This window comes from Prionailurus viverrinus, chromosome E3 (assembly GCF_022837055.1).
Source record: "Prionailurus viverrinus isolate Anna chromosome E3, UM_Priviv_1.0, whole genome shotgun sequence".
NCBI classification, from domain to species: domain Eukaryota; kingdom Metazoa; phylum Chordata; class Mammalia; order Carnivora; family Felidae; genus Prionailurus; species Prionailurus viverrinus.
The window spans coordinates 16,141,348-16,386,836 of record NC_062576.1 but is presented as its reverse complement, the minus strand read 5'-3'; the positions used below and the strand labels follow the sequence as shown (position 1 = coordinate 16,386,836).

Sequence of the window (245,489 nt, the reverse complement as noted above, 5' to 3'; positions counted from 1 at the left end):
CTAGAGCCTAGGGTCTAGAGCCTAGAGTCTAGAGCCTAGAGTCTCCCTGTCTCTCTGCCTCTCCCCTGCTTGCTGTCTCTCTCTCTCTCTCTCTCTCTCAAATAATAAACATTAAAAAAAAAAGGATGAAGTGCAAAATATCTCCATATCTCTGGTATTTTAATAGGAAAAAGCATCAAATACATATAATAAAGGGACTGAAGTAACAAAAAAGCTAATACAAAAAAAGTCCTCTTTAAATCTACACTTGAAGACTATATAAGACCAATTTAATTTTCCTTTCTTCCGTGAAATCTGTAAATGAGCCAAGTTGTCGTAGAACTTGACATTTTGTTTGTTTCTCTTCCCCAAGATCAGAAATTCCAAAATTAGAAAGAAAAAATGGAAAAAAATAACACTGCATGGCAAATGGACACTAAGTTCATAAAGAACCTTTTTAAAAAATGAGATATTATGAAAGAAAATACCATGAAAATAATAATCTTATGAAAGTTGTTTTTTAGGCACAGTGAATTAAAAAAAAATTAATGTTTATATTTGAGAGACAGAGAGAGACAGCATGAGCAGGAGAGGGACAGAGAAAGAGAGGGAGACCCAGAATATGAAGCAGGTTCCAGGTTCTGAGCTGTCAGCACAGAGCCCGACGCCGGGCTCAAACTCACAAGCCACCGTGAGATCATGACCTGAGCAGAAGTTGAACGCTCAACCGACAGCCACCCAGGCACCCCTAGGCACAGTGAATTTGAGCCTTGGTCTTCATGAAGACACTACAGCTTAAATAGGAAACTATAAATATATAAGACTCTAGGGAGAAAAGTCAAAATACATATTACTTAACATTCTGTAAGCCTAAGAAAAATCTTGAGGGGAGGGAAAAGGATAGCCAACTGAATCATCACTTAAGGCACAGAACTGTGGGGGCACCTGGCTGGCTCAGTCAATAGAGCATATTACTCTTGATCTCAGGGTTGTGAGTTCAAGCCCCACGTTGGGTGTAGAGATTACTTAAAATATTTTAAAAAAGAAAAGAATACAGAACTATGAAAAATTTCTGGGTCAGAAGGGTGTTCCAGATGAAATCACAGTTTGTGAAAACATACAACTTGTAAAAGCTCCTTTGTGGGTACATAATAAAGTCCCATGTGTTCGTTCTCTTTCCAGTATTATTCATTGACCAATTCCAAAGAAAAAGAGCCATTTGATACAGTGAACTGCCCGCTGGCTGTTGCTATGTAAATTGTCTACTGCTTCTCACTGGCTGTATCAAGGGTCACCTGCTTTGATTCTCCTTTGTTTTGAAGTTCTTCCAAATCTAACCTCTCAGCCAGAGACTTGGATTAAGTGATCAACAGTGGCATCACCTGAAGTTTTTAGGTATCTTCTCTGTGCATAATTATCTTTCTCCATTAGTGTGGGGGGAGTCCTGAATACTTACTCAATTTCACTGGCACCATCCATTACTGGATCAATTGCCACTGTTGCACTGCTCTTATCAAGCTCAAGCTGGGAATCATCAGATGTTTTGGTCTGTTTGGTACTAGGTCCTGCTTCCTGATTACTGTGTGCAGAAGCATTGCTACAGTGAGAACTGTCACCAGTGTCTTCTGCTCCACTACTATCTTCAATCTGTTGTTTCTTGCCTCTCTGTAGTCTGTTCCTGGCCTGTATCTTCCGTCCTTCCTCAGTGTTGTGACTGAGTGCCTGCTGATTATTGCTTGTTGATCCCGGCTAATACTCTCTCTTGATGAACTTCACACTCATCACAGCTTGGATAACTTTTGCTGATGAGTGCATCAAAGTTTGAGTCTGGTCTTAGTGATTTTTTAGAAACTAGCCTTTTCCTACAGGTAGGGCGTTCTTTATTGCCACTTCCGAGGGCTGTGGTAATGCAGTCTGCACAAAACCTATGTAAACACTCCTTTGCTCTTCATGGTGTTCTTCAACATATCCAAACAAATTGGGCACATTAGTTCTTTGTGTAGACTTGGAAGTGAAACCACAATGTCCAAGTCATCCGTTATTGCCTCCTGAGGTGTTGGTTGTAATTCCTATAAGCTGAGTTCCCATTTTGCTTACTGGTTGAATTCCGTTTGTCTGCACAGCCTGAGAGGTCTCGGCTCCTGCCTCAGCCCTGGACTCGCTGGCTGTGGCCAGACCCAGACTCATGTACGAGCCGTACAATATCAGAACATATTTCTTAATGAAAAATGGCCTGAAATGAAAATCAGTGGTTGATCTGGTGACTGAAATCTAGGAAAAGCTAAGAGGCATCTCATCATTTTTTAGCCAGAAGACTATTTTATAATTGACTTTCGAATCCTGAATATATAGGGATCATTAAGAGCCTGAAGGATGACTTAAAATTTTCAACTGAACTACACTAACCTGATATTCATGAACCTGGGAGTGGGGGTGCGTGTGAAAGCCTCAGGACTGGACCCTGTGAATGCCAAGAATCTACTGTAGGTTTGAATCCCAAATTTGCCTTGTCACAGAGGCAGTATTCTAAAAATCTTGCTGTTAACTATCACCTTGCTTCAGTGGCAGGGTAATCCTTGAGCTACTCATTTGTGCTTTAGTCTCACTGCCATAGGAGACTCAAACAAAGGTGAGATATTTTTACATTCTTTGCTTCTCTATCCAAGTAGCCTCTGTGTTCTGAGTTTGGGCTCCCCATCCTTAGAGAGTTCCTGATGGCTTTTATGTTGCAAAGCTGGGGAAAGAGAGAGTGCAGGTAGGGTTGCCAGATAACATATGAGATGCTCAGTTAAATTTGTATTTCAGATAAACTAGTAATAATTCTTCAGTCTAAGTACACCCCCCCCAATTATTTGTTGTTTATCTGACATACAAATTTAGCTGCACATTCTACATTTATGTTTGCTCAATTTGACAACCCAAGTGGAGAATAAAATTTATAGCTCCAGGAGCCCTTACCCAGGAGCCATAAGGCTTTTGTCTGGGGGAGTACAAATCAGTTCAAGAGACTGCATTGAGGGTGCAGGAAGTGGAATGGTAAACTCAAGATTTGGAGTATTGGGGATGGCCTCTAGGGTTGGATTCATTTAGGGTCTGGGACCTGTGCTTTACTGCCACGTGATTCCAGAGAGAGTCCAGCCTGCCCAGAGAGCTGGCAGTGGGCATGGGTGTTGTGGAAGCTAAAGAGTTTAGTAGCTGGGGAGCCACACTGCCCAAACCCCTGCCAAATAATCCAACATTGTTGTATGACTCAAGAGAGGGAGCAACAGGGGCAAATAGGATTTATCTGATACATTTAAATTCTTAGGTCAGTGCTTGGCACAAAGTAAGTGCTTTAGTGAACATTTAGGACAAATGGAGTAATATGATGTTTCTTGAATTTCCATAGCATACACCAAAATAATACTCATTGTACTTCTATCAGAGAAGTTTCTTTAGGTCCCTCCTTTTCTGAATGTCCATGGATTTTGCTCTCGTAGGGCATATCTACTTTGGCACCAGGCATAGCAGTCACAGAATCCCTATAGCATCAATTTCACTGGCCAAATACAGAAAAATACATACTATTTGAGCACCATAAGAATATCACAGCACCATCTAAAAATGTCCTCAGCCTGTTTTTAAGCATTCTTCAGTACAATATTTTAGCACAGCTATTTGGAGAGTCTCTTGGAGGTTTGTGAAAAAGGAATGTGACCAGTATTTTTCAGTTTACTCAGCCTAATTACTAAATGATTAATAATAAAATCACTTCTATACCTTGAGGTATATGTGTGATTTTGAACATGGTGGATCCTTCAGGTAGCATGTGAAGAGTGGAGACTGAATGCTCCTCATCTGCTGTGAGCAAATCTGCCAGACAGATGAGCTCCTGAAGGTCATTCAGCCTCTCTGAGCTACAGTTTCTCATTTGGGCTCAGAATTAAATATCACTAAGGTTCTTTCCAATGCAAAGAGAATGCTATTTGCTATTCAAAGACCTAGATTTAGTCCTGGCTTTGCCAGTTATTAGCTGTGTGACCTTGGGCAAATTATAAAACCTCTTTCAACCTCTGACTTCTCACTTGTAAAATGGAGATAATAACACTTCCCAGGTTGTTCCAAGGGCCAAATAAACCAATATGTGGGATAATACTTTCTAATAAGTCACAAAGTAATAAATTAATGCAGAGGCATCAATCTCTACTTTTAAGAGTAGCTGATCATAAAGCAAAACAAAATAAAGTAGTTTTTATTTGTGGTTTTGGGTTTCTTTAAAAGTCACAAAACTAGAAAAATTATAAACGTACTTACTGGACCTTTATGGCAACAGGCATTTAGTTTAAAATATTAATGATTTATAGTACACAAAATGGTGCACTCTGGGAATTCTTGGCCATGGTGAAGGAATAGAGCTATCAGCTCTGATATAGAGGAGCAATGAGCCAACACTAAGGAACAGCTGGGCAATTGGTTTCCAGCAAGGCACAAAACACAACCTATCAGATGGCCATGAAACATTTTGCTTCTTGGGACCTAAAAAAATCATACTTCTCACTGGGGACAATCCCTAAAGAATCAAATTGTATACAACAATTTTGATGTACTCTGTGGTGTGTGGGGAGTGGAAAGAGGGATAATTTTAGGTAAAAAGAAATCTGCTTAACTATTCCATGACCTGAATAATTTAGGCATATAATGCATTGAAATGAAGTTGGAAGTCCTAGCACAGTGGACTGACATTCTTGGTAATGCATTTTCTTCTACTGAGAGTCTTTAGACTGCTCCATGGGATCCCAGGATTCATTAGAAGTTGCAGCAGGGCCAAGGGAAAATTCCCACGGGTTATTAGAAATTGGATGTATGTATTCGGTTTGATTATATATCTGTTTGGGATATATGATAATTAGCTAATGTCAGTCAATTAGTGATGGGGTTATTAGTTACTGACTAATAGATGCAGACTTTAGTAGAAGCCTACTGTGTGCTAGGCTTTGTGTCAGGAGCTGGAAACACAAAGTTAAGTAGGACTGGTCTTCACATCAACTAGCTCACAGAGTGGTGGAGGAGAATGATATAAAAACAGATACTGTATTTATAACTCAAGGTGTTAACTGCATACATCTGGATTCTGCAACTTCTGTTTATTCTTTCTGAATCCTGGTTTTCTTATCTGTGAAATGGGAGTTTTAACACCGCCCTTACAGTATGTGCATAGTTGTTTGCATAGAGCCTGGCTCCTGATGTATCCTTGTGTTCTCCCCACCCCTACATGGAGAGTGGCTTGGCAATGGGAAAGGCCATGCCTTCTTTTTGACTGACTGATATCGTATGGCTTTTTCAGTTTACAAGGAAGAGCTGGGCAACCTGAAAACTGGGAGACTTCTTGTAAGGAATTCTAATAGCCAGTCAGCTACTCTGTTATTCTTGGGGTCTTTATCTCTCTCTTTCTCTCTCTCTCTCTCTCTCTCTCTCTGATTTCTCTCATCAGCCATCTCTGGGTTTTGATTTAATCCATTAGTCACCTTCCAAAGGAAGACCCATGATTGGAAGACTCAATTAGATAGGAGATGACTTACCATCCAATATAGAAGACCCACCACAGGTGCACACTCTGGTCCAGGGAAGTCTGTCCAATGTAGCTAGACATTTTCTTTCAAAGCCCAAAATGAACAAAGCCTGATATTTTTCTAAGATTTTATTTTAATTCCAGTTAGTTTTATTTTAATTCCATACAGTGTTATATTAGTTGCAGGTGTACAATATAGTAATTCAATACTTCCATATGTTACCCTGTGCTCATCACAAGTGAGCTTCTTAACCCTCAAGTCTTACTTAACCCATCCCCCTAGTCTCCTTCCCTCTGGCAACCATCAGTTTGTTCTGTATAATTAAGAATCTGTTTCTTGCTTTGTCTCTCTCTTCTTTTTTCCCCTTTGCTTGTTTGTTTTGTTTCTTAAATTCCACATATGAATGAAATCCATGGTATTTGACTTTTTCTGACTGATTTCGCTTAGCATAATACTCTGTAGCTCCATCCATGCTCTTGAAAATGGCAAGATTTCATTCTTTTGTATGGCTGAGCACTATTCCATTGCATATACACCATTTCTTCTTTATCCATTCATTAGTTGATGGACATTTGGGCTGTTTGTATAATTTGGCTGTTGTAGATAATGCTGCTATAAACATAGGGATGCATATATTCCTTCAAATTAGTATTCTTGTATTCTTTGGGTAAATACTTAGTGCAGTTCCTGAATCATAGGGTAGTTCTATTTTTAACTTTCTGAGGAAACTCCATACTGTTCGCCAGAGTGGCTGCACCAGTTTGCATTGCCACCAACAGTGCAAGAGGGTTTCCCTTTCTCCACATCCTCACCAACACCTATTGTTTCTTGATTTTTTTATTTTAGCCATTCTAACAGGTGTGAGGTGATATTTCATTGTAGGTTTGATTTTCATTTCCCTGATGATGAGTGATGTTCAACATCTTTTCTTGTGTCTGTTGGCCATCTGTATGTTTTCATTAGAGAAATGTCTGTTTCTTTTCATGTCTTTTCATCTTTTGCCCATTTTTTATTTGGATTGTTCATTTTTTGGGTGTTGAGGTGTGTAAGTTCTTTATATATTTTGGATGCTAACCCTTTATCAGATATTGCATTTGCAAACATTTTCTCCCATTCTGTAGGTTGCCTTGTAGTTTTGTTGATTGTTTCTTCACTGTGCGGAAGCTTTTTATTTTGATGAAGTTCCAATAGTTTACTTTTGCTTTTATTTCCCTTGCCTCAGGAGACATATCTAGAAAAATGTTGCTATGGCCAATGTCTAAGAGGGTACTGCCTGTGTTCTCCTCTAGAATTTTAATGGTTTTCTGTCTCACATTTAGGTCTTTATTCCATTTTGAATTTATTTTTATGTATGGTGTAAGAAAGTGGTCCAGTTTCATTCTTTTGCATGTTGTCATCCAGTTTCCCCAACATCATTTGTTGAGGAAACTATCTTTTTCCATTGGATATTCTTTCCTACTTTGTTGAAGATTAATTGGCCATATAATTGTGGGGATATATTTGTATTTTCTGTTCTGTTCTATTGACCTATGTGTCAGTTTTTGTGCCAGTATTATACTGTTTTGATTACAACAGCTTTGTAATATAACTTGAGGTCTGAAATTGTGATGCCTCCAGCTTTGTTTGTTTGTTTGTTTGTTTTTTTCCCAAGGTTGTTTTGGCTATTTAGGGTCTTTTGTGGTTCCATACAGGTTTTAGGATTGTTTGTTCTAGTTCTATGAAAAATGCTGTTGGCATTTTGATAGAGATTGCATTAAATGTGTAAATTGCTTTGGGTAGTATAGACATTTTAACAATATTCTTCCAATCCACGAGCATGGAATGTCTTTCCCTTTCTTTGTGTCATTTTCAATTTCTTTCATCAGTGTTTTATAGTTTTCAGAGGAAAAGTCTTTTCACCTCTTTCATTAGGGTTATTCCTAGGTATGTTACTATTTTGGGTGACCTCTCTTTCTGCTACTTCATTATTGGTATATAGCAATTTAACATATTTATGCCATATTATTTTTTTTAGTTTATATATCACTTATTTCTGCTCTAATATTTATTATTTCCTTCCTTCTGTTTGTTTTAGGTTTTGTTTGTTGTTCTCTTTCTAGCTCCTTTAGACCCAAGATTAGGTTGTTTGAGATTTTTCTTGCTTATTAAGGTAGACCTGTATTGCTATAAACATCCCTCTTAGACCCTCTTTTGCTGCATCCCAGAGATTTTGGACCATTGTGCTTATATTTCATTAAGGTTGCTATTTTTCAAAATAGCAATAAGGGCTAGTGTAAATGACTTGTAAGCTTCTGGCTGTAAGACACAGACTTAAGAACTGAAGAGTTTGTTGATTTGGGGACACACAATAACTACTCGAAATTGTTCACATAAAATGTGCTTTACATGGTCACTTATTTTATCCTTACAGCAACCCAAGGAAAGTGAGGATTATTACACTCAAGAGATAACAAAACTGGGGCTTGCAGAGCTTAATGAAGTTGTTTCAGTGCTAGAACCAGGTTGTGATGGAGTAAGTTCTGTTGGAATCCCAAGCCTCTGTGATGTCATGAGGGCTTTCTCTTCTGAGACCTACACAGGAAACCTTTTCTGGAGTCAGTACTAGCACTGGTTATATTTCTTATTGCTCACTGGTTTGTTTTTATCTTTTTTTTGATCTTTTTTTTAATGTTTATTTTTTAGAGAGAGAGAGGCAGAGAGAGAGAGAGATGGAGTCACAGAATCCAAAGCAGGCTCCAGGCTCTGAACTGTCAGCACAGAACCTGTAGCGTTGCTTGAACTCATGAGCCATGAGAGGGGAAAGGATGACCTGAGCCAAAGTTGGATACTGAACTGGCTGAGCCACCCAGGCACCCCAGTTTATTTTTATCTTTAGGACATTCAGGAAACTGCTTATTTTGTTCCCTTATTTACAGTGGCTAATGGAAAGCTTTGAGTCAAAACTGTGGCCCTGAGGGGCGCCTGGGTGGCGCAGTCGGTTAAGCGTCCGACTTCAGCCAGGTCACGATCTCGCGGTCCGTGGGTTCGAGCCCCGCGTCGGGCTCTGGGCTGATGGCTCAGAGCCTGGAGCCTGTTTCCGATTCTGTGTCTCCCTCTCTCTCTGCCCCTCCCCCGTTCATGCTCTGTCTCTCTCTGTCCCCAAAAAATAAATAAAAACGTTGAAAAAAAAATTAAAAAAAAACTGTGGCCCTGAATATCAAGTGTCTAGGAATTCATGGCATGGATTTCATGTACTAGCTTTACTCCTAGTCTCCTTGTTATTTGCCTACCTTTATTTTCTCCTTTTTGCATCATCTCACCCAGCCTTAGCCTGTTGACATGTTGTGTGTATCTTTGTGAACCATCTTAAATCCTTTCTGTTTCAAAATGGGCATAAGCAAATAAAAAATTCCTAGTAGGTATTTATTACATCATGATGACAGCTATGATCTCAACAGCTTCCACCTATACCACCTATTTCCATGGTCATTCCTAGAGTCATACCTTTGAGTGGACCTTCTCTTCACTCTAGCCTTGAACTCTAATATCTTATTTTCTGCCTATTCCTTCTTCCCTGACTCCTTCAACCCACTCGCTCTTCAACCTCCTTGACATCTTTAGTGCCTGGACCATTAGTCCCCTCCTGGTTTCACTCCCTTTCCTAACTAAACCCCACCTCCTCTCTGAGACCCCACTTCTCTCTTCTTTGGTCCTCCTGAGCCCCAGCTCAACTGTGGGGCCCAACTGTGGATCACATCACCCACATGCCTTCCTTGGGCAACCTGACTGTGGCTGAAAAAAGCCACAGATGAGCATCAGCCTACCTTCTAGCCTTTGTGCTTCTTTGGCCTTTTCAGAGACTTTTCCCTGGGACCCTGATCAGATATCTCTCTGACCTATCTTACTCACATGGCCTATCTTGAAAGGCCTCCACTCCTCTTGAGTCCTTCTGCAGTGAGCATTTTTCAATGAACTCATCCTATCCCTGTGGCCACAATGATTGGTTCAAGGATGAGCATGAGACCATGCTCATGTAAGTTTGAGCCAGCTGATTAGCACCCTTAATTTCATCTGTACCCTTAATGCCTCCTTATTGTGTTATGTAACATAGGATTAGGATGTAGATATCTCTTTTGGGGTAATGTTATTCTGTCTACCACAGTGACTATGACTTTCAGGAGAAGGTGATGTCAAAGCAGACAAGAGTCAGATGAGCAGAAGCTAGCCCAGTTGAGGGTAGGTAGTTTAAGAAGAGTCTTCCGGGGCGCCTAGGTGGCGCAGTCGGTTAAGCGTCCGACTTCAGCCAGGTCACGATCTCACGGTCCGTGAGCTCGAGCCCCGCGTCAGGCTCTGGGCTGATGGCTCAGAGCCTGGAGCCTGTTTCCGATTCTGTGTCTCCCTCTCTCTCTGCCCCTCCCCCATTCATGCTCTGTCTCTCTCTGTCCCAAAAAATAAATAAACGTTGAAACAAAAATTAAAAAAAAAAAAAAAAAAAAAGAGTCTTCCAAGCAGAGGGGATAAAATACTCCAGAGGTCCCTTGAAGAGAGATTACAGGTCATCTGGGTGGTAGAGAAGAGATTCTGTCAACAATAGACAAAATAGAGAGGGGAAGTCAGTGATGCTACTTTACAAGGTAGGACAGAGCAGGGACTGTTAAGGAGTTTGGACCTCATGCAGAAGGCAAGGGGAATGTTATTTAAATGAGGGAGTGACATGATCAGATTCATGGAGTAGAGCCATTATTCAGGCAGCTGTGCAGAGGGGGCACTAATAGGAACAGATGACTCTGGATGGGAGTGATGGAGACCCCAAAAAGGGGAGGGGGCAGTGGAGATGGAGAGAATGAGTGGATGTATGTCTAAGAAAACGGAATCATGAGGGTTGGTGAATGGAGCTAAGGGTAATGCTTGGGTTTGTGTTTGGGCATCAGGTGCTTCTGTTTGTGTTTTTTAATGAAACAAAAGTGCAGAAATAGGTCATGTTTTGGGGGAGCTGTAATAAGATGCTTTTTGGACATGTTAAATTTGAGATGCTTGTGGCCATCCATCCTAGAGTCAATTCTAATGGATAAATACATTAAGTTAGAGTCTCAGAAGAGAAGTATAGAATGGAGATGCATGATTTTGCTGTGATCATCAAATAGATGAAAGCCTAGTGAAAGGATGATTTCACTCAGGGAGAGAAAATATAAGAGATCATAGGGTAAGGAGCACAAACATTGGAGGGGCTGGAAAGTCAGGGTAGGCCTCTGGCAACCAGAGAGGCCAGCATACTTTCCCTTCCTTCCTTCTTCTTCCCTTTCTTTCCTTTACTCCTTTATTGGCTTCTTTCTTTTCCCCTTCCTTGCTTCCTTCCCCTTCTACCTTTCCTTTCCTGCATTCTAATTCAGTTTAGGCTTGACAAGCCCAAATAAGGTGGTAATGGTGGCCTGTATGAGGACAGCATGAGTGTGGGGTGACAGGGGCAGCCCAGTGGGGTCAAGTGACTAGCTCCATGAAGGAATTCACCTCATAGAGACATGTATATATTAGGGACACTGGGAGATAGGGAGATAGGGACACTTCTCACTGTTGAAGATAGATACAGATATGGAAAGGGGGAACTAGAATGAGCCCTGTGGTGTTGGCTTGGAATTGGAACTATTGGCGCAAATTCATGCTTTATGATGTAGAGAGAGATCTAAGTGTAGGTTACAAAAATGTGTGTTGGGGCACAGTGGTATACATACAGTTATTCCCTGTGCCATCCTGAGAGGTCCTGGGACCGGTGTCACCTATGAGCAATGAGCATGCCTAGTGCCCCAATCTTAGCTTCCAAATACTACTCCCCACTAAAAGTAAACCAGAGATCCTTGAGAAATGACTAGTTTCAGGCAAAGTTTGGGCAGAGAATGTGTAAGATGGACCTGGAAAGTTTTATTGCGAAGAAAATGTTCAAGTCATGATGGGAACATGTCGAAAGACACAGAAGGAACTCACACTTGCCAAATCTGGGACAATTTGACCATCAAAATAAATAATGATAATTTGTTAAAAACCAATTAAAAATATAGACAGTCATGATTTACATAATGAATAAATAATTCCCTTTCATGTAGTAGAATGTACATTACCAAACTCAGAGAAAAATAAGAGGGGCTGGAGATAGGAGAGAGTCAAAGAAGTATAGTGGAAACCAAAAGAAAGAAATGTATTGGGAAGGCAGGAGGGGTCAACGGCATTGACTATTTCTGACTGCACAAGAAAGGTAAATTCTAGAAAGGGTCTGGTGGAGTGAGGCCTGTGAAAGTCACTGGCAAGAATTGATGGAGTGGGTTGCAGGGGGAATGGGGAGTGAGAAATCAGAGACAGCAAGCACAGACAAGTCAATGAAGAAATCTGGCTGTGAAGTGGAGGAAAGAGGGAGATAGCAACAGGGGAACACACTGAGTTTAGGCAAGGCTTTTCAAAATGGAAGAAACATAAGTTATTTATTTATTTATTCATTTATTTATAATTTTTTAAAATGTTTATTTATTTTTGAGAGAGAGAGAGGGAGGGAGACACAGAATCTGAAGCAGGCTCCAGGCTCTGAGCTGTCAGCAAAGAACCCAATGCAGGTCTCAAACACACAAACCGTGGGATCATGACCTGAGCTGAAGTCAGATGCCTAACCGACTGAGCCACCCAGGTGCCCCAGAAACATGAGTAATTTATATGCTAATGGGAAGGAACTGAAAAGGAGAGATGGACTAAAGATACAGGACAGTGGGAAAAAAATTGATAAGTGAGGTTCTAGAGAAGGCAAGAGGGAATTCACTGGATGGGGGACTAGCATTTTCTTTCTAGCCTGAGTGAAAATGATGAAGTAAAGGATAGCACATAGATTTAGGGGCAAAAAGTTGAGGAGGTTTCTGTCAATGATTTCCAAGTTTTTGTGAAATAGGAGATGGAGTCATTGTCTGCAAGGGAGGGACAGACTCCTGGGGTTAGGGACATGAAGAGCACAGAGAAGCATCTGAGGAACATGGGGGAAAAACTGACTCAAGACATGCAGACAGCTTCTTGGAAGCATCAAGGGTCCAGGGGAGGGTGGCAGTCTTGAAGTTACAGTGGCTCCAACCTGTGTGGTTGTGACAGTCTTTCTTCTGTCCCTCTCAGACTGAGTCTGCAAATGTGGAAGATCCAGTTTCCCTTCTCTTCCTTCCACCCTCCCCTTCTTCTTTCTTCTCTTCTTTCCTTGGCAGGTGGAAATGTATCATGTACCAGTTATCAATTGATAACTGTTCCAAATTCACCCTTCAAGGCCTGCTCTGTGAACATGGAAGTGGGTCCTTTAAATGTTTCCTTTGCCAGCTGACACAATATGAAACACTGTCAGTAGAGGAGGCTAGAGAAACACTGCAAGAGGAAGAGGAAGGGGCTTCCTGCCCCGCACCACCACCACCACCCCCCCCCCCCCCCCCCCCCGGTTCTGGTGCACTTATTCCACAGACACAGAGCTTCCCAGCACCAGGCTCCTGTAGTGTTTCCTGGTTAGTAGCACCTAATGGCCAGCAGCTTTCCCCAGCACTCCACTTGAGTGGCATACAGTAGATATCTCTTAATTAACAGTTTAATCTAGGACTCTGGAGGATAGATTTCTAACAAGTTCTGGAGGGCAGATTTCTAGCAGCTCCACCAGGGCTGCACCACAACAACTTTCTTCCATTCAATACCCCACAACTGTCTCTCCTCCAGAAAGTTCTGGATATCAGCCCTGAGGGCAGGGGACCCTTCTTGGGCACTCTATCTCAACCTAAGGATAGTAGCTACATCTTATATCTGCTATTCTCGTATTACTTGAAGATGTTTTTACTTTTTACTGGCCAATCTCTCATTACTCTGATCCTCTGTTATAATAATTCTTTATATTAAACTTTACCTGTTCAACTTCTGTGTGGTTTATGTCTCCTGATTAGACCCTGACAGACACAGAATTGGTATCAGTAGTACCAGGATATAGACCCACAAAGATGGGGTTTGGTGATGAGTTTGGTCATGCCTTTGTCCTTGAGTGCAGTGCTGAGCTCCTTGTCAGTGGAAAATGAGATGTGGGTAATTTATGACATCAGTGACATCACAATTAATCAAGCTATCACTTATGCTTACTGTGATGAAATGTCAACTGAAGCACATGACTTGGGGGTTAAGTGGATGCTGCACTTGACCTTCATGACATAATGAGGACTATGAAGACTATGGTGCAGGGTGGATTTTTGAGAGTGCACTTGAGCACTTACAGAAAGAAAACCAACAGGCTTAAGTCTTTAATACTCAGCTTAAGTCATGGTCTGCGAACAGAAGAGTTGCCATAACAGCCTTAAAAGAATCTCTTATTTCTCCTATCCATGGGGCTAATTTTGAAAATTGAATACAAATTTAAGTGTGAGTTCCTGAATTACAAGAACTTACAGTCTCACCAAGTGAAAGTAAAAGTTTCCCATGTGAAACTAGGGCATTATGTAAAGTTGGGGCATCATTTGGTAAAGAATGGGATACTAAAACTTGGATTAGGAACATATACTTGGACTCAGATGAAACAAAATATTTTGTGGAAGCTGAGAAGCCAAAAGTGAATTATATCAGTTATTATTAATTTATTGCCTCTCAGCTTTAGTGCTTTCTTCGTTGTCTGCTCTGCAGAAATAAAGATGGGCCCTTTAAATATGTTTTCTTGGCCAGCTGTTATGATGTCCAGCATTGTCAGTAGAGGGTAGCAGAGAAGACATTGCAGGAAGTTTTCCTTCTTGCTTCTGACCTGTTCCTGTTGGCAGACTTCTATGACATAGGCAGTTTCTCCAATATCCAGCTCCTGCCTCATGGTTGGCTTCCTTATCCTGGATGCTGGTTCCACTCAGTCACATAGGCTAGAAACCTAAAAGTCATATGAAACTTGTCTGTTTCCCTTGCTGTCCTATATATTGGCCATCAGGTCTGGTTGATTCTGTCTGCTAAATATTTCTCATCCTCTCTTCCCTCTGTCTCTGTCCTCACTCCCCAGTCAATTCCTATTCCCACTGCTTCAGTTGAAGGATTCAGATATCTCTTAACCTTGAGCCTCTTCCTGTATTTTCTTGTTTTTCTTTATTTTATTTTATTTTTAAAGTTATTTATTTATTTTTGAGAGAAAGAGAAAGTGCAAGTTGGCGGAGAGAGAGAGGGAGAGAGAGAGAATCCCACGCAAGCTCTGCATGGTCACGAGAGATCTCATGAAACGTGAGATCATGACCTGAGCCGAAACTAAGAGTTGGAGGCTCAACCAACTGAGCCACCCAGCCTCCCCGTTTATTCTTTTTGTTTAATGTTTATTTATTTTTGAGAGAGAGAGAGAGCATGCATGCGAGTGAGCATGAGTGGGGGAGGGGCAGAGAGAGGGGGAGACAGAGGATCTGACAGCACAGAGCCGGATGAGGGGCTCCAAAGCACAAACCGTGAGATCATGACCTGAGCTAAAGTTGGATGCTTAACCGACTGAGCCACCTAGGTGACCCCTCTGCCTGTGTTTTCACCTCAAATTAATTCATTCTCCACACTTCAGAGTGATTTTACTGAAATAAAACCTGATCTTGTCATCCCCTGGCTTAAATTCTTCAAATGGGCTCATATTTTTTACAGCAGTGGTCTCTATACTTTGTTCCTGCATCCCCATCAGCAAAATGTTTTTGATCATGCAACCACAATATATGAATATAAAATATATACAAAAAGAAGAATGTAAATGGCCAAGGTAAAAATAAATATAAATAGAAGTTCTAGCATTTTCTTTCTATCCCTCAGTAGTCACTTTTGGAATCTCCTGGGGGAGCATTTGCCTACTCCAGATACCACTAATTAATTGGACAAAAGAATTGCTTAGCTTGACATACAAAGCCCTCGTGATGACTCTTCTTTGACATTAAAACTGGGCTTAAAACTTGTGCCACCTTCTTTACGTTTCCAGTTGAAGTTGGAGACTTCTGTCCAAGATCCCATAGTCCTTTTTTCATATTTTTTTCCATACCAGTTTTCATCAGTGGCAGCTTCAGAATCTCCATCTCAGAAAACTTAGAGGCAGAAATTGGGTGGGGGTGGTTGGGTTTGGAGGGGGTTGCAGCTACCTGACTTGCCTTGAAGTTATGACACACCCCTTTCACTTAGATTATAGTGACTTAGGTTTATTCGACCTGACTTTAGTGAGGGCTGTTAAATAAAGGTGATGAGGGTATCGAAACTTCTCAGCACCCACCTCCTGGAAAGTCTGGGAGATTGGTGCAGGATTGTCAGGGTCTGTTAACAAAGAGCTCATCAGGAGGAAAGAGCACAAAGGCACAAATGTCTGGTTCAAAAGTGATGGGCCAGGGTCAAGGAAAAGTAAGTCTGAGAGGTCTGCTCAGTATGTTCCTTTAATCATCCATTTTCCTCCAGCACACAGTCATATTAAACTTGCTAGACAGGCAGATGGGATCAGACCTTGCAAAGTCTTACAGGCCATGGCGAGCCATTTGGGATGTGTAATGGAATGCCTCTGGAACCAGGGAATTCATGTTTTACATATACCACTCTGTGGAAACTAGATTGTTGGAGGGACAGGTGGAAGTAGGGTTAGCTTTGTGTGGATACTGTGGCAGCAATGGGGTCTCAGGTGGGCCATGACCCTGGCAACCGTTGCTACACTGGGCCCCACAATGCCAGAAGACATAATTAAGAACGTGCATCAGAGGAAGATCCAATGGAGTAGCCAAGAACACGTGTGATACATGCCCAGGGCAACTCAGGATTTTATAGCAGATGGAGTTCCCAGAAAACAGGTGGGTAGGAGCAAAACCAATGGCATTCTCCTAGGGCCATGGTGGTAGCCTCAGTTTTCATCTCCAGCCTAGAGTTAGCATGGCCTGGGAGCATGGGTTATGCTTTTGTTGCCATTTGCTTTCATCTGTCATTAAGAATTTACTTTTTGATTTGTGTATATATATATCACACAAACATTCATTGTGGAAGAGATATTTGAATACCTAGAAATTGATAAGCTCCCTTGGGCTTTTGAAACCATCTTAGAACAAACACTAAAGAACAAAATAACATCACTAATGAAAGTGGACAGAGAGGACCATGAGTCAATAGTACTTTGCACTTCAACCAGTTGCCAGCAGAGCATCTCAAAGGGCTGGGTATATCTGAATATCATATCTTTCCACACAGAACAGAAGGTCTGTAATTACCACTTCTCTTAAGACCTAAGTATGACCCTTTTCAGGGTGAAATCAGCAGCTATTTCCCAAATCATAAAGATAATGAATAATAGCTTTGGTCAGGAAATGGGTTATTGCATTTGGCTTGTCATAACAAGTTCGTGATCTGGGCAGATGGAAATGTGTGTATGTGAACATTCATGTGCACACAGTGGGGGTGGGGAGTTGAGTTTGATAAAACCACCAGGAGGCGGGCCAGTGGGAGGGACATTGGCTTTGGCATCAGGCCAAGTTCTGACTCTGACTTTACTAGCTGTGTGACTCTAGAAAATTAATAAATACCCATGGACCTCAGTTTCCTCTTCTGGAAAATGAATTTATAATTAATACCTTGATGAGTTATATGTGGCTTAGATTATACAATATGTGCAAAATATCTAGTGTGTAATAGGTGCTGAACAAATATTATTGCTTGTAACTCTTAATATCTGCTTTCATTAAAAAATTTTTAGAATGACTATTGTTTTTATAAAAATAATTTGTGATTATATAAAATTCAAGTCATATACAAAAGTTCAAAGGAGAAAGTAACAAATCATGAAATCCCCTACCACCAACTGCCCCCCCCCCCCCCCGCCAAATCTGTCTTTAGCATTAGGTGATAATCATTTCATACCTCTTTCTGTGAAAATATGTAGTTTAATAGATAGATAGACAAATAGATAAAAACAATTTTACATATTTTACGTGTATTTTAAATATATGTCTTAACTTTAATTTTGCTTGATATAGCAGAAGCTAATGAAACTAAAGATAGGGGATTTTCTGAACTTCAGATAAATGCTTATGCACAAGTGATATTTGTTTCTTCAAGAATCATTTAAGGTTATAAAAAAGATAATGAAAATATGATTATTCTTTTTAATCTTCAGCTTCCATTTTAGCTCATATGTGCTTTATTTCCTGAGTTGGTGTTTGAGAGTTTGTGATTAATGATTTTATACTTGGATGACATCTTTATGAGTGGAATATTCTAGATTCACTGTCTGTTTCTTCTTCTCTTCCTTTGAGCTATGACTCTAGATTTCCTTTCAAGTTATGACTCTAGTATCACCTGGCACTGGCTGTGGATATGGATAGTTCTGAGCCTACCCGAAGATTCTTCTCATGTGTAGGTCATGCTTTCCTGCCCAATAGCTTAGCCAGGATTGGCTCTGGGCCAGTCATTCTATATTAATTTTTCCAGGTGTATGGTGTGCCCTTTGACTGCTGATTACATTCTTTTATATCTCTGCACACTTTTCCTGTTTCATGTTTTATGTTCTCTACCTCGGGGCCACTGGTTAACAACCTGGATTGTCTCTTTGTAATTTTCATAATCAATAATTTGGGAGGAGTGCTTTAATCTGTTTCTTTTATCCTCTAAATTCACTATGGTTATCTCAGGATTAATTTTTATTTTTGATCATATTGAGTCTCTTCCTTGTTTCTAATTGATTAGATTTTAATAGTGGTATTTTGGTCTCTCTTGCTTCCTTGCTTAGGTCTATAATCTTCCTTTTTATCTCATTCTGCGGTATTGTTTTCTTATCCTTGTGCTCTTATTTCCTAATTAATCTGTAGTGCAAAGAACTTTTAGGGTCACTTTCTTCTAATATGAGGCTATGTTTTCTTCCAAATAAGGTCCTAAATGTTGTAGCATCTCTAGGATTAGTCATCTTGTCTGACTACATCCTTTGGATAGGTGATTTCTTCTATCTTTGACTTTGGATGCTATGTATATGTTAATAACTGGCATATTTATACCTTAAGAGTACACCCATCTCTTGAACTTAAATTAAATTTCAATTGATTCCTTGCTATTTCCACTTGCATATCTAGTATGCATCTCAAAAGCCAAATGTCTTGTAGAGAACTCTTGGTTTTCATCTCCTGCCTCCCAGTCACTTGTTCCTCCCTCAATGTTCTCCATAGGAGTAAATGGCACCAATACTCATCCTGTTGTTCAAACCAAAGGCCTGAGTCATTCTTCTTGTGCTCCACATCCAATCCACTACCAAGTCCTGTTATTTGTACCTCCCAAATGTGGCCTAGTATTCTGCATGTCTTTCATCTCCAATCCATTGTCATTTTTTCCTGAATAGTGCATTGATGCCTAGCTGTTCTCCCTTCCTCCACTGTTGTCCCCATATAATTTATTTTCCACTCAGCAACCAGGATGTAGTGGTTTAAATCATGTCTGAAAATTCTTTGACACTCTGTCATCAAGAGGTGGAATCCATTTCTTTTTCCCTTGAACATGGACTTAGTCACATGCCTATGACTTCCAAGTCCAGGTCATAAAAGATGATATGACTTCCACCTGGCTCTCTCTCTTGGCATTGTTTCTCTAGCAACTCATTTTCCATTCCTTAAGAAAGCCCAGGCCAGGGGCGCCTGGGTGGCTCGGTCGGTTGGGCGTCCGACTTCGGCTCAGGTCATGATCTCACGGTCTGTGAGTTCGAGCCCCGCGTCGGGCTCTGTGCTGACCGCTCAGAGCCTGGAGCCTATTTCAGATTCTGTGTCTCCCTCTCTCTCTGCCCCTCCCCTGTTCATGCTCTGTCTCTCTCTGTCTCAAAAATAAATAAACGTTAAAAAAAAAAAAAAGAAAGCCCAGGCCACATGGGCAAGTTACATATAGGTGTTCCATCACAGCCCCAGCTAAGGTCCCAGCTGATAGCTCACGTTAACCACCAGGTATTTGAGCCAAGAAACCTTCAGATGACTCCAGTCACAGTCAATATTTAAAGACAACTACACAAGAGACCTTGAGCAAAACCACCTAGTTGAGTCTAATCAGCCTCCAGAATTGTGAGACTAATCATGAATGTTGTTGTTACTTTACACCACTAAGCTTAGGAAGGTTTGTTATACAGCAATAGATAACTGATATACAGAGTGACTTTCAAATATAAATGATATTATGTCAGTCCTACACTTGACAGCATTTAATGGTTTAGAATTCAGTTAAATAAAATAAAATAAAATAAAATAAAATAAAATAAAATAAAATAAAATAAAGTAAAATAAAAACAAGACCAAATCCTAGATCTGGTTGGGCCTGTCCTCTTCTAACCCTTGCCTCTTGTTCATTGTGCTCCCGCAAAAGGGTTTCTTTTCTGCTCCTATAAATACCAAGTATTTTTATTCCATAGGACCCTGGCACATGCTCTTCCCTGCATGAAATGGACTTCCATGCTATGGTTAGATCTTTCTTGTCTCTCAGGCCTCAGCTCAAGCATCAGCTCTACAGAGGATTTCTCTCTCATCTTGTCTAAAGAAGGAGCTCATTCTCCTTCCCATAATATCACCCTGCTTAGTTCCCTCAGAGCATATATCACATTAAAAAATTAGCTTGTTATTTATTTTTTAAATTGTATGTCCTCCTCCCCAAATTAGGACCTAAGCACCATATGGCAGGAGTCTCATCTTGTTCATTCTCAGAATGTAGTTGGCACATACTAGGCATACAATAAATGTCTTGAGAATGAATGATTATCAATGGAGGGAGATATTGGGATTTGCCACCTTTATATGGAGATCCTACCTACCATTGAAACATTTTATCTGATGGTGTTTCCTATTATTGAATCTGAACTAATTTAAAGGGAATAACCTTTCACTGGTTATCATCAATCACTCTTTTCTCATTCATTCATTCATCAAGTACAAGATTCCTTCTCCCAGAAGGTGAGGGTAAGCAAACAATAAGCATTAAAGATATAATGTAAGGTTAGGATATGATAAGTATATGAAGAAAAAGCAGGATAGAGAATGAGGGGGTACTGCTTAGAGGAAGGGTTAAGAAAGGCCTCTCTGACAAGATGAATTGAGCAAAGACTTGAATGAAGTGAGAAATGGAGTCACATGAAGATCTGAGAGTCTTCCAACACAGAGATCAGCAAGTACAGGGTCCCTGAGAAAGGAATGTGCCTGGTGTGTTTGAGAAACCATGGAGAGACCAGTGTGGCCAGAACAGGAGAGAGAGGCAGCAGATGACGTCAGAGGATCATGGGGGCCTGTCAGAAAGAGTTTCTGAGCCCCTAGTAAGGTCTTTGGTTTTTATTCTAAGAATTTTGGAGGTTGTTGGATGGTTGAGTAACTTGTCTTTGTTTTAAAGAACATTCTAGCTGCTTGTTGAGAAATTGAACATGGAGGGACAAGAGAGGGAGCAGGACAATGAGGAGGAGCTACGTCAACTTCCTTTGATCACTCCAGGCCAAGTTTTGAGCAGGGACTCTGAGAAAATATGACCCAGCCCCAGATTCCTTCACCTTCACATTCTGTGCCTGGGAAGGCCCAGTGGGGTCAGGCTGTGGAGGCTTCTTGGGAAATCACTGGCTTCTCAAACCAATATCTTCATTCACTCCTTTGATGTTGGAGACAATGCCTGTCTCTCCTACTACATCTGCTTCATCCAATTGCAAAAAGAGTGGAGTGTCTTTAGCTCAGGAGTGTGTGTTGCTCAAGAGTTCACACAAAGAGAAATCATTGTTACAGGCTCCCAGTTGAAGTGTATTAGTTATGACTCAATGTAGCCCTTGGGCAGCAGTGGATTTCTAAATAATGAATGTTCCTTCAACACCTCTTTCCCCAAGTTTGTCAATGAAACCCACACTTTGAGAGGGACAAGAAATGGAAAAGAGAGGACAAGAAACCAACCATACCAGTCTGTATAAACACCAAGTTCCTTAAAATTGTTTCTGCTTTCGGGGTGCCTGGGTGGCGCAGTCGGTTAAGCGTCCGACTTCAGCCAGGTCACGATCTCGCGGTCCGGGAGTTCGAGCCCCACGTCGGGCTCTGAGCTGATGGCTCAGAGCCTGGAGCCTGTTTCCGATTCTGTGTCTCCCTCTCTCTCTGCCCCTCCCCTGTTCATGCTCTGTCTCTCTCTGTCCCAAAAATAAATAAACGTTGAAAAAAAAAATTTTTTTTAAAAAATTGTTTCTGCTTTCTCTAATAACATTTAATTGAGATTTTTTTTCTTTTTCAGTTCCTTTGACCTATGTATGTTTTTTTTATATTTCCAAAATTTTTAATTTTTTTAAATGTTTATTTGTGTGTGAGAGAGACAGACAGACAGACAGACAGACAGACAGAGCATGACTGGGGGAAGAGCAGAGAGAGAGAAAGAGACAGAATTTGAAGCAGGCTCCAGGCTCTGAGCTGTCAGCACAGAGCCAATGCAGGGCTTGAACCCACAAACTGTGAGATCATGACCTGAGCCAAAGTAGGGCGCTTAATGGACTAAGCCACCCAAGCGCCCCTCCAAATGGGGGGTTTTCCCTCTCAGTAAATTTGAACATTGTCTATTCTGTCATTGAATGAAGCATGCACTTTATATTTGGGAAACTATTTTTAAATTATTGGATTATAGAAAGGAATGGACAAGAGTGAGGCAAGGTAGAGGAGGGTGTCACTAGGGCTGTGTCCCTCTGTTTCTTGCCACCTTCTTGGTCCCCTGTCCCCCACCCCAAGGACCATTCTCCCAGCATGCTTGTTAAATGGCATATTGTGCATAATGAGGGATTACCAAATGGGATATCCAAAAGGCATAATTCTTGTCTTCATGGAATTCATTTTATTTAATTTGTTTACCCATAAAGTTCATTAAATGTGTACATTATCTGGGGGCTTCTGAATATCTACACCAACTGTTAAACACGATGTTAGCAGAGTCTTAAAACAAGCTTCATTTTGTAAATGTGAAGACAGGCAGCCAGGGCAAGTGAGTTGTCCATAATCTGGCAGCAATCTGGAGAACACACAGCCCTCTGCAGTCACTTGGTCAGAGTGTGTTGACTGGCTGCGTGGTGGCACTGCCCCTCTTTCATCTGCCAGCTCAGTGACTGAAGCCGCATGCCAAACCTGGCCATCTAACCTAGGGACCTGGGAGCCCTCTTTTGATTCTCCTTTCATGCTCCCCACCTGATATGCTTGCTCTCCCAGTCCTATTTGATTGTACCTCTGGACCACCTCTTCTGTGTGCCTCCCTCTCCTTCATCCCACAACCACTGTTTCAATCTCGCTATCATCATTTCTGTCCCAGATTACTCCTAGGTAGTGTCTTTTAAACTCCTTCTTTTAATCAAAGAGAGCTGTTATCAAAACAGCTAAATTTAGACACTTAGTATCATCACGCACTGCCTTTTAAGTGATCCAGGTAGCATTTCTGAATGTTTAAAATGTTTAAGCAATCTAATTACTGTATAACCCCAAGAAGACACAATTTGACTCCTAAATTCACTGAGTGGTATGCATTAAATATGTACAGCTTTTTGTATGTCAATCATGCCTCAATAAAGTGGGGCTAAAAAAAGACACAACTTTAGAGAAAACAAAGTATATAGGCACCCTTTTTCATTAACTTTAATCGTTATTAACTTACTTCAACCGTGATCTCATTAGGCCATAATGAAAATGATCATTTGTAACTCATCGGATCTGCTTAGACCCAAGCGCTATTGCTAATGTATTTTGCTATATCTAGAAGTGGGAAATCATTTTCTCTTTCCACTTTGCTTAAGTTGCTTCACAGCATATTTAGTTAAGCTTCATTCTGGTTCACCAGAACAAAGGCATCCCTGGCTGCCCTGGTGTGAATGCTCGCATTGTCTGACTTTATTGTGTCCTATTTCCGTGGGGAAAATTCCAGAGGTGGTGGGGGAGCAGACTTTACCAACTCACAGCTTTCCTCCCTAACTAAATACTTGAGGAACAGGCATGGATTTAAGAATATGAGAGATAAGCCAAAGTAGGGCTGCAATCCTTTCTTGTGCCAATTATAGAATTGGAAGGGAGAGCAGAGAAGCAAAAGCATGGACCTGCCCCCCACCTTTCTTGAAGATTTCCCCAGTTCTCACCAAGTCCTTCTTTCTCTCCTTCCTCCCCTGTTTCCCTCTCATCTCCTTTTTTAGGTGTTCTGGGAACCAAAGGGAAAAGATACTAATCTTATTTCCATAAGCAATTTTTTTTTATGGAGGGGAGTCCAATAAACACTATTTCTGATAAAAAAAAAAAACCTGCTCAGCTCTCAAAATGTTGCTTTCTTCACTCTCCATTTTTTTTCCTTTTCTTATCTCTCAGCATCCAATTTCATGGAACACCTCTGGATACAAATTTCCTCCTTTGACTCTTGGGTCTTTTCAATGTGCTGTCTTATATTTCCATGTTGTTTATTTTGCATTTGGAATTAAAAGCTGTTTCATTTGGGCTGAGAGAAAGCATAAAGAAAAGCAGACGAATTATTTCTGTCTCCACTAGAGTTAACATCAACTATCTTTTCAGGTTTCTCCCCTATCCCACCTGTTCCATGAGAGTTGGCCAGTTGTAAAGTTTTATACTGACTAGGAACAGTCAATGTTCTCAGGTTTGAGTGTTTTTCATTTACTTGAAGAATAAAGTCACTTTTGGGGAGCCTGGGTGGCGCAGTCGGTTAAAGCGTCCGACTTCAGCCAGGTCACGATCTCGCGGTCCGTGAGTTCGAGCCCCGCGTCGGGCTCTGGGCTGATGGCTCAGAGCCTGGAGCCTGTTTCCAATTCTGTGTCTCCCTCTCTCTCTGCCCCTCCCCCGTTCATGCTCTGTCTCTCTCTGTCCCCAAAATAAATAAATATTGAAAAAAAAAATTTTAAAAAGAATAAAGTCACTTTCACCTCTACTTGATGAGCCTGGTCTCTATTCACCCAACTAGGAAAAGTACATGTGTTTTTTCTGTTCCCTCAGGCCTCCGAGGAAAGAGTTTGGAGCAGGGCCAAGCTATCCCAGCCTTTGCCCTCAATTGCACACAGAGTGGAGAGTCTCTTAGCTCAGGAGTCTGTGCTGCTCAAGAGTTTGCATAAACACAATGTTGAGAAATACCTCTTGTGGAGTCAGTGCAAAAGGCAAAGGACAAACTGGTTGCCCCTGAGATGGAGACATTACCAAGCTGGCTTTAGTTGTTTCATATTGGACCCCCTGTGAGAATAGCTGACCTAAGTGTCACTCTGCTCTAATTACTTGGTGAGTTACTTAAGTCTCTCTGGAACCCAATTTCTTCAAAACTAGGGATGACACCACATGTTCCCTAAGATCCTTGCATCTTGGCTATTCTATGAGTTAATTAGTGAGTTTTGTTTTCCAATAAGCACACACCCAAAATAGTGCTGTGGTTCTCAAGGTAGGCCTTATGTGAGTTCCTATAATCTTGTAATCACCCAAAATAAGAGAGGAGTATTCAAGGGAAAAGATCCTTCCTTCCCTCCCTCCCTCCTTCCTCCCTCCCTCCCTCCCTCCCTCCCTCCCTCCCTCCCTCCCTCCTAGCTTTATTGTTTTCTGATAGTTTATAATTACTTTCTACAATCTTTTCTCTTTTGAGACTAGAGTTGACATTTACAAATAGCCATTTGAGCTAGCTCTTTGAAGAAGTGAGTGGTCAAGCATGATGCCACAACCTTGGCTACAACAGTTTCCCAGAGAGCAGTCTGTGAAGTCTGAAATGCTGTCTGCCAGGCATGAAGCCACAGTTCACACTTCTTGCCAAATTCAAAATTCCATATGAAAAATATCCTTAATGTCAAAGGAGTAAAGCACTAGGGCCTTCTCTTCCTTTTAATCTGTTTATTGTCTTAGTTCTGAAATTTTTAGCTGCTGATTTTGATGTCTGTTTTGGTAATATTCGATACTCCCACTACTTTTTTCTTTAAAACTTACTGACTTGTCCAGCTTCTTAGGAAGATCTTTTGTGTTTTATATGTCAACATATATAAACTCATAACTGGAGAAACATTCTACATGTTCCAGGTTACTTTAAAATTAGACCAAATCTTTATTTACAATTTACTTTTTAGCTTTCATCAAAGCAGTTAACCATTAAAGAGAATAGAATCTTCTGACCTTTCCACCATTTTCATGGGTTATAGCGTGCCTCTTGGGCATGGATGAATGTTATAGGCAGGTGGTTTCTAGCCCAGTATAACCAGGATTACCATTTCTAACTACACCATTGTGCAGATGTAGAGTGAAAAGCTACTTGACAGGGAGCTATATTAGGAATTCAGGCAACATGCAGATGGCTGGATTTATTGGGCCCCTTTCATTTCAATCAGAAAATTCTATACTTCTGTGGTTCTGACCCTTTTCCTACCTTCTATATACCCCTGTTTTCGCAGGCAGCTTCTGATGTGCCTCCCAATAATCTTGCCTCCTGGCATTCACTCCCTTGTATAATGCCTTCCTCTTAAGTATAGGCTGGACCTGGTGACTTCTAAGGAACAGAATACACAAAGGTGATGCGATGTCACTTCTAGGACTAAGTTACAAAAGATTGGGACTTCCATCTCATTAGCACATTCTTTCTTGCTGGCACCCTCTCTTGCTCTTTCTGCTTGCTCACTCTGATAAAGCGAGCTGCCATATGGAGAGGAACTGAGGGTAGCCCGTGGACGACAGCTTCAGAGAATGGAGGCCCTCAGTCCAACAACCAGTGAGGAAGTGAATCCAACAATCAGAACAATGTAAGGGAGCTTTGAGGCAGATCCTTCTGCAGTCATGCCTTCAGATAAGATTGCAGCCCTGGCTGACAACTTGATGAAACTTTGTAAGAACCCAGAGAGACAGGACACAGCTAGGCTGTGGGTTCCTGGAAGCCTGGACTCCTGTCTGACAGAAACTCTGAGATGACAGGTATTGTCATTTAGGCCCCTAAAGATTTTACAGTTGGGGGTCATCTGTTGTGCAGCAGTAAATAACCAACACTTCATCCAGGACTACCAAGAACCCTCAGTCTCTCTCTCGCTCTCTCTTTTTCTTTCTTTTTAATGTGTATTTATTTTTGAGAGAAAGAGAGAACAAGCAGGGTAGGGGCAGAAAGAGAAGGGACAGAGGATCTGAAGCGGGCTCTGCTGACAGTAGAGAGCCCAACGTGGGGCTCAAACTTATGAACCGTGAGATCATGATCTGAACCGAGGTTGGATGCTCAACCAACTGAGCCACCCAGGCACCCCAAGAACCCTCACTGTCTTAACCTTGCTTCATCTACCAGGACTCCTTTCAGTGTGTCAAGTGTTTCATTTACAGATTTAATTTTACTGAAATTTGCTATCAAAGGGGTTGGACTCAGTCATCTCAAAAGATCCCCTCACCTATAAAGTTCAGAGTCAACTTCTTTGCTCCAAAAAAATAATCACTCACTTTTCATCCTCACGAAATAAGACGGGTTAATTGGCCACAGTTGCTGGCACAAGACTAACTGGCTGGCTGTAAAAGGGCTGCTGGTGCGAGTGGGTTCAGGAGCAGGGTGAGCCGTCATGGCCCCTGCAAGCTCCTCTCACTTCCACCCTCTGGAGAAGCTCTGGTCCTCACTGCCAGCCACCACCTCCCCACTGGGAGGGCTCTGACTCAAAAGCTTACTGTTTGTTCTTATTGTGGTTCCTGTCTTGTAGCATTATAGATATTTCTGTGATTTCTTTTTTGTTTCTTTTGAAAGAACACTTGAACTTATAGTAAAAAAAAAAAAAGTGCCTGAATTCTCCCTTCTCTTCTTCCTTTGAGGGTACCGAGACAGAGACAGTTTAAGTGGCAGCCAAGCCCTGGACTCCTTCCTTCAAATGGTAGGGCATTGTTAACCCTGAAGTACCTCACTGGGAAATGAACTTTAAGCCTCCCTTAGAATGGTGACAATGATACGGGCACACCCTGGATGGCCTGACATCTCATGCTGCCGCCTAAACCCTGCAGAGATGTGTGAAAGTGATCCTGCTGGCTTGAAATTCTTCCCTATTTCCTTTTCTCTTATTTTTCTTCTTTTCTGTCCCCTTCTCCCTCTCTTCATACCACCTTCCTATATCACCTGCTATAGGCAAAGGCATTAAAAGAAGGTTTTTTGTGGGGGGAGGCGAGCCTGGGTGGCTCATTCGATTGAGCATCCGACTTTGGCTCAGGTCATGATCTCCCAGTTGGTGGGTTTGAGCCCCATGTAGGGCTCTGTACTGACAGCTTGCTCAAAGCCTGGAACCAGCTTAGGATTCTGTGTCTCCTTCTCTCTCTCCCCTCCTCCGCTTGTGCTCTGTCTCTCAAAAATAAATAAATGTAAAGATTTTTTTTTAACTTAAAAAAGAGGGTTTTGGTTTTGTTTTTTATTTTTTCTTGTTTTGTTTTTTACAAAAACCATACTGATATACCTCAATTAAAAACATAAACAAACAGGGGGGCCTGGGTGACTCATTTGGTTGAACATCCGACTCTTGATCTCAGCTCGGGTCTTGATCTCGGGGTGATGAGTTCAAGCCCCATGTTGGGCTCTGTGCTGGGTGTGAAGCCTTCTTAAAAAAAAAAAATATATATATATATATATATATATATATAGAGAGAGAGAGAGAGAGAGAGAGACAACATATATATAGAGAGAGACAAACAACAAATTCCAGAATTCTTTCTCTCTCAGCCCCAGGCATTCTAACAAGCTTTCATGATCCCCATTTTGAGGTTACAGTCTGTGGCCAGGGCCTGGTTGACAGGTTCCCTAGGGTACAGTGGAGGTTGTTGTGGAATAACAGATTTCCTGGGGCTACACGGGCCTGGAGATAAATGGAAGGTCACATCGACAGTCATGAATACGCTAAATGTCTCTCTGGGTCTTACTCTCACCTGCTGTGGTAGGATCGTCCTTCCACCATTAAGGCCAGTCTCCTAAGAATGTTTTACAGGTGAGAACTGGCAACTTTGCTACCCCAGGGCATCCAATGCATTCTTCCCCAGCCCCCACTTCCCAGCCTTGGTCTTCTTGGTTGATATCCACAGCCCCTTGACAGGCCTTACCCGTGCTGGGCCAGTGGCACCCTTGTAGACATTGGTATCCTTGTGGAGAGTACTGTGCTCTGAAGTCTCTAGAGTTAAAAAATGTTTAAAAGTGCTGGTATTGGTCAAAGTCTTACGGGCAAGCATCATATCAATTCAGGCTAATTAAAAAAAAAACAAAAAGGAACGAGGAGTGCCTGGGTGGCTCAGTTGGTCAAGTGCCTGACTTAGGCTCAGGTCATGATCTCATGGTTCATGGGTTCAAGCCCTGAACTGGGCTCTGTGCTGACAGTGCAGAGCCTGCTTGGGATTCTCTCTCTCCACCCCCTCCTCGCTCAAAACAAATAAAGACAGAAACTTAAAAAAAAGAAAAAAAAAGGAACTTCTTGTTAAAATGATATTGGATAGTTTTCAAAATTCCTGGATAACCAGAGAAAACATGAGAGGATGTCTATAGACAGAAACAAACGTCCAGATCCTATCTGGGGGCTATTTCAGTGAGGAGATCCCTCTCCAAGATGCCCTGGCTGTACACCCAGACTGTCCCCACTGACACCAGAACTCTGTCACTGTCACCTCCAGAAGAAATGAGATGGAGATGCTGCCACTGCATCTACTTCCTGACACAAGGCCAGTGGGTCTCCCCCATACATTACCTCCAGCAAAGCTGAGAAAAGCAAGTGTCTAGTGTTTTCAGCTCTTTCAGTGGGAGGTGGGCTCTGTCTCCTTAGGTGGAGATTGCCAAGTGTAAGAGCAGTTTAGATCCTGGGTACCCCTGGGTGAGAACAGATGTCCACCGCAGTGGGGCTTACATCCACTTGACACTTGAGCCCCCCAGCCTCCTCTGAGCCGCACTGACATTTGTGTACCAAAGTGCACGGTGTGGACCCCAGTGCCCATAGAATCACTTGTGAGAACTGCTTCTTCAGCCTGAGCTGTGAAGTCTGACTCCTGGTGATCTCTTTATGCCCCTCCTCATCTCCTCTAAAACACCTGCTGAAATCTGTTCCTTGAAGGGCTATGTCGCCCATCCAGGGTAACAGTCCCCCCACCACAGCCTAAGTCAAGGAAATCATGAAAACTTTTTCCTAAATACATGGAACATTTTGCCTATTTTCTAAACAAGCAAGTGGTTGAGGGGGTCCTGGTAGGTATGACAGAGTATCCCGGCAGGCAGAGCTGGGATTTAAATGTGTTCCGTGTCTGGGCCTAAGTGGTTCCCTTCCTCCCGAATATCTATCTGCATCTACTGACTTGTATGGGGAGACCCTGGGGGAAAATCAACTTCAGTCTGGTTTACAATTTACAACTACACTTGTCGGGACCAGTGGAAGGAGACTATGGAAACTACCATATTCCTCATGGCACCTGGTGTGATAGCCACGTGTTTAAACAGGGCCAGGGTGAGGAGGAAAGAGGAGGTGTATGCAGGAAACAGCCCTGGGTCTGATGTCAGAACCCATCCTAGGAGTGTGTTTTGCTCCAGGGAGAACAACCATGTCTGTCACTTGAGAAAAGGTTTTACTACAATCGGCCAGTTTAGGGCCCAGACAACAGTGTTCCAGCCTCCACAACTCAGCATAGTACTGAGGGAGGGAGTTGTTTTGTTTACTTGTTTGATTCTGTTACTTGCTTCTCAATGGACGTTTGTGGTGGGGGGAATCAGCAGGTATTTGCCCCTCAGGCATGGGGTGACAGAAAGAGGCGGGGGGGGGGGGCAGGTCACTCAGAGGTGACTCCTTTGTGGAAATGTTGGGCTGCCTGCTAGAGTTTGGGATTGGTGGCAATAATGCTGCTGAGGCAGTGGCAGCAATGGATTGCAGCCAGTTGGTGTGGGGTCTATGCACTGGAATATCTGAGAATGTGTGGGGACCGGCGGCTGCAGGGTCTTGGCTCAGCCAGCATGACACTAGCAATGGTGGAAGATTTACAGACAGTGAGGGTGTTTCAGGGAAATAGAGGCCAGAGGCAGTGGTGTATTTGGTCTCAGAGAGGAAGTTCTGAGGACCTGTGGGGGTGATGACTGCCCAGTGCCCATTCAGTAAGCAATAGAAAGAGTGATGATGATAATGGTGATAATAATAGGTAGTATTTATGGAGCATGGTGGCTACTATTCTAAGTGCTTTCCATGTATTTCTTCTCTTAGTCCTCACTACAACCCTAGTGAGTAGATATTATTATCATCGTCCTTCTACAAGTCAAGCTTGGACAGGTTATATGGCAGATTGCATTTTCCAAAGATGGCTGCCACAATATGTCCTAACCCACGTGTTATTTTGCAATGTGACTTTGATCCTCCTACCATTGAAAGATGGGGTCTATTCTCCTCCATGTGAATCTTGATCAGGCTTCTGGATCTCTTGTAACCTATGGAATGCAGCAGAAATGAGGCAATGTGACCTCAAAGCCTAGGTCACAAAAGAGATGCACTTTCCACCTTCTTTACCGAAATACTTATGCTGGGGGTGCCTGAGTGGCTCAGTCAGTGAAGCATCTGACTTCAGCTCAGGTCATGATCTCATGGTTCATGGGTTTGAGTCCCATAAAGGGTTTGCTGCCCACTTCAGATCTTCTGTCCCCCTCTCTCTCTTCCCCTTCCTTGTTCATGCTCTCTCTCTCAAAAATGAATAAACATAATGTGGCAATAATGTTTATTCATTTTTGAGAGAGAGAGAAAGAGAGAGAGAGAGAGAGAGCATGAGCGGGAGAGGGGCAGAGAAAGTGGAGACAGAATCCAACGAAGGCTCCAGGCTCTGAGCTGTCAGCACAGAGCCTGATGCATGGCTCGAACCCACAAACCATGAGATCATGACCTGAGCCGAAATCGGACGCTTAACTGACTGAGCCACCCAGGTGCCCCAAACATTTTTTTTTTTTAATTTTTTTTTTTCAACGTTTATCCATTTTTGGGACAGAGAGAGACAGAGCATGAACGGGGGAGGGGCAGAGAGAGAGGGAGACACAGAATCGGAAACAGGCTCCAGGCTCCGAGCCATCATCAGCCCAGAGCCCGACGCGGGGCCCGAACTCACGGACCGCGAGATCGTGACCTGGCTGAAGTCGGACGCCCAACCGACTGAGCCACCCAGGCGCCCCCAAACATTTTTTTTAAGAAAGAAATACTTATCCTCGAACCCTGAGCTACCACGGAAGCAGTCTGACTGCTGTGAGGCCACCATGCTGTGAGGAAGCTCAAACTTACCCACAAGGAGTGACCACATAGAGAGGTCCTGAAACTACATGAAGAGGGAGAGCTATCCAGCAAACCCCAGCTCCTCCACCCCCTGCTATTCCAGTTCCAACCACTGTCTGATTGTAACCACATGAAAGACACTGAGCCAACTCAAACCCTGCTGAAACTCCCAACCACAGAAACCATGAGAAATAATAAAATGATTGCTGCTGTTTTAAACCACTAAGTTTTGGGATAATTTGTAATGCAGCAATAGATAAATAACAACTTGCCCACAGCATGTAAGTGGTGAGGCTGAAATTTGAGCCATCGGTCTGGTGAACAAAAAACACACATACACATGAAGGCACTTTTTTGAGATCTCCGGATATATACCTGGAGAGGAGAACTGATTCTTGGATGATCATCTAGTATTCGAATTTCACAAGATCCATTTATAATTTTATTGTGAAGTTGTTTGTACCTACAAGTTGAGGAGGTCTGAGATGTTCAAATTACATAGGAAAGTCAGATTTAAAAAATATCTATGTCTGTTTCCTCTCTAGCATGTGAATGACAAGAGTCAAAAATGCTTCTCAAAGACTCACCCTAGAGGGGAGGGGCTGGTTAAAAAATGCTGATTCCCAAGTGCCACCTGAATCTCTGAATCTGAATCTCTTAAAGGTAGGACTAGGAATCTGAATTTTTACCACCTCTCCAGGTGATTCTTAAGTACATTAGAATTTGAAAACAGCTGCTCAACAATATCATTTAACCTGGAGACTATTCAAGGTGAGGCTTACTAAAATGCCCTCCTCAGGAAAATCATACACTCCCCAACCCTTCAATCAATGTTACTGCCTGAATTTGCCTGATCATAAGGTTCACCTGGAGGGAGGTTTCACAAAAATGCACATTTCTAGGCATCTTCTCTGATGGGAATCAGATATGAAGCAAAGCCCAGGAATCTGCATTTTGCATTAGTTGTTAAATGTTCTTCTAAGTAACTACACAATTTGATGTGTTTCATGTAGTTATTGGAATACAGATCAGTTAAATTTGGGATAGCATTTACCCAAATGATAATCTTAGTCTTCAAATAGCAGTTTATTTTAAGCCATTGCTTTTGGAAAAACTTTCACTGAATGCTGCATTTTTCTTTTCTACATAGAGACAAAGATTAAGATAACAAGAGTTAACATTCATTGAGCACCTGGTGTGGGTCAGTCACCATGTATTTAACCTTCCTCAAACCCTCTGAGGCAGGTATTACTGCCACCCCCATTTTATAGATGAAGATACTGAGGCAAAGGGTGATTAAAGCTTCAATTCCAACCTATGCTCTTAACCTACACAATCCTGCTCCTCTACTCTTATTCCAGACCAATTCCTTTGATGCTCAAAATGTGCCTTTATTCAACACTTTTGTGAAATGTATTTCTTATATAAAAGAGGTTTACCTTGTGTTGTATCCAACTCATGGCCAAAAAGTTGCTAGAAGTCTCCTTGTTCCTAAACACCGAGGCATCTTCTAAAAAATATTTTCTATACCAGCAAGAAAAGATCACCAACACAATTATTAAATAAAGATTTTTGTTAATGATTTTTTGATAATTTATTCTTGGGCTTCCTGTGAATTGTTGAGTTCAGAGTATCATGGGAAGTCTCTAATCAGGAAATAAAATTATAAACATTCATAAGAGTTGTGTTTGAAGACAGCTGCTTTTAACACATGGTTCCACTAAGAATTCGATACCTTGGCAGGGTTAATTTATTATGTATTTTACTTTAAACAGAAAGCATGCACATTGATTAGATCAAAAGTATTCTTGCTCTCATATAGCAAGGAGAGTGTATACAAGAAAAGAAAGTGTAGTGTGCAGGGACAGCCAGGTACTGCTGGCATGTGGCTTCACTGCTGGCTGTGATATGGACTGTGAGCAAATTAACTCACCTCTTTAGGGGTGGCATTTTAGCTTCCTCAGAGAATCTCAGAAATCCTTAGGGAGGGAACCCTATAAAACCAAGGCTTGCTGCACTCGCACAGATTGAATATTCTTGGTGATAGAATGCGGGAGAATGCAGAGACATTTAGGTTAGCCAAGCAGGATGAAAAATGGTCTGGAAATGGCCATGAAAAGGAGAAAGATGCCCCAACCCATCTCCTGCTGGGTCTATGGGGAAAACATTGATTAGGTCACAGCAGGTTTCCAGTGAGAGACTAGGTTTGGTGCATAAGAGAACTGGAGAGCTAGAAGGAAGAGAATGTGTTTCAGTTACTCTTTCTGCATAATGTATAACCCCAAAGATTTAGAGGCTTAAAACACAATCCTTTTTTTTTTTTTTTTTTAATGGTTCTGGTATAGTTGACCGGATTCGGCTAGGTGGTTTTCACTTGGGTTCCTCATGCTGTTAGTATGGTTGGGACTGGAGTTATCTCAAAGCCATCTTCAGTCCCATGTTGGGTGACTAATATTGGCTGTCAGCTGAGACCTGGGGCTGTTGGCTGGGAGATCTAAGTGCAGCCTCCCTGTGTGGCCTGGACTTCCTCCCAGCGTGGTGACTGGGCTCAAAGAGCAAACATTCCAAGAAGACCATGAAGAAGTATCACCTTTTATGATCTAGACTTGGAAATACAGAGGGTCACTTCTGCCATAGTTACAGACCCTCTTGGCTTCAAAGGAACACAGACTCAACCTTGACAGGAGCAGGGTCAACATCACAGAGAAAAGTGTGTTGCATGGGGGAATCTCATTGCAACCATCTTGGAAAATACAATCTGCCACAGAGGGTGTGTACAAAGAGCAGAATATTAGAGCTCAAGAATTCAGAAATCTGGACATTTGAAAGGATCGCAAAGGCCACTCCTATAGGCAATTTAGGTGGAATGGAAGCAAAGGTCATCAGAGTTGAGGGAGATCTGGGACGATGAGTCAGGGTAATTGCATGGCCATTGGATGGACACTGACATCCTCAGGAAAGCTAAGGGCTTGAGAGAGTGTGATAAAAGCAGAGAGGGCAAACAAAATCTTCTGAGTTTTGCCTTTGGGTCTGGGATGGTAAAGAAAGTAATCTCTGTGGGGAGGACTTCTCTTTTATGGGGGGAAACATATTTGCTGTGGGCCTATTTTTTTTTGTGCAAAGACAGTAATGGTTAACATTTTTACAGTACTCATTCACTCATTCAAAATGTACTTCCTAAGTACCTACTCTGGTCAGGTCTGTTTTAGATGCTGACATAGATGCTGATACAGTGGTGAACAAAATAGACAAAGATCTCTACCCTTGTGAGTCTTATATTTTAGTGATAGAGACAAACATAAAAGAGGGTTTTTTTTGTTAACACTTAGTTCTTTGTCTTGAGAGACAGATAGAGAGCAAGCAGGGGAGGGGCAGAGAGAGAGAGAGAGAGAGAGAGGGAGAGTGAGGATCTCCAGCAGGCTCCACACCATCAGTATGGAGCCCGACGTGGGACTCGACCCCACAAACCATGAGATCATGACCCGAGCCAAAACCAAAAGTCGGTTGCCTAACTGACTGAACCACTCAGGGGCCCCTAAAATAGTTTCTTTTCTTTTCTTTTTTTCTTTTTTTGAAGAATAATGCACATTATATTATATAGTGATAAATACTAAAGGAAAAAGTCCAAATTCTCTGTGCATCTTAGATCATAGCACAGGAGTTAAGAGCATGGATCTGGGAACCAGACTGCTGGAGTTTGAATCCCAGTTCTGCAACTTATTAGCTGTGCGATTTGGGGCAGGTTACTTAGCTTTTCTGAACCTCAGTTTCCTTATCTGTACACCACTGAAAACAGTAGTTTTTGCATCAACAGTTGTTGTCAGGATTAAATGAGCTAATACAGGAAAAGAACTTAGAACAGGATGACAGGGACAGGAGGCCCAGAAGGGGGAGTCACAGGCTTCAGGGTTCCTCCTGAAGCTCAGGGACCAAGCTTATCCTATCAGTCAGGGTACCTGTGCTGGGGTTCATAGATCTGGGGAGGAACAGATCTCAATGAAGACATGTCACAGGGGCCTCAGGCTGCCCCAGGGTAGTATGTGGGATGGCAGCGTGCAGATGAAATCTCAGCAGACTTCAGGATTTAACCCTGGGTTCAGCCTACTTCAGACCACAGGGAAATATCTGTTTTCACCTGGATGCAGAAACAAGACCTTGGAACTTAGTTATACTGATAGAGTAGAATGGAAGGGGAGAGGTAGTGAATAATCCATTCATTGCATCCTAGTAACAAACAGAGCATCCAAGTGAAATTGAGAGGTGGTTTCCCACAGGGGAGTACATAGGTGGAAAGCGGGAGACACCTGAATCAGACAGGCCTAGGTTTTAACTGAAGCCCTCCCCCCCTTTTTTAAAAAAAAATTCCAGTTAGTTAACATACAGTGTAATGTTAGTTTCAGGTGTACAATATAGCGATTCAACACTCCTGATACGAAGTTCTACCTCTTAAGTAATAGGGCGAGTTACTTAATCCTCTCAGACTTACTTTTCTCCTGAAAACTGGGGATAATGATACCTACCTTATACAGATCGTATGAAGTTTAAATATCAAGAGGCCGACAGTGTCTAGCTGTTAGATGTGTGCTCAGTGGATGGCTTCATCGCCTAGTGAGACAGTGGGTCATCCATGTACATAGGATGTTTACTGGTCCCCTCCTCATCATTTAAAAATGAGCATTTCCTCTGTACTGGCAGTTATGAGATGATATCAGACTCTACTATCCCTTGAATGAGAAAATGACACATCCATCCCCTCTCAGTAGGACACTTACTTTCAGTGGTGTTTTCCTGAAGGGTCCTGGGAGGCTTGGGCTTTCACAGATCCTGCTATAGAAAGATTGCTGGTCAGCTACTTCCAGTACTGTCCTGCTATATCCTTGCTGTGACCTTTTCCCAAACAGAAAACATACAGTCTAGCGTTCTAACTCAGCGAAGCAAGTTTGGGGTCATGAACAAGCTCATGAAAACCTTTTTGGATTTCTGGTTCTGGCATGGTAGATTGAGCCAACACAGAAAATGCAGAAATATTGGATAAAACATGCCGGGAAAAAAAGCTTAACCACATAGCCATACTTGGCAGGAAGAAAGGAGCATCTTCAGGTGTTGATGAAAGATAGGCCTTCAAACCAGCCCAGGGATGGAACTGCAGTGGCCCAAGGGGATGTGGCCATGGATGCAGAGGCCCCAGAAACCAAGGTGACGAGCTAGAGCAGAGATCCCTGCCAAGCCTCCATGAAGGGGAGGGGTGCCTGGGGAACTCAGTCAGTTAAGCCTCTGACTCTTGATTTCAGCTCAGGTCATGATCTTGCGGGTTCGTGAGTTTGAGCCTCGAGTCAGACTCTGTACTGACAGCTCAGAGCCTGGAGCCTGCTGTGGATTCTGTGTCTCCCTCTCTCTCTGCCCCTCCTCTGCTCATTCTCTCTCTCTCTCTCTCTCTCTCTCTCTCTCTCTCTCTCTCTCAAAAATAAACAAACATTAAAAAAAATTTAAAAAATAGAAGGAATCATACAATACAAAGCCTTTTGTGTCTGGGTCTGTCTTCTTTCATTTAGCATGTTTTCAAGGTTCGTCCATGTGGAAGCATGTATCAGTACTTCATTCCTGTTTTTTTAATTAATTTATTTATTTTGAGAGAGAGAGAGAGATGCACGCACAAGTTGGGGAGGGGGAGAGAGAGAGAGAGAAAGAGAGAGAATCCCAAGCAGGCTCCTTGCTGTCAGCACAGACCCCAATGTGGAGCTCAGTCCCACAAACGGCAAGATCATGACCTGAGCCGAAATCAAGAGTTGGACACTCAACCGACTGAGCCACCCAGGCACGCCTATTTCATTCCTCTTTATGGCTGAATAGTAATATTCCATTGTATGTACATACTACATTTTGTTTATCCATTTATCGGTTGATGGACATTTTTGGCCATTAAGAATAATACTCCTATGAACACTTATGGATAAGTTTTTCTGTGCACACATGTTTTCAATTCTCTTGGATATGTGCCTAGGAATGGAATTGCTGGGTCACATGGTGATTCTATGTTTAACATTTTGAGACACGTTTTCCAAGTGGCTACACCATTTTACATTCCCCACCAGCAATGTATGACGTTTCCATCTGTGTATAAATTTTGAAGTTTACATTCTTGAATTGGAAATCAATCTCCCAGAGTTTTGCCCACCAGCCAGTGAAGACCCTGGCTGTCTGCTGGTACTGCGGGAAGGCTGGTGGACAGCTCTACCTGCCTGGGAGCAGAGGACTTTCCTCTGTACAACAACAGGGGCTCTTCTCTGTGAGCCCTCAACAGGAACACCTAGCTTCCCACACAACATGAGCTCTGTGAGACAACGGCTGTTGCTCATCTTCTCTATGGCTCCAACACTTGCAATTGTTCCTGGCACGTTGTAGGTACTCAATAAACATTTGTGAAATAAGTGAATAGATTAGCCTCCTACTTTGTCTGCCTAGTTCCCTCTTCCTGCATTTGAGAATATCACTTTTTCGTTCTTTGGGAGGACTGCTCCTTTACAGAATCTCCTGTGGGTGTGTGGGTTTGTCATAGCCAGCACTCTTTCTAGCTACAGGGCCCATGAGTGACCTAAGGCTGGCCAACCTGGAATTCTTCATCAGGATTTTTAAAATTGGATTTAAGGGATGGCAGGCAGTTCCCTTCTGGTAGGAGAAAACAAAGATGCAAGATGGAGGAACCAGTAGCCACTTTTCCTTCCGAATGCACACAGCTGGCCTGAGAGAACAAAATCAACACACAGAGGTGGGAAGATGGGCAGAGAGAGTCCTGATGGGGTTTGAGTCCCTGGCCTGGTGAACTGAGTTTGTGTTACCAGAATCCTCACTATTACAATAGAGGTGGGAAAGCCTTCCAGGAGAAAGAAATATCTAAGCTGTGAATAAGTAGGAGTTTGACATTTCCAAGGTGAGAGGTAGTGGAATGTATGTGAGGAATTCACAGTCTCTTCTATTGTTCAGCAACAAACACAATTAAAAAAAGACAAGATGGGACCCCTGGGTGGTTCAGTTGGTTGAGCGTTTGACTCTTGGTTTCAGCTCAGGTCATGATCTCACAGTTTGTGGGTTCAAGCCCCACATTGGCTGTCTACTGTCAGCATGGAGCCTTTGGATCCTCTGTCCCCCTCTCTACCTGTTCCTGTTCTGCTCATATGCATGTAATTTCTCTCTCTCTCTCTCTCTCTCTCTCTCAAAAATAAACATTTAAAAAAAAAGACACAGTGTGGCAGAAGATATCTCCAATACACATATGGACTCATATCCACAATATATAAAGAACTTCTATAATCCAATAAGAAAAAGACAGGCAACATTTTTTTTTTTTAAGTGGGAAAAAGACCTGGGTAGGCACTTCACAAAAGAGAACATTTATGTACTCAATAAGCATATGAAAGGTGCCCCAATTCATTAGTCATCAGCAAAGGCTATTTTAAAGCCATAATAAAGGGCACTCGGTGGCTCAGTTGGTTGAGTGTCCAATTCTTGATTTCAGCTCAGGTCATGATCTCACCGTTTGTAGGGTTGGGCCCCACATTGGGCTCCTCGCTGACAGCACAGAGCCTGCTTGGGATTCTATCTTTCCCTCTCTCTCTGCTCCTCCCCCACTTGCATTCTCTCTCTCACACACACTCTCTCTCTCAAAATAAATAAACTTTAAAAAAAACCACAATGAGATCCCTCCAGAGAACCACCAAAATGTGTAAAACTAACAGCATTGGCACTTCCAAGGGTTGGTGAGAACGTAGAGTATAAAGAAATCTCAGGCATTGCTAGTGGGAGTTTTAATTGGTATAACCACTTTGGAAAAACGTTTGGTAGCTTGGTGGCCCTGGTGACACACCGTTCAGATCTCCCTTCAAGAGAGCCTGCTGCAAGGAGGCTAGTTGGCCAATAGCTCCAGCTGCCACACTGTTAGACCCACCCCAGTGTTCATGCTGAGGCCATGCTTTTTCCAGGCTGCTCCCGGCCCGTGACTGTGCATGGCAGAGGTCCTAGTTCCAGGCCATCCTACACTGCACACAGCTCCTATGATGGACAGTTTGTACACTGGGCTCCCTGTCAGCCTGGCTGAGACTGTGGAGTTTTCACAGCGGTCAGATCTGCACTGTGGTCTGGAGGTTCCCCATGTCTACTCTTCCTCCCTCTCTCCTTTAGCCTTCACGGGCAAGGCCCCCTGGAAATGTCTTGCATATCTAATTCTACGCTGGCATCTTCTTTATGGAAGACCTGAATTGACAGAGGCAGTAATTACTAATTCTGTCTGACTGTAATCCCACTCATGGGGTTATTACCACTAGAAATGAGTGTTTATGTCCACCAAAAGACGTTTATAGAATGTTCATGGCAACTTCATTCATAACAGCTAAAACAGGATAAATGTCTATCAACAGTGGGGAGAGAATGGACAAATAAAACTGTGGTTATTCATATAATGGACTATAACACAACAATGGAAAATAATAATAGCTATGCGCAATTATTAATAATAAACCTCATAGACATGATGATGAGTGAAAGAAGCCAGATAATCAACAGATCTCACCAAGTCAGGAAAGGGATACAGAAGGAGAGAGGTTGCAACAGAATGAGTTCACTCAGATTTATGGAAACCACTAGAGAGAGCAGTGATTTTTTGAGGACTGTGGTAGACAGCCTGTAAGATAAACTCCCAGTGATTCCCTCTCCTGGTTTCCATGTTTTTGGGTAATCCCCTCCCTTTCATTGCAGACTGGACCTAGGGACTAGCTTCTTTTTTTTTTTTTTTTTAACCTCCTAGCTTTATTATGATATAGTTGAAATATAACATTGTGTAAGTTTAAAGTGTACATGATTTGATCATTTTGTGATCAAACTGATTGTGAGATGTCCACCACAATGAGGTTAGTTAATGCATCCATCACCTCACATAATTTGTGAGTATTATGTGGTGAGAACATTTAAGATTTACTCTCTTAGCAACTTTCAGGTATATAATACAGTATTATTAGCCACATTCACCATGTGGCACCTTCGATCCCCAGAACTTATTCATCTTATAATTGGAAGTTTGTACCCTTTGATCAACATCTCCCCATTTCCCCTAACCTCTAGCCAATCTATCTGTTTCTGAGTTTGGCCTTTTAAGATTCTACATACATGGGAGATCATATAATATTTGTCTTTCTCTGTCTGACTTATTTCATTTACCACAATGTCCGCAAGATTCATCAGTGTTGTCCCAAATTATAGAATTTCCTTCTTTTTTATGGCCAGATAATATTTCATGGTATATATAATACCACATTTTCTTTATCCATTCATCCCTGATGGACACTTGGGTTGTGGACTAGCTTCTAATAGAGTAAATAAAAGTGATGGGCTGTCTCTTCTGAGATTATATTACAACAAAGACTGTGACTTCCATCTCCCTCTCTCATCCCTTGTCTTAGGGGAAGATAGCAGCTTTTTATGGAGGGGTACATGTAGCCAGGAACTAATAAAGAACCAGAGGCCTGTAAATGGCATTTGAGTGAGACTGAAAGAGGATTCTCCAACTTTGAGATGCCTGCAGCCCTGACTCACAAGTTGAATGTGAGAGACCTTGAGCCAGAGGACCTAGCAAAGTGGTACCCACATCCCTGACCCACAGAAACTGTGAGAAAATAAGGGATTTTTGTTTTAAGCTGCTAACGTTGGGGTAATCTGTTACCAACAAGGACATTGCTTGTTACTCAAAATCACTATATAAAGCTCCCGAAATCTCTGAGAACTGAAACCAGGGAAAAGCTGGCCATCCCCAAGAATGGTGTGTTTCTTTCTTCTTAGAGACTGTGAGAATCACACACACATGTTCTCCTTTTAGTTGTGATCACCAGGAAGCTCAGAGCCAAATTTATGGTTCAATCTTAATAATTATGCAAGACTCTATGGCCTGCTTACCTGTGTTCTTACTCCTGGTCTTTCTTTTTATTCTGATTTGTCTTTTTCTTTTTCCTGTTTTTTTAGTTCGTTTTTATATTTTTCTATATTACATTAATTATGTTAACCCATCTCAAGTTCAACTTACAGAGAAGCAAGGCATTCATAAATAACTTTGTTGTTTTTTTCATAAATAATTTAAAAAATATTTAAGTTTGCACCTGTTGAACACAGAGGTGCTTGGAGGTTGTGGGGAATATCAGGTAATGGAAGCATGGCTCTGGAACTCCAGGCATTGGCCAGGGTTAATCTGGATTGGGTCCAAAAATATCAAATGATGACAAAAAAGGAAAAAGGGATGGCAATGATCGCCACCCCCCAGGGGGAGGGGCCAAGGGCTTACTCAGTCACACGTGAAATTTATTATTCGCTGCACCCAGTCCCCTAAAGCCCTCAGGCACCTCACCGCCCTCATGACCCCTCCCGTCCCCTCACGACCCCTCCCCTCCCCTCCCGGAGCCCCGCCCCTCTTTCCTCTGGCCACGCCCCTCCACTCTGCCCCGCCCGCCGCGCGCGCCGCGCCGCCTCTGTCTCCGCCTGCCGGCCCGGCCTCCGACGGTTGCGCGCTCCGCCCCCTCCCGCCGCGCCCGCGCGCGCCTTCCCCGCCCCGCCGGGCTCTCTCCTTTCGGGGCGGTTGGGCCGCGCGCCTGTGGGGGCGGGGCCCAGAGGAGGCGGTCGAGCCAATGGGGCGCGGCGGCGGCGGCGGTGGTGGCGGCGGCAGCGGAGGCGGTGGCGGTAGCGGCGGCGGCTGGGTCGGGCCCCGACGGGCGGCGGCGGCTGAGGTGGAGGCGGAGGGAGGCGGCGGCGGCGGCGAAGGAGGCGGCGGCGGCGGCGGCGGAGGGGGGAAGATGGCGGCGCCCGTCCTGCTGAGAGTGTCGGTGCCGCGGTGGGAGCGGGTGGCCCGGTATGCAGTGTGCGCCGCCGGGATCCTGCTCTCCATCTACGCCTACCACGTGGAGCGGGAGAAGGAGCGGGACCCCGAGCACCGGGCCCTCTGCGACCTAGGGCCCTGGGTGAAGTGCTCCGCCGCTCTTGCCTCCAGGTAGCCCGGTTGGGGGGAGCGGGCCGGGAGCGGCCGAGCGGGGTGAGGGCGGAGGCTGGGGGTGGGGAGCGCGCGGCGGGAGCTCGGGCCTGGGGGGCGGCGGGGACCGGGCCGCGGAGGGACCGACGGCTCTGCGAGCCTGGCCGGGGCCGGGGGCGGCGGCCGGGGGCTCCGGCCCGGGGGACGGCCCGAGTTCAGGCTCCCGGGGTGGAGGCGGCGGGGCCGCGAGACCGGCGAGGAGGGATGAGGTGGCAGAGTGCAGCCGGGAGGCCGGAGCGGACCGGGAGCAGTTGGGCCGGCTGGGGCCGGGCTGGGAAGGAGCGAGAGGGGTTCGCGGAGGGTGGGTCCCGGCCGGCTTGACAGATTTCCTGGTTCTCGCCGGGGAAGGCGGGTCGAGCGTGTGGGACCCTGCCGTGGGAGCGGTGAGGTCAGTGTCCACCCCTCGTCCCGGCTCGCTGCAGCCGGAGGCTGTGCGGCCGGCGTGGGCTTGGGTTGCATTTCCCACTGTCTTCTCAGTGCTAGGACAGGTGTTTCTGTGGTCAGGCCTCTTTGTACTCTATAGCGCTAACGAGAATTTGCAGACTTCTTGAGACGGTGACATTTGCAGGCAAACACGAATTTGACCCTACTCTGGAAGAAGATACCGGCACTTAACATATCTGATTTCTTGGATTCCCCCTCGTATATTTCAGTGTGCCTGAGAGGGGGAATTGGCCTGAGTTTGGGTCTAGTTTAAGCTTCATTTGAGTAAAAGGGAGTATGTCATGTGTAGTGGTAGTGTTTGGAGCATTTGGTGACTTTTAAACGTTGCTGATTAGTATAATGGGATACCCATAGAAGATTAAAAATACACGCCTTGCCTAAGTGGAGGGATTGTTTTTGTTTTTTTTTTTTTTACTGATAACTTTAGGTTTTTTAAAATGTTGTAGTGATTTATCTGTTATATTTTATTTTCTGCGTTAGATTTTCCAAGGCAAGCTACTTTGGAAAAAAAGAGGAATTTACATCTTAAAGTGGCGGCTTTTTTTTTTTTTTAATTAGTGAGGAGGGTTCATTAAAAGTAGCAAAAGTGAAAATGATTTCAGAATTGATAGGTTACAATTTTTATAAAGACATACGATGCTTAGTATTTGCATTTCTTAACAGTAGTCATATTTGAACAGTTTCTTCCCCTCCTGTTGATCCGTAATTGCTAGGTAGATGGTAATGTATAGCTCACTAGTTTATTTTGACCTACATATTGGTGATTACATGAAGAAGCAAACATGGGAGTTTGTCTTGTTACTATTTACAAACTGCAGGCTGCCAGTCTTTTCCAGTTAGACAGCTCTATCTCATTTGCCCTTAAAATCCTGTTGCGTTAGTGAGAAAATAGTCATCATTCTTGCTACATTAAACACAGTGCGTTTAAAATGTAGATATTAGTTAACAGTTAAAATATATCAATGTGACAAAAGCTAACATTTTTGATTGGGTATTTTGAACCAAGTTAATAGACTTAATAGACTCAGCATCTCTTTGAGAGCCACTGAGTGTATTTTATGCAAACATTTTTATGTTATTTTCACTTCCATTGGAAAGGACTTTTACACTTAAAAGTAGCTTGCACCCAGAGTTAGTTGAATAAATATATAGTGAAAAGACTATCCAGCAGTATATTTTAAGTAATTTTTAAAAAGAAGAAATAAAAATAACTTTTGATATTAGGTGAGTATGGAGTTTAGGCAGAATTATTACCAGTTTTAGATTTTGCAAACACTGTAGTCTATAATAAATTTAACTGGGCCTTTTAACATGTGGGCATGGAAAGACTGCTTTATGTTACCCAAACTGTGTGGTTAAGTTCTTAAAATTGATTTTCCTTTGAGAAGGCATGTTTTGAACCATGTAATAAGTGCAGACTCTAAGTATTTTCAGTTATATGTCATTTAAGGTCCATGTTTTTGTGCTCTTTTTAAAATTTTTAATAAAGCACCATAAAGTAATATAAAAGTAAGACTAAAAATAACTGGATCTTAAAAACCGTAGTTTTAGGGGCGCCTGGGTGGCTCAGTCGGTTAAGTGTCCGACTTCGGCTCAGGTCATGATCTCATGGTCTGTGAGTTCAAGCCCCGCATCAGGCTCTGTGCTGACAGCTCAGAGCCTGGAGCCTGCTTCGGATTCTGTATCTCCCTCTCTCTCTGAGCCTCCCCCCGTTCATGCTCTGTCTCTCTCTGTCTCAAAAATAAATAAACATTAAAAAAAAAGATGTAGTTTTAAATGTGAATTTAATACGTTGTGATTGCAACTAACTTTTAGTTACATAAAATAAGTTTGATGCTTGCTAAAGGAGGATAGATAAGAAATAAAACATGGCTAACAAAAGGAGTAAATAACTTATTTGCCTTATACACAATAAAATTATTTTCAAGAAATTTATCCAGTTTGATCAGCCTGTTTATAAACTGCTTACAAAACTATATATATATGTATGTATATGTGTATACCGTGTGTGTGTGTATTTAATGGAGGCACAGAAATTTGGAAATTAAAGTGGCTTGAGTCTGATTTATAGACCAATTTTTTTTTGTATATAGTTAGAGTAAACATTGTTAATTTTTTATTTTTTCAGAGAGTCTTTAAATAAAATCAGATTATTGGAGACCTCAAGTAATTCTTTTTCTTTGACTTAATTGTTGATTGCCACTTAGTAGAGGTATTAAAAATGTGACTATTTTAGGAAAAGGAAGTCTGAGCCCAAGTTAGAATGAGTAGAATTGCAGATAAAAGATAAGGAAAGTTACCTGATGAATCCTAAAGTAAGCCCCCTCCCCCCCCCAGTGTTAACTCATGTGACTTTGGATTGCTAAATCCCACTTTATTCTCATTTTTCAGTCCTTCAGTGTCTTAATCCAAACAGAATAGAGATTAAAGAGAGAATTTTAGGTGGGGATGTATGTGTGTTTGTAAAGTCCTCTAGTATTTAGGAAGGCATCATTGTCTTAAGGGAATAGTTTCCAGACTTTGGATTTCAAAGGAAATTATTGGGACACCTGGATAGTTCAGTTGGTTGAGCATCTGACTCTTGTTTTCATCTTGGGTCATGATCCCAGGGTCATGGGATCCAGCCCTGCGTTGGGCTCTGTGGTAAGCATGGAGCACAGCCTTAAGCCTGTGCTTAAAATTCATTCTCTCTCTGTCTCTCTCCCTCTCCCTCCCTCCCCCTCTCCTACTCCCCCTCCCCCTCCTTCCGCCCTCCCTCCCTTCCCCCCCCTCCCTCCCACTCTCCCTCTTCCCCTCATCCCTGAGTGTGCTCTCTTTCTCAAATAAAAATTAAGCAAAAAAAAAAAAAAAAAAAAAAGAAGGCACCTGGTGGCCCAGTTTGTCAGGCGTCCGACTCTTGGTTTTGGCTCTGGTCATGATCTCAAAGTTTCATGGATTCAAGCCCCACGTGGGGCTCTGCACTGGCAGCAAGGAGCCTGCTTGGGAATCTTTCTCTCTGCCTTTCTCTGCTACCCAACCCCCCCTCCCCCACCCACCCATGCTGTCTCTCTCTCACACAAAATAAATAAATAAACTTAAAAAAATTGTTTTTAAAGAAGAAATTATCCACCACCACCCCAAATTGGGTGCAGTGGAGTTACTAATTTTTGTTTTGTTTTGTTTGTTTTGTTTTGTCAGGTGTAGCCAATAAAAACAGTAACATATCACTAGCTACATTCACTGTCATTTTATTTTAAAAAAGGATATTTTAACTCAAATAATTTGAGAGGACAGAATTTCAGAATAAAAGACCTCTAAATTGAATCATTTAGGGGCACCGGGTGGCTCTGTTGGTTGAGTATCCACTCTTGCTTTCAACTCAGGTCATGATCCCAGGGTCATGGGATCAAACCTTGCATCAGGCCCTGCTGAGCCTGCTTCAGATTCTCTCTCTCCCTCTGCCCCCTCCCATACCGTCTCTCTGTAAAGTAAAATGAAATAAAATTGAATCATTTAGCTTTATTAAAAAGTTTCCTTTCTTATTATTTTTCCTCATTTTTATATAAATCAGTAAAAAGTCTGTTGCAAACCTGCACCAGCCTTCCAGCCAACGTTAAGTAGCCCCTGTTTTGTGCAGAGCTCAGATCCAAAGATTCTTGGTGGGCTCCTAGTTCTGCTGCTTGTTAGACTGTGACCTCAAGCTGGTCACTTACCTTCAGGGAGCCTCCATTGCTACATATGGTAAATGGGGCTGTTAAAACCTGCTTTGCCAGAGAATGGTGGGATTAACAATGATAGGTGGGATTAACAGTGAATACCTGGATAGTACCTGGAATTATATACTCAATTATGGCTGTTGCCATTGACTGGAGATGTTACTTTTTTTGCAGTATCTGATAATAAATGCCTTTAAGTAATGTAAGTTGTTTGTTTAAGGTATAGTCATTTGTGTATTTAAAAAAAATTTTTTTAATGTTTATTTTTGAGAGACAGAGACAGCATGAGCGGGAGAGGGCAGAGAGAGAGAGGGAGACCCAGAATATGAAGTAGGCTCAGCACAGAGCCTGAAGCGGGGCTCGAACTCACGAGCCGTGAGATCATGACCTGAGCTGAAGTCGGACGACTGAGCCACCCAGGTGCCCCAGTCATTTGTGTATTTTTTAAATGTAAATTATTATACTTTATTGTTCCCTCCATGCCATAGTATAAAGACTTAAAGTCCATTGAAAACAATTTCAGAAGCATGGCAAGAGAAACAATATGATATGCAGAATATTCTTTATAGGTATTTTCTGCAAGTTACATTAGACCCCCTTCTAAGAAAGTTTTTTTTGTTAAGAATAATACAAGTTATCTTTAAAGATTAATAGGCTTGGCAATTCTACATTTTTAAAAGCTGTAAAATAGTATTTGAAAGCCATCAACTCCTCAAAAAGTTGCCTTCTTTTGCAAAATGTTGGTTTAGTACCTCTCATGACAGAAAAAAAAAAGTAGTAGTGCCATCTACTTACTACCCCTTTGTTGAAATCTTCCTTTTTTTTTTTTTTTTTTTTTTTTCTTTTAAAGTAGGCTCTACTGCCCAACGTGGGGTTTGAACTCATGAGCCTGCGATCAAGACTCACATGCTCAGCCAGGCACCCTGAGATCTTACATTTTTAGAATAGAACCTTGAAGTTTTTGGTGCTCCTCGCTTTGTCCGCCTAGACTCAGAGGTTAAACGATTTGTCCAGGGTAACACAGTTACAGCAGATTGGGACTAGAAGCCTGGCTTCCAGAGTACTTGTTTAGAGACCCCGCCTACATTTTTTTTCAGTTACATTCTTGTATAGATAATGCATTTGCTGCTTCAAATTCAAAGATACTAAAGCATATATGGTGAATAATCTCCTTCATAACCCCGTCACCCAAACATGCAGTTGTCCTCCATCAGCAACTGTGAAACTTTCCAGAGCTTTTTGTGCACATACAAGCATAAATATGACTGTATTATTCTTCCCATTTTTATTTTATTTATTTATTTTAAAGAGAGAGAGCACACGTGGGGTGGGGATGCAGAGAGAGAGGGAGACAGAATCCGAAGAAGGTTCCAGGCTCTGAGGTGTCAGCACAGAGCCTGATGTGAGGCTCAAGCTCATGCTCTGTGAGATCATGACCTGAGCCAAAGTCGGATGCTTAACCAACTGAGCCACCCAGGTGCCACCCCCATTTTTAAACATAAATTATCATATTATATATTCTGATGTGTACCTTACTTTTTGTTAGCATTCTTTCCATCACATATTTTAAGTGCTTATATTCACATTTGTTATGTTGTTAATAATTGCTGATATGTAAAAGAAAATTTGTTCTAGTAGTTTGTTTTGACTGATATGAACCTAATAAATAAAATATAGGTTCTTATGTTACTATTGTTTCTTGGTATGGAAATTTCAGAAGCAGTACAAACTTAGAGTGCAAGAGGAAAGGAGGCCTATCCACAAAGGGTGACCAGACTGCCATGCATTAGAGATAACTGTGAAAACTTAAGATAATACTTACTGTGTGCTAAGCAGTGTTCTAAATGCTTTACTTGTATTATTTAGTTCTCATAACAGTCCTATGAGGTGCTTTTATCACTGTTTTACAGATGAGAAAACAGGCGCACAAAATACAAATGAAACTTGATTTAGATAATATGATGGCAGAGGCCTGATTCTAACCCAGGCAATCTGTCTCAATATTAGATTGAGTGATCTAATATTGACACAGTGATGCCCATATCAGCCAAATTTTTTAAACTATGCCAACCTTGGTGCCATTTTTTTTTTAACATCTGTATGCCAAAATGCCTAGTGTTTGTATTATAGCTTTTACTTTTTTAGAGCAATTTTTTTAGAAAAGTAAGGACATTACTATGAAGGTATGGTATATAAGAAGTTGTTTCTGGAGTGGTTGCCTTCTAATCCTCAACTTGTGAAGATAAGGAGTTTGTCACACTTAGTGAACAGGTATGCAGTGGGGTGAGCTATCAGGAAGACTTAACATAATTGCCAAGGAAAGGAAGATAAAGGGCATCTAGGCACCAGAGGCGGGGAGGGGAGAAAGTTAGTTTGAATTCGTACTAGGGTGGGGTAGCCCTTTCTGAGAGAGATGTTGAGTCATGGACCTACTGTACATGGAGTCAGGAGAATTGGGCCTGGGGTGTGGTGCTGGCTAAATCACCATACAGAAGTAGGAATTTAACAGGGATTCATTTCCTTGACAATTTGGAAGACTCTAGGGAACAGTATTGGGAAAGGCAGAAAATGGTGGCCCTTTGGGGGGACTAGCAAGTGGCCATATTTGGATGTAACATAGACCCACCTGGGTTGGGAAAGGACTGGAATCTAGAGCTTGTCCCGAAAAATGCAAAACCAGGCATTCTTATAAACCATGTGTTCTTGTAAACTTGGACAAAACTTAAAAGCACTGAGCCTTGGGTTTCTCTTCTATATAGTATTTGTATTCAGTTGCACTAGATTGGTATTAGATTATCCGTTTTCAAAATTCATTCCCCAAACTCCTAGTTGTGTGGTGGTACAACAGGAATTTCATAAGCATTTGATTCACATTTTAACGTGTTAAACTTTAAAACATTATAAACATTTATGTATACTCAATTGCATAACATGCTAAATTTTTTAACACAGTAGAGACCACTGATTTATACTGCCAGGTTATCTCACAGGATAGTTATGCTAGGTGAGAAAAAGTACCAATCTTAAATAGTTGCATACTGTATGATTGCATTTATATAGCATTATTGAAATAACAAAATTATAGCAATGGAGAACAGATTAGTAATTGCCAGGGAGTTCAGAATGGGGGAAGGGATGGCTTGGTTAAGGCAGGTAGCTTGAGGGGAGCCTTGGGAAGGAACAGTTCAGTATTTCAGTTGTGGTTACACAAAGCTACAAATGTGATAAAATTGCATAGAAACACACACATACACAAACATGCAGGTAGTGAAATCTCTAGAGTAAACTCTAGATTGTACCCAGATTAGTTTCCTGGGGGTACCTGGGTGGGTCAGTAGGTTGAATGTCCAACTTTGGCTCAGGTCATGATCTTGAGGTTTGTGGGTACGGGTTCTGTGTTGGGCTCTCTGCTGTCAGCATGGAGCCCACTTTGGATCCTCTGATCCTTCCCTTTCTGCCTGTTCCCTGTTCTTTCCTCTTTCTCTCTTTCAAAAAAAAAAAAAAAAAAAAAAAGATTAGTTTCCTCATTGTGATATTGTACTATAGTTATGCAAGATATTAACCAAGATATAAAGTTTGGAAAAGTGACCTGGGGACCATTCTGTGCATTTTTTGCAAATCCCTGTGATTTATAGTTATTTTTAGATAAAAAGTAAAAAAGAAGAGGGGGAAAGTAACATGTTTAGAATATTTGAGGGAGGGGCGCCTCGGTGGCGCAGTCGGTTAAGCGTCCGACTTCAGCCAGGTCACCATCTCGCGGTCCGTGAGTTCGAGCCCCGCGTCGGGCTCTGGGCTGATGGCTCAGAGCCTGGAGCCTGTTTCCGATTCTGTGTCTCCCTCTCTCTCTGCCCCTCCCCCGTTCATGCTCTGTCTCTCTCTGTCCCAAAAATAAATAAACGTTGAAAAAAAAAATTAGAATATTTGAGGGAAAATAAGCAAAAGGACAAAATTAAAATTATCCTAGGGGAGTTGGGTGGCTCAGTCGGTTAAGTGTCTTACTCTTGATTTTGGCTCAGGTCATGATCTCACAGTTTGGGGGATCAGCCCTGTGTTGGGCTCCATGCTGTGGGTACAGAGCCTGCTTGGGATTTTCTCTCTCTCCCTCTCTCTCTGCCTCTCCCCTGCTCGCGCACTCTCTCTCTCTCTTAAGATAAAAAAAAAAAAAATTAAAATTATCCATAATACCACCATTCAGGATAACAATCCTTATAATAGAGTTTCTTGCTTTCTTTGTGTATATACTTGAATTCTAAAAAATACTATTGATTAGAAGAATTACAGCTATATATTGGTATTTTAAAAATTCAGGCCGGTGCTTGTTTGCTCATGTAAAATTATATCAGCAAATTCACTATTATGGAACTCTTACTGCCTTATACTATTACATGTGACTGCTTTATGCATAATATGTCATGTCATTATTATTACATATTTTAAGATTTATTATTAGAGATTTAACTTAGGAATGTTCTTCTACTTAGACTTCTGGACAGGTATAATAAAATCCTTAGATAGCATTAATGTACTATTAAAAAAATGACAAAAAAAGTCTTTATCATTTGCAACGGTTAATCTCTTTGGATCGGGCTTTTCTTGATACTGTGCAATCAAAACATAACAAGTCTGACTGCCCCAATCATCCATAATGTAGTTTGTGTTAATCAGAACACCTTCATTGTAAATGTTATAAACTTGAGCTTTTAAAATATACTGATAAGGGGGTGCCTGGCTGGCTCAGTCAGTAGAGCATCAGACTCTTGATCTCAGGGTTGTGGGTTCAAGCCCCACGTTGGGCGTGGAGCCTATTTAAAATAAATAAAATAAAACACTTAAAAAGCTGTAAATACTGAAATAAAATACAGTGATAGAATGAAATACTACTTTAATCTGTTTCTCATTATAGATCCACATAAAATTTCATTTGGAAAAAATTCTTTTACTAAGAATTTTTAAAACCATTAGATTATAAGCTATAAAGTTGCTTTCATTATGAGCATCTATAACTTAGGGGAATTTCAAGGATGCTATTTTCACTGTTGTGTGATTATTGACCATTTTAAAAATAGTCATTGAGGAGTGTCTGGGTGGCTCAGTCGGTTAAGCGTCCGACTTTGGCTCAGGTCATGATCTCAAACTTCAGAGTTCGAGCCCCTGCATTGGGCTTTGCACTGACAGCTCAGAGCCTGGAGCCTGTATCAGATTCTGTACATCTCTCTCTGTCTCTCTCTCTCTCTCTCTGTCTGTCTCTGTCTCTGTCTCTCTCTCTCTCTCTGTATGTGTCCCTCCTCTGCTTGTGCATGCTCTCTCTCTCAAAAATAAAAAAAATAAATAATCATTGTATTTGAGAAGTAAAATAGTGGAAGATCCATGACAAAATATGAATTAAGGTGGAGTATACTCAACTACACTGTGTTTTATAAGTTTGATTTATTTCTGCTTGTGCATTGTGTTAAAAATTAATATCACAGACTTCTATAGAGCAAGAGTACCTGGATTGAAATCTTGGCTGCATAACTTGATCTCTCTTTTGTCTCAGTTTCCTCTTCATAAAATGAGGGTGACAGTAGTGTCTAACTCAGGATTATTGTGAATATGAAGTGTACCAATGCACCAGTTTCTGTTAACTGTATAGCACCTGGCACAAAAGTAAATGCTTATAAAATGTAGCTATTATTTTAAAACATGTTTTTTTTTCTTTCATTAATCTTGTTCAGCAAAATCTGTAGCATCCCAAGGTGGTTGTTTTTTTTTTTAACTTTCATATATTTTGTTTGAATTTTTTTTCATATTTAGCTCCTTTAGTTTGAATGGAATATACTTTTGTGTGTGGTGTGAGGTAGGGATCTAACTTTTTTCTAAATTGATAGACTTTTGCCTAACTCCCAATTTATTGACTTGACCATATTTGAAGTACCACAAGAATTTCCTTGTATTCTATAGGGACTCTTTCTGGATTCTCAGCTCTGTTCTAGTGACATGTTGTCTGTGTTTCCACACATTTCCATTACTATAGTCCCCATCTGCCCTGTGGTTTTAAATAGTAATTTGACATCTGATAGGGCAAATATGCTCATTTTAAAAAATGTTTTGGCTATTCCATCTCAGGTGAATTTTAGAATTTATTTTGATGAGTTCTAAAAAACATCCCATTGAGATTTTGGTTAGAATTGTACTTAATTTTTAGATGAATTTGGGAGTCAACCTTTACTCAAAACTTCCCATCAAGTAACATATTGTATCTATTTCTGGAGTTACTAATCTGTTATCATTTTAATCTAGATGCCCATTGTGGTCTTGTTTTGTATGTGATTTATGTGGTGCTGTAAATTGAGAAATTTTATGATGGTATTCCTGGTCATGGATCTCAGGAACAATTTTCTCTAGTCTGCAACCACTATTTTCAAGTCTATAGGCTCCCCAAGGAAGAAATTTATGTTAAATATTTGTACTTACAAATGAAAAACTAAAATACTTTGCATTTATTCTTAACTAGGACTTGGGTACCAAACTCCCAAGACAAAAGAATGTAATGAGCCCAGCTGGGTTCATGTGGAAATTTTTTTTTTAATCCAGTTAGTCTTAAATTGTTTCAAACTAAAACAGGCTGTGATATGGACCCCTTTCATCTCCCCAATTCTCAAACATGGCTAGATTTTTCCTTTGTGATGTGAGCAAAGCCTGCTCTAACTCATTCCTATCAGTGCCCAGGGCTGTGTAACCAAAGCGCACATTTGCTTTGGCTGACTGCTGATCTGGCCTTGGCCACACGCCTCAGGCCTTTTCTGCCCAAGTAGTAGGTTTGGCCCTGGCTCTCACTTAGAGAAGAGAAACCCTCTTGAGGGCTTCTCATACCACTCTAGTCATGTAGAAGAAGCAGAAAAGTGAGCCTGTACTCGTGTGCCGAACTTTTAATGGCGATTCTACCCAGTATCACACAGACCCAATCAGTGCTCTCAAATCTGTCCTCTTCCTTCGTGAGAATCAGGGAGAAAGAACAGTGAGAAGGGCCTTGATTGCTCACTTCTAAAGATAACATAGAAACTTTCAGCCATTCTCAGAAGCATTGGTTTTTCTCTTGGGTTGTTGTCTCAAATCAACCAGAAAGAGGTGGAATAAAAACTGGCTTGCTGAGTATTGCACATAAGCCATATTCTCTCTTAAGTATGCATCAACCTGCAGTGGGTGACTTATTACTCATGAGACGTTCTCTTCCCTTGCTTAATGGTTCATGACATGTTCTTGATTTTCCTCCTACCACTTGGTTCCTTCTCAGCTTTCTTTACTGGCTTATCCTCCTGCAATTACCCATTATGTTGGTTTACCAGGAATCAGCCCTACCCTCTTGTTAGTCTTCTTTCTCTAAACAGTCATGTCCGTGTTCATGGCATCACTCACAGATGAACCTAAAATTTATATCTCTAGCCTGGAAATTTATGTCTATAGCCTCAAAATTTATATCTCTCTTTTGAACTCTAGATCTGCATATCTAATTGCCTGCTGGACATCTCTAGTTAGATGTCTCCAAAGTGCTATAAGTTTAATGTGTCCAAGATTTAATTAATATTCTTACCCTGAAAATGCTTTTTCTGATCCCAGTGAAAGGCATCACTGCCCCAGCAGTTGTGCAAGTCAGAAACCTGGGAGTTGTCCTTGGTTGTTTCTCCACCCTCCCCTCCCCCACCAAATCCAATCAATCACCTTTTTTTTTTAACCTTTTTTGTTCTGATTTGTAACATACATATGGAAGAGACATTGAGCTGTGCATCTTTTTTGACGTAGTAATGACAAAGCATAACCCTTGTAACCAACATCCAGGTCATCAAATAGACTATTGTCTTCAGAAAGCCCTCCCTTAATCCCCTCCTTATCAAATATACTCTTCCTCCTTCTCAAGAGTAACTAACTTCTGTCCTGACTTTTATGATACTCACTTTCTTACTTTTCTACCTGAGGTTGCATCTAAACTTGGTTTAGTTTTTCCTGCTTTTTGAACTTTGTAAACGGTTCCATTTAAATGGAACCATTTAGTTTGTATTCTTTATTCTGGCTGCTTTCACTCAACAGTATTTTGTGAAATTCATCCATGTTTTACGGAGCTAGAGTTTATGTGTCATTGCTGACTATTCTGTTATACAGATACATCACAATTAACTTATTCACTCTTTTTTTGGATGGACACTTAAGTTGTTTTCACTTTGCAGCAATTATGAATAATGCTGCTATGAACATTTTTGTGTGTCTTCAATTTTACTTGGTAATGCCAGACTGTTTTTCAAAGTGATTGCAATAATTTAGATTCCTACCAACAATGTATGAGATTTCCTGTTGTTCTACCTGTTTGTCGGGTGTTGGAATTGTCAGTCTATTAAATTATATTAGCCATTCTGGTATATATGTAATGGATTTTTGTGGGTTATTGAGGTGTATTTCAGTAAAATGCAAAAATCCTAAATGTACAACTTGAAAATTTTTTTATATATGCATGTGCCACTACTCAGAAGAACATTCCTATCACCTCAGAAAGTACTCTTATGCAACTTTTCAGTCAGAAGCTGTTATTCTGACCATACTGTTTTTTTTTAATTTTTTTTTATGTTTATTTCTCAGACAGAGAGAGACAGAGCATGAGTGGGGGAGGGGCAGAGAGAAAGGGGGACAGAGAATCAGAAGCAGGCTCCAGGGGCTCGAACGCAGGGCTCGAACTCACAAACGTGAGATCATGACCTGAGCCAAAGTCGGTCGCTCAACCCACTGAGCTACCCAGGCGCTCCCTGACAATACTATTTTGACTTCTATCACTGTAAATTTGCTTTTCCTATTCTTGAACTTCATGTAAAAGGACTCCTAACAGTATGCACTCTCTTGTGTCTGGCTTCTTTTGCCCAGCATAATAGCAGTTCATCCAAGTTGTTGGTCTTATCAGTTATTTTTTTATTGCTTAGCGCCATTGTATGATTTTATACACACACACACACACACACACACACACACACACACACACACACTCAGTGTATTTTTGGGTCATAGGGTAGGTATTTAATTTTGTTAGAAACTATAGAACAGTTTCCCAAAGTGGTTGTTCTATTTAACATTCCTATTTGGTTTTAATGTGCATTTCCCTAATTACTAAAGGGGTTGAGCAGCCTTTCCTCTGTTTTTTTGTTGGCCATTTAGATATCTTCTCTTTGAAAGGCTCATTAAAGTCTTTTGCCCATTTTTCTACCTGGTGTTCGTTCTTTGTCTTATTCATTTTAAGATACATACATATATACATATTTATATGTATATATGTGTGTATGTATATACGTGTGTCTATATATGTCTATGTATGTTCATGTATATTTTTTCAGATAATCTGTGTTGTGTATATTCTCTTCCACTCTGTGGCTTGCTTTGCCTTTTCATTTTCTTAAAGGTATGTTTTGATTAACAGAAATTATTAGTTTTCACATAGTTAACCTTCTCCTTTATAATCAGCTTTTTGTATCTTGGTATTGAAGATATTCTCTATAAAGATATTTTCTCTTACATTTTGTCTTTCACATTTAGGTCAACAATCTATGTGGAATTTTTTTTAATTGTCTCTAGACAAAAACTGTCTCCTTTTAAGCCAGATGTGACTCTTCACTAAGTTTTTGTTTTGGAAAATAGTGATTTTTCATAAAGAATTTATTTCTGTTAATATGTAATGGATTTCTTGTTATTTTTTTTAATTAAAACATTTTTTTTTCTTAACATTTATTTATTATTGAGAGACAGAGAGAGAGCACAACCAGGGGAGGGGCAGAGAGAGAGGGAGACACAGAATCCGAAGCAGGCTGCAGGCTCCGAGCTGTCAGCACAGAGCCCGACATGGGGCTTGAACTCACAAACTGTGAGATCATGACCTGAGCCGAAGTCGGAAGCTTAACCGAGAGAGCCACCCAGGCACCCCTCTTGTTATTTTTAAGTGAACAAATATTTCAGTTTTCTATTTTAATTTCAAGTGTGATAAATATAATAGATAAAAGCACATGAACTGAAGCTCTTTAGAATCTCAGGTTTGAGAGTTACTGTGTAGCTTTATAAATCTTGATAAATAGTAAATAATAAATCTTGGTTATTTTTGGCTCCTTGCATTTGTATATACATTTTAGAATCGGGTTGTAAGATTCTACAAGAATACTTGTTAGGATTTTGATTGGAATTGGCATTGAATAAGTTTAGGGATAATTGAAATATTTACACAGTTGCATCTTCCAGTTCATGAACATTGTCTCTCAGTGTGTTTTGGTCTTCTTTAATTTTTTTCTCAGTAATGTTTTGTAGATTTCTAAACAGCAGTTTTGCACATCTTCCTAACAGAATTTTTAAAGTGAAAAAAGTCTATATCAAATTACATTAAAAAAAAAACAAAACATTTAACAAGAATACAAAGGGTATCGGGGCGCCTGGGTGGCGCAGTCGGTTAAGCGTCCGACTTCAGCCAGGTCACGATCTCGCGGTCCGTGAGTTCGAGCCCCGTGTCGGGCTCTGGGCTGATGGCTCAGAGCCTGGAGCCTGTTTCCGATTCTGTGTCTCCCTCTCTCTCTGCCCCTCCCCTGTTCATGCTCTGTCTCTCTCTGTCCCAAAAAAAAAATAAATAAACGTTGAAAAAAAAAAAAAAAAAAGAATACAAAGGGTATCTCTGAAAAGTGTGAAACTTCACTGAAGGACATAAAAGAATTGAATAAATGCTGAAACATAACTTTTTCTTAGATAGGATAACTGTCACATTGGAAAGATATCATTATCCCTGTAGACTGTCTGCTAAATACACTTTTGCGTCTTGTCATTTCTAAAATTGAGATATGCCTTGGGGTGCCTGGGCTTAACCTGGGTTGATTAAGCGTCCAACTTCGGCTCAGGTCATGGTCTCGTGGCTTGCGAGTTCAAGCCCTGTGTAGGGCTCTGTGCTGACAGCTCAGAGCCTGGAGCCTGCTTTGGATTCTGTCTCCCTCTCTCTCTCTCTGCCCCCGCCCCACTCGTGCTCTGTCTCTGTCTCTCTCTCTTAAAAATAAGCAAACATTAAAACATTTTTTTAATTGAGATATGCCTTAAAATTGAGGATACCTTCTAGTCACTTCTGGCCATGTGGTAGTGGTGAAGAAGTTTTATTTATGAACATCTTAACCAGTTTATTTTACTTATTTTCCTTTCATTATAAGCACAATTCATATGCATATGCTAAAAGAGCTATTTTAATAAGCCTAAAAGAAAAATCCTCAGTCACAAGGCAGCATTATGTCAGGGTGGCAATGTCTTTTTTTTAGGGCTACATAAAATTGTACATCTTACATTGAAGGTATTTTGGAGTTGATCAAACATAATTTGTAAATTCAGTGTAATCCCAGTTAATATTTCCACAGGCTTTTAAAAACACGATTCTAAAGTTTATATGAAAGAACACAAATGGAATTTTTTATAAAATATGAAAATCAATAATTCACGAAGGAGAATTAGTACTGTGAAAGTCAGGGTTCAAGCTGAAGTGATTAAGCATGCTGGAGCAGGTAGGTTATCCCCAGAACAGAGCTGAGAGTAGTGCTGTGACCTCATTTATAGAAATGTCATAGGTAATGAAGGTGAAAACAGTGAATTCTTCGATAAGTAAGTAGTATTGTGTTAGCCATTTGAGGAAAAAGAAAGCTAGCTTGCCATCTCACTTAAAAAAAAAAGAAAAGCTTTTATTGAGATACAATTCACAGATAGGAAAGTACACATATTTTGGGAATGCAAGCTGGTGCAGCCATTCTCGAAAACAATATGGAGGTTCCTCAAAAAACTAAAAATAGAACTACCCTACGACCCAGCAATTGCACACTAGACATTTATCCAAGGGATACAGGTGTGCTGTTTCGAAGGGACACATGCACTCCCATGTTTATAGCAGCACTATCAACAGCCAAAGTATGGAAAGAGCCCAAATGTCCACGGATGGATGAATGGATAAAGAAGATGTGGTATATATATGTGTGTGTATATATATATATATATATACACACACATATATATACATACACACACACACACACAATGGAGCATTACTCAGCAACCAAAAAGAATGCAATCTTGCCATTTGCAACTACGTGGATGGAACTGGAGGGTATTATGCTAAGTGAAATTAGAGAAAGACAAAAATCGTATGACTTCACTCATATGAGGACTTTAAGAGACAAAACAGATGAACATAAGGGAAGGGAAACAAAAATAATATAAAAACAGGGAGGGGGACAAAACAGAAGAGACTCATAAATATGGAGAACAAACTGAGGGTTACTGGAGGGGTTGTGGGAGGGGGGATGGGCTAAATGGGGAAGGGGCACTAAGGAATCTACTCCTGAAATCATTGTTGCACTATATACTAATTTGGATGTAAATTTAAAAAATTTTTAAAAAATTAAAAAAAAAGGAAAGTACACATATTTTAAAGGGCCAATATTTTTTATGTATCTGTACACGTGTAACAGGATGTGTCACCTAGATCAGGAAATAGACTCTCTAGCACCCCCAAAGTTTCCCTTATATTTGCCTCCTAGTCAGTACCAACCCCCTTGGTGGTAATCACTTTTTGGGCCTCTGGCCATCAGTTAGTTTTGCCTGTTTTTGATCTTCAAATAAATCAATATATTAAGTCTTCTTTTGTGTCTCATTTCTTTCGCTTAACAATATATGAGATTTATTTATGTTGCATGTAGCAGTTCTTTTTTATTGTGTAGTATTGTGCTAATATGCCACACTATCATTGATAGAAATTTTTGTTTACTTTTTTTTTTTTTTTTTTTTGCTAAAATGAATAAAACTGCTTAGAACACTCTTGTATGTGTTTGTTGGGTGTTAAGTACTCATTTGTTCTTGGAATTGAGTGGAAGTGGTGGGTCATAGGCTACATATATGTTTAATTTTAGTGTATATTGCCAAACTGTTTTCCACAGTGAGTATACCAGGTTACATTCCCACCAGCAACATATGAGAGTTCCAGTTGCTCTAAGTTTTATAAAATCTCAGAAACCATAAAGAGAAAAAGTTGATTAATTTGCATTAAGGCAGACAAAACCTGTGCATGGCAAAAACTAGCATAAATGAAGTTGGAATGCCAAAGATAAACTGGGAAAAAATATTTGCCTTGCATCATTTTCAAGGAGCTAATTTCCTTTAAAGAAAAGGAAAAGACAGGAATCCTTTTAAATAAATACAGGAAGGACCAACATCTCAACAGACAAGTGGGCACAGTACATTCAAAGACAGTTGAAAATAGGGGCACCTGGGTGGCTCAGTCAGTTAAGCATCCAACTCTTGATTTCGGCTCAGACCATGATCTCATGGTTCTTGAGTTCGAGCCCTGCATTGGGCTCGGCACTGACAGTGTGGAACCTGCTTGGAATTCTCTCCTTCTCTTCTCTCTCTCAAAACAAACAAACAAACAAACAAACTTAAAAAAAGACAGTTGAAAATAAACACAAATAGTTCTTAAACAGGAAATTTCAGCCATAATAAGAGCAAATTGAAACTATATTGAAAACGTTTTTAATGTATTAGATTGGCAAAGATCAAAACTTTTGATTAACTTGGCTGAGATGTAGAGAAGTATCAAGTTCCATATAGTAATGGTAGGATTCTAAACTCTGAAGAGCAGTTTGATAATATCCATTAAAATTAAAAATGTATGTACTTCAAGAGTAGTAAGGATAAATAAATTATGATGTGTTTATACAATAGAATATTACAGAGAACAAGAATGAATGAGTTACAATTTACACACAAAAATAGATGGTTCTTACAACCATAATGGTGAGTGAAAGAGCCAGACAAAAGTACAAGTTCCAAAACACAAAATTAAAACTATGTTGTTAGAAGTCAGAGTAGTGTTACCTCACTGAAAAGGAACACAAGACAAGCTTTTGGAGGCTTGTAGTGTTCTATATCTTAATGTGGGTCCTGGTTACACAGTTGTGCTTACATTGGGAAAATTCATCAAGCTTTTGTGTACTTTTCTGAATGTATGCTATAATTCAATAACAAATTCTAAATAGATAATAACATGTATATACACAGTCATAATGCACATACCCCCCCTTTTTTTTTTAGCAGTTCTTTTCTGTGCTTGTAAACACGAATACATACATATACACTCTTGTATGTGGCAGTTAAGTAGTATGAAGACATTCATTGCCATGCTTATCATAACAAAAGTTGGGACAAAATCTAGTTACCAGTCAGTGGGGAACTGGTGAAATAATTAATGGTAATGTAATAGAGTGAATGAATAGCAGCTCTTAAAAAGTGAAAGGGAGTTCTTTGTGAACTAATTTAGAAACATCTCTTAAGATGTTTTTAAAAGACCAAGCAAGGTGCATGAATGATATATGTAGTATGCTAATACAGTTGACCCTTGAAAAACATGGGGGGGTTAGGGGCACTGACCACCTGTGTAGTACAATTTGCATTTTTTAAAATTGAAGTATAGTTGACACGCAGTGTTACATTTCAGGTATTCAAAATAATCCACAATTCTATACATGCAGTTACACTCTGTCACCATACAACATTGTTGTAATATTATGGACTGCATTCCTTTTGCTATACTTTTCATCCCTGTTTGTGACTTTTTTTTTATTACTGAAAGTTTGTACCTCTTAATTTCTTTCACCTGTTTCGCCTGTCCCCTCAAACCCCCTTCCCTCTGGCAAAATTCTCTGTGAGAATTTTTCTGTTTTTGTTTGTTCATTTGTTGTTTAGATTTTTCCACATATAAATGAAATCTTGTGGTATTTGTCTCTGATTTCACTTAGCATGATACCCTCTAGGTCCATCCATGTTGTCACTAATAGCAAGATTTCGTTCTGTTTTATGGCTGAGTCATACTTCAGTGTGCATATATACCACATCTTTTTTATCCATCCATCCATCCATCCATCCATCGGCACTTAAATTGCCTTCAGCTCTTAGCTATTATAAATAATACTGCAGTAAATAAGAGTGCATATATCTTGAAACTAGTGTTTTCATTTGGGTAAATGGGCAGTGGAATTAGTGGATCATACAGAATTTATAATTTTTTGAGGAAAACTACTGTTTTCCATAGCAGCTGCACCAACTTCTGTTCCCACCAACTGGGTGAGGGTTCCCTTTTCTCCGCATCCTTGCCAGCACTTGTTATTTCTTGTGTTTTTAATACTAGCCATTCTGACTAGTATGAAGTCATTGTAGTTTTGATTTGCATTTCCAGTGTGTAACTTTTGACTCCCCCAAAACTTAGCTGCTAGTAGCCTACTGTTAATTGGAAGGCTTGCTGTGAACATAACATAAACAGTGAATTAACACATATTTTGTATATTATACAAATATATAAGCTAGAGAAAAAATGTTTAAGAGGAAGAGAAAATACATTTACAGTACTGTACTGTATTCATCAAAAAAATTTTTATTATGACTAAATCTGCAAAGTTCAAACCTGTGTTGTTTAAGGACCAACTGTATTTTGTGTGGGTATATTTTTTAAGTCATTTACATAAAAAGTATATAAATAGAATATTTCTGGAAGTATAGAAAAATATATTAATGCTGGCTCTCTGGGGAGAAGTTGGTGGCTGGGGAACAAAATGGGAGATACTTTCCCTGAATACTCATATACTTATAAATTTTAAAAATTTTCATAATGGCAAAGTGCACATAATATAAAATGTACTGTATTAAGCATTTCAGGTGTACAATTCAGTACTCTTAATTTTATTCACATCATTGTATAACCAGTATCCAGGACTTAAAAAAATTTTTTTTAACTTATTTTGAGAAAGAGAGAGAGAATCCCAAGCAGGCTCCACACTGTCAGCAGAGCCCGAAGTGGGGCTCAAACTCACAAACCATGAGATCATGACCTGAGCCAAAACCAAAAGGCTGATGCTTAACCAACTGAGCCACCCAGGTGCCCCCAGAACTTTTCAAACCCATTAAACAGCTCCTCGTTTCCTCCTCCCCTTTACCTCTGGCAATCACCCATTCTACGTTGTGTTTCTATGAATTTGACTACTCTAGATACCCCATAAAAGTGGAGTCATAAAATATTCGTATGTATTTTTGTGACTGGCTTATTTCACTTAACATAATGTCCTCAAGGCTCAGACATCGTATTTTGTGATCTTTGAATTCTATACCTTGTTCATTTATTACCGATTTTTATTATTTTTTTAATGTTTATTTTTGAGAGAGAGGGAGGTGGGGTGGGCGGAGGATCTGAAGAGGGCTCCACATTGATAGCAGAAAGCCTGATGCAGGGCTCAAACTTGTGAACCGTGAGATTGTGACCTGAGCCGAAGTCCAGTGCTCAGCCGACTGAAGCGCCAGGCTCCCCTATTACCTATTTTTAAAGGAGCATTAGAATAAAAAGGTAAGACTTTATCATTCAGAGCTGGTTAATTATATGTAAAAGTTGGTAGTGTGTATTATTCACATCAACCATCATTTAATGCCAGTTTTGTTAGCAAAACAGATTTATACCATAGTGCCATTTAAAGTTTTATTTTACTACATATTTCTCCTTGTTTTCATGTATAGGTATCACCAGAATAGAGGGTCATTAAGTCCCCAGCCTCTTGACTCTCAGTCTGCTCAGTACAGTAGTTTTTCCCCTGGGCCTTTCCTCAAAGTCTACCTCTTTACCCCTGGCACAACCTGGTTCTATGCCAAGGGCATTGCTTCCTCTTTGCAGATTTCTCCTGTATCTCTGACCTGGAAAAAAAAGGGGGTGGGGGTCTCATTTTCTAGCTATTCAGTGCTGCTTAAGATCATTATTCTAGAGCTTTCTGCAGTAATATTGTTTCCCATGAATTGAGACTCATTTCTATCAGGATTGTTGACTGAGTGTGGGGACAGAGGAACAAGTTGAAATGACTGAAGTTTATGAGAGGACTTTGTACTATTAAACAGAACAGAGGAGGACAGGCAGGCTCTAGGTGGAAGATATGTGACTAGTCTTTGAATATGTATTGGTTTGAGATGCTGGCCTATATTGGTTTGAGATGCTGAAGCTGTGAGCTGGAAGTGGGGATTTAGAAAATAAGTTTTCATTATAAATTTAGTGTATGCCAATGTGTATGTGTTTATGTGTGCCTGTGTAGAAAATGCAGAAAAGTATATAGAAGAAAAAATTATCCATAGACTAGATTATCATTCTTAACATTTTAACTGAATTAACTTCTGGGTGTGTTTGTTTATTTGTTTTGGTTACGTGTTATGAAAGTATATGTATGAACTCTCACGTTTTAAAATGGAGTTGAGATTTTACATTTTGTGTTCTGCTTTTTTTCTTTGTATTCTGTTCATGAATGAAAAAGTCCAGAGCCAGTTACATGTGATGCTTCTCTTGTGTTAAAAGTCAGCAGCGGGGGCGCCTGGGTGGCTCAGTCGGTTAAGCGTCCGACTTCAGCTCAGGTCACGATCTCGCGGTCCGTGAGTTTGAGCCCCGCGTCGGGCTCCGTCGGGCTCTGGGCTGACAGCTCGAAGCCTGGAGCCTGTTTCAGATTCTGTGTCTCCCTCTCTCTGCCCCTCCCCCGTTCATGCTCTGTCTCTCTCTGTCTCAAAAATAAATAAACGTTAAAAAAAAATTAAAAAGAAAAAAAGAAAAGTCAGCAGCAAAAGAAAGAGGTCATAAATGAAATTGTAGGGCTTGTTGAAATCACACATGGTGAGAATCCTGCACAGATGGAGAAGATAATGTGGCAAGGACAGAACTTTGGAAATTTGCCTATATTTGGGGATTCAAGAATAAGAAATCATAGAGAAGCAGGAGAATTAAGAGTTTAGTGTCAAACTAAGAGTGGAACAAATTCCAAGAAAAAAAGGAGTAGTTAGCATTGTTAGGTACTAAAAAAGAGAGTTCTGGATGAATACTTTAGATAAGAAATTGTGAAATCACTAGTTGATCATAAAATTGATTCTGTCCAGCAACGATGGAATGTCAGGGACTGAATTTACCTTGCTATTTTAAACAACTGGAAAGTCAGCATACGAAATAACAATTTAGAGACATTGGATGAGAGGCAACACGGCTGTGATCACTGAAAGAAGAGAAACGAATTTACTGAGCTCTGTGGTTGCCCCAGTTTCTTGTTGGGAGGTGTTTTTCAGGCTGCAGAGCGGAGAGGGGAACCCAAATAGAGCCCAGTGGTTCCCTTGAGTTGAGAAGACAGAGATGGGAGTTTGATGGGGCAAAGGCAGCTCTCATTTGTGGGGCACAATGTAAGAGAGGAGAAGTTGCCCAGAGAACCCCAGAGATATGCGGGTGTGTACCCTTGAGTCTGGTTGAGTACTGATCTTCACATGCATAAGAAGAAACTACCTGAAGCCAAAAAAAGAACTCCACTGAAAAATAGTAGGCTGAAACTCACACGAGGTTGGAAATAGTGTATGTTCTCACTAGCCAAAGTATATGTAGGGCATCAAAAAGATATTGCCTTGGTTATAGGGCTAAATTAGCCCTAAATAAAGGCTGCTCCTGGACCTGCCCTACCAAAGCATAAAAGCAAGCCTTGGAGGATCCAATGATTCCAAGAAACTTAATTGTGTTCTGGAACAAAAACAAGCACTTTTTAAGGGAATATAGCAGAATCTAGTACCCCAAACATAAAATTCACAGTGTCCCTGCCATCCAATTAAAAAATTACCAGGCAAGCAAAGAACCAGAAAAATAGGACCTATAATTAGAAAATAATCAGAAAAATAAAAAAATGGAAATAAACCCAGAGATGATGGAATAAAAAAGTTCATTAAAGCAGCTCTTTTAATAGCTCTATTTTTTTTTTTTTAATGTTTATTTTTTGAGAGAGAGAGTGTGAGCAGGGGAGGGGCAGAGAGAGAGGGAAACAGAGAATCTGAAGCAGGTTCTAGGCTCTGAGCTGTCAGCACAGAGCCTGATGTGTGGCTTGAACCCACCAACTGCAAGATTATGACCTGAGCCAAAGTCAGAGGCTTAACCGACTGTGCCACCCAGGCACCCCTAAAACAGCTCTTTTAAATATGCTTTATATGTTCAGGTAGGTAGAGGAAATGGTTAACATAATGCAGAGATATTAAAAAGACCTCAATATAACTCCCAGAGATGGAAATGGAGTGAAAAATATACTCAAGGGATTAGCAGCACACGAGGCACCAGCAGATCAGTGAACGTGAAGATGTAACAGTAGAAACTGTTCCAAATGCGACAGAGAAAAAATGTGAGGAAAAATTAGCAGATCATCAATGTCTAGAACAGGAACAGTAGTCAGGAACAAGAACAGTCTAACATATGTGTATTGGAGCCCAGAAAAGAGGGAGGGAGGAGAACGAAAGACATTTTTAATAATGACCAGAAAATTTCCAAATTTGATGAAAATTGCAAACCCACAGATTCAAGAAGCACAACAAATCTCAAGGAGAATATGTATAAAGGAAACCACATCAAGATACATCATAATCAAATTGCTGACCACCAGTGATAGGGCAAAATCTCAAAAGCAGGCAGAGAAAAAAGACACATTATGTAGGGTAACAAGAATGTCAGCAGATTTCTTATCAGAAATATAGCAAATCAAAAGACGGTGGAGAGACATCGATAAAGTGCTTAAAAACAAACAAACAACTGTTAGCCTAGTATTCCTTATCTTGGAAAATACTTGTCAGAAATAGTAGTGAAATAAAGACTTTTGAACAAACACATGCTGAGAGTATTTGTTGCCAGCAGACCTGTACAACAAGAAATGTTGAAGGAAGTTATTCAGGCAAAAGATAAATTATTTAAGGTAGAAATATGGATCTTTACAAAGGATTGAAAAGTACCGGAAGTGGTAAATGTGGGGTAAATATAAAGATATTTATTATTTCCTTTAAATGATAATTGAATTGAGTGACTAACAGGTATGGTGTTTACATTCGGACTGATGGAAATGTTCTGGAATTAGTAGCTTTAAAAAGATACTTGGGGGGCACCTGGGTGGTTTAGTCGGTTAAGTGTCCAACTTGATTTTGGCTCATGGTTTGTGGGTTTGAGCCCTGCATGGGCTGTGCGCTGGTGGTGCGGAGCCTGCTTGGGATTCTCTCTCTGTCCCTCCCCTGCTTGTGCTCTCTCTCAAAATACATATTTTGGGGGAAAAAAAAGATACTTGGTTTTGAAATCAAAAGTAATAATGTATTGTGGATTTTACATATAGAAGTAAAATGTATGACAACAGCAAAAAGATGGGAGGAAAATGGAAATATATGATTAGAAAGTTCTTAAATAATACATGAGGTGCTCTTTATCTGCTATGGGAAAGCAGCCTAAGTTAAAGGTAATATAAAGATACAATGTAAAACCTAGAGTAACCACTAGGAAAATTAAATAGAATTATAGCTAATCAAGTAATTGTGGAGATGGAATCCTAAAAAAATTCTCCGTTAATCCAAAAGAAGGCAGGTAATGAGGGGAAAGAGAACAAAATACAGTTTGGACAAACAGGGAACAGCAAGATGCTAGACTTAAACATAGTCATATCAACCTGTCATTACATTAAATGTAAATGGTCTTGAAAAGCTTTGCAAAGTAAAAGAGATAAAAATTACCTCTATTAATATTTTAGTGCACTCCCAGTTGATTTTTGTGTATAAATATGTATGTGTACACATGCATGTTCATCCAAATGTCTATACATAAATATGTGCTGGGTTTTTTTTTTTAAGAAAAAAAATTGAGGCCATGCTCTTCATTTCCATTTAAGTTTGGATCACAACCATTTTGACATATAATAAAATATTTGAAAAGAGCTTTTAATGTCTGTATAGTATTCCACTGAATATCCAAAATGTAATTTGCTTCATCCTAGATAATTTGCCATTTAGGTTGTTTTTCAGTTTGCCATTTTAAATAATACTGTGTTGAACACCCTTGTACACATTTATGTAAATCTTTACATCATTGATTATTTTCTTTTTTTTTTTAATTTTTTTTTTTCAACGTTTATTTATTTTTGGGACAGAGAGAGACAGAGCATGAACGGGGGAGGGGCAGAGAGAGAGGGAGACACAGAATCGGAAACAGGCTCCAGGCTCTGAGCCATCAGCCCAGAGCCCGACGCGGGGCTCGAACTCCCGGACCGCGAGATCGTGACCTGGCTGAAGTCGGACGCTTAACCGACTGCGCCACCCAGGCGCCCCAACATCATTGATTATTTTCTTAAGCTAGATTCCTAGAAGTGGGATTGTTAAATTAATCTTTAGAAAATTGTGCCTATTTACACTCCCCCCTATAGTGTATAGGAGTGCCAATTTAACCTTTTCCTTGTTACATGCCTAGTATTAAACATTGCCAATCAGATTGTTTTCTAAACTGTAACTTGATGCTTATGGGATACTTCTTTATCTTTGAAGTTTGAAAATTCTGCCAATCTCTGCATTAAATTTAGCTAGAACACAAAATGTACATTTATTTTTCCTTCAACTACCTTCTCTCCTTCGTTCTCTCACTTTTTTTCCCTTTTTCCTTCCCTCCTTCCCTCTCTCCCTCCTTCCTTCTTCCTACTTTAATAGTTTAGTTTTCATTTCTTTGGTTATTACTTCAGCTTTATTTGTTCTAGAATATGAACTTTTCCATATCACTCTTGTTCACTATTGACTCCTTGGTGCCTGCAATAGTTTACTGTATGCTCAATAAATGTGTTAAAAGAGTAAATACAGTTTTTTTTTCTTTCTACAACTATTATTGGTAAGGTTGATCTGTATAATATTTCTAACATTTTTTTCTTTCATCTTACTAGTCTGTTTTGTCCTTTTTGTTGTTCTATTATTGTGGGATAATTTATCCATTTATTGTTTTATGTCACTTTTTGTTTGGTAGTAGTTTATCTGCTACTCACTACTTCTGTTGCTGTTTTTAATTTGGCAAGTCATGTTATTCATCTCTGAAAATCTTTTCATCTCGATTAATCCTTTCCCCATATGCAGAATTTTCTGAGATTCCTTAAAAATATTAAGCTCTATGCATTTTATTACTTTCCTCTCAATTTATATCAACTATTTGAGACTCAGATTTTATATCTGTTTTCAGCTCTAGGGTATTTAAACTTCACTGTGTAGTACATTTTAAAATACTTTAGGGCTGGGAAAGAAAAGAAAATGGTGTATTAGTATTAGTATTATTATTTGTTCCCTTACTTCACTTTGACACAATTAAAATGTGGAATCACAGGCTTTTAGTAGTACAAAGTTAGGGCTCAGGAGTTTTTATTTGCAAAGATTGTTATGTGGCAGGATTCTGGACAGCATCTACTTTTTTTGAGAGAGAGAGAGAGAGAGCAAGAGCAGGTGAGGGGCAGAGAGAGAAGGAGAAAGAGAGAATCCCAAGCAGTCTCCACACGTCAGTGCAGAGCCTAATGGGGGGCTTGAACTCTCAAACTGTGAGACCATGACCTCAGCTGAAATCACAAGTCGGACGGTTAACCAACTGAACCACCCAGGCAGGCGCCCCTAGACAGCATCTACTTCTTCAACTACTTTTTGAGACCCCAGAAGGTAGAGAACTGGTCAAAGAAAAAGTAATGAAAGTTTGAATACAAAATACCTATTCTTTAGAGGACGGCAATTGGGAACTTGAAAGAATTGGTTATTCCTTTCTTTAATTATTTATACTTTAGAATTTTGACCTGGGAACCCAAAGATGAATGAGAGTTCCTTTTCTCCTGAAGTCCAATTTAATGCCAGACACAGACGATATAAACAAAATAAGTAAAACAGTAGTGGTAGTGGTGTACCAGAAAGTGAAGGAGATCCATAATTTGCGGTTTACGTTTTCTCCTGAGAGGTCAGCAGAGACTTTTGCAGAATGAAAGAGATTTGAGATTGCATTTTGGAGTGATACCATTTAACCTGTGATGAATAAAAAAGCTACAAAGCAATGCTTAAGTTCTTTTTTTTCTAGTTGTAAGAATCCTCGTATAGGGATGGAAAACAAATCTTAATGTATTGACTCAAGATAGGTGATTTGAAGGGAATGGGACTGAACCTCAGTTTTGTGCATGTAGCTGCTAGAATTCTATTTCTTTTCACATTAATGTGAAATTAATCATTAAAACTTTAAGTTAAAATGGAGGTTTAAAATTTTTTCCCTTCATACTTGAAAACTATTTATGGTAGCAATAATTCTGATGGCCTCAGGTATCCTCTTCCCAACACTGACTTATGTCTTGAAAGAGTGGCTTAGGGGTACCTGGGTGGCTCAGTTGGTTAAGTGTCCAACTCTTTTTTAAAAAAAAATTTTTTTCAACGTTTATTTATTTTTGGGACAGAGAGAGACAGAGCATGAACGGGGGAGGGGCAGAGAGAGAGGGAGACAGAATCGGAAACAGGCTCCAGGCTCGGAGCCATCAGCCCAGAGCCCGACACGGGGCTCGAACTCCCGGACCGCGAGATCGTGACCTGGTTGAAGTCGGACGCGTAACTGACTGTGCCACCCAGGCGCCCCTTAAGTGTCCAACTCTTGATTTTGCCTCAGGTCATGATCTCACAGTTCGTGAGTTTGAGCCCCGCATCGGGCTTTGTACTGGCAGTGCAGAGCTTGCTTGGGATTCTCTCTCTCTCCCTCTTTCTCTAACCCTCCCCTGCTTGTATTTTCTCTCTCTCCAAATAAATAAAACATTAAAAAAAAAAAAAGTGGCTTAGATTTGCTTTCATATTCCTGAATAACCCACAGTACATCTCCCAGTGTCCAGTTTTAATTACTGGCAATATATGCCACTGTGAATACCACTATTATTTTTAAATCATGGGGGGGAAGGTCTAATATTTTCATTGATATTAGCTAGCCTAATGATCTACAGATCTCTGAACCAGGTGTTTAATTATTTTTCAAGTTCAAATTTACTTACACTTCAGGGAGTCTAAGGTTACAATCAGAACATGTTGATATTTACAAAGACAATTTTGTTCAGTTTGTTAATCTCAGCTGGGGAGGTTTTGCTTTTAAGAGAATCCTCATCAGTTTCTTTTTTCCATTGGAGACAGTAGTTTCAGTGGCTGAAATGCTGGATTAAATATGAAAATATGCTATAGTCCAGGTTCTCTTTATTTACCGTGAAAAAAGAAAGCAATGTGCCAGACCTGTGAACTCCTCTGATAAAGGGAGGCCACAACTACTCTGCATATGAATACCAACAACCAGTTAAGACATTTTTCTGTATTTGGAAACTTGAAAGCTTCCAAATATTTAATAATTTAAGTTTACTTCAAGTGTTTGTAAAATTTCAGTTAATAGAGATTCATTCAGGATTTATGTGGATTTACTCTTGACAGAAACTCAAGATACAAGTAGCTACTTAGGCTAGCCCAGTGTTTTTCAAACTAGTAGAAGATGAGTTTTTAAAATTTCCCATCTATTATGGACTGATAGTTTACAAAAAACATTTATCAAAAAATAAATGCAAACAGCACATGCTAAATAAAAGGTCAAGTAGTTTATTCAACTGACAAAATTGCATTTTAATAGTATAATCAGTAAAATAATGTGAAGAATTATAAAAACTGTGCATGTATAGTCAATCACTATGGTAAATTTCTCTATTACACTCTTAACTTTATGTTATTTGGTAATTGTATCTAAAGTTATGAAATAGAAGTGTGCCTGGTTGACTCAGTCAGTGGAGCATGCAACTCTTGTGAGTTTGAGCCCCATGTTGGGTGTAGAGATTACCTAAAAAAATAATAAAAATAAAGTTATGATAAATAGCAGTTGGGTATTTTATTTATTTTAAAGTTTATTTACTTATTTTGAGAAAAAGAGAGCACGAGCAGGGGAGGGACAGAAGTAGAGGGAGAGAGAATCCCAAGAAGACTTTGCGCTGTCAGCACAAAGCCCAATGTGGGGCTTGATCTCATGACTGTGAGATCTTGACCTGAGCTGAAATCAAGAGTCAGACACTTAACTGACTGAGCCACCCAGACACCCCAGCAGTTGGGTATTTTAGACACCTAACATATACCTTGAACAAGCATTGTCTTATCAGTACTTAAAGTTTAAATGTGACAAATGAGCTTATGTCTTGCTTGTTATCTAGGTTGGATTGAAGTTGGCAGTACTTTCAGATGATGATATAGGGTTAAACTGTTGCTATGCTTTTATTTAATAGTACTCTAAAGTAGGGATTTGTGGGGTGCATGGGTGGCTCAGTCGGTTGAGCATCTGACTCTTCATTTCAGCTCAGGTCATGATCCCAGGGTTGTGGGATCAAGCCCCACATCAGGCTTCACGGTAAGTGTGGAGCCTGTGTAAGATTCTGTCTCTCCCTCTGCCTCTCTCTCTCTGTGTCTCTCTCAAAAATAAAAATAAGGGGTGCCTGGGTGGCTCAGTCAATTGAGTGTCCAATTTTGGTTCAGGTTGTGATCTTGCGGTTCATGTGTTCAGGCCCTGCATCAGGCTGTGTGCTAACAGCTTGGAGCCTGGAGCCTGTCCCAGATTCTATGTCTCCCTCTCTCTCTCTGCCCCTCTCTCACCCATGTTCTGTCTCTCTCTCTCAAAAATAAAATAAAATGTTAAATTTAAGTAAAAATAAAAAATAAAATGTGTATTCTATTAAAAAATAAAGGAGAGAACATGTTAATTATGTTGGTGGGATTAGAAGAAGTGATCTTAAAAACACTTTCATCAAGCTCAGAATATTCATTTAGAATTTAACCAAAAACAAGTGATGCTTTATCTTTCAACAGTAGTGAATTCCAGCAGTTTATGCTGTCAGTGGTTAAATTATCTTTAAATGAAAGAAATAGATTCGGTTCTATTACATTTCCTATCTGTGGATCTCATTTGGATGGAAAGTTAAACTTCAAAGTGTTGTGTTACATTTATAAATCATATGGTGATAATCTATAGAAACTTCTTCCACGGAAACTTTTGTTTTTCGCTTTATCTCAACTGCCATTGAAAAGCACGTTGCATTTCTTCCTTGTAAGGAAGGCTTAAGATCATTAAAAGTACTGAAGATATTATACAACTTGGTTATCCAGTGTCATCTTTGAAAAGTGGAATGAAACTTGTTTTTTATCTCACAGAAAACACTGAGTTTGTAATTTCAACTTCCCCCCAGTAGCCATTGTTTTAACATTAACACTGTTTTAACATTAATTCATTAGTAATCATTTATAAGATACATCTTTATTATTACATAATAAAATAATCTTTGATGCTTTACATTTTCATGATTTTTATTAGGACACTAAACCCGCTGTTGAGTTCAACTGACTTTCTGTGTAACAAGATTTTGTCAACAAAAGAACCAGTGTGTTGATTTACTTTCTGATGCTTCTTCATCTGGAAAATTACTCCAGAATGTTTTCTTGTCATATCAGTTGTGCCATCAGAACATTGTTCTCTGCAAAACTCCAGATCACTTTTGTTGGCAGTGTAATTCTTCATAGTTTTATCCAGTTCAAAGCTCTGATTGTGTTTGCTGGCTGTTCCACTGAGAGCAAGAGTTCTTCCTTCATATTTAAACAACATATTAGCAATATCTGTGTACTCGTTCAGGTACAATGAAAAATACTTTGCAGGTATTGTTTTGTAAATTGGTTCTTCCAGATCATTAGTTTCTAAATGTGGTAAGCTGTGCTAGCTTCGAAAAATACAGATTTACCCAATATTTCCAAGCAAATATTTTTGATTTAGTTATTCTCTTGTTTCTTAACAATCGTATTTACCATTTTAGTTTTAACAGTCCAAAGTGCTAGGATAGGAAGCCTGTAAAACAAACATTTATGGATGAAATACTGAATATCTGCTTCTGTTAGCCTTTTAAATTCCGTGCTCTTTCTTTCAAGTAATTCTTTTGGTTTTGAACTCATTTTTGTGCACATTTTATATATAAACACTCCTTAAATTTAGATGGTTTTGTTGTTCCATTAACCAGTATATCTCTGCAGTTAACATACTGTGATGTTAGCACTTCACCATCAATTATGGCTACAAAACTGAACTCATTCTACAAGGGATCATACTCCTGATTGAAAGTAGGCCTCTGCTAGTCTTCATCTATTCAGAACCACTTCCTTCATTCTCATTTTGTTTACTGCCACTGGTGCATTCAGAAAAGATATGTCTTTTCCACTAAAAAGATGCTGAAAAATCCACTGAAGCTTGTTCAGTAAATTAGGTTACAGTAATCTAAATTTCACTTCTCTAATTTAGCTAATTATGTTAAATAATAAAATAAAAAGCCGGCTTGATTAAGATGAAAATGTTCATAAAATTAACTAGTTATGAAAATGAATAAGCCTGTGCATTTTCTCAGAATTTTATACACCTTCAGGTAGCTGGCAAGATTACCTTAAAATCTCACATGTAACTTGATTCTATGCTTGACTAGCACATGTAATGCCATATACAACTCACCACATGAGTTTGTCCACACTTGGATCTGTCTGTATTCTGTTCAACAAGACAATCCACTAATGCACTTTGATGTCATGGTAATGTTACACTTCTGTAAAAGTTTCTAAGTGCTTACTTTCAGTTTCTGAATTGATCTCAACATGAATCCATAAGAGAGTTCATAGACCACCACTGGTTTGTGTTCCATGCTTTGAAAGTCAGTGGACTAGATGATTGTATTGCCCGCAGTAAAGTTGTAGGCTTTATATGCACTAGTACTTAAGTCTATAGGAAATAATCGGTTTCACTGTATCTTTTAAAAGGAGTTGATACTTATTATATGACACAACAGAGCACATTACACAGTATTGGAATATAATTACATAATAAGATAATACTACAGTAAAAATGCCTTATTAGAAACAAGAAATATAACATATTTAGTCATTATTACATTTTAATTTTCAATTTGTAAAAATGTAAAATTTCAATTTTACAATGCATTTACGAAACAGTGTGCAGGCATTTACAGGGTTTTGTGCGTTTTTTTAATGTTTATTTATTTATTTTGAGAGAGAACACTGGCAGGAGAGCAGAGAGAGGAGAGAGAATCCCAAACAAGCTCCACACTTAGTGCAGATCGTGACCTAAGCCAAAATCAAGAGTCTGACACTTAACCAACTGAGCCACTCAGGCACCCCGGCATTTATAGTTTTAACTGAAATTTCAGATTATTTAAAGTGTTCTTAAATACTTATGAAGTGTGAACTTGCTGATATAAGTTATTAGTGATAGCGGAGCTGTAGAGCATTGTTTCTTCTTCAAGGAGCCATCAGAGACAACATACCGTGTGGTATAACTTGTGACTTTCCAAGATCACAGTGCTTACAGCTGATCCTTTCCAATGCACAAGTATCCCCATGCTTCTGAACTGGCTCCACTGGGTACCTGATTTATGTAATGGATCAATGACAATAGCACAACATCTTACGAAAAATTTCAAACATACAGAAAAGTTTAAAGAGTTTTTTTTACAGTACCTGTATATTCACCAGATTCTACCACTAACATTTTATTATGCCTGCATTATACATTATACATGACTATACAAATATCCATCTCTCTATCCAACCATCACTGAAAAAACCCTAAATACTTTAGCATGTATATCATTAACCATAGTTCACTGTCTGTTTGTAGTTTGTTTTCTTTTGAGCTAAAATCCACACTGCAACACACTGATAGTATATGTTCTCTGAGTTTTGACATAAATACATACACCTTTGTAAGCCAAAATTTTGTTAAGATATAGGGCAGTGGTACTCAATGAGTGGCGATGTTGCCTCCCAGGGGACATTTGACCATGTGGAGATATTTTTAGCTGTTCCAACTGGGCATGGGAAGGGTAGGGAAGTACTGACATCTAGTGGGTAGAGTCTGGTCACAGCTGTCAGTAGTGCCACTTTTAAGAAATGCTGATGTGAAACATAACTATAACCCTAGGAAGTTTTATCCTGCTTCTTACAGTTAATTATAAACTACTATATTACTATACGTTATAATTATAAAAGAAATTTCTTGTAGGATTACGCATAAAAGACACAGATATAGACAGTATTTTCAGCAATATTCCTATAGCAAACAAAGTAAAGCAGTTATCATATGACTGTTCCCTTTAGAAATTACCAGATGTAATGCCAACTGAAACTCAATGCAAGCAGTTTTACACAGGATGGACAATGTTGTCCAAAGGCATAGATTTCTTTTTTTTTAAATTTATTTTTGAGAGAGAGAGAGAGAGAGAGAGAGAGATCACAAGCGGGGGAGGGGCAGAGAGAGAGGGAGACACAGAATCCGAAGCTGGCTCCAGGCTCTGAGCTGTCAGCACAGAGCCTGATGCAGGGCCCGAACCCACGAACTGTGAGATCACGACCTGAGCCGAAGTTGGACACTTAACCTGATTGAGCCCAGGCCTTAGGTTTCTGATGGCCCAGGTTGATTTCCAATTAATACCCATCAAAATGAATGGTTGGGATAATCTTCAAGCACTCAACAAAGGTTACTTTTACCCCTAGGATTTGATAAGATAGGTACAGCATCCATTTCAAGGTATATATAGAATGCATGTTAGAATGCAGGTAACATGGTGTCAAATAGGAAATCTACCAACTTTGGAGAACAAGTAAGAGGAAACTGAGGAAACTTGCCTTGCCCTGATGTTGGCTATACATTTTTTTCCCCTTGGAGGTGATATTTGAGAAGATTCTTCTTTAAAAAAAAAACAAAAAAAACCACAACAAGCCCCATAGTTGTGGTTTCACTCCAACTGAAGTTCAAGTCCCCAAAGTTCAACAAAACTGTTTGATCCTTGACAGCTCAGAGGGCCACGTCATTTGTTTATTAGTCATTGATTGATGAATTGAGTCATTTGTCAAAGGGTACTTGGTGATGTCATTCAGTGTCATGACTTTATTTTTTTTTTTTAATTTTTTTTTTTTCAACGTTTATTTATTTTTTGGGACAGAGAGAGACAGAGCATGAATGGGGGAGGGGCAGAGAGAGAGGGAGACACAGAATCGGAAACAGGCTCCAGGCTCTGAGCCGTCAGCCCAGAGCCTGACGCGGGGCTCGAACTCACGGACCGCGAGATCGTGACCTGGCTGAAGTCGGGCACTTAACCGACTGCGCCACCCAGGCGCCCCCAGTGTCATGACTTTAAATACCACCCATGTGCTGACAACTCTCAAATTTTTATCTCTAGTTTAAACTGCAGACTCCTCTAATTGCCTATCTGACATCTCATCACTTGGATACATAAAGGGCAGTTTAAACTTAATGTGTCCAAAACTGAATTCTCCCTCAATTCTCTGTCTCTCCAAAGCCTTCTCTTTACCAGCTCAGAAAATACCAACTTCTGTTTTCAACTGCTCAAGTTGAACCCTTGGTATCATCTTAGACCATTTTCCTTATCTCACACTGCACATGCAATTTGTGAGCAAGTCTTGTGTGGCTCTCTGTACCTTCAAAATTTATGTGAGGCCTAACCATTTCTCACCAGGTCTTTTTGGGGGATTATTGTAGTAGCCTCATAACTGGACTCCTGATTTCCACCTTTGTCCCTCAGACTGTTTTCAACACTGCAGCCAGAGTGATCCTTTTAAATTATAAACAGTGGCAGGGCACCTGGGCGGCTCAGTCTGTTAAGTGTCTGACTTCGGCTCATGAATTCAAGTCCCATACGGGGATCTGTGATCACAGCTCAGAGCCTGGAGCCTGCTTCGGATTCTGTGTCTCTCTCTTGCTGCCCCTCTCCTACTCACACTCTCTTTCTCTTTCTCTCTCTCAAAAATAAATAAACAGTAAAAAAAAAATTAATATAAACAGTGGCCACACCCACAAATTTCATTGAGAGTAAAAGCTAAAGTCATAATAATGGCTTAAACATCCTGTATGATCTGCTGCTACCCTTGCCCTGATGTTTTTTGACTTTGTCTCCTATTGCTTGCTTCTTCCTTGTCTTTCCTGGTCTCCTGTTGCTCTCCCCTCCAGTTTGTTCCATCCATGCTTTCTTGACTGTTCTTCAAACTTGCCAGGTGGGCATAGTTTGCTTTCTCACCTCACTGACTATTTAAATTTTAAACGTAATTTTTTCAGCCCCACACTCCCCTTTCCCTGCCTTGTTTCTGTTTCTCCCCATCCGACATATGTATTTTACTTGTTTGCTTGCCACTCCTTCCATGAAAATGTAAGGCATAGAATTTTGTCTGTTTTGTTTGTTGTATTCTGAGCCCCTAAAATAGTACCAGGCACATGGTGGGCACTCAGTATTTGTTAAATAAATGACTGTACACTGTGCTAGACTGTGGGTCACAGTGAGGGATCCCTCTCATGGAGCATAGACTCATGGGAGACACAGTAATAGCACATAAATGTATGTGCAGAATCCAAGAAAAGCTCTCAAGGAAGGAGCTTGGTTGTATGAGAGTAAAAACCCTAGGAAGCTGACAGGAGGGGTGGGGAGGCTTTTCCCCCGTCAAGGGTCAAAAGCTGGGATCTGAAAAATGAACATTAAGTAGCTTCTGTAAATGGTGTGCTTTTTCTCATTCTTGAAATTGTTTTTCTCTTTTTTTAATTAAAGATGGGTCTTTCTAGGCATTGATTCCTTTTATTAATCTTTGATTTGTGCCATTATACTTATTTCTATTTCATTGACTGTTTATATTAGTTTCTTTTACTTTGGGAAGGTTTAATTTGCTTTTATTTTTCTAATTGGTTGAGATTCATATTTAGATCACTAATGCATGCATTTATGGTTAAAAATTCTATATGTACTGTTAGCTAAATCCCACAAGTTTTGATAATAGTGGTTTTAGCAGATATTTTAATAGACCTTTCACATGGTTAATTTAATTACTGGTATATTTGGACTTAAAAATAATATCTCACGATTTCTTTTTCTCCCACTGATTTCTTTCTCCTTTTAGATTAATCAATTCTGGTGTTTGGTTTTGGAGTTTTTTGGGCTAGTCTATGTAATGAAGCCTCCATTAAAAATCAAGAACGACTGGGTTCAGAGAGCTGCTGGGGCTGGCAGCTGGCTTCTGAAGTTGAGGTTGGAGGTGGTCTTGTAGGACTTAGCCCTTAATCTATGGAATCTGGAATCTCCACGTAGTGATGGAATTGAGTTGAATTCTCAGACAGCTTGCTTGCTTGTGTTCAAGAATTGCTTGGTTTTGTGGGGGATAAGAAGCCCCCTGCCCCACATTGGAATTGGGCATACCAACATTAAAGTGATGTTGCACCTGGGTGGCTCGGTCAGTTAAGCATCCGAATTCGGCTCAGGTATGATCTCGGGTTCGTGAGTTTGAACCCTGCATCGATCGAGCTCTGTGCTGACAGCTCAGAGCCTGGAGCCTGCTTCAGATTCTGTGTCTTCCTCTCTCTCTGCCCTCCCCTCCCCCCCCCCCCCCCCCCCCGCTTGTACTCGCTCACTCTCTCTCTCTCTCAAAAATAAGTATTAAAAAAAAAAAAAAAGACCTACCCATTCTTTTTTTGGGGGGTGGGGAGAGGGCAGAGGGGGAGAGAAAGAGAGAAAGAATCTTAGGCAGGCTCCACACCCAGCACAGAGCCAGATGTGGGGCTTGATCTCATGATCATGAGATCCTGACCCGAGCCAAAATCAAGAGTTGGCCCTCCAGGCACCCCTAAGACCTGCCCACTCTTTTAAGTCATGGTTAATCACTAGCTTAATTGCCAAATCTAGGAGGTACTTTTCACTTTGTATCTTACTAATCTTTTCCTTGGGATTTGATATTGAAGACTGTTTTCTTCCTTAAATTCTCTTTCATTCACTCCTCTTACTCTCTCCTGGTTCTCCTATTGCGCTAGCCAGTTTTCAGTCACCCTCATGGACTCCTTCGCTATATAATCTTTTTCTAAATACTCTCCCAGGGTACCTGGGTGGCTCAGTTGGTTAAGCATCTGACTTTGGCTCAGGTCACGATCTCACAGTTCATGGGTTCAAGTCCTGTGTTGGGCTCTGCTCTGACAGCTCAGCCTGGAGCCTGCTTCAGATTCTGTGTCTGCCCCTCCTCTGCTTGTGCTCGCTCTCGCTCCCTCGCACTGTCTCTCTCTCAAAAATAAATAAACATTTGGGGCGACTGGGTGGCTCAGTTGAGTGTCTTACTTGGCTAAAGTAGTGATTTTGAGGTTTGTGAGTTCAAGCCGGGCGTCGGGCTCTGGGCTGACAGGTCAGAGCCTGGAGCCTGCTTGGATTCTGTGTCTCCCTCTCTCTGTCCCTCCCCTACTCACACTCTGTCTCCCTCTCTCTCTCTCAAAAATAAATAAACATTTAAAAAACTACTCTCCCTGAGCTATCTTTTTCATGGCTATTGTTTTTAGAACCACACTGCTAAATCCACAGTTTAAATCCATTTATAAATATTTAGATTTTTATTTTGGGCCTCTTATTAAACACAACTATCTGTGTGGCTCAGAGATATGTGTAAACTCAACATGTTAAAAATAACTCCAGGGCGCCTGGGTGCCTCAGTCAGTTAAGCGACCAGCTCTTGATATTGGCTCAGGTTATTATCTCACGGTTCATGAGTTTGAGCCCTGTGTTGGGCTCTGCACTGACGGTGAGGAGCCTGCTTGGGATTCTCTCTCTCTCTTTCTCTCTCTGTCTCTCTCCTCTTTCTCTCAACATAAATAAATAAACATTAAAAAACAAAAACAAAAACCTAACTCAGTCATCCACTGTTCTTCCTCCTGTGTTGTCTCATGAGTGGCCTCACCATCTATCCAGTCATTACTCCCTCACAATTCTGTTGTCAAATCTGTCCATTTTTCTTTCTGAATTTCTTTTGAGTTCATCTTTTGTGCTCTTTGTCCTAGTTCAGACCTTCACATTTCATGGACACAGCAGTCTCCTAACTGGTCTTATCTTTGAGTTCTGACACCCACCCACCCCAATCAATCTCTGCTGTGTACCAATTACCTATTAACCCTCTTAAGCAGAATTAAGCTCTCTTCACTTAGATACATAGGTACTTTACAGTATTTCTGTGTTTCTGAATATGACTTTTCCCCATTCTTTAAAGACTAAGCTTCTTGGGGGTAGATACTCTGATTCATGTGTTCTCCGTCCAACTTCACAATTCCTACCTACTGCTTCAGATACCACCTGCTTGGCACATATGTATTTGATAAAATATGAGTAATTTCCAGGTAAACATAATAGCTTTTATGCACGTGTTTATCTCTGAACCCTCAGGAACCCCCAAGAAAATGAGAATAAAGGAATAAAAGAAATTGTATAAAACTACAAGGACAGAAAGAATAGGAAAGTAGACACAGCTGTAAGAACATCCCTACCTCTAGCAGTAGGAGACTGGTGGAATTTTTATTTTGTACAGAAATTTATTTTCTAGGTAAAATATGTACAGATACTGACATTCAGGGACCCTTACTGATACAATTGATAGCTCTTTGCCTAATTATCTACTTATGATAACATATAATGTTGACAAAACCACATCCAATAATAGAAATTCCATTCTGCCTTTCGAACTGAATTAATTTAAACTTACATACAGTGAAATTCCCTATTTTGCTTACACTTTGTTGAGTTTAAACAGATGCACACAGCCAGGTGCCCACCAGTCCCATCGCATCAGAACAGTTCCCTATTGAGGTCCACACTTCTCCATCCCTAATCCCTGGCAGACATTTATCTCTTCTCTGTCTTTATAGTTTTACCTTTTCCAGAATATCATTTAAGTGAATTTTACAGTACCCAGTCTTTGAGTCTCATTTTGTTAACTTATTATAATGTATTTGCAGTTTCATCCAGGTTGTTGCATATACAACATGGATATATGTTGCATATATCCTTTCATTTTATTATTGAGTGATATTGAGTGATTGGTTTGTTCAACCATTTATCTGTTGAAGGACAATTGCGTTGTTTCCAATTTTTGGCAATTATAAATAAAGTTACCATAAACATTTGCAAACAAATTTTTGAGTGAGCATAAGTGTTCATTTCTCATGGATGAACAGGCAGGATTGCTGGGTCATAGGACACATGTATGTTTAACTTCATAAGAAACGAATCATTTCTTTTCCAAAACAGCTGTACCATTTTACATGACCGTCAACAAATGTATGAGTTCCAGTTGCTTCACATCCTCATTGGCACTTAAATGTGTATGCTTAGTTTTGTTATATTTTGTTTATTTGCCATTCTGGTAGCTATGTATGTAGTAGTGTGTCATTAGATTTTTAATTTGCATTTCTTTAATGACTGAAGATGCTGAACATCTTTCCATATGTTTGTGTGCCATCTCTATATATCTGGTGATGTTTTTATTTAAATCTTTTGCTTTTTCTTTTTTGATTGAGTTGTTTGTTTTCTCATGGTTGAGATTTTAGTGATCTTTATATATTCTGGATAAAAGTTCTTTACCTGATATGTAATTTTCAAGTATCTTCTCCCAGTCTCTAGTTTATTTTTTCATTTTCTTGACACTATCTTCAAGACCAACTGTTTTAAGTTTCGAAGTCCGCTTCGGTAATTTTCCCTGTTGTGAATTATGCTTGAGGTATGAGATAATGGGTTAAAGTTCTTTCTTCCTCTCTTTTCTTTCCTTTTCTTTCCTTTCCTTTCCCTTCTTTTCTTTTCTTTTCTTTTCTTTCTTTTCTTTTCTTTTCATTCTTTTCCTTCCTTCCTTCCTTCCTTCACATATCCATGTTTAATAATCCCAGCACCATTTGTTGAAGATTTTTTTCTTCATTAAGTTGTTTTTGTACTTTAGTTAAAAACCTCAATTGTGAAAAAAACAAAAACATCAATTGTGTCTGTTTCTGAGCTCTGTATTCTGCTTTGCTGATCTGTATCTACCTGTTTGCCAGTACTGTCTTGATTACTATAGCTTTAGAATATCTTGAAATTAATATGTATTCTCCAGCTATATTTTTTTCTTAAACAATTTTTTTAAATGTTTATTTTTAAGAGAGAGAGAGAGAGAGAAGGTCAGCACGAGTGGGGGAGGGGCAGAGAGAGAGGGAGACAGAATCTGAAGCATGCTCCAGGCTCTGCACTGTCAGCACAGAGCCCGATGTGGGGCTCGAACCCACAAATCATGACATCATGCCCTGAGCCGAAGTTGGGCACTCAACCAACTGAGCCACCCAGGCGCCCCTACACTTTTTTTCAAAAATGCTTTGGCTCTTCTAGTTCCTTTACCTCTCTGTATAAATTTTTGTCACTATCTACAGAAAAAATCTCACTGGCATTTTGATTAGAATTGCATTGATTCTATAGATCAGTCTGAGGAGAATTAACATACTATCCATGAAGACACCCAAATGAGAACAAGTAAGGTGTGAGCCACCATTACTTCCATTTGGTACAGACTCAAAAGGGAATCTAAAAGGAAAATATAAAAGCTTTTTAATGAAAAAGAAAGCTTCAGGTTGTCCTTGTTGGAAGTTGTTGGTATGGGGAAGCTGGAAGCTTGCCTGACTAGCAGTGGGGCATCCTATGTGATTGGTTAAGGGAGCGTATTTGGTTTTCTCTGGTTGGTCCTAAACTGGAAGTGGAGGCAAAAATTAGAGAAGCTGACAATTATTGATCAAGTCCTGGATGTTTGGAATCAGTCAATAGCTCTAGAAGTTGTGGTTTGGCTTCCTCAACTAGTTGCTGCAGAGTTTGTAGGTCAGAGTTCTATTTTTGTATTTGGTCTATCATCTTTTTGTATATTTATCCTCTCGCTTAGGATTCCATGTAGACAGTCATGTGGCCTGCAGGTAGAATTTTATTTCTAACTTTCTAATCTGTGTGACTTTTATTTTCTTCCATAATTGTACTGACTAGGACTTCTGCACAATGTTGAAAAGGAGTGGTGAGAGCAGACTTTGCTTTTGTTCCTGATCTTAGAAAGAATTTAGGGGGCGCCTGGGTGGCTCAGTCGGTTAGGCGGCCGACTTCAGCCCAGGTCATGATCTCACGGTCCGTGAGTTCGAGCCCCGCGTCGGGCTCTGTGCTGACAGCTCAGAGCCTGGAGCCTGTTTCGGATTCTGTGTCTCCCTCTCTCTGACCCTCCCCCGTTCATGCTTTGTCTCTCTCTGTCTCAAAAATAAATAAACGTTAAAAAAAAAAAAAAAAGAAAGAATTTAGTCTATCCCTGTTGAATGTGATGTTAGCTGTAGGGATTTTTTTTTTTAATATATTTAAATAACCTTTATCAGGTCAAAGAAAATCCCTTCTCAGTTGCTGAACATTTTTTTAAATCATGAATGGATGTTGTAGTTTAGCAAATGCATTATCTGCATCTATTGAAATCCTCATGTGATTTTTCTTCTTTAGTCTGTTAATATGATGAAACACATTGATAGGTTTTTCAATGTTGAACCAGCCTTGCATTTTCAGAATTAATCCCATTTGGTCATGATACATTATCCCTTCTTTTTATTTTGTTTTATTTTTTTTTATATATATAATTTGTCAAGTTGGCTAACATACAGCGTATACAGTGTCTCTTGGTTTGGGGGGTAGATTCCATGATTCATTATTATTATTTTTTTTAATAGGCTCCACATCCAACGTGGGGCTTGAACTCACAACCCTGAGGTCAAGAGTTGCATGCTCTACCAACTGAGCCAGCCAGGTGCTCCCATTATCCCTTCTGTGTATTGCTGGATTTGATTTATAATATATATTTTGTTGAGGATTTTTGTGTCTGTTTTCATGAGTGATTCAGGTCTATGGCAGTTTTGTTTCTTTTAATATTTCTTGTAATGTTTTTGTCTGGTTTTGATGTCAAGGTAATGCTTGCCTCAAATTAATGAAGTTGAGAAGTGTCCCATTCTCTTCTGTTTTCTGGAAGAGATTGTATCGAATTTAGTATTATTCCTTCCTTCTGTATTATCTAGAATTTGCCAATGAAACCATTTAGACCTGGAGTTTTTGTTTCGAGGAAAGATTTTAAACTATTAGTAGAACCATTCAGATTCTGTTTTTTCTTGAGTGAGTTTCAGGATTTGTGAATTTCAAAGTATTGCTCTATTTGTAAATTGTCAAATTTATGCGCATAGAGTAGTATTCCCTTATCCTTTTAATGTCTGTACCTGTCTGTAATGATATCCTCTCTTTCATATCTGATATTTTGTGTCTGTGTATATATCTCTCTCTTTCCTTGTCTCTCTCTTTTTCCTTTTATGAACTGTAGCTAGTGGTTTATCAGTTTTTTGTTTGTTTTTTAGTTTTTTTTTTTTTCTATCAGAGAATCAGCTTTTGATTTCATTTAGTCTTCCTGGGTTTTTTTTAATTTTTTTTTTTTAACGTTTACTTATTTTTGACAGAGAAAGAGAGCATGAGCTGGGGAGTGGGTAGAGAGAGAGGGAGACACAGAATCTGAAACAGGCTCCAGGCTTTGAGCTGTTAGCACAGAGCCCGACACAGGGCTCGAACTCACAGACCGTGAGATCATGACCTGAGTCAGATGCTCAACTGACTGAGCCACCCAGGCGCCCCAGTCTTCCTGGTTTTCTGTCTTTAATTTCATTGATTTTTGCCCTAGTTTTTTTTTCCTTCCTTCTTTTAATCCTACAAATTTCTCTCTAAGCACTACTTTAGCTGCATACCAGTGCTTTTGATATGTTATGTTTTCATTGGGTTCAAAATATTTTCTAATTTCCTTAAGACTTTTTGATCTGTGGATTTTTGTTTTTAGAAGTGAGTTAATTTCCAAATAATTGGTGACATTTTTCAGGTATATTTCTGTACTGATTTCTAGTTTAATTCCCACTATGGTCAGAGGATATACTTTCTATGGATTCAGTTATTTTAAATTTATTCAAGTTTGTTTACAATGTTTGTTTATGTTTTGTTTACAGTATGGTTTACCTTGGTGAATGTTCTATGTGTATTTGAAAAGAACATGTATTCTACTGTTGGGTGGAATGTTCTATAAAAGTCAAATCAGGTTGGTTGATTTTCTATTCAGGTCTTCTATATCCTTTCTGATTTTCTGTTTGTTCAATCACTTACTGAGAGATTTGTTGAAGTCTCTAAGTATAATTATGAATTTATTTATTTATTATTACAGTTCTATCACTGCTGTATTTTGGAGCTCTCTTATTAGATGCTTACACATTTAGGATTGTTTTGTCATCTTGGTTAAATTGACACTTTTAACATTATATACTCTTTTTATACCCTGATAAGTTCCCTTGTTCTGAAGACTACTTTTTTTTTTATGTTAATATAGCCACTCTAGGTTTTTTTTCCCCCCTTCATGGTAAAATATACATAACACAAACTTTACCATTTTTAACCTTTTTAATCTAGCTTTCTAGATTTTTCTAGATTCCTGTTTGTATGACATATCTTTTTTATCTTTTTAGTTTTAACCTGTGTTATATTTAAGTGATTTTCTTATTGGCAGCATATACTCAGTCCTTTTTTGTTCTTGAGTTCACTTTGACAATGCCTGTCTGTTGATTTGGTGGGGGGATGATTTTTTTTTATTGAGGTATAATTGACATATATAACATTATATTAGTTTCAGGTGTACAACATAATAATTGATGTGTTCAGACTGTTTAGTTTAAAAAAAATTTTTTTTTTTTAACGTTTATTTATTTTTGGGACAGAGAGAAACAGAGCATGAACGGGGGAGGGGCAGAGAGAGAGGGAGACACAGAATCGGAAGCAGGCTCCAGGCTCTGAGCCATCAGCCCAGAGCCTGACGCAGGGCTCGAACTCACGGACCATGAGATCGTGACCTGAGCTGAAGTCAGACGCTTAACCGACTGAGCCACCCAGGCGCCCCCAGACTGTTTAGTTTTAATTTAATATTTGATATGTTTAGATTTAGGTCTACCTTTTTTTTTCCCCTCTTTGTACCCTCTCTCGTTTTGCTCATCCATTCCCGATTTCTTATCTTTTTTTGGATATCTGGATGTTTTTATATTTCATTTTAACTTCACAATAGGCTTTTTGTTTATATCTCTGAATTATTTTTTAGTTGAATTATTTTTTAGTGGTAGTTGTAGAGATTATGATATACATAATCTTTCATATTCTGTTTAGATTTAGTATTTAATAACCAAGGAGAATATGGAAATTTTACATCTATAAAGGGACCTTTATTGTCCCATTTGTTATAGTTGTCATGTGTGTTTCATCTACATATATTGAACCCCCCGCCCCAACAATGTTATAACATTTGTTTTCAATAGTCTTACATATTTTAAAGAACTCATAAGGAGACTAATAATCTATTGTGTTTACCCAAATATATACCATTTCTGTTCTCCCCTCTTTAATTTCTGAAGTTCCCGTGTTTCCCTCTCGTATCCTTGTCCCTCAATGTAAAGAACTGCTTTTAGCATTTTTCTTAGTACAAGTGTGTGGTTAATAAATTCTTTTAGTTTCCTGCTTCTGAAATGTCTTCAATTATCCTCGATCCCTGAAAGATGCTCTTGCTGGATATAGAATTTTTGGTTGATAGTTCTTTTTGTTTCAGTACTTTAAAGATGCTTTGGTGTCATGGGCTTCTGGCTGCCTCAGTGGGTGGCACTTGTGACCCTTGATCTCGGGGTTGTCAGTTTGAGCCCCACGTTGGGTGTAGAGATTACTTAAAAATAAAATCTTAATAAAAAAAAGGATGCCTTCAATGTCTCCTGAATTATTGTTCCTTTAAGGTAATGTATTATTTTTCTCTGGATGCTTTCAGGAGTTTCTCCCTTCAATCTTTGGTTTTTAGCAATTTATGATGTGTCTGGGTGTGATGTTCTTTGAATTTATCAACTTTTTCATGTTTACCCAGTTTGTCAAGTCTATAAATGTTTATATTTGGCTAAATTTGTGGAGTTTTTACCAGTATTTCTTTGTGTGTGTGTGCACCTCAGTCTCTTCTAGATTTCCATGACATGACTGTTAGACCTTTTCTAGTGATTCCTTCTCTGCTGAGAACTTTTACCTTTCCAGTCATTTCTGGTTACTTTCACCTTGTAGAATATAGATGTAAGTGTTTTAAATCTTATACTGGTAATACCTGTGTTATTTTAGGCTTGACATCTATTAATTATTTTTTCTCCTTGAGAGTTAGTCACTTTTTTAAAATTCTTTGTACGTTATGTCATTTTGGCATGTTATTTTAAGTGTATTTTGAATATTATTTTGTTAGACTTTGGGTCCTGTTAAAGATCTTCTGAGATGTTGATGTTTGTTTTGGCAATTAACTCAATCAGATTAAGACTACGGGTTCTGTCTCTCCCACTATAGACGATGCTTTCCGTGTTCTCCTGGTTGAGTTTCCCTTCACATGCCACACTCAGTAGTCAGTTAGTCTGCACCTTGAGTGGTGGTTTATACAGTAGTTTAGTTCTCAAAGACTTTGCTATGCTTCTTTGGATCTGTTCCATGCTGCATCTCAAGGATGATTCTGGGACTTCTGTTAATTCCTCTTCAGAATTAAGGGTCCCTGGGGCGCCTGGGTGGCTCAGTCGGTTGAGCGTCTGACTTCAGCTCAGGTCACGATCTCTCGTTCCGCGAGTTCGAGCCCCGCATGGGGCTCTGGGCTGATGGCTCAGAGCCTGGAGCCTGCTTCCGATTCTGTGTCTCCCTCTCTCTCTGCCCCTCCCCCATTCATGCTGTGTCTCTCTCTGTCTCAAAAATAAATAAATGTTAAAAAAAAATTAAAAAAAAAAAAAAAGAATTAAGGGTCCCTTATTTGGCTTGCTCTTTGCTGGGATTCTCTTCCTAATCTCTGACTCCCAGTGGCCCCTTTCACAATTCCTCCTGCTAAAAAGACAGGTTTCTCACAGAGAGCTTTAGCCCTTCTTACTGTTATACGGTTCCACGTGACTGACTTCACCCTTGGGGTAAAGCCATGAGAGAAAAGAGAAAAATTACAGGATTCCTCCCACATACTTAAGACCACAGGGGCCCCTTTTCTTATTTTTTCCAGACAGAGAGAGGCTTTTCTCTCAGAATTCAAGGTATCTCAAACCATGCCTGAGGTACAGTTCTCTTGCTTCCCTTTAGGCAAGACCAGGAGGGAAAAATTAAATGTGAAAACAAACTTGGTAGCTCCCACATTCTCTAACTCACATGGGTCCCTTTTACTCATCCTTTGGCCAAAAAGTGGGGCTTTTTTATTATCTCTTCCCATGGACAGTTCCACAACTTATACCATCCTCAGTTCAAAAGAAGAAGGTAAAGGAGGAAAAACCCTCAGAAAATTCCACCGTTCTAGTTTTTATTCAAGTTTTGACCTTTCTTCTCTATCCACTGGCTATTTTTACTTTTTAGGATCCTCAGGTAGTTGCTTTCTGTATTCTGTTCATTTTTTAGTTGTAATCAGTAGGGAAGAGAGAGAGAGGCTGGAATAGCCATATTGTATTCTGTCCAGGGCTAGAATTGACATTCATATTTTTAATGCCTTGGTCTTACAAGTGAATTGACAGTTAAGGATCCTCATACATTTGAGAAAAGTCTCCAATATGAGAGATGACACCAAGGAACTCAGAAGAAACTAAATGAAGCTGCCAAGAAGTAAACCTAAAATAAAAATGGATGGTTTTATCTCATTAGATCTAAGAAATAAGTGGTATCTTTAAACAAAGAAGATTCTATTTATGTAAACGAATAATCATAGGAGAGAACACTTAGAAATTAAAATATGGTAGCAGTAAGTTTAATAAGTGAATTTAATAGAAGACTTGGAAGAGTTACATCATGTTAATCTCCAAGAAAATGGAGTAAAAGGAAAAAGAGATGGAAAATAAAAGAAAGGGGTAAACAAAAAACCCTAGAGGTTCAGTTTAAGAAGTCCAACATTTGGCTAAGTGGTAATATGTGCAAAATTTCTGGCATTGAAAAACATGAATTTGTACATTCAAAGGGCCTACCAAGGACCCTTCACAATGAACAACTTAAGACCTATATCAAGGCACATCCTTTGTGAAATTAAAAAAAAAATTTTAATGTATATTTATTATTGAGAGAGAGAGAGAGACAGAGTATGAGCATGGGAAGGGGCAGAGACAGGAGAAGACACAGAATCCGAAGCAGGCTGCAGGCTCTGAGCTGTCAGCACAGAGCCCGATACGGGGCTTGAGCTCACCAACTGTGAGATCATGACCTGAGCTGAAGTCAGATGCTCAACTGACTGAGCCACCCAGGTGCCCCTGTGAAATTTTAGAACATCAGGATTAGGGGCACCTGGATGGCTCAGTTGGCTAAGCGTCCGACTTCGGCTCAGGTCATGATCTCACAGTTGGTGAGTTCGAGCCCCACATCAGGCAGGCTCTGTGCTGACAGCTCAGAGCCTGGAGCCTGCTTAGGATTCTGTGTCTCCTTCTCTCTCTGCTCCTCCCCCATTCGTGCTCTGTCTCTCTCTATCAAAAATAAATAAACTTTAAAAAAATTTTTTAGATCAGTAGGATTAAAAAGAAGTTTCTTTAAAGTCTCATAAAGGAAGAAAAACAGGACATATTCAAGGGTCAGAACGGCAGCAGGTTTTTCAAGGACAATGGCTTTAAAACTCCTGAGGGAAAATTATTTTTAATTTATAATTATATACCCCCAAAACTACCAATCCACTCTGATGGTAGAAGAAAGATATTTTAAGACTCCACATCTCAGAAATGTTACCTCCAGTGTAATATTTTCTCAGGGAAGCTACTAAAAGATTGTTTCACCAAAACAAGTGATTAACCAAGGGCAAAAGGAAGATCTAAGAAGGTTTGAGGTAGGGAAGAGATTGGAAGTTAGGATGACAGTCAGTATGTGTGTGTATGTGTAGAGAGAAGGAGAGGGAGATGGAATAAAAAAGCAAACGGGGTAAAATAACAGTAGGTGAGTCTTTCTAAAGAATATATGGGTGTTCTTTGTTCTATTTTTATTTTTGTGACTTCTTATAAGTTTGAAAATATTTCCAAATAAGTTTTTTTAAACTTAAAAAATAAAAAACATGTTAGGGTGTGAAAAAAAAGGATAATATTGCTCAGAAGGATTTTGGAAAATTAATGATGGTGGCATAGAAAAAGAAAAAATAAGAATGAATTATTAACTCCAGGAAAAGCAATTTGTGCACAAAAAGAAATGTAATTATAGTTTTAATAGAATTTCTGATATAATATGTTACTGAAAAAAATGCATTTCCTATGGAATTGAACCTTAAAAATACCAGGACTACGAATTTATTGCTTAAAAGTGACTTAACATCAAATAAAAGAAAATGGGAGTGGAGACTCCTGGAAATTAAGTTTAATACACTTGTGGGTAGTTTTCTATATGTAAATGATACTTTGATCAAAAGTACATGTAAAAAGTACATTTCCCAGGGCTTATGGGAAAATAAGGGATGGGGTGGACCATTCAAAACCTGTGTAAATGTAACCAGATGACGAAGAGAAAGCAACAATAATCCTAATTAAAATACTGACAGAGTTCAAAGAGTTGTTAAATTTTACATAAATAAATAATATGGTCACCGTAAGACTTCACCTTGGGGGTGGAGGGAAGAAATGTGAAGGAAGCTTGCTGGCTGAGAATATAAGGAAGCGCCGCAGCAGCTGAATTACGGAGACAACAGTAAAACAAAGATTGTGGAGAACCACACACTAAGCAGTGTCATGAAAGCCAAAGGCCAGACCGTGGTATGGACTGTATTTCTCTGTGGCCTGCTGCATCATTGAATAGATTATCTGAAAAGATCATTTGAATGTGTATACAAAGAAATTTCTGGGTAAATACCAAAGAAACCACTAAAATGAGTTGAAAGTGCTTGCCTCTGAGAAGGGTGACTCCAAGATCAGAAAACTAATATCATGAAAACAAATTTAAAAAATCTTACCAAATGAGAATACAAGTCTTCCATCAAGTTCCTCAGAAATTTTTATAGTAGTAATCACAAGTATTTTTTTCACATATGGTATTACCAGATACCATGCTAGGCCCATACAAGGATTATCCCACTGTTGTGCGTTTTCCAGGATCCATTTTTCCTTTTTAGTGGTTTTTGACCCTTTTGGGTTCTTGAGATAATGTGAAAAAACAGACCTTTCATCCTGAAAAAATTTTAAGTTTTGTTCCACACCTCGTGTCCACAGTGGGTTGGGAATGAGGACCTTCCCTGGTACAAGCTGGTCATTTCCTCAAAAGAAACTTTGACAAAGATTTTCTAAACCCAGACATTAACTTCTTTGTTTCTCTGATTTTTGTGTTCCATTGTTATTTAGCTTTAACATCTGGATGAATGTAGATATTTATATGGTACCTTTTCCTCTGAAAAATTGTTACTAAGTTGATGATGTATCATAACCCATGATTTCAGAATGAGAGAAATATCTTTTTTTTTTTTTTTTTTTAATCTTCACCCAGGGCCATCTTCCTCCCATGAACCATGCTGTTAACTCTCACAACAAAATGGTAGGAGAGGATGTCCTAGCTCTTGTTGAAGGGCCTCATCTTTGATTTGCTTGGACATTGGGCTTTACCTGAAACTTTACTATCAAGAGGGCTTGTTTCTGTCAGAGGAATGGGTGAAAAATTACCAGAGCAGTTGTAATTGTTTGGGGTACCAGAAAAAAAAAATAGCAAACAAGCTTTATATGGCAAGAGGTGGAAGCAACCCAGTGTCGCTGAATGGACGAATGGATAAACAAAGTATGGTATACACAGAAAGTGGCATATTAGTCAGCCTTTTATTTAAAAAGCAAAGAAATCGTGTCACATGCTACATGTATGAACCTTGAAGGAACTGTACTAAATGAAATAAGCAGTCACATAAAGGCAGGTACTGTGGGATTTCACTTATATGAGGTATCTAAAATAAGGTAGTCAGATTCATAGAAACAAAATGAAAAGGTGGTTGCCAGGGACTGGGAGGAGACAGAAAAGCAGAGTTGCTTCAGTTTTGCAGGATAAAAAGGTTCTGGAGATGTTTCACAACAATGCAAGCATATTTAACATTGCTGAACTGTGCACTTAAAGATGGTTAAGGTGGTAAATTTAATGTGTGTGTGTGTGTGTGTGTGTGTGTGTGTGTGTGTGTGTGTGTGTTTTACCACAATTTAAAAAAATAGGAGCGCCTGGGTGGCTCAGTTGGTTAAACATCCAACTTCGGCTTGGGTCATGATCTTGCAGTCCATGGATTCAAGTCCCACATCAGGCTCTGTGCTGACAGCTCAGAGCCTGGAGCCTGCTTTGGATTCTGTGTCTCCCTCTGTCTCTGCCCCTCCCCTGCTCGTGCTCTCTCTCTCTCTCTCTCTCTCTCTCTCTCTCTCTCAAAAATAAACATTAAAAAAAAAAAGTTTAGTTTTGGATGCAGCTTTGTTCAGATAGATCCCAAAGAAGAAATCCAGAAGGGTCTGATCTACAGATGCCCAGTTCCTTCTTGTAAACTGATCAATCAAACAAGTTTTTGCTACCAGCCTAGCAAGAGATAAGTGAGGAGATGGGTCAGGAGGCAGGAAGTATTGCTGAAATGGAGGTCTCTCCATGTGGAAATTTGGTGATTAAATTTACTACACATACTTAGAACTCAAATATCTATGTATTTGTTGTATAAAGAGAACTTTTCAATTGCTATTATTAAATTGTATTGTTAAAATATAATGGTAAAAGCAAAATCATCACACATTACAAAATTTAAATACCAAAGAAAAAAGCAAATGATTTCCAATATATAAATAAGCAAATAAATAAAAGTCATCAGAAGTTTGAAACTTGTGAATGTAATCCTAAAATTTGTATGGGACCATAGAAGACCCCAGGGCACCCAGGTGGCTCAGTTGGTTAAGCACTTGAGTTCAGCTCAGGTCATGATCTTGCTGTTCATGAGTTTGAGCCCCACATTGGGCTCTCTGCTGTCAGCACAGAGCCCACCTCAGATCCTCTGTCTCCCTCTCTCTCTGTCCCCCAAAATAAATAAACATTAAGAAATAATTTTAAAAAAAGACCCCAAATAGCCAAAGGAACCTTGAAAAAGAAAAAACTGAAGGTATCACAATTCAAGACTTTAAAGTACATTACAAAGCTGTAGTGATCAAAACAGTATGGTACTGGATTAAGATAGACACATAGATCCATAGAACAGAAGACCCAGAAATAAACCCACAAATTACATGGTCAGTTTTTGACAAAGGAGGAAAAAATATACAATGGGGAAAAGACAGGTTCTTCAACAAATGGTGTTGGGAAAACTGGATAGCTACATGCAAAAGAATGAAACTGGACCACTTTCTTACACCATACACAAAAGTCAACTCAAAATGGATCAAAGAGCTACATGTGAGACCTGAAACTATAAAATTGTAGAAGAGAGCACATGCAGTGATGTCTCTGACATCAGCTGTGGCAACATTTTTCTAGATAGGTCTTCTGAGGCAAGGTAAATAAAAGCAAAACTAAACTTCATCAAAATAAAAATCTTCTAAAAATAAAAAAAATAAAAATCTTCTGCGCAGCAAAGGAAACAGCCAACAAAACTAAAAGGCAACCTAATGAATGGGAGAAAATATCTGCAAATGACATCAATAAAAGGTTAGTATCCAAAATAAATAAAGGATTTATACAACTCAACACCCAAGAAATAAATAATCCAATTTAAAAAATGAGCAGAAGACATGAACAGACATTTCTCCAAAGAAGGAATACAGATGGCCAACAGACACATGAAAAGATGCTTAACATCACTCATCAGGGAAGTGCAAATCAAAACTACAGTGAGATATCACTGTCAGAATGGCTAAAATAAAAAACACAAGAACCAGCTTTTGGCCAGGATGTGGGGAAAAAGGAACCCTCTTGCACAGTTGGTGGGAATGCAAACTGGTGCAGCCACTGTGGAAAACAGTATGGAGGTTCCTCAAAAAGTTAAAAATAGAACTGCCCTAAGATCCAGCAACTGCCCTACTGGGTTTTTACCCAAAGAATACAAAAATAATAATTCAAAGGGATACACGTACCCCTATGTTTATAGCAGCATTACTTACAATAGCCAAGATATGGAAGCAGCCCAAGTGTCCATCGACAGATGAGTGGATAAGGAAGATGTGGTGTGTGTGTGTGTGTGTGTATAAAATGGAATATTACTCAGCCATAAAAAAAGAATGAAATCTTGCCATTTGCAACAACATGAGTGGGGCTAGAGAGTATAATGCTAAGTGAAATAGACCAGAGAAAGACAAATACTATATGATTTCACTCATGTAGAATTTAAGAAACAAAAAAAAATGAGCAAAGGGAAAAAGACAAACCAAGAAACAGACTCTTAACTATAGAGAACAAACTGATTGTCAGAGGGAAGGCAGGGGGTGGGGGGGATTGGGCAAAATAGGTGATAGGGATTAAAGAGTACAGTTGTGATGAGCACTGGGTAATGTATGGAAGTGTTGTATCACTATATTGTACACTTGAAACTAATATAACACTGTATGTTAACTAGACTGGAATTAAAATTAAAAACTTAATAAAAAATGACCAACAAGGGGTGCCTGGGTGGCTCAGTCGGTTAAGCATTCGACTTCAGCTTAGGTCATGATCTCGCGGTCTGTGAGTTTGAGCCCCACGTCAGGCTCTGTGCTGACCGCTCAGAACCTGGAGCCTGCTTCGGATTCTGTCTTCCTCTGTCTCTGCCGCTCCCCTGCTTGTGCTCTGGTCTCTCTCTCTCTCTCAAAAATAAATAAACATTAAAATATATTTTTTTAATGACCAAAAAGATCATCATTTAAAAAAAAAATGAGAACATTTTTTTTTTCTCAATTGGTTAATATCCCACCTCCTTCCATAAATTACTTGGGGCAGGTCTGGGATAAGTAAAAAAATAGAATTGTGATTATAGATGGGACAAGGAGAAAATGGTTAGAAATTAAGATAAAGCCAGGAATAAAGTTAGCACATAAAATGTATCTCATATAGTTCCATATAGCTTTTAGAAGTGGGGGAAAACTCAGTATTTTCAAATGTCCCAACTTGAAAAAAATTCACTAAGAAGTTTTTAAATTACAACCACCCTTAGCAGTTTTAAGTGTCATTTATGAAAATCTGTTCTCATTGACCTTTCCAAGGAAAATAATCTTACATAATGTCAGTCTACTTTGTGTGTTGACTTGCTAACACTTATTCCATCGTTCATCAAAGTTTATTAAACTTTATTATATTCATCAAGTAATTAAGTGATCGTTCTGTTTGGTTGAAAATGCTAGAATGGTAATTGTACTTTATAACTTAATGTGACGTGAGGGAAATGGCGTAGCAGTGTGATCAGGAAGACCAGAGATCTAATTTTGGTTTTGAGGTTGGATTCCTACCTAGATAGCCAGGTACTTACTGCTTGTGGTAAAGAGGAGTGTGGATCGACAGGAAGGAACTAACAACTTAATTGGGGAGATGGGAAGACTCTCTGGTGTTGGAATGTTTGGGTTTTGTTTGTTTGTTTGTTCACACTATTAGTAAGTATACCAGAATTAGTATACCAGGACTACTCAGATATATCCAGGAGTAGTCAGGTGTTCCATTCATCAAAATTACAGAAAAGTTGGGGCACCTGCATGGCTCAATCGGTTAAGTGGCCGACTTCGGCTCAGGTCATGATTTCGTGGTCCATGAGTTCGAGCCCCGCGTCGGGCTCTGTGCTGACAGCTCAGAGCCTGGAGCCTGTTTCGGATTCTGTGTCTCCCTCTCTCTGACCTTCCCCCGTTCATGCTCTGTCTCTGTCTCAAAAATAAATAAACATTAAAAAAAAATTTTTTTTTAATTACAGAAAAGTTAAGATTTGTGCATTAAAATTTAAAAAGTAACTAAAAATCATCATGAGTGGTATGTGGGTAGAGGTGGAAATGAAACAAAAGAGGTTTAATTTTGAAGCCGGGTGATGAGATTATTACATGGATTGTTCTGTTAACTTTGCGTCTGTACATTTAACGCTTTCCACAATAAAATGTTTCTTTAAAGCAACATTCTGGTCTACCGTATTAGAAAATCAGAAGATATTTAGAATCCAGAAGTCAAGAAATAGCCATGTAAGCATATTATTTAGAAATGTGGAATTAAATAGGGAAAAAAGGTTAAAAGATATCAAAATCGTTGCCTCTTGGGGTCAGAACTGTGTGTGGAGAGGGCTGGAGTATGGGGTGTCTATTCTGTAAGACTTTCAGTGTTATTTGATTTTTAAACCTTATATACGTATTACTGTGATAAACCAATATATTCATTCTATGGATTTCTGCATTGTTTTCAGGAAAAAGATCGACATGATCCTATGTGAATAATTAGAGATCAGTGTTTGGAATATATAAAAATTCTGTTTGCTGGTTATAATTTTGGCAGTCTGCCCAATTATTTCCATTGCCAAAGGTGGTGATTTACATTTGAATTCCTACTTCAGATGAGTGGGGCTAAGAAGTTGATTGCATATAGTTTCTTCCGTCTGCTCTTGCTCTCCTGCAGTTTGTTTTTTACACAGTAGTCAAGAGTGATCATAAATAAGCTTATATTACTCTCCTATTTTAAAGCCACTGAATGCCCTCCCATTGCAATTAGAATAAAATTCAAACTCTTCATCATGGCCTACAAACAAGGCCATAAATGATGTAAATGACTGGGTGCCTCATTCTCTTGCCATTCTTCCCTCATCGCTGTGTCAGCCTTGATGGCCTTACGACACTCATCGCTCATTCCTGCCTCAAGGCCTTTGTGCTTGCTGTTCCTCTTGAGATTGGCTGCTTTTCATCATTCAGGATTTAATTCATTCAGGATTTTAGTTCCTGGAAAAGGCCATCTCTGATCATCTAGCTAGAATAGCTCCCTCCACCCCTTCTCCGTCTAGAGCTGAGTGGTACTGAGAGTGGTCCTCAGACTAGAAGCTTGAGCTGGGAGTTGTTTTGTTTTGTTTGGAAACACAGAGTCCTAGGCCCTAACACAGACCTGCTAAAGGAAAACCTGCATGTTGATGAGACCCCAAAGTGATCATATGCACTTTTAAATTTTCAGAAGCTCTGGTCTCGAATAATCTCCCGCCTCACTTTTCCCACATATCTGTTAATGGTTTCATCCATTTCTGAAGATAACTTTGTCATTTGTTCACCTGTTCACTACTTCTCCTCCCTAAATGGAATAAGAGTTCCAAAAGGGCACCACCTTTTCTGACTGGTACTCTCCTGGATTCCAATGCCTGACCCATTATCTGCACCTAGAACATGCACAATGAGTATTTGATGTGTGAAAGAATACAAAAACGTGGAGATTATTTTGTGTTCCTCAAAGTGTGTAACTCTGTACAGTAAAAATCTTCAGGGCTCTCACTTGCTTGTAAAAAATATATATATTTTTAAAATAGGGTGATGGGGGCTCCTGGGTGGCTCAGTCAGTTAAGCGTCCGACTTCGGCTCAGATCATGATTTTGCGGTTCATGAGTTCATGTCGTGTGCTGACAGCTCAGTGCCTGGAGGCTGCTTTAGATTCTGTGTCTCCCTCTCTTTCTGCCATTCCCCACTCACGCTCTTTCTCTCAAAAATAAACATTAAAAATTTTTTAAAATAGTGTGACAAATAAAGAATCACTTATTTATCCTTGTCTTCAGGTAGTTTGTTTTCCAAACCAAAGTTTAGGTTTTATTGAGTGCTTTGCTATGGACTAAAACCATTAGTGTTTTGGGGCGCCTGGGTGGCGCAGTCGGTTAAGCGTCCGACTTCAGCCAGGTCACGATCTCGCGGTCCGTGAGTTCGAGCCCCGCGTCGGGCTCTGGGCTGATGACTCAGAGCCTGGAGCCTGTTTCCGATTCTGTGTCTCCCTCTCTCTCTGCCCCTCCCCCATTCATGCTCTGTCTCTCTCTGTCCCAAAAATAAATAAACGTTGAAAAAAAAAATTAAAAAAAAAAAACAACCATTAGTGTTTTCTTTCTGGTATTTTAAAAAGCATGCTTGTAGTTAAAGTTATCTTCAAAAGTTTTCATCCGAAGTAAATGTTAGTTTGATATTTGAATCAAATTTTATTAGATCAGAAGTAATCTTTTTAAAAAATAGGAAAATATTCTGAAAATGCGAAGTGAAATGCAAAACTTGAGGTTAAACTGCAAATAAAAACAATGGAACAAATAGTGTGTCAGTTTTTTACTCTTGAGGTGTGTATGATTCTAGGAAGGGCCTATAGTTTCTGCTCTTGTTCTACATTTAAAGATATGTTCCCAAGATACATTTCCTATTGCATATCCTGGTGAAATTTGTCAGGAAGCAACACTGCAATCTACAGACTTTGAATGAAGAAATAGGGCAGCTTAAGTCAGTGGCTTTCAATGGGGGTGGTTTTGTCCCCCTCCAGGAACATTTGGCAATGGCTTAAGACATTTTTGGTTGTCACAACTGGCGGGTTGTACTACTAGCATCTAGTGGGCAGTGCCCAGAGATACTGCTAAACACCCTGTCGTGCACTGAACCGCCCCCAACTGTAAAAGAATTCTTTAGCCCAAAATGTGAGTGGTGCTGCTGCTAGGAGGCTCTGGCTTAAATTGAGAGAGCCCTTTCTCTGCAGATACTAATGCCATCAGAGAAAGAGTACTTTGAGGGTGCCTAGGTGGCTCAGTCAGTTAAGCGTCCAACTTTGGCTCAGGTCATGATCTTGCAGTTTGTGAGTTTGAGCCCCTCGTTGGGCTCTGTGCTGACAGCGCGGAGCCTGCTTGGGATTCCCTCTCTCTCTGTCCTTCCCTGCTCGTGCGTGTGTGCGCTCTCTCTCTCAAGATAAATAAACATTTAAAAAGAAAAAGAGTACTTTATCCTACCTTTTGCATAAGAGAATATATGGAAATAGGCAACTTAGAGATTCAGATGGGTGTATTGGCATGGCATTCTCAATTTTATATTTTTAAAAATAGGAGGACTCAAAATAGGGTTATTGGTTTTCCTTATTTTACAGATGGGGTCGAGGATTTGGTCTTTTGGGTTCCATTTTTGGAAAGGATGGTGTATTAAACCAGCCAAACAGTGTCTTTGGACTTATATTTTATATACTACAATTATTACTTGGTAAGTATACAGCAATACAAAAATAAGTTTGTTTTGTTGTATTCCATTTAGTACTTTGTGTCTTTTCCCTGAAATGTCTTTATATTAAATAAAAGCATGTTAATGATAGAACCACTAGTTTGCAGTACATTTTTCTGTTGTGAAAATTTGGCTCCCTAAGATTTTGATGATGCTAATGCTGAACTTGGTATCTGTTGGTGTTTAATCAAGGATGGCAACATCCCATAGTGTCCAGAAAAAAACAGTCCCAATCAGAGAACTTATTACTCCAGTCTTCCCTGGAAACTTTTTTTCTTATTACTTTATATACTGTGTGGTTACTTAAAACTATTACACACTGAGAAAACACTAACAGTGAACCATGTGCATAATTTCATCACCTTTACACCTCCACTATTCCCATTGCTTTCTGTTCTTTTTACTTAATTTTATATGAATCCTTATTTTGTTTCTCCTTTTCAGTTTTTTGTTGTTGTTGATAACAAGGTTTCAATTTTTTTATGCTCATTAACACTGTGGTAATCAACATCGTTTAAAGGCCCCTTCACACACACCACCCTCCTTGAATTAGTTCTGCAAAATAAATTTCCAAACATGAGATGGATGAGTCAAAACACATAGATTTTTTTTAATGTTTAAATTTCTAATTCAGTAGTTACAAAGTATAGCCATTATTACATTTTAATTTCCTTACATTGTCACTTTTGTTGATGGGATCCTGATAATAGTCCATTTCCATATTTGTTAGAAACATTTTACCCATTCTTTTTCCTTTTTTATGTTAGTTTGGTAAATTTTGATCATACGAAAGTTTTTTATGTTTTTAGAGTTAAATCTATCCATTTTTATCTTTGGGCTTCAATTGTTAATATTCTGCCCTATTATCTGCCAGCTCTTTTCTGCTCTTCTGTCTAGCTGAAGTTGATTTGTTATGAGGCAAATTGTGAATCTAAGTTTTCTAAATATTCCTTATCAAGTTTGCCCTGTTCTATATCCTATAGAAATACAAAAATATACACAAGGATATGCACAGCAGTACAGTTTAAAATAGCAAAAAAATTGGAAGCGTTCAAACGTAATGGCTGAATAAATTAGGTTACCTCCATACTAGAAAATACTATGTAGCCATTTAAGGAAAAAGTAGGTCTACATGTATATTCTGGAAGGATCAAGACACAGGTTAGTGAAAAAAGTAAATTATAGTATAATAGATACAAGTTTATGTTACATATATGCATGTGAATGCATAGGAAAGGGTCTGGTGGTTGGAGGCCAGGAGTGAGATTTTTATTTTTTATTCCATTTATTTTTTCTGTTTGGATTTCTAAAGAAGAATCTATAAATCCAAACATATAAGCCAAAATTAAAATAGCCCAAAACATGCTTTTGACTATGTTAATTTTTGGAGATAGAGACGGAACAAATTTCTATTTATAATATTTGATTTGTAAATTTCCTTATATATATATTTTTAAATCATATGTATCCTTTGTATCTTTTCTGTTCACAATTTTGTGCATTCACATGCATTTTTAATGTCTGGAGGCACATTGAAGGCATATATATGTGAGCTCATTTAACAGTTTTCCAGAGCACATCATCTTCACTCCCTTCTAAGGTGTTTGAGAGACAGCATTTTTAATTTTTCCATAGGTAATACATTCATGAGTTCAAAAGTAAAAAAAAAAAAAATTAAAATGCTGTCCAGCGAAATGCCTACCTCACCCCTCATCCCCCTCTGCCCACTTCCTACTGCCTTTCATGCCCAACTGGTATCTGCTTGTTGTTGCTGTAGAGTTTCGCAAGGCATATCCAAGAAAATACAAATATATTATCTTAATTTTCCTGCTTTTAAAATATAAAAGGCAGATGCTATACATACTGTTCTATATACTCTGCTTTCTTTTTTGCTTGACTAATACATTGATATCCATAGCCGTCCACTAAGTGTCTTCATCCTTCCTTACAGCTGCAAAATATTCCATTGTTTGATAGTACTGTCATTTATTTAGAGTTACAGCACATTGTAAATTCCACTGGGAATTGTATCCCAAGCCACCAGCCTACATTATGTTACATTAGGACAGGTTTGGTACAATAGTACTTAACCAACAGCCAGTATTTATGGAGCATTCGAAGTGCTTTGTACCTATTAGCTCCCTTATTTATCTTTTTTTTTTTTTTTTTTTTTTTTAACTAAACTCTAAGCTCAACATGGGGCTTGAACTCACAACCCTGAGATCAAGAGTTGCACTGTCTGCCAGCCAGGCGCCCCACCTATCAGCTCTTTTAATCCACACATCAGTATTAGGAGGTAAAAACAATTATTATCTCAAGGAAGAGAGTGACATGGAGGAAGTAAATAACAGCTCGTATCATTCTGAAACTCACTTTCTTTTTAAAATTAATGTGGCAGCATTAATTTTTGAAGTTTTAGACATTGAGCATCGATGACGTTAGCAAACTGTTCAAGTAAAGGGCCAGACAGAAAACCATCTAGGCTTTGCTGGCTGTCGCAGCTACTCAGCTCTACCACAGATGTTACCTAAATGAGTGAGTGTGACTGGGTTCCAGTCAGTCTTTATTTACAAAAGCAGGTGGCCAGGTTGGCCAGTCCCTCACTGTAAGTAATCCAATAGTATCTTAGTCTTGAAGAGTCTTATGAGAGGTCATACTGTAGTACTGACCAGTCCTGTGGGCAAGTCAGGCCTTTATGGTGAGACTATAGCCTCCAGGCAGCTTCTCATTCAACAGGAGGTGGGGATTTCGGCTCTTTAACTTCTGCAAACCTCCTACCACCAATTATTTTTTCCTCTTTGTGTTTTCCTTGTCCGTTAGTTGTTGGGTAGGAGGGTAGTGTAAAATGCTCTAACTCCTCTGTCCTTGAGAATAAGCACACACGTTCTCATTTCTGTTAGCTGTGGGAAATTACAAAACAATACACGTGAGGGTGTCAGCACCGAGAGAGCCCTGGTTTAGTGCACATAACTGCCTTTTTTCTTGATCTACTTTGACCCACATGTGGCCGACTGGCCAAACGTGGTTTCCGTTATCTTCCAGGGTGAGCCCTTTCTGAAATGTTTACTACAATTTTTTTTCCCCTTCTTCAGCAGCATATTGGTATAATCATCTCCCATTTCGGATTTTTGATAAATTTGATCTAAACATGGAAAGCAAATTCTACTTCCCACACATGGGGAGCCTCCAGTGCAAAGGCCAGGGGAAGCGTGTCCTGCTTGGGAGAGAAGGTTGGGGTCCCCACATTCCTTTATCCATTAGGAGGGGGTGAGACTGTCAATTTTACAGACTGGCTCATTGCATAATGTGATTACAAGACTGCATATTTTCTTTGCATGACTTAACTAAAGCTAGTTTATGATAGAAGTGATACTTCACCTAGAATACTGACAAATCAAAAACACTGCAGCTATAAAACTGGTATTCTGTGTGCAAAAGTCACCCTGCATAATCTTAATAAAATAGATGAGTAACTTTTGTTCTCAAATTCCATAGCATTTTGCAGTAAAATCAGTATTGCAACGCTGCAGCAAATCATGGAGTGCTAGCTTTTAACTCAGAAACTTTCTCGCCATTGTCAAGGACTGACGGAGCCACACGTCTCTTTCTCTTGCAGGCATGACAGCAAGTGCAGTCGCAGCTTTAATCCTCATGACGTCCTCCATCGTGTCTGTGGTGGGGTCATTGTACCTGGCCTACATTCTGTACTTTGTGCTGAAGGAGTTTTGCATCATCTGTGTCATCACATATGTGCTGAACTTCATTCTTCTTATCATCAACTACAAACGACTAGTTTATTTGAATGAGGCCTGGAAACGGCAGCTGCAGCCTAAGCAAGACTGACAGCCTGACCAGCTCCGGACTGACGGCCTGAAGTTCCCTTTTCCATTAAGTTTATTTTGCAGCGGTTTTTTTTTTTTTTTTTTTAATTCTTCACAACAGACACTTTCCCTGAGAATCTTAAACTGATTTTATAAAATCCTATAAATTAGAAGGGGCCCTAGCTATTTTGTGTCAATCTTTCATTTTAAATATGGATACAAAAAAAAAAAGGATATGCCGAGCCAATCAAAGACAAGCTTTAACTTTACTTTGAAAATGTTTCTGAAATAATAAAATGTAGCCCTAGCCCCCTGCCCTTGATTGTAAAGTGAGCAACCATTGCTAGTAATTCTCTAATGTGTATAAATTCAATTTCAGGTATAACAAATGTGATCATGACATGAAAATATTTTAGAATAGATACTGTATTAAATATTGCCATGTTTACAATATGTAATATGTTTTTAGCCGATGGATTTAAACATGTAGATTCAACTAGAATCCATTTATGTGATATTTGTAAATAAAGGTAGAAATATTGGATCCATCCCTGCAGAACTTACTGTACAGTTTAGTTGAAGTGTAGCAATGAAGAATTGTCAGCTCAACGTTGACCGAAGAAATAGTGAAAATAGTAAGTCCATACAGAGCATCTTGTGAAAAGTACTGACAGCTGTGGGTCCAGCACTGACAGCAAAAATAATAGGGTAGTTGGTTCCCTTTCATCTCCTTCCTCAGAAAGGAAGAAACTAAATTTGGACATTCAAGTCAAGCCTGTGTCTAGTCATAAAACTGGATTGATTATAACCTTACCAAATGAGTCATGTGACCAGACCTTCACATCCAAGGCCTTCAGGACACTAAAAATGGGGAAATGGGTAGATTTCTTTGGAGAAAAGCTGGAAATATTAACATGGCATTTTTAGGTAAAGTCTCTTACAGCAGTTGAATTTTCATGCAGATATTCTTCCTTAACATCGGTGCCAGTCGACCAAACAGTATTAGGACCTTGAAATAACCAGTATAAGCCCAGTTGCTCCAGAGTAGGATTGCTCTTGGGTAGCTCTGTAGTATTTCCTGTTTAATTCTGCACTAATTGGATGTCTAGTTGTTTTAGAGTCCACACTAGATTTGTAAATTTTAGGGCTGACACGCTGCTCAGTTTGCATAACCGGGAGTAGTACGGGTAGAAATATCTGAAGGTAAAATACACTAAAGGTGTCACTACTCCTTCTAGTAACTACGCAATGCATAGGTTTTAAGAGTGATTTGAATAAACCCAAATGAAAGTGTGACAGTATGTTTCTATGGTTAACACCTTATATCAGAATGTTAAAAGTGCCTTCTGTCTTAAATCTCAAACCAAATATTTTGTGTGTTGAACTTGGGCAGAAGTGTCCTTCCTTCCTCTTACCATGAAGTAGAAAGCCTGCATCAGTCTATAAAAAGGTTCTGTACAATCATTTTGTTCCTTAGATTGAGAAGTAGTAGCAATGTTTTTGCTTCCAGTTAGATTAATCATTATGTTAAAAATAGACCGGTGACTTTTCTTTAATAAGCCTTCTTTTTGAAGGGAGGGGACAGGCTCTGCTCTGTAAACCGTACTGTGTAGAGTCAGCAACTGTTCAGCAGTTTCCAACTAACTGTCCTAATTGATGCAATGTATTTTTCTGGCCCAAGGCAGGTATAAAATCTGAATTGTAATGAACTTCCAACGGGTTTTAACAGGTTTTGTAAAAGTTGAATTCAGATTTCAAGGCTGTTTTCCCATGAATGTGAATATTTCAATGCCTGTTTTATTATGTGTGTATTGTTCTTGTTTCTAGTTAAAGAACTCTAGAAAGCATTGATCGGATGTCTGGTGTTTGTGGAGAAACAAGTCGTAATGTTGGAGAACTTGTACAATGAGGTCACCTTATCGCAGTGCTTCCCGGTCTGCCAGGCAGTTTACTGCTTCTTTCTTCTAGGCTAGAATGGAAAAGGTTAACAGTGAAGACTTCGGTGGTATATATAACACTGGTTGTGCTAAATAAGTTCCTCATGTCCCAATTTCAAATGGATTTTCATCATATTTGGTATCAATCAGCAGAGTATAGTTAAAGCTTGTCTTGATGTTGTGTTCTTGCAAATGTCAACTCTCATGTGATAAAATGTAAAAACGTTCAGCCAGACCCTTCAAGATTTTCCTTTGCTTTCCTAAGCCTTGGGGGAAACACCACTGTTTCAGTTGTACGAAAATTTTTTGCCACATTCCTATGAGCCCAGTAGAATTAATCTCTTTGTTTTCTCACCGAGTGATGAAGGTGTGCCGCCTGAAGTAACAGCAGGGTAATGCCAGTATGTCAGTAAGTAACAGGACCCCAGTGGGTGCTGGGATATTTTTGCCCTGGAAGAATTTAGGCTCCCCTCTACATCCTCTCTTCCACTCCAAGAAGGAGAAAACACCATGCTATAAAAGTTGAGGATCGTTATGACTTTTTGAGACTGAATATTTAAAACACTGCGACATTACCAGCCACCGACATTGAAGAACAAACTGCGGGGGGGGGGGGGGGGGGGGGCGGAGAATTGGATTTATGTTTTTTGCAGTTATTCCATGCTTCTTGGTTTGGGGAATAAGTTGTATGTAACAAATGAAGCCTCTTATTTACTGTGTAGTCATATCATTTGAAGAAATGAGAGAAGCTGTGGTTAAATGATAAATTCTAGGCAATCTAGGTGATTTGGAGGATTTCATTCAGTTTTGCATTTCAGCTAGGTGCTTTCCAGGAAGGTAAACTGGTGAAATAACTCAGGTTTAACTAGCTGTGTGCCAGGAATTACTTTTCCTTTGTGTATGTCACCTCTCTTTAAATCTATTACTTTTAAAGATGTTGAAAGCATTGACTGTTTCATACAGAGATCTGCCATTTGGTACAAGAGATCTTTGGACCCTACTAAGTAGGATATAGGACCAAGACTACAGTGAAATTAAACCTAATTAAACCTAAATTGTTGGCTTTTATTTGTTTGTATTTCATTTATATCTTTAAGATTATCAGCAAAAGTGCAAAGTAATCTTCAGCAATTGCTTTGTAACTGAGATTAGAACCACTGCTTAACGTGAGTGAATGCTGACAGACCTTGTCTTGAAAATCTGTATTGGACAAATGCCAACAAGAAATTCACTATCATTATTGTCAACCTATTGGGAAGGAATACCTAACCTGCAACCTTTGCCCTCATGGGTTTTCCCCCGAGATACAAGCATTGGTGGAACATTTCTATTCAGACATTTTAGGCAGCACTAATGATTCCTAATCTGTGAGAACTACCCTTCAATCAAACAAAAGGGGCAGGGGTGGGAATCCAGGCTACTTGGTTTTTTTGTTTGTTTTTTACAAATAATTAGCCCAGAAAAGGTGAAATGTTTTGTTATAAAACTGTATTAAGCATGGCCTAAGTATTAGGTGTATGATCTGTATAGTATGTTCCATCGAAAATATTTATTACTAGTGCTTTCAGCTCTGGAGTAAACATTCATTTAAAGTGGAGTTCACTGGGCAGACTTCCCCTTTAATATAGATAGAAATATTCTTTACCAGAGATTTAGGACACAGTTTTGCTAACTGGTAAAAACAAATGTAAATATGTAAGAATGTTTATTTGTTGCACATAACTTTTTGGTATAAAATAAATGTAGACGTTACCTGTGGAAGCTGTACGGCCATCCTTCTTACACTGCAGTATTACATTTCAAACAAAAAGCTGCAATGAATCCAGTCTTCCTACAAACTATTCTTGAAGCTGATACTGTAACTTCATTTCTACAGGTGTCCTGAGTTCTTTTTCCCTTAAATTAGATGTAATTTATAGAAGACACAGGCAGAAATCTTAAGAGATTCCAGTACTGGAATGCGTGTGGGCTTATGATATATACGGCTGTCAAGAATTCATGAGAAAGGAATTAGTGCTTAGAGTTCTATAAGCACATGCACGTGCTGATCAGATCTTGCCCACGGCTTTACTTCAGCTCCCCCTGAATGCTCCACTCAGTCCCCTAAAAAGGTAACATCTGCAAGGAAGATGAATCCATTTAAATATAGTTCAGCCATATTTTATTGAATACAACAAACGCGTTCTCTAGAACCTCAGGATTTAGGAAATGGACCTTACCACTCCTAACTTGTAAAACATTTAAGTGTTTAATTTTTTTTAATGTTGTTAAGTAAAGAGTTCTGTGTTATTCCTTGACATTAAATGGAACGCAAAACTTGATTTCCTTCAAGGAACTTAAGTTCAGTGGTAACAAAACAAACATGTAACCCCCAGAACCCCTAACTTCATATCTGAACCAACAACACCTGCATTTCTTAAAAGTGGTCTAAAGATGGCCACTAAAAGAAGGTTCAGTTATCTTCACTGTCTTTCCTGGAGTTTGGAAAGAAAGGATACAAATGGGTGTGTGTTGAGACGTGAATCAACCACAAGTGAAGTGAATCAAGTTCTGTGTTAACTGCTTTGGTTCACGGTCCTCCATTTGACTGGACACCAAAGGGAGCCTTTTTCCAAACCATTGAGCTTTATTTATTTTTTAACGTTTATTTATTTTTGAGAGAGACAGAGCATGACTGGGGGAGGGACAGAGAGAGAGGGAGACCATGCTGACAGCACAGAGCCCAACGCGGGGCTCAAACCCACGAACTGTGAGATCATGACCTGAGCTGAAGTCGGACACTCAACTGGACATGAGCCACCCAGATGCCCCTTTTTTTAAATGTTTATTTATATTTCAGAGAGAGAGAGCAGGAGAGGGACAAAGAGAGGTGGGGAACAGAGGAACTGAAGCAGGCCCTGTGCTGACGGCAGAGAGCCCAATGCGGGGTTCAAACTCCCAAACCATGAGATCATGACCTGAGCCAAAGTCAGACACTTGACTGAGCCACCCAGGCGCCCCCACAGCATTGAGCTTTAAACCAGGACCGATTCTGCCATCTTGGAATAATGTACCTTACTTGCCTTAACAGAGCCTCTGGAAGAGGAGGAGGAGTGATTCCATAAGGAATAAGACCATCCTCTAGGAGCAAGACAGGTGGCATCATCCAAAAGGACAAAGCCCTAGACTACTTGTCTGTAGGCCTGACCTCTTTAAGAGGGTCCCATCACATTCAGTGGAGTCAGATATGAAGGCACTAATGGGCCTTTATGCTCCTCTGTCCATTTCTGTCAAGACTAGACTGTGGCTGGGGTTGGAATAATGTCCTGGAAGAACTGGTAAGCTCTGAGCTCCCTTCTGATCCAGACATTCTTCATCTCTTACCTTTCTTATGCTTATTTGTCAGCTTAACTTGGTGGAAATTGGTACACAGACCTTGTCAATTATTCCAGTAACATCGCTTTCTGTAAATTCACTGGGACGTGAGCTCATCTGTGAAGCTGAAGAAGCAGTCGTCTTTTCCTCACGCGCCTGGTTCGTTGCACAGGCCCTGGGGCCTGAGGGCTGCCAGGCTAGTCCTACAGAAGTGCCGTCTGCACCCAGCAACTCCGGCCGTGGTGTGAGTGTGGAAGCAAGTTTCGCAAGAGTCCGTACACAGCTAAGTTTGTGAAAACAGCCTAACACGTAAGAATTTCAGATGCTTTCCAGCAATACAGATCATCGGATTTATGGATGGTCACTTTTAAGACAACTCTTTATTCCCACACTACGAAAGCTTTTATTTGCACCTCTGACATTCCCTTCTGGTAAATTAGTACAAAATCCGGGCCAGAAACTTCCCAGTCGGCCATGCACAGTCCAGGACTGCTGTGGAAGTCGCCCCTTACTTGTGGAGGAGGGGCTGCTATCTGCTCTTGTCAGCAGAGGTAGTTCTTGCTTTAAAGAGTAAATGGGCTGTTTTCCAAACACTGTGACTTCACAGCTGACCAGGGATACCTGGTTTCATTGGCAAGTTTCCAGTATCTCTCTCGCAAAAGGAACGCTGCCCCTTTTGGTTGTCTCTGGCGCGTGAAGATCCCCTTTTTATTCCCCATTACTCTCTGCGGTGCTAAAAACAAGGCAAAAAGGTATTTCAGATGACTTCTGATGGGCCAAACGGGAACCAACCTAGAGACAAGCTGGGCACGAAACAGAAATGTCCTTTTCTATAAAACTTAGGATTGCTTGGTCTGAAGTGGCCACTTAATGTAAGGCTAAAGATTTAACCTGCTGCTCCCCCAAACAGCTCAGCTCCCTCGTATATTTTTGTTGTTGTTGTCTCTTAGAGGAAAATCTAAAATTATTTTTCTTTTATCTGCAAAATAAGGTTTGAAACATGAGCACTCAGCTGCCCAGTAATGAAAGTGGGGACTGAGACAGAGTTACCCTGAGAAAGGTCTGGGCTTTTCTAAAGAGACGGCTCTCCTAGTGGGAGCTGGGGTCCTGACCAGGCAAGGGTGCCTCGGTGGGATCTACCAGATTTCAAAGCTCTCTCAGGCAGACTTCCGGCTGGGTTCCAACTGCCAGTGGCTGGTCGGCTGCTCTGCAGCAGCTGAAGCTGGGAAGGAGGCGAAGCGGGCCACAGGCTCCCAGCACGCCTTCTCTCCACCTCAGGTGAAACCACAGCTTCCGTTGAACGGGAAGGTCCTTCCACAAGAAGCAAATGCCAGGCACTGGGCCAAGCACTTTATCACATGAATTCCTACATCGACCCGCAGGGGGCTCATCCCCACTTACAGGCTTGTGACAGGGTCAGATCATCTGTCCACAGTCACACAGCTAATTTCTTACTACACAGAGCCAGCGCATCCATTCACGAAACCAGACTTCAGGAGCCGTCGATCTCACTTGCCAGAGAGAGGCTTGAGTTCTTGTTCCTTTTACTCTACCTTCCTCTTTCCATTCTAATTTTTCATTAAACTTTCGCCTTCCAAAGACTTGTCTTTCCCTGTGAATAATAGGTTGTAAATCCCACTACTAGCAAATCCTTCCTTACCTCCCCAAATCGCTATGCTAAGTTTATGGGATATCAAGAAACCAGTAACACCTACAGGTATAGAAAGAAATGGGATCCACGATGAATGGCACTGAAGTGGCCCTCACGTCTCCCCGCTTGAGAAAGAATGCAGACGGTATTCTCTCCGAAGACTTTCAGACCCTCCCACATTCCAAACGCTTTGACACTTGCATTTGGTAAACCTGCCTCCTACAAGTGAACGATGTAAAACACACCAAAACATACTAAGTTTCCTGGGCTTTGTACCGTACTCTGGAATAATAAGGGTAGCCCACACGTGAATCCAACGCTAGGTCCACTTTTTCCACACACTGTTGTGAAACAGACAGAGGCAAGTTGGTCATTTTTGCCTCAAGATAACACATCCTCCGTTTGCTTTTTTACCATGAAATGATCTGGGAAGCAGGCAAGTGATTGCTGCTTGCCAAACCAGGAAATCCTCACGTAGCTTACACTGATTAGAGCTTTCCCCCTCGTTTCCACTGCTCTAACAAACAAATGTCCTGAACTAAAAGGCCAACCTGAAAAAATGAGGAACAGTACACTCCGCAAACCCAACTGCCACTTACACTGGTTAGTCATAAAATCGGCAAAGTTCCAGATGAGCTCTCCGACCACGTATTCTTTGCGTTTTTGATCCAGAACCAAATGATACTGCTCCAGCAGACCTTTCTGGTATTCCTCGCTGAACATCAGAGGTGGGTCCTGGAATTCAAGGCAAAGAGTGAAGTTAAGAGGCAGAACTGGCAGAATTGTAAATGGTAGATAAAAATAAAGATCCATGTGACGTGACCAAAATACCCGTCTCCACGGTGGGCTGCAGTGACTGCAGGACTCGGGCGCGGGCGGAGATACAGCCAGGCTGTGGCGTAGCCCAGAGTAAAGAAAAGGGATTGTTTAAGGAACCTTAATTAGGAACTGCTTTATTTCTAAGCAGAGTTTGATATTTTATCTTCCATCTCTATTCACCGGTGCAGCCTGAAAGCTGAGCTACACTGGAAGTAAAAATGAGTCTTCAGATAATAAATTTAAAACTCACATTTTAAGTAGCTGCCAGCTAACGATTTGAGAAATAGTGTGACTCACTTGAACTCAACTCGAATTCCTCTGTATCTGGTCTGGGTGAGCAGCTGCTACTTAGCACATCCGTCCATTCGACAAATAATCACTTAGTATGGATGGAGGCTCTGGTGATGAAGTGACAAGCAAGAAAGGCAAGTGTCCCTGCCCCTGCAGGCTTTATACTCCGACAAGAAAGACTCAAGGTGTTAGCGTAATGAGGGTAAACGGGGGTGACTGGCAGAGTGCAAAGCCAGAGCCAGAGCCAGGGGGTGGCTAGTGGTGGGGCTGAGAAGGGCCACGCAAAGCTCCCTTGAGGAGACGTCAAGGACCTGACAGGTGAGAAGCATCCTGACGAACGAAGGCAGAGGCCACATCTGTGGACTCGTTCAGTACCTGGTGAAGAGCGCCTGTGTGCTGTGTACTAAGATATAATGACCTTTTAGAGGTTCTTGGGATGGTCTCAGTTTTCATCCCATGGCAATCTGAGGGGCACTCAAATCTTAAATGTTCAAGGATAGAGCTTTTCAGTGACTTTACAAGAGAACAAAGCCCTGTAGGCCTTGGCTTTCTTTTCCAAAGAGAAGGATAGAAATGCTATCGAGGACACACTGGTAATGTAACGGTACAACTGAGCCAGGTTTTGTTCCAGTTCCAAAGTTGTATATGTAGATGTTCTTACTTTGTTTTAATGGAAACAACCCATTAGACAACCGCATTGTCTAATTCTTAAAACCGAATTAAACTAAGTCAACTCAGTCATAACTAGTCATATTTCAAGTCCTCAAGAGTCACATGTGGCTGGTGGCTACCCTCTTGGACAATGCAGAAACATTCCATCACTGCAAAGGGTCCTATCAGCACTAGATCTAGACTGAGTTTCTTAAACATTCAGAGTTGGTTACCTTTTCAAAAACAGAGAACTGATGTACACATACACTGTCTTCATAAGCTATTTTCCCTTACTTTACCAGTTTGTAAAGTGGCATTCTGTGTAAGCAAGATGAATTTAAGGGTATGAACAGAATAATATAGCACATAGAGGTAGCTGTTCAACATACCAAGGATAAGCATATTAAGAAAGGTGTGTCGGGTACCTGGGTGGCTCAGTTAAGTGTCCAACTTCAGCTCAGGTCATGATCTCATGGTTTATGGGTTCGAGCCCTGTGTTGAGCTCTGTGCTAACAGCTCAGAGCCTGGAGCCTGCTTCAGAGTCTGTGTCTTCCTCTCTCTCTCTCTCTCTCTCTCTCTCTCTCTGTCCCTCCCCGACTCACACTCTGTCTCTATCTCTCTCTCAAAAATAAACATTACAAAAAAATTTTTAAAAAAATGTGTCAACAAGGAATGTGGTACTTGTGACAGTTGAGTGTAAGGAAGCTGGGTAGGGATGAGGGGCTGGCTGTGCTTCAAGAACCCACATGAAAAAAATCCCCAAGATAAAGCATCATATCTTTGGGAAGGAAATGAATAAAAAAGAGAGAGAGAGAAAAGCTAGTGATTAAATCTTCCTCGGGGACGCCTGGGTGGCTCAGTTGGCCGAGCATCTGACTTCAGCTCAGGTCATGATCTCATAGTTCGTGAGTTCAAGTCCCACATCAGGCTCTCTGCTGTCAGTGCAGAGCCTGCTTCAGATCCTTTCCCTTTCTCTCTCTCTCTCTCTCTCTCTCTCTCTCTCTCAAAAATAAAAAATAAACAGAAAAAAAAAAAAAAGAACCTTGCTCCAAGATTTCATTCATTTCCTTAACAATTATTATTTAGCACCCACTGAGGGCCGGACACTGCTGAGGGCTTGGGAAGCACTGATACATAGGATTCAGTCTCTCTCTTGGAGCCCACAGTCTGGTCAGGGAGGGGGCCAAAGAGATAATGATGGCACCCAGTGAGAAACGCTGACACAAAGACCAGGCAGAAGGAGCAGTTTCCTCTGCCTAGGGCAGGCAGGGTAAACCTCACCAAAGAGGGGACGTCTAAGCTGAGATGCGAACAGAGTAAGAATCCCGTAGTCAGTGAATGTGGTGCTAACGTGGGCATTTCAGGCAGACGGAACAGCCCACACCAGAGCAGGAAGCCAACAAGCACAGTGAAAACAGCCCAGGAGTGAAAGCAGAGGAGGACGACCTGGGAGAGGGCAGAGAGCAAAGGACGTTGACTGCCCCGGCCAGAGACTGGGGCTTTAGCGTGGGGGTCAGGGGAAGCCAATGACAAGGCTCCCAAGATTCGGATTTGCTCAGGAGACCACTCGGGCAGCTAGGGGAGGCTCTTTGGAAACAAGGCCAGTAAGGAGGACCAAGCAAGCAAGGCGGAGGCCCGAGTCCGGCAGCCGCGAGTGTGGAGGACAGGCTGGTGTGAGCCAGTACTGCATGGAGATCATCAGGACAAGTGACGGGTGGGAGAGGAGCACATTTCCAGCTTGGGGAAAGGTCCGAGAGTGAAAAAATAAACGATGTTCTACACCACTTACCTGGTGAAACCCTGGAATGGTGTCTGCTCCGTACTCGCTCTGGATTATTGGTTTCTGATAGGTCCTATACCAGTTCTCAAACTGGGTTGCCAGCTGCAGCTGAATCACCTCCATGTGACCATAGTCATGATACCAAGAGTAGTAACTATTCACACAGATGACGTCCACATACGGCGCCTAGGATGAGAGCATTAAACTTGTTCACGAACCAAAAGACTGTAAGAGCATTAGGGCTCACAAACTCAGGGGGCTCTTCCGGCACAGGAGGCAACAGGGGGCTGCAGAAAATGATCTAAGTGCTCCCACGTGTAGCAGACATAGAAGTGACCTGAATAAGGCAAGTCTATAATCCTGGGCTGACGCTCTTGACCTGGCTGTAGCTGGGCTCTGGAGAGACTAAGCGGTAGAGCAGACGCCCCATGAGCCGGCCGCGGTGCCAGCCCGGGGCGGTGGCGCTCCTGTCACTGGGCTTCCCTTACCTGGGAAATGTTCCCAACTGAAGGACAGAGGCGTTTTTTTTCCCCACAAAGGTCTTGGTGAACCATGTCGTTCGTGAGCTGGTGCTGGGGCCACAGAGTGGCCGAAAACTTCCCTCCTAGGAGGGCAGCGGCAATGATGGGCGGGACCCCTCATGTCTACACAGTGCAGTGCTCAGGACTGAGTGGCAAGGGCTAGGCCAGCCAACTGTCCGGCCTCTCCCATCACCAGAACACAAGCCAGTCTCGAAAGCCTGTACTGGGGCTGATGTGGTCCGACCTTCCCAAGCGACCGACCCCCTTTCCAAACTGTGGCTGAAAGCAGCGGGCAGAAACAGGGAGCTGGGGAAGTGCCCGCGGATGGACACTTGCACACGGATCACACATCCCACCAGGTGAGCCTGGCAACCCTCTGTGGCCCAGGCACTGGCTGCCCCATCCACACAGAAGACGAGAACGAGGATATGCCACTTGGGCTCTGAGGACATCCATGCCTGCCTGTGCCATGCTGGTGTTTGGGCACAGTCTTTATGCTTCTTTGAAGGGGCTGTTCTCAAAAGATGGCAAGGGAAACACCAGGGCTACGAGCCTTTGGTCGCTCATGTTAAAAGGAGTGTTCCCAGTTCATTTTGTACATTGCGTTCTCTCCTTCATTCTTTCTGCAGATGTTTTCTCTTTCTGTAGTGCTTTCCTCTTAAGGACTGGCCTTCAGTTCTCTGGTGAAGACACATTCTCTTGCTGCCATGTTCTATCTACAGCCTCAGTGTAACCCTGCACATAGTTTCCGAGGGGCTGCTGCGCCAGGGGGTGGGGAGGGATGCGTGTGGCCCAGCCAGCCAAGTGAGCCTGTCTGACCCTTCGATTCCAGTCAGGGGTTCCCTTTTTAAAAACTCAGATTGCCAGCCTGGACTTATTAGATCAGCATCCAGGCATCTGTACTTTCAAAGAGCTTCTCTGAGTGGTTCTGACAACCAGCTGGGTTTGAGAAACACTGGACAGTGACAACTTTAAGCTCCCTTAAACCTGTGCCACTTTAAAAGCATACTAAACCGCGGAGCATCAAACCCTGACTCTGACCTGAGAACGCACGAAACCTCCCTGTGCCCAGCCTCCTTGGACTGAGAAGCCATACTGCTGGGCAAACAAGCAGCTAGTTATCTTTAACCTGAAGACCATCCAGGGACGCGTCTGGACCGGCTGCTCAGGGCTCCTCCCAGCAGCCTGTGTTAGCAAGGATCAGAGCAAGGCGAGAGGACAGGCAGGGAAGAGAAGTGGCACAGAGACCCCCAGGCTCACCCCCAGGTCTGCTTCATAGTTGGAGTTGGTCACAAAGGTCACGGGCCGGGAGGGATCCAAGGCTTTGGTGTGAGCAATCAGCGTCCTGTCCACAGAGGGCAGAAGACACAGGCTCATCAGTCTGGGAAGGGCCCTCATACAGCCGTCTTTCTCTCTCTCTCTCCACCCTGTCTCACAGCCAAAAACTAAAGACAAAACCCTTCCTCCCTCCCAACCTTGAAGACTCCTTTCGGTAGGCAAACATGGTCTTCTAGCCTTAGATCACGTTCCTTGGCCTCTTTCCTTCTCGCTCCCCAAATCCTACCCCCACAGAGGGAAAGCCACCCTCACAGCTGGGGTCCTTGGGCTGGGCTGGGCTGGGTGCTGCCGGAATCTCGGAAAAACCTCTTGAAAACAGGGAACGGGTGGGGCGTGGACCAACGTGGACGTTAATTTAACGAGTAGAGGATGTGTGTGAGGAGGCGGGCTGTGTGTGCACTGGGCACTCACTGGAGACTGGAACAGGAGCAGTGGGACCAGACATTTGCACGGGAAAATGCTATGCTGCCATTACAAGTGGGCGGTACAGGGCTCTGGGAGACAATAGCAGGGCACTTAACTGACACTGGAGAATCACCCCCATACTCAGAAAAAACAGCATTTCGTCTCATTCACCAAGGAGGAGCTGCGGAAAGAGGCTCCCAACAGAGGGCCCAGCCTGCGCTCGGGGCTCAGCCTGGGGACCCGTCACAGGCCACCTCAGCACAGGTCACTCCGTTCACTGGTCAAGCTTGCTCCTCTGCTCCCCGTCCCCACAGCTGGCTTCCTTCTCCATGACACTCTTCCCACCCTGCTCTCCTCATACAAGGGATGCAGTTCCTCAAGCCAGAACAGCACCCTTCACCTCGAGTACCAGAGCCACACTCTGAAACAACCTGTGTGCCTCCGGGAAGCTTTGAAGCCTCGCTGAGCTCCTGATGCCCAGGCAGCTCCAGCCATTCCCTGGCCACCTCCCTACTGCACCAACAATCACGCATCACCTTCTCTCCACCTCCCAGAAAAGCTTGCAGGCACCCATTCTCGGACACCTGCGTTTTCTGCCCCACAACAAACTTCTGTCTCCCCAGCCCTGGCTCACACAGGCCTGTGCCTCAAGGCACCAGGCTGCACGTTCAGAGCTTTGCCCAGTGGGCCTGCTGCTCAGAGCCCCGCATCTTGTACCCACGGCTCAGCTCACAGCACTCCACGACACTGAATGGCCTCTGCTGCCTCTATAGCCAAGCGAAGTGATCCCCCTCTGTGGGCCAAGTTACAACTGCATGATTGTAAGAAAGACAAGGAACCAAGGACCACCCCCACCCTGAGGTAGTAAACCCTCCCACTGCTGGAAACCACCCGTAGGTGTGGTTTCTGTCCACTGCAATGCCAGGGTGGGGGGAGCCTACTGGCATTTAGTGAACGGGACCGTGAACTTTTAGATGGGCTGATCCTGTCTAGTAATGTAACTTAAAACAGTCAGAACGTGCATATCATTGAAAAACCTGTTTATAACCATGTGCCTACATAATCCAGTTTCATAAAGCCACTTTACAGAAATGAACCCAAAGCATCACCAAGTGGTTTTTGCAGGTGTAACATGCACTAAATTTCCCAGGAATGGAGATAACATAAAAATTGAGAGAAGACTATACTTGGTTTGGCTTGGAACTTTACCTAGAGTGAGTCACCACTTCATAAATGCACAGCAGTGAAGGAAACACCGCCAGTGGCATCAGTCACCAAAACGCCCCCACTGTCAGCATCTGTAGCTGCGTTCTCAGGCGGTTCCACATCTAAGTGCAAGCGTCTGACCCCTTCACTGGCTCTTCTGGAGAGTTGGCTCATGCACTCACGTGTAATTATATAAACGACCCTCCTCTATATCATAGTTGGGCCAGGCCACTGTTCTTTTCATAACCTGAAGTTATGTGTCTAAGTCACTCTGTGTAGAAGTTAACTCCAGGGGTGCCCAGGGTGGCTCAGTCGGTTAAGCATGTGACTCTTGGTGTCAGCTCAGGTCACGATCTCACGGCTTGTGAGTTCAAACACCCTGTCAGGCTCCGTGGTGACAGTGCAGAGCTTGCTTGGGATTCTCTCTCTCTCCCTCTCTCCGTCCCTCCCCCACTTGCACACGCTCTCTTAAAATAAATAAACCTAAAAAAAAAAGTTAACCCTAGATCTCATTTCAGATGTAAAAAAGGGACACTGGGGCTCAGTGGGTTGAAATCACAAGTGGTGGGTGTGTACTTGGTGCCCTGCAGTGACGATGTACGGAGGCACCCCCACCTGGGCTGGGAGTGGACGCTGCCTCTCATAGCACATGCCTGCCCCAGAGCCAACCTCAGCGCTGCCACCCAAGGCTGACCCAGACCAAAGGGCTGAGGTCTCACCCCTGACCCCACCCAGGGCAGAGGGAGCACTCACTTGAAGTAGTAACCGGCAGGTTTCAGGAAGGAAGTGGGCTCATTGGCCACAGACCACATCACAACAGCCGGGTGATTCTTGTCCCTGCGCACCAGCTCCTCCATCACCTCCAGGTGGTGCTGCAGAGACACGTTGCTGTAGCTCTCGCTGTGGCAGAGGGAGGAAAAGGAGCCGTCAGCGCCTGCGCCCCCGGCAGGCTGAGCAGGGAGGGCGGCGGGCACTCACACCAGCACGATGCCCACACCGGGACTCTCGTCGATGACCACGATCCCATAGCGGTCACAGAGCTGCATCACTTCCTCCGCGTAGGGGTAGTGACTGGTGCGGAAGGCGTTGGCCCCGAGCCAGCGAAGCAAATTGAAGTCCTTCACCAGCAGAGGCCAGTCAAAGCCCTTCCCTCGGATCTAGGGGAGAGCACAGTCGAGTGATCCTCCCTCCCCTGTCCCAGATGCACTTCCGTCTGGAGCCAGGCCCCGGAAGGGTCACCCCATTGGCCCTCAATCTGGCACAAGGACAGGCCCCATCAGGCCCCATCCGGCAACTGTTTCAAGGAGTTTGCTTCACTGCTCTGAGTCACCCTCAGTTGCTTCAGGGGTCACGCGGAAGGCAGTGGTGAGCAACAACTGTCACAGGAACCCAGAAGCCACGACTCACATCTGCATCCTCGTGCTTGTTGACCCCGTGGAAATAGAAAGGTTTCCCATTGATGAGGAACTGGTGCTCTGTGACAGCCACCGTGCGAATCCCCACGGGGAGAGTGTAGAAGTCAGACACAGACCCAGCTGCCGTCTGCGCGGTCAACCTCACCTGTGAAAGCCGAGCACCGGTGTGAGGCATCCGTGCTGGCCTGAGCCCCGCACAGCCCACCCTCCAGCGGGAAGGCCCCTCGTGAACCACAACGGCCAACGTCTGGGGCTGCACGCAGAGAGATGCAGAAATTCCCAGCTTCTGCCATTAACAAGGAGGAACATTCACCCTGCCCCTGGTGCCTGCTCTTCAAAACTGGGCCTCCCTACCAAGCGGTGAGAAAATCAGACCGGAAGCTCAGAGGACCACGTGTACCTGACTACCTGTCCTGCACCCCCTTGGAAGCCAAGGCTGCTGGGTGGGGGCAAAAGACCTCGTTACCTCCAATGAGTACAGGTAGGCAGGGTGCTCATGCATCAGGTATGGCCACCAGAGGTGGGCATGGGGCACCTGCAGCTGGCCCCGACCCCCTGTCCCCTGGGCCACGACTTTGCCTTCCTCATCCAGAAGACGCACTTCCAGTTGAAAGTGTTCACCGCCTTCAACAAAAATCTGGTAATCCACCAGCCCTGCAAGAGACAAGGAAGATCAGACCAAAAAGGGAGGGACACGATCTGGGTCACACAGAGAGCCTCCTGCAGCCACCACTCTGAGGAGTCCTCAGCCAACAACCGTTTATTTCTGGAGCCCAACCTGCAGTGAGGGGAGATGAGGCGAGGGCAGCACAGTGGGAAGGGACACAGAGTCTCATGAATCCTAAGCGATTCACCGTGAGCTATGATTTTACACGAGCCCCACTTCTCCTTGGGCTTCGTTCCCTCACAAAAGGAGGTCAGACCAGATGAATGATTTCTGCTGCCTGTGCCAGTTCAGACAGGCTGGATTTCAGCTCTTTTTGGGCGGATGGGAACCCCGAGGGGGAAGAGATACCGGCAGAGGCTTTCTCCTGGAGCATCTTTCCAAACAGGGAGCAGAGCCACTTGGGGCCTGGCTGAGGGAAGTTCCTGCAGGGAGCCCTTACCAGTGTCTTGGTCCACGCTGGTGCTGACGGTGATGTCATCGATGTAGGTGGTAGGTGTGGTGTAGAGGAGCACGGGCCGATGCAGCCCCGCATAGTTGAAGAAGTCAAAGTTTATGTTCTGGACAAAGTAACCCTTGGGATACCTAGGATGGGAGAACAATGGCCAACTTGGACCTTGCTCTGATACTCTGACCTCAGCTCACATGTCTCCTTGGCCTCCCAGAGCCAGGGCCTCACCTCTGCTAGGGCCACCCTGCCCCTAGTGGGAAGACCAGTCGGCAGGGTGGGGAGTGGGGTGGAGGGGGGAGCAGGGTGCCGCTCACTTGGAGGTATCCGTCTGGTAGAGGATGGTCCCTGGCGGCAGAGTGTGGGGGGTGAGCGTGTTGTTGATGGCAATGGTAATGCGGCAAGAGGCCAGGGGCCCACTCTGTACCAGCTTGCTGATGTCAGCCTCGAAGGGGAGATGGCCCCCCTCATGCTCTGCCACGTGGACCCCATTCACCCACTGCAGACAGAGAGATACAGGGAGGAACAGCAAGTCAGGGCGGCCATCGCAGGCACTCCCTCACACAGAAGTGTCGTATGTGGGGGCTCAGGGCCCCGCCAGCCGCCCCCTGCCTCAGGAATGGAGGAATGAAGCTCCAGCTGAACAGATCAGGCAACCTTCCCCCGACCCAGGGCACCAACCCCAGTGTGGGACATGGGTGTACCCCCCCCCAGTCCACCCCAGGAGGCAGGCTGTCAGGTGACCCCTGGGAACCACACACCCCAAGGCAGCCCCAGGCTGCTCAGCAACTGCACCTGACCACTCGCCCTGCCCGATGCTTGTTGTACTCACCACAATGGCATAGTAGTGGGCGCTGCCAATCCTCAGCACCACTCTGGTGCCCAGGTCCTGAGTCCATCGCTGGGGCAGGGTCGCCTCCCGCTCGTACCACACCCAGCCGACAAAGCTGCGCAGCTGCCTATCCTGGCCCACGTCATTGAAGCTGGAGGGAACCGGCATGTCCAGGGTGGGGCCCGACTGAGGAAAGAAGGGCTGGGATCAGGTCCGGACCACCTAGGAATGGAGGACCAGGACCCAGGCAACCCCCTTCCCCAGGGGCCACGTCCCCCAGCCACCTGACCTGCAGGAAGAAGGCTGGGTAAGATGACTTCCCCTGGGCCCCGGGATTCCAGGCCACCCCACCATTCTTATTCTTTGCCAGCAACTGACTGATGCCGTTTATGGAGCTCATTTAATTCGCACAACTCCACGAAGCAGACAGCGGTCACTCAGTCACTCGATCAACGGTGTGCAGTGAATACCTACAATGCTGTTCTGGGTCTAGGAATAAAACTGTGAGCAAGGCTTCCGCTGTCAGGTGATCGGCTCTATAAAGAGAGTGTGGAGGGTGGCAGGGATGGCCAGGGAAGGCCTTTGGGGGCCCATGGGATACTGCCTTCTGACAACCTGGCAGAACTGGGTGAGCCTGAGCCTGACAGGGCATCCCCTGAACATCTCCAGTAGAAGGCTAGGCACCAGCAGGACAGCTCGTGAGCCTGGAAGCAGCCTGGGGAAGACCTTCCTGACGTCCTGTCTGTGGGATTTCCTCTGTCCCTCACAGCTGTATCCCAGGGTCTGGCACAGCCCTGCATGTAAAAGACTCAAAAAACGTTGGCTGAATGGATGTATAACTTGGTAAGAGATCCTCCTGCTAGCATGGTTTGTGTCTGGGGCTGGGGGGCAGCCAGCTCCCTCTCAGGGCAGTCTGTGGACAAGGGCGAGCCCAGCCCACAACCCAGGCAGAGGCAAGAGGATCTGTTCAGACCAGACCCTAAGAGGAAGACAACCGACTGCCCCGGGGAGGAAGCTGGTGGGGGCAGGGGCTGCTCTGCTGAGGAAACTGTGAGTGGGGCACAAGCCCGGCACCCAGTTCTTCCTCCCCTGAGGAACGGATGGCAAAGACTGAGAAAAGAGGATCTAGGAGAGAAGAGAGGGCCAGTGGGCACACAGGCCCAGCACCACTTCCCGCCGACACCACCCAAGTCAGAGGGGAGAGCCGGGGAGGAGGCCTTGGCCGGGTGGGTGCCAAGCCCCGTCCTCTCTCTGAACCTCAGAACCCCAGGTCCTTCGCGCCAGGGCAGGGCTGGTGCCAAGACGCCTACACCTCCTGTCCTCCCGCCCCCGAGCTCGGTGCCAGCGCCGCGAGCCTGTCCGGCTCAGCCAGCCTTACCGAACCGGGCTGGAGCAGAGGCCTGCCCCGCCGCCCCCCGGACGTCCGGGCCGGCCCTCCACCCGTTTCCTCCCTCTCAGTCCCTCTCCCCGTCGTCTGTTCCCACGCCTCCAAAGCCGTCCAGCTTTAACCTCCTCCTGGCCGACAGCTCCGAGACCTCAGAGGAAGGCTCCCTGCCACCTCCCCCGCTGGGCCCGCACCTCGCGCAGCGGCGTCCGGTACCACTGCTGCTCGAAGCCCTGGCGCCGGTTCTCGGAGAAGTCGGCGCGGAAGCTCCAGAGGCCGTTCAGCTCCTTGCGCTCCCGCGACGGGCTCTCCCGGGGGTAGAGCATCCCGCCCCGCAGCGCCAGCCCGCAGGCCCAAAGCAGCGGGCCGAGCGCCGCCCAGACCGCCGCCGGCCCCCGGAGCATGTTTCGCGCGTGGCAGCCCACAGCCAGCCGCTTACCGCCGGGCTCGGAGCGGCGCTGGAGGCGGACGGGGCGGCGCACGAAGTCACGTGCCCCACCTGAGGCCTCCCGCGCCATTTTGGTTGAGGGCGAGTGCCCGGTCCGGAGGAGTTCTGGGGCCGCAGGGACGCCACTGTCTGCTGGCCACAGGGCCGCGGCGGGGATGGGGGTGGGCCGGCGGGGAGCCCGAGGTTAGGCCCTCAGGGGAGAGGGACCCCGAGCCTCCAGCCCCCGTCCTGAAAGGCAGAGGTCCCTGGCTCTGCGCCCGCCCCGCCGCCTTGTCCTCCCCGGTCAGACTGCTCCCCCGCCCGGGGCGGTCGGTCCGGGGCTGCGGCCAGAGCGGGACCCAGGGAAACAGCCGGACAGCCCGTGAGCCCAGGCGAAGTCTCTGCGGTGCCTAGTGGCGTGCACCCCGCGGCCGTAGCCTTGACCGTGGGCCTCCAGCTACCGTCACCTGAGCCCCAAACCTCTAACCAGGGCCTCAGGGCTCCCAGTTGGCGTTGTGGGATCATAAAGATGCAAGGAGAGGGGGCTTATGGCCCCAGTAACCTGGTCTAGATAAAATTGTTTGTACAGTTACCTGATTCTTAAAATTACTATTTTTTTTTACTTTTTGCTGATTTTATACTTAACAAAGCAACCTAATAATGGGCCTTCATACTGCCAACAGAGTCCCCAGAATAGTAAAAATAAAATATATTTTAGGAGCTGACAAGATTTAAAGGTTTTTTTTTTCTCACAATATAAAAACAAGAAAAGTAGGATGCAAAAGTACATACAGTATGATCAAAATATTGTATCCGCAGAAATACAGATAGATGTGAATCATTACTGGTGTTATAGATAATTTCCATTTTGTTTCTCATACTTTTTTGAGTTTTTTGAAATTTCCTGCAATGAACATAACATTCTTTTAATCAAACAATAAATGCTTTTTTTTTTTCAACGTTTTTTATTTATTTTTGGGACAGAGGGAGACAGAGCATGAACGGGGGAGGGGCAGAGAGAGAGGGAGACACAGAATCGGAAACAGGCTCCAGGCCCTGAGCCATCAGCCCAGCGCCTGACGCGGGGCTCGAACTCACGGACCGCGAGATAGTGACCTGGCTGAAGTCGGACGCTTAACCGACTGTGCCACCCAGGCGCCCCAATAAATGCTTTTTTAAAATCAAACAGGCAGAGGCGCCTGGATGGCTCAATTAAGCATCAGACTTCAGCTTAGGTCATAATCTAATTTGGTGAATTTGAGCCCTGCTTCAGACTCAGCGATGTCAGTGCCAGTGCGGAGACTGCTTGGGATTCTCTCTCTCCCTCTCTCTCTCTGCCCCTCCTCCATGTTCTCTTTCTCAAAATAAATAAATAGGGGCACCTGGGGGGCTCAGTTGGTTAAGTGTGGGACTTTGGCTCAGGTCATGATCTTGTGGTTCATACATTCCAGCCCCACATCCAGCCCTGTATTGTCCACTCAGAGCCTGGAGCCTGCTTCAGATTCTGTATCTCTCTGTCTCTGCCCCTCCCTTGTTTGTGTTCCCTCTCTCTCAAAAATCAATAAATAGGGCTACCTGGGTGGCTCAGTCAGTTAATTGGTTGACTCCTCATCTAGGCTCAGGTCATGATCTCATAGTTAGTGGGTTCAAGCCCCACATCAGGCTCTGCGCTGACAGTGCGGAGCCTGCTTGGGATTCTCTCTCATTCACTGTCCCTCTCCAGCTCTCTCTCTCTCTCTCTCTCAAAATAAATAAATCAATTATAAAACAAATCAATAGATAAACATTTAAAATTAAAAAAATGAATTTTCAAAAATATTTTTTTGAAAAAACAGGCAAAAAATAAATACTTAAAGGTCTATTGTCTCCTAAAATTAATAAATTGATTTTTCATTTACCCTTCAGCTTTAATACAAATTGATTTTCTACCATCTAATGGGGAAGAGGGCAGAGAACTAATGACAGGTGAACCTGAAAAACAGACCCTGGTGGGTAAAGCCCATTGGCCCAGTTTCCTCTCCCCACCCCACCTCCACCCCTAAGGTTTTGGCCTTGTATAAATATATGAGCCTGGAGATGTAAACTTGGAAGTTGTCAGCTTTGAGAATCTATGTGGTCACCAAAGAAATGAAGGCAGGTAGAGAGCAGATCCAAAGATGTATCTGGAGACATCCCAAAATTATGAGTATAGGAATAGGAGAAATGAGCAGGTCCCTATCTCTTTGAGGATAAATCCAAACCCCAAAGCTTGGTTTGTCAACCATCATACCCATTCCTGGCCTTCGATTCCTGCACACACCATGTTGCTGCATGACTCTGTGCCTTCGCTCATGCCCTTCCCTCTGCCTTCATTCTCATTTTTTTGTTTGTTTTTTGTCTTTGTGGGGTTTTTAAAATTTATTTTTGAAAGAGAGAGCAAGACAGAGTGTGAGCAGGGGAGGGGCAGAGAGAGAGAGAGAGAGAAAATCTGAAGCAGGCTCCAGGCTCTGAGCTGTCAGCAGAGAGCGCAATGTGGGACTCAAACCCATGAACCCATGAACCTTGAGATCATGACCTAAGCTGAAGTTGGACACTTAACCGACTGAGCCACCCAGGCACCCCTCTCATTCTTTAATACCCCATTCAGACAGCTTTATCCTCACACCCCTTTGGTCTCCAAGACTCTCCCTGCGCACACAAACTCACTGTGCAATTCAGCCCGTGGCTCAGCCCCTTCTCCATCCTACTTCTTGTCCCTGTGAGTAGCCTCCCCATCCTGGGGCTCAGTTCTGTGATCTACTTGACTTTAGTCCTTTCTTTTCCCATCATTGCTCATATACTGGACCACACTCTAGACTCTTTATTTCTGAAACCCCACTGCCTCTGAGGTTCCAACCAGAACACAATCTCCTCCTACCTTCACCATCCGCATTCACTATAAACTTGCTCCTTTACCACACTGAAGAGCCATCTCTTCCGCCCGCCCCATTTTTCTGGATCTAGCAGTCCTCATCTCATTCTTTCTGGAAGCCATTCTTCCACCAATGCTCTGCTTCTTCCTGGGGTCACCTGCCACTCCATAGCTGTTCTTTTGGAGCATCTCTACCTGGCCTTCCCATTTGTCTTCCTCACTTGCTGCCCCCACCCACCTCACCCTCAAAATCTTCTTCTCCCCAGCCCCTAAACCTGATCTGGGAATGAGACCAGCTCCCTCTTTGATGTTCCCAAATACAGGTGCACAAACTCTTTCTACTCTAAGGACTCATCTGCCAGAAGGAGAACGTTAGCCTAACTAACAAATGTAGGCAAGTTACTGAGTTTCAGCTCTCTTGGGCACTGGTTTCTAGTTCCTGCTCTTATTTCTGAGGCTTTCCTCCAAATATTTGTCAGAGAACTTGTCTGAATTGGCCACCAGATGATGTAGCCCCTCAACTGCCAGTGAACAGTTTGGAAATCGAAGTTAATGTTTATTTATTTATTTTGGGGGTGGAGAGAGAAAAGGGGGCAGAGAAAGAGGGAGAGAGAGAGAGAGAGAGAGAGAGAGAATCCCAAGCAGGCTCTGCACTGCCAGTGCAAAGCCTGACTAGGGGCTTGAACCCATGAACCATGAGATCATGACCTGAGCCGAAATCAAAAGTCAGACATTTAGGGGCGCCTGGGTGGCGCAGTCGGTTAAGCGTCTGACTTCAGCCAGGTCACGATCTCGCGGTCCGCGAGTTCGAGCCCCGCGTCGGGCTCTGGGCTGATGGCTCAGAGCCTGGAGCCTGTTTCTGATTCTGTGTCTCCCTCTCTCTCTGCCCCTCCCCCGTTCATGCTCTGTCTCTCTCTGTCCCAAAAATAAATAAACGTTGAAAAAAAAATTTTTTTTAAAAAGTCAGACATTTAACTGACTGAGCCAGTTAGTCACCCCCAGAAGATAATTTTAAACAAGAGAAATAAGGGGCAGGTTCTTCTCTGACACACCTAATATAAATTAGCACCCTGTCAAGTCACCTTCTCACATCTCCCTGATTTATCCCTGACACTGGTCGTAGTCTGAAGTGACCTTGCTCCTCTCTCTCTGAATACCTGTGGTAGACTGAAAAACCATTCGTTGACAGCAGCATCCTTCCTTGGGGGGATGGGTCTACTTTCCCACCCCCAGGACCATGCATAGCCACATCACGTGCTTTGGCCAGAACTGTCCACACTGATACACATAGCTCTAGTTCACCCATTTTAATTGCTGGAGAAGATTCCACTGTGTGAATACACCACCACTAATTTTGCCCTTTTCCTTTTTTTTTTTTTTTTTCAAGGTTTGTTTATTTTGAGAGAGACAGAGACCATGAGCCGGGGAGGGGCAGAGTGAGGAGAGCAGGCTCCTAAGCAGGACCCTGCATTGTCAGTGCAGAGTCCATCCAGGGGTTCGGTCCCACGAACCTCGAGATCATGACCTGAGCGGAAACCAAGAGTCAGACACTTAACCCACTGAGCCACCCAGGCGCCCCTGCCCTTTTCCTATGCAGCAATTAAGCTGTTTCCATTTCGCACTTTCACAACCAACTCCACGCCGTCCATTCCTCAGGCGGTTCTTGATCCTGTGCTCACATGCAAGACTGCCCAGCTGCGTTCTAGGAATAGAGATGTGGCCTGGCGGCCTGGTGGGTCTGCTCATCTTCCCCTTTACTGGGCATCCTGAGGGCCCTCCATGGGGCTGGTACACATGGGTGCTTTCATTTCCTGCTGCCCCACAGAAGGGAAGTGCTCGGCCACCAGCTCTGCCCTTGACCCAGGGCAGATCCCTGTGGCTCCCTATTCACCACTTCTGTTTGTGTCTAGTTCACAAAGAGGCCTCGCTTACTTTAATCTTGACTAGATCTTTCCGGGTCTGTTTCTTTTTGTGCTTTATTCACCGGTATTTTGTATCTGAAACATGGAGTCATTTTGCTATTTGACTGTAGGTCTGTCTTAAGCTACTTTTCTCGGCATTTCTCCCATCCCTCAGCACACTTCTGCTTTTGGGCCTCTTGGGCCCAGAAATACTTTCCCAGGCTTGTCTTGGAGGCTGTAGCACTGTTTGGGCTGATCTCCGGGTCATCTTTCTAAGCGTGGTTCAGATGCCAAGTCTTTCGTTTCCTCTCCCTTTTCCTTCTTCCTGGGATGGCAGCTGTCAGCACATTTGTACTCAGGGGACAGCACTAGAGTCCTGGCTGTCTGGCTTTCGCCAGACTGTGACTTTCTGGCAGCTGACCCTCTTCCTTGTCCCATGACTACCATCACATGGTCCCTGACCCTCAAGTGAGAGCCTACAGAGCATCACTGGGGCAAAGGTGAGGTGTGTGTGGGTGCCCACTGGATTCCTATCACTTGATGACAATAACGATAGAAATCCTGTGAGCAGGCATTCTGCTAAGGGGTCCTTATGGCTCTGAAAGACTATAAAATGACTATTCTGTCTCTATCACAGATGAGGAAATTAAGGCTCAGAGAGGTAAAATGACTTACTCAAGGTAATACACCCAAAACTACATTTACCATTGTTGATGGCACATTCACTCCTTTTCCCAAATTACCCTACATCCAAAGGACTTTCTGATGTCTAAGACAGAAAATACTAATGCTTTCCCTTCGTGGTCGAGTGCAGCAACACAAAATGTCCCTGCAAAGATTGTATGGTCACAGCTTTGAATTTAATAAGCAAGTCACAGGATACTCAGCTGATCAGAGCACAAGTCTGAGACTTCCTATTGTGCTCCCCAATAGATAAATTTTATTGCATTTAAACATTATCTCAAATAGGTCCTGGGACTCATTTGGCAACTTCTTGTTTCTGTAGCTGAATGACCTCAGATTTTTTCATCAGCCCACCAATCAGTTCCTTTCTAAGAGACAGATAACATCTAAAATTTTTCTGATAGCCTGTGATTGATTAACTGTTGTAGCTTGCTGAATCAAAGAAGCTGAGTTTGGTACAAGTTCAATGCCAGTAACTTTCTGGGCTTGAGATACTGAACAAGTAATACCGGGCCTCACTTACCCAGCAGATTGATTTTTTTCATTCACGAAAAATCAGATTTCAACAAGAGACCCACCCTCCTGAATACAGATATAAATGGGGGAAGTGAGCACACACAGACCTCCTCCTAATGGAAACCCAGTGGAACACCCTTGATCATGTGCTATATTTGACTACAGACTGTGTGAACTGTCACCAGTTTCTCTTTGTCAACCCAGAATCTCTTGCTTTTCTTTCCAAGGAGGCTGATTTCTAAAGTGATGAGGTCCCTCCACAGGATTCCTCTGGGCTTTCACAATACCTGGTCTTTCAGAGTGATAACATTTCTGGAATGTGGACAGTCTGGCTAGTGATAAATGGTCCCCATTCTTGCAGTGGATTCAGCAAAGAGAGCTATCAGCACAGAGCCCAGCGTGGAGCTTGATCTCATGAACCGTGAGATCATGACCTGAGCTGAAATCAAGAGTCGGATGCTTAACTGAACCACCCATGCATCCCCTGATGTTTATTTTTTTTTAACAGCTTTATTGAAATAGAATTCAAACACCACATCATTCATTTACAGTATACAATGCAATAATTTTTGGTATATTCACAGATGTGTGTGGCCATCATTGCAATCAAGTTTGGAACATTTTCATCACCTCAAAAGGAAACTCTGTGCTCTTTGCTTTCTATCCTTCTATCCCTCCCATCCAGTCCTAAGCAACCGTTAATCTATTTTTTGTCTAGATTTTGTATAGATTTGTCTATTCCAGATGTTTTATGTAAGTTGAATTATATAATATGTGGTCTTTTGCATCTTTTAAAAAAAATATTTATTTTTTAGAGAGAGACAGTGGGTGAGGGGCAGAGAGACAAAGACAGAGGATCTGAAGCAGGTATACCTTGACAACAGAGAGCCCAGTGTGGGGCTTGAACTCACGAACTGTGAGATCATGACCTGAGCCAAAGTCGGATGCTTAACCAACTGAGCCACCCAGGCACCCCTGGACTTTTGCCTCTTAATGTTTGAAAATAAATGTGTCTATATTATAATCCTGCTTTGTGAATTGAGAATACGAAATCAGTGGTTTTAGGTCTGTCACTTTATACATTTTTTTCAAGATTAGCAGAACATTACGGAAAATATGGAATCACATTTTCTCCTCCCTTCCCTAAAAAAAATGCCCAGAGGCGTTTTTTGTTTTGTTTTGGTTTTTCTTTAAGAGTTCACTCCAGGGGAAACAAAAGGAAGAGGAGGAAAAAATAACCCAGGGAGTCAGGAGGTGTGTTTTTTTTTTTTTTAATTTTTTTTTCAACGTTTTTTATTTATTTTTGGGACAGAGAGAGACAGAGCATGAACGGGGGAGGGGCAGAGAGAGAGGAAGACACAGAATCGGAAACAGGCTCCAGGCTCCGAGCCATCAGCCCTGAGCCTGACGCGGGGCTCGAACTCACGGACCGCGAGATCGTGACCTGGCTGAAGTCGGACGCCTAACCGACTGCGCCACCCAGGCGCCCCTGAGGAGGTTTATGAACTTGTATTGAAGTTCTCGCTATCCAGGCCCTTGATCTCCAGGCTCTGCCTGCTGTGGGGTCTGAGTTCACCTTTGAGGAGCAAACGTCTGGGAGATGGGTCAGGGCTGCCTCCTCTCCCATTTCCAGACTGCAGAGCTGCTCTGCCGATAGGAAGGATGCTTGAGGACATCCCAGAGATGGACTTTCAAAGGGGTAAGAGTAGAGAAAAGAGATGAATGTCCCGTTGTCTGGAGGAGGGAGGATTTATCAGAGCAAGGACTAAAGATGAAGCAGTTGCCAACAGCCCAGGCCAGCTCTCAAGCCTGGCTTGGGGAGCCATTGGGTACTTCAGGGTGCAGAGGGCATTCTTCAAGGTCAGCCACAGGACAGGCATCAGCTAAGGCAGCGAATGAAAGCTCTGCTTGGGTCCTGACCCTGAGGAGGGAGCTTGTCAAACTGATCCACTCCTGATTTCACCTTTAGGGAAGATCAACCAGGTCCCTGCTCCCACAACAGTCCCTTTCCTTAGCAAAAATGACAATCCCTAGTCTCGAATATTGGGCAGGAAGCATACAACTCTAAGACATGATCCAGAAGTGAGTGGCTGAACTCACGGAGTTCAGTAGATGCTCTAAGGAGGAGGGTGGCTCTGGAAACCTCAAAATCCAAATTCTACTGGGTACTGTCAAATGAGTGGGGGAGGGGGAGTCATTCTGGCTGAACTGGAGCAGATAGGAAACAGAAAACAAGGCAAACAGGTCCAGTGCCATGTGGAGACCTGGTTTACAATAAGAAGACAAGAGGGAGAAACACAAAAACAGGCTAACGTGATCATAAGAGGCTTTGAAGTTGTGTTTGGAACAAGAACATAGTGACTGGCTGCCTGCAGCTTGTCTTACACCTCAGCTGTCTGGGAAAGTGATCTTCAGATTAGAAATGGAAGAATAGGGGCACCTGGGTGGCTCAGTCAATTAAGCATCAGATTTCTGGTCTTGGCTCAGATCATGATCTCATTCATTGTTTTGATCGAGCCCCACATTGGGCTCTGCACTGACAGTGAGGAGCCTGCTTGGTATTCTCTCTCTCTCTCTCTCTCTCTCTCTCTCTCTCTGCCCATCCCCCACTCACTCTCTTTAAATAAATAAACAAACAAACTTAAAAAAAAAAAGGAATAGAAGAATAAATGTCAGTAAAGGAATCTGAAAGCCCAGTGTAGTGGGTTGAATGTGCCTCTCCCCACTTCAAATTCATGTTCACCCAGAACTTCAGAATGTGACTGTATTAGTTTTCTAGGGTTGGTGTAACACACTATCACTCTAGCAGCTTTCTCGTGGATTCTTTGGGATTTTCTAAATACAGAATCCTGCCATCCATGAACAGACATAGTTTTATCTCTTTCCAGTTTGGAGGTCTTTTATTTCTTTCTCTTATCTAATTGCACTGGCTACAATATTGAATAGCAGCAGTAAAAGCAGGCATCCTTGTTTTGTTCCTTATCTTAAGGGAAAGGCTTTCAGTCTGTGAATATGATGTTTACTGTGGGTTTTTCATAAATGCTCTTTATCTAGCAAATAATCAACATTAAAAATTTCTTGTCCATAATGAGATATTGTATATGCAGAACGCCCTAATTATTAATAAGCCAATGTATTATGATACCGATAAAAAAGATTATCGTAATTGTATAAATAAATACGTGCCTTTTATTATGTTTAGGAAATTTCCCTTTATTCCTACTTTTGAGTTGTTTATTTATTTATTTATAATTTGATTTGAGAGAGAGGGAGTGTGCACGTATGCACACGTGAGCAGGGGAGGAGCCAAGGGGAAGAGATAGAGACAAAGGGAGAGAGAGAGAGAAAGAGAGAGAGAGAGAGAGAGAGAGAGAGAGAGAAAATCTCAAGCAGGCTCCACACTCAGCACAGAGCCTGATGCCGGGCTCAATCCCAGAACCTGGGATCATGACCAGAGATGAAATCAAGAGTCGAACACTCAACTGACTGAGCCACCCAGGCGCCCCACCTGAGAGGTGTTTTTTTTTTTAATGTTTATTTATTTTTGAGAGAGAGAGAAACAGAGTGCAAACAGGGGAGGGCAGAGAGAGAGGGAAACACAATCTGAAGCAGGCTAAAGGCTCTGAGCTGTCAGCACACAGCCCAATGTGGGGCTTGAACCCACAAACCATGAGATCATGACCTGAGCTGAAGTTGGACACTTAACCGACTGAGCCACCTAGGTGTCCCGAGAGTTGTTTTTTTTTTTTAATCAAAGTATAGTTGACAAAAATATGGAACGCTTCACAAATTTGCGTGCTATCCTTGCACAGGGGCCATGTTTAGCTTCCCTATATCATTCCAATTTTAATTGTCAAAGCAAACATAATTTTTCTGAGAGTTTTTATCATAAAACAATGTTGGATATTGTCAAATGCCTTTTCTGCTCCAATTAAGATGATCATATGCTTTTGTCTTCATTCTATTAATGTGATGTATCACATTGATTGATTTTCTTACGATGAATCACACCCTTGCATTTCTGGGCTAAATCTTACTTGGTCGTGGTGAATAATTCTCTTAATGTGTTGTTGGATTCAATTTGCTAATATCTTGTCAAGAATCTTTGCATCTATATTCATAAGGGACATTGATCTGTAATCTTCTTTTCTTGTGATGTCTTCATCAGGGTAATGCTGACCTCATGGGGTGAGTTAGGAACTATCTCCTCCTCTTCAATTTTTTGGAAGAATTTGAGAAAGATTGGTGTTAATTCTTTAAATATTTGGTAGAATTCACCTGTGAAGCCATCTGGTGCTGGACTTTTCATTGTTGGGAGCTTTTTGGTTACTGATTCAATCTTTTGCTATAGGTGTGTTCAGATTTCCCATTTCTTCTTGAGTCACTTCAGGTCATTTGCATGTTTCAAGGAATTTGTCCGTGTCTTCTAGGTTATTTAATTTGTTGGTGCACAACTGTTTATATTATTCTCTTATAATCCTTTTTATCTCTATAAGCTTAGTAATAATGTTCCCATTTTCACTTCTGATCTTACTTATATCTTGTTTTTCTGTGTAAGTCTATGCCATGGTCTAAAGATTTGTGTTCCCTCAAAATTCATATGGTAAATCCTAATGCTCAATGTGATGGTATTAGGAGGTGGGGCCTTTGGGGGTGATTAGGTCATGAGGGCAGAGTCTTTATTCATGAGATTATAGCCCTTATATAAGAGGCTTCAGAAAGCAACCTCACCCCTTCTACCATGCAAGGATACAATGAAAAACCTGTGACCCAGAAGAGGGCCCTCATCTGACCATGCTGGCACCCTGATCTTGAACATCCAATCTTCAGAGCTATGAGAAACAGACTTGTTTTATATAAGCTATCCACTCTGTGGTGTTTTGTTCTAACAACCTGACCAGACTAGGATAGTCTTGCTGAAAGTGTATCAATATTGTCGATCTTTTCAAAGAATCAACTTTTTGCTTCAATGATTTTTCTCCTCAATTTTTTTGGGGGTGACACAATTTAACCCATAGGAATGGCTCTATTTGGACACAGGGTCTTTACAGATATAATTAGTTAAGATGAGGTCATATTGGATTAGGATGGGCCCTAAATCCAGTGACTAATGTCCTTCTACATTCCCACCAACAGTACCGAAGTGCCTTCAACTTTTCCACATTATTGTCAACACTAGCTATTTTATAGGTTTTGATAGTAGCCATCCTACTGGGTGTGAGGTGATATTCAATTGCAGGTTTTTTTTAATGATTATTTATTTATTTTTGAGAGATAGAGAGGAAGAGCACATGTGCATGGACATGCACACGAGTTGGGGAGGGGCAGAAAGAGAGGGAGAGAGAGAATCCCAAGAAAGTTCAGCACAGAGCCCAACATGGGCTTGATCTCACAAACTGTGAGACCACGACTTGAGCTGAAATCCAGAGTTGGATGCTTAATAGACTGAGCCACCCAAGTGCCCCCCACCTCATTGTAGTTTTGATTTGCATTTCCCTATTGATTAGTGATACTAAACATGTTTTTATGTGCTTATTGGCCATTTGTATATCTTACTTGGATAAATGTCTGTTCAAGGACTTTGCCCATTTTTGAATCAGGCTGTTTGTTTTCTTGTGGTTGAATTGGAGTTAACTATAGCCTCTGGATATTATTTTCTTAACAGATACATGATTTGCAAATATTTTCTCCCATTCTGTGGGGTGCTTTTTACTCTGTTGCTAGTGTCTTTTGGTGCACAAAATTCTTAAATTTTTATTAAGTCAATCTATTTTTTTCCCTTTGGCATCATATCCAAGAAATCATTGCCAAATCCAATGTCCTGTAGCTTTTACCCTGTGTTTTCTTCCAAGGGTTCTGGGTCTTATATTTAGGTCATAGATCCATTTTAGTTCATTCTGTACATGGTATTCAGTAAGGGTCCAATTTCATTCTTTTGCACATGGATATTCAGTTTTCTCAGCACCATTTGGTGAAGACTATCTTTCCTCACTGAATGGTTTTGGCACCTTTTTGAAAATCGTTGGGCCATATATGTGAGAGTTTGTTTCTGAACTCTGTTCTGTTACTCTATATGTCTGTCTTTATGCCACTATCACACCGGGTTTTTTTTTTTTTAATTTTTTTTTTATTTTTGAGAGAGAGTATGAGCAGGGGAGGAGCAGAGAGACAGGGAGACATAGAATCTGAAGCAGGATCCAGGCTTCGAGCTGTCAGCACAGAGCCCAACATGGGTCTTGAACCCACAATGGTGAGATCATGAGCTGAAGTTGGATGCTTAACTGACTGAGCCACCCAGGTGTCCTCACACTGGTTTGACTACTATAGCTTTGCTGTAGGTTTTGAAATCAGGAAAGATGAGACCCCAACTTCTCCCCCCCCACAATTGTCTTGGTTATTTGGGGTCTCTTATGATTCCATACGCATTTTAGGATGAGTTTTCCTATTTTTCTAAAAACACGATTTGGATTTCGACTTAAAAATTGCATTAAACATGTAGATCACTAAGTGTCCATGAACTTGGGATGTCATTCCATTTTATAATGTCTTCTTCAATTTCTTTCAGCAGTGTTTTGTAGTTATAATTGTATAAATCTTTCACCTCTTTGGTTAAGTTAATTCATATGTATTTTATTCTTTTTGATGCTGTTGTAAATAAAATTTTCTTAATTTATTTTTTGGATGGTTCAGGATGGTAGGACTGCAGTTGGTATTTGTGTGTTACCTCATATCTTGCTAATTTCCTGCATTTATTAGTTCTAATAGTTTTTTTTAAATTTTTTTTAATGTTTATTTATTTTTGAGACAGAGAGAGACAGAGCATGAATGGGGGAGGGTCAGAGAGAGAGGGAGACACAGAATCTGAAGCAGGCTCCAGGCTCTGAGCTGTCAGCACAGAGCCCGACACGGGGCTCGAACTCACGGACCGTGAGATCATGACCTGAGCCCAAGTCAGACGCTTAACCGACTAAGCCACCCAGGCACCCCAAGTTCTAATAGTTTTTTAATGAAATCTTTAGGATCTTCTGCATATATGGCAATATTGTCTGTGAATAGAAATAATTTTATGTCTTCTTTTCCAATTTGGAAGCTCTTTATTTCTTTTTCCTGCCTGATGACTCTAGTTAGGACTTCTAGGATTATGTTGAAGAAGTGGGCATCCTTTTCTTGCTCCTGATCTTAGAGGGAAAGCTTTCCATCCTTTTACCTCTGCATATGATGTTTGCTGTAGGTTTTTCATATATGGCTTGTATTATGTTGAGGTAGTTTCCTTCTATTTCTAGTTTGTTGAGTTTTTTCAAGTGCTTTCTCTGAATCTATTGAAATAATCATATGGGGTTTCTTTCCTTCATTCAGTTAATGTGGTATATCACACTGATTAATTTTTGTATGTTGAACCATCCTTGCCTTCTAGGGGAAATCTTTCTTGGTCATAGTGTATAATCCTTTTAATATGTTAATATTACTTTCAGAACTGTGACATATTATATTTAATTTAAAAAGGGGGGATTTCTTTTTTTATTTTTTATTTTTTTTTTTTTTTCAACGTTTATTTATTTTTGGGACAGAGAGAGACAGAGCATGAACGGGGGAGGGGCAGAGAGAGAGAGGGAGACACAGAATCGGAAACAGGCTCCAGGCTCTGAGCCATCAGCCCAGAGCCCGACGCGGGGCTCGAACTCACGGACCGCGAGATCGTGACCTGGCTGAAGTCGGACGCCCAACCGACTGCGCCACCCAGGCGCCCCAAAAAGGGGGGATTTCTTGAAGGAATGGTCAACACTGTCTAGAATCTCAGAGAGGTCAAGTAGGATAAGGACTGAGGGATTTAGTTATTAAGAGGCTTTTGTTAAACTTGTGCATGAATGTTCTTTTTAAAAAAATTTTTTTTAATGTTTATTTATTTTTGAGAGACAGAACTTAAGCAGGGGTCGGGGAGGGAGAGAGAGAGGAAGACACAGAATCTGAAGCAGGCTCTGAGCTGTTAACACAGAGTCCAATGTGGGGCTCAAAGCCACAAACCATGTAATCATGACCTGAGCTGAAGTTGGATGCTTAACTGGCTGAGCCACCCAGATACCCCGTACATGAATGTTCTCAGTGGCACTATTCATAATGGCCAAAGGGTGGAAACAACCCATATGTTTATCATTAATGGTTAAACAAAATGTTGTATATCATAAAATTGAGTATTATTCAGCCATCAAAAGGAATGAAATTCTGATAGATGCTACAATGTGGATGAACCTTGAAAACATTATGCTAAGTGAAAAAAGACAGGCGCAAAAAGCCACATATGATATGATTCCATGTATATGAAATATTCAGTAGACAAGCCAATAAAGACAGAAAGTAGATTAATGGTTTCCAGGGGCTTGGGGGAAATGCTCAGATCAGGTTAGGAGGTTGAAGAAGGTGTGAAAGCTTTGGTCTAGGTGCCATGGGGAGGGGAGGGAAAGTTGAGCAAAAATAAGTGAAAAACTGAACATTTGGCTAAGCTTTTAGGCCCAATCTTGCACATTCAGATGCAACAGGAGTTGGTAAGAGATTGGTGTTACTGAGAACAAGGTGAGTTTGTAGAATTTCTGTGGGTGATGTGGTGGCTGATAGCAGGATGCTGGTGAGACTGGAAGAAACAGAAAATTTTCGAGAAAGGGAAGAAGATGAGTTCCACAAGCTCTAAATAAACTTAAAGCATTGAGTGCAATATCTGGTCCATGCAGAAAATACTTATTTTTTTTAATATGAATTTATTGTCAAATTGGTTTCCATACAATACTTATTTTTTAGAAATAATAGTTGATTATTTTGGAGGGGTGTCAGTTTTTTTGAGGTATAATTCACATATCATACAATTCATCCCCTGTATTGGTCAACTGTCTTTAAGTTTTTATTTATTTATTTTTGAGGTAGAGAGGGAGAGTGCACGCGAGTGGGGGAAGGGCAGAGAGAATCCCAAGCAGGCTCCATGCTGTCAGCACAGAGCCCGACAAGGGGTTCAGTCCCACAAACTGTGAGATCATAGCCCGCATCAGACGTTTAACTGACTGAGCCACCCAGCCACCCCTGGTCAACTATTTTTTGACCAGCGTACCAAGATAATTCAATTGGGTATGAATTGTCTTTTCAACAAATGGTGCTCAGACACATAGATTTCCATATGGGAAAGAATGAAGTTGGACCTTTTCCTTAATACTAAATACAAAAAGTAACTCACATCCTAGTGCACATGAAGTGATCTTTCATTTTGGTTTTGATTTGTATTTCCCTAATGATTAATGATGTTCAATATTGCTTAGTGTGCTTATTGGCCATTTTTGTATCTCCTTTGGAGAAATATCTCTTCAGATACTTTGCCCATTTTTAATTCAAATAGATAAAATTAAAATAAAATTCAACTTATTGTTGAGTTGTAGAAGTTCATTTTATATTCTGGATACTAGACCCTTGTCAGGTATATGATTTACAAATATTTTCTCCCATTTATGAATGTCTTTTCATTTCCTTTGAAGCACAAAAGTTTCTGGTGGGCTTCCTTTTGAGGTGATGAAATGTTCTAAAATTGATTATGGTGATTATTGCACAACTCTACCAACATACTAAAAGCCATTAAACCGAACACTTTAAAAGTGTGTCTCATGGCATGTGAATTATAACTCAATAGTGCTATTATTTAAAAAAATAAAGGAATGAATGAGTAAAAGGAGTGGACAATGTGCATTTAGAAAAAGAATTGATAGGGGAACCTGGATGGCTCAGTCGGTTAAGCATTCAGCTCAGGTCATGATCTCACAGGTTGAGTTCGAGCCCTGCATTGGGCTTTGTGCTGACAGCCCAGAGCCTGGAGGCTGCTTCAGATTCTGTGTCTCCCTCTCTCTCTGTCCCTCCCCCACTTGCGCTCTGTCTCTCTCTCAAAAATAAACATTAAATAATTTTTTAAAGAAAAAAGAAAAAGAATTGATAGATACTGGGACCCAATATAGTTTCACCTAAATACAAATCCTATAAAAATAACTTCATCTCCCTTTTTGATAAAGTTTTTTATCAGAATTTTTGATAACGTTCTTAATCCCTTTTAGACCTGGGTGAGGGAATGCTCTAACAAAGGCTATCTGGATTTCAGTAAGATATTTGAAAAATCTAGAACAGATGACAGCATTACTGATCTCACAGTTTGTGGGATAGAGGCCCGTGTTGGGCTTTGTGCTGACAGCATAGAACCTGCTTGGGATTCTCTCTATCTCCCTCTGTCTCTGCTGCTACTGCTTGAACTTTCTCTCTCTCTCTCTCAAGAACAAATAAACATTTAAAAAAAGTAAGCTGGAAAAAGTTCTCAGATTATATGCCATAGGGCTTCAGTCATCTGCATTACTTTCTTCATCATTTTTATTGGTGATTTCAGAGGAGAAAAATAGATAAAATCCTGATCAAACTTGCAGGAGTCAGAGAACCAAGCCAACTTTGGATGAATTCTACAAGGGAAAATTTTAGTTTGTACTTTTTCAAATAATTACACAATACAGGAGGAGACATAGTTCCACAGTGCTCATGTAGAACATAACTCTGGAGTTTTGACTTTGAGTCTACCTGCTTTGTGGTAGATGTCAATGCAATCTTGGTTCAAAAGAACAGTAATCATATGTTCTGGACATCAGTGGCTGCTAAACCCACGGCCATTGCTCCCCTCTTTTCTTCCTTGTAGACCTGGATTTTGTTCAGAAGACAACAGTCTCAGTGATGTGGGGCCTGCCCCAATCCACAAGGGATGATTAAAGTTTAGCGTAAGAGCCAGTAAGACAACCTCTTTCCCTTTTGCAAGGAACTTGCTTTCTCAGCATTCCTGGAAGCTAAGAGTATAGAATGCAAGAGAGATAAATTGAGGTAAGAACTGTTAAGCAGGGGCACCTGGGTGGCTCAGTGGGTTAAGCAGCCGACTTCAGCTCAGATCATGATCTCATGGTCTGTGAGTTCAAGGCCTGCACCGGGCTCTGCACTGACAGTGTAAAGTCTATTTGGGATTCTTTCTCTCCCTCTCTGCCCCTCCCCTGCTCACAATTTCTCAAAATAAATAACCTTAAAAAAAAAAAAAAAGAACTGTTAAGCAAAAAGGAACTTGATAATTTGGGAAATTCTCAGTCTATCTAGATTGCAAAAGATTCTGAAATTAGAAGATTCACTGTCAGGCAAGCATGCTTTAGGGAGAAAACCTACAGTGTGGCTGAACCTTTTGCTAGTGCCTGGAGATCAAAAGACCAGAGCACTCTGGTGTTAAGAGTGCTCTTTGAAGAGATCTGGCACATGATTCCCAGATCCCCTCAGATATCTCAGCAGAAGTCAGGAATAGAGATGTGATTATCTAGGAAAGATCTGTAGAGAAATCCCTTGTCTCATGAAGTGAACTCCCCTGACATAGACAAAGCTCTTGAGAATGTTACATCAGCAAAAACACTGCTAGCGAGGCCTAAAAGGAAAAGAGAGAAAAGGAAATTAAGGAAGGCTTTCTGATTTTCCTCAAACAGGAAACAGGGTCATATATTTACACGTTACTCAATGGTAAAGATGTGCTACCCTTCAAGAAAAAGGAACGGTCATTCCGCAGGTGGTGGTACAGGCCCAGGGCACAGAGCTTAAGGACAGAGAGGATTACAGGGATCCCCTGCTTTTCAGAAGTTTGCCTTATGCCACTTCACTTTTAAGTTTATTTCTTTTGAGGGAGAGAGCGATTGGGGGAAGGAAGGGCAGGGAGAGAAGGAGACAGAGAATCCCACGCAGGCTCCTCACTGTCAGCACAGAGCCTGACTCGGGGCTCAAACTCAAGAACTGTGAGATGGTGACCTGAGCTGAGATCAAGAGTCAGAAGCTTAACCGAGTCACCCGGGCACCCCTGTATCCAACTTCTCTTTTATGGAAGACCTACATTAGTACCTGTTTTCACTAACCAAAAGAAATCCAAAGATTTTTGCTTTCAAGAAGACAAAAAAAAAAAAAAAGCAAAATTAGCATTTTGTTTTGCTGTGAGCCATTACAGAGGTAGCACGTACCCAGAGCAGTGAGAGTGGCATCACCAAGCTCCTTCCCCGAGAACTACACTCAGCATCTCAGCATCGAGCCGCCATAGCTTTGAGCTGTGTCTATGAGCATCTGTGCTTTGCCTTGATTTATTTTGGGCATCCAGTAGCAAGATATGTGGTAAGGTATCAGAACAGCCTAGGAGAGGTTATTTTGGGGGGCCTGGGAATGATCAAAAGTTTTCCATATAAATTAATGGTAATTGCTTTATCACTTTATAGCATTTTGGCTTATGAAAAGTTTCATAGGAACACCGTACTTTCAGAGACCAGGGAAAATGTATATTCACAGGCCTTGAAACCTAATGGAGTGTTCTGGGTTGGATTTCAAAGTTGCTTGGAACTAGTGATTCCTTTTTCCCTTCCATTTTCTTCCTTTTCAAATTGAAATGCCTCTAAGTATTATCTTGTGCTTAAAGAAGCGTTATATTCTGGGATTAGATTATTTGTTTCTTGAATTTGTATGTGTGAACTCTAATCCAAACCACAATCATAAGAGATTCACAGATTCATGGATAGAGAGGAATTTTGCCCCAGGATGGATCAGACCCAGAGTCTCACCGTATCTAATTTAGATGACTTAGGTAATGAGATATGAGACTTCTGAGCTGATAAGATTTAGAACTTGCATTGAGGCTCTAAGGGGTTGAGACTTTGGGGGAACATAGAATGGAGTGAATGAATGTTTTGCATGTGGGATGGACATTAATCCTTGAGAGCCAGACAACAAAATGTAGTAGACTGAATGAATCCCCAGTGTCATAATCCCCAAAATATGTCACCTAACATGGTAAAAGGGACTCTGCAGATGTGATTAAGGATCTTGAGATGAAGCAATGATCTTGGTTTATCCAGATGGATCCAGTAAAATCACAAGGGTCTTTATAAAAGGGAGGCAGAGAGGTCAGTCAGAAGATGCGACAAAGGAAGCAGAGGGTCAGAGTTAGAGATGGCAGTTATGCTGCTGGCCTTGAAGATGGAAGGAAAGGGCCACAAAGCCAAGGAACACAGATGGTTTTTAGAAACTGAAAACTACAAGAAAACAGATTCTTCTTTAGAACCTCTGAAAAAAAAAAAAGCATAGCCCTGCTGACCCTTGATTTTGTCTCAGTAGAACCCATTTCAGACTCTGACCTCACAAAGTGTAAGATAAATGTTTATGTTGTTTTATGCCACTGTATGGGGTAATCTGTTACAGCAGCAATAGGAACCCAATACAAGGTCACACTGAGCTTTGGTGTAAATAGCCAGTTGGTGCCAGAATAGAAAGAGGCAGACACAGGGCATAACTCAACCACGTATGGACAGTCTGGAGAAAAGTTACACAAATTCTTGCTCTCCCTGAGACAGGAGAGACTCCTTCTTTCTGGTCAAGTTGGACCGCATGTGTCTAGGCTCACATGTGGAAGGCTGGTTCCAGTTAAGGAGAAACTTTTAATAGGAGTGTCTGAACGTAAAGCTCCCACTTTAGATTGGGGTGTGCCCCACTGTTGGAGGTGGTATGGCAGGATGTATTATAATTACTATTTTAATCCTATCTGCTGTTTGATGGACATAAATCCCTTCATTTCTGAGACTAGATTTTAGGCATTCTCTGGATCAGCACTTTGACTCTAGCATGTGCAACAAGCATCTGGTGAGTTTGTTAAAATGCAGATTCTGGGGCTCCTGGGTGGCTCATTCGGTTAAGCGGCTGACTCTTGATTTCGTCTCAGGTCATCATCCCAGGCTTCGTGACATCGAGCCCCACATGAGGCTCTGTGCTGACGGTGTGGAGCCTGCTTGGGATTCTCTCTCTCTCTCAAAATAAATAAGTTAACATTTAATTTTTTTTAAACATTTTTATTTATTTTTGAGACAGAGAGACAGAGCATGAACAGGGGAGGGTTCAGAACAGAATCTGAAACAGGCTCCAGGCTCTGAGCTGTCAGCACAGAGCCCGATGCAGGGCTCGAACTCACGGACCGCGAGATCGTGACCTGAGCCGGAGTCAGCCGCTTAACCGACTGAGCCACCCAGGAGCCCCAATAAGTTAACATTTAAAAAATAAATTAAATAAAATAAAATGCAGACTCTGAATCAGGTCAGGTTGGGACCCAGGTGAGGTGCTGGTCTGTAGCAACTCTGGGTAACAAGATTCTAGAGACCAGTGATTTTCAAAGTTGAACGCACATCAGAATCACCTGAAGGCCTTATGAAAACAGCTGGGCCTCACACAGAATCCGATTTAATAGGTTTCATTAAGGCCTGAAAGTCTGCATTTAAAAATTTTTTTGTTTTTTTTTTTCTTTTTTGAGAAAGAAGAGGGGGGAGGGGCAGAGGAAGGAGACACAATCTGAAGCAGGCTCCAGGCTCTGAGCTGACAGCACAGAGCCCTCCGCAGGGCTTGAACTCACAAACCACGAGATCATGACCTAAGCTGAAGTCAGACGCTCAATCGACTGAGCCACCCAGGCACCCCTGAAAGTCTGCATTTTTAAACAAATCCCCAGATGATGCGGAGGTGGGGAGGAGAAACCACACTTCCAGAGCCACTATTCTAGAACATTCTGTGACCCATGGCTTTGGCCTTTTTTGGAATTTGGTGTTGTGTCCCCACTGCTGGAGTTTTGGTTCTTTAGTTTACCGTGTTTCCATTGCTCGTGGAAACACGTGGGAGGGCTTATTCATTCTTCCTTCAGTTTAGCTTTGTTCTTAATAAAACATAAATTTTAGATATTTCTTACCAGGATTTTGGTCAGATCTCTGCCGGCTCTGGGGACTCACTGCTATTGAACATCTACTGTGTGCCAGGCCTGGCCTCAGGCCCTTTGCAGACCAAATGTAAATCTTTGACTGCAACACAGGGCAGGCTCCTCCTATCTGTGGCCCTCACCTCATGGTCAGTGCTGGGAGTTTATCTGTACATTACTCTCTAGGGTGAAGGAGACATCTTCACCTGTGTATGAAGCTCACCTAGTGCGTGGCATCACACGCTACCTGGATGACTGATTTTACCACCAAATACATCATTCCCCCCACGAGAACACAGGACACCCTGTAATCATGCCTGATTGTTCAGGAAAGGGTCGGTGAGCACGGGGAGAATGTGAGCAGGGGAGCCTGGGGGACACTGGAAGGAAGGATAATGAACAAGGACTGAGTTAACCAAGCCCATCAGGTGCCACCAAGGTTCCAAGGAGGCCAAACCTCCCAAGACACCCTAGACGGGAGGTCACTGTGTTGCCCTGCGGTGAAGGGTGTGGGGCCCAAGCAGGGTAGGGGCTCTAATGAGGACAATCCCCTCTCCTCCTTCCCCACCCGTGACTCTGTCATCCCTGCCTATTTTCTCCACTATCTTGATGGCCCCTGCTACTCGCTCAGCAGACCCCTGGAAGCCCGCTGCTGAGGGAGACAGGCTAGGCAGGACACGAGCAGCAGTCTCCTCTTGGGCCCACTTTATTTGGGAGCAGGGTGGGGAGGGCTCTAGGCCTGCTGGGCCCGCAGCAGTGCTCGCACCTGGCCGATCTGCCAGTCGACACTGGCACGTGCCGTGCCACCCAGGGCAGCATACTGTTCCACACTGTGGCCGTAGTCCCACACGTGGCTCACATCGCCTGAAAACAGAGGGCTGGGGGAAGGAGGAGGAGATGGGCCAGGGCCCAGCTGGGCCACCAGGGGCCTCAGGGGCCCAGGCCCACCTCCTGGGAGGCAGTAGAGGGAAGGGGGCTGTACCTGATGGTCTGCAGCTCCTTCAGCGACAGCTGGTTGAGGGCCACCCCCTTGGTCTCTGCCATGAACACAGCTTTCCCAGAGGCCTCGTGGGCCTGGCGGAATGGCATCTGGGGGAGCCAGGGCGAGGGCCGCACTGACTCGGCCTTCCTCTGCTCCCTGTTCTGTCCATGTCCTCCCCCACGACCCCCAGCCCCAGCCTGGGCAACACCCCAATCTCCTGGCCCCACGCCCACCCCTGCCACTCCACACTTACCCCTTTGCGGACCAGATAGTAGGCGAGGTCAGTGGCCAGCATGTCAGGACTAAGAGCCCGTGCCATGTTCTCACGGTGAATCTGGGAGACGCCAGTGGTGGCGGTGGTGAGTCCTGGGGACCCTGGGTGGCGAAGCTGCCAGCCCCAGGCCCACGGCCTACCACCACCCCCATTAGCCAGGATGTCCCCAGCCTTGGGCAGATCCACTCTGATCCAGCCTACTCTGCCCTCTCTGCTTGAGCCATTTTGTCATCACTATTGATAATGTTTCAGTGTGCTACTAGGGGTTGCCGGCCCTTTTTTGGAGTCCTTAGCTTTAGCACACATCAGAACCAGAATACACCAGGGGGATGTATAAATCACTGGGCCCTACCCCCAGAGTCTCGAATCCAGGAGGTCTGGGGTGGGACCTAGGATTGCATTTCTATTACATTCTCAGGTGCTGCTGAGGCTGCTGGTCCCGGGACTACAGTTTGAGAAACACGGCTTTGAGACACATCCTAAACTATTTAAGAATGAAATGATATGATGGGGATTTGCTTAAAAATAACGAGGTGGTGGGTAGTGGGTAAAGATAGCCAAAGCAAAAGCAAGCCATGAGTTGATTATTGTTGAAGCTGCATGTTAGTCCATAGGGGTTCATGATACGTTCTCTCAACTGCGCATCCTGAAATTTCCCATAGTAAGTGATGAAAAAAGAAATCTGGTCAGGCCAGTTGATGGGACCCCTGGAGTCTAACCCAGTTCCATTCTACTGTAGCTAGCATCTTTTGTCACTTCAGTGTTCCCAGGGGCAGGAACAAACACATACCCACCTCCCCCTGCCTCAGATCTTCTGGACACATCAACTCTCATCTCCTCTCAGGATGGCCTCCTGGCATGCCCATCCCAGAGTGTAGGGGCCGAGGGAAGAGGGGGGGGTGGCTTGCCTGCAGTGTAGAAATGACGCCAGTGGCCACTTGGAGGACGGCACTCATGGTGTCTGACACTTCAAATACGGCTTCCTTGTCCTCCTGGGAGGCACGTGGCAGGAAGTGAGAGCCCAGCAGCCTTGTCCCCCAGCGAGGCATGCCCACTGCCTTCCACTGGGAACACTCAGCACCTCGTACAACCCACACCAGCAGGGAGGAGAGAGCTCTCAAGGGCAGTCAAGGGCTGGGTACATAGGACAGAAGGTGGCAATTCTGTGAACCCCTGCCTGGATGTGCCAGGGCCCTGAGAACTGGGATACAGTGTATGTGCAGTGTGTGGATGGGCCCCTCATCCACAGCCCCAGCCTCCCACCTGTAGGTCCTTGTTGTAGGTGCTTGGAAGTCCCTTGAGTGTCATCAGGAGCCCAGCACACTGAAGGAAGAGTGAGAAGCAGGAGGCTGGACCTCAGGACCCTCCGGGTCAGCCCAGAGCCTTGCCCCCACTCCCTGCCCTGCTCACCCGCCCAAACACGCGCCCCGCCTTGCTCCGGATCAGCTCCAAGCTGTCTGGGTTTTTCTTCTGGGGCATCAGGCTGCTTCCGGTGCTGGGGACAGAGATGCTGAGGCTGAAAGGGCTCCCCTGCCTCTCGGCTGGTGTGCTGTCTGGATCAGGGGATGTCCAGCAGCACGCAGTCCAGGTGTGCCCAGGGGATGGCAGGGGGAGGAGGGAAGCCGTGTGCCAGGTGCAGAGCTGGGGTAGGGCAGGGCCCGGACTTACCTATAGGCATCTGAGAGCTGCACAAAGCTGAATTCCTTGGTGCCATAGAGGATGAGATCCTCAGCCATCCTGCTGAGGTGGGTCATGCACAGTGAAGCCCAGAACAGGAACTCAGCTTGTGGGGAGAAAGGGAGAGCAGGCCTTCTGGTCACCAGGCCTCTCTTGTTCCTCGCTCAGTCTGGAGAATCCCCAGGTGGGACCAAACTTGGGGTGGGAGGAGGCTAGAGGACAAATTAGAGCACAGTGCAGGGGAGTGGCCCCAGGGGACAAGCGGGCTGGCCCCCAGGACTCACCCACAAAGTCTCGCTCACTGGTGGCATCCATGCTGTTGAGAGTGATGGCCCCAAAGTTCAGTTCTGGAGGACAGGGAAATGAGGAAGGCAATAGGGCTGGGCTGGAGGGAAAGAAGGGGCCTCCTCTACCCCAAACCAGGTTGCCCAGCCACCCCCTCCTTAAGACCCTTTCAGGGAGGAGAGTAGGGAGGGGCAGGATATGGGGGTTGGGTCGCAAGAAGGAAGCAAGAGGCCTGAGACTCCCCAGCACAACACACCCTGGCCACAGGCCTTCTCTGGCCTCTCTAGCCTCAGTGTCCATAGGTAATAAATGCAGTTTTCAACCAGACTCCTGCCCTCTCCAAGTGTGTGTGGGACCTGGCAGGTGCTGAGGGGGATCTCCCTGGGGAGGAGGGGCAGGGCACCTCACCTGCTTGGAGCAGCTCACGGTCCACACCCAGAGGGTTGCCTGCAATGGCCCCACTGCAAAAATAGGCGATTCCAGGTGACCAGGGCTCCTGGCAGGCAGGCCCTGGCACATACACACTTGCACACCCAGAGCCAAGCCCTGATTGTCAGGGCTGCCACCGAGTCAGTACGGGTGACAGAACACTTGTCCCCACGGCGGGGAAATGGTGGGCTGTGGGCAGCTGGATGGCTCTCCGGAACCTCTCTGGAGGTTAAGCTCTGACATACTCACTAGCCTGGAGGTTAAGCTCTGACATACTCACTAGCCTGGTTGTCCTCATCTTAGAGAGAGCTGGGGGGTGGGGTTCCATGCAGGGTTCCCTCCCTTCCACAGAGGAAGAACCCTGGACAGGGAAGCCAGTTACTTGCCTTTCTGTTCTCCTCTGTCTTTCCTGGTCCCTCCTCTTCTGTGGATCCCCAGGGACCATGTGACATACCAACCACTACCCCCAACTAGGCCCTCAGAGCACTGGGGCCTCACTCACCTCCCCAGGGGCAGGACGTTGACTCGCTTCTGTACCTCCAACAGCCTCTCAGAGTCTCTGGTCAGTGCCACGGCATGGCTGTAGGAAGGCAGGGGGCAAGAGGGTCAGGGCATCCTGGGCCCTCCTTTCCATCACAGCCCCTCCATGATGCCCCCCCGACCCACCCACCTCAGGATCCAATGGCTCCAGCGAATGGGCTGAGCCCTCTGCAGGTGTGTATACCCCGGGAAGAGGACGTCACGTTCCCTGTGGGGGAAGAATAAGGCAGGGCCTGAGGGGCTCAGGAAGTTCAGGCAAGGACTGCCTGTGACACCTGGGACCCTGCAGACCTGGCCCCTACAAGGAAAAGCAGGGCAAGCCTACCAAGGATCTGCCTGCACAAGAAACCAAGGGATCTCCTGGGGACAAACGCATCATAAAAGAGGCAGCCAGAAGTGGGGCGATCCAAGGACTAGGCCAGTGCCATGGGGCCTCCCAGGAGTAGGACTTTGGCTAGGACCAAAGGTGATTAAGTCTTCAGCGCTGAGCAGAGGTGAAAGCAAAGGAGGAGACACATGGTGGGTACTACGTGGCGGGGAGTCATGTTTGTGCGCACTCAAGTAGCTCCCAAGGACTCTAGAAGAGCCAGGGGCACTTTAAAGTGGGTAAGGCAGGGGCACACAGTTCTGGCTTATTTTTGTTTTTAATAAACAGCTTTACTGAGATATAATTCACACACAATTCACCCATTTAAACTGTACACCTTAGCTACACTCATCAACCACATCAACTTTAGAACATTTTCATCATCCCAAAGAAGAAACCTTGTAGTCATTAGCAGTCACTCCCTATTTCTCCCAGCGCCCCCAGGGTGACAGTTCTTATGCCCTTGTTTTCCCCCAGGTGGTAGGTCTGTGAAAAAGAGGTCACAGGGAGCTGGGAAAGAGGAAGGGTTAACCCTATCTCTGACACCAGGTAGGGACTTCTCGGCAGCAAAGTAGCCAGGTCTGCAAGGAACAAAGCCAGCGCCAAAGACATGAGGCCACAGGAGCCAAAGCTTGGGATGAGGTCATTGGGAAGCAGCTTTGGGGATGGGGGGTGGAATGGGGACATAGGGCATAGGCAGGCTAAAGAGTGACCGTGGCTGCCCCAGGCACAGCCAGCCCCCTTCCTCAGGCTTCAGGGCACCTGCCTAGTGGCTTAGCCTCCTGCTTATGAAGCCACAAAGGGTGAGCTCACCCTGCCTGCTGAGCTTGGCTGGCATGGGAGTAGCAAAGAGCAAGAAATGCCCCCATTCCTGGCTGCTTGCCTCACTTAGTCTAGGAGTTCCAAGATGCCCATGAACCCCAGGCTCTCCGACCCTCTTCACCTCTGCTACCTAGATCTGCCTGTCTTAGGGGAGAGGAGCCCCCGGCTGCCCTCATGCCCCTCTCTGCCACCTGGGTGTCCATGGGAGACTCACGCCTCTGCCCGATCCACCATAGTTCTGATGAGCTCCCAGAGGAGGGCGGAAAGTTTAGAGCAGTTCTGTCGCATCCACAGCCTGAGGTCTGTGACCACCTGTGGGGAGGAGAAGGCAGCACTCAGGGAGACAGATGTGTTGCTTCGCTGGGGAACCAGACCACTGCTGAGCCCCAAATCTGCCTCCTGGGTCCCCCAAGATTGGGAAGGCATGGGGCATGGGGCAGAAGAGCTAGCAGCACCTGGTCATTCCGACTTCGTCCTGTGTGCAGCTTCCCTGCAGTCTCACCGATGAGCTCCTGGGGGTGGAGGGAGGCATGGGGTCAGGGTCTGCCTGCTCGTGGCCCAGTGGGGTCAGCCCAGGCACGCCCTGGTTCCTCCCTCCCTACTCCTGGTCCCTGCCGTCTCTGCCCAGGTCGCCTGTTCTGGGGTCTGGCCTGCACTCTGCCAGTGATGAAAGGAACAGAATGATGGCGCTTATGCTCCAAGTGACTAAGGGCCAGGTGAAGAGGGGAGGCCAGGGGGACCTGAGGGGGTCGTACCTTCAGACGCCGCTCATTGGCCGTGTGAATATCTTCATCATTGGGGCTGAGTTTGAAGGTGCCCTGAGCCCACTCCTCAGCCACCTGTAGCAGATGGCAATGATCCCAGGGGCCAGGCATCCACAGTCAAAGGGCCCCATCCCTGGTTGCTTGCACTCCCACTCTGATCACTGACTGTCTCTGTATAGGAGCTGAGTCCTGGGGGTGCTCCACAGGAACAGTGAGTGTTCCACAGGGGGTGCAGTCACTGCCCCCAAGGGAGCAGCTCAGGCCCAGCCATCCCTCCCCCATGAGCCACGGGCATTAAAGGATGAAGAGAGACAGTTTAAAGGGCACCTCGACATTTAATCACAGGAAATGACATGCATGGAGAGCACTGTAACCTGTGCTCGGGACTTGGTAGGGGCCTGGGACCACAGGGAGGAGCTCTAGGGTGGCCCTTAGGGTGGAGAGAGTACCTTGTCAAGTCCATGGAGTATCTGGTCCATCTCAGCCTTGGTGAGGAGCCCCGCCTTTTCCAGGCCCCGGCTGTAGGCCTTGCTGCCCTGCACATCCACCTCCCACAGGTGCCGGTCATAGGCAATAGATGAGTTGAACTTCTCCATGATGGGGTCCACTGCTCCCACAAACCGGCCACCCCATAGCTTCCCGCTCTGGCCAGGAGAGCAGGAGCAGTTAGTGTCCTCCCCACCCTTGAGGACAGTGACTCTCACAAAGGGCCTGCAGGAGAGTTATGAAGTCTGATGGCAGTGGGAACCAGCAGGCAGGGTTATTCTCGCTGGACATACAAGGAAACTGAGGCTCAGAGAGGATCGGGAACTTGCCTGAAGTCACTCAGGGAGTCAGTGTGTGAATGTGGCTGGACACTGAACTTAGGGTTCTTTCCTACCATGTGACACTTCGCTAAGGAAATGATGGCAGGGTACAAGACACCCTGAGACCACAGCAGAGTTTCTGGGACCTTTTGTCACTGACCAAGGGGAGAAGTCACTCTGGAGTCCAGAGTCTGAATCCAGCTGATATTCCAGCGCTAACGATAAGAATCCTGGCTAACATGTAGTGCATTCTCACTGTGTTCCAGGCATAACTTTAATTGCTTGGCATGCGCGGACGGAAACTCTCTGAAGCAGGTACCAAGTGTATCCTTGGGGAAACAAGGGGAAAAGCAAGGCACAGAGCAGTTACATGGCTTGCCCTTGCTGGGGGCGGTAGGGCCAGGACTGTGGCCCAGCTATCTGCAGCAGAATGCAGGCTCTAAACCCCACATTCCACCAGGGCTGCTCTGATAGCCCTGATACCCTGAACTTTTGTGGCAGGGACAGGCAAGAAGCACCTGAGGGGCCCCATCAGGCTCAAACGACCAGCATCTCTTTACCACAGCTTGGGGTGGGGCCTAAGATCCCAACCCCCACCACTCCCTTGGAGAGCACCTCTGACACATTTGTTATCATTGGCTTTCTAGAAGGTCACTAGCTGACCTTCTGTCCCTCCGGGAGCCAAGGGCAGAGGGGTGGGACAGAGACACCTCTGTTTTGAAAGAGGGCATAGGCCACAGCATATGACAGATGGGGAAGGGGTACAGAACACATGGGGAGCTGCCTTAGCTCCCAAAATGCCAAGGATTAGGAGAGTGTTGCCTGGGTGCAGGTAGGCATGTCACTTCTCTGCCAACTTTCCTGTGGAGGGGGAGTTTATAATGGCCTCTGGGGACCTATCTCCTCCTCTGTCCCCCTGCAACGTCCAGGACCTCTCCCAGCCACCTGATTGTGGGCATGTTATACAACCTCTCTAAGCCTTGGGATTACCGCTCTATAATATAAAGTCAAGAGTAGTACCTACCTGATAGACTTGTGAGTATTTCATTACATTAAATTTACTAAGCTCATACATAGCACAGTGCCTGGCACTCAGTAACCTCTCTTAGTAAGGGAGGGGCTGAGGGCCGCTAGAGCCAGGCGGCGCTTTAGAGCCACTCCTGGTTGTTGTGTGCACCATGGGGGCCTCCACTGTGCTCTGGCCCCAGACTGTGAGATGACCTCCTCACTGCCCAGCAGCCTTGGCTGCCAGAGGACTCTGACCTGCAGCAGCAGCCTCCACCCCCCTCAACCTTTTGAGCCAGATCCATCCCTTACCCTCCAAGCCTAGATCTCCACAAAGCACCACGTGGGTCCCTGGTCCTGACTAGTGGGGCCAGCAGGCCAGGGCCAACCAGCCAGGATGGAGAACCAGCCCACCCCCCTCAGCCGGGAACCTGGCACTGCCTCTTCCAGCAGGCCTCTGGACTCCCTGCCTGGGTTGTTAGTAATAACAACTACTTAACAAGTGGGGCTGCAGCCAAACCAATTAGTACCAACCCACAGGACGGCCTGGGGCCAGCAAAAGTCACCTGATGCTCTGGTCTCCTGAAGGCAGCCCACTCTGTATTGGGGCCAAGCTCCTACCCCACTGGCAGGCTTAAAAAGACCCCAGATGGAGGTCAGAATGAGGTGCCATCATTTGGGCTCTGAAGACGGGGGTGGGGGGTGGGGTGGGGGTGGTGGGGAGGGGGTGGGTGTCTAATGTGCGGGGAGAGAGCACTCCTCTAAGCTAGGACACATCAGGGCCAGAGTGATACCTTTGGAGCAGGACTGCTTGGGGTTGGAATGAATGAGCAACAGCCAATTTAGAATGCACAAGGGAGGGGCCCCTGGTGGCTCAGTCAGTTGAGCTTCGGCTCAGGTCATGATCTCATGTTCATGGGTTCGAGCCCCGCATCAGGCTCTGTGCTGACAGTTCAGAGCCTGGAGCCTGCTTTGGATTTTGTGTCTCCGTCTCTCTCTGCCCCTCCCCTGCTCGTACCCTGTCTCTCAAAAAAATAAAATGAAGGGGCGCCTGGATGGCGCAGTCGGTTAAGCGTCCGACTTCAGCCAGGTCACGATCTTGCGGTCTGTGAGTTCGAGCCCCGCGTCGGGCTCTGGGCTGATGGCTCAGAGCCTGGAGCCTGTTTCTGATTCTGTGTCTCCCTCTCTCTCTGCCCTTCCCCCGTTCATGCTCTGTCTCTCTCTATCCCAAAAATAAATAAACGTTGAAAAAAAAAATTAAAAAAAAAAATAAAAATAAAATGAAATGTTTAAAAAAAAAAAAAAGAATGCACAAGGGAAATAACCTGTTGTTACTGTATCATTAGCCACCATTTATTGAGCACCTACTATAGTCCAACAACTTGGCCCTGTGCTAGGCATTCTACATATGCTATTACACCCTCCTATCAAGTGGGCCCTGTTACCCTGGGAGATCAAGTGACTGCTTCAGAAACCAAATTTGTTTGCCTCCAAAGTGCAAGCCCTGATCCAGAAACTAGCAGGGCAGGCATTCTTATCCAGTCTATTCAAATGGACAAACTGAGGCCTAGAGAGAGGAAGTGATTTGTTAGCTAATGAGGACCAAAAAGGACTGGAACCTAGATCTCTGGTTTCCCAGACTCCAGGTTCCTTCATCGGCATCAAGCCAACAGCCCCTTTCACCGGAAGGGTTCAAAACAATGACCTCATGATCCAGTACCTTACAGAGGGAGGCGGAAATCTATTATTATTCCCATTTGCCAGATAAATCAACTGAGGCCCAAGGAAAAGAACCTGTACCTAGGACTCCTGCCACTCAGTGGTCAGGAAGAGAACCCAGGAGCCCCCTGGCTCTAAAGAAGAGAGGCCAGTGAGACAGGAAGCCACCAGGCACTGGGGCCACTGGGGCCACAGGGCATGGTCCCCTACCTCCTGGTTCTTTCCACAAGCCAGAGTCATGTGGACTCTGCCACCTAATGACAAGTGCTACAACAGGAGAAGGGGCGCAGGGTGGGGACTGACAGAAGGACATCGGGAAAGCAGGAATGAAGAGGTGAGGAGGCTGAATCAGTGGGCAGCTCCTTTCTTGCTCCCTCGCCGGAAGCGCTGTCAGGCCAAGGCCACCTTCGCTAGCAGTGTGGGTTGGTGAATGCCACACAGGCCCCTGGGGAGCGGGGAGGGGGAGAGTAGAAGTCCGCGCAAAGATCTTTCCCAGGCTCTAGCAAGTGCTCCAGGAGGAACCCACCGCCTGGAGCCAGAGGAGACAATTACCGGCAGGGTGGCCGGCGGCGCGTCCGGCATGGGGAAATCCCGTGTGCAGGTCAGGGCCCTGGCTGGATCTCAGAGCGCCCCTCCCCCTCGTTCGGAGACTCGGAGGACCTGGGTCCCCGAGGTCCCACTCACCTCCGATGCCATGTTGGGCGGTTCCTCGTCGTTCAGGAGCCTCGGTCGTCCGGGTCTGGAAGACAAGCCAGGACTGACGACCTCCTCCGACCCCTGGGTGGAGTCCCTCGGGCGGGGCGGGCTCTGGGCTCCGGCGCGGCGCTGGACCCAACGCAGCCCTGGGGAGGCGGACGTGGGCAGTGCCTAGGGCTCGCCTCACGGTCCTCGGCGTCCTCCGCTCCGCCCGCCGCGCGCGTCCCTCCCGTCCCGCCTGCCCGGCACTCACCACCTCCTGGCCGCGCGGTCACCCTCTAGCCAGCCACCTGGCGGGGGTTTTCTGGCCCAAGGAGCGTCAGCCCCTGCCCGTCCCTTGCCCGCCTCCTGGCGGCGGCCGCACCAATCCCAGGCGGTCTGGCGAGGTGGGCGTTGCCTCCACCCTCCAACACCGGCTGTGGGCGGAGCCTTCTCTGGAGTGGCTTAGGGTAGAGCGGCCCCCAGGGCGGGGTAGGGGCAGTGAGGGTGGTGCCCGAGCGACAGCGCTGAGGGCAACAAACTGTGCCAGGCGTTGGAGACAGTGGGCTAGGCCTAGCGGGCTCACAGGATACATAAGGTGAAAAGGCCTGCCCGATCATTCATTCATTCAACAAACACGTGCCTGGCACCTCAACTCGTTTGGGCCAGGTAGAGTTAGACCCTAAAGAAAAAGATACGATACCTGCCTCAAGAAGCCCTGACAAAGCTTGGACAGGTGTTCTGGGAGCATTTAAGGCAGCGTGGAAAGGGTGTCTACTTGGGGTACTCAGGGAAGATTTCCTTGATCTGATCAACTATTTAACAGAAACGACAAGCTGGGTTCTAGGCGCTGGTGGCACAGCATCCAACTTCTGCCCTGCAATGGCTTCTGGTGATGTCCCCTGAGTTGGGTCTTGGAAGAGGAGAGTTAGCTCCCCAAAGAAGAGGATTAGAATTTTCCCTGCAACGAGAGTAGCCTGGGCAAAGCCTGGGAGGCCAGAATGTGAATAGCCTGCCTGGAGAACAGGAAGCGGTCAGAGTGGCTATAACAAAGGGACAGGAGTGGGATGGGCAGGAGCGGTGGGAAGTAGGTTGGGGCAAGAATACGAAAGGCTTTGAATGTCAAGAGAAACAATTTGGTCTTGGTCCTGTAGATCATAGAAACCAACAGACTGGAATCACTTGCAGTTCCTAGAATGTATTAGGCTGATTCAATCCTTCTTAAATGCTCTTTCTTGTGCTTGGAATGCCCTTCCTCCACTGTCTCACTATTTCCCATTTATTCATTGGTATTCTAGCCAAGCATCATCAATGTCATCAATGTCAGGGAGATTCCCAGATGACCCAGATATCCAGCTCTGTGGTCGCACTGGATCCTATAGATGCATCTAGTAGTCTTTCCCTAAATTGGGAGCACTGTAGTTTTGAGTTCTGGGTCTTCTTCCCTACCCAACTGAGAGCTCCTTGGAAGCAAGTCCTCATCCCTTTTATCCCTGTGACCCCCAGCCATTTCCTGTCTTCTCCCACAGAAGTCCCATAACTGGGCTGCATCAGGCCACAGGTGGACAGAGATGTGGAAGCCCATGAAACCAGCTCTGAGCCATGTGGTCCTCTAAACTGCAACAGCATTGTGGCAAGTCCCTGGGATCTACCTGCTGGGGTCTGAGGCCTGACATAGCTTCCTGGGAGGCCAAGTGTGAAAGCCAGCAGTACTCTGCAAACATGAGCTCACATCCCTGAATATCAGGCAACACGCAGGGACCAACGCTCTGGCAAATGAATTGAGGCTGGAAAGGGAGTCAGGGAAGACGTCTGGGAGCAGGGCTATAAACACAATGCATAACACAGGTAGTACTGTAACTATAACACCTAACACAGTGGCTCAACTGGTGCCAGACTGTGCTAAATCCTTTACACGATTGATCTTCCTTCACAACAGTCCTGTTTATAGATGGAGAGGCTGAAGCTGCAAAGGGTTAGGGATTAGTGGACTTGCCCCATGGCAACCAGTTAGAAAGAGACAGTCTGGCTGCCCACACATGACAGAAGAGAGACTGTGACCCCAGGTTTGCTTGCAACAAATAGCAAGCTTGTCCTGTGTGGAGGTCCCTGCAGGGTTGGGGAAGGGAACTCAGGAGAAGGAGGAAGACAAAGAGGTAGCATGAAGGCTTGTGAAGAAAAAAACCCAGACGCATCAAAAGAGTCTGCAGCTAAGACCCTGACGGTAGACACTAAAGTGGGCATGACCCTTTATATTGAGGAAATGTCCTTGGCACTTAGGACTCATGAGAGCAGAGCAGCCAAGTTCTCTTAGAAAAAGCTGAGAACCCCGAACAAAACTTTGGGGAGCCTGAGAGAGGCTCAGAGAAATGTGCCTGCCAGTGGCCAGTCTATAATCAGCACAGAGAAGATAGATAGGAAGGACAGGTCCTCTCTAACCACCAGGAGGCCATCATCTGCTACCTGTAGTCCATAGAGAGGTCAGACAAGGGATCTGAAGAGTGACTATCTCAGACTTTCAAGAGACAACATTCAGTCCATACAATGGTCTAGCCACTCCTGCCCCAAGTAGGCTGTTTAGGGGACCCTACGGTTGGTGTAGGAGCATGACTAGAAGGAAGACTGGGCCTTGGGTCATGGTGGAAATAAGTTGCAAGAGCCATATTCTTGGGGGCCTCTTTGATGACCAGCAGACTCAGCTTCCCTTCAGACTTCCAGAGTGTGGCTGCTAGAGTTTGGGGACCGGGTGAGTCCATTCCAAGGGAATTGCTAGGGTTGCCTAATCCTATAATGCAACAGAAATGGTAACTGAGATTGGATCAAATTCTCAAGCCTTAATAAATGAAGCCGCACAAATTCACTTCCAGAAGACCCAGACTAAAAGAAAGGCTAAGGGAGTTCTTCATGCTGAAGGGAAATGACTTAAGATGAAAGCTTGGGTCTACAGGAAGGAATAAAAAGCACCAGAAGGGGCATCTGGGTGGCTCAGTGGGTTAAGTGCCCGACTCTTGATCTCAGCTCAGGTCTTCATCTCAGGATAGCCCCACATTGGCTCCATGCTTAGCATGAAGCCTACTTAGAAAATAAACAAACAAACACCAGAAAGAGCAACTATGTATTGAAGACTTTATTCACTCTTCTTAATTTCCTTAAAGACAAATGAGTAGGGGAGCCTGCTTCGCTCAGTTGGTAGAGCCTGCAACTCTTGATCTCAGGGTGTGAGCTGGATCCCCAACTCACTACTTTTAAGTAGAGATTACTTAAACATTACTTTAAAAATGTATTGTTAGTTTTATAGCAAAGTGGAAGAGGATACTAATGGAATTATACTGGTGTAAGGTGGTTATGTTATACATGAAAAGATATACTAATATCAATTCAGGACAAACTGGAGTAAGTTAAGGGTTCATAATGTAATCCTTAGAGCAACCACCAAAAAAAGATACATCTAAAAACCTAAAAGATGAGATAAAATGGAATATTAAAATATTCTTGATCCAAAGGAAGTCAAGAATAAAGGAAACAAATACAGATAGAAAAAAATAAGATAATAGACTTAAACAACTGTATTAATAATTACATTAAGTGTAAATGGGTTAAACACTTCAATTAAAGGCAGAGATAAAAGGCAGAATGCATTTAAAAAAGTAAGATCCAACTGTATGCTGCATACCAAAAAAATCACTTAAAACATAAAGACTTAGACATAAAGACATAAAAGGGATGGAAAAGATATACCATTTAAGCACTAATCATAATAAATCTGGAATGGCTGTATCCATATAAGACAAAGTAAACTTTAAGGCAAGAAATATTACCAGAGATAAAGAGGGTCATTATATAATGATAAAAGTATCAATTAATCATTAAGTATTAACAATCCTAAATGAGTATGTTCCTAAAAACACAGCTTCAAATTATATGAAGCAAAGATTAAAGATAAATAAATAACTCCAAAATTATAATGGGAGATGTTAACATCCCTATCTCTATGATTGACAGAACCAGTATCAGAAAAATCAGGAAAGATATCAGTGATCTAAACAAAATTATCAAGTAACATGACCTAATTAACATTTATAGAACATGCCACCCAACCATGGCAAAATAAATTATCAGTGCCCTTTGGAAGCAGCAGAATGATGATGATAATTTTTGTATGTAAAAAATGACCTTAAAAATATATTACAGTATAAATATATACTATGGAATATAACTCAAGGTATAAAAATAAATGAACTATTGATACATGCAATGACTTTGCTGAATTGCCAGGATATTATTCTTAGGGGGAAAAAAAAGTCAGTCCCAAAAGATTACACGTTGTATGATTCTACTGATATGACATTATTGAAATGATGAAATTTTAGAAATGGAGGACAGAGTAGCAGTTGCCAGGGGCCAGGGATGGTGGGGAGGTGGTTATATAAGGACAACATGAGGAATCATTATGGTGTTGGGACTTTCAGTATCTTAACTTTGTGATGGGTACATGAGCGTACACAGGTGATTAAATTGTGTAGAACTTAATACATATATAGGCACATACTAAAAAGAGTACAAGTAAAATAGGGAAATCTGAGTAAGATTATTGGATTATATTAATGTCAATATCCCAGTTGTGATATACTATAGTTTTGCAAAATGTTACCACTAGAGGAAACTGAGCAGAGTGTAAAGGGATATTTCTGATCATTTATTACAACTGCATATGAATCTAAAATTATCTCAAGAAAAATTTCAGCAAGAATATATTACAAAATCCGTTCACATTCACTTTAGAAAATACCTACAATAGATAATGACATGAGGTTATGTGTGGTGTTTTTTTTTTTTTTATGTTTATGTATTTATTTTGAGAGAGAGAGAATGTGCAGGAGGAGGGGCAGAGAGAGGGAGAGAGAGAATCCCAAGCAGGCCTGATGTCAGGCTCAATCTCACAATGGTGAGATCATGACCTGAACTGAAATCAAGAGTCCGATGCTTAACTGACTGAGCCACCTCGGCACCCCTAAAATCTAAGAACTTTTTAAAACATAACCTCAGGACACATGTCATGAGTTCAAACTCCACATGGGGCTCTGAGCTGACAGTGTGGATCCTGCTTGGGATTCTTCCTCTCTCTCTGCCCCTCCCCACTTGCACTCTCTCTGTCTCTCAAGATAAATAAATAAAAACTTAAAAAAAAACTTCTAATCTTTTAGAGATACATACTGAAGAATTGTTAGGTGAAATGATTTATCTGGGATTTATTTTAAAATGCTCCAACAATAAAAAGTAGTGAAGTTGGTAAGATATAAGATTTGCAAAATGTCAATAGCTGTTCAAGTGAGTATTTTTGAAAATTTCCAGGTGTTGGGCACCTGGGTGGCTCAGTCATTAAACATCTGACTTCGTCTCAGCTCATGATCTCGCAGGTTCATAAGTTCAAGTCCCACATCAGGTGAGCTTGAGCCCTGAATTGGGTGACCACCAGGGCTGTTTCAGGTAAAATTCAAGCCCCACTTGAGGTGAGCCCTGCTCTCTCTCTCTCTCTCTCTCTTCCCCTTACTCACCCGTGCCCTCTCTCTCTCCCAAAACAAAACAAAACTTGTTAAAATGTTTAAAAGTGTTTTAAAAAAAATGCTCACAATCCCACTGTTAAAACCCTAATGGACCTGGATATACACAAAGGTATGTGTGTATATATATATACATATATATATGTGTGTGTGTGTGTGTTATATTATATATAATACACATATATAGTGTATATATTAGCTTTATTGAGATGTAACTGATATACAATAATACAAAAATATTTAAAGTGTACAATTTGATGTTTTGACATATACTTACACCCATGAAATTAGCCATAATCAAGGTAGTGAATGTATCCATCATACCCAAAAGGATCCTTATACCTCTTTGTAATCCCTTCCTCTTGCCTCTCCCCCATCCATAACTGAGAAACCACTGATCTGCTTTTTGCAATCATATTAGTTAGCATTCTCCTGATCTATCTATCTATCTATCTAATCTGTTTTTGTCTGGCTTTTCTTACTCAGCATAATTATTTTGAGATTTATCCATGTTATTACATGTATCAATAGCTCAATTCTTTTTATTCCATTGTATGGATATGCCCCAGTTTGTTTATCTGATGTCTGTTGGTGGACATTTAAGTTGCTTCCAATTTTTAGCTATTACAAATAAAACATGCACGTACAGGGGCGCCTGGGTGGCTCAGTTGGTTAAGTGCCCGACTCTTGATTTCAGCTCTGGTCATGATCTCAAGTTTGTGAGTTCCAGCTCTGAATCGGGCTCTGTACTGACAGTGAGGAACCTACTTGGGATCCCCTCCCTCCCTCTCTCTACCCTTCCCCAGCTTGTGGTCTCTCTTTCTTTTAAAATAAATAAATAAAACTTTTAAAAAACTCATGGCAAGTGTTTCTATGCACATATGCTTTCACTTCCTTTGGATAAATACCTATGAGTGGGATGTCTGGACCACATGGTAGGTGTATGTTTAATTTTTAGGGACTTACCAAATAGTTTTGAAAAGTGTCGTACAGGTGTACTTTTCCCACCAGCAGTATATGAGAGTTTCAGTTCTGAACATCCTTGTGAACACTTCAAATGGTCAGTCTTTTAACGTTAGTCACTCTTATGGGTGCATAGTATGTTTCATTAATGCTTTAATTTGCATTTCCCTAATGACTAATGCTGAGCATCTTTTCATGTGGTTATTTGCCATCCAAGTATTATCTTCTTTGGTGAGGTACTATTTTGTTTTTTCTTTGTTTTAACAGCATTTTTCTTGGAGCAAAAGTTTTTAATTTTGATGATACAAGTCCCTTATCAGATGTATGATATATGATCTGCAAATATTTTCTTCCTATTCTTTAGATTGTCTTTTCACTTTCTTGTTTGTATTGTTTGTAGCAGAAATGTTTTTAATCTTGATGACGTTCAATTAATCCATTTTTTTCTTTTGTTGCTTGCACTTTTGGTGTCATATCTTAGAAAATATTACCTAACTCAGTCATGAAGATTTACTTTGTTAATTTTCAGTTAAAATTTTCTGTATGGTGTGAGTTAGGCATCCAATTTTATTATTTTGCATGTGAATATGCAGTTTTTTTGGTACCATTTGTTGAAAAAAACTATTGTTTTCTCCCCTTGAATTATTTAGACGCTCTGGTCAAAAATCAATTGACCTAAATGTAAGGCTTTATTTCTGGATACTCCATGCTACCCCATTGACCTGTATGTCTACTTTATGCCAGTACCATACTATCTTGATTAATGTAGTACCGTGGCAAGTGTTGAAATTGGTAACTGAGTTTTCGAACTTTTTTCTTCCTTTTCAAGATTGTTTTGGCCATTCTGGGTCCCTTGTATCCTCATATGAATATTATAATTAACTTGTCAATTTCTGCAAAAAAAGGTCAGTAGGGATTTTGATAATGACGTATTGAGTCTGTAGATCAATTTGGAGAGTACTGATATTTTAACAATATTAAGTCTTCCAGTCATGAACACGGGATGTTTCTAATTTAATAAGATCTTATTTAATTTCCTTCAGTAATATTTTGTAATTTTCAGGGAACAAGTTTTGCACTACTTTTAATAAATTCATTCCCAACTATTTTATTCTTTTTGATGTATTATAAATGGAATTGTTTTTCTTAATTTCATTTCCCAACTGTTCACTGTTAATATATAGAAATCAATTGTATTTCTATATATTACATTTGATTTCTATATATTGATTATATATTGTATATATAGAAATACAATTGATTTCTATATATTGATCTTGTATCTCGAGATCTGTCGAATTTGTTTATCCAGCAGTTTTTTAGTGGATTCCTTATGATTTTCTACATACAATGTCATGTCATCTGCTAATAAATAGTTTTGTTTCTTCCTTTCCAAACTGAATACATTTTTTTTTTTGCCTAATTACTCTGACTAGTCCCTCCAGTACAATTTTTTTAAATGTTTATTTACTTTTGAGAGAGACAGAGACAAGAGAGACAGAGCACGAGCAGGGGAGGAGCAGAGAGAGAGAGGGAGACACAGAATCCAAAGCAAGCTCCAGGCTCTGAGCTATCAGCACAGAGTTGGATGTGGGGCTCTAACTCAGGAACCATGAGTTCATGACCTGAGCCAAAGTCAGAAGCTTAACCGACTGAGCCACCAGGGTGCCCCCCTCCAGTACAATTTTGAATAGAGGTGATGAGAGTGGACATCTTCATTTTGTCCCTGATCTTAGGAGAAAAGCATCCAGTCTTCTACCACTAAGTATGGTGTTAGATGTAGGTATATTCACTTCCTAGCATGGCCATAAGAAAGTACCACAAACTGTCACGGCTTGAAATAACAGAAGTTTATTCTCTCACCGTTCTGAAGTCCAGAGTTTGGAATGAAGGTGCCGGCATGGCCATGCTTTTTCTGAAGGCTCTAGGGAAGAAGCCTTCTTTGCCTCTTCCCAGCTTCTGGTGATTCCGGCCAGTCCTTGGCATTCTTTGACTTGTAGTTGCACCATTCTGATCTCTGTCTCTATCTTTACATGCCCTTCTTTCCAGTGTCTCTTCTACGTCTTTGTATCCAAGTCTCCCTCTCCTTTTCTCTTAGAAAAATACCAGTCATTGGATTTAGGGCCCACCCTAATCCATTATGACCTCATTTTCACTTGAGTACAATGCAAAGATCCGATTTCCAAATAAGGTCATATTAACAGGTCCTAGGGGGGCTGGGACTTGAATATATTTTTCCAGGGGGATGGGTGGTGGTGGCATAATTCCATCCACTACAGTCAGGTTTTCATAGATCCCGTTTTCTCAGGTTCAGAAAGTTCCCTCCTATTCCTACTTCATGGTTATTTTTCTTTAAACCATTGGTTATTTTTTTTTTAATGTTTATTTTTGAGAGAGAGAGAGAGCACAAGTTGGGGATCAGCAGAGAGAGAGGGAGACACAGAATCTGAAACAGGCTGCAGGCTGAGCTGTCAGCCCAGAGCCTGACACGGGGTTCGAACCCATGTACCATGAAATCATGACCTGAGTCAAAATCCGATGTTTAACCAACTGAGCCATCCAGGTGCTCCACCATCTATTACGTTTATAGAGATTTAAATAGTAAAAAAGGGACGCCTGGGTGGCTCAGTCAGTTAAGCGTCCGACTTTGCCTCAGGTCACAATCTCACGGGTTTGTGGGTTCGGGCCCTGCATCGGGCTCTGGGCTGATGGCTTGGAGCCTGGAGCCTGCTTCGGATTCTGTGTTTCCCTCTCTCTCTGCTCCTCCCGAACTCATGCTCTGTCTCTCTCTCTCAAAAATAAATAAACATTAAAAAAATTAAAAAAATATATATAGTAAAAAAAAAGTCTTATGTATTTACTTATGTAGTTAGCATTTCCTGTGCTTTTTATTCCTTTGTGTGGATCCAGATTTCTATCTGCTATTATTTTCCTTTTGTCTAAAGCATTTCCTTTATTTTTCTGTAGTACCAGTGATGAATCCTTTCAGGTTTTGTACATCTGAAAATGTCTTTATGTTACCCTGTTGTTGTTTTGAGAAATATTTTTCCCACATATGGAATTCTGAGTGGACTTTTACCCCCAGTATTTTAAAGATGTTGCTCCACTGTCTTCTCATTTGCATTGTTTCTGATAACAAATCTGTCAGCCTTATTTTTGTACCTCTGTATGTAACATGTCTTTTTTTTCCTCTAGCTGTTTTATATATATATACACACACACACACACACACGTATATTTATATATATAATATATTACATATATACATATACATATATGTATATTACATATATACATATACATATATGTATATGTATATTACATATGTATATATGTAATATATTATATATATTTACATATGTATTTATATATAATTTTTAGAGACAGAATGCAAGTGAGGGAGAGGGGCTGGGGGGGTGGAGAGAGAGAGAGAGAGAGAGAGAGAGAGAGAGAGAATCCTAAGCAAGCTCCATGCTCACCGCATGGGGCTCTATCCCACAACTTTGGGATCATGACCTGAGCCAAAACCAAAAGTGGGAAGCTCAACCGACTGAGCCACCCAGGCGCCCTTCCCTCTAGCTGCTTTTAAGATTTTTTTCTGTATCATTGATTTTGATACACCTTGGTGCAGTTTTCTTCATTTTTCTTGTTCTGGAGATTGTTGAGCATCTTAGGTCTGTAGATTTATAATTTTTAATATTAAGAGAGCTTTCCACCCTCTTCTTTCTCCTCTTTTTTAGATACTCCAATTATTTGTACATAAGCATGAAGTGTCCCACAACTCATTGATGCTCTTTTATTTTGGGTGATTCTATTTCTTTCTGTGTTTCATTTTGGATGGTGCCTATTTTTATGTCCTTAATTCACCAGTCTTTCCATCTATAATATCTAATCTCCTGTCCATCCAATTCAGTATCTCCAATCTTGTAGTTTTCTTTCCTTTTCTTTTTTTAACACACAGCTGTTAGTGCATCTTTAAAATATCACAAAGAAGTCTGAAAAATCTGGCATCTTGTGGTTTCTGTAGCTGGACTAACTTAGGTCTTATTCATTAGCCTGCTGAACTTTTTCTTTCTCAGAAACAGATACCATCCAGAAATTTTCTGATATCCTTTTTTTAACTCTTGTGGGTTGCTGAAACAAAGCAGCTGAATTTGATGTAAGTTCAATGTCATTTCCTTCAAGAATTAACTGATCTTTCTGGGGAGATACTGAACAGGCAATGCCTGACCTCATCTGAACCCAGCAAACAGATGTATTTCATATTTCAACAAGAGAACCATTCTCCTGAATAACAACATTGATGGGAAAGTGAACATACACATGATGTGGGAAACAAAGACAGAAGGAAATGGCAAATAAAATTAAATTTCCTTATAACCTGCAGCCTGCTGGCAAATACTTGAGGCAAGCAGAGGTTTCTCCAGGAACTCCCTGCTATCTTAATGCTAATGCTTTGCCAGAAGGAAAACCAACCTTAGCTTGACAATAGTATCCTCTTCTTTAGCATATGAAAATCTCATTGGAAGCTTCACCTTGACTTTACCTCCCCCAACTCCCTATTAGATAACCAGTTTCTTTTCATGGTCTTGGGGCAGCTCTTCCTGCCCCTGGGTCCTGTCCTGTGCTTTAATAAAATCACCTTTTTGCACCAAAGACATCTTCAAGAATTCTTTCTTGGCTGTCGGCTCTGGACCCCACCACCCCACCATCACCCCTAGAAAAACTCAACACACAGACTTCATCTTGTAATGGAAACACAGTGTAACACTCTTGACCATGTTTTTTGTACATGACTACGATAGCGTGAACAGTAGCCACTTCCTTTATATTTCCCCACCATTTGTCAACTCGGAGCCTCTTCTTTTTCTTTCCAAGGAAACTGAGTTCTACATTGATGTAGTTGAAGTCCTTTGACAGGTTTCCTCTGGGGGCCTTCACAGTAACTAATAGTATAGCCCTTCAGAGTGATGTCAATGTTTTCTGGAATGCTGAAGGTCTGCTTGAGAATGATCTTCCTTCTCATGGTGGATGCAGCAAAAAAAAACAAAACAAAAAACAAAACAAAAAACCCTCAAATATTTTAGTTTTCAACTCGAGAAGTTTGGTTTGGGCTTTTCTTAAAAATAATGTTTAGTATTTTTTTGAAAGAGAGAGACAGAGCGTGAGTGGGGGAGAGGCAGAGAGAGGGGGAAACACAGTATCCCAGATAGGCTCCAGGCTCTGAGCTGTCAGCAGATCCCTACACGGTGCTCAAACTCACAAACTGTGAGAACATTACCTGAGCCAAAGTTGGACACTTAACCTGAAAAGGAAAGCTGGTGAATGCAAATAAAAAGGGCCAGCCAGATATCCAAGGCCAGAAACTCGCTTTGCATGCCTTTGACTTCTGCAATCTAGCTTGCCTCTTGCATCATCTAGCAGACAGGAACCAGAAGCTTGACTATACTAGTCCCGCCCACCCAGAAGCACATATGTATAAAAGATCAGTAAAACCTGAGTGGGATGCTCAGCCTTTGGAGATGACTCACTGGGCAGGCAGCAGTCTTTTCTGATTCCCTAAGTACTGTCGCTTGCCCCTTCCTGGGCGCCAAGTATTTGCTGTAACAAACCGACTGAGCCACCCAGGTGCTTTACTTGTTGGCCACTTCTGTATCATCTCTGGAGAAGTGTCTGTTTATGATAGGAAAAGATAGGATTCAGTAGGCAGAGAGGGAAAGATTAGGGCCTGAGGTCCCTGAGTGAGGAAAAACACCGATTTTGGAACAATGCTGGGAGTGTCTGACCACAGCAAGCCCCCTCAGGCATAGGTTTCTCTTAAGAATGTAACAGACCCCACCTACTCCCCCTAGGTTTCCCCTCTGGAATTTGATAAAAGACCTAAGTATGGCAATAGACCACCCCTCATACAATGGAAACGAGCCAACCCGGGACCCAGAGTTATCAAGCCAATAAGGGTAGAACCTGAGAAGGAACAAGGGGGAAAGGACAGGGGAGGGCTGACCAGTGATGAGGTTTTTTTGGGTGATAGTGAGGTTCATGGGGTATGGAGTCAACAGCCAAGAAAAAATCCTTGAAGATGTCTTTGGTGCAAAAAGGTGATTTTATTAAAGTATGAGGACAGGAGCCATGGGCAGGAAGAGCTGCCCCAGGATCATGAGGAGAGACTGGTTATCTATATGGAGTTAGTGGGGGTGGGGGTGGGGTGGGGAACTCAAGGTGAAGTTTTCAATGAGATTTTTTTTCTGCTTATTTATTTTTGAGAGGGAGAGAGAGCATGAGTGGGAGAAGAGCAAAGAGAGGGAGACACAGAATCCGAAGCAGGCTCCAGGCTGTCAGCACAGAGTCAGATGCAGGGTTCGAACTCCAACAGATCATGACCTGAGCTGAAGTCTGATGCTTAACCTACTGAGTCACCCAGGAGCCCCTCCAATGAGATTTTCATATGCTAAAGAAGACTTACAAGATTCTGAAGGCCTAGTTATTGTCAAGCTAAGGTTGTTTTTTCCTCTAGCAAGGCATTAGCATTAAGATAGCAGGGAGTTCCTGGAGAAACCTCTGTCTGCCTTAAGTATTTGCCAATGGGCTGCAGGTTATAAGGAAATTGAATTTTAGCTGCCATTTCCTTCTGCCTTTGTTTCCCACATCAACCAGAACCTTATAAAACAAGGACCCTTGACTGTAGTCCTCAGGCATTTACTTTTGAATGTCCCCTCTCTGTAAAGAGAGCTTTTCTACTATTCTTCCCTTCTAATCTTAAACTCTGATAAACTTTTGCCTGCTGCACAGTTTGTGTCTACCTCTTCATTCTTTGAAGTGGTGAGACCATGCATCCTGGGTTTTGTGGCAAAAAAATCCTGCAACACATTCAAGTCCTCAACTTAGCTTTTTGAGCATATGGAATACAGTTATAATACACGTTTTAATGTCTTTCTCTGATTTATTAATCTGTTCATTATCGGTCACATTTTCTTGCTTCTTTTCACATCTAGTGGTCTTTGACCAAATGCTAAACATTGGATCTTTATCTGGTGAGGTGGTGGATATTTTTGTATTCTTATAAATCTTTTTGAGTTTTGCTCTGGGATGCAGTTAGGTAACTTGGAAACAGTTTGATCCTTTTGGGTTTTGCTTTCGTTAGTTGTTAGACAGGTCAATAGCGATGCTCAGTCTAGAGCTAATTATCTCCCGCTAATGAGAGAAGACTTCCCTTAATACTCAATGAATTATAAGTTTTCCCAGTCTGACTGTCATGAATAAGCATTGTTTCCTTTAATCCTTTTGGATTGTTCTTTCCCGATATTCAGATACTTTCCTCACATGCATGCATTGATTCAGTAACCCACTGAATACTTGAGGAGGACCTTCTGTGTATCTTCGGAGTCCTCTGTGTAGTTCTCTTCTCTCCGTTACTCTGTTTTATGAACTCTAGAGGCTTCTGTCTCTCTCGGCTCCCCACGTTGCCTTCGCAACTCAGGGAGTCTGCCAGACTCTGCCTCAGTTCTGCCTCCCCACATCATGTCCAGAGAACTTTCTCCAAATAGTAACCTGGATGATTATAAGGCTCCCTTCTTTTATTTCCTCTCTTTCCAAAATCATCATCCTTCATTGAAAATCTTTGTTTCGTGTATGTTGTCTTTTTAATTTTTTTGTTGTTGTTTCATGTGCGACGGTGAATCAGGTCCAACTGACTCCATCTTGGTCAAAAGCAAAAATCCTGTGGCTGATATTTAACACAAAAGATAAGGATGGTGGAGACAGACTTATCTTGGTTTGAATCCCAGCTCAGCCACTGGGGTGTAATTAATTAATTACCATAATTAATTAATTATTATAATAAGCACAATTAATTATGCATTGATTAATTAATTAAACATTAATAAGCATATTGATAAGCACTTATTATTATTATTTACTTATTAAGTGGAGGGAAAACTTCTATATCCTAATGCCTTTCTGATTTTTTTTAGTGTTTAAAAGACATCTATTTTTTTAAAAGTTTATTTATTTTGAGAGACAGACAGAGCACATGAGTGGGGGAGGGGCAGAGAGAGAGGGAGAGAGAATCCCAATCAGGCTCCACACTGCCAGTGCAGAGCCTGATGTGGGGATCAAACCCATGAAGCGTGGGGATCAAACCCATGACCTCAGCTGAAGTCAAGAGCTGGACGCTTAACCAAATGAGCCACCCAGGCGCCCCTAAAAGACATCTAAAAGTCAATATGTTCAAAACTGAATCCCTGATCTTCCTTCCAAATGTGGTCATCATTCTGTTGAACGGCAACACCATCCGATTGTTCAGACCAAAAGCCTTGGTGTCATCCTTCACCCCTGTTTTTCCTCCTACCCAAATCCAGCCATATAATCCTGTTGGGTCTATTTGGAATTACATCCAGAATCTGATAGTTTCTCCCTACTCCACTGCTTCTTCCTGGACTGAGCCACCATGCACCATGATATTTTGCCTTCCCATTCTTGTCCTTGCTTCCACCCTTGGTCTTCTAGGATCTCTTCTCAACACAGGTGGCAGAGAGATCCTTTTATAATTTAAACTAGATCAGGCCATTTCTCGGCTCAAAGCTATTATTCGAGGGCTCTGCATTTCACTGAGTGAAAGCCAGTGTCTTTCCAGTGGCCTAGAACTCAGTGACCTGCCCTGCTCCCTCCTTCCTTATACCTCTCTACCCTCCTCTCCTGTGACTCTCCTGTCACTCAGCCACTCTCTACTCCAGCCATACTGGCTTCCTGTGTTCTTCAAACATCCAGGCATGTTCCTCTGTGCTCTATGCTTCCTTATACTTCATACTCCCTGCTGTTCCCCTTATCTGGAATGTTGCCCCAAGTCTCCCCATGTCTCACTTCCTCACCTTCTTCATGTCCCTGCCCACCTATCACCCTCTCACAAAGTGAGAACTTCCCTTAACTGCTTTGTTTAAAGGAGAAATTTGCTTCTCGTTCTTTCTCTGCCTTCTCACCTTTATTTTTCTCCACAGCACTTATCACTCTTTGACTTGCTACCTTTGTTACTGTTTGTTTATTTACAGTAGTCCCTGCACACTAGAATGTGAACAGGGATTTCTGTCTGTCTTATGCTTTAATGTATTCCAAGTGCCTAGATCATTGAAGGAACACAGTAAGTATTTGTTAATTGAAAAAAACGATGAATAAATGAGTAAAAATATCTAGCTTGTATGATTTGTTGCGAGAATCTGAGTTAATGATATATACACAGTTCAAGACTGGATCTTACAGCTACATAATCAGCATTCAGTACATGTGTTGTCATTGCTATTATTGACAATAACCGAACTCCCAGGAGAAGAGAGAGACAAGGAGGAAAGGGAGAGGTTCTTACTTCGTCATGCCTCCTGAGCATCATCTTAGGAAATTCCAAGCACAGACTCCTGCCTGAGGAAAGTAAAAAATGTTAAGGAAACAATTTAAAGGCAGGCTGAGGTGTTCTCTCTATATAAATAGGGCAATAAGCAAATAACAACGAGAGCTAATAGCTCTGTGTGCCAGGCACTTGCTAAACACCTTACATATTGGTTATCTCCTTAAATCTTCACAACCAGCCCTTGTGGCCTATGCTATAATTACTCCCATTCTACTGATGAGGATACTGTGTCTGGGAGGGATTGGGTGACTTTCCCAACAATACCCAGCTAGGAAGTGGCCGAGCTGGGAATTGAACCCCAACGGTCTGGCCGCAAAGCTCATGTTATGTGCAGGACAGCAATAGCATTGGTACGCCAAGATGTTGATTCATCAGAAATTAATTACCTGAGGGATCAAGTTAACAAGAACTTACCAATAGGAGTACAACTAAATCTTTTTTTTTTAAGTTTATTTATTTATTTTGAAAGAGACAGGGAGAGGCAGGGGGAGAGAGAGAGAGAGAGAGAGAATCCCAAGGAGACTCTGCACTGCCAGCACAGAGCCCAACGTGGGGCTTGAACTGAGGAAATCATGAGATCATGATCTGAGCTGAAACCAAGAGGGTGACACTCAACTGTGAGCCACCCAGGTGGCCCGGAACACCACTAAATCTTAAATGACAATCAATTGTTTTTCCAGTCCCTTTGGTGAATACAAAAGTTGCACAAGTAGTCTTGAGGCCTGTGGGTTGCTGTACTCTTCATTTGCTGAATTAAGATCGACCATACATACCTGGTGTTGAGTATGCAGGAGACCGCCTGAAAGAATGGTGCGAGGCTTGACAAGAGCCCAATCTCGCTAGCTCTTCATGGAGACAGCTGTTGGTGGCCCGGCCTGGGTGGTGGACTCACTCCTGGCAGCACTTTAGAAGGACTCAAGTGGCAGTTAACTATTCTGGAGTACACTTTATGACAGGTTCTAAGAGTCAGAGGAGCCAGGGTTGAATCTAAGCCACAATGCTCCTTGAGTGTAGCCTCAGGTAAGTACTTACCCTCTTGGAGGTTCAGTAAAAAGGGAATAATGATACCCATGCCTTGAACATTGAGTGAAGAAGAAATCATATACATATAATGCCTGATTTATGCTAAGTACTCAGTGAATGGTAGTTGCCATTATTAATAAAGGAAGGCCTAGCGGGCCAGGATGATGCTAGTTTGAAATAATAATAATTAGGACAACTATTTATTCAGTGCTTTTCACTTTCAAGGTACTTTATGTGCATATCAGTTATCTATCACTGTGTAACAAAACATCCCAAATTACAAAACAACAACTGTGATAGATATTACTTTTGATCATTCTGGAGTTTGAATGGGCTTAGCTAAGAGGTTCTGGCTAAAGGTTTCTCATACAGTTGTATGGGCCTGGGGTCATTTCAAAAACTTCTTCATCAGTTACAAGTCTGATGCCTGGGATGGGACGATTCAAATGGCTGGGGACTGCAACAGTTTGTATAATTGTATGATCTCTCCATGTGGTGCCTCCAGCCTAATGGTGTGAAGGTAGATACACTTCTTATGGGGTGACTCAGGACTTTAAAACCCACGTCCTGAGAGAGAGTCAGATGAGAGCTGCATAGCTTTTTCTGCCCCAGCCTCAAAAGTCATGTAGTGTCACTTTCACTGCCTTTTTTTTTTTTTAATTAATTTATTTTGAGAGAGAAGGAGAGAAAGTGCACATGTGCTTGAGAACAGGGGGGCAGAGAAAGAGGGAGAGAGAATCCCAAACAGGCTCTGCACTGTCAGCACAGAGCCTGATGTGGGGCTCCAATTCACGAACTGTGAGATCAGGACCTGAGCCGAAATCAAGAGTTGGATGCTTGACCATTGAGCCACCCAGGTGCCCCCCTTCCACTGCTTTCTATTCATTACAAATGAGGCACAAGTCCAGGCCATATTCAAGGTGGGGGGAATTAGTCTCCAGCCCATGAAGGAAGAGTGTCCAAACAATTTGCAGACATGCTCTAAAACCGCTGCATGTTTATCATCACATTTAATCTTCTTAGAAGGTAAACACAATTATCGCTATTTTACACGTAGGGAAATTTAGAGGATTAGATGCTTAGAAGATTAAGTGACTTGCCCCAACTCATAAAGTTACTAGGTGGGGCAGACGGAATCCAAACTAAGGCCAGCAGTCTGACCCTAGAATCTGTGTTCTTTTTTTTTTTTTCTCCAAATTTTTAAAATTTATTTTATTTATTTATTTATTTTTTTAATTTTTTTTTTCAACGTTTATTTATCTTTGGGACAGAGAGAGACAGAGCATGAACGGGGGAGGGGCAGAGGCAGAGGGAGACACAGAATCGGAAACAGGCTCCAGGCTCCGAGCCATCAGCCCAGAGCCTGACGCGGGGCTCGAACTCAAGGACCGCGAGATCGTGACCTGGCTGAAGTCGGACGCTTAACCGACTGCGCCACCCAGGCGCCCCTAAAATTTATTTTTGAGAGAGTGTGAGTGGGGGAAGGGGAGAGAGAGAGGGAGAGGATCTGAAGCTGGCTCCACGCTGACAGTAGTGAGCCCAATGCAGGGCTTGTACTCACAAACCATGAGATCATGACCTGAGCTAAGGTGGGATGCTCAACTGACTGAGCCACCCAGTTGCCCCTAGCATCTGTGTTCCTAATCCCTATGCTATGTAAATCACACTAGACAAAAGATAGAAAATATGTGGGATATTTGTTCATAAGCTCTCTTATGTAGTACTTACTAAATACCAGCACTTTTCAGAGAACTGTATAAGTTTTAGAGAACTATGTAAGCCCAGGTCTCAGGCTTAGGTTGCCTGGGCTGGGAATGGGGGCTCACTGACACCAAGGAGCCTCCAGAAAAACATTCCCTACCAAGAGTGCAGAGTGAAGGCTCTGGCTTGGTTGAAAGGCAGAGAACTATGTGTTACATTATTTTTTAAAATTAATTAAGGGGCACCTGGGTGGCTCAGTCGGTTAAGCTTCCGACTTCGGCTCAGGTCAAGATCTCACGGTCTGTGAGTTCGAGCCCCGCGTCTGGCTCTGTGCTGACAGCTCAGAGCCTGGAGCCTGCGTCAGATTCTGTGTCTCCCTCTCTCTCTGACCCTCCCCCACTCATGCTCGGTCTCTGTCTCAAAAATAAATAAACATTAAAAATAAATTAAAAAACAACAAAGGGAACACCTGCGCCCCTATGTTGTTTTAAATAAATAAATAAATAAATAATAAAATTAATTAATTCAGGGGCTCCCGGGTGGCTCAGTCGGTTGAGTATCTGACTTCGGCTCAGGTCATGGTCTTGTGGTTCCTGAGTTCGAGGCCCATGTCGGGCTCTGTGCTAACAAACAGCTCAGAGCCTGGAACCTCCTTCAGATTCTGTCTGTCTCTCTCTCTCCCCTTCTCCTGCTCATGCTCTGCCTCTCTCTGTCTTTCAAAAATAAGTAAATGTTAAAAAAAATTAAAATTAATTCATTCATCATGCATTCATTCATTAATGAAACTTACATCAAAGTTAGCATATAGAGCAATAATGATTTTGGGAGTAGAATCCATCCCCTATGTATAACACCCAGGGCTCATCCCAACAAGTGACCTTCTTAATGCCCCTTGTCCATTTAGCCCATCCCCCCACCCACAACTCCTCCAGCGACCCTCGGTTTGTTCTGGTATATATATACCAGATATATGGAGTATGGAGTATATATGGAGTATTACTTGGCAATCAAAAAGAATGAAATCTTGCCATTTGCAACAGTGTGGATGGAACTAGAGTGTATAATGCTAAGTGAAATTAGAGAAAGACAAATATTATATGACATATGACCTCACTTATATGTGGAACTTAAGATACAAAACAGATGGACATAGGAAAAGGGGAGGAAAAATAATATAAAAGCAGGGAGGAGGGCAGAACATAAGAGACTCTTAAATATGCCTTACATGCTGACTGTCCCTGCACCTGGCCCCACAGACTCCAGCATCCAGGGAATGAAAATAAACTAAAGTAGCCTAAAACATCTGCAGCAATGGTGTCAGGTAGGAGGCCAAGCCTCAGCACCTGGGGACAATTGCACCTTGCTCTGCTGCCATCACTGCAACAAGTTCAGTGGCAGCCATAAGAGAGGGTCCCAGAGCTCTGCCTGTGGTCACGTGTGTGTGTGCATGTGCACACACATGATACCGTGAGACACCTGGATCTATCTAGGAGTCGCTTGAGGGATTTTTGGGATTGGGGACAGTGAATAAGCAAGACAGTCTGCATAGAATAAAGGAATTGTATGGGAGTTTATTCGTTTTTCATTGCTGCTATAACAAATGCCCACACATCTCCCACAGGTTTATTATCTCATATTTCTATAGGTTAGAAGCCTCACGTGGCTCTTACTGGGTTAAAATTAAGGTGTTGGCAGGGCTTCAGTCCCTTCTGGAGGCTTAGTGGAGAATCTGTTTCCTTGCCTTTTCTGGTTTCTAGAGGCAACCTATATTCCTTGGCTCATGGCCCCTTCCTCCAGCTTCAAAACCAGGAAAGTTGCATCTCTCGGACTCTTTTTCCATCGTTACACCTTCCTCTAACTCTGTCAACTGGGAAAGATTCTCCTCTTTAAAGGGACCCATGTGCTTAGGTTGGGCCCATCCAAATGATTCTGGATAGTCTTCCCATCGTAAGATCTATAACCTTGATCACATCTGTAAAGTTCGTTTGGGCGTATGTGGTAACATATCTTCAGGTTCTAGAGGATTAGGGTTGGGGCATCTTTGGGGGACCATTATTCTGCCTAGCATAAGGAGAGACTCCAGGAAAATGCCCTCGAATGGGGCTGGCCCACCCTCCAAATCGTGCACTGCCATGTTACTCATTTTCTTACTCACTAGAAGCCTTTAACTCTACTCATGTCAACTGTTCCAAGGTAAGGTGGGTAGTGAAAAGCTTCATGACTTTTCCAAGAAGGTGGACAGTATATCCACAATAAGGGGAAGTAGATGACATCCATACATCATCATATACTTAAAGCTTTCTTCATTCAAAATCTTATTTCCTTGCTTTGGATTTTTGGGAGATAATAGATAACATTTTTTTTCACGCTTGCCATTTGCCAGATGCTATTCTAAACACAACAACTCTGTAAGGTAGGTACTGGATTTAACTCAGTCTGGGTGGCCACAGAGCCCACATCTATAACTACCACACATGACTGCCTTATTCCTGTGGGTCCCCAGGAATACAACCCATGATTAGAAGTCACCACGGGTCTACAATTCCTGCTCCGGAGATGCTAAAAATGATCACAACCTCACTGGGCTTTGTCAGTGTTTCCTTCAAGGCCTTGACCATAGGCAAACCTTCTGTGTTCATCCTCATTGCCAGCTTGAGGGTCCAGGACTGTTCAGACAATGGACAACAGCCATTTCAGCAGAGGACTGAATACTGCATGGGATTTGCCTCAGAAGAATGAAAGTTTCGCCTGGCCTCTCTCCCCTACACTTTCCACTTTGGTGCATCTAAAGTATCTAGCGCAGAACAGGGAGGCATCCCAGTTGTTGCAGGTCCTAAAACTGAGAGGTAAAGTTGGGGTAGTGCCGGTGCACATGGGTGTTGGGAGTTGGCCAGAGAAGAGGGAGCACCCTGGCTTTGACACGTTGTAACTTGTTTCTGAGCTTCACTTTCCTCTGTGTGAAATGGGCTGATCATTGTACTTAAGTCTGAGAATTCCTGAGGGAAGTAAATGAGAGCATACTAACGCACACATCCTCATGGAATCTTGAGGGGATTAATTAGCACACCCCTGTGAAGAGCTGAGATCAACTTGGTGGCACCTGGTAAGCACCAAGTAAGTCTTACTATTCTGGACTCTCCCTGGGTGACTTAACCTCAAAGACTTCAACCTGAACTACTTACACCTTCAAAAGTTTTTGCCAGTTTCCTTCTGAGCTCTAGACCTAACAGCTCTGTGTTCAACAGGACATTTCCCCATGGAAGACCCACAGGGCTTGCTCATGCTCTGGGCCTTTGTATATAGTACATGGTCCTTCCTAAAAAGCCAGCTGTTAAGAAAAAAAAAAAGCCATTTTCTAGGTTTTTATACTTTGGGTAGCGAAGAATGAGACTCCTTATGCAGTCTCAAGTTAGGAGAGCTACAGGGAGGCCCTGAGTGGGGACAGGCTAGGGAGGAGTTTCAGTCATTGACTAGCCCAGCTTTGTTGGCTGGATTATTTCATTGCACAAGGTCCTTTTGGGCAGCCTTCCCTTGGGAGAAAGGGCCTCACTCCTGATTACTTGGCTGCCCTTAGAGAATAGGCAGAGTGACTCCATATGGTCCTCGAAGTCTTAGGGTGGCTTCCCTTGGAGAACCTGGAGCTTAGCTATTTTATCATGGGGCCCTCAGAGGTACTGACCCCTCTTCTGTGGGAGCCCATCCCTGAAGCCTTGGCTTTGGGTACTCCTTCCCACAACCAGCTCAAACACTCCTGGCTTTGAGACGCCTCTTCACCTCATTAGTCATTCTCTCCTCTGCTTCATCGCGTCTAAACACTGTGTATTATAGTTGTTGATGTCCAGAGCTGGTTCCCCAACGAGGCTGTCAGCTGGCCAGGGCGGGAGGTGTGGATTATTCATATTTGTATCATCACCACTAAATGGGCCATCGCTACATATTTGCTAAGTGAATACACAGCAAGCATCGTTAGTGCTGCTTTGTGGGGCCCACTGGCCTTAAAGAAGTTACAGGGGACCCTCTATACAAATAAGACCAGCTGGGTCTAGGGTGGCATTTACTTACCTGCTGATTTTTTAAAGTAAATTAGTTGTTTTTAAAATAATATTTAAAAAAATTTTTAATTTTTTAATATATTTTTGAGACAGAGAGAGACAGAGCATGAGCAGGGGAGGGGCAGAGAGAGAGGAGACACAGAATCTGAAGCAAGCTCCAGGCTCTGAGCTGTCAGCACAGAGCCCAATGCGGGGCTTGACCTCACAGACTGTGAGATCATGACCTGAGCTGAAGTCGGATGCTTAACCGACTGAGCCACCCAGGTGCCCTAAAATAATATTTTTTATAATTTGAAAATAACATGTGCATTGAAAAACATTTTTGAAGTTCTGAGTGTGTAAAGTTAAATGCTAAAAATTCCTCTTATTTCTCTTCCAAACTAACCCCCATAGGCAAATACCAGTAAAACACTTTTTTGACAGCTTCATTGAATACAAAATTCAGATACCATACAATTTGCTTATTTAAAATTGTATATGCAGTGTTTTTTGATATATTCACAGGGATGGACAACCATAACAACATAGTTTTGGGAAATTTTTATTTCCCCCAGAAGAAATTCAGTGTCCATGTGCTTGCTTTGGTAGCACATATACTAAAATTGGAAAGTTCAGTGTCCATTAGCTGTCACTCCCCATCCCTAAGCAACCACTAATCTACTCACTGTCTGTATAGATTTGCCATCCTGGACATTTCATATAAATGGAATCATATAGAATGTGGTCTTTTGTGTCTGGCTTCTTCACTTGGCATGTTTTTGAGGGCCATCCATGTTGTAGCAGGTATCAGTACTCAATTCCTTTTTTGCCATAACACATTCTATTAACCAATCATCAGTCACTATTAACAATTTAATACACCTCCTACAGTTGTTCAGATGGCCTGAATTTGAATCCCTAGTGGACAAGTTCCTAGATGACTGATCTTGGGTAAATCATAATGTCTTCAAGCCTGCCTCAGTTTCCTCAATATTAAAATTTGAATAACAAAAGAATTACCCCAGAGTGTCATAGTTGTATTGTCACAGTAATTAATATTTGCTGAGCACTTACTATGTGTCAGGTACTTTATAAAGATTACCAAACAGACCTATGATTTACATAAGAGGGAACTGGGGTTAGGAGAGGTTAAGTAATCTCCCAAGGTCCAACAGCCTCTAAGAAAGTGATGGAGGCAAACAGAATCACAGGCCATCTGACTGCAAAGCTTGCACCATTAACTGTTAATGTAATGGAATAACAAAGTGCTTAGTAAGTGCCTTGCAAAGAGAATGAATTTAGCAAATGATAACTGATACAACTATAAAAGAAGCAGAAAAAATTAGCAATTGACATCTCATTAAAAAATTTTTTTTTTAATGTTTGAGAGATAGAGACAGAGCATGAACAGGGGATGGGCAGAGAGAGAGGGAGACACAGAATCTGAAACAGACTCCAGGCTCTGAGCTGTCAGCACAGCTGATGCAGGGCTGGAACTCACAAACAGCAAGATCATGACCTGTGCCAAAGTCAGACACTTAACCGACTGAGAGCCACCCAGGCGCCCCATACATATCTTTTTTTTTTTTATGCTTATTTATTTTTGAGACAGAGAGAGAGCAAGCAGGGGAGGAGCAGAGAGAGAATCCCAAGCAGGCTCTGCACTGTTAGCACAGAGCTGAATGCTGAACGTGGGGCTTGATCCCACAGACCATGTGATCACGACCTGAGCTGAAATCAAGAGTTGGACACTTAACTGACAGCCACCCAGCCACCCTGCAATTGACATATCATTTAAAGACACTTGCTATTGTTAATATTTTGGCTATTTCCTTCGAGTCTTTAAGAACTATTTCAGACATATCCAAAGTTTAGAAGATAATGAACCTTCTATGTCTGTTTTTTTTTAAGACATAAAATATAGTACATTAGGTGGCTCTACCTCATGTGCCCTTAGGTATTTTTTCCCTGTGCATTTTTCTTTAGATTATTAGAGTAACACCACATCATTTTCTATCTTTTAATTAAAAACCCTATCTTAAGCATTTCCTCTAGCGTAACAAATATGCTACATGATTTCTCATGGTCGTATATATAATACTGGGTGGCTGAAACATGATATATCAATTCCTCATTGATGGATATTCAGGCTATCTCCCTGAAAAAAATATCACTACAAAACCACCTTTCTTCAAGCATCTGATAAGTCCCTTTAGATAAATTCCTAGAAAGGCTGGAAGGTCAGAGTCTTACCCTTACAGCTTTTTAAAAAATGTTTATTTTTTATTTTTGAGAGAGTGCGAGTGAGCGCTAGTAGGGGAGGGGCAGAGGGAGAGGGGGTCAGAGGATCCAAGCAGGCTCTGCGCTGGCAGCAGAGAGCCTAAAGAGAGCTCGAACTCAGGAACTGTGAGACCATCACCAGAGCCAAAATCCACGCTTAGGGACTGAGCCACCCAGGCACCCTTACAGTTGTGTGTGTGTGTGTGTGTGTGTGTGTGCGCGCGCGCGCGCCAAATAGCTCTCAAGAAGAGTGATAACGAGAAGGGAGGCTGAGGGTTTTTCACTTTTTAAGACGTTTTATTCAATTACAACATACACAAAAGTGGACAACTCACTGAATTTTCAGAAACAGAACACACGGCGCCACACCCAACATCAGGATCATGAAACAGAACATTTCCAGCAGCACAAAGCCGCCTTGCGCTTCCACCAGGCGTCCCTCAACAGTTTCAAGCCCCGCAACATGAAGTGCACAGAAGTCTGGCTGCATTGAGGTCTCCGGCCCGGTCCGCCAGGTTCCCGGCATGCAGCGCGGCGATCCCGACGTGCCCCGCGGCGCGCGGAGCCGGCTACCCGGTGCGCTGTGAGGAGGGCGGAAGCGGTGGCGGCGTAGCGTGAGGCTGCGTGTGTGCTGGCGGGCGGAGGCGACAACTCGGGGTCGACATGGAAGTGTAAGTCATCCAGGGCGCGTTCCCAGGCTCGCGCAAGTGTCCACAGCTGGGGACGGCTGGGTCGAGGGGAGCCGAGGGCGCGGGCTTGTACGAGCGTGGGGGGGGGGGGGTGGTTGGGGAAGGCTTGGGGCGGGAGGCGGGGAGGAAAGGGACCCTCGCTCTGCCTCTCGGAACCTTCGACCCTACTCCCACCCTGTGCTTGGGACGCGGGGCCCAGCGTGGCTTGGCCTGACGGTCTATCAGTGTGCCTGCTTCCTCCATCGTTCATATCCTAGCGTGACCTGGTTCCCAGTGGGGAGCTCAGCCCGGTGTTCCGGCGGGGACTTAGACGGTGTAAAGCCCTGAGTCCGCCCTGGGGGTACCTGCAGGAGAGATGGAGAAGTGCTGGATTAGAGTTTGGGGCTTACCTTGGAGAGCCCTAACTGGGAAGAAGGCCTCCGAGTTTGGCCAGCAGTTCGCCTTGCAAGGGAAGGGGCGGGTTTTCTGGGAAGAAGGAAGTACTGGAGCTACTAGGACTGGGACCTCAGAAACTTCTTCGTGTGTATGATGTTTGCTTGTTGTGCTGCGTGCAGATGAAGTTTTTGCTGCTGCTCCGCATGTGGGTTTTTCCATGGTTCACATTAACTTGTAGGCATACCCATATCGTGTTCTCTTTGGCATTGATTATTTAATACTCACATTTTCCTTTGTGTTGTTTTGCTTCATGTTTAATGGTCATGTATACTACTATTTTTCAGATTTTTAGTAACCACAATTATATATATGTAACAAATGAAAGCTTCGTGAAATAATACTTTTACTGTATTCAGTACACTGTTATATTGTTTCTTATTAAAAAAGAATGATGGGGCACCTGGGTGGCTCAGTCGGTTGGGTATCTGACTTCAGCTCAGGTCATGATCTCACAGTCTGTGAGTTTGAGCCCCGCGTCGGGCTCTGTGCTGACAGCTCAGAGCCTGGAGCCTGCGTCAGATTCTGTGTCTCCCTCTCTCTCTACCCCTCCCCTGCTCATGCTCTGTCTCTGTCTCTCTCTCTCTCTGTCAAAAATACATACCAACATTTAAAAAAATTAAAAAAGAAAGCTGACCCACTAAATTGATTTTGCAGTTCATTAATGGGGCTTAATCTACATCTTGAAAAACATTCAGATATATTACTGTAGCCCAATCTATTTCCAATTTCCCCCTCTTTACTAGAGTATTCACTGTCATTAAACAGTCCCGCTTTAATTTATCCATCTTTAAAAATTCCTTGTCCCCATATTCCTGCCCACTTATTGCTCCATTTCTGCTTCCCCTCAGAACAAAACTGCTTAGAAGTGTTTTTACACCCTCATTCTTAGAAGTGTTTTTATTCCCTCATTCTCAGTCTGTTGGGCTTTTATCCACACCAATCTATAGAAATGGTTTTGTGATGATTATCTGAGCCCTCCATCTTGTCAAATTCAAAGGTTGATTTTCTGTCCTCAATCTTCTTGATCTCTTAGCAGCAGTTGATACAGAAACTGTCAATTGTACTTGAAAAACAAAACAAAATGAAAAACTCTAGAAACTTGGGCCTTGCAACATGCTGTCTGCATTTTCTGCTACATCAAGGACTGCTTCTCAGTCTCCTTTCCTGGTTTATCCTTCCTCCCTTGCTTGGCTTAAATGTTGCGGTATCTTACGGCTCAGTCCCAGGACCTCTTTCTCTTCACACCCTCCCCTTGGTCATTTTACCCGTTTATATGCTGATGACTCCCAAAAGTGTATTTCTAACCCTTTCTCTCATCATCCATCCAATTGCTTAGTCCAGAAATCAAGCCCTCCTTCCTCACCCCTAAATCTAGTCCATCAGTGAGACCTGTCATCTCCACCTTCAGTATATTTTGTATACAGTTACTTTTCACCATCTCCATAGCTAAATGTAGTCTGTCATCTCTGGTCTAGATTAGTAGCCTTTGGCTTCCACTCTTGTCCCCCCCTCTTCTGTTTTCCAGTCAGCAGACAGAGTAATCTCAAAATATTAATTGGATCAACACATCCCCTATTAAAACTGTTCACTTTCTGTTGTACTAAGAGGAAATCCACATTCCTTACTAGGACCTATATGACCCTGTATAACCTCGCCTATTCACCAACCCTCTCTTGTGCTACTGTCCCCACCCCTAAACACACACACTTTCCACTGGCAGGTAGTTTCTGTAATCTTCCAAGCCCTTTACTACCTCAGGACCTTTGCTTTACTGTTCCCTCTGCCTTGTATACTTTTCTCTTTGTCCTGCTCCCTCTTTATCTTTTTGATAGTTCAAGTTGAATGTTGCTTTTCCTCTTTAGCCAATCTAAAATAGGTCCTTTTGTCTCTTACAAGCACCATAGTTTACTTTTCTTTTGAATAATTACAAGTGGTAACAGTAGATGAATGTTTACCTGTTTAGTGCCTTGTCTCCCTCCTGAGAACGGTCCATGAAGGCAGGGACGCATGCATTAGGCATTCAGCAGATAGTTGTTGAATTAAATAATATAACAGTACTTCATTAATTTGATAATTTAATTAAAAATTCATATAATTGAGTTAGCTAGTTTCCTAATTGCTGAGCATTTTCTGATTTAGATTTTCTGATTTTCCTAAGTGAAATGGTTTGAATCAAGAGTTTTTTCTTCTAAAGCAACCTATCCATTTCTCCCAAGGACTCATTGACTTATTAACACTAGTCAAGAATTTTGCAGTGAGTGATTTATGGGAAAGTGAGGTTTCCAGAGAGTGGAAGGACCCCTGAAATGGAAAGGTCTGGAGGCCTAACTTTAGTTCCTGCCTGGCCACCAATATGAGGTATGATCTCTGGCAGGTGTGGCCCTTAGCATCTTTAGCAGAAGCCTGAGTCTCTACGAGGACAAACATTGTACCTCTTTCAGGCATTCCTAGGACCTGGAGGGAGGAGGCATGAAAGGAAAACTTCTCTGAGTTTTTACTACTTTTTTTCCATCAGTTGCTGAGTAAATACTTACTGAGTGAATAATACATGTAGACATACACTATAAGTTTTTTTTTTTTTAAGGTGATGAATATTTATGCTTTATTTGATTGAGTGCGAGAATTTAAAAAATAAAAACTTGTTCACCCTCATTTGGATACATTTTCCTTGGGTAAAAGGTTACAAAATATTCATAGGAAAATTAACTATTGGTATATATAAGGTATTTGCTATTTGGGTAACTTTGTCTAATGCCTTGGGATTGTTTATATACCTGGAAAGCTTTGTGTTCACTCTTTTATTCTTGAATTTAATATACATAGGTAAAATGGACTATCTTCTCTATAATCCTTTTGAGATCATGTCAGAATTCCTTCATTTTACAGCTGGAAATAGTGAGATTTAGAGAAGTTAGCTGAACAGGTCCTGTAACAGGACTGGAAAGAGGATATTTTTTTGCTAGCTCCCGAGAGAATGCTACAGATTAAACAGTTTATTGACTTTGAAGGCTGTCCAGTTTTCTTGTACTTTAGTTTTTCAGAACGTGACTTGAATCAAAGGTTGAACATAGGAGAATTTGAGCAGTTCTGTTCATCATTGCATGCGTAAATTAACTGTGTGGCAGTTAAAAGGTGCTGTTTGTATGTGTATGTGTGTTTCTAAAGAAAGGTCTGCCAATAGATCATTTTGTTCTGTTTATTCAGAATTCGATTTTCCAAAGTAGTTGTTTGCATCCCTTAAATGACTCAGCAAGTTAAGCAAAATTGCACATTACATTTCAAATAGCAAGTCAACTTCAGTCAACTAATTCATTACTTAAGGAGATTAAGTAACTCCTACATGTAAATATAGATTCAAACACTCTTTAAAATTCACTTGGAATATTTGCTTTAAACATCTGTGTAAATAAAATCAGTACTAGTTTAAGTCCTTTAGGAGAATATGAAGTTTTGTGTAGGTGGGGAGTTTCTAGAAGTCTGAATGCTTGTGAATGTATTACATAATACTGAAGTGTAAGTTATATAGAGAGCAGACAATTCCTGCTCAGTAGAAACAATGGCTTGTAAATATATAATTGACAGATTATAGTCACCCTAAAAAACATTGGAGGAAAATGCATTTTATGTCCTTAGTTATAAGTTATACTACTGTCTTTTTTAACATTATAGAATTCTTTAGTTTTACATTTCCATTTTTCTCAACTTTTTAGTTTGAAAAATTCCAAACCCATAGAACAGTTGCAAAAAGAACACCATAAATACCTTTATACCCTCTATCTAGAGTCACCGTTTGTTAACATTTTGATATATTTGCCTAATCTCTCTCTCTCTCTCCACACACACACACACACACACACACACACACACACACACACTTTTTACTGAATCATTTCAAAGTTGGAGATATCATGTCATTTTATCCAGTCATAAAAATGTATTCTATTTAACTGCAATACCATTGTCACACCCAGGGAATTTAGCACTGATGTACCAGTATCATTAAACTACAGCCTATATTAAAATTTCTCCAGTTGTCCCAACAATGTCATTTTAGCTGGATTTTTTTTAACCACCGATTCAAGATCCTTTCAAGAATCATACATTTTTAATTGTCATACAACTTGTAGTTGTCATAGTTCTTTAATCTCCTTTAAGAAGTTTCCTAACTTGTTTTTGTGACACTGACATTGTTACAAATGACATTGATATTTGAAGAGTCTGAACCATTTGTTTTAAAGTATGTTCCTTAACCTGGATTTGTCTGGTTATATCCTCATGACTGGATTCAAATTAAAAATTCTTTGACAGAGTTGCTGTAAGGGATGTGTCTTTCTCAGTGCATCACATCATCATTGGTGCTATTAAATTAGATCATTTGTTTTAGTTGATGTCTGTCCAGACTTGCCATACCCTGGTCCCAGCAACCTGCCACTTAGTGATGGTTATAGTAGGATAAAAGCTGTCTTTAAAAAATTTATCAATATATACATTTCATTCAGGAATTGAAATGAACATAGTCCGTTTTATAAAAGGTAGATATTATTATGCCCATTGACATTTTAATTGAATAAAGGAAAGCCCAGCACATATTGGCATTTACTCTATTAGTATTTACTGGGTAAAAAAATTATTTATCTTCCTAATATAAGAATAAATTAATAAGTCAGCTTCTGCCAACCAGAATCTCTAAGATGTGGTACTTGTTTAAACATCCATTGTTCTCCTGGCCCCCAAACACAGGTTCATTAAAACACATGTACAAGAGAGTGTGTCTCCTTTGTATATTGGTTTTAGTAAAGACAAATGATGTTCTTTGGCTTCTTGCGTTAACAATATCGGCTCAGGCAGTGGGGCAATAACTTGGAATAGCCAAGGACAAATTTCCCAAGGCATGGGATATTCTCCATGACAGAGGAGAGGCCATGATTTGGAAGTGAAGTTGTAACAGTGACACCTGACCCCTTAGCCTTGGGGAAAAATAACATTTGTATTATTTTCCAGTCTGTTCCAGCAAGGGATCTCTTAGTTACAGTGTATTTTAAGACAAACAGGGAGTTTTAACTCAATTTCAAGCAAAGATAGGAAAAAGCCTAGTGGGCTGACTTCTTGATTGAGTAGGCAAAGATGACATGTGGTTTCACTTGTCATTTTCAGTTTTTTTTTTTTTTTTTTTTAATGTTTATTTATTTTTGAGACAGAGACAGAGCATGAACGGGGGAGGGTCAGAGAGAGGGAGACACAGAATCTGAAACAGGCTCCAGGCTCTGAGCTGTCAGCACAGAGCCCGACGCGGGGCTCGAACTCACGGACTGCGAGATCATGACCCGAGCCGAAGTCAGCCGCTTAACCGACTGAGCCACCCAGGTGCCCCTGTCATTTTCAGTTTTAAGTAAAGCATATCATATACACTGATTCTGCATATCCTTCCTATGTTAGATTACTTTTCAGTATGATATTCTTTGTGACCTGAGTGCAATTGTGGTTATTTGGGCAAAGCAACACTTTTTGTGAAATCTCAGCTATTTGTTGAATGACCAGTAGCATTTGGTAAGGTTCACATGTTGACTTGATTAGAGCTGACGTCACTGTACTGCTGACCAAAGTCCCAGGTCAGACCCTTATGGTAGCCACCTGCTCGTTTACCGTTATTGATTGACTAGGGAAATCACCCACCTCTTTGGCCCACGTTTTTGAAATTTTATGTGAGCATTTTCATTACACAGCTCTGCTCCTGGTTTAATAACAAACTGTAGTCTTTATTATACATTATGTCAAGTCCAGATGTCCTCCTGAATTTTTAGGATTCTGCATTACCGATTTGTATTTGTCCAGTCTCATTTTTCTTTTTTTTCTTTTAATTTTTTTTAATGTTTATTTATTTTTGAGACAGAGAGAGACAGAGCATGAACGGGGGAGGGTCAGAGAGAGGGAGACACAGAATCTGAAACAGGCTCCAGGCTCTGAGCTGTCAGCACAGAGCCCGACGCGGGGCTTGAACTCACAGACCGCGAGGTCATGACCTGAGCCGAAGTCGGCCGCTTAACCGACTGAGCCACCCAGGAGCCCCTCAATTTCATCATTTATAAAGAAGGAGTCCTAATAATTCCTACATCACAGGGTTTTTAATGAGAATTCAGTGAAGTAGTATCTTTAAAAACTAATAACCTTCCACTAAGGAGGATCTTAATACCAGGAATGAGGCTACACTTCAAAAATTTGTTGTCTCATTTCATCCTCCTAATAGCCCTGTGAGGTAGGAAGAAGTTATGGTTGTAACACAGGCAGTGGTAATAGATGGCATTTTGAGTACTTACTGTGTTCTAGTACTTTACATATTTCAGTTTAATCCTGTAAATAATCTCATGTGGTTAGTACTATAATTGTCATTTTATGGGTGAGGGAATTTAAGCACAAAGAGGTTAAGTAACTTGCCTAAATTCACAGAGCTCTAATGTTCGGTGGAGCTGGGTTTAGAATCAAGGCTGTACTTCTAGGTACTAGTTTAGCCCCATTTTTTATTTTAAATGGGGAAGCTTAGGAGAGTTAATAAACTCCCTAAAACTCCCATACCTTATAAGTGTCAAAGCTAGAATGTGAACCCAGATTTTTCAGGTTTCATAACTGTGTTCTTAATTATCACACTATACTGCCTCTGGACTGTTAAAAACAGTAAATACTTCTGATGTGGTATTGTAGAATGGCTTGATTTTAATTGAATACAAGTCACATTGCTGTGCTCACTCATACATGAAAGATGACATTTTGCCTTGATCACAGGGGTACCACGCTTTTGACCACTACTTGACACATGAACTCTACTTGTTGAATTGATACAGAAGATGAACACCTTTGTGGATATCTAGCAGGATTCCTGACATTGCTGGGATTCCCAGCAGCGATGTTAGTGTTAATGATTCCATTTCTGGGGATTCAGCAGGAGGACTTGCCTGCCCAAGATGTTGATAACTGGTGGGAGTTAGAGGGTACTGGGGAAAGGACGTGGCTGTGGGATGAGACAGCACTGTTTCTCCAGTTAATTCTAGCACCCTCACTGTTCATTGACATCCCTTTCCAACCCTCTGGTTTTGCCCCATGTTCTTCCCACAATTAACTTCTCTCCCAGATGACTGACTTAACTTCTGCCTATGTAGACTAAGGGTAAGCATTGTGTTTTGGTCACCTACTTAGTAATGGATATGTGATATACTGTGGCTGTAAAGAGGGAAGTTTGCTCTGAAATTGTTCATTGCCAGCTAAACCAGTAGGACTTAGGACATTCTCAATTTTAGGTTTATAGTCCCTAAATTCCTGAAGTGGACTACTGAATCTTGACGCAGGTATTTTACAGATATTTAATTTCCACAAAGGAATGTGTGCCCAGACTGACAACAATTTACTTTATTTTCCAGGAAGGATGCCAATTCTGCTCTGCTCAGTAATTATGAGGTAAATAGCTTTGAAATAAACTATTGTAGTTTCCTCTTTGGTAGTTTGTCCTCTGCTTCTGAAGATTATTGAATTAGTTTTAATTAAAAATGACTGAATTCATTTGGATTTTCCACTTTAAAATAGGACAGATGGCACCACCTGGTGGACCTTGGAATTATAAGCTTGGTAAATTGTACATAGTAATTCAGGGAAGCTGGGAAGACTTTATAGTAGGCAACCTTCCCCAAATCCCAAAGATTTTAGATTTTCATTTTATATGCCTTTATGGGATGGAAGCATCTATTCGGAACTGTTTTCTGTCTCTGAAAGTTTTCCATTGAAATACTTAATGCCTTTTCCTAATTACCACTTTTTGCCTATAAAATGCTTTTATGTTATTATTTTGATCCCCATAATAGTCTCATAAGTATTAACACCATACTGAAGATGAGTGCTTAGTTGATGCACCATTATGAATAATTTAGTAGGAACTAAAAGATTTGAAATCTGGGGACTTGAGGGTTGGGTTGCTGAAGAAAGGGAGGAAAAAGGGAAAAAAGTTGGTGAGAGGGAAGATAATAACATTATTTATTTTTGCCTACCTTCTATTTTGCCTGTGTCTTGTTTGGTACATCTGATAGGTTAACTCTGGGTGTAGAAAGAACGATTCATACATTCACGGTCAAGTTTTCATTTTCTAGAATATCAATTCATGAAAACTCTAGGAGATTGGAGTTTCCATTGTGTGATATAGAAGATAGAAGATAGTGGAATTAACACAGTTGGCCATACTCCTTCCTTAAGTTGTTGCTACTAATAATAGGAAGGAGATGGTTGTGAGTCAAGCCACCGGCTTTTAGGAACTTCCTTGTCCAGTTTGGATTCTGCTGGGTATTTGGGTGTTTTATCCATTGAGGAAACATTGCATTAATTGGAGCTCATGACACTATTGCTGAAAAAATAATGACAGGTTGCATTGTATGTAGTATGCTCTATGAGCCTATACTTCCCTCAGTTCTCTGGCGTAATCTCTAAAACAGGAAAGCTATATCTCCCCCCGCCGCCCCCCCCCCCCCCCCCCCCCCATGCTCCTCAGCGCTAACACATGTTTTTCCCTTGTCGGGAGAGTTTACTTCCAACGTTCTATAGCATTTTTTTTTTTTTTTTTTTTTGGTAAAATTTGTATTTAACTCTTGCCTCATAATTTTTCTTTTTCAGGTATAAATTTAGTAGATTTTCATTTTATTGAAGCAGAATCCTGTTTTTTTTAAAAACTTAGTGCAAAAAAATTTTTTTTAGGTTTATTTATTTATTTTGAGAAAGAGGGGGAAGGGGAAGGGCAGAAGGAGAAAGAGAATCCCAAGCAGTCTCTGCACTGTTAGCATGGAGTCTGTTGCGGGGCTCAGTTTCACAAACCAAGATCATGACCTGAGCCGGTATCAAGAGTTGGATGCTCAACCAACTGAGCCACCCAGGCGCCCCTATTTGAGGAACTTTTTGAGGAACCTCCGTACTGTTTTCTATAGTGACTGAACGAAATTACATTCCTACCAACAGTGCACACGGGTTTCCTTTTCTTCACATTCTTGCCAACACTTACTCTTTCTTGTCTCTTTGGTATTAGCCATTTTAACAGGTGTTAAGTGATAGTTCATTTGATTTTTTTGATTTGCATTTCCCTGATGACTAGTGATTTTGCATCTTTTTTATGTGTCTGTTGGCCATCCATATATCTTCTTTTGAAAATTGTCTATTCTGGTCCCCTGCCCATTTTTTAATCAGATTGGTTTTTGGGTATAAGTTCTTTATATATTTTGGATATTAACTTTTTATCAGATAAGTGATTTGCAGATATTTTCTCATCTAGTAAGTTGTCTGTTCATTTTGCTGATGGTTTCCTTTGCTGTGTCTTTTAGTTTGATATAGTCCTACTTTTTTATTTTTGCTTTTGTTGCCTTTGCTTTTGGTGTTAAAAAAAAAAAATCATCACCAAGACTGATTTCAAGGAGCTTACCTCCTTTGTTTTTTGTAGGAGCTTTATGGCTTCAGGTCTTACATTCAATTCTTCAATCCATTTTGAGTTAATTTTTCTGTGTGGTTATGTGGTAGTGGTCCACTTTCATTCTCTTCCTTTTGACCAGTTTTTCCAGTACCTTTTTTTTTTATTTTTAAAATATGAATGGATACCATTTAATCCTTAAGGCAATATCTTTTTTTTTTAAGTTTATTTTTATTTATTTTGAGAGAGAGAGAACAAGTGGGAGAGGGGCAGAGAGAGAGGGAGACAGAATCCCAAGCAGACTCCATGATGTCAGCACAGAGCCCAATGTGGGGCTCGAACTCCAAGAGTCTGACTCTTAACCCACTGAACCACCCAGGATCCCCATCCCAGCACCATTTATTGAAGAGGCTGTCTTTTCCCCATTGTATATTCTTGGCTTCTTTGTCAAAAATTAACCACAGGGATGCCTGGGTGGCTCAGTCAGTTGAGTGTCTTGCTCTTGTTTTCAGCTCAGGTCATGATCTTGTGATTGGTGAGTTCAAGCCCCTTGTCAGGCTCTGAGCTGACAATGAAGAGCCTGCTTGGAATTCTCACTTTCTCCCTCTCTCTCTGCTTCTCCCTTTTGCGCTCTCTCTGAAAATAAATAAACTTAAAAAAAATTAAGTAACCACATACGTGTGAGTTTACTTCTGGACACACTGTTCTATTCCATTGATTTATATGTCTTTTTTTATGCCAGTAACAATACTGTTTTGATTTCCGTGGCTTTGTAATATAATTTGAAATCAGGAAGCATGATGCCTCCAGCTTAGCTCTTCTTTCTCAAGATTGCTTTGACTATTCAGGGTCTTCTGTGGTTCCATGAAAGTTTAGGATTGTTCTATTTCTGTGAAAAATGCCATTGGAATTTTGATAGAGATTGCACTGAATCTGTAGATTGCTACAGATTGCTTCTTTCTGGTAGTTCATTATTATCATGTATACATGCAATAGATTTCTATATATTGATTTTGTATGCTGTAACTTTACTGAATTTATTTTTAGTTCAGTTTTTTGGTAGAGTCTTTAGGGTTTTCTATATATAGTATCCTGTCATCTGCAAATAGTGACAGCTTTACCACTTTCTTTCCAATTTGGCTGCCTTTTATTTATTTTCTTGCCTAATTGCTCTAGCAAGGACTTCCAATACTGTGTTGAATAAAAGGAGCAAGAGTGGGGCACCTGGGTGGCTCAGTCAGTTGAGCATCCGACTTTGGTTCAGGTCATGATCTTGCGGTTTGTGAGTTCAGGCCCCACATCAGGCTCTATGCTGACAGTTTGGAGCCTAGAGCCTGCTTTAGATTCTGTGTCTCCCTCTCCCTGCCCCTCACCCTCTTATGATCTGTCTGTCTGTCTGTCTGTCTCTCTCTCTCTCTCTCTCAAAAATAAACATTTAAAAAAATAAAAGGGGCAAGAGTGGCATCTTTGACTTCTTCCTGATCTTATAGGAAAAGCTTTCAGCTTTTCACTGTTCAGTATGATGTTAACTTAGGGCTTGTCACATATGGCCTTTACACACTGGGTATGTTCCCTCTCTACCCACTTTTTTGAGAGTTTTTATCATAAATCGATGTTAAAATAATTTTTTTTAATGTTTCATTTTTATTTTTGAGAGTGTGAGTGGGGGAGAGGCAGAGTGAGAGGGGAATAGAGGATCCACAAGTGAGCTCTGTGCTAATAGCGGTGGGCCCAATGTGGGGCTTGAACTCAAAAACCAAAGATCATGACATGAGTTGAGGTCAGATGCTCAACCAACTGAGCAACCCAGGTGCCCTGGATGTTGAATTTTAGAAAATTCATTGTCTACATCTATTGAGATATCATATTTTAGGAAAGTTTACTTTCAAATATTAATATATTTTTGAGATCAGAGGAAATTAGTGATATGGTGTATATTAATAAGGAAACATTTGAAATATTTCAGTAAACTAATGAATTTGGATTACTTGACTTAGATAAAAGCATTTTTAAAATGTCAGATGCTTCTCAGACTCATATTTGCTCTAATGAAGAGTTAAGAGGAGGGTTTGAAAGAAAAGACGTACTATTCTGTTTATCCTTCAGAATCATTGACCTTAAGGGGTGCCTGGGTGGCTCAGTCCGTTAAGCTTCCGACTCTTGTTGGTTTTGGTTTGGATTGTGATCTCATGTTTCCTGAGTTTGAGCCCTGAATTGGGCTCTGCTCTGACAGTGTGGAGCCTTCTTGGGATCCTCTGTATGCCCCTCCCCTGCTTGCTTGCTCCCTCTCTCTCAAAATAATTAAATAAATAAAATAAACTTAAAAAAAATCATTGCTCATGAAATAGATACATTTCTCATATTTACTCATAAAAATCTTTTATCACTTCCCAGGTGTTCCAGTTACTGACTGATCTGAAAGAGCAACGGAAAGAAAGTGGAAAGAACAAACACAATTCTGGGCAACAGAACTTGAATACTATCACCTATGAAGTAAGCCTAGGCTTGTCGAGGGGCTACCGAAACTAGCATTGAGGGGTTGGTTTATTCCAGGGATGACTGGCCACCAAATCATGACTGACTCTTACTGATTTGAGTAGTTTTACTCTAACCCAGTTTTTATTCTGTTCATGCAAGTGGAGGAAATTTGGCCAATGGTGAGGTTAGCCAATGACAGAGTTAGAGGGAATAGTGAAAAAAAAAGACTGTCCTCAATTCTAACACCATTTGCGAGTCAGGGATCCCTAAGACCACCCTTGGGTTCAGTAATTTACTGGAAGTACTCAGAACTCACTGAAAGCTATTACATTCACAGTTATGGTTCATTACATGAAAAGGATACAGATTAAAATTGACCAAAGGAAGAAGCATATGAGGCAGAGTCTAGGAGAAATGCCAACACAGAGCTTCTATCCTCCTCTTATGTGGGTGGAGTCAGAAAATGTTTGTCCTCTAATGTGGGTGGAGTCAGAAAATGTTTCTCTTGAAATCAATGTGTGATAATACATACAAAATATTGTCAACCAGGGAAGCTCAGCTAAACTTCAGCTTCCCAAATTTTTATTTGCGTTCTGTTATGTAGGCATGATTGAATGATTGGTTGCCCGTTGTAGTTCATCTCAGCCTCCAGGTGCACTGATTCTGCATGACCCAAAGCCTCCACCCTAAGTCACATTGTTAAGACTATTCATTATGACATAAGACCTCCAGAGAAAGATACTCCTATTAAGTATAACATTGCCTCTCAGAAGCTGAAGGCAAAGGACAGACCGTCTCTTTGGGCAAAGCTCAATTCATTCTTTCTTTCTTTCTTTCTTTCTTTCTTTCTTTCTTTCTTTCTTTCTCTTTCTTTCTTTCAACGTTTATTTATTAATATGAGAGAGAGAGAGAGCATGAGCAGGGGAGGGGCAGAGAGAGGAGGAGACACAGAATCCGAAGCAGGCTCCAGGCTCCGAGCGTCAGCCCAGAGCCCGACGTGGGGCTCAAACCCACAGACTGTGAGATCATGACCTGAGCTGAAGTCAGATGCTCAACCAACTGAGCCACCCAGGTGCCCCAAAGCTCAATTCTTTATTGCACAAAAAGTGATGTTTTTTATTGTAAAAAACTTAGGAAGTACCAAAAAGGATAAAGAAGAAAGCTAAAGTAATTTATAATCTAACATCTAGTTGACATTTTGCTATGTTTTCTTCCAACCTTATGCTTTATCCTTAAAAAAGAAAGTTTAAGCTATTATATTTGTTATATATGATGTTTGATTTTTTTAATAATTTTTTAAAAAGTTTACTTTTATTTATTTTGAGAGAGAGCAGGTTGGGGAGGGTCAGAGAGAGAGGGAGACAGAATCCCAAGCAGGCTCTGCCTGATAGTGGTCTCGAACTCATGAACAGTGAGATCATGACCTGAGCCAAAATCAAGAGTCAACGCTTAACCGGCCGAGCCACCCAGGTGCCTCTGTGATGTTTGATTTTTATATCTGTCATTTTAATTTATGTTTTGGCTATTTCCTTTCAAATCTGATTTTGTCTTTATAAAGGGTTTAGTTTTTATTTTTTTAACTTTTATTTTTTTAACATTTTATTATTCTTTTTAAAGTTTATTTATTTATTTTGAGAGAGAGAGCAGGGGAGGGGGCAGAGAGAGAATTCCTAGCAGGCTCCACACTATCAGCACGGAGCCTGATATGGGACTTGAACTCATGAACCGTGAGATCATGACCTGAGCTGAAATTGAGAGTTAAGGATGCTTAACCACTCACACCAGTCAGAGTGGCCAAAATGAACAAATCAGGAGACTATAGATGCTGGCGAGGATGTGGAGATACGGGAACCCTCTTGCACTGTTGGTGGGAATGCAGATTGGTGCAGCCATTCTGGAAAACAGTGTGGAGGTTCCTCAAAAAATTAAAAATAGACCTACCCTATGACCCAGCAATAGCACTGCTAGGAATTTACCCAAGGGATACAGGAGTGCTGATGCATAGGGGCACTTGTACCCCAATGTTTATAGCAGCACTCAACAATAACCAAATGATGGAAAGAGCCTAAATGTCCATCCACTGATGAATGGATAAGGAAATTGTGGTTTATATACACAATGGAGTACTACGTGGCAATGAGAAAGATTGAAATATGGCCCTTTGTAGCAACATGGATGGAACTGGAGAGTGTTATGCTAAGTGAAATAAGTCATACAGAGAAAGACAGATACCATATGGTTTCACTCTTATGTGGATCCTGAGAAACTTAACAGAAACCCATGGGGGAGGGGAAGAAAAAAAAAAAAAGAGGTTCGAGTGGGAGAGAGCCAAAGCGTAAGACACTCTTAAAAACTGAGAATAAACTGAGGGTTGATGGGGGGTGGGAGGGAGGGGAGGGTGGGTGATAGGTATTGAGGAGGGCACCTTTTGGGATGAGCACTGGGTGTTGTACGGAAACCAATTTGACAATAAACTTCATATATTGAAAAAAAAAGGATGCTTAACCAAGTGAGCTGCCTAAGCACCTCTGGTTTTCATTTTTATTTACTTTGTTATTTTAGGGGGAGAGGGGCAGAGAGAGAGAGAGAGAGAGAAAGAAAGAAAGAAAGAAAGAAAGAAAGAAAGAAAGAAAGAAAGAAAAGAAAGAAAGAAAGAAAAGAAAGAAAGAAAGAAAGAAAGAAAGAATCCCAAGCAGGCTCCATGCTCAGGGGCTTGATCTCATGATCCTGGGATCATGACCTGAGCTAAGATCGAGTTGGACACTTAACCAGCTGAGCCAACCAGGCACCCCAGGATTTAGTTTTAATTATCTTTATCTTTTCAAAGACAAAATTAAACCTGGGTTAAGTTACCATAATCCCTTTTAAGGAATTTAAGGGGGGGTTTAGTACGTTTGTCCCCATTCCTCCCTGTCTGGTTTTGTTCATCTAATCATGTGTTTGAAATCCCATCATTCATTTATTCACTCATGTTCTTTTACATTGTATCGTTCATCCATCTCTTTAAAAAAAAAAATGAAATGTTTGTAATTAGTTTTACAGCCAAATTTCAAGCTGTCAGGTGCTCTTTTGCGTGCTTAAATCAGTCTAAGCTCACTGCCACTCTTACATACTCATTAAGCTCTTGCTTTTAATATGTGGTACCTTAAGGAAGGTTATTGTGGTGTTAAGGGTTTTGAGACTGCTTATACTTGCGAATGTATTTCTTGTGTTTTTAATGTGAATGACCCCTCATCTGACTATGGAGTTATTGGGCTCAGCCTTCAGTCGTCAAGGCTCTGTAGGTATTACTTGGTCTCTTACTGTTTGTCGTTGTGGAGGAGTCTGAGACCAACCAGATTTTTGAACTTGAGAGAAACTCTTAACTTATGAGGTTACTGTTTACTTTTCCGGCTTGAAATTCCTTTGAAGTTATGTCTAGGTGGGATTCTCTCTTTTAAAAAAAGTAAGAGCCTTTTATTTTGAGCTAATTTTACAGAAAAGTTATAAAGATGGTGCTGAGAGTTCCCATATGTCCTTCCCCCAGGTTTCCTTGATGTTAACATTTTATTTAACCATGGTACAATGATCAAAACTAAGAAAATTACACAAACATTTTATTCAGATTTTCTCAGTTTTTCCATTAATGCCCTTTTTCTGTTCAAGGATCTGATTCAGGATGCCATTTTGTATTTAACATGTTAAATGTTAGCATGTCTCCTTATATCCTCCCGTCTGTAACGGATCCTTAGTCTTTCCTCAGTCTTTCCTCATCTTCCATGCATGATCTTGACACTTTGAAGAGTACCAATGCAAGTCTTTTATAGAATGTCCTTCAGCTTTGATTTGTTTGATGTTTTCTCATGATCAAACTGAAGTTACAGCTTTTGGGGAAGAATGCCACAGAAGCGATGTGCCCTGCTCAGTGCGTGATACAGGGTACATGATATCAGTGTCTTGTCACTGGTACTGTTAACTGAAATCACTTGATTACAGTGGTATCTGTCTGGTTTCCCCACTGTAAAGTTACTGTTTTTCTGTTTATACTTCGTATTCATTAGAAAGGAGTCACCAAGTCCAGTCCATTGAAAGGTACCTCTTGAAGGGTATCAAAGAGTTTGAGGACATATATATTAAAACTATCACAGTATTAATAAATATTTGGGGAAGATGCTGTGAGGCTATGCAAATATCATATTTCTTCTTAAGCTTTTGCCCATTGATTTTAGTATTCATTGGTAGGTCTTTCCTGCAGTAATTATTACTGTGGTTCAATTGCCTAATGGTGATTATTTCCCTCATTCCTTCCATATTTAACACATAGAAATCTTCTGTAACAAACAATTGTTCCTTCTCATCCATTTATTTATTTACTTAATATCTGTATGGATTTGTGACTATTCTTTGGGTTTCATGTCTTTAAAAACATTGTCTGAAGGGGCTCCTGGGTGGCTCAGTCGGTTGAGTGGCAACTTCTGCTCAGGTCATGATCTCACGTTTCATGAGTTCGAGCCCCACATTGGGCTTGCTGCTTTCAGTGTGAAGCCTGCTTTGGACCCTCTGTCTTCCTCTCTCTCTCTGCTCCTGTCCCACTTGCACTCTCCCTTAAAAATAAACATTAAAAAGAAAAAAGAAAAAAATTGAAATATAACACAATTGTCAGATTGAGGTTTTTCTTCTTTTTTTTTTAAGATCAGGAAAGCTTTCTTCCTGAATGTCATTCATTATTCCTGTTCTAGCTACTGATTTTCTTTTTGAGGAATTCCCATTATATGAAGATTAACTCTCCTGAAGGCATTTTTTTATAGAAGATTGTCTTTTATTTTTATTTAATATTTTTTTATTTTTGAGAGAGAGTGAGAGACAGAGTGAGCAGGGGAGGGACAGAGAGAGAGGGTGACACAGAACCTGAAGCAGGCTCCAGACTTTGAGTTGTCAACACAGAGACTGACGTGGGGCTTGAACTCACAAACTATGAGATCATGACCTGAGCTGAAGTTGGACACTTAACCGACTGAGCCACCCAAGGCACCCCTATAGAAGATTTTTTAAACAAAATTTTACAATACTAAATTATAACCATTGTCTTCCCTTTTTCTCATTCAGATTTTGTCTTATGCATTTTCTTTTTAAAATTTTTTTCGTAGACATTAAAATATATATCAAAAACACCATGCAGGCACCAGAGTCCTGAGATTGTCAGAGAGTTTCTCACAGCAATGAAAAGCCACAAGTTGACCAAGTAAGTAAAAATTATTTTAACTAGGAAAAGTGTGACACATAATGAAAATGATAGCTTACAAAAACCATCCTTAGCATTGGTGTATTTCTATTTAGTTGGGTTTTGAATCATAATTAACACACAGTGCTCTTTTACAGTAGGATCATGGTATCATAGACCAGACAGCTAAGACTTAGACACAAGTGTCTTTCTAGAGCCAGAAACAGAATGTAATGTAAAAAATCTTTCTTTGTTTTTTGTTGTTTTTTGAATCCCAGTTCTATGAGCTGCCCCATAACCCCTTTCTAGCACTCAGGCCAAATTGGTTAGAAATGAAGTTCACAAATTACAGTGCTCTTTATAAAGTTGATCAGTTAAGTCATTTGTCATTTGTGTTTACTTGGGGCAAAAATAGGTTGACAATATTGTCTTCCAGGGGCTTGATTACTTTTCCTGGTTACTTTCTTTCTTTCTTTTTTTAAATAGGAATTATAAACATCATTAAAAATTGGATTAAGATTGGTTTATATGAGAAGAATACTAGCCCTAGTCTTTTAGAATTAATACCAGAGCTGATAAATCCCAAAAGCCGTTGTCATTCATTCAGGATAATTAATAATTTTCTTTTGAGGGAAACATTGGTGTTATTTCAGACACACGGGGGCTACACTGTCAATAAACTAAGTGACTTCTCTTGCCTCTCCAGGTGAACTCTGAAGGCAGTCATCTTTCAAATGTGTGTTTGTGTGTATATACTTTGTTTTTTCACTTGTGGTAAAATTTATCCTAACCACTTTTAAGTGTGTAGTTCATTAGTGTTAAATATATTCACATGTTGTGCAACCAGTATCCAGGAGTTTTTAATCTTACAAAACTGGAACTCTCTACCAATTAAATAACTCCCATTTCTTCCTCACCCCAGCCCCTGACAATCACTGTTCCATTTTCTGTTTGTATTCTTTTTCAAGATTATTTGGATTGTTTAGGGTCCCTTGGGATTTCCATATGGCTTTTTCTATTTCTGCAAAAAATGTTATTGGGATTTTGATAGGGCTTATGTTGAATCTGTAGGTTGTTTTTGGATAGTATTGACATTTTTTTTTTTTAATTTTTTTTTCAACGTTTATTTATTTTTGGGACAGAGACAGAGCATGAACGGGGGAGGGGCAGAGTGAGAGGGAGACACAGAATCGGAAACAGGCTCCAGGCTCTGAGCCATCAGCCCAGAGCCTGACGCGGGGCTCGAACTCACGGACCGCGAGATCGTGACCTGGCTGAAGTCGGATGCTTAACCGACTGCGCCACCCAGGCGCCCCTTGACATCTTAACAGTGTAAAGTTTTGCAGTCCACAAACATGGGATTTGTTTCTGTTTATGTCTTCTTTAAATCTTTCAGCAATATTTTATAGTCTTCAGTATACAAATCTTTTACCTCCTTGGTTAAGTTTATCCCTAATTATTTAATTTTTTTCAGTGCTGTTGTAAATGGAGTTGTTTCTTAATTTCTTTTTCAGATTGTTCATTATCAGTATATAGAAACACAACTGGTTTTCATGTGTTGATTTTTGTATCCTGTAACTTTGCTGAAATTGTTTATCAGTTCTAACAGTTTTTTGTTGCATCTTTAGGCTTTTCCACCTATATCATAGTGTTGTTGTCTGTGAACAGAGATAATTTTACTTCTTTTTCAGTTTGCATGCTTTTGTGTCTTTTTCTTGTTTAATTCCTCTGGCTAGGACTTCCAGTACTATGTTGAATAGAAGTGGTGAAATCAGGGACGCCTGGGTGGCTCAGTTGGTTAAGCGTCTGACTCTCTTTCGGTTCAAGTCGTGATCTCATGGTTCGTGAGATTAAGCCCTATGTCAGGCTCTGCACTGATTGCCTGAAGCCTGCTTGGGATATTCTCCCTCTCCCTCTCCCTCCTTCCCTCCCTCCCTCCCTCCCACCCTCTGTCTTTCTCTCTCTCTCTTTCAAAATAAATAAACTTCAAAAAAAAAGTGTGAAAGCAGTCATCCTTGTCATCTTCCTAATCTTAAGAGAAAAAGCTTTCAAACCCTTGCACCATTGAATAGATGTTACCTGTGGGTTTTTTGTATGTGGTCTTTGTTATGTTGATGTAATTTCCTTCTATTCCAAGTTTGCTGAATATTTTTATCATGCAAGGGTATTGAATTGTGCCACATGCTTTTTCTGCAACAACTCAGCTGATTAGGTCGTTTTTTTTCCTTCAGTTTTTAGGGTGATACATTACACTGATGGATTTTCACGTGTTGAGCAGTTCTTGCATTCCATGAATTAATCCCACTTGGTCATTGTGTGTAATTCCTTAATATGCTGGTTGGGTTAATATACTGTTGAGGATTTTGCACTAACTTAAGAGATACTGGTCTATAGTTTTCTTGTGGTGTCTTTATCTGGCTTTAGTATCAGGGCAGTCTTGGCCTTATAAAATAGGAAGTGTTCTGTCTGCTTTAATATTTTAGAGGAGTTAGAAGATTTGGTGGGGTTTTTTTTGTTGTTTATTTTTTTAATATTTGACACACTGTATTCTTTATTTATTTTAAGTAGGTTCCACGCCCAATGAGGGGCTTGAACTCACGACCCTGAGATCAAGGGTTGCATGCTGTACCAACTGAGGCAGCCAGGTGCCCCTGAGAAGATTTGGTGGTAATTCTTGGTTAAATGTTTGCTAGAATTCACCTGTGAAACCATCTTGTCCTGGACCTTTCTTTATTTGAGGTTTTAGATTATTCATTAAATCTCCCTACTACTTATAGGTCTGTTGAGATTTTTTATCTCTTCATCGAGTCTTGGTAAGTTGTGTCTAGGACCATATGTATGTATTTTTGAGGGAATATTATTTACTTGTTACCCAAAGTCATTCTTGTTCTTTGATGTATTATAAGCTTTAAGCTTAGAAGCTTGTAATGTTTGGGGGGGGGGGGGGAGGATCAGAAAAGATCTTCCTTATTAAAAGCCAGTATGAATTATATCGGATGAACCAGGAAAGTTTCACGTCTCTACCTTACATTCCATTTATTGAGTCCATTTAATGTTCATGCATTTAACACTCTCATTTAATTGTAATTTTCAAAGCAGCCCAATGGACTGCTGTTACTGTATAGACTCTACAGCAGATGGGGATATTTGAGTTCGTTATTTCAGCTTTCTAGTTTAACTTTGTCCTTTTTGGCTGTCTTTGCTTTTGGTTCCTGAATGATAAAGTGCTGTTGTTATTCTACCTGTTACGATGAAATCACTTCATTCCGACTGATCTAAGTAAATCAGTCTGTCACCTCTTTGAGTTCTCATTTTTTTCTCCAAACTCTTTTAGTGGGGAGGCCAAAATGCAAGAAAGTAGACTTTGTGAGAGCACCTAACGATGTAGTCGGTTGAAATTATTCCTTTAGTCTAAATGCTTTTTGGCCATTACAACCTTTAATATTGATAAAACAGATTTGAAGCAGGTTGTGTTTACAATGAAAAGAGCAGAAGCTGAATCCTCACTGGTGTTGTGGCTTTATTGCCTGCCGTTGGTACACAAATATTATGGTTAATATTTGTGGTGTTTGAAGTAGCCAGGGGTGCCTGGCCTTTTTTGGTAGCTGAAAATTATTTTAAGAAATACACAAAATCAGGGGGCCTGGGTAGCTAAGTCAGTTGAGCGGCCAACTCTTGGTTTCGGCTTGGGTCATGATCTCATGGTTTATGAGTTCAAGCCCCACCTTGGGCTTTGTGCTGATAGTGCGGAGTCTGCTTGGGATTCTCTCCCCTTCTCTCTGCCCCTTCCCTGCTCCTTATGCTCTCTTTGTGTCTCTCTCAAAATAAACTTAAAAAAAAAAAGAAGTATTCATAACCAGATGGTTCAGAAATTGGAGTTTAGCTCTGAGAATAGACTAACTTCCAATGGAAATGTTTCTATAGAATATGAGGGAAAGGGAAGGTGAGAAGACAAAGTCTAAGTGTAGGAAAAGTAAGGCTTTGGCTATTTTATATAAACTGCCTCACTTAATCCTGACAGCCAACTCAGTGTTTTACAGATTAGTGGGCTGAGGTTGAGATAAGTTACATATGTGCCCCAGATCAGTCACAGAGTGAGTGGTACAGCTTACCCAAAGTTTCATGTTGTTTTTCTGAGAAAGCTAGTTAAGTGTGTGTATAAAGATAGTAGACCCAGTGAGCCCTGTGGTTGTCCTTGTTTGGGTGTTGAGAAGGAACTTTTTCTTCTGGGGAAAAATAACATAGCTACTCTTCCAACAGCCGGTCAAGAAAATTTTTCACTCCCAGAAATTTTAGAGTAACACTGGATTCCTATAAATATTTATTTTCAAATGATTTATCTTGTCATTAATATATAAGCAATTCATGTGTGTGGCAGATCAGTTTCATCACCCCCAGAAATTATCTCATTATGTCTTTTGTAATTAATGCCTTTCCCTGTGCCCAGTGCTTGGCAGCTGATCTGTTTTTTTTCCTATGAGTTTGCCCTTTCCAGAAATCATGTAAATGAAATAATACAGTATATAGCCTTTTGAGTGTGTCTTCTTACATTTGCATACTGCATTTGTGCTTTATCCACATTGTTGTGCATTTATTCTGTTTTATTGCTAAGTAGTATTCCAGTGTATGGATATACTGCAGTTTGTTTATTCACTAATCAATTGAAAGACATTTGAGATGTTTCCAGTTTTTGGCAATTATGCAGCTACTGTAAACACACCATCTGTGTTTTTGTGTGAGAATAAGTTTAACTCTAAGAAACTGCCAAACTCTTTTCTAAAGTGACTGCACTATTCTGCATGCTCTCTAGCCAATGTAAGAGAGTTCCACGAGTACTTGGTATTTTTAGTAATTTTTAGTTTAGCTGTTTATATTGGTTTGAAGGGGTATCTCATTGTGGTTTAATTACATTTTCTTGGTAATGAATGAGTGTTTTCTTTTATTTCACATATCTTGGATGAAATGTCTATTTAAATATTTTGCCCATTATTTTGTTTTTATTACATAATTTTGACAGTTCTTTGTATATTCTGGATATAAGTCTTTTGTTCAGTATGTAATTTGCAGATATTCTGTCCAATTTGTGGTTTGTCTTTTCATTCTCTTTTTAAAAATTTTTTTTTTAACATTTATTTATTTATTTATTTATTTTTCAAAGTTTATTTATTTTTGGGACAGAGAGAGACAGAGCATGAACGGGGGAGGGGCAGAGAGAGAGGGAGACACAGAATCGGAAACAGGCTCCAGGCTCTGAGCCATCAGCCCAGAGCCTGACGCGGGGCTCGAACTCGCAGACTGCGAGATCGTGACCTGGCTGAAGTCGGACGCTCAACCGACTGCGCCACCCAGGCGCCCCAACATTTATTTATTTTTGAGACAGAGAGAGACAGAGCATGAATGGGGGAGGGTCAGAGAGAGAGGGAGACACAGAATCGGAAACAAGCTCCAGGTTCTGAGCCATCAGCCCAGAGCCCGACACGGGGCTCGAACTCACGGACCGCGAGATCGTGATCTGGCTGAAGTCGGACGCTTAACCGACTGCGCCACCCAGGCGCCCCTGTCTTTTCATTCTCTTAACACTATCTCAGAACACAAGGTTTTGATGGAGTCAAATTTATTCTTTCTTCTCTTATGCATCCTGCCTTTAATGTTTTGTGTAAAAACTGCCATATCCAGGGTTACAAAGATTTTTCTCTTGTGTTTTCTTCTAGAAATGATCCATTTGAGTTGATTTTGAGGGTATGTTGTGAGATAAGGGTTGAGGTTCAGTGTGTGTGTGTGTGCGCGCGTGCGCCTGTGCCTGCAAATTTCAGTGTTTCAATAACATTTGTTGAAAAGACCACCCTTTCTTTGTTGAATTGCCTTTGCAGTTTTGTAAGTCATCTGTTGATTCTGTCACTTCATTCTGTAATCTGTTCCATTGATCTATGTGTCTATTCTTTTGCCAGTGTCACACTCTGTCTTAATCACTGAAGCTTTGTAGTAAGTGTTGAATTCAAATAGTATAAGTTCTTCAACTTCGTTCTTTTCAAAATTGTTTTGGCTTTTCTGGTTCCTTTGCCTTTTTATATAAATTTTCAAATCATTTTATTGATATCTAGAACAGATCCTGCTGAGATTCTGATTGGGATTGTATTACATGTATATATCAGTTTTGAGGGAGAATTGATATGAATATTGAGTCTTCCAATCCATGAAAACAGTGTATCTCTCCATTTATTTAGGAGTTTAATTTCTTTCATCGCTGTTTTTGTGGTTCAGCATACAGGTTCTGCACAGTTTATTAGATTATACCTATGTATTTAATAATTTTTGGTGCTATTTTAAATAACACTGATTTCTAGATGTTCATTGCTAATGTAGAGAAATACACCTGATTTGTCTGTATTGATCTTATGCTGTACAACCTTGCTAAATCCATTTACTAATACCAGGGGCTTTTTTATTTTTTAGCACGTTCCTTGTGATTGTTCTATGTAGACAATCATGGTATTTGTGGATACAGACTTTTATTTTTTTCAAATCTTTTTGCCTTTATTTCTTTTTCCTGTCTCATGCTCTGGCTAGGACCATGATGTTGATGTATGATGTTGGACAGGAGTGATAAGAGCAGACATCACTACCTTGTTCCTGATGTTATGGGAAGGCTTTCAGTTATTTACCAGTAAGTATGTTAGCTTAGGTTTTTCATGGATGCTCTTTACCAGGTGTAGGAAGTTCAGTTTGGTGAGATTTTTATCATGACTGGATATTGAATTTTGTCAGTTGCTTTTTCTGTGTCTGTTGAGGTGTTTATATGGTTCTTGTTCCTTAGTCTTTAAAAATGTGTCTTTTTGCTTTTTGGCTATATCTTTTCATATATTTTGCTGTAGGGATAGCAATCTATATACCTATTCGTTTACAGTCAGGATAAAGTTAGTATTTTATCACTGTCAGTAAACTATACGTAAGACTCTTAACTTCTCCCTTTTATGTTGTATTTATTATATCTACATCATTGAAATTAGTATTTAGCTGTGTTTCAACATTTGCTTTATATACTTTTACATATTTTAAAGAATTTAGGAGGATAAAATAGTCTTTTATGTTTACCCAGAATTTTACTATTTATTTTGCTCTTTATTCATTTCTTCTTTTTTTTTTTTTTTTTTAATGTCTGTTTTTGAGAGAGAGAGCACATGACAGGGGAGGAGCAGAGAGAGAAGGGGACAGAGAATCTGAAAGCGGGCTCTGTGCTGAGCTGTCAACACAGAGCCTGACACAGGCTTGAACTCACAAACCGTGAGATCATGACCTGAGCCCAAGTCGGACACCTAACCTACTGAGCCACCCAGGCACCCCATTCTTCATTCATTTCTGAAGTTCCATGTTTATTTCTCATCATTTACTTCAGCTTGAAGAACTTCCATTAACATTCTTTTAGAACAAATCTGCTGCTACGAATTTTCTTAGTTTTCTTTCAATTGAGAATGTTATTTTCTTTCATTCCTGAAGGATAGTGTCATAGGTTAATTGGTCTTTTAGCACTTTAAAGATGTTATTTCAGTCTAACTATTACGATTTCTGATGAGTAATCTGTGGTCACGCAATGTGTAATGTGTTACTTTCCTATAGCTGCTTTTAGTATTTTTTCTTTTCTCTGGTCTTCAAAAATCTGATTTTGATTTTTTTTTTTAAGTTTATCTTTGCTGAGCTTCTTGATTATATAAATTTTTGTTTCTTACCAAATTTGTAAGGCTTTGAACCATTATTTTGAAATATTTTTTTCTACCCCAGTCTCTTTCTCTTTTCTTTCTGGAACTCCAAAGACAACTGTTAGAACTTTAATAATGGTTCTATGGGTTCCCAAGGCTCTGTTCTTTTTTTTTTTTTTTTTTTATGTTTATTTATTTTTGAGAGAGACAGAGTGTGAGTGGGGGAGGAGCAGAGAGAAAGGGAGACGCAGAATCCGAAGCAGGCTCCAGGCTCTCCACTGTCAGCACAGAGCCCAACGCAGGGCTTGAACTCACGAATGGTGAGATTATGACCTGAGCTGAATTTGGATGTTCAATCGACTGAGCCACCAAGGTGCCCCACAAACTTTTTATTATTTTCCAAATAATTTATATGCTTGTCACTCTTAGCTCCTTAAGTGGAGTATGTCCAACCCTGTTGACACAAAAAGCTCTGGACAACAAAATGCAAATAGGGGATCAGGACTGGGGAGAAAGAAAATGATGTATTGCTTTTCCTCTAGATCTACTTTGATTGTCACTTGCAGTTTCAACTCCACTGCACCTTGTCACGTGACTGTATTTTCTTCTAATCCATGACTGTTGATCAGTAAAGACCACAGAGCAGCCCCATTCAGGGGAACCTTCTGCAGTGATAGAAATATACCTCTGGTCTGTCCTATACAGTAGCTTTTAGCCACTTGTAGCTGTTGCTCATTGGAAATGTGGCTTGTGCAAAGGAGGAACTGCATTTGTAGAGTCATTTAATTTTAATTAAATGTAGGTATGAGTAGCCGTGTGTAGGCGGTGGCTGACATTATAGCAGGATTCTCTCACAGAGAGTCGTGACACCAAGGCTTTTCTTTCCAGGAAGCAACTTTATTCCTGCCAGCACTGCTCAGTTAGGTTCGTACCCGAAGAACTGAGCCCCACGTGGCGTAGTTTTTTTTATATATTTTTTACTTCTTTGTCTCCCATATATGGTAACACACAAACATGTAGTCTGATTAAGTGGTCTGATGTTACAAGGTCGTAGGGGATGGTGTCACGTACACGTATAGCCAGGTTGCCTTGAGGTTTTTTTCCTTTCCTTAGGGAGGGACCCTACCACATTCCCCCTTTTGATGCTGTTTTGGGTCAAAGAGCATCATCTTGGTTTAGAGGCTTATATTTTTATAACATCATTACATGAGTGGCTATCTTTTTTTTTTAATCATGGCCTTAGTGAGGCTGGAGAAAGAACGTACTACCAGGGGAGCTAATAAGCAAGGTAGGATTAAGCAACCTCCCAGAATTAGGAGGATAATTTTTATGAGAGTTTTGAATCCCCCAAAAGTTGAAAAACATTTTCCACATAACTCCCTGGGGTTTTAACCATTTCAGGTCTGGATGGGGACATGAACAATTCTTTTTATTTGATTTGTGATCTCTTTTATGACTTTCGTTTTCCTTATTTCTCTGTAGGCAGCAGTTGCGTAGGTTAAACTTTTTACAAACTTTTCCGTCAGAAGCAAGCAGGTAATCTAAGGCCAAGAGATTATGATAGATAGGGCATTGTGTATTTTGACTTGCTACTTGTCTCGTAAGTTAAGAGCTCTGGCAGTTTTATTGGTTATAATTTTTATAACTGCTTGTAGTCTAATTATGCAGTTTAGCATGTAAATGGGAGTGTGGTAGCCCAAGGACCCATCCTCTGCCCGGGTGGCATGACCACAATACTGGATTATACGCTCAGGAGGCCATTTATCGTCTTTTTAATTGCCAATTTGTAAGGCATGCTGCTTTTTTTGGAGTCTCGCTGTCCCCATACACTTGGACTTCCAAATGTTTTTCTCTGGCAAGTGGGAGCAGGAAGAAAGATGGATGAATAGTTTCCAGCACACATGACCATGACCAGCCTGAGGGAAGTACGATATAGGCTGTCCTTTCACATATCTAGTGTAGTCCACCTGGAGTTTGCCATTTGATGGCTGCGTTGACACTGTCCCAGGTCTCTCAGAGATGAGAGAAGTTAGACAAGGGGTGGGGATCTGTCTTAAGGTGATCTGGAGTCCCCCACCATGGGGTTTTCTGGCCAGTTGAGTTATAAAATCTTTGGCATAGGCATGTTAAGTTTTTAACAGAGATGACGATGAACTTTTTCCCCACCAGGCAAGACAGTTTTTCCCAATAATTGAGCTTTTGAGGAGCCAAACCCTGGTAGTAGGACTGGGGTATTTTGTTTTACTATAAGATTGGTGGGGATCTAAATTTTCTAGTCTCTTATGGCCATTGTTTCCCCATGTTGGTACCAACGAAGTATCCTATCCACAAAAGGAAGGTGAGTGCTAACAGAAAACTCTCACCACATTTTTGGCTGGCTGGAGCAGCCTTGGCCAATCCTATGGCAAAGAGTAGAGCAAGGTGCCAGGGAAGGCTGCCTTGCCCATGCTCTGATGTTCGTATCTCCAATGGCAAAGGAGGTGGAAACACGTGTCTCCAAATCCCGGGCGTGAGCCCCCAAGTAATGGAGAAGGATTCTTGCACAGAGAGTTGTGACACCGAGGCTTTTCTTTCCAGGAACCAACTTTATTACTGTCGGCACCACCCAGTTGGGTTCATACCCGAATAACTGAGCCCTAAACGCCATGTGGTGTGGTTGTTTTAATATATTTTTTACTTCTTTGTCTCCCATATATGGTAACAGACAAACATGCAGTCTGATTAAGTGGTCTGATGGTACAAGGTCATGAGGGATGTTGTCACGTACGCATATAGCCAGCTTGCCTTGCCTTGAGGTTTTTTTTTCTTTCTTTAGGGAGGGGACCCTACCACAGCATGTTGGGCAGTGCCATTTTATAATACCTCCTTTTAATTGACTTCATCTCACAGCCATAGACAAAATTCAGTGTCCTTTACAAGTCCTTTGCTGAATGATTCTGAAGCTTGATACATTGAACTTTTCCTGGGGGAAAAGTGGAAAGGCCATCCTCCGATTTGGATCTCCTCTTATGCCACCTATATTCTCTCCAACCATCCTTTAGTGGCTGAGGGTGCTTCTGGCAGCATTTCAACTCTTGTGTCATCAGGCCTTGTCTTTGAAACCTCAGAACTGAGAATCTGGTTTGCTGGATTCCCAGAAATGTCTTTCCCATCAGAGCAGCCATTTTAACCGAAATGAGTCCATTGACTGGATTCTTATTGAGAGGTGAGAGAGTCTGAGAATTTGGTGCCAAACACCTTTAGAAATTATGAAACCAGTGTCTTCTAAGTGTGATACAGGTAATGCCATGGTGAGTGAGATGATTTTAGGTGGTACAATAATATAGTTTGATGTACTATTTTAATTTCATTAGTTAAACTTAGTTTAATGTGTACTTTTAAATTAATATTTGCATGGTATATCATTCTCTATTTCCTTCATATTTTATGATGGTACTTATACTCAATGATACAGTCTGGGAAATGGCATGGGGAAAATAGATCACTTCCCCCCTCCACCTCCCCGCCTCCCGCCCAATTTTTTGCTGTGGTAAAATACACATAACATAAAATTTACCATTTCAACCATTTTTAGATGTGCAGTTTGGTGTATTAAATACATTCATAATATTGTGTAGCCATCACCACCATCAATCTTCATAACTCTTTTCATCTTGCAAAACTGAAATGCTATACCCATTAGACAGTAACTCCTGATTCCCCCAACCTCCTGCCTCAGCCACTGGTTTAACATCCTAAAATTATAACACTTTAATTTGAGTTTATACTAGTTTAACTTCAATAATATACAAAAATTCTGCTCCTTCCCCATCCTTTTCAGTTGCTGATATAACAGAATCACATCTTTGTACATTATATGCCCCAAACATAAACTCATAAGTATTTTAAATCATCTTGAATTTTGTAGAAAGCAAAAAGTGGAGTTACAAACTGCTGTTACCATAATACTAGCTTTTATAATTGTCCATGTGTTTACCTTTATGAGGTTCTTTCATTGTTAATGCAGCTTTGATTTACTGTGTAGCCTTTCACTTCATACTGCACAACATTGTTGAGTGATTCTTCCAGGGCAAGTCTGGTTTACTTAGCATTTGTTTCACAGGAAATGTCTTAATTGTTTCTTCAGTTTTGAAGGATAGTTTTTCTGGATATAGGATTCTTACTCGAGAGTTCTTTTTGTTTTAGCACTTGGAATATTTTGGACCACTGCCTTCTGGCCTTCAAAGTTTCTGATGAGAAATCAGCCCTCTCTGGCTTCAGGAAGCTGTATGCAAGCTGCTGCAGGAACGCAGATGCAGCCATTCCAGTAGAATTGGAGGATGGGTAGCTGGCACTGTGCCAAGGTCTGAAATCGACCAAAATTAAGTTTACTTTCCAAGCCTTAGCCTGAAAGTTGTAAGCTTTAACAGGGCTCCAGAATTCCAAAATAGTTACATCAGACAGATCCTACCAGTACAGGTGTTGTCTAGATGGGGAGACAGATTCCTGGTACCTTCTTAGAATCATCTCTGTTCTTTTTCTTTTTTTCTTTTTTTTTTTTTTTTTAATTGAGGCTTTATATTTTTACATCACTTTTAGGTTAACAGCAAAATTAAGGGGAGATACAGAGATTTCCCATATACCCCTTCCTCAACAGGTGCATAGCCTCCCTCCCATTATCAACATCCCCCATCAGATTGGTAAATATGTTACAATCGATGAACCTCCTCCATTGACACATCAATATCACCTAAAGTCCATAGTTTACATTGGGGTTCACTCTAAGAGTTACACATTCTGTGTGTTTGGACAAATGTATAATGACTTGTATCCACTGTTGCAGTGTCATATAGAGTGTTTTCATTGACCTAGAAATCCCCTGTGCTCCACCTATTAATCCCTCCCTCCCCACACATAACCCCTGGTAACCACTGTTCTTTTTACTGTCTCCGTAGTTTTGCTTTCAGAATGTCATGTAGTTGGAATCATACAGTATATAGTTTTTTTCAGGTTGTCTTCTTTCACTTAGTAACATGCATTTTAAACTTCCTTCATGTCTTTTTATGGTTTCAAAGCTCATTTCTCTATAGCAGTGAATAATATTCCATTGTCTGAATGTACCACAGTTTGTGTATCCATTACCCACTAAAAAACATCTTGGTTGCTTCCAAGTTTGGGCAGTTATCCAAAAATCCTGGTATAAACATTTGTGTGCAGAGTTTTTTGCCGATGCAAGTTTTCAGCTCCTTTGGGTAAATACCAAGGAGTGCAGTGGATTGATGGTAAGACTATGGCTAACCAAGACTGTCTTCCAAAATGGCTGTATCTTCATCCTCACCATCAATGAAAGAGTTTCTCTTGGCTCCAGTCCTCACCAGCATTTGATTGTTAGTGTTATGTTAGTGTTCTGGTGATGTTAGTGTTCTGGATTTTGGCCATTCTAATTAGATGTGTAATGTCTCATTTTAACTTGCATTTCCTTAATGACATAATGTGGAGCATCTTTTTGCATGCTTCTTTGCCATCTCTGAATCTTTTTAATGAGGTATTTGTTCAGGTCTTAGCCATTTTTCAATTGGGTTTTCTTATTGTTAAGTTTTAAGAATTTGTTGTATGTTTTGGACATCAGTACTTTATCCTGTCTTTTGTAAATATTTTCTCCTAGTCTGTGGTTTGTTTTCTCATTTTTCTGATGTTGTGTTTCACAGAGCGAATGTTTTTATTTTTTTTTTTTAATTTTTTTTTTCAACGTTTATTTATTTTTGGGACAGAGAGAGACAGAGCATGAACAGGGGAGGGGCAGAGAGAGAGGGAGACACAGAATCGGAAACAGGCTCCAGGCTCCGAGCCATCAGCCCAGAGCCCGACGCGGGGCTCGAACTCACGGACCGCGAGATCGTGACCTGGCAGAAGTCGGACGCTTAACCGACTGCGCCACCCAGGCGCCCCACGAATGTTTTTATTTAATTTTAATGAAGTCCAGTTTATTAATTATTTCTTTCATGGATCATGCCTTTGGTGTTTTAGCTGAAAAGTCATCACCAAATTCAAGATCATCTAGGTTTTTTTCTGCGTTATCTTCTAGGACTGTTTATAGTTTTGCATTTTACATTTAGATCTAATTGTCTGTAGACCGTTTTTGTCTAGCTGGTGGAGAAGCAGATTCCTGGTTCTTCCCGCTCTGCCATTTTCCCTGAATCCTCTCTGTTCAGTTTCTTTTTTTCCTTTCCCTCCCCCTCTTTGTTGTTCAAACAAGATACTTCATACTGATCTAAGTTCACAGACTCTTGTGTCATCTCCATTTTGTTACTAAGCCCAGCCAGCAAATTTTTTATTTCATGCATTATGTTTTTTAGTTCTAAAATTTCCGTTTGCTTATTATTTATAATTTTTGTCTCCTGAGGACTTCTAATATTCCATTTATTTTAAGAATATTATTATAATAGTTACTTTAAAGTCTTTGATAATTCCAGTGTATGGGTTATTATAGGTTTGGTATCTGTTGATTATCTTTTCCCTCGAGAATGAGTTGTATTTTCTTCTCATTGAGGTAATTTTCTATTATATCCTGGACTTTTTGAATATCATATTGTTTACACTCTGGGTCCTGTTAAAAGCCTCTGGGTAATGTTGCTTTTTTGTTGTTGTTTCTTTTAGCAGTCCATCAACCCAGTTAGGTTCACACCTCAAGTCTCTTGCCTTCATGGGTGAGGATTTCAGTGTCAGTTTAGTTTTTAAAACCTTTGATCTGCTGCTTTAGATCTTTTTTGCAAATGAGACAAGTGGTGGTTTAACTTGTTCACTCCTCAGTGAAGAGCTGAGGCTGAACCTAGGGTTTGTGCTGGTGAATGTTCAAACTTAGGAGAATCCCCTTCTCTAGGTCACTTCTCTGGCATTGCCACCATACTCTCTGACCTACTTGAGCCTCCTCTTTTGGTTCTCTGACCACAGTACTGGATTTCTCTCAAAGTTTTAGCTGCCCACATACAGTTGTTACTGGTGTTACTTTTGGGGCAAAGCAGGAAGAAATAAAGAGGAAGGAGGGGGAGATATTGGCACTCTGGACCATTGGGACTCTCCTCCTGGCTACCTTCGCTGCCAGGCCTCCCTGAGGAGTTGCCCTTGTGTTGTGAATTTCAGATTACTAGGTTGCAGGGGCCCCTTTTTCCAGTCTTATGGCTGGAAAGATGGAATTTCTCTTGGAGGGAGTTTCAGCTGCTTGTGGAGCTACTGCCATAGTTCTGAGGATCAAGGCTGTGAGAGAAAAGAGAAAACAAAGCGGAAGAAACTCACATCCACCCGCCACACCAACTAGCCCTTCAAGTTTTGTTTCTCTACCTGGCCCACCTACTTCTATATACTTTTCAGAGTTCTTAGGTTATTCCTTTTGTAGTCTGTCCTGTTTTTTTTTTTTTCTTTTTCTTTTTCATTTTTTGTTATGATCAGCAGAAAGATTGGCTTTAGTGGTCTCACTCTATCTTGTCTATAACACAAGTCCTGTTTATTGATTTTTAAGATCTCTTCTTAGCTGTTTATCTAGTCTGGTGTGTTGTTTTCCCATCCCTACATCTTTTCTGCTACAAAAATGTACCTGGCTACCATTTGAGATACCCATAAATGAGGTGCCTGGCTGGCTCAGTAGAGCATGTGCCTTTTGATCTCGGGGTCATGAATGCAAGAGTTGGGCATAGAGTTTAATCTTTAAAAAAAAGAAAAGAAAGAAACGCACAAATGGGAATTGTCTTGCAAGCTGATTCATGATTGGACATAATCTATGTAAATTTAAAACAGATTGTAATATTCAGAGAAGTGTCTTTTTTCCATTTGTGATTGCCTTTCATTAAATGGTTTATTACTGGGACAGATCATGTGCCAGGGTTTTTGCATAGGTTATCAATGACTGCAAGAAGCAAAAGCTGCAGGCAGTGTTGTTCTACAAACAACCAGTAGAGGGGGCTGGTAGGCTTCTTTCTCTGTAGCTGGGGCTTGACTCCTGGAAACAGTAACCAACCATTGCAGCCCTTTGGCTTTCATTGACCTCAGTACTTAGGACTCAGAGGGTTGCTTGCCATATGCCGTGGAGACCTGGACTATCTTATGCTAGCCAGGGTGGTGTAAAACAAGAATCACATTTGTAACAGAAACTGCTTAAGTGCTTTTTAATCCTTACATCTGCATGTTCTCTACTAGTAGAGTTTTTCTCTACTATTCTCTCAGGGAGAGGAGATTCAAGAGAATAGCCTTGAATTATCAAGTTCTCATGGTCCAAAACTGAGCTTTATTAATTTAAATACCTCCACTACTAGAGTCCTTGGGGACATAGAAGGAACCATGTTTTATTTTACTTCATAGCTTTATTCAGCAAAATGATAGTAGTGAGACTCAACTTGAAGTCACTTTAAAACCAAGTCCTATGTTATTTTCTTTTTTCTTTTTTTTTTATTTTTTAGTGTTTATTTTTGAGAGAGAGAAACAGTGCGAGTGGGGAGGGCAAGAGAGACAGGGAGACACAGAATCCGAAGCAGTCTCCGGGCACTGAGCTGTCAGCACAGAGCCTGATGCAGGGCTCAAACCCATGAACTGCGAGATCATGCCTTGAGCCAAAGTTGGACGCTTAACCGACTGAACCACCGAGGTGTCCCAAGTCCTATGTTGTTTTCTATAGCATGGTTACCTCACCCAAAGCATTTGGTTCCTTAATAATTTAATTTTTGCTTGAGGCATTTAGTTCTTTTTTAAATTTTTTTTTTTTAATTTTCTTTAATGTTTATTTTTGAGAGAGAGAGAGAGAGAGTGGGGGAGGGGCAGAGAGAAGAAGACACAGAATCTGAAGCAGGCTCTAGGCTCTGAGCTGTCAGCACAGAGCCCGACGTGGGACTCGAACTCATGGACCACGAGATCATGACCTGAGCCAAAGTTGGACGCTTAACTGACCGAGGCTCCCCGAAGCGCCTGGCTTGCAGCCCCAGGTCTCATCCTGAGATCCTCTCCCTAAGATGTACAGCTATGTCCGCCAGGAATAGAAGAAGAACTTGCCATTGAGACTCAGCTTAGGTAGGTTTGTAAATAACTTTGAGTCCCTAAAAGGAACTCTTCTGTACACAGATTACTCTTGGTGTTTGGCAATGTATTTGGGAAATGTACTTCTGGCCAGCAAAGCTCAGAGTAGATGGATGGGTTGTCAGGTTTCCCTAGTTTCTGGAGTTAGCTTGTCTGCTTTCAAAGCATGAAATCCTGCCCCAGGTCTTCCCAGTGATCAACAGTTTCACTTCTTCTGAAAGTCAGACCTGCCTTGGCTCTTTCTTTAATTATCCTCTACATACATCGATCTCATGGCAGCTTTGTCTCTGTTTTGGGGGATACAAAGATGAATGCAATATAAGGCATAGTAGGGATGACCCTCAGGTTTCTGGACTGGGTGTTTGGTTCTTTACCAAAGTGAAAAGTACAGAGAATGGAGCTGGTTTGTTGGGAAGGACAGACCACTTTGGGATGTGCGGAGCTTGAAATGTGTCTGAGGTATTTTAGGTGGAGACGTCTAGGTGGCATTTGGTTACAGAGATCTGGAGCTCAGATCACATAACGTGAGAACACAGACTTATTGGCTAAAGTCTATAGTAGGGGACACGATTATGAGGTTTGGATGAGGAACTCAGTAAGCGGTCAGGTGAAAAATGGCACCATGGAAATGTTACAGAAGAAAAAACCTAGAAAGAGATGAAGAAGGAATAGTCAGACATGAGAATCAGAAAAGAATGGTGTCGTGGAAGCTGCAGGGGTAGATAATTTTAAGGAGGGAGTGATCAACCATGTTAGATATGGCAGAGACAAGGTCGGAGAAGCACCCCCTAGAGTTAATATGGAGGTCATCAGGCCCTTTAGCAAGAACAGTTTTGGTGATCAGTTGGGACAGGAGCTAAAGTGCCATGAGTTGAAAAGTGAAGGGGAGAAAGTAGAGACAATAAAAACTGGCTTGGTGATGATGTGAGGGGGATGTTTGTAACCCCCATCCCTTCACACTGGAACCTGTAGTGAGTGTGGTTCTGTGGTTTTGCTCCTGCAGTGTTCAGCTCTTTGGATGTAGGAGCAGAGAACTCGCTTGGTTTGTTTAACCCCACTTCTGCTTCACTGAGAAAATTATCCAAAATGAACTCCTTTCCCTTCAGATCCCCTCAAATTTGCTTTTTCTTTTCCACATTGCTGCGGTGTCAGTGGAACGTGAGCCCCTTTGCTGAGACTTTCAACTTTGTTTTTCCCTTTCACTCCTATAATTTTGGTCTCTCCTTATGCTTATCTCCTTAGCTGGCAAACATGTTCTGGGGCCCCCCAGAACCTACCCTTCTCAGGCTGTAACTGCTTTTTTACTTCCACCTGTCAAGAGGTTATTTTGGTCTGTGATGTGGAGCAGAACCAGACCCGTGGCTGTTGTGAACAGCAGAGGTCAGTCTTTAACAGCCAGCTAATCTGTGCAGCTTCGTGGGAATCGAGCGCGGCCTCAGACCTTGCGTTTTCCTCAGGCTACACCTGTAGTGATGCTTCATCTGACTACTCGGAGCTGTGTTGTTTGAGCTTTGTGCATCCAGGAGCTGCTGCAGTCCCCACTCCATCAGCTGCTTTTCCTGACCACACTGTGGCTTTTGGCCCTTTAGGTTCCACAGCCCCTGTGGCTTATTATCCGCTTGCTCCCATCTGTCTGCCTGATTCAACAGTGCCGGTGGAAGGAGCATATTTTGCAGGTACCAGATTCAGAGCTGGGGCTGCTGCTGGCAACATTCCTCCTCCACCCCCAGGATGCCTTCCCAGTGCTGCTCAGACTTTCCATGGTGGCATAAATGGTGGCTCCAGCATCTGGTGAGGAACCAGTCCACTGCTATGCCAGGAAAGACAGCACAGATCATATGAACCTCATGTTTCACTTTAGACACATGTTGGGTGTCTTTCTGGTGCTCAAACTTTTGGGCACTTTTCAGATTCAGTCAGAGAGCACTTAATGGTAGCGGTACCTCCGTGAAGCATTTTGATGTAGAGGAGGTAGCCATTCATAAAAAAACATGAGTAGAGCAGCCCTAAGGATCTTCCTTACATTCCTCTGGAGTTATACGGTATCATGCTGGTCTTTGCTTTTAGTAATGATATACCAAATTAGGTTTGCAGGGAACTTTCATCTTCCTGAGAATTAAAGTTGCCAAATTACTCTGATTGGTCTTTCGTCTCCTTTAAGTCTTTGATTTATACTACATGTTATAAACGAAACGTGTGGGGCGCCTGGGTGGCGCAGTCGGTTAAGCATCCGACTTCAACCAGGTCACGATCTCGCGGTCCGTGAGTTCGAGCCCCGCGTCAGGCTCTGGGCCGATGGCTCAGAGCCTGGAGCCTGTTTCCGATTCTGTGTCTCCCTCTCTCTCTGCCCCTCCCCCGTTCGTGCTCTGTCTCTCTCTGTCCCAAAAATAAATAAACGTTGAAAAAAAAAAATAAATAAAAAAATAAACGAAACCTGTTAGTTGTCTGACTTTGCCTTTCCATCCTTTGCTCCACATCCCACCCTCAAACCTAGTCTTCCATTCCCTCCTGCCCATCTCCATTGAATCAGTGTTGTAGAACAGAAAGCCAGTCGGGCTAACTTCCTTCTCTCTCACACATGTCACTTGCCATCTTTTAACTGGTCTTTCACAAGGATCCTCTGAAAAACCCTCTGTGCCCCAAGCACAGACTCCATTGCTTTTACTTTTGCATCTGCCTCTTCGACCCTCCCCATTTGTTGTTTCATCAGACACAGACCAAATCTAAATTTGCTTTGGTGCCAGAAGAGCTGAGGTTCGTTTGAACAAAGAATATCAATACGAACTGTAGTTCATTTAAAATCTGAGGGGCAGTGGAGAGGATGCCTTTCAAAAGCCTAACAGCTTTCAAGTCAAATATAGGGGAGTTTTCAGATCAAAATTTGGTTCCCATTTGTTGTTAGATTGCCTGATGCTGCCACTTAGGGCTCCCAAAAATTTCTAAGCTGCATTAACGGGGTCATTATCGTAAATGCCTCACTTCCAAGTGACTTGATTCTGGTGAAATCTCATTAGGATTAAGAATGTTTGAATTGTGGGGCGCCTGGGTGGCTCAGTCGGTAGAGCATCCGACTTCGGCTCAGGTCATGATCTTGTGGTCTGTGAGTTAGAGCCCCGTGTCGGGCTCTGTGCTGACAACTCAGAGCCTGGAGCCTGCTTCATGTTCTATGTCCTCCCTCCCCCTCTGCCCCTCCCCCACTCATGCTGTCTCTCTCTGTCTCTCAAAAATAAACATTAAAAAAAAAAAAAGAATGTTTGAATTGTTAATATTTTGTATTTTGTTTTCTGAGATTGGGTTTTATTTTAGCTTACAATTTCAGTTCATCTAAATTTTGTGTTCTGTACATGTGATGTTTGACTGTATCCATTATTATTATGGAAATTCTCAGTGTGGTGTGCTTTCCTTGTGGATTTTTTTATATTAAAAACGTAAGATAAAGACCGTTTTTGAAGATTTTAATAAAGTGATGACACCACATTAAACAAAAGTTTATCTTCTCCACAGTTACTCCTCAGCCCCCATAATCCAGTTGTCATCACGATCATCATTCCACCAAACTCCTTGCACGGGCCACCAGTGCCCTCTTTTTTTGGCAAATCCAGTGGCTTGTATACAGTCAGCCTACTTTCCCGTCTTCAGCATGTGACATTGTTGCTAATACCCTCTTCCTGGAACTTTTCCCTAACACCACTCTCCTAGGTTTTCTTTGTCTGTGCTCCTCCCTCCCCTCGTCCCCCTCCTCCACCTCCTTCCCCACCTTCTTGCCCTGACCGTTGAACAGAGATGCTTTATGGTGCTCTGTCCTGGGTCTTCACTTACTCTGTAGTTAGTTGATCTCTGCCTGTGATACCCACTCCCATGGTTTTGCCTAACTCCTTGCTAATATGTCCAGCTCTGGTCTTTTTCTTTAGTTCTAGATCACACTAAGAACTAAAACTAGACAAACAGCTGGACCGAGACCTCTTTGTTCTTCCAAAACCACACAAACTCAATTCAGATTTCAAGTAATATATTTTTGCCAAACAGGCTAAGAACATGACAATGAACCCTGACTCTTCTCTTTCCTTCACCCTGCTCTCACCCAGCTAAGGCAGTTGTCAGATCCTGTTGACTATACCTCGGGGTGACCAGAGCATCTCACAAGCCCAGCCTCTCATTGCCAGCCTTGCTGCCGCTACCCAAGTTTATGGCCTCTTATTCTCACCTGCGAGCGTATCACTTCTCTCCTTGGTTCTTCCCAGTGTCCAGAGAGTCATATGCAGCCTGTTGGTAGTTGAATCCCCATGTCGTCTTGTCCTGGATGACTCAGCCTCGTGTCCCACAGCCTCTCAAGCCACCATTTCCTAAAACTCCATAATTTTTGTTCTTCTGGCCATTTACTTATGCCGTTCCTGCCCTGCCTGGCCATTTCTTCTCATCATTTGCCTAGAAAACCTTTCAGGGCCCAGGATAAGGGTTTTCTCCCATGTGAAGTCATTTTCGAGTCTAGAATAAATGTTGAGGGATTATGAGGAGTAGAACTTAACTACAAGTGCCTTAATGATGACTGCCATTTGTGGGGAAATTGCTGTGTGACAGTCATCATTTTGAATACTGAATACTAGAAGCAGATGGTTAAGAACACAAGCTTTGATGGCAGAGTCCCAGCTCTGCCATTCACTAGCTGTGTAACCTTGGGCAAGTTATTTACCATCTCAGCCTCTATTAAGTCTGAGGGTTCAATGTGCTTGCCATATGGGAAGTAAGCAGTAAATGGTAGCTGCTGGCACTATAAACAGAAAGATGTTCATCCCTCCTAACCCCCTGGCGAGATATTAAGTTCTATTGTCATTCCTGTTTTACAGATGGTGAGACCGAGGCTTAGGGAGGTGGGGTAATGTGCTGCTTCCCCAAATGTGGCTGTGGGCATGTGGCTTATTCATCTGTTTATTTCACAATGTCTTTAAGCTCAATAAATATTTACGGAGTTGAATTGAAAGATGAATCTGGAGCTCCTGGGTCAGATTGAGAGGGAAATTTAGAAATTGTCACCACAGAGGGGTAGTAATTGAAGCTGTTCTTTTTTCTTTTAAGTCCTATCACCTTTGAGAGTCCACACATTTCAACCACCTGTTTACCAATGAGCCAGCTGTTGCCTTGTAACAGGAGATAATTATTACCATCAACTGTTACTTACAGTTTTTGTTAAAATTGGCTTGTATTTGTCTTCTTTCCCCAACTGAATTGTAAACTCCTTGTGGTCAGAGGACTGTACCTTATACTACTGTGCATTAAACCCTGTTCCCTCCTAGCCGTTTTTTGTTTCTAAGGTAACAAGTCAAATCTGACATTTAATATTAATCTCAAAAAGGAATTCTCGGGCATTTCTAAGTGATACCGACCAACCAAGGTTATTTTATTAATCTTTCTTTACTTTCTGTTATCTGGATTAAGAAAACATTATTTTCTTCACATTTTCCAGATAAAATTTATTAAAACTGCACCTCTGCTATTTGTTACATTTCTTTCAGTCCACACCTCTGTGATCTTTAGGTTTCTAATACACATTTGTATCCTCCCAAAAGTCTCCAACATAGGCTCTCCTATTCCCATTCTCTCATTTTACAGTTGAAGAAACGGAGGGCCAAGTTCCAGGTGGTTCTCCCATTTGTTATCTGACACAGTGTTCTCTAAACAGCTTGGTCAAGACTCAAGATTTTGAGGGGAATAAGAGTTTTAAATGCTTTGTACTTTTCTTTTGACAGAGCTGAAAAGCTTCAGCTGCTGAACCACAGGCCTATGACTGCTGTTGAGATCCAGCTGGTGAGTGAAGGAGGCTTGAACGTGAGAGGATTGGTTTCTGGGTCTGAGAGGGAGGAAGGGTGATAAAGGCTGAGAACGGACAAGACTGGAACTGCCATTTCTTGAAAAGACTGCCCAAATACCCTATTTTATAAGTGAAAGGAGACCTCACCAGTTGGATCCTACTTAGTATGGACTTAGTGAAAGTAGAAGACTGGACGAAATTTAATTCTTTCCTTCGGGTTTGGGCCTGTGACTTGGCAGCTCTTTGTCTCCCTTGATGTCCTACCCCATTCTGACCACTGCTTTCCTGTAGGAGTTATTGCCAACCAGATGTTGCATAAAAACAATAGACTCACCATGACTCTGGCAGAATTTCTCTTCCCCGACTCCCACCCTTCGATCCCACTCTTCCTGTTTCTGTTCTTGGTTCACGGAGCACATGTGTACCTTCCCCACATGCTCTCTTTCTCTCTCTGCCTCCTGGCCCAGTCTCCCAAGCCAGAAGCCTAGAAGACATTCTCTCCCTTTGATTCCATATGCACTTTGTCCCCAGGTTCCATTGTTCCTGTCTTATTCTCTCTTCTCTCCCTCCGGCACTGTGTTAATTTCTGTCGTTTCTCAGTGTGGCTCTTGGAGTTGTTCTCTCATCTTCCCTGCCTCAGCCTGCCCCCTCCAACCCACCTTCTACATCACTGTTTTTTTTTTTAACTTTTTTTTTTTTTTTTTTTTTGAGACAGGGAGAGACAGAGCATGAACAGGGGAGGGTCAGAGAGAGGGAGACACAGAATCTGAAACAGGCTCCAGGCTCTGAGCCGTCAGCACAGAGCCCGACGCAGGGCTCGAACTCACGGACCTCGAGATCATGACCTGAGCTGAAGTCGGCTGCTTAACCGACTGAGCCACCCAGGGGCACCTCTGCATCGCTGTTAAAACCACACACTTGATCATCTTGTTTCCCTGCATAAGCTCATTCATTGGAGCCTCATCACTTGCACTGTCTGCACAGCAGTCACAGTATCAAGCTCTAGAATTATGCAAGGCAGCAAGAGTAGAAGCCACATGTGGTATAAGGAGAATGTGAAAATGAGGCCCAGTGAGACAAACCGCGTGGTTGCTGTATTAATTGGTGTGCGGGGGCAGTTTCCCTCTCCTGTAGAGGGCAGAGAGGATCGGTAAGCTACAACTATTAGGCCATTTAACTGCCAGTAAAAAAAAAACAAAAAAAACTGATTGGAGAATTAACAAATAGGAACAAAGGAGTTTGCAGAGTCAGTTTTAGAAATACTTAACTTTGTCAAATTTGCTTCAGAAAAGTGTGGAGGAAAGTAGCCAGAAATACCTATGATGTTTAGATTGCTTTAAAAGAACCTTATTTTTAAAGGGTCATGGGTTATTTAATTTTGGACTAAAACTTTTATTGACTTCCCAGTGTTGTTTCTGTCCTTGAAAATGCACCCAAAATTGAATTAGAAAAATTCCTTCCATAAAGGGTGACTTTCTGGGGGAACTGGCCTTTAGGCTAAAAAGAGATCTTTTCTTTTTTTTTTTGTACCCTTATTCTGGTGCTTTCGACTATGTTGGAGATTCAGCTTAGAAAAGAACAAACAAATCAGCAAGAAACTAATCCGTGTCCCTCTGGGTTAAAGATCACATGTCGTGTCTCCTCCAACTTTAATCAGCAACATATGTTATTCATGGCTTAATGACAGATGGAGAGAGAAGATGAGGAGGGTTAGCATGACCTCATCTCAGAGCCAGTAGAAAGCTCTATCATTACTTGGGACGATTAGCTGTTATTGAGAGTGCCTGCTATATGCCCGGGCTTTGTGTAGGTCACCTTTAACACCCTCACCATAGTCTTGGCTAACAAGTGGCTAATTGGGTCTGATTCAGAAGGCTTACTTTTTCCTCCAAGCCATATGCTTTTTACAGGGTGAGAAGAAAGATGTGTGTGGCGTCCACTCAAATGTTTATTCTCTTCTTTTCACAGATAGGTAGTAGGTCTTGATAAAAACTATGTATATTTCCCAGCGGTTGGACCATTTTGTAACCAGATTTTCCCCAGCCTGGAATTTGGCCACAAAGGGTACAAAAACATTTACCACGGCTTGTAGCAGTATCTCTTCTCACAAGAGGAGGATAAGAAATGAGGTCTTCACACCGAATGGAAAGTGCAAAGGACTTGAGAATTTCTCTGCATTAACTTTACAGCCATTTATTCTCCCTGCATCCGGAAGTAATGTCAGCATCCACCATTTGTTAGTATTCAGTTTTGGAGGCTGAGGCTTCTTTTAGTTATACCTCAGCCATGGTTTGTTGTGATCCTCAGATCCACAGACCTGCTGTCTGGGAGGAAATGAGGAAGCCACCAGCTTCTGTGATTTCTGCCATGCCCTGGTGTGTACATTTATTCAGGGCAGTTTGTGAGCTCTCTAGACTGAAGACAGGACAGCGAACCCCGTGACCTCATAGGCCACTATCCTGAACAACACTATCATATAAGTCTGTTACAAGGTAGGGATTATAAAATGTTTTGAAATATATAAAATTTTATGGCTTATGAAACACTGAAATATATATTCTCTTTTAGTCCTTACTGTTGGTGTTACTTTCATTTCACATTAGAGAATAGTTGAAATTTACAGAGGTTAAGTGAACTTTTCTGGGTCAAAGAGCTAGAAGTATCTGTAGTTACTAGATTTTAGTTGTTTTGGGGAAAGTAGGAAGTTAGACTTGGCAGCTTAGAATGAGAAACAACCATTTTTGGAGTATAGCAGCCCAGTTTGACAGCCCCTAGGGAATTGATATGGTCTTTGTCTGTGATAAAAATTTATTGCTGACCCATCTGCAAATACTTTGGTTTTTGACATTTCTTTTGCCTTTATATTCCGAACGATTTGAAACCTTGAGTGTTTGAGAATATTGAGATCGTGCTTTGTATTTCTTTATTTGGGCTCAGTTTCTTCTGTGTTGGGAAGAAAAGGTGAGGAGTAATACAGTTAATAGCATTTTACCTTAGTGATCCAAGAAGGCTTAGTAAATTTTTGGTGTCTGCAAGTTTCTTTTTTGTGTATATGTATTTCATTTTGCTTAATGAAGTTTAGGTTTTCTTCCTGTGACTAGGAATCTTGGTTTGAAAAGGAAAGTTCCTGACCCTGAGGGTTTGTGTGCTGATGAAAGCTTCTACTCTTGGCAAACTTGGCAAAATTTGAAAGCTCATTAGCCCTGTTGTCATGAACATGCCTAGTAGACACCCGATCATTGTTGTATCTGCCAAATCCAGAGACAGGGACATAAGAAGGTGCCTTGTTCAAGTCTTCTCTCTTTGGTTTTCTAAAGATGAAGGCCTCTCAGAGGTCATATAACTAAAACTAAACTCAAACCAGTGTATTCTAGTTTGCATCTCTGAGAGAGGAAATGATAGAAACCTCCTACTGGAGGGCATGGTGTTCCAGAAAGAGGTGGAATTCAAAGTCAAAAGACCTTGCGTTATTTACTGTGAGACCCAGATCAGGTTTTGTTTATAATGCTAAGCCTCTACTTACTCATCTGTAAATTGTCCTGACTTTATGGACCACATGTTTGAGAAGCTCTGGTGGCAGTGATTCTGGGAAAGGCCCTGTACAAATACTGGTGGGAGCCTGTCCCTGTTCTGAGACTAGTCTAAATCCTCTTTCCCATTCCCCTGAGGCAGGAAGCAGTTCATAATTAACCACCTACACTAATTTATAAATTTGGAGACATTCTTCTCTCAGCTGGAGATCATCTTTTCTTAGAATTGAATAATCAAATCCGATACATCCCATTTCTTCCTCCTTCATATTTTGGAGACAGTCTATGTTAGATTATTTCCTTTCATATCCTAATTTTGCATGTCTGGTTTAAAAAATGGGATTCTGGGGATTGTTTCTTGTTCAGTAGAGGTTACATTTTACAGAGCCTTTTAATCTTTAGGAAATGGTCATTTTATTTCACAGCATGATGGGAAGTAGCCCCATTGGTTCACTCAGGATCTTCTCCACCCTAGAACACCCAGGACTATTCTCTAGTTATAGAAGCATTATAGAAACAACGATGTTTTTCCAGGAGTTTGTAGTATGATCTTGGACACATCACCTGGGTTTATTAGCTTCTGTACTGTTGTCAATAAAGTCCGGCAGTCAGACCGAAATCCTTTTCAGGATTGTAAGCCCTGCCGGTCATCTTGCTTTACTTAAATCTGCTAGGATTTCTTTCTTGAATTCCTCTTGGTCTTAGTTGCCAAATTTCAGAGATTGCTGTGGCGAAATGCCACAGAACAGAACCCTGGACACCTTTAGCTGTTTGTGATTGACAGTGCCACTATGTGAACATGGTTAAGACTGCCTATGTATTGCTGTTAAAAACACTGTTGACTATGTTTGTATTCATTAATATCATTCATTAATATATTGAGAACTAGAGGGGAGGCTAATAAAACTGGCTCAGAATTGTGGACCATCTGTGTGTAGGTTTCCGGGACACGTCAAACTGGGCTTTAAGTGGACCTTTAGTGGAGCAGCGGGGGATTGTTTCCCAGCCGTCACTCATCAGACTGTTGTTCCACATTCCAGGAGATGACCAGGACCACGTGGTGTGTGCTTGATTGATTGTAGGTGTTCGTGTTGGGGAGGCCCAGCGTGGGGCTCTCATTCTGCCCTTTGCCATATTGTTGTGAAGGCTGAAAGAAATAACAGATCTGAAGTGCTATGTGCAGCACCAGGCACATGAGCTCCCTAAAGAGCTGTTAGTGGTGGTGGGAGTGGGGATGAGAAAAAATAGATAAACCATTTGGCACACAGTGGGCAATCATCAAATGAGTTGTTGATACAATTCATAAGTCACAGCTGTGCTTATTGTGAAATACAAAAGTATATAAAGTGCCATTTCACTCCCCAGGGGTGTGTTTTCTTTGCACATACAACATGTTCATGTGTGCATGTAGATGGGTAGAGAACTGTTAGGGTTTTCTGTTTCTTTGAAGAAAAATGCTAACCTGCAACTTACTTTTTACATTGACCCATTTTGAGCCATCAAATGGGAATTGGATCTGGCTTCTCCCCTCTGTTGGAGCCAGGGTGGAGAGGACCTGGAGACCTGAGGGGGGCTCAGGAGCCAGGCCTAGAGCTGTGTGTGCCAGAGGTCAGCAGACTGGGAACAGCATGGGTGGAGGAGGGCAGGAGTGGACCCCGCCTGTGCAGCTCCTCCATAAATAACCCCTGGAGGTTTTCTTTTCTTCTGCAGATAGTAGAAGAGAGTGAAGAACGGCTCACGGAGGAGCAGATCGAAGCCCTCCTCCACACCGTCACAAGCATTCTGCCTGCGGGGCCAGAGGCTGAACAGAAGAAAAATACGGATGACGTGACAATGGATGAAGAGGACCCAGCATAGAGGAGCACAGCTGGCCCAACCACCTCATGAAGCTGAAAGGCCCAGCAGCCATTTCCCAGACATTCAGAGGATTGTTCATTTGGTTGTACCCTCTATCCCAGCAGGCCTGATTTCATGGTTAGTTGGATAAATCACAAAAATAAGCTAAAAAGAAGTACTTGTGCCTCTGGGAGATGAAACATGGTGAAGACAGGCTGAGGTTGTCAGGGCAGAGAGCTAACGAGAGGAGGACAGAGCCAAAGAGGACAATGACTGTGGAACCCTCTGTGGTCAAAATATTTCTTCTGTGGCCTTTGCCACAGTTGTGGGAAGGCCCCCATACACAGCTGGTAAAGTACTTGTGTTGCCTTTGATGGGCTGTGTCCTAATTAGTTTCATCTGCTTCCCTAGGAGCTTCCCAAGCAGGGGCTCTGAGCACTGTTGGGATGAGAGCAGAGTTAAGAGAATCCCGTTAGATGACTAGAAACTCCCAGAGCAGCAGATAGTTGCTTTAGGTTAAAATGAGCCACTGAATTTGGCTTACCTCAGAGGAATCTTTTCCTCGAGAACATTGGAGATAAGAGAACAGCCTGGCCAACCCTTGATCGGGTCTGAAGGCTTGTTTCCTTTCCTGGCAGGGGTGGTGTTTACCAGCTCACACTATTCAGTCTTAAATGTTAGGGTACTGACCGGCCCATTCCAGTTGAAAAACAGCACTCCAGACTGAATGACAGCTCAGCAGAAGAACAGCATTGGCCGCCTTTCTAATGACCTTCGGTTTCCTGCCCTGAGACAGGAGTCCTGAGTAGACACCTTTGTGTCAAGTCTGGGTGAACTTCATTTGCATGATGGGCAAATTGTCTGCATCTTTTGAAAGGGGTCAGTTATATAGCTCTTCATGGATAAAAAAATATGGAGAAACCGGAGGTTGGTTCCTAAGAATTTGAATTTGTTAGCTGTTGCAAGGGTGTATCAGTTTTTTAATTTAAAATATTAAGATAATTACCATGTGAAGAACTTATTGATACTGAGGCTTTGGAGAGTTCAGTAGCTCCAGATGTGTGGTTGCCCTAATCCTAGGAATGTTGCTGAAAATTAATTTTCCACATTCGCTCTGCTCCTGACTTGGGGAAGAAAATGCCCACAGACGTTAATTTTCCAAATTGGTACTTATTTTGTTGTGAGATTACATATTTTCAGTGCTGCTGTTAACTGGATGACTTCCCACCCCCTTGCAATTTCCAGGTTGTTTCAACCTCCCTACCACCCTTGCCAGTTGCACTCATGTCTTTCATCACCTGAGATGTGTTTACAGGCAAAACTGGAATTCACAGGGCATTTATATTGAAGTCTCTTGTCTGTATTGGGAATTTCACCAGGACTTGTTGATTTTTCTTGTCAAGGCATCACATGGGTACCCATGCCACTGTTTCATTTTAACTGTGAGTGTGTTTGATGTATTTTTTTTAATGGATTAACCTAATTAATAATAAATTGTTTCCAAGTGACCACCAATTTTTGGTATTTTTATAAATCTCTTAAGAGGGGTGCCTGGGTGGCGCAGTCGGTTAAGCGTCTGACTTCAGCCAGGTCACGATCTCCGCGGTCCCGGAGTTCGAGCCCCGCGTCAGGCTCTGGGCTGATGGCTCAGAGCCTGGAGCCTGTTTCCGATTCTGTGTCTCCCTCTCTCTCTGCCCCTCCCCCGTTCATGCTCTGTCTCTCTCTGTCCCAAAAATAAATAAACGTTGAAAAAAAAAAAAAAAATTTAAAAAGAGTTTGTTTTGCCATGGATAGAAAGTGAAATCTGACTTGAAAGCTAAAATGTGTGATTTTTTTGTTAAAAAAAATCTATTTAGGTCTAAATTCTATTTTAGATTGCAGGAAAATTTTACATTTCTGTATTTGGGGCCTGAATTTAACCTCAGTTTTTGATAAAGCCAGGCAGGCTCTGGAAGGCTGAACCTTTATAGGAAACGTATTCTGTATAATATTCCTGTCACATTAACAACATTTAAGAATTAAGATAATTTACGGAGTGGACCAAGATGGTGGCTCCTATGGATCTGGAATTGAAGAAGGCCTTCACAGAGCTTCAAGCCAAAGTTATTGACACTCAGCAGGTGAGGCTTGCAGACATACAGATTGAACAGCTAGACAGAATGAAAAAGCATGCACATCTTACAGGTACAGAGATTATGACTTTGATAGAGGAGACTAACATGTATGAAGGTGTAGGAAGAATGTTTATTCTTCAGTCCAGGGAGGTAATTCACAATCAACTGCTAGAGAAACAGAAAATAGCAGAAGAAAAAATTAAAGAATTGGGACAGAAAAAATCCTACCTGGAGCGGAGTGTGAAGGAAGGTGAGGACAACATCTGGGAGATGCTGATGGCACGGAGGGCACAGTAGGAAACCTCTAGTGGAAGCTTTCTGCCCCGTTCCATTCCTCGCCAGGGCAGAGGGGCCCGTGTGGGGAAACAGCCTCTCTTCTGCCCTGATAGACTTCTTATTTGAATGATCTGGTGGCCCTATGCTTTCTACTTCACCCTGATCCCCTTTCCGATCCTGGCTTTGCCTGCCACCCTTGCCCAGGATACTCTTCTCCCCTGTGGGTGAGTCACGAACTCCCAGGAGAGGCAAGATGGGAGCCAGGACAGATAGGGGAGCTCTGCCCAAACCTATTAGTTATGCTGGTTAGACCAATAAAAGGCATCTGTCCGCCCCTGGCCCCCCCCCCCCCCCAAAAAAAAGATAATTTACGTACAAAACTTAACCAGGATCACATCTAGGAAGGAGAGCTGGGGAGTCTGGGAATTTTACTTTCCATTTTATATCTTTCTGTGTGGTTTTAGTTTTTGACCATGTGGCAGTTTTACTCTTAAAAAAAAGTATGTCCATTTGTTTATTGTTTCTTGGCCTCTGTGAAAATTTCTGAATGTGTACTTGACAGTTGAATTATGTCCCAAACAGAGGCTGACACCCAGTCCAGTCACCCAAGGAGAGGCAGCTCTGAGGGCAACTGGAACAGGCACATGATTTTTAGTTCAATCTGTCTTCCTTTGTTATTCCAGACTTTCCTAGGCTCTTAGTTTTATTTGTTTTCGAGGGGAAAACCCTAGTTTTTGACCCAGGAAGATGTTTTAGTTATCTATCAAGATACTTCTGAGCTTTTGAAAAATTGACTCCCAGTTACAGGTTTACCCAAATACTTCTCTTGCCCCCTTTTGCTTAAATGTTGCAGTATGATGCACTGTCCCCTCTGAGGACTTTCCATTTATTCCTAAAGTAATGGGTACCATTTCCCTAAGTAATCATTGTGTGACTATACCATTTCTCAAGAGGTTATAGCCTAGTGAGAGGTGAGTAAATTAATGCTCCAGATATTCTTTGCTAAATTATTTTCTCCCCTGAAACTAAATTTAACACCCATTTGTGTAAATGGATCATTTCCACAAATGGATCATTTGTGTAAATGGATCAGTAAATTGTAAAGCACATCACATACTCTGAAAAAAATTATCAACCTTATTTAATTATACAATGAATAAAGGGGATAAAAGGAAATAAAACTGCCTAGATATCCTTTTGTATATGTTTTTAAATTCAGGGGTTTTGAGTATATCACAAGGTTGTACAACTATCACTCCTGCCTAATTCCAGAATCTTTTCCAAAAGAAGCCCCATACCCACTAGCAGTCACTTTTCATTCACATTTCCCCATAGCCCCCTGACAACCACTAATCTTTCTACTATATATTTGCCTATTCTGGTCATTCCATATAAATTAAATCTGACTTCTTTCATTTAGCATATTTTCAAGGTTCAGCTATGTTGTGCCATTCCTTTTTATGGTGGAATAATGGTTTGTTGAATGGATACACCATTTTTTATCCATTCATCAGTTGGTGGATATTTGGGTTGTTTCTACTCTGGCTGTTATGAATATGCTGTTGTGAACAAATTTTTGTTGACCTACGTTCCCCTCTCTCTTGCATATACCTAAAAGTGGAATTGTTAGGTCATATGATAACTCCATTTAACTGTTTGATGAATTGCCACACTGTTTTCCATAGCACCTGCACCATACCATGTTTCTACCAGCGGTGCATGATGGAATCCAATCTCTGTCTTGTTTTTGTTCCTCGTATTGATTATAACCATCCTAGTGGTTGTGAAGTGCTGTCTCAGTGTGGTTTCGATCTGTAATTCCCTAATGGCTATTAAAGTTGAGTATCTATCTTTTCATGTCCTTACTTGTGGATATTTATATATTCTTTGAAGAAATGCCTATTGAAAGCCTTTGCACTTAAGAAAAAACATTATTTTTTCAAGGAGTTTTAGATTCACAGTGAAATTGAGCAGAAAGTACAAAGAATTCCCATATAGCCCCTTGCCCTCCTTGCCCCCCCCAACAGCTTCCCCTATTAACATCTGCATTAGTATGGTATGTTCACTAAATTGATGAGCCAGTGTTGATCTACTTTTACTACATAAAGTCCCTAGTTTACATTAGGGTTCATTCTTTGTGTTGTACAGTAGAGAGTGCAGGAGTGCACGCATAGACTGGGTTTTGACAAGTACAAAAATCTATTATGCTATTATCAGAATATTTTCTGAAAACACCTTGTGCTCCACTGTTCATTTCCTCCCTTTCCCCAAATCCCTTACAATCACTGGTATTTTTACCGTCCCCATAGTTTTGCCTTTTTCAGAATGTCATATAGTTGGAACCATAGAGGATGTGGCCTTTACAGATTGGATTTTTCACTTAGCAGTAGGTGTTTAGGGTTACTCCATGTCATTTCATAGCATGATAGCTCATTTCTTTTTATTATTGAATACTATTCCATTGTCTAGATGTACCAGTTTGTTTACTGTTTCACCTACTGAAGGTCAACCTGGGGTGCCTGGGTGCCTCAGGCGGTAAGTGTCTGTCTGTTGATTTCGGCATAGGTTGTGGCCTCGCGGTTCATGGGATGGAGCCCTGTGTTGGGCTCTGCGCTGACAGCGCAGAGCCTGCTTGGGATTCTCTCTGTCTCCCTCTACCCCTCCCCCACCCTTGCTTTCTCTCAATAAATAAACTTAAAAGTCATCTTAATTTCTTCTGGGTTTTGGTAATTACCCGAAAAAGCTGCTATAAACATTTGTGCCCACATTTGTGTGGCAGAAGTTTTCAGCTCATTTTCGTAAATACCAAGGAACATAATAGCTGGATCATAGGGTAAGAGTATGTTTAGTTTTGTGAGAAACTGCCTTACTGTCTTACAAAGTGACTGTACCATTTTGCAGCAGTGAATGAGAGTTCTTTGTTCATGTCCTCACCAGAATTTGGTGGTATCTGTGTTTTAAATTTTGGCCATTCTAATCCGTAGTGGTATCACATTGTTTTAAATTGCAGTTCCCGAAAGGCATATAACATTCATATTTTTATAAGTTTATTTGTCGTCTGTATATCTTTTTTGAGGAGATGTCCAGATCTCTTGCCCACTTTTTTTTTTCAATGTTTATTCATTTTTGAGAGAGGGCACAAGTAGGGTAGAGGCAGAAAGAGAGAGGGAGACAATCTGAAGCAGGCTTCAGGCTCTGAGCTGTCAGCACAGAGCCTGATGTGGAGCTCGAACCCATGAGCTGTGAGATGATGATGTGAGTCAAAGTCAGAAGCTTAACCGACTGAGCCAACCCAGATGATCTCTTGCCCATTTTTAAATTAGGTCGTTCTCTTTTTGTTGAAATTTAAGTGGTTTTTAAAATAGATTTTGTAGGGGTGCCTGGGTGGCTCGGTTGAGCATCCGACTTCAGCTCAGGTCATGATCTCGCGGTTTGTGAGTTCAAGCCCCATGTTGGGCTCTGTGCTGACAGCTTGGAGCCTGGGGCCTGCTTCAGATTCTGTGTCTCTCTCTCTGCCCCTCCCTCACTCACACTCTGTCTCTCTCTCCTTCAAAATAAATAAACATTGAAAAAAATTTTTTAAAAATAAATAAATAAAATGTATTTTGTATACTAGACCTTTATCAGATAAATATTTTGCAAATATTTTCTCCCAGTCCATGACTTGTCTTTTTATTCTCTTAACAGCCTTTTACAGAACAAAAGTTTTTAATTTTAATGAAGTCCAACCTGTCCTTTTCTTTCATGGATCATGGTTTTGCTGTTGTAACTAAAAAGTTATGAAGCCTAGGTTGTCATCATGAAGTCACCTAGATTTTCTCCTGTGTTATGTTTTGGAGGTTTATAGCTTTGTATTTCCCATTTAGGTCTGATTCGTTTTGAGTGAATGTTTGCAAAAGATGTGACGTCTGTGTCAACTTTTATTTTTTTGGCATGTGAATATCCAGTTGCTCCAACACCATTTGTTGAAAAGACTGTCCTTTTCTCCATCCAATTGCTTTTGATCCTTTGTCAAAGATCAGTTGACTCTCTTTGTATGGTTATTTCTGGCCTCCATTCTGTTCTGTTCCATTGATTTATTTGTGTACTCTTTCACCAATATCACTCTGTCCTGATTATTGATTGTTGCTTTGTATTAAGTCCTGAAGTCATGTAGTGTCAGTCCTTCAGAGAACTTAACCCTTTTTGAATTGAGTTGTCTTTATTGTTGAGTTGCAAAATTTCTTTATATATTTTGGATACTAAACCCTTTCAGATATATAATATATAATTATTTTCTGTCATTTTTTTGGTGTTATTTTCACTTTCTTGATGGTGTCCTTTGAAGCACATTAGGTTTTAATTTTGATGAAGCCCGATGTATCTTTTTTCTTTGGTTCCCTCTGACTTGGGTATATCGTATCTAAGAATCCATTGCCTAAATCAAGATCGTATTTACTCTGTAACTTCTAAAAATTTTATACATTTAGGTCTTCATCCATTTTGAGTTAATTTTTATATATGGTGTGAAGAAGGGGTCCAACTTCACCTTTTTGCATGTGAATATCCATTTGTCCTAGTACCATTTGTTGAAACCTATTTCCCTCCAAGTATTCTGTCCCTGCAAAGAAAGTGATTACTAAGTTTCATCAGTCAGGTCCTATGGACTACTTAGTTATTTGTCATCTTGGGCCCTTATTAAATATGATAATTTACAGCAGCCTCTAGCCCCTTTAGACTTCACTGTATTGTTTAGAAGAGGGGTCTGCAAACTGTTTTGTAAAGGAGCAGATAATATTTTAGGCTTTGTAGGTCATAGGATTAGTGTCACAGCTATTTAGTTCTGATATTACAACATGAAAGCAGCTATGGATAATTTATAAATAGAGGACTGTGACTGTGTTCCAGTAAAACTGCAAAACCAGGCAACAGGCTATTATTTGCTGATCCCTTGTTTAGATGGTTCTGGAGTCATGAGGTCTTCAGTGTGGCTTATTTTTCTGCAAGACATCTGGGATTTTTCTATAAATGCTACAAGGGCTGCCATGCCCAATCCTGGTTGAGATTCTACCTACTAGCCTGATACAGAAATGTCATGGAGTGTGTTTACTTTTGACTGCCTTATCTACCGCATGCAAGGAGGTTGCCTTAAGGATTCTGTGCTTTGTCACAACTACTCTGTTGCATCCACACGACTCCTGAAACAGAATGCTACGGGCACCAGTGACAGTCACAACAAAGTTTATTACAATGAGAGGCAAGGCCAACCGATCGGGACCAACACTCTTGATAAGAGTGCGGCCCCGAACAGCCGGGGTACAGAGTTTTTATAACCGATCACATCGTTTTATCATCACCTGAGAACAGAACAAAGAAACAGGTTCCAGATGAGTTAGAAACAGTTGCCTAATGAGGTGTTTACTTTAGACTTTCTGCCTCTCAGTTGCAACCAGTGGATCTCCTTGACCCTGCCTCTGACGCTCTTTTCTTTGAACTTTTGTTTCCTTAATTGGTGAAGCCTAATTTACAAGGGTATGAGGCATAGTTTACCAGAGCAAAGCAAGGCTGTTATCTCTTAACCTTCAGTGTCAACACAAAGCTGTTATTTTTCAAGCTAAGCATTAGCCCTACACTACAATTTAACCCTTACAACTATAATTTTGGGTATCTAGTTCAACAAAGTTTTGTTGAGCACACAGTATGTGCCAGGATCAGTGCTGTATATTTTGGCCACATAGTCAAGCCTCAAGCTGCATATTGCCTACAAGATACTAACCTGTTTCCTCTCTGATCTATTGTGTACCCTGCCTGTGCTTAATATCCTAAAGTACTTTTTCTTTACATCATATCATCAGCTCAAAAATTGGAAGTCTTTCTATAGCACTGAGAATAAAAATTCTGTAGTGACATCAACAAAATGGAGGGCTAGGAAGCTCTCGTTCTCCCACAGAGACCATGAAAACAACCAAAAGCCAGCTAACATGAGCTTATGGGAGCTCAGGAAAACAGTCACATCTACAGTAACCAAGTGAATGTGAGGTCAAGAAAAAGCTACATTCAAAATGGTAAGAAAATTCATGAAAGTTTTGCTTACCCTTGTCCCTCCACCTCTGGGCAATCTCAGTCTGGCGGTGGCAGCAGCCCATTTTCCAACACCCCCCCCCCCCCCCCCACACACACACCTTAAACTGAAGGGAACAGAACAAATCTTACTTGCAATGTTCTAACTTGTCTGGGGGCTGCCTAAAGGACTAGTTTCTTTTCCCCATAATTGGAGTTCTGCAAAGGAAACGTGGCAGAAAGTGGCAGGAACTGCTCATAACATCTATAGAAAGACTATGATTCACAGACATCTGGGGCAAGACATTGAGGGTGGAGACACACGATCGATAATCTGAGGCCCCAAGGAGAAATTGGAGTGAAACTGGGAAATGAAGACATAAAAGCAGCATGTATAGGGAGGAACTGTAAACAGGTACACAAACCCAGGTGAGATGCAGGCTAAAACACCTGAAGACTTAGTTTTCTCCTTTGATCCCGAAGCTCAGAACATATCCTACTAATTAGTAAAAGAATACACTGACACAGACCCAGTCTGCAAAGACTGGGAGAAGTGGCTGTTTTTCACCTGCCCAATTTTCTACCAAAGAAAGTAAACACAAGAAGCAGGATAACCTGCGCCTATTCAGAAGAAGAAAATGAAGTGGCAGGAATCCTCCCTGAAGAAATGCAGGCATCAGAATTATTAGATAAAGGCTTTAAAATAACCAAAATATGCTCAAGCGGTTAAAATGAACAAAAAAAACTAAAGGAAGTTAGGAAAACAGTAAATCAATAAAATGAGAACAGTAACAAAGAGAAATTATAAAAAGGATCCAAACAAATTTTGGAGCTGAAAAACAATAATAGGAAATTTCATTGTAAGGGTCAACAACAGATTTGAGCAGACAGAAGAATCAGCAAACTTGAAAGTAGCACAGTTGAAATTACCTTGTCTGAGGAGCAAAAAGAAAATGAAGAAACAAACACCTTGAGGGACTTAGGGAATGTCTTCAAAAGGACAAATATCAACATATAAGAGCACGACAAGAAGAGACAAAGAGAAAGAGATTATATGAAGAAATAACAGCCAAAAATTACCCAAATTTGAAGAAAGGCAATCTAAAGAGCAAAAATTTAAATTCCCAAGTAGGAGAAAACTCAAAAGACCCACAGCAAGACACATTAAAATCAAACCATAGGAAGACAGAGAATGGAATGGAAACCAGCAAGAGAAAGGTGGCTTGTCACCTACAGAGACCCTCAACAATATTATCAGCCACTCTCTTAGCAGAAACCTTCGAGGCCAGAAGGGAATGGGACAATGTCTTTAAAGTGTTGAGAGAAAAAAAACCCAGTGTGAATTCTATACCTGGCAAAATTGTCCATCAAAACAAGAGAGACCCACCTCACACCCATTAGGATGGCTTCTATCAAACCAAACAGAAAATAACAAGTGTGGAGAAAATGGAACCCTCGTGCCCTGTTGATGGGAATGTAAAATGGCTTAGCAGTCCAAAAACAGCAAGACACATCCTCAGAAAATTAAACAGTATTACCATATGATCCAGCAATTTTCCACCTCTGGGTATATACTCAAAGAATGGAAAGCAAGCTCTCAAAGACATATTTGTACACCCATGTTCATAGCAGCATTATTCACAATTCCCTAATCAAGGAAGCAAACCAAGTGTCCACTGGCAGATTAATGGGTAAACAAAATGTGGTATACACACTCAATGAAATACTAGTCAGCTTTAAAAAGGAAGAAAAATCTAACACAGGGTACAACATGGATGAATCTTGAGGCTATTATGCTAAGTGAAATAAACCAGTCACAAAAAAAATACCGCATGGTTCTACTTATATGAGATACCTAGAATAGAGCCAAACTCATAAACACAAAAGTAGAACGGTAGTTGTCACGGACTGAGGGGAGGAAATGATGGGTTACTGTTGTATAATGAGCTTACAGTTTCAGTTTTGCAAGATGAAGAGTTCTGGAAATAGGTTGCACAATAATGTGAATATATTAACACTAATGAGCTGTACACTTAAAGTGGTGAAGATAGCAAATTTTATATTTTTATCACAATTTTAAAATATTTTGGGAGGTGCCTGGGTGGCTCAGTCAGTTGAGTGACCAACTCTTGGTTTCAACAAAGGTCACGAGTTCATGTTTCATGGGTTCAAGCCCCGCATCATGCTCTGTACTGATGGTGCAGAGCCTGCTGGGGATTCTCTCCCCCTCTCTCTGCTCCTCCCCCTCTCATGTTCTCTCAAAATAAATAAACATTAGAAAAATATTTTTAATGAGGGAGAAATTAAGACTTTCCTAGATAGACAAAAGCTGAAGGAGTTTATTACCACTAGATCTGACCTACAAGAAATTCTCAGGGAAGAACTTTAGGTTGAAATGAGAGGACTCTGGGTAGTAATTCAACATCATATGAAGATATAAAGCTCTCCAGCAAAGGTAAATACAAGGGCAAATATAAAAACCAGTATTGTAATTTTGGTTTGTAATTTTGTTTTTTATTCTTTTATAGGATTTAAAAGAGAAAAGCATAAAAAATCATAAGCCTATGTTAAAAGGTGCCCATTATATAAAGATGTAATTTGTGACATCAGTAACAATGTGGAGAGGGGTAGAGGTAGAGCGGTAAACGTGTTTTTGTTTGTGATTAAAAAAAAATGTTTTAAATGTTTGTTCATTTTTGAGAGAGAGAGAGAGAGAGCATGAATGGGGAAGGAGCACAGGAAGAAAGGGAGACACAGGATCCAAAGCAGGTACCAGGCTCTAAGCTGTCAGCCCAAATCGGGGCTTGAACTCACAAACTGAGCTGAGCTGAAGTCTGATGCTTAACCAACTGAGCCATCCAGGTGCCCCCCCACCCACCTTTTCTTTTAAAATTTTTAACATTTATTTATTTTTGAGAGACAGAGCAAGAGCAGGGGAGGGGCACAGAGAGAAAGGGAGACACAGGATCCAAAGCAGTGGTTTGTGATTTAAATCTGTATCAATGAAAATAGATTCTTATAACATTAGGATGTTATGTATAATCCCCACGATAACCACAAGTAAAATATTTCAAAACTACACAAAAGGAAATGAGAAAGGAATTAAAATATGTCACAAAAACAATAAAAATTGGGGCGCCTGGGTGGCTCAGCCGGTTGAGCGTCCGACTTCAGCCCAGGTCATGATCCCAGGCTTCGCAGATTTGAGCCCCATGTCGGGCTCTGTGCTGACTGGCTCTGTGGTTCAGATTCTGTGTCTGTCTCTCTCTCTGTCCCTCCCCTACTCTGTCTCTTGGTCTCCCAAAAATAAATAAACATTAAAAAAAATTTTTTTTAAAACAGTAAAAGTCAACTAAACAAAAAGGAAGGTGGCAATTAAAGAAACGAAGGACAAAAAAAGCTATTAGACATACAGAAACAAACAACAAAAGGGCAAAAGTAAGTTCTTCCCTATCAGCAATTACTTTATTTTTTAATTAATTAATTAATTAATTAATTTACTGTTTAATTTACATCCAAGTTAGCATATAGTGCAACAATTTCAGGAGTATATTCCTTAATGCCTCTTACCCATGTAGCCCCTCCACCACAACCCCTCTAGCAAACTCTGTTCTCTATATTTAAGAGTCTCTTATATTTTGTTCCCCTCCCTGTTTTTATATTATTTTTGCTCCCCGTCCCTTATGTTCATTTGTTTAGTATCTTAGATTCCTCATATGAGTGACATCATATGATATTTGTCTTTCTCTGACCAATTTCGCTTAGCATGATACCCTCTGGTTCTATCCATGTAGTTGCAAATGGCAAGATTTCATTCTTTTTGATCACCGAGTAATACTGCATTATATATATATACCACATCTTCTTTATCCATTCATCCGTCGATGGACATTTAGGCTCTTTCCATACTTCGGCTATTGTCAATAGTGCTGCTATAAACATAGGGGTGAATGTACCCCTTCTAAACAGCACACCCGTATCCCTTGGATAAATACCTAGTAGTGCAATGGCTGGGTCGTGGGATGGTTCTATTTTTAATTTTTTGAGGAACCTCCATACTGTTTTCCAGAGTGGCTGCACCAGTTTGCATTCCCACCAGCAGTTATCAGCAATTACTTTAAATGTAAACAGATTAAACTCCTTGACTTAAAGGCACAATTTGACAGAATAGATTTTTAAAGCATGATTCAATTGTTCAGCGCTGTTTCCAAGTGACTCCCTTTAGATCTAAGGACACAAATAGAGTAAAAATGAAAGGATAGGAAAAGATATTTCATGCAAATGGTAACCAAACAAGAGCAGTAGTGAACATACTGATATAAGACAAAATAACTTTAAATTTTTAAAAGATTATAAGAGACAAAGATATATTAATAAAAGATTCAATACAGCAAGAAGATATGACAATTAAAAACATGAATGTACTTAATAACAAAACATCAAAATATTTGAAGCAAAACTGACAGAATTGAAGAGAGAAATAGATAGCTCTAGAGTAATAGTCGGTGATTTCAGTGCCACTTTCTTTTTCTTTTCTTTTTTATTTTTTAAAATTTACATCCAAATTAGTTAGCACATAGTGCAACGATGATTTCAGGAGTAGATTCCTTAGTGCCCCTTCCCCATTTAGCCCATCCCCCCTCCCACAACCCCTCCAGTAACCCTGTTTGTTCTCCATATTTATGAGTCTCTTCTGTTCTGTCCCCCTCCCTGTTTTTATATTATTTTTATTTCCCTTCCCTTATGTTCATCTGTTTTGTCTCTTTAAAAAAAATTTTTTTTTAGTATGTATTCATTTTTGAGAGAGAGAGACAGGGTGTGAGTGGGGGGAGGGGCAGAGAGACAGGGAGACACAGAATCTGAAGCAGGCTCCAGGCTCTGAGCTGTCAGCACACAGCCCGACATGGGGCTGGAACCCACGGAATGCAAGATCATGACCTGAGCTGAAGTCGGATGCTTAACTGACTGAGCCACCCAGGCGTCCCCATCTGTTTTGTCTCTTCAAGTCCTCATGTGAGTGAAGTCATATGATTTTTGTCTTTCTCTGACTGACTAATTTCACTTAGCATAACACCCTCCAGTTCCATCCACGTAGTTGCAAATGGCAAGATTTCATTCTTTTCGATTTCTGAGTAATACTCCATTATATATATATATATATATATATATATATACACACACACACACATATATAATATATATATAACATATTATATATTATATATATATACACACCACATCTTCTTTATCCATTCATCCATCGATGGACATGTGGGCTCTTTCCATACTTTGGCTATTGTCGATAGCGCTGCTATAAACATGGGGGTGCATGTGTCCCTTTGAAACAGCACACCTGTATCCTCTGGATAAATGCCTAGTAGTGCAGTTGCTGTGTCGTAGGGTAGTTCTATTTTTAGTTTTTTGAGGAACCTCCATACTGTTTTCCAGAGTGGCTGCACCAGCTTGCATTCCCATCAGTACCACTTTCAATAATGATAGAAACCCAGACAGAATCAATAAGGAAATAAAGGACCTGAACAATACTATAAGCCAGTTGAACATAGCAGACAATAGGAGCAGGATACATAATTTTTTCAAGTACACATGGAGCATTCTCTAGTAAACACCATAGGTTAGATAGGCCACAAGACAAGTCTTAATACATTTTTAAAACTACTGAAATTATATAAAGTATGTTGTCCTATTACAATGGAATGAAATTAGAAATCAACAGAAGGAGAACTGAAAAATTCTCAATTATGTAGAAATTAAATAACATAGTATTTAAAAACCAATTGGTCGGGGCGCCTGGGTGGCTCAGTCGGTTAAGCGTCTGACTTCAGCTCAGGTCATGATCTCGCGGTTGGTGGTGTTGAGCCGCATCAAGCTCTGTGCTGACAGCTCAGAGCCTGCTTGGGTTTTCCTCCCTCTCTCTCTGCCCCTCTGCCAGTCATTCTCTATCTCTCTCTCTAAATAAAAATAAACTCAAAAAAATAAAATCCTTAAAAAAGACGTTATACTAAGTGAAATAAGCCAGACACAAAAGGACAACTGTTACATCATTCCACTTATACGAGATACCTGAACAGCCAAATTTGTAGAGGTAAAAAGTAGAGTGGTAGGGGCCAGGGGCTGGGCAGAGAGGGAAATGGGGAGTTAACTATTTCATGGGTACGGAATTTATTTTGGGAAGATGAAAAAGTTCTGGAGATGATGGTGGTGAATGTACTTAATGCCACTGACCTGTACGCTTAAAAATAGTGAAAATGGTAAATTTATGTTATGTGTATTTTACCCCAGTAAAAACATTTTTTTTAGAAAACCAGGGTATGGAAGACAGAAGAAACAGATATGTTAACAAGAAACATTGGTGTAGGGGCGCCTGGGTGGCGCAGTCGGTTAAGCGTCCGACTTCAGCCAGGTCACGATCTCGCGGTCCGTGAGTTCGAGCCCCGCATCGGGCTCTGGGCTGATGGCTCAGAGCCTGGAGCCTGTTTACGATTCTGTGTCTCCCTCTCTCTCTGCCCCTCCCCCGTTCATGCTCTGTCTCTCTCTGTCCCAAAAATAAATAAACGTTGAAAAAAAAAAATTTAAGAAACATTGGTGTAGTTAAAACTGAGCACCACTTTGGCCCTGAGCCTCCTGGAACCAAGAGAAAAGATGTATTCCTCTCACAGTGCCAAGAATGTGTTGAATGGTTCAGTAGTTTAATGGAAACTATTGCACTGGTTTAAGTTATAGCAGCTAAAATTCTGAACTATATACACGCATAAGTAGATCATGATAGTAGAAAGTTAAACATTGAATAAAAAAATACATAGACCAAAAGTCAGAGATTATGATTCTTTGGTTAATAGAGGAAACAAGGATTTTTAGAAAGCAATATGTATTCAGAGTCTTCATTTTCTGTCCTATAGATTAGTGATTTTTACACTGTATTCTATTCAACCCTTAAATTACTAAGAGCTTTAGAAGCCAATTCCTGGATCTCAAGATCAGACAAAAGAGTAGGATTGTAATAGGCACCCTTTCCAATACAATCAGACCAATCATGCTTCAGATTTCCTCCAGAATAGGGTCATATTACTGTAGTTATATGTTGAAAACCACTTAAGAGAATATATCCTTGAATTAAGATTGAAATCTTATTACTTAGGAGTATAAAGCTCAATATTTTGTTTGTTTTTAGAATCAGGTGTACTGTTTGCCTAAATAATATTAAAAAGTAAAACTGTAAATTAATATGCAATGCATGCATGTCTTTGAAAAACATTAAAGATATTTTATTTTGCTACTGTGACCAAGGGAAATTAAGATTTAGAAAAATACAGATTGTAGTATCGTTCATTCCAAAAATGGTTCTAGGCATATGAAATACAAAAATAATTTAGAGTATCTCTGTTTTTAAAGGCACTCATAGTCCACTGAGAGATAATATGCTGGCTCTTGTAATACTGCTTAATAAATACCAAGAGAAAGGAAAACATACTATGGAAACACATTGGGAGTGGCATGTAACATGGAGATTGCTCCAGGAAAGAGGGAGTATCACAGAAATTTATGTAGAATAAATAAAACCTTTGAACTATCTCAAATGTTGAGTGGAAGTTAGCCATGTATTATGGGTTGAATTGTGTTCCCTACAAAAAAGATATTTTGGCATTCTAACATAGTACCTCAGAATGTGACCTTATTTTGGACATAGGGTTCTTTACATAGGTAATCAAGTTAAAATGGAGTCATTAGGGTGGGTGCTAATCCAATATGCTGAAACCTTTATAAGAGGGAAATTTGAACGCAGAGATACAAGTACAGAAAAGATCATGTGAAGAGACACATGTGGAAGATAGCCATGGACTGCCAAGCAGAGAGCTCTTAGAAGAAACCAACCCCCTTGACATCTGTAAATTGGTGAATGTAATTGATTTGGGACTTCTAGCCTCCAGAACTGTGAGACAATAAATTTGGTGTTAATTCTTTTTTAACAAAAAGGATAAAAATCTAAGCATTTAACCCTAGCATTCTAGGTCATTCCACAATCTGTCTCTTGATAAAATTTCCAACTTTATTAGTTCCCTGCACAACTCTTCATTCCAGCTGAATGGCTTCACTCATTTATTTACTCAACAAGCTTTTGAGTGTCTACCATGCAAGGCTTAGAGCTGAGTAGTGAAGTATAACATGACTCTGACATCCAGAGTCTGTCTAAAGGAAGTTTTTTGGTTTTTTTGGTTTTTTTTTTTTAAATTTATTTTTAAGACAGAGAGAGACAGCATGAACGGGGGAGGGGCAGAGAGAGAGAGGAAGACACAGAATCGGAAGCAGGCTCCAGGCTCTGAGCCATCAGCCCAGAGCCTGACGCGGGGCTCGAACTCACGGACCGCGAGATCGTGACCTGGCTAAAGTCGGACGCTTAACCGACTGTGCCACCCAGGCGCCCCGGAAGTTTTATATTCTAGGGGGAGAGATGCTAAATGACCAATTTCACAACTCACCATTTAATTATAGCTATGGTAAAAATTGGAAAAACAAAAAAAGGAAATAGAGGACCTGACCCAGTCTGGGAGAATCAGGGAAGGTTCTTGGAGAAAGTAATGTTTGGACTTGAAGGATGAGATAAGTTGGGCAGTAAAGGAAAGAACATTCCTTGAAGAGATGTTTGTGTCTTCCCGTCTCTATGGTTTGTGTACGTGGTGCCATCTGCTTGTACTACATGCTTTCTTCAAGAATCCAAATTCTAACTCAAAATTTGGCTCATATCCTCCCTTCTCCAGAAAGCCCTTCCTGATCATCTTATGCTGAAGTATTCTCTCCTCGCTATAAACTGGACACATTTGTTGGTTATTAGTTATAAGCCATGCATGGCTTTGTGATGGTTTCACAATTCTTGCCTTGCCCTGTTATATAAATTGAGAAGTCACCCTTGATTCCCGCCTCCGTCCAGTTCACTAGCAAGTCACTTCTGTTTTAATTCCATGCAGAATTTTCTGAGAAGACAATGATTAGAGGAGTTGGTTTAAATAATCATAACTTCTCTCTATTGTAAGATAAAACACAGCTACAGCTACTAAAAAAAAACCCATATAAGTCATGTGAATTATAAGGGGATACATTATAAAGAGAACTTATAATTATGATTAATAGCTTAATGAATTCTAACAAGAACACCCTTATAACTAACACTCAGGTCAAGAAATAAAACTCTGCCAGTCACTCAGAAACCCTCCTTTCACCCTGTCCCAAATACAATTGCCTTCGTCCTGCATAAAGTGTCCACAATCCTGAACTTTACGGCAGCCACTTCACTGGCTTTCTTTACAGTTTTGTTACCCAAGTGTGCATCCCCCACCACAATAGTTTTCTCTTGCAGTTTTGTTGTTTTTTTTAAACCTACCTTGTACGCCTCTTCATCTTCAGGATCTCTCACCATGCCTTTCTTTTTCTTACAATCTCATGGCCAACATCCCAGTTTGTTTGACCTACAGAGTCCTGGATTTTGCTGGTGGCATACTCATGGTGCAGTTGAACTTGTGCCTCTGTCTTATGTTTTTCCAACCATTTAGCAACTGGGTCCAGAGACTTGGTCAGATTCAGGGTTGATCCCTTTGGCAAGACTCGAAGTGGTATCGTGTTCTTTCAGCAAGGGGTGTTATAGTCTCTGCATTGTCTGTGATATTAGCAGCTGTTGATGCTCAGTGCCTGGATCGATTAATTTGCTGGGGGATGCACGATGGTGGTATTCTAATTCTATCACTTTTTCTTTCTTTATGAAATGGAATATTTTTATAACGAGATATTTTTCCTCATCTTCTATTGGTTACCCATTTGGGGGAAATATAATTACAAATCAGATCTCCTGCCAACACAGAAATTTCCTTCTACAAAATATAGGCAAGAGAGGAAATGGTTTCATTATTGAATAAGCATTTAACCAGACTGCAGTGCACATAATAGCAATCCATCAAGGAGACTGCAAAGAAAAATAAATCTGCTTGTATACAGCCAGGCAAATAAAATCCATTACATACATGTTAATTGTCTTCATCAACAGGAAAAATAAAACTTGTCTCTTTATGACAAGCAGGATGTTACATTATGGAGCCAAGCACCTAGGCTTAAAATTCCAAAGAGACAAGTTCACATTTCAAGGAGATGGCCTCCAAGAAAGGCATTCCTGGTATGAGGTCTGTTTAACTTTTTTAAAGAGTTACATATATCTCAGAGAGACAGAGAAAGCATTTATAATTTCAGGTTTTCTAAAAGAAAACGAAATGCTGAAAAGAAGGAAGAAGGGGAAGAAGGAAGGGGAACATTCTCTTCCTTAAGCACCAGCGGTTTAAAAAAACATTTTTTTTTTTTTTTAGATTTTTGTTTACCCTACACTAGGGTAGGGAAAGCGAGATACATGTTTGAATCTTTCCTTTTATTTACCTATTTTCAAAATAATGACTTGGCTCCTAAATATCCTCCAAAGGTGACCAGTTAGTTTTGTTTGTTTTAAGCACCATTACTAACCCAGGGGCTTAACCCATTATTGATGGGTTTCAATCTACACAATCATTATCCTTAGTGCGGCTCAAATAGTCCTCTGGTCCACGGGGGCCTCTTCAAAGTTGGCTCCTGAGTTTCTCTGAGAGCTGCCTTGTGATCTGCTATGCGAAGAGTTCCAGGCTCATCTTGCACCTTTCCTACCCTTGAATCCTTTGTTTCTTCAAAAAGCCCTGGTTTCTTCTAGGGCAAAATGGTATTTCAAGATCATCTATGCAGTGCCACTGGATGGTCATTGTGTCTACCTCGCTTCTAGGCCTTTTCGGTCAACAAAGCTAGGAATTTAGATACAAGTTGTGTTGTAAAAGGGAGGTAAAATACACAAAATATATACATATACGAATATATTTATGCGAGGATGATACGTATATATGTACATCTTAAAAGATAACTTCTGAGTTCGTCCTGATGCTACTTCCACTTGAGATTCAGGGTTTTTACTTAAACTCTTCTATAGGATAGAATTAGAATTATTTATTTACTTTATGCACCTTAAATATATAACAATCTCAGAATAACAAAAGTAATACTACCACTACCGATGTGACTGAAAATACTTAAATATATTTTTTGTATATGCCTTCCCTTTTACCCTGCATTATAATCATTCTATACACACATGACCGGAAGTATAACCGTTACTTCTTTTAACCTTTATTTAGTCTTAGTTCCACAGCTGACTATACATATCTATAATGCTCCTCACCATACCTTATGTTGACATCGCTCTAGTTTTGGTTATGCTATGTTCATACCTCTCATTTTGGTTATCTGAGACTGTTCTTTAGCAGATTCTTCAGTAAGAGTTCATGGAAACAATATCTCGAATGTTGATAATAGTACATGCTCTTTACATTTAAAAGTGAGTTTTTCTGGGGTGTCTGGGTGGCTCAGCCGGTTAAGCTTCCGACTTTGGCTCAGGTCATGATCTCACGGCTCTTGAGTTCGAGCCCCGAGTTGGGCTCTGTGCTGCCAGCTCTGAGCCTGGAACCTGCTCCAGATTCTGTGTCTCCCTTTCTCTCTGGCCCTCCCCTACTCACACTCTGACTCTCTCTCTCTCTCTCTCTCCCTCAAAAATAAATAAACATTAAAAAAATTTATAAAAGTCAGTTTTGCTAGATATAAAGTCCTTGGGTCACATTATCTTTTCCTTGAATATCTTAATCATTTTATTTTCTCCTATTCTTATCAAGTATTGCTCTTAAAAAGTCTAGCAATGTCCACATTGCCCAGATGCCAAAGGATGTTTTTCTCCTGAAAGTCTAGTGAATTTATTTTTTTAGTTAATTTATTTGGAGAGAGAGAGAACAAGTAGGGGAGGGGCAGAGAACAAGGGAGAGAGAGAGAATTCCAAGCAGGCTCCACACTGAGCCACCCAGGTACCCTGAAAGCCTGGTGAATTTGTTAGTATGTCTCGACACTGGGTTTGGGTCAAGAATTCTTAGGTACATGGTGTGTGTGTGTGTGTGTGTGTAGTTTCAAATATCAATTCAGGAACATTTTCTTAAAT

General features: G+C 41.8%; 5 protein-coding genes, 2 long non-coding RNA genes, 2 other non-coding genes and 2 pseudogenes across 19 annotated transcripts; 4 read left to right on the top strand and 7 right to left on the bottom strand.

Moving 5' to 3' along the window:
• Positions 1–1,079: 1,079 nt before the first annotated feature.
• On the bottom strand, positions 1,080–2,166 carry LOC125154682 (E3 ubiquitin-protein ligase RING2-like; annotated as a pseudogene).
• Positions 2,167–23,094: 20,928 nt separating this feature from the next.
• On the bottom strand, positions 23,095–41,920 carry LOC125154602 (uncharacterized). 3 transcript variants are annotated; one of them, XR_007147851.1, is made up of 7 exons: positions 41,838–41,920; positions 36,471–36,525; positions 33,138–33,222; positions 30,808–30,872; positions 28,526–28,593; positions 25,854–25,973; positions 23,095–23,945 (listed from the first exon to the last, which is right to left on the bottom strand). It is a non-coding gene; the product is annotated as an uncharacterized LOC125154602 (long non-coding RNA). The 3 variants fall into 3 exon arrangements; XR_007147850.1 differs by lacking the exons at positions 36,471–36,525; positions 41,838–41,920 and adding an exon at positions 36,219–36,369; XR_007147852.1 differs by lacking the exons at positions 33,138–33,222; positions 36,471–36,525; positions 41,838–41,920 and adding an exon at positions 32,074–32,144.
• Positions 41,921–42,501: 581 nt separating this feature from the next.
• Positions 42,502–107,351, top strand: VKORC1L1 (vitamin K epoxide reductase complex subunit 1 like 1). Its single transcript, XM_047838943.1, has 3 exons — positions 42,502–42,718; positions 99,705–99,814; positions 103,449–107,351. Exons 1-3 carry the CDS (start codon positions 42,525–42,527, stop codon positions 103,673–103,675), a joined length of 531 nt encoding a protein of 176 aa, XP_047694899.1. The 5' UTR covers positions 42,502–42,524; the 3' UTR covers positions 103,676–107,351.
• Positions 51,620–51,692, top strand: TRNAK-CUU (transfer RNA lysine (anticodon CUU)). The gene has a single exon. It is a non-coding gene; the product is annotated as a tRNA-Lys (tRNA).
• Positions 107,352–109,305: 1,954 nt separating the features above from the next.
• On the bottom strand, positions 109,306–122,815 carry GUSB (glucuronidase beta). Of its 2 annotated transcripts, XM_047839028.1 has the most exons (12): positions 122,544–122,815; positions 120,966–121,151; positions 120,451–120,632; positions 120,128–120,270; positions 119,488–119,675; positions 119,014–119,166; positions 118,585–118,763; positions 118,360–118,506; positions 115,918–116,002; positions 114,146–114,322; positions 111,195–111,330; positions 109,306–109,677 (listed from the first exon to the last, which is right to left on the bottom strand). In XM_047839028.1, exons 1-12 carry the CDS (start codon positions 122,751–122,753, stop codon positions 109,508–109,510), a joined length of 1,956 nt encoding a protein of 651 aa, XP_047694984.1. In that variant the 5' UTR covers positions 122,754–122,815; the 3' UTR covers positions 109,306–109,507. The 2 variants fall into 2 exon arrangements, with proteins under 2 accessions (XP_047694984.1, XP_047694985.1); XM_047839029.1 differs by lacking the exons at positions 120,128–120,270; positions 120,451–120,632; positions 122,544–122,815 and having other exon boundaries at positions 120,966–121,032.
• Positions 122,816–132,534: 9,719 nt separating this feature from the next.
• Positions 132,535–132,640, bottom strand: LOC125154867 (U6 spliceosomal RNA). The gene has a single exon (XR_007147960.1). It is a non-coding gene; the product is annotated as a U6 spliceosomal RNA (small nuclear RNA).
• A 10,648-nt stretch (positions 132,641–143,288) lies between these two features.
• Positions 143,289–162,510, bottom strand: ASL (argininosuccinate lyase). 6 transcript variants are annotated; one of them, XM_047839328.1, is made up of 17 exons: positions 154,187–154,276; positions 153,922–153,976; positions 150,157–150,351; positions 149,699–149,782; positions 149,399–149,455; positions 149,158–149,255; positions 147,885–147,962; positions 147,717–147,794; positions 147,194–147,246; positions 146,785–146,847; positions 146,492–146,606; positions 146,234–146,318; positions 146,087–146,146; positions 145,732–145,815; positions 144,803–144,883; positions 144,550–144,656; positions 143,289–144,431 (listed from the first exon to the last, which is right to left on the bottom strand). In XM_047839328.1, exons 2-17 carry the CDS (start codon positions 153,931–153,933, stop codon positions 144,050–144,052), a joined length of 1,632 nt encoding a protein of 543 aa, XP_047695284.1. In that variant the 5' UTR covers positions 153,934–153,976; positions 154,187–154,276; the 3' UTR covers positions 143,289–144,049. The 6 variants fall into 6 exon arrangements, with proteins under 6 accessions (XP_047695284.1, XP_047695288.1, XP_047695286.1 ...); XM_047839332.1 differs by having other exon boundaries at positions 150,157–150,418; positions 154,187–154,245; XM_047839330.1 differs by having other exon boundaries at positions 150,157–150,842; positions 153,922–154,079; positions 154,187–154,229.
• Positions 162,511–164,480: 1,970 nt separating this feature from the next.
• LOC125154681 (60S ribosomal protein L9-like) lies at positions 164,481–165,462 on the bottom strand (annotated as a pseudogene).
• Positions 165,463–179,426: 13,964 nt separating this feature from the next.
• On the top strand, positions 179,427–226,517 carry CRCP (CGRP receptor component). Of its 3 annotated transcripts, XM_047838720.1 has the most exons (6): positions 179,427–179,539; positions 187,402–187,438; positions 191,814–191,912; positions 197,024–197,118; positions 219,575–219,632; positions 224,877–226,517. In XM_047838720.1, exons 1-6 carry the CDS (start codon positions 179,532–179,534, stop codon positions 225,021–225,023), a joined length of 444 nt encoding a protein of 147 aa, XP_047694676.1. In that variant the 5' UTR covers positions 179,427–179,531; the 3' UTR covers positions 225,024–226,517. The 3 variants fall into 3 exon arrangements, with proteins under 3 accessions (XP_047694676.1, XP_047694677.1, XP_047694678.1); XM_047838721.1 differs by lacking the exon at positions 187,402–187,438; XM_047838722.1 differs by lacking the exons at positions 187,402–187,438; positions 197,024–197,118.
• LOC125154415 (uncharacterized) lies at positions 215,333–244,671 on the bottom strand. Its single transcript, XR_007147787.1, has 3 exons — positions 244,661–244,671; positions 230,924–230,934; positions 215,333–215,565 (listed from the first exon to the last, which is right to left on the bottom strand). It is a non-coding gene; the product is annotated as an uncharacterized LOC125154415 (long non-coding RNA).
• LOC125154414 (prefoldin subunit 1-like) lies at positions 226,790–229,211 on the top strand. The gene has a single exon (XM_047838723.1). The coding sequence runs from the start codon at positions 227,048–227,050 to the stop codon at positions 227,411–227,413; it is 366 nt and encodes a 121-aa protein (XP_047694679.1). The 5' UTR covers positions 226,790–227,047; the 3' UTR covers positions 227,414–229,211.
• Positions 244,672–245,489: the final 818 nt, after the last annotated feature.

Bases quoted from the DNA above. Each gene is read 5' to 3' on its own strand.
- VKORC1L1 (XM_047838943.1), top strand. From the start codon at position 42,525: ATGGCGGCGCCCGTCCTGCTGAGAGTGTCGGTGCCGCGGTGGGAGCGG. The intron at 42,719-99,704 runs GTAGCCCGGTTG...CTTATTTTACAG, and splicing joins TCCGCCGCTCTTGCCTCCAG to ATGGGGTCGAGGATTTGGTC. The intron at 99,815-103,448 runs GTAAGTATACAG...TTTCTCTTGCAG, and splicing joins TATACTACAATTATTACTTG to GCATGACAGCAAGTGCAGTC.
- GUSB (XM_047839028.1), bottom strand. From the start codon at position 122,753: ATGCTCCGGGGGCCGGCGGCGGTCTGGGCGGCGCTCGGCCCGCTGCTT. The intron at 120,271-120,450 runs GTGAGCGGCACC...CTCCCATCCTAG, and splicing joins TACCAGACGGATACCTCCAA to GTATCCCAAGGGTTACTTTG. The intron at 114,323-115,917 runs GTGAGCCTGGGG...CTCTCATCCTAG, and splicing joins ACTATGAAGCAGACCTGGGG to GCGCCGTATGTGGACGTCAT.
- ASL (XM_047839328.1), bottom strand. The intron at 146,319-146,491 runs GTAAGTCCGGGC...CTCTGTCCCCAG, and splicing joins CAGCTCTCAGATGCCTATAG to CACCGGAAGCAGCCTGATGC. The intron at 146,147-146,233 runs GTGAGCAGGGCA...CTCTTCCTTCAG, and splicing joins CGGGGCGCGTGTTTGGGCGG to TGTGCTGGGCTCCTGATGAC.
- CRCP (XM_047838720.1), top strand. The intron at 187,439-191,813 runs GTAAATAGCTTT...ATCACTTCCCAG, and splicing joins CTCTGCTCAGTAATTATGAG to GTGTTCCAGTTACTGACTGA. The intron at 197,119-219,574 runs GTAAGTAAAAAT...TTCTTTTGACAG, and splicing joins AAAAGCCACAAGTTGACCAA to AGCTGAAAAGCTTCAGCTGC.
- LOC125154414 (XM_047838723.1), top strand. From the start codon at position 227,048: ATGGTGGCTCCTATGGATCTGGAATTGAAGAAGGCCTTCACAGAGCTT.